Source organism: Bombina bombina, chromosome 1, assembly GCF_027579735.1.
Source record: "Bombina bombina isolate aBomBom1 chromosome 1, aBomBom1.pri, whole genome shotgun sequence".
NCBI classification, from domain to species: Eukaryota; Metazoa; Chordata; class Amphibia; order Anura; family Bombinatoridae; genus Bombina; species Bombina bombina.
Window position 1 is genome coordinate 236,472,120 of NC_069499.1, and position 288,358 is coordinate 236,760,477.

At 40.2% G+C, this 288,358-nt stretch overlaps 2 protein-coding genes across 2 annotated transcripts; one reads left to right on the top strand and one right to left on the bottom strand.

Annotated features, from left to right (window-relative positions):
* Positions 1-7,872: 7,872 nt before the first annotated feature.
* ZFYVE19 (zinc finger FYVE-type containing 19) lies at positions 7,873-135,523 on the bottom strand. The gene is made up of 12 exons (XM_053697881.1): positions 135,400-135,523; positions 135,127-135,185; positions 109,564-109,685; positions 107,202-107,258; positions 101,555-101,715; positions 99,993-100,138; positions 60,890-61,004; positions 36,210-36,428; positions 18,665-18,744; positions 11,667-11,774; positions 9,447-9,610; positions 7,873-8,290 (listed from the first exon to the last, which is right to left on the bottom strand). Exons 2-12 carry the CDS (start codon positions 135,178-135,180, stop codon positions 8,212-8,214), a joined length of 1,305 nt encoding a protein of 434 aa, XP_053553856.1. The 5' UTR covers positions 135,181-135,185; positions 135,400-135,523; the 3' UTR covers positions 7,873-8,211.
* Positions 135,524-135,595: 72 nt separating this feature from the next.
* Positions 135,596-240,412, top strand: DNAJC17 (DnaJ heat shock protein family (Hsp40) member C17). Its single transcript, XM_053697882.1, has 11 exons — positions 135,596-135,894; positions 140,398-140,467; positions 169,950-170,008; positions 195,920-196,007; positions 210,145-210,221; positions 211,951-212,047; positions 212,322-212,362; positions 215,154-215,231; positions 235,097-235,177; positions 235,863-236,000; positions 240,207-240,412. The coding sequence occupies exons 1-11, from the start codon at positions 135,805-135,807 to the stop codon at positions 240,315-240,317; spliced, it is 930 nt and encodes a 309-aa protein (XP_053553857.1). The 5' UTR covers positions 135,596-135,804; the 3' UTR covers positions 240,318-240,412.
* The last annotated feature ends 47,946 nt before the right edge of the window (positions 240,413-288,358 follow it).

A 288,358-nucleotide genomic window follows, 5' to 3' on the forward strand; every position in this document is an offset into this window, starting at 1 on the left:
ATCTAACACCACATACTCTTTACCCTCCCGTGGAGATGCTACTTGTTAGAGCGGCAAAGAGAATGACTGGGGGGGCGGAGCCTGAGGGGAGCTATATGGACAGCTCTGCTGTGTGCTCTCTTTGCCACTTCCTGTAGGGATTGAGAATATCCCACAAGTAAGGATGAATCCGTGGACTGGATACACCATGTAAGAGAAAATAACTTTTATTAATCAAAGCTTAAAAAAGGGAAAAACATGACGTTTTGATGCCCTACTGGCATCTTTATCAAATGTCCCCAAATCTTAATGTAGCAACATCACCAGCGTGATGTCCCAAAGGGATGTTGTTACATTGAGATTTGGGGAAATTTGCTTTGATTAATAAAAGTAATTTTTTATGAACTCCAGCGAGTACAGTCTTTTACTTGGAAATATATATATATATATATATATATATATATATATATATATATATATATATATAAAAAGTGTAATACTTTATTTTAATGTTTTATATGTGTTTTGTGAATTTTCTTTTTACTTCAGATATCAGGTCATCCTAATTCTTCTAGCACAATTTGGGCTTTCATTTGAGCGCAACCCATAACTTTTAACTTGTAGTACCAGCGCTATTTAGCGAGGTCACGATATCAATTGAAACTATTGGGTACGTTAGAGCGATATCGGTTGTGCTAAATCTTCTCTGGTAAATCAGATTACCATGCAATAACATAAATTATGCTTACCTGATAATTTCATTTCCATTGTGGGGAGGAGAATCCACGGCTTCATTCATTACTTTGGGAATAAAGAACCTGGCCACCAGAGGAGGAAAAGACACCTCAGCCAAAGGCTTAAATACCTCCCCCACTCCCCTCATCCCAAGTCATTCTGCCGAGGGAACAAGGAACAGTAGGAGAAATATCGGGGTATAAATGGTGCCAGAAGATAAGTTAAATTTAGGTCCGCCCACCGGAGTTACAGGTGGGAGCAGTGGACTCTCCTCCCCACAATGGAAATTAAATTATCAGGTAAGCATAATTTATGTTTTCCATCTAAAATTGGAGGAGAGTCCACGGCTTCATTCATTACTTTTGGGAAACATATACCCAAGCTTTAGAGGACACTGAATGAAACCGGGAGGGTAAAAAGGCGGACCCTAATCTGAGGGCACCACAGCCTGTAAAACCTTTCTCCCAGAAACAGCTTGCGCAGAAGCAAAAACGTAAAATTTGTAAAGCTTTGTAAAAGTGTGTAAGGAGGACCAGGTAGCCGCCTTACAAATCTGCTCCATAGAGGCCTCATTCTTGAAGGCCCAAGACAAAGCCACAGCTCTAGTTGAATGAGCCGTGATCCTCTGAGGAGGCTTATGTTCCGCTGTCTCATAGGCCAAGCGAATCAAACTCCTCAACCAAAAAGACAAAGAAATAGAAGAGGCCCTCTGCCCCTTGCGCTTCCCGGAATACACCACAAACAGATGTAGACTGTCTAAAATGCTTTGTAGCCTGAAGATAGAACTTACAGAAGGCACAGATCACATCCAGATTATGAAGTAACCTCTCCTTAGAAGACGAAGGGTTAGGACACAAAGAAGGAACAATTATTTCCTGACAACACCTTGGGAAGAATCCCTAAACCGGTGCGAAGAACCGTCTTATCAGCATGAAAAACCAGGTAAGTCAAATTGCAAGGCAGCGAGCTCAGATACTCTGCGTGTCGATGCAATAGCCAACAGGAAGAGAACCTTCCAGGACAGAATCAATGTCAATAGAATGCATAGGCTCAAATGGTACCCTCTGCAATACCTTAAGGACCAAGTTTAAGCTACATGGGGGAGCAAACTGCCTAAAGACAGGCCTGATTATAGACAGAGCCTGAACGAAAGATTGAATGTCAGGAAGCTCAGCAAGTCTCCTGTGCAACAAGACTGATAATGCCGAAATCTGTCCCTTTAAGGAACTAGCGGCAAGACCCTTCTCCAAACCCTCCTGGAGAAAGGACAGAATCCTGGATACCTTCACCTTGTGCCAAGGATATCCATGCTTCTCACACCAGGACAAGTAGGTCCTCCACACCTTATGGTAGATGCGACGAGTGACTGGCTTCCTTGCCTGAACTAAAGTGTTAATCAAACTCTCAGAAAAACCTCTCTTGGCTAAGACTAAGCGTTCAATATCCATGCAGTGAGCCTGAGAGAAACAAGATTTTGATGCTGAAAGGGACCCTGTTCCAGTAGATCCCTGCGACAGGGTAACCTCCATGGCGAAGAGGATGACGTCCCCACTAGATCCGCAAACCACATCCTCCACGGCCACAATAGAGCAATCAGGATGGCCGAAGCTCGCTCCTGTTTGATGCGTGCCACTACACGAGGTAGAAGTGGCAACGGTGGAAAAATGTAAGCTGAGCTGAAACTGCAAGGCACCGCTAAGGCATCTATCAGCTTTGCCTGTGGATCCCTCGATCTCAACCCATATCGGGGTAGCTTGCAATTAAGTCTGGACTCCATGAGATCTATCTCCGGCGTTCCCCATCTGAGACAAATTTCCATAAAGAGACCATTCCCCGGATGGAAGGACTGCCTGCTGAGAAAGTCCGCTTCCCAGTTGTCCACACCTGGAATGTGGATCGCTGAAAGCGAGCAGCTGTGGGACTCTGCCCACTCCAAAATCTGAGACACCTCCCTCATTGCTAGGGAGCTCCTCGTACCCCCCTGATGGTTGATGTAAGCCACCGAGGTAATGTTGTCGGACTGGAATCTGATGAAGCCGAGTGACCCCAGAGGAGGACACGCCCTCAGAGCATTGTAAATTGCTCGAAGTTCCAGAAAATTTATCGGAAGGAGAGACTCCTCCCGGGTCCATTTTCCTTGAGCCATCCTGGCACCCCAAACAGCTACCCATCCTGCGAGTGGTCAAAATCTCCCAGGATGGTCTCAAGAAGGATGTACACAGGAACAGATGCTCCGGACGGATCCACCAAGAGAGGGAGTCCCTGGTCCAAACATCCATGAATATCCGCTGTGATAGATCTGAATGATCGCCGTTCCACTGTCTCAACATGCACAACTGAAGAGGTCTGAGATGGAACCTGGCGAAGGGGATGACATCTATGCTGGAGACCATAAGTCCGATCATTTCCATACACTGAGCCACCGAAGGGCTTGAGGAGGACTGAAGGGCAAGACAGGTGGACGCAATCTTCCTGTGTCGTTGATCTGTGAGAAATATTTTCATGGACATAGAGTCTATTATCGTTCCCAGGAACTCCACCCTGTTGCTGGGAACCAGGGAAATCTTTCCTGAGTTGAGCTTCCAACCGTGAGATTGGAGCAAGAAAAGAAGAGCCCTCAAATGATCCTCTACAAGGCTGATCAATGGCGCCTGGACTAGGATGCCGTCCAAATAGGGCACCACAGCAATGCCCCTGGATCTGGCCACTGCAAGTAGCACCCCCAGAACCTTCGTGAAGACTCTCGGGGGCGGCAGACCAAAGGAAGGGCCACAAACTGGAAGTGTTGGTCCAGAAATGCAAATCTTAGGAACTTGAAGTGGTCCCTGTGAATTGGAACATAAAGGTAAGCATCCTTCAAGTCTATTGTTGTCATGAACTGCCCCTCTTGAACTGGGGCAGAATCGATCTGATCGTTTCCATTTTGAATGATGGAACATCCAGAAACTTGTTTAAACAGTTTAGGTCTAGAATCGGGCAGAACGTACCCTCCTTCTTTGGAACCACAAAAAGATTTGAATAGTACCCTAGACCCCTTTCTGCTTGGGATACTGGTACGATAAAACCTAGAGAGGAGAGATCCCTCACACATTCTAGAAAGGCCTCTCTCTATTCCAGTCTTGAAGACAGGTTTGACAGGAGAAATCTGCCCCTGGGCGGATGGAACCTGAATCCTATACTGTAACCCTGAGCGACAACCTCCAAAACCTTAGGGTCCTGAACGTCCTGCAACCAGGCTTCGGAGAAGAGAGACAATCTGCCCCCTACTTGGTCCGGAGACCGGTCTGGGGCCGCCCCTTCATGCCGATTTTGTCTATGCGGGCTTCTTGTTCTGCTTGGGCTTGTTCCAAGACTGAGCAGGCTTCCAAGTTCCCTTGGACTGATCCACTTTTGCGGCGGGCTGATGGTGCTGGGCCTTGTCCGCACGAAAGGGATGAAAAGTAGATCCTTTAGGCTTAGCCTTCTTACCCTGCGGTAGGAAAGCTCCCTTGCCTCCCGTAACCGTGGATATGATCGAATCCAATCCTGGACCGAACAGAATATTTCCTTGAAAAGGCAGAGACAACAGCCTTGACTTAGAGGTCATGTCCGCAGACCAAGACTTTAGCCACAGAGCCCTGCAAGCTAAAACAGAGAATCCTGAAACTTTTGCGTTCAGGCGAATAATTTGCATATTGGCGTCACAAATGAAAGAATTTTCTACCCTCAACGCCTTAATCTTATCCTGTATCTCGTCAATGGAAGTCTCCCTCTCGACCATATCACACAGGGATTCACACCAATATGTTGCAGCTCAGAAAACCGTGGCTACAGCCACTGCCGGTTGAAAAGCAAACCCTGTGTGCTGAAACATTTTCCTTAATATGCTTTCCAACTTTTTATCCATGGGCTCTTTAAACGATGAACTATCCTCGAGAGGAATAGTTGTCAGCTTTGCGAGCATGGAATTAGCACAATCCACCTTAGGCACAGTCCCCCACAGCTCGAGTTGAGAGTCCGGGACGCGGGAACAGTTTCTTAAAGGAAGAACCTAATCTCTCCCATTCATTCTTAATGATGTTACCATTTTAACAGGAACCGGGAAGGTCTGAGGCACCACCCTGTCCTCGTATACCTTATCAAGCTTAGGAATCGAAGGTTCCTCCGGAAGCTTCGGTTCCGGGAACCTCCACAGTAGCCAGAACTTGCTTCAGCAAATAGCGCAAATTCTCTATCCTAAAACTTAAAGTCAGGCTCCTCCGCAGCCGGAAGATGAGATGACCCGGACTCCGACCCAGAACGAGCCTCCTCCAAAGAGTCGGAGTGGGCCTCGTCATCGTATAAAGCCTCTGATATTTCCATAGGCGTACACAACCCCTGGGCCGGGCCGCCATGATACGCCCTATGCTTGCACTTAGCAGAACGTGGTAAGGCATGGATCACTTTCGATATAGCCGTTTGCAGTTGATCCGCAAAATCTGATGGCCAACAAATCTCTCCCGTAGGAGTAATGGTTGGACCCTGGGGCGCAGCATGTGCACTCGGAGATGAAAGCAGGCAACGGACCTCACAGAACGGGGAACCCTCAGAGGTGGACGGCTCAGTAGTACTAGAAATCCCTCTAATTTTTGGATGTCGCAACTTTATCAAGGCATGTGGAACATAGTTGAGCAGGCTGATCTACATGAACCTCCTCACAATAAACACAGGAATGAGACTTTGTTAAAGACGGAGTACCCTCTAATTCGTCAGAGTCCTCCATAGCTTGCGCTTTTATTATGGACTAGATAAACTTAATAAACAGGCATCTTTATACCTCCAATATACCTCCAATGGCCGGGGCACTCACCACCTCCTATGACCCGGACTACAGAAACCGCTTCGTCTCCTGCGCCGCTGATCAACAGAGGAAGTGGAGACCGCACCCGATCACATGGAATGTCTCGCAGGACCTCCCCTTCACTAAGGAAAAAACGCGCCAAAGCCGGCCACGCAAACACTCCCGGAAGTCAACCTGAAAGTTCCACCATTGCCAGAGCCTCATCTCGCACATAACGCAGCAATCACACAAACAATATCATGTATAAACCCCCCTGTTCAATAATCCCCTTACCAGTAATATTAATCCTTGATTCCATAAGATAAAAGGCGCCACACTGTGACCCTTGTCTTCTGTGTTATCATTATGTATAAAAAAATGAAACAATCTTACCAGAATCTATGCCGTGGAACAGGAACACGGCCCTTCAAGTGTGACAGGTAGAAGCATCGCTGCTGACATGGACTTGAGTGCAGAAAGCAGGCAGCGAAACTCGTTAACGCTGATTGCTTGTGGAGCTGTTAATATGAGTCAGGATTGTTTTGCAGAAAAACTCTCCCTGCATCTCCGGACTCTTAACTTTTTCCCAGGCTCTCACTGAGAGGCTGACAGGACTACTTAAAACTCCTGTCCCATTTAGAAGAGTACTACCCTCCATAAGAGACTACTCTGAATCTTTGGCACTTCTCTGCCATCCTCCTGTGACGAAAGGCAAAGAAAGACTGGGGGATGAGGGGAGTGGGGGAGGTATTTAAGCCTTTGGCTGGGGTGTCTTTGCCTCCTCCTGGTGGCCAGGTTCTTTATTCCCAAAAGTAATGAATGAAGCGATGGACTCTCCTCCCCTTTAAATGGAAATCAAGTTGCGCACTAATATTAGTGTGGTCCAGTGGTACTGCTTATCGTGTCCTGCGCTAGCATTAGTGCGCCACTTATAATCTGGCCTATAGTTTATATTCGCCTGGAGTGAAGCACACGTGTATACACAACCACACAGGCTGAGAGGTACATAAGCTACCACCACACATATTTTCTAAAATAAGTTTGAAGTGACATTAAACCCTTGGAGACTGTGACTTTATAGAGACTAGAATTTTACATTTATTTATACATTATTTAGATGACAAATAAAACCCTGCATGTTTATTTTCAGGCTAATCTTTGCTTTGAATACAAAATTAAATCTGACATGTCCCTCTGAAGTGTATTTTACCAAAAGAAAATGACACCAATGTCTTACAAGACCTTTTGAGACGCAGCATTTCAGTTTAGTAAATTCTAAGAACAACTGCACAAGTTTCCTTCCATGTAAGAACCATAAAATTGCATTTATGTTTAAGCTGCTGTACCACATTCTTGTTGTTAAAGCAACATTTTTTTGTCAGTAGAGCAAGAGACATTCCAGCTCATGAAGAAACGCGGCAATTAGAACAAAAATAGATACGGATTAAAGTGCCATTTGGTTTCCCAAACTGTATGGTGGGATCAGTGCTCTACACCTGTGTTTCTCATCTGTGGTCTTCAAGTACCCCCCAACAGGCCTGGTTTTCATTATAACTGAACCAGGCACAGGTAAAGTAATCAGCTGATCAGTAACACCATGGTTACTAACCTGATCTCACCCATCAGCTGATTATTTCACCTATGCACTGATTCAGCTATAATAAAAACCTGGCCTGTTGGGGGTATTTGAGGACCACGGTTTAAAAAAAAAAAAAAAAGCGCTACAAAACCACAAGATACTGAGTCATCAAAACTCTTTTTCCTGTGGGCATTTATCAACCATTTTTTTACGGAAATCTGTTCTATTGCAAATAAAAATAAGTGGTGATGAAAAAAATCCAGAGTTCACCACTAAAAAATGAATGCAGAGCATAGTAAACAGTAAACTGAAACATACAGTACAAAAGAAGAGGTCATTATGTAACTGAAAGACACAATCCCAGTCAGAGACATGTAGTTGCACACTGACAGACGCACGGATACAACAAATAAATATAAGCACACATAGATGATATAAGCACACATAGATGATATAAGCACACATATATGGAGAAACATATAAAAAAGATGACAGTTAAAAAAAAATATGAAGGATTATACAAATAAGCCCCCATGTGAGTTAAAGGGACACAAAACCCAATTTTTTTTATTTCATGATTCAGATTTTAAGCAACTTTCTAATTTACTCCTATTATAAATGTGTCTTCATTCTCTTGCTATCTTTATATGAAAAATAAGAAATGTAAACACAGGAGCCACCCCTTTTTTGGTTGAGCACTTGGGTAGCGCCTGCTGATTGGTGGCTTAATATAGGCAACAATCAGCAGGCGTTACACAAGTGCTTAACAAAAAATAGGCCAGCTCCTGTGCTTACATTCCTGCTTTTTCAACTAAAGATAGCAAGAGAATGAAGAAAAAAAATATAATAGGGGTAAATTAGAAAGTTGCCTCAAATTGCAAGCTCTATCTGAAACATGAAAGAAAAAAAATGTGGTTTGTGTCCCTTTAAGAGCTCAGACTTATATCTACATTAGGACTCCAAGAAAATGAGCTGTACAAATGAGAAGACATGGAAAATTAAACATATTTTGAGCAGCAGGCCTCTGGTAGTGAATAGGTTAATAAATGTCCACATCTCTGTAAGCGCAGCTTGCAATCCATTCTCTGCAAGCAGTAAATAGTGCTGGCGGGAGCACAAATCATCTTCCACTCTTCTTCTTCGGTGGGCGGTAAGATGACGTTCGATGTTCCTTTCTGTCAAACTCATCATGTCCTTCCCTGAAACAGAGATCATCAGGACAAAATGACCATCAGAGAAAGACATTGTGCATCCCACTGTAACTGCTTTACAATAACAAGATATTATCCTATGTAAACTGGGGCACACACACATATTCCTGTGTTAACAACCTTGTCGTATTGTTCTTCCCCCCTTTTCACTTCTGCAGCTGCACTTGACGTCTCACCAATATGTGGCAGGAATCTCAACAAGCTTTGTAGCGCTCAGAAACTGGAGAAGTTGGATCAAACCTCAACCACAGAAGGCTATTTGCAGATTTAAAAGCACACTAACAAGTTTCTATTCTTCTTTTGTATCTAAAAATGGCCTTACTGTGCAAAAGATTTTTTTTATTGTTTAAGCTTGTGGTGTGCATCACTATCTACCAAAAGAACTTAAAGGGACAGAAAATACGTTGAGAGTTTTATATAAAATGTTTAGTTATGCATAATGAAACTACTTTACAATATGTTTTCATTATTTATTATGCTCCCTTTACATGCAATTTAGCTCTGAAAATTGAGCAATTTCTAATTCTCAGAACTTGGAATGCACCCTGCTGACTTCTCAAGGCTAACTCTGCAATATATTTGTCTCTAATTGGCTTTATCAGATAACAACTGCAAAACAATTCACTTTATACTAACATTATGAAAGACATCAGCCTTTCTGTCAGCAGACTAAAGCCCAGATTGGCTCCTCCAAATAAGGCAAATGGTGGGTGGAGTTTGGCTATTGATAAATAAATGCAGTAAAAGAAGGTTAATATGTTTTAAAAATGTTAAGACTTGGCTGATATATTATTCTATAGCAACACAACAGTAATGTCTTGTAATCCCTCCCCATCCCCTTTTTATCAGGACTTCTCCTTTAATAAAGGCTCCATGACAATACCTTGTCAGATTTGTGTTCGGAATGTTCATGAATATTGTTAATGCATTAAATCATTTAACGTTTATCTGGATTGTTTACAATTTTTTATTACAGTCATTCTGTTTTCTCCTTTATTGTAGAAAATATTTCTTTCAATGAATACATTAAAAAAAATTAAAAAATAAACAAAAAAGCTTTACAGACATTTTTGGGGTTCATCGATGCAGTGAATACAATGAACACCTTAAGTTGTGCATGAGAAGAATTTTATATTAACATTACCGGAAACATCTCTTGCAGTACAAATCATTGTCACAGTCGTGGCAACGCAGGACAGCATCATTGTTACAAATACAGCACCATGGTAGCTCCTCCTCATCACTGTGAGTCCCTTGTGGTGCTGACACCATTCTAATTGTAGACGGACCTGGGTTTTGCACAGGAACCTTGAGATAGCAGAGACAGATGAATAAAAGCTCTTGTGAGGAACTAAAACAGCATATTTAATCCACATTTCCTGTAATTTAGCTCTGAGAAGTGAGGTATCCTTATCTATATATGTCCTTAAAGGCACACTAAAGTAAAAATTCAACTTCCAAGATAGAGCATACAAAACACCCCAAAAACTAGGGCTGAACATTCAGCATTTTAGTTAGCTGATGAATGCGGAAGATGGCGGCTACTTGCGGCATTCGGATCTTTTCGGAGAAGGATTTCTTTTAAGATCAGGATTTGCACAGTGTTGTACTTTCAGAAGATGAAATCTGGCTCTGAAAAGAGCTTAATGCATAAAATATTATATAATTAAATCAACATGTTTGTATCATATTTAATAAAAAGTATAAAATTACATATAACAGTGATCTCTACATACAAGTGAGCCAATGTCTGTGTGCAGTCCCTTTCTTTTGTAAAGGACAATGTTCCATGTGTCAATACCGCCAGTAATAGATAAAACCAGAAAGGCTCGTGATGAAGTACGCTGGATCCAATGCAGCACACGCAAAATGAAACCACTCACAGATTGCCAATGTAAAAAGTGCACCGTTGGATAAAAGCAGAATCCGTCCACATGCAGAAGGGATGGGAACAGTCTGGTATACCAGCCGGAACCTTGCAGTATTAGCCATATCAGTTGCAAACCGCAACTTCATACAGACCTACCTCTGGCAGGATAAGCTCCTCTAAGCTGCAGCAGTTGGAACGATCACCTATTGATATTGTAACCGCTCAGCGTGATACATCTACCTAAACAGTGCGGTTTGCAATCTGTGTCAAAAACCAGCTGGCACAGGGTTTTATCTATTACTGGCTGTTTTGATGCACAGAACATTGTCCATTCCAAAAGAAAAGGGCTGCACCCTCGGACATTGGCTCACTTGTTTGTAGAGATCACTGTTATATGTCATTTTATACTTTTTATTAAATATGATACATATATGTTGATTACATTATATGACCTTTTAAGTTATTTTGTATTTGTAAGGTTGGTTCACAGCCAATTCAGTGGCGCTGTCATTTAAGATACACAGATCCTCTTTGGATGCATCTTTCTTTTCTTTTACAGTTTTGTTTATATACCAAGTGGGAGATTGGTGTTATTTAACTACTGTTTGTTGTGAACGCAAATACTTTGCGCTACACTATTGCCTTTGTTTTCAGTATTTAAACATATGCCGTGTGTGATTGGCTGATAGCTGTCACATGATACAGGGGAAGGGAAAATTAAATTAATGCCAAATGTCAATGTATATACTATTGCATTGTGGTTTTGTTATTTATTTGTGAATTATTCTATTCTACTGTATTTAAAGGGACAGTCTTCTTGAAATTGTTATTGTTTAAAAAGATAGATAATCCCTTTATTACCAATTCCCCAGTTTTGCATAACCAACACAGTTATATTAATATACTTTTTACCTCTATGATTACCTGTATCGAAGCCTCTAGAGGCAGCCCCATTATCTCTGTGCTTTTTACAAACTAGAGCTGGTTCCTGCATAAATCCACAGGCATGAGCACAATGGTATCTATATGGCACACATGAACTAGCACTGTCTGACTGTGAAGAGCTAATAAAATGTACTGAGTTAAGAGGCAGCCTGCAGGGGCTTAGAAACAGGCAAATAATGAGAGATTATTAATATAACAATGTTGAATGTGCAAAACTGGGGAATTGGTAGAAAAGGCGTTATCTATCTTTTTAAACAATAAAATAAATCAAGTAGACTGCCCTTTAATGGTCCCTTAACTGGTCACAACAAAGGAAAGCAGATAAACAATATTTTTCTGGGGTATGTTACTGAACAGTAAAACATTACAAACTGCTAGCACAAAAAAAAGATACAAACATGCATCCTATATTTAGGTCCTTTGTGAAGCAGTACTTAATAGCAATATATAATATGCACGTATAACTTTCCTTTAGTTTATTTCATTACAGAACTCTACAAGAAGCACAGACATAGAACCAAGTGACTGTTATATTTCAGACCTGCTTACCTTTGGGACTTGTGGAATTTTCATTGCTGCTGGGGCTCCTGAGACAGCCACATTCTGAGGGAGGATGTTATAACCACTAGCTTCATCCAGAATGGCTTCCTCAGAGAGCTGCAAAGAGATTAGAGTTATGAATAACTACATGCACCACCCAGCACGGGTACAGTGCCCATGTGTGCGATGCTACCTGGTACCAAAGGTGATACCAAAAACTACTCTTACGTTCTTTGTTCTATCTAAAAGAGAATGGCTCAAACTGCATTACATTAAAAACAAATATTCCTGTGCTAAATAAACCGAGCCAGTCAGAAATAAACTCACAGGAATCACTATATGTAAACTCACAGGAATCACTATATGTAAACTCACAGGAATCACTATATGTAATCTCACAGGAATCACTATATGTAATCTCACAGGAATCACTATATGTAATCTCACAGGAATCACTATATGTAATCTCACAGGAATCACTATATGTAAACTCACAGGAATCACTATATGTAATCTCACAGGAATCACTATATGTAATCTCACAGGAATCACTATATGTAATCTCACAGGAATCACTATATGTAAACTCACAGGAATCACTATATGTAAACTCACAGGAATCACTATATGTAATCTCACAGGAATCACTATATGTAATCTCACAGGAATCATTATATGTAAACTCACAGGAATCACTATATGTAATCTCACAGGAATCACTATATGTAATCTCACAGGAATCATTATATGTAATCTCACAGGAATCACTATATGTAAACTCACAGGAATCACTATATGTAAACTCACAGGAATCACTATATGTAAACTCACAGGAATCACTATATGTAATCTCACAGGAATCACTATATGTAAACTCACAGGAATCACTATATGTAAACTCACAGGAATCACTATATGTAAACTCACAGGAATCACTATATGTAATCTCACAGGAATCACTATATGTAATCTCACAGGAATCACTATATGTAATCTCACAGGAATCACTATATGTAATCTCACAGGAATCACTATATGTAATCTCACAGGAATCACTATATGTAATCTCACAGGAATCACTATATGTAATCTCACAGGAATCACTATATGTAATCTCACAGGAATCACTATATGTAATCTCACAGGAATCACTATATGTAATCTCACAGGAATCACTATATGTAATCATACACTTCTTGTTAGCTACACTTTAAATGTAAAAAAACTCTACTTTTATACAAAACAAAATAAAATATGTGTATCTGCTATAATTTCACGCACATGAGTAATATCTCATTTTAAAGAAACATGAAACACAATTTTTTTTCTTTCATGATGATTCAGATAGAGCATTTCATTTTTTCTAAAATTCCAAATTTACTTCTATTATGAAATTTGTTTTGTTTTTCATTGTATTCTTTGTTGAAGAGATACCTAGGTAACTAGAATGCCCCTCTGGAGCACTTTATGGCAGAAAAAGGTGCTGCCATCTAGCGCTCTTGCAAATTTATAACTTTATTGCAAAACTGCTGCTATAAACCGCAACAGACACTTATACGCTCTCCTGAGCTTACATCCCTGCTTTTCAACAAAGAATACAGAGACAAAGAAAATGTGATAATAGAAGTAAAGTGGAAAATTGTATACTCCATCTGAATAACGACAGAAAATGTTTGGTTTTATGTCCCTTTAAAAGAGACCGTTTACCCAAAATGACAATTAATTTTAAACAAAATAACTGTCAAAGTTAAACACATTGCTGCTGATCAAACATTACAGATCGTTTTCTTTGTTTATAAATCATTTTTTGAAATCTCCGTTTGCGTTCTGCGTTACCTATACCCACTGAATTAATTTCTAGACGTGCGGCCACTTTGCCGTACTCCCTTCTGCGCAGGGCGTATGCTCCAGCCCCCACCATGACGGTCACAGAGCTCAACCCATGCTCTCTCAGCTAACACCTACCCTAACCCCGCTCCGGTCCTGCTGCTAACGATCACAGCACACAGAGCTCTCATCATCCTGTGAGCACAGGTCTCAACCCATGCTCTCTCAGCTAACACCTACCCTAACCCCGCTCCGGTCCTGCTGCTAACGATCACAGCGCACAGAGCTCTCATCATCCTGTAAGCACAGGTCTCAACCCATGCTCTCTCAGCTAACACCTACCCTAACCCCGCTCCGGTCCTGCTGCTAACGGTCACAGCGCACAGAGCTCTCATCATCCTGTGAGCACAGGTCTCAACCCATGCTCTCTCAGCTAACACCTACCCTAACCCCGCTCCGGTCCTGCTGCTAACAGTCACAGCGCACAGAGCTCTCATCATCCTGTGAGCACAGGTCTCAACCCATGCTCTCTCAGCTAACACCTACCCTAACCCCGCTCCGGTCCTGCTGCTAATGGTCACAGTGCACAGAGCTCTCATCATCCTGTGAGCACAGGTCTCAACTCATGCTCTCTCAGCTAACACCTACCCTAACCCCGCTCCGGTCCTGCTGCTAATGGTCACAGTGCACAGAGCTCTCATCATCCTGTAAGCACAGGTCTCAACCCATGCTCTCTCAGCTAACACCTACCCTAACCCCGCTCCGGTCCTGCTGCTAACGGTCACAGAGCACAGAGCTCTCATCATCCTGTAAGCACAGGTCTCAACCCATGCTCTCTCAGCTAACACCTACCCTAACCCCGCTCCAGTCCTGCTGCTAATGGTCACAGCGCACAGAGCTCTCATCATCCTGTAAGCACAGGTCTCAACCCATGCTCTCTCAGCTAACACCTACCCTAACCCCGCTCCGGTCCTGCTGCTAACGGTCACAGCGCACAGAGCTCTCATCATCCTGTGAGCACAGGTCTCAACCCATGCTCTCTCAGCTAACACCTACCCTAACCCCGCTCCGGTCCTGCTGCTAATGATCACAGCGCACAGAGCTCTCATCATCCTGTAAGCACAGGTCTCAACCCATGCTCTCTCAGCTAACACCTACCCTAACCCCGCTCCGGTCCTGCTGCTAACGATCACAGCGCACAGAGCTCTCATCATCCTGTAAGCACAGGTCTCAACCCATGCTCTCTCAGCTAACACCTACCCTAACCCCGCTCCGGTCCTGCTGCTAATGGTCACAGTGCACAGAGCTCTCATCATCCTGTGAGCACAGGTCTCAACCCATGCTCTCTAAGCTAACACCTACCCTAACTCTGCTCCGGTCCTGCTGCTAACGGTCACAGAGCTCAGAGCTCTCATCATCCTGTGAGCACAGGTCTCAACCCATGCTCTCTAAGCTAACACCTACCCTAACCCTGCTCCGGTCCTGCTGCTAACGGTCACAGCGCACAGAGCTCTCATCATCTTGTGAGCACAGGTCTCAACCCATGCTCTCTAAGCTAACACCTACCCTAACCCTGCTCCGGTCCTGCTGCTAACGGTCACAGAGCTCAGAGCTCTCATCATCCTGTGAGCACAGGTCTCAACCCATGCTCTCTCAGCTAACACCTACCCTAACCCCGCTCCGGTCCTGCTGCTAACGGTCACAACGCACAGAGCTCTCATCATCCTGTAAGCACAGGTCTCAACCCATGCTCTCTCAGCTAACACCTACCCTAACCCCGCTCCGGTCCTGCTGCTAACGGTCACAGCGCACAGAGCTCTCATCATCCTGTGAGCACAGGTCTCAACCCATGCTCTCTCAGCCAACACCTACCCTAACCCCGCTCTGGTCCTGCTGCTAACGATCACAGCGCACAGAGCTCTCATCATCCTGTAAGCACAGGTCTCAACCCATGCTCTCTCAGCTAACACCTACCCTAACCCCGCTCCGGTCCTGCTGCTAACGGTCACAACGCACAGAGCTCTCATAATCCTGTAAGCACAGGTCTCAACCCATGCTCTCTCAGCTAACACCTACCCTAACCCCGCTCCGGTCCTGCTGCTAACGATCACAGCGCACAGAGCTCTCATCATCCTGTAAGCACAGGTCTCAACCCATGCTCTCTCAGCTAACACCTACCCTAACCCGCTCCGGTCCTGCTGCTAACGGTCACAGCGCACAGAGCTCTCATCATCCTGTGAGCACAGGTCTCAACCCATGCTCTCTCAGCTAACACCTACCCTAACCCCGCTCCGGTCCTGCTGCTAACGGTCACAGCGCACAGAGCTCTCATCATCCTGTGAGCACAGGTCTCAACCCATGCTCTCTCAGCTAACACCTACCCTAACCCCGCTCCGGTCCTGCTGCTAATGGTCACAGCGCACAGAGCTCTCATCATCCTGTGAGCACAGGTCTCAACCCATGCTCTCTCAGCTAACACCTACCCTAACCCCGCTCCAGTCCTACTGCTAACTGTCACAGAGCTCTCATCATCCTGTGAGCACAGGTCTCAACCCATGCTCTCTAAGCTAACACCTACCCTAACCCCGCTCCGGTCCTGCTGCTAACGGTCACAGAGCTCAGAGCTCTCATCATCTTGTGCGCACTGAAGGCTGTTGTGTTTATGCGCTCTGACCGGATTGTTCTGTAAGGGTGCCGTATTCAGTTTGTTAGTTATACATACATCTGTAAATGTTATTATTCACAGCAACCCATATTCTGCCAGAGGTTGCTTTGACAGCCACCGTGATATTATCCTGTAGATCTTGGGAATTCTATTTTCCCTTGATGATGGCAAGTGATCTAGGCCCCGAAGCAGCAAAGTAGCCCTAAATCATGATCCTCCCTCCACCTGATTTAGACATCGGGATGATGCTTTCATGCTGGCATGTGGTGACACTTTTTACGTCATACATAGTGCTGCGTGTTCTTCCCAAACAACTCAACCTTAGTTTCATCAATCCATCAAACTTTTTCACAGTAGCACTGTGAAGTGTCAATGTGGTCTTTGGCAGACTTCAGGCACGCAGCAATGTTTTTTAGGGAAAGCAGCAGCTTTTTCCGTGGTGGCCTGACATAGACACCATGCCTGTTCAATGCTTTCCATATAGTAGACTCATGAACAGAGATGTTAACCAGTTCCAATGATTTCTTCAAGTTTTTAGTTGTCACTCTAGGATTCTTTTTCACCTCATTGAGAATTGTGCGGTGTGCCATTTGAGTCATCTTGGCTGGACGGACACTTCTAGGGAGAGTAGCTACAGTAATAAATCATCTTCATTTATTGACAATTTGTCTAATAGTAAACATCTTTGAGATAACTTTGTAACCCTTTCCAGCTTAAGGGGACATGAAACCCAACATTTTTCTTTCATTATTTAGATAGAAAATACAGTTTTTGAAGTTTCCAAATTACTTCTATTATCAAATTTGCTTTGTTTTCTTGTTGTTCTTTGTTGAAGAGATATCTAGATAGGTAGCGTGCACATGTGTTAATCACTACATGACAGGAAATAGTGCTGCCATCTAGTGCTCTTGCTAATGTATAACATTGTTGCAAAACTGCTGCCAAACAGTAAGGAGACACGTGCACACTACTGAACATATCTTCCTGCATTTCAACAAAGAATAACAAGAAAAAAATATAATAGAAGTAAATTGAAAAGTTGTTAAAATGTAATTTTTTTTTCTGAATCATGAAAGAAAAAATCTTGATCGCAGGTCTTCTGAGAGCTATGGTTAACATCAACAGATGCATTTTGTGAAAATCAAACTCAAAATATTTGAGTTCTTTTTATAAGTCAAAGTAGCTCTAACCTACACCCCCAATCTCGTTTCATTGATTGGACACCAGGTTTGCAAATTTCCAAATCTAATTAGTTTTTGTTGAAGTCATTAGCCTGAAGTTTCACTTACTTTTTCCAACCTATACTGTGAATATTTGAACAATATATTCATTATGTACAAGAACAATACAATAATGTGTGTGTTATTAGTTAAAACAGATTGTCTTTGTTAATTACTGTAACTTAGATAAACAGCATCTACATAAATGAAGTGATTTCAGATAACTCAGCATGCTAAGGCACTGTGGATGAGCTCTGTAGCAACCCAATGGTTGCAGGTTCAATCCCCGGCGAGGTCCACTCAGCCTTTCATCCTTCCGAGGTCGATAAAATGAGCAGCGCCTTGAGACTCTTACGGTTGATTTGCCGCGCTTTACAAGTACCCAATACATATATACATATATACAATACATTTCTAAAGGGTTCACATACTTTTTCTTGCCACTGTATATTTGTCCCTAACAAGGGAGAAATATAAATAATTCTGAACAAGCTTTTGGAGGGTGTGTCCCAGGGCTGTTTTCAGGCAGCAGGAAAAAAAAAAAGGCAAATTTTGCTAAAATAAATAAATGCTTTTATAACATGTATTTTGTATTCAGATCTTTTACAAAACTGCGCTTAAAGGGATAGTCTAGTCAAAATAAAACTTTCATGATTCAGATGGGATGCAATTTTAAGCAACTTTCCAATTTACTCCTATTACCAATTTTTATCGTTCTCTTGCTATCTTAATTTTAAAAAGCTGGAATGTAAGCTTAGAAGCCGGCCCATTTTTGGTTCAGCACCTGGGTAGCGCTGGCTAATTGGTATCTAAATGTAGCCTTCCAATCAGCAAGTGCTACCCATGTTCTGAACCAAAAATGGGCCGGCTTCTCAGCTGACTTTCCAGCTGTTTTAAATAAAGATACCAAGACAACGAAGAAAAATTGATAATAGGAGTAAATTAGAAAGTTGCTTAAAATTGCATGCTCTATCTGAATCATGAAAGTTTATTTTTGAGTAGACTAATTACTTTAATTACAAATATCTACAATGTATGTATACAAATTAGTTTAACGTCTCTAACTGCATGAGTAACAGAACACATAAGCACATTCATTTGCAAGAGTGACAATAAGGTCACGGTAAACCAAAAGTACAAGGATGTTGCTAAAGATTTCTTCACAAAATGACTGTCAGATCAGAGTTACATAGATTTTTTTTGTATGATCTACAGAATCTGTGTAGTTATTATACACAAAGTAAACAATATAGTGAGAATTGCTGTGCAGATAATGCAGATGTATCAGTACGTACCTGCTTTAGGATTCTCTGTATTGCTTCCCCCTCTGTTTCGTCATCATCACTGTCAGGAAGTTTATAACTGTCCAGAGTCACTGCAATTGGAGACAGACTTGTAATAAACTTATTGAACACACCCTGTGCAGCATTCCATTAGGTTCCATGCTCAAAAATAATGTGATACATTTTTCAAGAATATTTACAGGAAACATATACATATACAAAGAGAAAAGAAGCATGTGGATCACATTATCAAAGTATATAACCATAGCCGTTACATCACGGGTATGCAATAATCAAAAATAACTCACATTTTCCATATTTTCTCTGATTCTATATAGTGACATAGGTAAGGAATAAACAAGTAGCAATGCACTATACACAACTGGTATAGAAAATATATTCTATTTATGTTTCTATATAATGGCATAGATAAATAATAAACATGTAGCCATGCGCTATGCATAACTAATGTAGAAAATATATACATTAGCTAAGTTATTTATTAATCTTTTAATATCCCAAAACGTAAAATAGATGAATAGCAAATTGTAACTTACAATATAAAGGGACTAAAAAATTAAGGTAGAATATGATTAAGGAAATGTTATCTTCAAGTGCGGTAAGTTTCAAGGGAAACCGCGCAGGAGTACTCCAGCATAATCACATTTTACTAGAGTTCTATATATATGTGTATGTGTGTGTGTGGGGGGGGTGGGATAATAATCGTAGGTTTTTTTAACTGGGAATACGGACCTTTGAGTTTAAAGTGTTTATGTAATTGCATTCAAGGTGGGGTAAACCAGTGAGGCCTGGAAGGAAGTATTATATAGATACGTATATATAGTTATATGCATACAAAAGAAACAGCTCTATTTAGCAAGATATGACTGTTGAGCTGAAGGAGACAATTGTGGCATTTCTATTATTTCTATTGCCCTAGCCTATAATAGACATATAAAATCTAAATATAATCTAAATATAAGTGCCCTCGGACCAAAATTATACATGCCTCCAGAACATTAAGGTGTGGCATAACTTGCATTGGTTCAGATAGGACACAAAGCCATTTAAATTGTCCCAATTAACTCCCACCATCTGGGCATGGGCCCTATACCCAGCGATAGGTAGACATACAGAAGCAGATGTCTAGAATTTAGACACAAAATAAATAAGCTAAGTCAATCTATAAAGGCATAGCTTACAACTACTACCTCTAGGACATGCTCAACTTTTAAATGTATATGTACTTCAAACAGTGTTGAGGTTACAAGATAGATTTTGATAGATAAAGTGGATCAGCTATACGGCTAGATTTAGAGTTCGGCGGTAGCCGTCAAAACCAGCGTTAGAGGCTCCTAACGCTGGTTTTGGGCGCCCGCTGGTATTTGGAGTCAGTGATTAAAGGGTCTAACGCTCACTTTACAGCCGCGACTTTTCCATACCGCAGATCCCCCTACGCCATTTGCGTAGCCTATCTTTTCAATGGGATCTTTCTAACGCTGGTATTTAGAGTCGTTTCTGCAGTGAGCGTTAGAGCTCTAACGACAAGATTCCAGCCGCCTGAAAATAGCAGGAGTTAAGAGCTTTCTGGCTAACGCCGGTTTATAAAGCTCTTAACTACTGTACCCTAAAGTACACTAACACCCATAAACTACCTATGTACCCCTAAACCGAGCTCCCCCCACATCGCCGCCACTCGATTAAAAATTTTAACCCCTAATCTGCCGACCGCCACCTACGTTATACTTATGTACCCCTAATCTGCTGCCCCTAACACCGCCGACCCCTGTATTATATCTATTAACCCCTAACTTGCCCCCCACAACGTCGCCGCAAGCTACTTAAAATAATTAACCCCTAATCTTCCGACCGCAAATCGCCGCCACCTACGTTATCCCTATGTACCCCTAATCTGCTACCCCTAACATCGCCGACCCCTATGTTATATTTATTAACCCCTAATCTGCCCCCCACAACGTCGCCGACACCTACCTACACTTATTAACCCCTAATCTGCCGAGCGGACCTGAGCGCTACTATAATAAAGTTATTAACCCCTAATCCGCCTCACTAACCCTATCATAAATAGTATTAACCCCTAATCTGCCCTCCCTAACATCGCCGACACCTACCTTCAATTATTAACCCCTAATCTGCCGACCGGAGCTCACCGCTATTCTAATAAATGTATTAACCCCTAAAGCTAAGTCTAACCCTAACACTAACACCCCCCTAAGTTAAATATAATTTTTATCTAACGAAATAAATTAACTCTTATTAAATAAATAATTCCTATTTAAAGCTAAATACTTACCTGTAAAATAAATCCTAATATAGCTACAATATAATTTATAATTATATTATAGCTATTTTAGGATTAATATTTATTTTACAGGCAACTTTGTAATTATTTTAACCAGGTACAATAGCTATTAAATAGTTAAGAACTATTTAATAGTTACCTAGTTAAAATAATAACAAATTTACCTGTAAAATAAATCCTAACCTAAGATATAATTAAACCTAACACTACCCTATCAATAAAATAATTAAATAAACTACCTACAATTACCTAAAATTAACCTAACACTACACTATCAATAAATTAATTAAACACAATTGCTACAAATAAATAAAATTAAATAAACTATCTAAAGTACAAAAAATAAAAAAGAACTAAGTTACAGAAAATAAAAAAATATTTACAAACATAAGAAAAATATTACAACAATTTTAAACGAATTACACCTACTCTAAGCCCCCTAATAAAATAACAAAGCCCCCCAAAATAAAAAATTCCCTACCCTATTCTAAAATACAAATATTACAAGCTCTTTTACCTTACCAGCCCTGAACAGGGCCCTTTGCGGGGCATGCCCCAAGAATTTCAGCTCTTTTGCCTGTAAAAAAAAACATACAATACCCCCCCCCAACATTACAACCCACCACCCACATACCCCTAATCTAACCCAAACCCCCCTTAAATAAACCTAACACTACCCCCCTGATGATCTTCCTACCTTGTCTTCACCATGCCAGGTTCACCGATCCGTCCTGGCTCCAAGATCTTCATCCAACCCAAGCGGGGGCTAGACATCCACTGAAGAAGTCCAGAAGAGGCTCCAAAGTCTTCCTCCTATCCGGCAAGAAGAGGACATCCGGACCGGCAAACATCTTCTCCAAGCGGCATCTTCTATCTTCTTCCATCCGATGACGACCGGCTCCATCTTGAAGACCTCCAGCGCGGATCCATCCTCTTCTTCCGACGACTAGACGACGAATGACGGTTCCTTTAAGGGACGTCATCCAAGATGGCGTCCCTCGAATTCCGATTGGCTGATAGGATTCTATCAGCCAATCGGAATTAAGGTAGGAATTTTCTGATTGGCTGATGGAATCAGCCAATCAGAATATAGTTCAATCCGATTGGCTGATCCAATCAGCCAATCAGATTGAGCTCGCATTCTATTGGCTGTTCCGATCAGCCAATAGAATGCGAGCTCAATCTGATTGGCTGATTGGATCAGCCAATCGGATTGAACTTGATTCTGATTGGCTGATTCCATCAGCCAATCAGAAAATTCCTACCTTAATTCCGATTGGCTGATAGAATCCTATCAGCCAATCGGAATTCGAGGGACGCCATCTTGGATGACGTCCCTTAAAGGAACCGTCATTCGTCGTCTAGTCGTCGGAAGAAGAGGATGGATCCGCGCTGGAGGTCTTCAAGATGGAGCCGGTCGTCATCGGATGGAAGAAGATAGAAGATGCCGCTTGGAGAAGATGTTTGCCGGTCCGGATGTCCTCTTCTTGCCGGATAGGAGGAAGACTTTGGAGCCTCTTCTGGACTTCTTCAGTGGATGTCTAGCCCCCGCTTGGGTTGGATGAAGATCTTGGAGCCAGGACGGATCGGTGAACCTGGCATGGTGAAGACAAGGTAGGAAGATCATCAGGGGGGTAGTGTTAGGTTTATTTAAGGGGGGTTTGGGTTAGATTAGGGGTATGTGGGTGGTGGGTTGTAATGTTGGGGGGGGGTATTGTATGTTTTTTTTTACAGGCAAAAGAGCTGAAATTCTTGGGGCATGCCCCGCAAAGGGCCCTGTTCAGGGCTGGTAAGGTAAAAGAGCTTGTAATATTTGTATTTTAGAATAGGGTAGGGAATTTTTTATTTTGGGGGGCTTTGTTATTTTATTAGGGGGCTTAGAGTAGGTGTAATTAGTTTAAAATTGTTGTAATATTTTTCTTATCTTTGTAAATATTTTATTATTTTCTGTAACTTAGTTCTTTTTTATTTTTTGTACTTTAGATAGTTTATTTAATTTTATTTATTTGTAGCAATTGTGTTTAATTAATTTATTGATAGTGTAGTGTTAGGTTAATTTTAGGTAATTGTAGGTAGTTTATTTAATTATTTTATTGATAGGGTAGTGTTAGGTTTAATTATATCTTAGGTTAGGATTTATTTTACAGGTAAATTTGTTATTATTTTAACTAGGTAACTATTAAATAGTTCTTAACTATTTAATAGCTATTGTACCTGGTTAAAATAATTACAAAGTTGCCTGTAAAATAAATATTAATCCTAAAATAGCTATAATATAATTATAAATTATATTGTAGCTATATTAGGATTTATTTTACAGGTAAGTATTTAGCTTTAAATAGGAATTATTTATTTAATAAGAGTTAATTTATTTCGTTAGATAAAAATTATATTTAACTTAGGGGGGTGTTAGTGTTAGGGTTAGACTTAGCTTTAGGGGTTAATACATTTATTAGAATAGCGGTGAGCTCCGGTCGGCAGATTAGGGGTTAATAATTGAAGGTAGGTGTCGGCGATGTTAGGGAGGGCAGATTAGGGGTTAATACTATTTATGATAGGGTTAGTGAGGCGGATTAGGGGTTAATAACTTTATTATAGTAGCGCTCAGGTCCGCTCGGCAGATTAGGGGTTAATAAGTGTAGGCAGGTGTCGGCGACGTTGTGGGGGGCAGATTAGGGGTTAATAAATATAACATAGGGGTCGGCGATGTTAGGGCAGCAGATTAGGGGTACATAGGGATAACGTAGGTGGCGGCGGTTTACGGAGCGGCAGATTAGGGGTTAAAAGTGTAATGCAGGGGTCAGCGATAGCGGGGGCGGCAGATTAGGAGTTAATAAGTGTAAGGTTAGGGGTGTTTAGACTCGGGGTACATGTTAGGGTGTTAGGTGCAGACGTAGGAAGTGTTTCCCCATAGGAAACAATGGGGCTGCGTTAGGAGCTGAACGCTGCTTTTTTGCAGGTGTTAGGTTTTTTTTCAGCTCAAACAGCCCCATTGTTTCCTATGGGAGAATCGTGCACGAGCACGTTTTTGATGCCGGCCGCGTCCGTAAGCAACTCTGGTATCGAGAGTTGCATTTGCGGTAAAAATGCTCTACGCTCCTTTTTTGGAGCCTAACGCAGCATTTGTTTGAACTCTCGATACCAGAGTTAAATTTATGGTGCGGCCAGAAAAAAACCCGCGGAGCGTTAACAGCCCTTTTACCGCCAAACTCCAAATCTAGCCGATAGTCTTTAGTCCCCTAGGAGGCGCATCGTATAAAACAGAAACAGATTCTGCTACTCCTTTCTATGCACCATTTATATTCCAGCCCTCATCATTTCTCAATCAAGGAAAATAAATATGGATTAGCCAAACAGCAATATAATTTAATCAATTCCCGATAGGATCTACAGGGAGTGCAGAATTATTAGGCAAGTTGTATTTTTGAGGATTAATTTTATTATTGAACAACAACCATGTTCTCAATGAACCCAAAAAACTCATTAATATCAAAGCTGAATATTTTTGGAAGTAGTTTTTAGTTTGTTTTTAGTTTTAGCTATTTTAGGGGGATATCTGTGTGTGCAGGTGACTATTACTGTGCATAATTATTAGGCAACTTAACAAAAAACAAATATATACCCATTTCAATTATTTATTTTTACCAGTGAAACCAATATAACATCTCAACATTCACAAATATACATTTCTGACATTCAAAAACAAAACAAAAACAAATCAGTGACCAATATAGCCACCTTTCTTTGCAAGGACACTCAAAAGCCTGCCATCAATGGATTCTGTCAGTGTTTTGATCTGTTCACCATCAACATTGCGTGCAGCAGCAACCACAGCCTCCCAGACACTGTTCAGAGAGGTGTACTGTTTTCCCTCATTGTAAATCTCACATTTGATGATGGACCACAGGTTCTCAATGGGGTTCAGATCAGGTGAACAAGGAGGCCATGTCATTAGATTTTCTTCTTTTATACCCTTTCTTGCCAGCCACGCTGTGGAGTACTTGGACGCGTGTGATGGAGCATTGTCCTGCATGAAAATCATGTTTTTCTTGAAGGATGCAGACTTCTTCCTGTACCACTGCTTGAAGAAGGTGTCTTCCAGAAACTGGCAGTAGGACTGGGAGTTGATCTTGACTCCATCCTCAACCCGAAAAGGCCCCACAAGCTCATCTTTGATGATACCAGCCCAAACCAGTACTCCACCTCCACATTGCTGGCGTCTGAGTCAGACTGGAGCTCTCGGCCCTTTACCAATCCAGCCACGGGCCCATCCATCTGGCCCATCAAGACTCACTCTCATTTCATCAGTCCATAAAACCTTAGAAAAATCAGTCTTGAGATATTTCTTGGCCCAGTCTTGACGTTTCAGCTTGTGTGTCTTGTTCAGTGGTGGTCGTCTTTCAGCCTTTCTTACCTTAGCCATGTCTCTGAGTATTGCACACCTTGTGCTTTTGGGCACTCCAGTGATGTTGCAGCTCTGAAATATGGCCAAACTGGTGGCAAGTGGCATCTTGGCAGCTGCACGCTTGACTTTTCTCAGTTCATGGGCAGTTATTTTGCGCCTTGGTTTTTCCACACGCTTCTTGCGACCCTGTTGACTATTTTGAATGAAACGCTTGATTGTTCGATGATCACGCTTCAGAAGCTTTGCAATTTTAAGAGTGCTGCATCCCTCTGCAAGATATCTCACTATTTTTGACTTTTCTGAGCCTGTCAAGTCCTTCTTTTGACCCATTTTGCCAAAGGAAAGGAAGTTGCCTAATAATTATGCACACCTGATATAGGGTGTTGATGTCATTAGACCACACCCCTTCTCATTACAGAGATGCACATCACCTAATATGCTTAATTGGTAGTAGGCTTTCGAGCCTATACAGCTTGGAGTAAGACAACATGCATAAAGAGGATGATGTGGTCAAAATACTCATTTGCCTAATAATTCTGCACTCCCTGTATATCTTATAGCTAAAACTTTCCACCTAGTAGTAAAGAGTTTAACATTAACCTTAGTCGGTAGGACGCAGTGGTAAAAATTTATAAATTTCTAGTCGTGACCTACATCTATAGAGGTAGGCCATATGTCTGCAGAGGGAAACTCAATAAATATAGGACTGGAAATCTTGGAGAAGACCAAAGTAATATAGTTAAGTAAGCCAAATGTACATAAATATGCTATGAGCAAATTACAATTAAACCTTGACTCCCCTCCAGTGGTAGAAGATGGCAACTGCAACTTCCAATAAAAATATTATTTTAAATCTATATTCCTCAATGTGGTATATTTTTATATAAATGGCTCCAGTGATAAAGATCTATATAACTTAAAAAAGGTAGAATATCTGTATATCCATAGCGAGCAACCTCTATTGGAGACAGTAAAACATTACATAATACAACTGCAACTACAGAACACATAAGCATCAGGTTTGCCCCTCAAGTGTCGAGAAAAAAAGGAGTTAAAAAAGACTTAAGCCAATGCCTTACTTTGCCAAAGTCCAATGATGGGCAGCGTAAACAAAACAACCCCTTAATGTATATAGCAAACTTCGAAAAACCAAACCAAAGAGAAGAAAAAGTCTCAGACTCCTTGATCATTAAACAGAGCAATGTAAAGGGCTTAAGCGATAACGTTCTCTCCAAAATCTTCTTGTGAAATATTCTGCCCCACTACCCCACACCAATCGCTGGCAGCGTGTAATGCATCCCAGGTACCTGAGGGGAGTCACCAGTGTCCCAAATGAGTGACCGTGATTCTGGACATTGGGAAGACCGTAACTGCAGCGCAAACGGTGCGGGGCATGTCGCTTGTGGACATGTTTCTTCTGGTGCGTAGGAGAACTAGCTTTCCTGACTATGCCCCCCTCTAGCTGTCTGGTCGGCTGTTGTGGAGGTTGGTCGGGTCTCGGCAATGCTGTTTTTAGCTGTCGCTGTAGGATTAGTGCTGTTATCAGTAGCACTGATGTTAGTTAGTTCCCCAACCCCTACCGTAGGAGACTTATGAGCAAATTCTGGATTCCTCTGGCTCCCCTTCAGAGTGGTTGTGAAGCGCTTTGACTCCGGAGCACTATCAATTAAGGAGATCTGCACAGTAGTGCTGGTTGTATTAGATTGTAGTGCCATCTTCATTGTATGTTAAAACACAGCTCGGTAGTTGTCTAGGAGGTTGCTTATCTCAGTATGTAGACTGCATACACCATTGCATGGATACTCATCAGGAATCAGGTAGATATATAGCTAGTATGGACCGTCTCCTACAGGGTCTAGGCTTCCAGGAATGGTATTACACCCCTGCTCCAATAACGCACATAGCCGGCTTTTCACCCACTGGCAGTCTCTATATCATTAAAGCTTATGAGGTCCTGTTAAAGCGTTGAAACCATCCAATTTCCAACAAGGCATCTTGATCTATCTAGAGATATATGTTTCAATATAAATTGAAGGCACAAATAATGTAATAAACCTTGAAAAGATATGTTAGGGCCAGGAGCTCTCCATGAATGCGTCTTGTTGCTCCGGCTGTTGGCTCCGCCCCCTTCAAGAATATTTTTAATGCAACATTCTGATTATATATTAAATGATTAAAGTAACATACTAATGCAAAAATGACATACTCAAATTCTTAACAAAATGTAAGTATGTGAAGTAGAGTCCTACTCAAGAGCCCCAAGCAGGAAACCACTGGTGAACCAATCAGGAGCAGCAATTAAAGACCCACTAATCACTGGCTATGTTAAAGTTAAACACACTTTGTGAGGGTTAAACACAATTAGCTAGCATCAGTTATCCAAAAATTACACCCTCTAATAAAATATAATGTGTGCATTATAATGATACATTTCCTAATAATAAATATCAATAAGATTCTATAATGGCCACGGCTTATTGACATCACTTTTATTGGTTGGGACTAAACCTACTGCATATATATGCACCAATTAGAAGAGATTGAGGAGGGAGAAAATGAAAGTGAAAAATAAAGCAAAAAGCACAGAAACAACATTTCCGAAAGAAAAACAAATAAAAAAAAAGAATAAGTGGGTAAGAAATGCACAAACATAGGTGGAAGGGAGATACAGAACACTGGGCAGAGAAAAGTTTATATTCATACAGCTAAATTCATCAGCTATACGGGTCATTTATAAAAAAACATAAATATAAATCATAATATAAAAGTTAAAGGGACACTGTACCCAAAAATTTTCTTTCGTGATTCAGATAGAGCATGCAATTTTAAGCAACTTTCATATTTACTCCTATTATCAAATGTTCTTTATTCTCTTGCTATCTTTATTTGAAATGCAAGAATGTAAGTTTAGATGCCGGCCCATTTTTGGTGAACAACCTAGGTTGTCCTTGCTGATTGGTGGATAAATTCATCCACCAATCAAAAACTGCTGTCCAGAGTTCTGAACCAAGAAAAAAAGCTTAGATGCCTTCTTTTTCATATAAAGATAGCAAGAGAATGAAGAAAAATTGATAATAGGAGTAAATTAGAAAGTTGCTTAAAATTGCATGCTCTATCTGAATCACAAAAGAACATTTTTGGGTACAGTGTCCCTTTAAGGAAGCTTAAACACAAACTTTCATGATTCAGATACAGAATACAGTTTTATACAACTTTCCAATTTAATTCTATTATCTAATTTGCTTTGTTCTCCTTTGTTGAAACAAATACCTAGGTAGACACAGGAACTGGGAGCTAGCGGATGATTATTGGCTGCACATATATGCCTCTTGTGAATGGCTTACATATGTGTGCAGCTAGCTCTCAGTAGTGCATTGTTGCTCCTTCAACAAAGGATACCAAGAGAATAAAACAAAATTGGAAAGTTTTTAAAATTGAATGTTGCATCTAAATCATTAAAGAAAAATGTTGGGTTTCATGTCCTTTTAGTGAAGCTACACCTTCTGGTCCTATTTATTTAGGGTGCTCCTGCTCTGTGTAGGCAGGTGATTGGCCAAATCCAGAGTAGAACATAACCAATGAAAATGCAATATGCATTTTAGAAGTCACTTATATTAGAGTCACATCATTCTAAAGCTTGCTATTAAATCTCTGTGAAAAAAGTACAATTTTAAGTAAAGAAACACCTTATTTTTTAAACAAAGATAGATAGAAAATGTTTTAATACATATTTTATATTTTAAACAAATTTTCATCCACTTCTCATAAATAATTCTAGTTTTCAAATGACATTTTGCTGAAAATAATCAGTAAATAGACAACTGTTCACTCCATAACTCGAGTATATATAGATAGGGGAGAAAAAAGTGAGTTATAGCAGAAACATTTAAATACTCTGATGGTTTAATGATGTTCAGCAGAACACCCCAGACATAGAGTAATATGAGTACAAGTTGGAGGGTAACAGTTTCAGGATCACTAAGTAAGAATAGTGGTTGGGTTGAATTTTGACTCTTCATCCCCAATCCTGACTGGGTAACATGATTAACCAATCAGAATTGGGAAGCTTTTCTTTAACCCTTTGAGTGCTAATGACGGCTCTGAGCCATCACAGAGTTTCCCACTCTGGCGCTAATGACGGCTCAGAGCCGTCACTAGCACTCTCCCACCTTGAGGGAGATCTGGGGGCTCCCACCCGCTCCTACCCCGGCGATCGTGCCTGTAGAGTGACAGGCATCGCCGGGGCTTCCATTTTGCGTGGTGACGTCACGCGCAATAACGTGATGATGTCACCGCGCAACTTTATTTATACTTAACAATGTTAAGTATAGGAGCAGGGGGCATGCTGCTTAGAAGCCTGTATCTCAGGCATCTAAGCAGCTACAGACCCTTTCCAATAGTGTAGGTCTTGGGGGTCTGAATAAAAATAAAAAAAAAGTTTAAAAAAAAATTGTTCAACAAATAAAAAAATTAAAAAACATTAAAATAATCTTGGCACCCAGGTGGGAAAGTGCTTAGCACTCAAAGGGTTAAATATAGAAGGGAACTCATAAGAAGCTGCAGATCATGGTGACAGTCCAGAAGAAGAGGACCTGTTACTGTTGGCCGGAAGACCATGAAGACTGACTATAACAATTTATTCTAGTTAAATGCAAATTAGGATCAGATTATTTCATTTTTAATTAAAGGGACATTTCAGTCAAAATTTAAATGCACATAGATGAATTACATCTTTGAATAGAAACCTATTAATAATATACATGTATTGGCAAAGCTGCTTCTAGTAAAAGTTATCACCGTTTTAGAGTACACAGTTTTCTCTGCACATCCAGCACGGATAGATATTCTCAGTGCACCAGCATTTAAATAGTGCAGCTGTTCAGAGCACCAGTGGGGCTTGTTTCATGTCAGCAATTAACAAATTGAGTCATTACCAGATGATACAGGCACCTTAGGCTCTCAGAGCATCTGCTGTGTTTAAAATGCTGGTGCACGGTGCATACTTAAAGGGACATAACATTTTTCTTTCATGATTCAGATAGAGCATATAATTTTAAACGACTTTCCAATTTACTTCTATTATCAATTTTGTTTCAGTCTTATGTAATCCTTTATTGAAGGAGCAGCAAGGCACTACTGGGAGCTAACTGTACACATCAGTAAGCATATGACAATAAGTATTTATGTGCTAGCTCCCAGCTCCTGGCCTACCTAGGTTTGCTTTTCATAAAACAATATCAAGAAAACAAAGAAAGATAGATAATAGAAGTAAATTGGAAAGTTGTTTAAAATCTATGGTCTATCTGAATCCTGAAAGAAAAGTTTTGGGTTTCATGTCACTTTAAATACACTTTTGAAACAGCTTTAGCTTTTATTATAAGCATTTATGCTAATAGATGTATATTACAAAATGCTTCTATTCAAAACTGAAATGCATCCAAGTGGATTCCAATATTGGCTGGAATATCCCTTTAAGGGCTTCATTTTATTATTGGTACATAGGAGGTTTTTTATTGTTGGGAGTTTTGCATAACATAGTTAATGTGATGATGGTCAAGTCAGTGGTCATAAGGGTTAAGAAAGGGTTATGGTTAGGGTTACTTCAGTTTGGAGGAGATCACAGTTAAGGTTGATAGGGTATAGCAATGCTAAATGTTAACGCCTGGCTGATTATTGCCACCATCTGTGAGGGCCAACTATTTTTTAGAGAACCATATATAGAAAGCTGTTACTAAACAAAAGCAATCTGAGCATGATCAGGTAGCTAAAATAAAGCTGTTATGAACAATCTGCTGTTAGTATATTATTTCTGAGTGGTTCCATTCTAAGTTCTAATTGTAAACTCAAACTTAGATAGAAAAAAAAATATTAAAAAAAGAAATTTGTAAACTCAACTAAAATAAACAATTCAAAGTCAAAACTAAATGAAAAAATAAACAAAACAGTTGTCAGACCCACTACAAAACTTAGTGGCACTTAAAGTATAAGTCCAGGCAAGAAATGGTTAACCAAATTGGTATAATGTTTATGTGACAGTAGGGTTAACAACTATAGGATATAGCCAGAGTTAACCCCCTTGTCTTTTTATAGCCAAAGGGTAATTCAAAGTACACACTGGTGCATCTGAAGTATGGTAGTATTTAGGCAGCAGTGATTGTTACAGGTCACAGTGTTGGTATAACATTACCACACATATACAGCGTATATCAATGTAACTATTCCACACTATTACCACACATATACAGCGTATATCAATGTAACTATTCCACACTACAAATCACTCAGGAGGATTAAGCAAAAGATCAGATGCGTTTAGTAACGGTTAGAGAGGTAACGTCTCTTAATTTTAATAAGTAGGATAACACTAGGCAGTAGCGTGATACTAAATAGGCAAATAGTTATTACAGTGTCAATGTGGTTCAACCTTGACCTAGTGCAGTATGGCATACGACCTGTTAGTAGCGTCCGTGAAAGTCAGTGGACCGGAGCAGCAGCTGAATGCTAGCGTCTTCTTGCTAAGCCTGTGACTAGCGTGGGAGAATCTCGGAGACAGCATATCCTCGGCTGTAGCTGATGACGTCAGGAACGCTCCGCTAACTTGAAGGCGTGAGGAGGCAACAGTTCCTATAACTCGGTGTACAAGAAGGTAGGTGAAACACAAAGTAAGGATAGGATAATTCTCCAGGGCTGGTGTAAGCGTAAGTTCAAGAGAACCGGTAAACTTCAATAATCCAGCAATGAGTGCTGGAGGGAGGAGCTTTTTTCATAGTGATGTGAGCAGGAAGGCTTAAAGGAACAGGCATGATGGAAAATCATGAGAGCAATACAAGAGACACCTGACAACAGTTGTAACAAAAATCCTAAAATAAAACTGCAAAAAACATAATTTATGCTAACATGATGAATTAATTTCCCATTACTCCTGGGAATTACTATTCCCTGCCACTAGTAGGAGGCAAAGATTCCAAAACCTCAAGAGGTCTATAAAACCCCTCCCACCTCACTGGTAACTCAGTCTGACGTATGGCCAAGCAAGAGAGGTATGAAAAGAAATAAGAGCAAAAAAAAAAAAAAAATAAAGCAGGGAAAAAAAAAGATGTGCACAAAAAATAAACTAACACCAAGAAAACAGAGGGTGTGGTCTCGTGGACTCTCACCGCCATGAAAGAAATGAATTTATCAGGTAAAGTCCACGATCCATTTCTCCTGAGAACTAATACTCAAGCTATGGAGTCAACAAGTAATTAGACAAAAAAAAGGGAGGTATATAAAAGACATTTTTTTTTTCCACAGAAAACTAAAATCCACAGCTCAAAAAGAACCAAGAGGACATTCCATCTTGCAAAATCCTAGGAATTTTAAAAAAATGCCAGGAAAACCATGATACAAACTCCAAGAAATAAAGGACATTCAATCTTTCTGGTCACAAACTTACAAGCCTGTATCAGAGTCTCAATAACAGAATCCGAAAAATCTCTCTGCCATCAAGCTTAAGAGACTTGAGATCCAGATGTAAAAACGTACCTTGAGACAGAAGGTCTGGATGCCAAGGAGGACAAATGGACATCTGAACCAGATCTGCATACCAAACTCTAGGAGACCAAGCAGGATCAATCACTCAGGAATGCAGAACCAGAGGTGGAAAAACATAAGCTAGTTGAAATGACAACAGAGAATCCACAAACACTGCTTGAGGATCCCTGGACCTTGCACACTACCTGAGAAGTTTGTGGTTCAACCAAGAGTCCATCAGCTATTTCTCTGGGAGATCCCAAATATCCACTATCTGACTGAAAACATCCGGAAGGAGAGACCATTCTCCTGGAAAATCCTCTTCCCAGTTGTCCACTCCTGGAATATGAACTGCAGAAATTAGACAGCAATTGACTTCTGCCCATGAAAACATTTGAGATACTTCCTTCATGGTTAGGGAACTGTGAGGTCCCCCTTGATGATTGACATAGGCCACTGCTGTAACATTGTCTATCTGAAAACAAAGAAAAGACTCCCTTCAACAGAGACCAACTCTGAAGGCCGCGGAAAATCGCACAGAGTTCAAGAAAATGTATTGGTAACCTCGCCTCAAGAGAAGACCAAACCCCTTGTGCTCTCTGAGACCCCCAAATGGCCCCCAACCTGAAAGACATGCATCTGAAGTGATCACAGACTAAGTAAGATGTACAAAAGAAGCTCCTTGCATAATAAGCTGATGATCTAGCAATTAAAACAGAGAATGGCTTGTTCTTAAATCTAGATGAATCCTTTGAGACAGCTGTGTATAATCCCTGCACCATTGCCGAAGTATACAAAGCAGATAAAGCTTCAAGAGGAAGCAAGAAAACGTAATAGCATCAGAAGCCACAATATTGACACTTAACACCTCCACACAAAGAGCCATAGATGGAAAAGAAAGACTGAAGGTTTAGACAAGTGGGCACTAGCATAAGTCTTATTTGATCAGTCAAAGAAAGTCTCACGGAAACTGAATCTATCTGCAACCCCAATAAAACAACCTTTGTCTCAGGAAGCAGCAAACTCATTGGACAATTGACTTTTCAACCATGTTGTTGTAGCACTAACAACAGTCTGCTAGTGTGAGATTCTGTTAAATGAAAAGATGGAGCTTGAACAAAGATATCGTCCCAGTAAGGAAACACCACAATACCCTGAGTTCTGATCACAGACAAAAGGGTACCCAGAACCTTTGAGAATATTCTGGGAGCTGTAGTCAGACAAAACAGTTGAGCAACAAACAAAGTGCTTGTCCAGAAAGGCAAACCTTGGAAACTGATAATGTTCCCTGTGAATAGGAACAGTAAAGTAAGCATCCTTTAAATCTATTCATAGTAGAGAGAAACCATATCAACAGACCAAGATTTTAAACATAAAACCCTTCTGGAAAGTACTACCAAAGACATACTTTTAGCATTAATCTTAATGATGTCTAAAACAGCATAAACAATGAAAGCATTAGCACATTTAAGCAACTCCAAAAGGTTTTTTTAAAAAAAAAATCAGAATATCTGAGTACCAGCTTGTCACTTTGAGGAATATTCGCTGGTGTGAAACGATATTAAACTATATTGTTTTCTTATCTTTTTTGGATTTTGTCACATGGGAATCATGGAAGATAATTAGTTAGTCCAAGTTACCCTCCCCCATATAATGTGGCATCTGTCAACCAATCACAAATACATATACAAATTTACTGTGCACTTTTGCACATGCTCCGTAGAAGCTGGAGCCTCAGAAACTGTGCAAACAAAAATAATGTGCTTGTTTTTATAATGGATGTATATTGTAAAGTTTTTTTAAGTTGCATGCTCTATGTAAATCATGAAACATTCATTTTGACTAGTGGCCTTTTAAATGAATTCACATCTGATAGAGCAGTGCTTTCCAAACTGTGTTTCAAGACACATTAGTGTGTCGGCAGCAGTGTGTAGGTGTGTCCCTGCTTCAGAACAAATTTTTTTTAATTTAAATTTTTTTTTTAGATTTTTTTTTTTGGTTTCCGACTTTCCGCCTGCTTGCTACGCATATCACATGGTTGACTCATGATTGATACCTAGTGGATCACAGATCATCTTAACCTATTGGCGCATTTCAGTGGGAACTGAAACTATTCCCAATTGGCGGCTTTGGCAGCACATTGGTTTCTGACTGCACGTATAGTCTCCTCAATCGGCTCGTGACTGCATGTGTAGTAAGTGAGTGGGATAGCAGTGTGTTTGCAGTGTGGGCAGTAGTCAGTGCAATTCGCAGAGCTCTGAGGGCGGCAGCTTAAATGCTGAGCTGAAGTCAAAGTGGTTTCTTTTTTTGCAGCTAGCTCTAAGTAGTGCATTGCTGCTCCTGCTCTTGATATATGAATAGGAAGTGGAAGCTTAAAAATGCTTGATGATGAAATGCGAGTGTCTTTATCCAATATTCCGCCAAATATTCAGAAACTATGTTCATCCCATCAACATCATACATCCCATTAAAATAGTAAGTAGCTATTGGTGTTATTAAAGTTTTGTTTTATTCTTGCACATACATACTGTTACTTGTAAATACATTTCGTTATATCATTTATGTATGTGTCCATATCTCTTAAAACAAGTTAGTTTAACCTCCTGTTTGCTAGTACAACTGAATTACTGCGTCGCAAAATTATGTAGGTCTAAAAAGTGTGTCACACACATCAAAAGTTTGGAAAGCTCTGTGATAGAGGAACTTTTAAATACAAGAGGAAACCATTGAAAACTTGCATAATTTATATGGACTCAGAATGCTGTGCGCTTGCTTACAACACATGAAGTGGTTTCTGATGCAAATCATACCAATGACCAAGTTAAATTCAAAATTTCCGTCAGCCATAATGCCAAGATGTAAGCCTATTGCTCACCTTACTTGCATCACACACCATCTACATGTTGACCTCTAAGACTGTAGTTACACAATTCTGGATAATCCCCAAAGTGACAAGCTGGTTCTCATATTTTAGAGTTTATATAAAGCTTTATATAGTAGTGCAATCCTGGTGTTTAAGCTCTCAGGCTCAGCTATTGCAATGGTAACTTGGTATCCTCCACAGTGGTGAAGTATCAATTATGCAAAATGAGAACAGAATCAAAACATAGTATAGCCCTTTTTTTATACATAAAATGGTATAAACTTGTGTATCAATCACATCAATAGACTTAGCTCACAAGCTCTTACAATTTGTAGAACATCTGAGATGTAGGTGCCACATACTGCAGATGGCAAAACGTGTACAGAGGCCTCGATATGAGAGAGTGATCTCTAATGATATATACTAGACATACAAGACACACTCACATACACACCTTTGTCTGGGTCTCTGCCTTGTAACACTGCCAATCTCTTCCCGATCTCTAGTAGCTTTTCATTTCTGGTGTTCTCCTCTCTTAGTTCTACAGCTGCTTCTTGCAAAATTCTGTTCTTCTCTTCTTCCAGATGAGCAGGGTTTAGCTCTGTTTGTATGTTTGTCCAACTTTCTTTCCCATCTACTCTGTTTAGGTCATTTACAGACTGAGGGCCAGGATCTAGAAACATTAAAGGGATAGAAAGGTCATACACTGAAATGTGCACAAATGCATTTCCATTTGAATAGAAAGATCTTTGCAATATACTTCTATAAGCTAATATGCTTCTAGTAAAAGATCTGCAAATCACAGACTCATATATACATACACTGTGAACTCTTGCACAAGCTCAGTAGGAAAACGTGCATATAAATAGACTGCGCACAATTTTATAACATAAGTAAGTTAGTATGTTTTTTTTAATTTGTGTACCTGAATCATGAAATAAAAACTGTGACCTCAGTATTAATTTTCCATTAAACAAAAAAAGACATAGCTAAAGTTTACAAATTATATGAGAGAGAGAAAGAGAGATAGAAAAGAGAAAGAGCAAAAAAGAGAAAGAGAGAAAAAGAGAGAAGAGGAGAGAGAAAGAGAACAAGAACGAGAGAAAAACAGAAAGAAAGAGAAAAAGAGAAAGAGAACAAGAGAATCAGAGGAGAGAGAAAAAGAGAAAGAGAAAAAACATAATTTATGTAAGAACTTACCTGATAAATTCATTTCTTTCATATTAACAAGAGTCCATGAGCTAGTGACGTATGGGATATACATTCCTACCAGGAGGGGCAAAGTTTCCCAAACCTCAAAATGCCTATAAATACACCCCTCACCACACCCACAAATCAGTTTAACGAATAGCCAAGAAGTGGGGTGATAAGAAAAAAAGTGCGAAGCATATAAAATAAGGAATTGGAATAATTGTGCTTTATACAAAAAAATCATAACCACCACAAAAAAGGGTGGGCCTCATGGACTCTTGTTAATATGAAAGAAATGAATTTATCAGGTAAGTTCTTACATAAATTATGTTTTCTTTCATGTAATTAACAAGAGTCCATGAGCTAGTGACGTATGGGATAATGACTACCCAAGATGTGGATCTTTCCACACAAGAGTCACTAGAGAGGGAGGGATAAAATAAAGACAGCCAATTCCTGCTGAAAATAATCCACACCCAAAATAAAGTTTAACAAAAAACATAAGCAGAAGATTCAAACTGAAATTGCTGCCTGAAGAACTTTTCTACCAAAAACTGCTTCAGAAGAAGAAAAGACATCAAAATGGTAGAATTTAGTAAAAGTATGCAAAGAGGACCAAGTTGCTGCTTTGCAGATCTGGTCAACCGAAGCTTCATTCCTAAACGCCCAGGAAGTAGATACTGACCTAGTAGAATGAGCTGTAATTCTCTGAGGCGGAATTTTACCCGACTCAACATAGGCAAGATGAATTAAAGATTTCAACCAAGATGCCAAAGAAATGGCAGAAGCTTTCTGGCCTTTCCTAGAACCGGAAAAGATAACAAATAGACTAGAAGTCTTACGGAAAGATTTCGTAGCTTCAACATAATATTTCAAAGCTCTAACAACATCCAAAGAATGCAATGATTTCTCCTTAGAATTCTTAGGATTAGGACATAATGAAGGAACCACAATTTCTCTACTAATGTTGTTGGAATTCACAACTTTAGGTAAAAATTCAAAAGAAGTTCGCAACACCGCCTTATCCTGATGAAAAATCAGAAAAGGAGACTCACACGAAAGAGCAGAAAATTCAGAAACTCTTCTAGCAGAAGAGATGGCCAAAAGGAACAAAACTTTCCAAGAAAGTAATTTAATGTCCAATGAATGCATAGGTTCAAACGGAGGAGCTTGAAGAGCTCCCAGAACCAAATTCAAACTCCAAGGAGGAGAAATTGACTTAATGACAGGCTTTATACGAACCAAAGCTTGTACAAAACAATGAATATCAGGAAGAATAGCAACCTTTCTGTTGAAAAAGAACAGAAAGAGCAGAGATTTGACCTTTCAAGGAACTTGCGGACAAACCCTTATCTAAACCATCCTGAAGAAATTGTAATATTCTCGGTATTCTAAAAAAAATGCCAAGAAAAATGATGAGAAAGACACCAAGAAATATAAGTCTTCCAGACTCTATAATATATCTCTCTGGATACAGATTTACGAGCCTGTAACATAGTATTAATCACAGAGTCAGAGAAACCTCTTTGACCAAGAATCAAGCGTTCAATCTCCATACCTTTAAATTTAAGGATTTCAGATCCTGATGGAAAAAAGGACCTTGAGACAAAAGGTCTGGTCTTAACGGAAGAGTACACGGTTGGCAAGAGGCCATCCGGACAAGATCCGCATACCAAAACCTGTGAGGCCATGCCGGAGCTACCAGCAGAACAAACGAGCATTCCTTCAGAATCTTGGAGATTACTCTTGGAAGAAGAACTAGAGGCGGAAAGATATAGGCAGGATGATACTTCCAAGGAAGTGAAAATGCATCCACTGCCTCCGCCTGAGGATCCCGGGATCTGGACAGATACCTGGGAAGTTTCTTGTTTAGATGAGAAGCCATCAGATCTATTTCTGGAAGTTCCCACATTTGAACAATCTGAAGAAATACCTCTGGGTGAAGAGACCATTCGCCCGGATGCAACGTTTGGCGACTGAGATAATCCGCTTTCCAATTGTCCATACCTGGGATATAAACCGCAGAGATTAGACAGGAGCTGGATTCCGCCCAAACCAAAATTCGAGATACTTCTTTCATAGCCAGAGGACTGTGAGTCCCTCCTTGATGATTGATGTATGCCACAGATGTGACATTGTCTTATCTGAAAACAAATGAACAACTCTCTCTTCGGAAGAGGCCAAGACTGAAGAGCTCTGAAAATTGCACGGAGTTCCAAAATATTGATCGGAAATCTCACCTCCTGAGATTCCCAAACCCCTTGTGCCGTCAGATACCCCCATACAGCTCCCCAACCTGTAAAACTAGCATCTGTTGAGATTATAGTCCAGGTCGGAAGAACAAAGAAGCCCCCTGAACTAAACGATGGTGATCTGTCCACCATGTCAGAGAGTGTCATAAAATCGGTTTAAAGATATTAATTGAGATATCTTTGAGTAATCCCTGCACCATTGGTTCAGCATACAGAGCTGAAGAGGTCGCATGTAAAAACGAGCAAAGGAGATCGCATCTGATGCGGCAGTCCTAAGACCCAACATTTCCATGCATAAGGCTACCAAAGGGAATGATTGTGACTGAAGGTTTTGACAAGCTGATATCAATGTTAAACTTCTCTTGACTGACAAGGACAGAGTCATAGACACTGAATTTATCTAGAAACCTAAAAAGGTTACCCTTGTCTGAGGAATCAATGAACTGATTGGTAAATTGATCCTCCAACCATGAACTTGAAGAAACAACACAAGTCGATTCGTATGAGATTCTACGAAAATGAGAAGACTGAGCAAGTACCAAGATATCGTCCAAATAAGGAAATACCAACACTCTATTCTCTGAATAGAGAAAGAAGGGCACCGAGAACCTTTGAAAAAAATTCTTGGAACTGAGGCTAGGCCAAACGGTAGAGCCACAAAACTGGTAATGCTTGTCTAAAAAGAGAATCTCAGACACTAAAAGTAATCTGGATGAATCGGAATATGCAGATACACATCCTGTAAATCTATTGTAGACATATAATGCCCTTGCTAAACAAAAGGCAGGATAGTCATACAGTAACCATCTTGAATGTTGGTATCCTAACATAACGATTCAATAATGATAGATCCAGAACTGGTCTGAAGGAATTGACCTTCTTTGGTACAATGAAGAGATAAAATAAAACCCCAGCCCCTGTTCCAGAACTGGAACTGGCATAAATACTCCAGCCAACTCTAGATCTGAAACACATTTCAGAAATGCTGAGCCTTGCTGTGTTAACTGGGACACGGGAAAGAAAAGAATCTCTTAGCAGGAGGCCTTAACTTGAAGCCAATTCTGTACCTTTCTGAAACAATGTTTCTGAAACCAGAGATTAAGAACGGAGTTGATCCAAATTTCTTTGAAGAAAACGTAATCTGCCCCATACCAGCTGAGCTGGAATAAGGGCCGCACCTTCATAGGTACTTAGGAGCTGGCTATAGGTTTCTATAAAGCTCGGATATATTCCAAACTGGAAATAGTTTCCAAACTGATACCGCTCCTGAGGATGAAGGATCAGGCTTTTGTTCCTTGTTGTGAGGAAAGGAACGAAATGATTATTTACCCTGGAAAGAAAGGGAAAGCAAAGTTGACTTAGAAGACATGTCAGTATTCCAAGTTTAATCCATAAAGCTTTTCTAGCTAAAATAGCTAGAGACATATACCTGACATCAACTCTAATGATATCAAAAGATGGTATCACCAATAAAATTATTAGCATGTTATAGAATAATAATAATGCTATAAAATTATGATCTGTTACTTGTTGCGCTAAAGCTTCTAACCAAAAAGTTGAAGCTGCAGCAACATCCGCTAAAAATATAGCAGGTCTAAGAAGATTACCTGAACATAAGTAAGCTTTTCTTAGAAAGGATTCAATTTTCCTATCTAAAGGATCCTTAAATGAAGTACTATCTGCCATAGGAATAGTAGTACATTAGCAGGAGTAGAGACAGCCCCATAACCTTAGGGATTTTTGTCCCAAAAAACTCTAATCTGTCAGATGGCACAGGATATAATTTGCTTAAACGTCTAGAAGGAGTAAATAAATTACCCAAATTATTCCATTCCCTGGAAATTACTTCAGAAATAGCATCAGGGAGATAAAACACTTCTGGAATAACTACCTTATTTAAACGTTTACATTTAGTATCAAGAGGACCAGAATCCTCTATTTCTAATGCAAATAACACTTCTTTAAGTAAAGAACGAATAAATTCCATCTTGGACAAATACAAAGATTTATCAGCATCAAAATGATGATGTTCATTTAAAAATTCATCTGAAAAAAAGAGAAGTTTTAAAAGACTTTTATGTATACTAGAAGGAGAAATAACAGACATAGCCTTCTTAATGGATTTAAAATAAATAAAATCTCTTATGTTATCAGGAACACTCTGAAAATTAGATGTTGACGGAACAGCAACAGGTAATGTAACAGTACTAAAGGAAATTTTATCTGCATTAATAAGTTTGACATGACATGCAATACAAATAACAGCTGGAGAAACAGATACCAAAAGTTTATAGCAGACTTAGCTTGGTAGCTCCAGCACTGTGCAGTGATTTTCCTGTAGTAACTTCTGACTCAGTTGCAACGTGGAACATCTTGCAATATGTAAAAGAAAAAAACAACATATAAAGCAAAATTGATCAAATTCCTTAAATGACAGTTTCAGGAATGGGAAAAAAATGCCAGTGAACAAGCTTCTAGCAACCAGAAGCAATAAATAATGAGACTTAAATAATGTGGAGACAAAAATGACGCCCAAATTTTTTAGCGCCAAAAAAGACGCCCACATTATTTGGCGCCTAAATGCTTTTGGCGCCAAAAATGACGCCACATCCGGAACGCCGACATTTTTGGCGCAAAATAACGTCAAAGAATGACGCAACTTCCGGCGACACGTATGACGCCGGAAACGGAAATAGAATTTTTGCGCCAAAAAAGTCCGCGCCAAAAATGACGCAATAAAATGAAGCATTTTCAGCCCCCGCGAGCCTAACAGCCCACAGGGAAAAAGTCAAATTTAAGGTAAAATATGTTAAATTAAAATGCATTATCCCAAATATGAAACTGACTGTCTGGAAAATAAGGAAAGTTGAACATTCTGAGTCAAGGCAAATAAATGTTTGAATACATATATTTAGAACTTTATAAATAAAGTGCCCAACCATAGCTTGGAGTGTCACAGAAAATAAGACTTACTTACCCCAGGACACTCATCTACATGTTTGTAGAAAGCCAAACCAGTACTGAAACGAGAATCAGTAGAGGAAATGGTAAATATAAGAGTATATCGTCGATCTGAAAAGGGAGGTAAGAGATGAATCTCTACGACCGATAACAGAGAACCTATGAAATAGACCCCGTAGAAGGAGATCACTGCATTCAAATAGGCAATACTCTCCTCACATCCCTCTGACATTCACTGCACGCTGAGAGGAAAACCGGGCTCCAACTTGCTGCGGAGCGCATATCAACGTAGAATCTAGCACAAACTTACTTCACCACCTCCATCGGAGGCAAAGTTTGTAAAACTGATTTGTGGGTGTGGTGAGGGGTGTATTTATAGGCATTTTGAGGTTTGGGAAACTTTGCCCCTCCTGGTAGGAATGTATATCCCATACGTCACTAGCTCATGGACTCTTGTTAATTACATGAAAGAAAGAGAGAATACGAGAAAGAGAGAGAAAAAGAAAAAAAACAAGAGAAAGAGAACAAGAGAAAGAGAGAAAAAAGAGAAAAAGAAAAAAAAAAGAGAGAAAAAGAGGAGAGAAAAAGAGAAAGAGAGAGAAAGGAGAGAAAAAGAGAAAGAGAACAAGAGAAAAAGGAAATGTATGCTTACCTGATAAATTAATTTCTTATACGATATGACGAGTCCACGGATTTCATCCTTACTTGTGGGATTTATCCTCCTGCTAACAGGAAGTGGCAAAGAGCACCACAGCAGAGCTGTATATATAGCTCCTCCCTTCCTTCCACCTCCAGTCATTCGACCGAAGTTAGGAAGAGAAAGGAAAAGCCAAAGGTGCAGAGGTGACTGAAGTTTATAAAAAAAAAAAAAAAAAAATCTAAACCTGTCTTAAAAATAACAGGGTGGGCCGTGGACTCGTCATATCGTAGAAGAAATAAATTTATCAGGTAAGCATAAATTTCCTTTTCTTCTACAAGATAGGAGGAGTCCACGGATTTCATCCTTACTTGTGGGATACAATACCAAAGCTACAGGACACGGATGAAAGGGAGGGACAAGACAGGAACCTAAACGGAAGGCACCACTGCTTGAAGAACCTTTTTCCCAAAACCAGCCTCAGAAGAAGCAAAAGTATCAAATTTGTAAAATTTGGAAAAAGTGTGAAGAGACGACCAAGTCGCAGCCTTGCAAATCTGTTCAACAGAAGCATCGTTTTTAAATGCCCATGAGGAAGCCACAGCCCTAGTAGAATGAGCCGTAATTCTTTCAGGAGGCTGCTGTCCAGCAGTCTCATATGCCAGACGGATGATACTCTTCAGCCAAAAAGAAAGAGAGGTAGCCGTAGCCTTCTGACCCCTACGCTTTCCAGAAAAAACAATGAATAATTAAGATGATTGACGGAAATCCTTAGTCGCCTGCAAGTAGAACTTCAGGGCACGGACCACGTCCAGGTTATGCAACATACGCTCCTTCTTAGAAGAAGGGTTAGGACATAATGAAGGAACAACAATTTCCTGATTAATATTCTTATTAGAAACAACCTTAGGAAGGAAACCAGGTTTGGTACGTAAAACCACCTTATCAGAATGAAAGATAAGATAAGGCAAATCACATTGTAATGCTGAAAGTTCAGAAACTCTACGAGCAGAAGAAATAGCAACCAGAAACAAAACTTTCCAAGATAACAACTTAATATCTATGGAATGCATGGGTTCAAACGGAACCCCTTGAAGAACATTAAGAACTAAATTCAAACTCCAGGGTGGAGCAATTGGTTTAAACACAGGCTTAATTCTGGTTAGAGTCTGACAAAAAGACTGAACGTCTGGAACATCAGCCAAACGTTTGTGTAGCAAAAATGACAAAGCAGAGATCTGCCCCTTTAAGGAACTTGCTGACAACCCTTTCTCCAATCCTTCTTGGAGAAAGGACAGAATCCTGGGAATCCTAACTCTACTCCATGAGTAGCCCTTGGATTCGCACCAACAAAGATATTTACGCCATATCTTATGGTAAATCTTTCTAGTAACAGGTTTACTTGCCTGAAACAGAGTATCAATGACCGAATCAGAGAACCCTCGCTTAGATAAAATCAAGCGTTCAATCTCCAAGCAGTCAGCTGCAGAGAAATTAGATTTGGATGTTGGAAAGGACCTTGAATGAGAAGGTCCTGTCTCAATGGAAGTTTCCACGGAGGCACAGAGGACATGTCCACTAGATCTGCATACCATGTACTGCGTGGCCACGCAGGCGCAATTAGAATTACTGAAGCCCTCTCCTGTTTGATCCGAGCAATCACCCGGGGAAGGAGAGGAAACGGTGGAAACACATAAGCTAGGTTGAACGACCAAGGCACTGCCAAGGCATCTATCAGTTCCGCCTGAGGATCCCTTGACCTGGATCCGTATGTATGTATGTAGATTGCTGAGAACAAGAGTGGGCCTCCGCTCATCGAATTATCTTGGATACTTCTGTCATCGCTAAGGAACTCCTCGTTCCTCCCTGATGATTGATGTAAGCCACAGTCGTGATGTTGTCCGACTGGAATCTAATGAATTTGTCTGAAGCCGAGGCCACGCCTGAAGCGCATTGAATATTGCTCTCAACTCCAGAATATTGATTGGAAGTAGAGACTCCACCTGAGTCCATACACCCTGAGCCTTCAGGGAATTCCAGACTGCACCCCAGCTTAGTAGACTGGCGTCCGTTGTCACTATCACCCACAAGGGTCTGCGGAAACACGTCCCTTGGGACAGATGATCCGGCGACAACCACCAAAGAAGAGAGTCTCTGGTCTCCTGGTCCAGATTTATCTGAGGTGATAAATTTGCATAATCCCCATTCCACTGTCCAAGCATGCACAGTTGCAGTGGTCTGAGATGAAATCGAGCAAACGGAATGATGTCCATTGCCGCCACCATCAATCCAATTACCTCCATGCACTGAGCCACTGATGGCCGAGGATTGGACTGAAGGGCTCGGCATGTATTTAGAATCTTTGACTTTCTGACCTCCGTCAGAAAAATCTTCATGGATATAGAATCTATAAGAGTTCCCAAGAAGGGAACCTTTGTCTGTGGAATTAGTGAACTTTTTTCTAGATTCACCTTCCATCCGTGAGTTCTCAGAAAGGACAACACTATGTCTGTATGAGATTTTGTTAGATGATAAGTTGACGCCTGAATCAGAATATCGTCCAGATAAGGTGCCACTGCTATGCCCCACGGCCTGAGAACTGCCAGAAGGGACCCTAGAACCTTCGTGAAGATTCTGGGTGCTGCGGCCAACCTGAAGGGAAGAGCCACAAACTGAAAATGGTAGTCATATATTGACCCTCCTGGATCATTGGCAAAATTGTTCGAATGGTCTCCATCTTGAAAGATGGGACTCTGAGAAACTTGTTTAGACTCTTGAGATCTAAAATGGGTCTGAACGTTCCCTCTTGTTTGGGAACCACGAAAAGATTTGAGTAAAACCCCTGCCCTTGTTCTAGTCTTGGAACGGGACAAATTACTCCCATAGTAGAGAGGTCTTTTACACAGCGTAAGAACGCCTCTCTTTTTATCTAGTCTACAGACAATCGTGAAAGAAGAAATCTCCCTCTTGGGAGAAAACTTTTGAATTCCAGCTGATACCCGTGGGTCACGATTTCCAGTGCCCAGGGGTCCTGAACATCTCTTGCCCAAGCCTGGACAAAGAGAGAAAGTCTGCCCACTACTAGATCCGGTCCCAGATCGGGGGCTGCCCCTTCATGCTGTCTTGGTAGTAGCAGCGGGCTTCTTGGGTTGTTTACCCTTGTTCCAAGCCTGGTTGGGTCTCCAGACGGACTTGGCCTGAGCAAAATTCCCTTCCTGCTTGGCGGAAGAAGCGGGTACTCCTTTAAAGTTCCGAAAGGAACAAAAATTATTCTGTTTACCCCTCAATTTAACAGTCTTATCCTGAGGTAGGAGATGACCCTTACCTCCAGTGATGTCAGAAATTATTTCATTCAAGTCAGGCCCGAATAGGGTCTTACCCTTGAAAGGAATAGCCAAAAGCTTTGACTTAGATGACACATCAGCAGACCAAGATTTTAACCATAACGATCTACGCTAAAATGGCAAATCCAGCATTCTTAGCCGCCAACTTGGCAATTTGAAAGGCGGTATCTGTGATAAAAGAATTAGCCAGCTTGAGAGCCTTAATTCTATCTAAAATGTCCTCTAAAGGAGTCTCAGTCTTAAGAGACTCTTCTAAGGCATCAAACCAGAAAGCCGCTGCAGTGGTAATCGGAACAATGCAGGCTGTCGGTTTTAAAAGGAAACCCTGATGAATAAATAATTTTTTTAGAAGACCCTCCAATTTCTTATCCATAGGGTCTTTGAAAGCACAGCTATCCTCAATAGGAATAGTTGCACGCTTAGCCAGGGTAGATATAGCTCCCTCCACCTTAGGGACTGTCTGCCAAGAGTCCCGAACGGTGTCCGATATGGGATACATTTTCTTAAAATTAGGAGGAGGAGAGAACGGTATACCCGGTCTGTCCCACTCCTTCTTGATAATCTCCGAGATTCTCTTAGGAACCGGAAAAACATCAATGTAAGCGGGTACTTCTAGATATTTGTCCATTTTACACAATTTCTCTGGTGGTACCGTAATAGGGTCACAGTCATCCAGAGTCGCTAAGACCTCCCTAAGTAACAGGCGGAGGTGTTCCAGCTTAAATTTAAAAGACATAGTGTCCGAATCTGTCTGAGGTAACACACTTCCCGATTCCGAAAATTCTCCCTCAGACAAAAGTTCCCTGACCCCCAATTGAGATCCCTGTGAGGGTACATCGGAAATAGCCAACAAAGCATCAGAGGACGCAGTATTCACATTGATTCCTGTGCTACTGCGTTTACCCTGTAACACTGGTAACTTAGACAATACCTCTGTAAGGGTGGTTGACATAACTGCAGCCATATCCTGCAGAGTAAAAGAATTAGACGCGGTTGAGGAACTCGGCGTCGCTTGGGTGGGCGTTAAAGGTTGTGACACTTGGGGAGAATTAGGCGGCATATCATGATTCTCTTCAGACTGAGAATCATCCTTAGGCACACTTTCTTTAAATAAAATATGCTTTTTACATTGTAAGGCCCTTTCAGTACAAGAAGTACACAAATTAAGAGGGGGTTCCACAATGGACTCTAAACACATAGAACAAGGAGTTTTCTCAAGTTCAGACATGTTAAACAGACTAGCAATAGCCACAATAGTCGCTTTTAACCTTATTTATAGATTCGAAGAATTTTTTTTAAAAAAACGTACTGCGCCTTTAAATAATAAAAGCGCAACAATTTTTCTGTATTGCACCAAAAACGACTTTTCAGCACTAAAAATTATAATAAACAGTTCAAATTAGCCAAAAATTATTGCACAATTTGAGAAAAAGGCTAAATCACATTTTAAAGTGTCTTTATTTGTAAATAAGCTTTAAAAACGATAACAGCCCCTGCACAGAGCTGTGGCGCCTACCTGCCCCCAGGGTACTCAAGACTGAGTCAATAACGATCCGGTGACTGAAACTCAAACTTAGGCCCCACCGGAGCTAGTGTCTGCTGCCTTCTAGTGAAGAGAAACTGCGCGCCTGAGCGCGCGAAATAGGCCCCGCCCACCATGGGCGTCGCATTAACTGACTCCATAACCGCATGGGATGCGGTTTTAATAAGCCATGTGGTCCCCTAATGTGCGTACCCAAACATATCACTATGCCAAGTAATAAAAATAGAAAGTCTCTCAGCTGCCTCTCCCAGTGTCAAGCCCATATTGAGTCACATAACATAGTAATCAATATACAAAAACGGTAATTTCAGTACCACCATAACCCATATAGGTCTACTGCTTACCCCTTCCCCTGCAGGGAATAATGTCAGCCAATTCTGATATAACAAGTCTCCTCGGAAATAAAAGACTGAACATACCTCAATGTTGCTTGTAGCATGACCGTTCTCCACACTGAAGATTTTTCTTGCACTACCTTCAGAAGCTCTGTGGGAACCAGAATGGATCTTAGTAACGTCTGCTAAGATCAACAACATCAGAGCAGAAAAATAATCTCTTCATTCCTCTTGGGAATCCAGACTGACGATTTCACCCTGAGGAAAATAATACTCACCGGTACCATTTTAAAATAAAAAATTTCTTGATTGAAGAATCTAAAACTAACACCTCACTTTACCTCTTCCTATTACTAACACAGGCAAAGAGAATGACTGGGGGTGGAGGGAAGGGAGGAGCTATATATACAGCTCTGCTGTGGTGCTCTTTGCCACTTCCTGTTAGCAGGAGGATAAATCCCACAAGTAAGGATGAAATCCGTGGACTCGTCATATCTTGTACAAGAAAAGAGAAAGAGAGAAAAAGAAAAAGAGAGAGAGAGAAAAAGAGAATGAGAGAAAAAGAGAAAGAAAATGAGAGAAAAAGAGAAAGAAAATGAGAGAAAAAGAGAAAGAAAATGAGAGAGTAAAAGAGAAAACAAATAAAAGGTAGCTAGCTGCTGATTGGTGGCTGCACAATATGCTGCTTGTGATTGGCTCACCTGATATGTTCAACTAGCTCCTAATACAGGTATCCCTCAGTTTACGCCGGGGTTAGGTTCCAGAAGGAATGGTTGTAAATCGAAACCGTTGTAAATTGAAACCCAGTTTATAAATTAAGTCAATGGGAAGTGAGGGAGTTAGGTTCCAGGCCCCTCTCAAAATTGTCATAAGTAACACCTAATACATAATTTTTAAAGCTTTGAAATGAAGACTTTAAATGCTAAACAGCATTATAAACCTAATAAAATAGATTGTATCATCATCAAACTATGTTTAATGAACAAAAACATTTGCTAACAGCACCTAATAAAATTATCACACAAACACAGACTGTATCATCATCAATCTAAGTTTAATGAACAAAAACATTTGCTAAACAGCACCTAATAACATAATTACAAACATTTCTCTGCATTGAGTCTGCAGCTAAGGGAAGTGGCTGCTAGATCTTGTTCCTTTGAAAGCTGATCTATTGATCACGTCTGGCTTGCTTGGCTTTGCATCTCTTTGCTGCAACACAAGCGGACAGCTCCACCTACTGGCTATTTTAATGAATGCACTACTTCTCAATTCTTTTCAATAGCAGTCAATGCTTTTCAATAGCAGTTACATGACTGAAAAAAGGGCGTTATTCTGAAACGGCGCAAATTGAACCGTCGTAAACCGAGGGCCACTCGTAGTGCTTTGCGGATCCTTCAACAATCGGTACCAAGAGAATGGAGCAAATTTAATAATAGAGCATACAATTTTAAACAACTTTGCAAATTCAGACTCAAATTAATTAAAAAAGTGTGGATTTCAGAATAAATTTGGATTTTGGAATTCTGGATTTGGGGATTTGTAACTGTATTTTGTATATGATTTTCAAAGGAAGGTTTGATACAGAAATCATCTCCCTTGAACTCTTAAAATGATGGTAAATCCAAGCTTTTGTGAAACGCTAGGATTTACCAGTGGAACAAATAAAGGGGACTTTCAGTCATGAAGTATAAAATAATTCATGCTGAAAGTCCCTTTATTTGTTTGAAGCGTTGGTCGCACTGAGCTCCTCAGGCAGCCCATGGCAGAACAGTATTTTGCCGAGAGGTGACTTTTACACCTCTTAGCCAATAGCTATGCAGGCAGCTGGCGCCAAGCATACTGTAACCCTTAAAGGTTGCCTAGAAGATCAATTAGGCTTTAATTGCAATAGTCTATATTGGCTCTGTGTTGGTAGCGTGTGGTTGTTAGTGTACTGAGTTTCTAAACCTCTGGCCATTACTACTTGGACATACTGGTCTGACTTTCTGCTTTCCCTGACTACACTTTTGTCTTAACCCTTTGTTTGTGACTAATTGGTATTTGACTTTTGCTTGTTTGTGGACACTGCATTTGGTAAATGATTTTGTGCTGCGTTTAAGTAACTTATTCAAGTTTACATTTGTCTGGATAGCGAGACTAAACTTATACAAAGGTATGTCCTTCTTTGATATTCAAATGTTTAAACAGTTACTTCCTAGTACTTTGTTGTAGTTTATTTTGTAGTAGCTGAATAAAGTACTTGAAAAAGTTCATCTACTAAGTTTAGTCTCATTACTCTCTTACTCCTAGCCTCTACGGAAACACTCGGCTAGATTACGAGTTTTGCGTTATGAGTGGCTCGGTACTAACTTGCAAGTTATTTCCACCGCTCATCTCCCTATAGCGCTGCTATTACAGGTTTTCATAAACCCGGCATTAGCAGGAAATAAGTAAGCGTTGAGCAAAATTGAGCTCTATACCACACACAAATACCAGCGCTGCTTTGAGCTGGTTTTACGTGCTTGTGCACGATTTCCCTATAGACATCAATGGGGAGAGTCGGATAAAAAAAAGCCTAACACCTGCAATAAAGGAGCGTAAAGCTCCGTAACGCAGCCCCATTGATTCCTATGGGGAAACAAAATTTATGTTTACACCTAACACCCTAACATAAACCCTGAGTCTAAACACCCCTAATCTGCTGCCCCCGACATCGCTGCCCCCGACATTCTGACTAAAGCCTGACTAAACGCTTGAACATCTGGGACATCTGCCAGACGTTTGTGTAAAAGAATAGACAAAGCAGATATCTGTCCTTTTAAGGAACTAGCTAATAATCCGTTCTCCAATCCTTCTTGGAGAAAAGACAATATTCTAGGAATCCTAATCTTACTCCATGAGTAACCCTTGGATTCACACCAATAAAGATATTTGCGCCATATCTTATGATAGATTTTACTGGTGACAGGCTTTCTAGCTTGAATCAGGGTATCAATGACCGACTCAGAGAAACCACGCTTTGATAAAATCAGGCGTTCAATCTCCAAGCAGTCAGACGCAGAGAAAACAGAATTTATGCTTACCTGATAAATTACTTTCTCCAACGGTGTGTCCGGTCCACGGCGTCATCCTTACTTGTGGGATATTCTCTTCCCCAACAGGAAATGGCAAAGAGCCCAGCAAAGCTGGTCACATGATCCCTCCTAGGCTCCGCCTTCCCCAGTCATTCGACCGACGTAAAGGAGGAATATGCATAGGAGAAACCATATGATACCGTGGTGACTGTAGTTAGAGAAAATAATTCATCAGACCTGATTAAAAAACCAGGGCGGGCCGTGGACCGGACACACCGTTGGAGAAAGTAATTTATCAGGTAAGCATAAATTCTGTTTTCTCCAACATAGGTGTGTCCGGTCCACGGCGTCATCCTTACTTGTGGGAACCAATACCAAAGCTTTAGGACACGGATGATGGGAGGGAGCAAATCAGGTCACCTAGATGGAAGGCACCACGGCTTGCAAAACCTTTCTCCCAAAAATAGCCTCAGAAGAAGCAAAAGTATCAAACTTGTAAAATTTGGTAAAAGTGTGCAGTGAAGACCAAGTCGCTGCCTTACATATCTGATCAACAGAAGCCTCGTTCTTGAAGGCCCATGTGGAAGCCACAGCCCTAGTGGAGTGAGCTGTGATTCTTTCAGGAGGCTGCCGTCCGGCAGTCTCATAAGCCAATCGGATGATGCTTTTAAGCCAAAAAGAGAGAGAGGTAGAAGTTGCTTTTTGACCTCTCCTTTTACCAGAATAAACAACAAACAAGGAAGATGTTTGTCTGAAATCCTTTGAAGCCTCTAAATAGAATTTTAGAGCACGAACTACATCCAAATTGTGCAACAAACGTTCCTTCTTTGAAACTGGATTCGGACACAAAGAAGGCACAACTATCTCCTGGTTAATATTTTTGTTAGAAACAACTTTCGGAAGAAAACCAGGTTTAGTACGCAAAACCACCTTATCTGCATGGAACACCAGATAAGGAGGAGAACACTGCAGAGCAGATAACTCTGAAACTCTTCTAGCAGAAGAAATTGCAACCAAAAACAAAACTTTCCAAGATAATAACTTAATATCTACGGAATGTAAGGGTTCAAACGGAACCCCTTGAAGAACTGAAAGAACTAAATTGAGACTCCAAGGAGGAGTCAAAGGTTTGTAAACAGGCTTGATTCTAACCAGAGCCTGAACAAAAGCTTGAACATCTGGCACAGCCGCCAGCTTTTTGTGAAGTAAAACAGATAAAGTAGAAATCTGTCCCTTCAAGGAACTTGCAGATAATCCTTTCTCCAAACCCTCTTGTAGAAAGGAGAGAATCTTAGGAATTTTAATCTTATTCCATGGGAATCCTTTAGATTCGCACCAACAGATATATTTTTTCCAAATTTTATGGTAAATTTTTCTAGTTACAGGCTTTCTAGCCTGAATAAGAGTATCAATGACAGAATCTGAGAACCCACGCTTTGATAAAATCAAGCGTTCAATCTCCAAGCAGTCAGTTGGAGTGAGGCCAGATTCGGATGTTCGAACGGACCTTGAACAAGAAGGTCCTGTCTCAAAGGTAGCTTCCATGGTGGAGCCGATGACATATTCACCAGGTCTGCATACCAAGTTCTGCGTGGCCACGCAGGAGCTATCAAGATCACCGAAGCCCTCTCCTGATTGATCCTGGCTACCAGCCTGGGAATGAGAGGAAACGGTGGGAATACATAAGCTAGGTTGAAGGTCCAGGGCGCTACTAGTGCATCTACTAGAGTCGCCTTGGGATCCCTGGATCTGGACCCGTAGCAAGGAACCTTGAAGTTCTGACGAGACGCCATCAGATCCATGTCTGGAATGCCCCATAATTGAGTTATTTGGGCAAAGATTTCCGGATGGAGTTCCCACTCCCCCGGATGAAATGTCTGACGACTCAGAAAATCCGCTTCCCAATTTTCCACTCCTGGGATGTGGATTGCAGACAAGTGGCAGGAGTGATTCTCCGCCCATTGAATTATTTTGGTCACTTCTTCCATCGCCAGGGAACTCCTTGTTCCCCCCTGATGGTTGATATATGCAACAGTCGTCATGTTGTCTGATTGAAACCTTATGAATTTGGCCTTTGCCAGTTGAGGCCAAGCCTTGAGAGCATTGAATATCGCTCTCAGTTCCAGAATGTTTATCGGGAGAATCGATTCTTCCCGAGACCATAGACCCTGAGCTTTCAGGGGTTCCCAGACCGCGCCCCAGCCCACCAGACTGGCGTCGGTCGTGACAATGACCCACTCTGGTCTGCGGAAGCTCATTCCCTGTGACAGGTTGTCCAGGGTCAGCCACCAACGGAGTGAATCTCTGGTCCTCTGATCTACTTGGATCGTCGGAGACAAGTCTGTATAATCCCCATTCCACTGTCTGAGCATGCACAGTTGTAATGGTCTTAGATGAATTCGCGCAAACGGAACTATGTCCATTGCCGCAACCATCAAACCTATTACTTCCATGCACTGCGCTATGGAAGGAAGAAGAACAGAATGAAGTACTTGACAAGAGCTTAGAAGTTTTGATTTTCTGGCCTCTGTCAGAAAAATCTTCATTTCTAAGGAATCTATTATTGTTCCCAAGAAGGGAACTCTTGTTGACGGGAATAGAGAACTTTTTTCTACGTTCACTTTCCACCCGTGAGATCTGAGAAAGGCTAGGACAATGTCCGTATGAGCCTTTGCTTGTGGCAGAGACGACGCTTGAATCAGTATGTCGTCCAAGTAAGGTACTACTGCAATGCCCCTTGGCCTTAGCACCGCTAGAAGGGACCCTAGTACCTTTGTGAAAATCCTTGGAGCAGTGGCTAATCCGAATGGAAGTGCCACAAACTGGTAATGCTTGTCCAGAAAGGCGAACCTTAGGAACCGATGATGTTCCTTGTGGATAGGAATATGTAGATACGCATCCTTTAAATCCACCGTGGTCATGAATTGACCTTCCTGGATGGTAGGAAGAATTGTCCGAATGGTTTCCATTTTGAACGATGGAACCCTGAGAAATTTGTTTAGGATCTTGAGATCCAAAATTGGTCTGAATGTTCCCTCTTTTTTGGGAACTATGAACAGATTGGAGTAAAACCCCATCCCTTGTTCTCCTAATGGAACAGGATGAATCACTCCCATTTTTAACAGGTCTTCTACACAATGTAAGAATGCCTGTCTTTTTATTTGGTCTGAAGACAATTGAGACCTGTGGAACCTTCCCCTTGGGGGTAGTTCCTTGAATTCCAGAAGATAACCTTGAGAAACTATTTCTAGCGCCCAAGGATCCTGAACATCTCTTGCCCAAGCCTGAGCGAAGAGAGAGAGTCTGCCCCCCACCAGATCCGGTCCCGGATCGGGGGCCAACATCTCATGCTGTCTTAGTAGCGGTAGCAGGCTTCTTGGCCTGCTTACCTTTGTTCCAGCCTTGCATCGGTCTCCAGGCTGGCTTGGTTTGAGAAGTATTACCCTCTTGCTTAGAGGTTGTAGAATTTGAGGCTGGTCCGTTTCTGCGAAAGGGACGAAAATTTGGTTTATTTTTAGCCTTAAAAGACCTATCCTGAGGAAGGGCGTGGCCCTTTCCCCCAGTGATGTCTGAAATAATCTCTTTCAAGTCAGGGCCAAACAGCGTCTTCCCCTTGAAAGGGATGTTAAGTAATTTGTTCTTGGAGGACACATCCGCTGACCAAGACTTTAGCCAAAGCGCTCTACGCGCCACAATAGCAAAACCTGAATTTTTCGCCGCTAATCTAGCTAATTGCAAAGTGGCGTCTAAGGTAAAAGAGTTAGCCAATTTAAGTGCGTGAACTCTGTCCATAACCTCCTCATAAGAAGATTCTTTATCGAGCGACTTTTCTAGTTCTTCGAACCAGAAACACGCTGCTGTAGCGACAGGAACAATGCATGAAATTGGTTGTAAAAGGTAACCTTGCTGAACAAACATCTTTTTAAGCAAACCCTCTAATTTTTTATCCATAGGATCTTTGAAAGCACAACTATCTTCTATAGGGATAGTAGTGCGTTTGTTTAGAGTAGAAACCGCCCCCTCGACCTTGGGGACTGTCTGCCATAAGTCCTTCCTGGGGTCGACCATAGGAAATAATTTCTTAAATATAGGGGGAGGGACAAAAGGTATGCCGGGCCTTTCCCATTCTTTATTTACAATGTCCGCCACCCGCTTGGGTATAGGAAAAGCTTCGGGGGGCACCGGAACCTCTAGGAACTTGTCCATCTTACATAGTTTCTCTGGAATCACCAAATTGTCACAATCATCCAGAGTAGATAACACCTCCTTAAGCAAAGCGCGGAGATGTTCCAATTTAAATTTGAATGTAATAACATCAGGTTCAGCTTGTTGAGAAATTTTTCCTGAATCTGAAATTTCTCCCTCAGACAAAACCTCCCTGGCCCCTTCAGACTGGTGTAAAGGCGTGTCAGAACCATTATCATTAGCGTCCTCATGCTCTTCAGTATCTAAAACAGAGCAGTCGCGCTTTCGCTGATAAGTGGGCATTTTGGCTAAAATGTTTTTAATAGAATTATCCATTACAGCCGTTAATTGTTGCATAGTAAGGAGGATTGGCGCACTAGATGAACTAGGGGCCTCCTGAGTGGGCAAGACTTGGGTAGACAAAGAAGGAGATGATGCAGTACCATGCTTACTCCCCTCACTTAAGGAATCATTTTGGGCCACATTATTATCAGAGTCATCATTGTCCCTACTTTCTTTATCACATTCATCACATATATTTAAATGGAGAGGAACCTTGGCTTCCGAACATACAGAACATCGTCTATCTGATTGTTCAGACATGTTAACAGGCATAAACTTGATAACAAAGCACAAAAAACGTTTTAAAATAAAACCGTTACTGTCACTTTAAATTTTAAACTGAACACACTTTATTACTGAATATGCGAAAAAGTATGAAGGAATTGTTCAAAATTCACCAAAATTTCACCACAGTGTCTTAAAGGCTTAAAAGTATTGCACACCAAATTTGAAAGCTTTAACTCTTAAAATAACGGAACCGGAGCCGTTTTTACATTTAACCCCTATACAGTCCCTGGTATCTGCTTTGCTGAGACCCAACCAAGCCCAGAGGGGAATACGATACCAAATGACGCCTGCAATAAGCTTTTTCAGTGGATCCGAGCTCCTCACACATGCATCTGCATGCCTTGCTTTCCAAAAACAACTGCGCATTAGTGGCGCGAAAATGAGGCTCTGCCTATGACTAGCAAAGGCCCCCAGTGAAAAAGGTGTCCAATACAGTGCCTGCCGTTTTTTTAATGCAAATCCCAAGATTAAAATAACCCTTCAAAGTTATAATCTATTAAATATGCTAATAAAGTAATCGTATTAGCCCAGAAATATGTCTACCAGTCTTTAAAGCCCTTGTGAAGCCCTTTATTCTTATATTTAAACTAAGAAAATGGCTTACCGGATCCCATAGGGAAAATGACAGCTTCCAGCATTACCAAGTCTTGTTAGAAATGTGTCATACCTCAAGCAGCAAAGTCTGCCCACTGTTTCCCCCAACTGAAGTTACTTCATCTCAACAGTCCTGTGTGGAAACAGCCATCGATTTTAGTAACGGTTGCTAAAATCATCTTCCTCTTACAAACAGAAATCTTCATCTCTTTTCTGTTTCAGAGTAAATAGTACATACCAGCACTATTTTAAAATAACAAACTCTTGATTGAAGAATAAAAACTACATTTAAACACCAAAAAACTCTAAGCCATCTCCGTGGAGATGTTGCCTGTGCAACGGCAAAGAGAATGACTGGGGAAGGCGGAGCCTAGGAGGGATCATGTGACCAGCTTTGCTGGGCTCTTTGCCATTTCCTGTTGGGGAAGAGAATATCCCACAAGTAAGGATGACGCCGTGGACCGGACACACCTATGTTGGAGAAATTAGATTTGGATGCTTGAATGGACCTTGGATTAGAAGGTCCTGCCTCATCGGCAGAGTCCACAGTGGAAACGATGACATGTCCACCAGGTCTGCATACCAAGTCCTGCGTGGCCACGCAGGTGCTATCAAAAACACAGAAGCTCTCTCCTGCTTGATTCTGGCAACCAGACGTGGAAGGAGAGGAAACGGTGGAAATACATAGGCCAGGTTGAAGGACCAGGGCACTGCTAGAGCATCTATCAGTACTGCCTGGGGATCCCGGGACCTGGACCCGTAACAAGGAAGCTTGGCGTTCTGACGGGACGCCATCAGATCCAATTCTGGTGTGCCCCATAGCTGAGTCAGCTGGGCAAAAACTTCCGGATGGAGCTCCCACTCCCCCGGATGAAAAGTCTGGCGACTTAGGAAATCCGCCTCCCAGTTCTCTACCCCTGGGATATGGATTGCTGAAAGATGGCAAGAGTGAGTCTCCGCCCATCGGATTATTTTGGTTACCTCCATCATCGCTAGAGAACTCCGTGTTCCTCCTTGATGATTGATATAAGCTACAGTCGTGATGTTGTCCGACTGAAATCTGATGAATGTGGCCGTCGCTAGCTGAGGCCACGCCTGAAGCGCATTGAATATCGCTCTCAGTTCTAGAATGTTTATCGGGAGGAGAGTTTCCTCCCGAGACCATAAGCCCTGTGCTTTCAGGGAGTTCCAGACTGCACCCCAGCCCAGCAGGCTGGCATCTGTCGTTACTATGAGAAAATAAAAACTAACATTTTTGTCACCACACTCACTTTACCCTTCCTAGTACTTAGAGTAGGCAAAGAGAATGACTGGGGGGTGGATCTAAGGGAGGAGCTATATAGACAGCTCTGCTGTGGGTGCTCTCTTTGCCACTTCCTGTTAGGAAGGAGAATATCCCACAAGTATGGATGAATCCGTGGACTAGATACATCTTGCAAGAGAAAAACCTAAGCTCCCCATTGCCCTGAAAAGGGCATTTGTATGGGCATTGCCCTTAAAAGGGCATGTAGCTCTTTTTCCGCCCAAACCCTAAGCTAAAAATAAAACCCACCCAATAAACCCTTAAAAAAACCTAACACTAACCCCCGAAGATCCACTTACAGTTTTTGAAGACCCTATATCCATCCTCAACGAAGCGGCAGAAGTCCTCATCCAAGCGGGACGAAGTCTTCATCCAAGCGGGACGAAGTCTTCATCCAAGCCGGCAGAAGTCTTCATCCAAGCCGGCAGAAGTCTTCATCCAAGCCGGCAGAAGTCTTCATCCAAGCCGGCATCTTCTATCTTCATCCATCCTGCGCGGGATTGCATCAGCCAATAGGATTTTTTACCCTTTAATTCCAATTGGCTGATAGAATTCTATCAGCCAATCGGAATTCAAGGGACCCCATCTTGGATGATGTCCCTTAAAGGAACCTTCATTCTGGAAGAGACGTCGATTGAAGAGGATGCTCCGCGTCGGATGTCTTTAAGATGAAGCCGCTCCGCGCCGGATGGATGAAGATAGAAGATGCCGTCTGGATGAAGACTTCGGCCCGCTTGGATGAAGACTTCTGCCGGCTTTGATGAGAACTTCTGCCGCTTCGTTGAGGATGGATGTCGGGTCTTCAAAAACTGTAAGTGGATCTTCGGGGGTTAGTGTTAGGTTTTATTAAAGGTGTATTGGGTGGGTTTTATTTTTAGCTTAGGGTTTGGGCGGAAAAAGAGCTAAATGCCCCTTTAAGGGCAATGCCCATAAAAATACCCTTTTCAGGGCAATGGGGAGCTTAGGTATTTTTAGATAGGATTTTATTTGGGGGGTTTGGTTGTGTGGGTGGTGGGTTTTACTGTTGGGGGGTTGTTTGTATTATTTTTTTACAGGTAAAAGAGCTGATTTCTTTGGGGCAATGCACCGCAAAAGGCCCTTTTAAGGGCCATTGGTAGTTTATTGTAGGCTAGGGTTTTTTTTATTGGGGGGGGGGGCTTTTTTTATTTTGATAGGGCTATTAGATTAGGTGTAATTAGTTTAAATATTTGATCATTTATTTTTTATTGTGTGTAATTTAGTGTTTGGTTTTTTTTGTAATTTAGTTAATTGTATTTAATTAATGTAATTTATTTAATTGTAGTGTAAGGTTAGGTGTTAGTGTAAGTCAGGTTAGGTTTTATTTTACAGGTAAATTTGTATTTATTTTAGCTAGGTAGTTAGTAAATAGTTAATAACTATTTACTAACTAGTCTACCTAGTTAAAATAAATACAAACTTACCTGTGAAATAAAAATAAAACCTAAGATAGATACAATGTAACTATTAGTTATATTGTAGCTAGCTTAGGGTTTATTTTACAGGTAAGTATTTAGTTTTAAATAGGAATTATTTAGTTAATGATAGTAATTTTTATTTAGATTTATTTTAATTATATTAAAGTTAGGGGTATTAGGGTTAGACTTAGGGTTAGGTTTAGGGGTTAATAACTTTAGTATAGTGGCGGAGATGTTAGGGACAGCAGATTAGGGGTTAATAACAGTAATGTAGGTTGCGGCGACGTTAGGGACAGCAGATTAGGGGTTAATAATATTTAACTAGTGTTTACGATGCAGTAGTGCGGCGGTTTAGGGGTTAATATGTTTATTATAGTGGCGGCGATATCCGGAGCGGCAGATTAGGGGTTAATAATTTAATTTTAGTGTTTGCGATGCGGGAGGGCCTCGGTTTAGGGGTTAATAGGTAGTTTATGGGTGTTAGTGTACTTTTTAGCACTTTAGTTATGAGTTTTATGTTACGGCGTTGTAGCATAAAACCCATAACTACTGACTTTCAGTTTACGGTATGGATCTTGACGGTATAGGGTGTACTGCTCACTTTTTGGCCTCCCAGGCAAACTTGTAATACTGGCGCAAAGGAAGTCCCATTGAAAAAGGACTTTTGGAAAGCTGCGGTAGTTACGTTACGGCCAAAAAAGTGTGCGGTGCAGCTAAACCTGCTTTTTCACTCATACCGCAAAACTCGCAATCTAGCCGACTGTTATTTGTTTTGTTAATATTCGGATTCTGATTGGTAGAAATCTAATATTTAAAAATGGAAATAAAATGCACCTAATATCAGTTTGTTAAAGAATGCATTAATAAGAATTAAAAATTAAACGAAAACTGGATTTTTTAAAATTAAAACTATTAATAAAGAATTACAAAAAAACAGATTATTAGTCTATTAAGCAGTTCACAATATTTAATGGAAAGAAGAACTTTTAGTTTACATATAAAGAATAGTTATATATATATATATATTATAATTAATCTATAGAGGGAGACGAGAATATATTGTTGATGTATTTTTTTAAATGGTTTAAGATATAAATTATAAGTCATATATATGTATACATTTGACGAAACAGATATAGAATGGTGATTATTGTATGTGTATCTGTTTTTATTTGTATATTGTTGAGTAAATAAAAGGAAAAAAAGAAGACTGTGTATCTTCTAAGAAGATACACATTAGTCTTCTTTTCTTCTTATCCACTGAACATTTCAAAATCTTTGAATAATAGAATGTTTATATCAACTTACAGACAATAACACACATGCACTCACTTTTATAAACAGACCGCTAATTGTGAAACCCCCCCAGGAAAAACTACTTACATTTCTACATACAATTAGAGAAAAACTATTCCTAACTTCACATCTGTGTCTGAATGTATTCAGAGTTTATCTGGCTCTATCATTTAACTGGGACATTTCCCTATGGCAAAGTATCTATAATATTTCCTTTATGAAAATTTACATGGCACATACAGAGCGACAAATATTCTGGGTACCTCTTGTTTAAAACTAGTTTTTTTTTAAGTAGTCTCTTAAAAAGTGATAGATTTGTATAAAAATACTACAGAAAATGTGACAACCATATAACAGAGCACTCTGGTTACCTTCCTGCTGAATATCTGGGTGCAAGGTCTCATCAATAGCCACCTCCTCCGTCATCTGTGTTAGCAAATCCTTGGTCTTCTGCTCCTGAGTCCTAGTATCAGGAGGCTGGTGAGTCTACAAAGGAAGGTGAATGGAGAGTTATGATACTACTATTACCATACCGAGATGGCAGCGTCTTTTGGAGCCTTTAGTTAAGATAAATTTTACCTTCAGATATAAAGAATATAAATGTACATGAAATGAGCATACACATTATAGATGGCTAGACATATGGCAAATATTTTTTTAAAAATAAATTGGCATATCATCTCTCTCTATCTCTCTCTCTCTCTCTATATATATATATATATATATATATATATATATATATATATATATATATATATATATATATATATATACACAGTATCTCACAAAAGTGAGTACACCCCTCACATTTTTGTAAATATTTTATTATATCTTTTCATGTGACAACACTGAAGAAATGACACTTTGCTACAATGTAAAGTAGTGAGTGTAAGGCCTGTATAACAGTGTAAATTTTAGGTCCCCTCAAAATGACTCAACACACAGCCATTCATGTCTAAACCGTTGTCAACAAAAGTGAGTACACCCCTAAGTGGAAATGTCCAAATTGGGCCCAATTAGCCATTTTCCCTCCCTGGTATCATGTGACTCGTTAGTGTTACAAGGTCTCAAGTCTGAATGGGGAGTAAGGGTGTTAAATTTGGTAGCACGGTGTGCAAGACCATACAGCGGTTTCACAGGACAGGTTCCACTCAGAACAGGCCTTGCCATGGTTGACTAAAGAAGTTGAGTGCACATGCTCAGTGTCATATCCAGAGGTTGTCTTTGGGAAATACGTATGAGTGCTGCCAGCATTGCTGCAAAGGTTGAAAGGGTGGGGGGTCAGCCTGTCAGTGCTCAGACCATACGCCACACACTGCATCAAATTGGTCTGCATGGCTGGACTAAGGACATGGATTACTGGTACCATGTCCTGTGGTTCAATGAGACCAAGATAAACTTATTTGGTTCAGATGGTGTCAAGAGTGTGTGGCGGCAACAAGGTGAGGAGTACAAAGACAAGTGTGTCTTGCCTACAGTCAAGCATGGTGGTGGGAGTGTCATGGTCTGGGCCTGCATGAGTGCTGCCGGCACTGGGGAGCTACAGTTTATTGAGGGAACCATGAATGACAACATGTACTGTGACATATTGAAGCAGAGCATGGTTGAAGCAGAGCATGATCCCCTCCCTTCGGAGACTGGGCCGCAGGGCAGTATTCAAACATGATAACAACCCCAAACACACCTCCAAGACGAACACTGCCTTGCTAAAAAAGCTGAGGCTAAAGGTGATGGACTGGCCAAGCTTGTCTCCAGCTCTAAACCCTATTGAGCATCTGTGGGGCATCCTCAAATGAAAGGTGGGGGAGCGCAAGGTCTCTAACATCCATCAGCTCTGTGATGTCGTCATGGAGGAGTGGAAGAGGACTCTAGTTGCAACCTGTGAAGCTCTGGTGAAGTCCATGCCCAAGAGGGTTAAGGCAGTGCTGGAAAATAATGGTGGCCACACAAAATATTGACACTATGGGCCCAATTTGGACATTTCCACTTAAGGGTGTACTCACTTTTGTTGCCAACATTTTAGACATTAAATGGCTGTGTGTTGAGTTATTTTGAGGGGACAGCAAATTTACACTGTTATACAGGTTGTACTCACTACTTTACATTGTAACAAAGTGTCATTGCTTCAGTGTTGTCACATTAAAATATATAATAAAATATTAGGTGTGTACTCACTTTTGTGAGATACTGTATATATACGATCGTCTAGGGTTGCTGTGTTCCTTGCTCAGAGAAGAATTGCCCGGTATTTCGGCGCTGGACTGACCATAATAGGCGTGATCAGACTGATATACTACAGGAAAGTTTTACTCTGTGAAAAGCATTACTGGGCTAAAAAGCTGCACCCAGGTGGTAAATCTCCAGAGAACAAGCTAACAATGTTATTATATATATATATATATATATATATATATATATATATATATATATATATATATATATATATATATATATATATATTATATATACACACTGTATATATATATATATATATATATATATATATATATATTATATATATAGATAGATAGATATATATAAAAACTTATGTTAAAGCCAGAATTTAAGTTTCCTATCAAACATTTAAAAGCAAAGAAATGCTTTTAAATGTTTGATAGAAAATGTAAACTGTGGTTTAATGTATGTTTTTTTTTTGCCAATTAAAGGGACATGAAGCTCAAAACGTTTCTTTTGTGATTCAGACAAAGCATAACATTTTTCAAAAGTTTCCAATTTACTTTTATTATCAAATTTGCTTTGTTCTTTTGGTATTATAAGTCGTGCTGCTGCTTGGAATTTTTCACCAGCATCGCCACCCATTGCAATGTATAGTAAAACGCCACTCAAAGATGTTTCCTTTAAACAGTAATGTTGGCACTTTTGAATATTTCGCCTGCTTTCTCGACAGTGCGTCAGATCCTCGTAGCACTTTCGATCTTCAGGGCCTAAGTCTCAGTCTGTAACTGTGCTAAGCATATTTTCATTAATACCCTATATGCAATTATTTTCTATCAACTCTAACCTAATTGCCTAATGGGAAAACTGCCTGCCTAATCTCCTCTTTCTACATCAAGTTTGTCGCTTCACCACACCTATACCAGCATAGTTTATATACTGATAAGCCAACTGCTGCTGCCTTTATTGAAACTGTTCTGAGGACTAGAAGAAGCCTAGATAGCTAATCAATTCACATATTCTACAAGTCCCCAAAGTAGGAGCTTTGTGCTGGGTCCCAAAAGAACTTAGGCCCCCAACCTGTCATCTCCTAGAGATACATAGATACCTATTTCCTACCTGGGATTTAATAAGTACCTCAAACCCATGTATTAAAACAAAAAGATCTCCTTTATTCCCAATCCCACTTAATGCAAAATTGATGGTTCTCCTAGACAGTGGTTTTCCAAGCTTAGAAGAATGGGACTGTGACAGACCCTTCGGTCAGGACTGAAAGTGTTAACTTTATTTTCTAACCACAAGTGGCTGGCTCCAGCTACAATCTAATTAATGCTTAGCATTCTATTGTTTGATCACCTCCAGAGAGAAAGTGATAAGAAGAGTCAAGAGTGTCTTGTGGTTGAAGTGTTTAAGTAATATAATCCTATTGTATCATGTCAAGGGCGCTTCTCCCTTTTATCTAATGTACAACATTCTTTCAACCCCCATCTGAGGGGGGGTCAAAAACCTGTATAAATCTGTGTGCTGCCTTCAAATAAAGTTGTCATTCTGTTTTAAACCTGAAACTGGCTGGGTTGTGAATTGCTGATTGTCTATGCAGGACATTGTTCATCTGGGGTTAACCCTTGGTACACAGTTGGTACCGTAACATTGGTGGCAAGCGACGGGAGAATCCTTATCGCCCAGAAGAGCAACTACACAAGCCAGTAACCTCAGGAAGAGGGGGATTATTACAATACTGACTAAGATGGAAAGAGTACCAGGGACAGAAGGAACCAATGGGCCCAGCATATCAGACAGAACCCCTGAAGAAGCAAGCTTTGATCGGGCGGTTAAAATAAGACTGGCATATTATGGCCCCAACCCATCTGCCGAAATTATCGACCGGGTCATAGCCGCTGTGGAGGCCAACCTACTTCGCAAAAGCGGCGCTGCAGCAGCCCAAGTGGAAAAGAGAAAAGTAAATTTTGCAGCTTTTAAAAACTTCCTGGAAACAGAAGGAGAGATTGATGGGTACCTTGCGGATTTTGAGAGGCAATGTGCACTACACAAGGTACCCGCAGAGGACTGGGTCATGATATTATCCGGAAAATTATCCGGCCGGGCCAGTGAGGCTTTTCGGGCCATTCCAGATGAGGAAGTCGGGGATTATAATACTGTAAAAGAGGCTCTGCTCTCCAGGTATGCGGTTACACCGGAGGCATACCGGAGGCGGTTCAGAGACACTGTTAAAGTAGCTGGAGATTCCTACCTTGAGTGGGCATGTAAGGTGCACCGCACAGCAGCTCACTGGATAGCGGGGTGCCAAGCCGTATCTGGGGAAGAGGTGCTGCAGCTATTCCTGTTGGAACACTGCTTCGACAAGTTACCCGCAGGAGTTCGAGAGTGGGTTCGGGACCGTAAACCCTCCACCCTGCATGAAGCGGCTCGCTTGGCAGATGAGTATACGGATGCCCGCAAACTGGACACTGCTACCACTAAGCCCCCTGCCAGAGTGGAGTACAGACCCCCAGTCACCCCAGCACCTGCCAGTTACCAACCCCCAGCGCACCGCTATACCACACGGTCTCGGGCCACGAACTACCCTCAGAGAGCCTGGTTCAATTCGCGGGGCTACTCACAACCTATTCGGTGCTTTGGATGTAAGCAACTAGGGCACAAAAGACCAGAGTGTCCCCTAAACGCAGCGAACCAAGCACAGTCCTGGAGAAGACCCGCTAGCGGAATCCCACGTAATCCTCAGCCTGCGGCCCGCTACGTAGAGGCGCAAGAATGCTGGGGCATCCTACATGAGGCAGACCTTGTGCAAGCTGCCCACCGGAATAACCGGCAACTGGTTAAAGTGAATGGGAAGGAGGTCAGTGGTCTACGGGATACTGGTGCTACCATGACCTTGCTTAGAAAGAACTTGGTGTCTGAGAAACAGCACACAGGAGACACTGTGGCTGTGAGGGTAGCAGGGGGCACTGTGTTCCGCCTGCCTGTTGCCAGGGTGCATTTGGATTGGGGAGGGGGCGCTAGACCTGTGAATGTGGGGGTCATGAAGGATTTACCAGCTGATGTTCTCCTTGGAAATACCTTGGTCCCCCTTGTTTCTGCCTATGCTCCCATGGGTCCCGCTGATGTTAACCCTGTGACTACCCGTGCTCAGATCCGTGCAGCAGAGACTGACCCCCCTGCTGCTAAGCCCCAGGACGCTGAGCTCAGTAAATCTCTATCCGCTATTGATATGTGGGAGTCACGTTACAATGCGCTGATGAAGGAGAAGAGTCACGTAGAGGATAAAATGGTCACGTTAAATAATCATGTAACAGTGCTAGCGGGAGAGAAGAGGAGTGCAGAGGAAAAAGCACGTTTAGAACAGGAATCTCTGCTAGACAAGCTGCACCGACAGACTGCAGAAAACACCAGCTTGAGAGTGGAACATGAAACATTAAGGACAAACTTAGTGACACTGGAGGAGAAGCTGACGCTGGCTCATAGGGAGGTGCAGCAACTCAAGGGCACCCTATGTCAGTATGAAGGGATTGTGGATACCTATAAAGAGCAGGTACAAAAACCACGTAAAGAAGCCGATGATATTTTGAAGGACTGTTTAGCCCTAGTCGGGGCACTGAAGAGGTTGAACCCTTATTTATACAGACAGGGATTCTCTCTCATAACGGGAATACAGATGGATTGTCCCAGCAAACTGACATGCCTACCACCTCCTAGTCCGGTCATCCCCAGGTTGACCCGCAAAAGGGTCAAGCCGGGTCTGCCGGAGTGTTCCACAAGGGGGGAGCTATGTGACAGACCCTTCGGTCAGGACTGAAAGTGTTAACTTTATTTTCTAACCACAAGTGGCTGGCTCCAGCTACAATCTAATTAATGCTTAGCATTCTATTGTTTGATCACCTCCAGAGAGAAAGTGATAAGAAGAGTCAAGAGTGTCTTGTGGTTGAAGTGTTTAAGTAATATAATCCTATTGTATCATGTCAAGGGCGCTTCTCCCTTTTATCTAATGTACAACATTCTTTCAACCCCCATCTGAGGGGGGGTCAAAAACCTGTATAAATCTGTGTGCTGCCTTCAAATAAAGTTGTCATTCTGTTTTAAACCTGAAACTGGCTGGGTTGTGAATTGCTGATTGTCTATGCAGGACATTGTTCATCTGGGGTTAACCCTTGGTACACAGTTGGTACCGTAACAGGGACCAAACTGTACCTTAAGCAATCTTCATAGATAATGGATCATTGAAAGATAGAAATCAACTTAATGAGATCTCAGGGAAACCGTTAAGGAGCTGGCTTAAATATGCCCAATTATCTAATTTCATCAAAACCACAGTTTTTCGTTCTGACTTCCTTAGAGCAACGACTCCCCTTGAGAACTTATGTCTCAAAAGAGACACTGTCAAAAGCCCTCTCTCCGTATCTCATAAATTAATACATTCTTAATATAAAAACACTCTCCCAACAAACACCTCACATTGGCAAACGGATCTAAATACACATCTAACTGATAAAGATTGGGAGAAAATTTTTCAACACACCCGGAAATCATCCACTTCTCCCCAAATCCTAGAACTCAACTATATGATTCTACTATGCTGGTACCTAACCCCAATAAGGCTCAATTTAAGATACCCAGATGCGTCCAGAGGGTGTTGGAGGGAGTGTGGAGAATGTGGTAGTGTATTACATATATGGTGGCAATGTAAATCCATACATTCCTTTTGGAATAAAATTGAAACGCATTACCGGCCAGGCCTTGATAGTAACATTCAATTGACATTACAGATAGGACTATTGAATGATCTCCCAAAACTATCATGTAAATTAAGAACCTTACTTCTAGAAATAGGGCTAAATGCTGCAAAATCATTAATAGCACGTCAATGGAAGGCAGCTATATCTCCCACATTTAACATGTGAAAAGACAGAGTTTCTAAAGTGCTAATATTAGAAAAATATGGCTATTTAAGACCAAATAAATAGGCCTTTTTCTTTAAAATTTCTCTAGGAAGAATCACTGAGGACATCAAACAAAAACAACAGCAATTAAAACACGCCTCAGTTATACAAACATTTACTAGATCTCAACACCACGTAGCCAAGCTGCTTGTGCGGGACCCTCCCTTCCTCCCCATCCCCCTATTATTTTTATCTCCTGCCCCTGTCTTCTACTCTCCTTATATCGTATACACTCTTCTGGTTTCTTATAGTTATAATCTGCAATATACCATATGCATTCAGAAAGATATTCTCACTTAAGTAATGTGCTTCCTTTGGCCAAAGGTCATTCTGATGCATTGAGTAAGTATGTAGACTTAACCTTTTTACTTTAGCAATATAAACCAGATTGGAATCTTTTCAATGCTTGAGGACAGCTGTAACACGGACTATTTGCATCTAAATCTTGAACTATATACTAGTCAGTAAGTTGATAAGTTTTATGTGATAAGTTATCACACTACTGTATCACTTTTAAGACCAATAAAAAAAATAAAAATAATAATAACTCGGCTACATTGGCCTCAGACCTTAGGGAATCACGGGTTAGGGTGATACATAAAAGATTATGTTACCTTTAGCAGACTAAGTAAATGGAGATGTGACTTTGTGGCAAGCGTTCCTACCCAACCCAGACTTTTTACACTATATCTGGTATTGCTCAAAGATCAGACTGTTCTGGGAATGTGTGTCATTTTGGTTATCGAAGGTGATACATGGATCACTTTGCCTTATGCTCCTTAATATTTTGTTCTTTGATCAATTGCCTTTTAAGAAACCAAAGAAATCAATTTCCTATTATATTTATCATGCAGGCTAGCAAATCTATCTTAAAAAAAAAATGGCTGTGTAAAGACGCCCCACTATTGTGACCTTGAAGCGTGCCTCGTTACAATACCTAACCCGGGAACAATTTGATACACACTTCCTTGATAAGTCCACAGCTTCCTTGATGAATGGAAACTTTATCTAGAGTTTCTGGACCTGCAAACTAAATGACAGATACTATCGCCATTTAGAAATACAATCTACAATTCTACATGTTGGAAGTGAATGGACCATTTGGGAGGCCTAGTAACACCTAATGGTGAGATGAGTTGTGCGTTTACCCTAGTTTAGGAGAGGCTTTTGGGTATTTATAGCCAAATTATGTACTTTTGGGTATTTATGTAGAGTTCTTGGTTACTGTTATTGTGTTTAATGTTTAGAATTTACAGTTTTTACGGGGGTGCGGACTTCCGTTTGGGGAGGAGCACTGCAGTTTACCTGCACACAGGTGTTGTGAGAGGACGCCTACTACCAGTTCCCCGCTCTCCGCCACTTACCTCGGAAATCCTCTTCAGGTTGACTGTGGCGCTTTTGCAGTGTTGTATCCTGCTGGAGGGTTTGAAGTCCGGTCAAGCCGTAATGGCTGTGTCTGCATTGCAGCACGAATTTTAAAGAAAAATCTTTCCCCACGTAAGGGATATCCAAGAAGGAGGTACAGATTGGTGTTGAAACTTGCACTCAAATAAACAAAGAAAGGCAGCTTTGGGCTGCGGCTGTCGGGCTAGTGTACGCTCCGTGCCACGGTCTGTGAGAACAGGTGAGGATTGCTAAGGCTTAAAAGACTTACTGATATATCAGGCTGACCCTGCATGTGGACTGTGTATGTTTTTTCCTAACGGCTTGGTATTATATATAAACTGAGGTGGATTGTATTCTAAAAAGCCATATACTACAGCCTGCTGGTGTCGTTACACCCTTTGTCCTCAAAAAAGTACTCAGCTGATATTAGAGACACCTGCTCAGATAAGGGCGCTGGAATTCCTGAAGAGAGTGCCTTTTCCTTTGGGAGCGGTGAGAAGACGCTTTCCTCTATCTATATCAGCGTGAGCCTTGTTTATACATATCCACATTTCCACGCTGATCTGGTGCCCGACGGAGCTTCTTAGAACCTAAAGTTTAGCCGTGACACAGAGCTGTGCGGCGGCGGAGCCTTGGAGCAAGTTGCGATATAACTCACAAGACGCATTGTAATATATTTTCAAGAATACAGGTGTACTGGAGGAGATGTGAGAATCAATGCCGGGCTAAGCAGAAATTTCGGTCTGGTTCTCCAGATATGGTTAATCCCCTGGCTTTCTTGGTATACCTGCTAAGCAGAAGGGCTGAAACAGGCAGCTGAGCCCTGTGAGCTGACCTTGGCAGTATTCTGGTCATCAGTGGGCCCAGAAACCCTAGCCTCTCTCTCTCATTTTGTGAGCTTGATGGGGGGTTTATGAGTAATCTGAGTCACGGAAGAGATTGCTTTTATCTGAGGAAACGACCCAGTTGGGGTTGAGAAACGCGTCATATTAAAGCCTTTTTAATCAAGAAGTTGTCTAGTGTTGTGATATTCCATTTATGATACAACAACACGCCAAGCCCATTACTTCATTTGAAACCAACAGGCACTTAGAGGAGCTTAATAATATAAAAAGAAATTCCTGAGGAGGAAAAAACTTAAGAGGATGCGCTTGGAACACAGGTTATCAAAGTGGGACCTACCACTTTATGATTGGGTTTGTACCCGTATGCATAAATAAAAAAAAAAATATTTTTATAAACAGCACAGTGTTTGGTATGTGTAAAAAATTTTATAATAATGACGAAAATAAATTGTGTGTAAAACAAGTGCTCAGGACAATTTGTGTATAATATTAGTGATACATTGAAATAATCAGATATCACAGATAAACAATGATATTTGTGGCGATTAGTAAAATATATAAAAAAAGTACTTATCAATGTCCCAAAAATTGCTGTGATGTAAAAAATAAGTGTCCAATCCTAATATGTGAACGGTGATGTGTTCAGGTGTTTGGCGTGCTCCTCTTGTGTCCCGCGGTGCGATGGGTCAGGGTGTCTAGAATGGAAGATAAACAAGGGGCGCCAACATAGTGTGAATCGTTCAAACAACAAATATAAAAGTGATGTGCAAAAAACTACTCACAAGGAAAGTGGCACCTTAAATGAATAAGGTGCGATAAAGCAGGCTGACATTCAAATTCCAGCAGTCAGTACGCTGGAGGTCTCACCCAGAGGACCTGTGGAATCCAGATAGGCGTCTAGAAAGTAGCACCCACGTTTTTTAGGGCCAATGCCTGATGAAACGGTCTGGAATAGACTGAGAAACGCGTTGCAAAATAAATACTGTTTGTTTTATACCACGACCCGGTATTTTTGCTTCTTTCCACGATCCACTTGTTTTTGAAACAGGACTTTTACCACGGAACCTTTCATACACTGACACTGTCGTTTTTGGAGAAAAGTCTCGGTGGCGTGAGTGCAGCAGGAGAACACCTATCAGCTTGCAGCTCACCTGGTCCGGCCATTGGCCCTAAAAAACGTGGGTGCTACTTTCTAGACGCCTATCTGGATTCCACAGGTCCTCTGGGTGAGACCTCCAGCGTACTGACTGCTGGAATTTGAATGTCAGCCTGCTTTATCGCACCTTATTCATTTAAGGTGCCACTTTCCTTGTGAGTAGTTTTTTGCACATCACTTTTATATTTGTTGTTTGAACGATTCACACTATGTTGGCGCCCCTTGTTTATCTTCCACTTAGAGGAGCTTGCCTAGTGGGAATCAGGAGAAGACTTCAAGGAACGCATTCTCCCAGTGTACTAGCCACTGTTAAGTGCTAGCAAGCTGTTTCGCACTGGTCATAGCACAGTGCCATTTTTTCCGGTAAGCATATTACCTGTCTACATCTATATCCACATTACCAGATGTTATTACGCTATTGTGGCGCCCTCTCTTCTTTTTCTCATTATACAATAATTAAGGTTTAGGTAGGACTGTTGGGTCCCTGAATTATACTTTTTTTTTTTTTTCACTAGCTCACTTAACAGAATAATTTTGGTTTATTGTATTATAATCACATGGAAAAATTTGTGACACAAGTAAAGGTTAATTCACCTAGAATGCCTGTTAAGAAGGATAAAAAAATCTAAACTGGCAGATGCCAGTGTTGAAAATATGCCTGATAATATTTCTGCAGAAACTCATACTTTGATTTCTCAACTTGCAGAAATTTTCACCCCCCAATTCGAGAGTATTAAAAAAGAGCTGGGGATTATCTCCACCGATTTAAGTACTTTAACTGGCGAGGTTAGACAATTTGCCTCCCGAATGCAGGAGGCAGAGGATAGAATCTCTATATTAGAAGATAAAGTCAATTTGCAGGAGGAGACTATTACTAGTTATGATACAAAAATTAATATCTTACAATCACGCCTTGAGGATCTTGAGGATCGCTCAAGGCGTAATAATATCCGAGTCGTAGGCCTTCCTGAGTCTTCCGAATATGAGGATCTTATGCAATTTACTGCAGTAACACTCCCCAAAGCTCTAGGGTTCCCCCCTCAACAATTACCTCTTTCTATAGAAAGAGCTCATAGATTGGGCCCAAGAAACTCCCCGGTAAATGGGAGGACGAAAGATAGGATGGTTATTTTCAAGGTCTTAAAATTTCAAGATAAGGTGGAAATGTTTAAAATGTTTAGGAAAAGGGCCCCATTTACATTGGGGAATCATAAGATCTTATTGTTCCAGGACTTCTCCGCTGAGACAGCGGCAAAGAGGAAGTTGATGGCTCCTTTCTGTTCCCAACTTATTAAAGCAGGGCTGCGCGCCTGGATGATATATCCGGCCAAAATCATAGTAGAGGAAGGGGACAGTAGGCTGACCTTTGCTGAGGTCTCAGAGGTGAAGAACTATATCCACTTGAAGCAGTGCTAAAGCCTAAGCTATGTTCTATTGTTTATCTTTTGTTCCTATTTAAGATTACCAGATTATGATGGTTGCATTAAAGTGTTTTTTTGGTTCATTATCTGGAATAATTATAAGGATGTCCCCGTTAGCTAGGATCTATATATATTTTAAAGTTTTACTGTGTGAATGCTGTGGTGTCTGGGGTATTTTTTTTTATTTTTTTTTCTCTCTCTCCCTCTCTTCTTTTTACTTTTTTCTATTCTCCTCTCTCCCCGCTCCGCTGCTGGCTTCCTCTTTTTCTCCTATACATATAGCCACAAAATACGGGGTAATTTATGCGCCAGGGTTCTGGATATTTTACGAGGTTTGGGTCTAGATGACACTTATAGGTAGTTTGAAAATTCTGTCCTGGAATGTTAGAGGGATTAAATCCCCCATTAAGCATAAATTAATAATTAAAAGCTTGGGTAAATTAGACCCTAGTGTAGTGTTTTTGCAGGAAACGCACCTTAGAGACAATGAAATTCCAAAACTTAAATCTAGATGGGTGGGGGAAGTAATAGCCACACCCTGCACGGCCAGGAAAAGCGGGGTAGCAATACTTTTTAATAAAAAGCTTACATACAAAGTAATGAATATAGAAAGAGATGAGAATGCAAGGTATATTTTAGTCCATATTCAAATTAATGACACAAGACTAGTACTGTGTAATATCTATGGTCCAAATAGGTTTTCAAAAGATTTTTGGGAAAAAATGAGGATTAAGCCGTTTCCCTATATTAGTCAAAATTTGATTATTGGAGGTGACTTCAATATGTCAATGTGCCCTGAACTGGAGAGACATGGGTCAAGAAATTCTGTAGAATATAATAAGCAAGCTAAATATTTTAAGAGATTTTGCCACAAGCTAAAAGTAGTGGATATATGGAGGGTAAAGAACCCGGACTCTTGTGTATACACATGTGAATCTAAAGTCCACAAAACTTTTTCAAGGATAGACTTTGTATTAATTGCGGAGGCTCTATCGGTGTTTGAAAACGGAGTCTCATATAAATGATATAATGATCTCAGATCATGCTATTATTTCGGTCTCTTTCTGTGCCATGTCTCAGCTTAAGGACAAAAACTCGGCTTTTTTTTTCCCTAAGTATCTTTTTAACAATGTAAGATTTGCTCGGTGGTTAAGGCAGAAATGGAGAGAGTATGTTAGTTATAATATTGCTTATTACGATAAAATAGAGACATTTTGGGAGGCGTCAAAAGCTTTCCTGCGTGGGGAAATCAAGGCATATCTCTGTATAAAAAGAAAAAGAATGAATGATCGTGAAGTTCAACTCTCTAAGCAGGTGAGAAATTCGTACAGAAAGTTTATTGCAGAACATGGGGATATTAATTGGGACAATTATATTAAAGCTAGGCAAGAACAAGATATTTTTTTAAAATGCACATCACAAGAAGAAGAATTAAAGACCAATCTTCTTTATATGGGTTTCCATGGTACCTCTGCGAAATATCTTGCAAGATTGGTACAAAATAGGAAGAGAAAGAACTATATTCGGGCTATTCGTGATGACAAGCATAGACATACAGAGATGGAAGATATTAGTAAGGCGTTTCATAGTTATTATCAGGATTTGTATATATCTCCTGGTATTAATGTGCTAAATCAGGAAAATTTCTGGGCAGATATTGAGATGCCGAAAGTATCTGAAGAAGAGTTAGCAGCATTAAATAGCCCAATTACAGTAGATGAGATTGTCAAAGGCATAGATAAAGCTAAATTAAATAAAGCGGCGGGCCCTGATGGCCTCCCCGCAGAATTTTTGAAAATATTGGTGGAGGATATTAAAGACACACTAGAGAAATTGTTTAACAGCTACTTTAGTATGAATATGGAACCGTCTAGATTTTTTGCAGCAGCAAATATCTCATTAATTCTGAAAAAAGGACAAACATATCGAGGAATTGGCCTCTTATAGACCAAAATCAGTTTTGAATGCCGATTATAAAATCCTTATGGCTATTATTGCAGGGAGACTTTCCAAATGCCTTGACAAACTTATTCATACTGATCAAGTGGGCTTCATGGTGACAAGAAATTCATCTAAGAATATTCGGAAAGTGGTTAACTATTTAGATTTTGCGTGGAATGTTGAGAAAAAGCCAAGTCAGAGTAGAGTTGACTCTGCTATTATAACACTGGATGCTGAGAAAGCTTTTGACTCTATTATTTGGAAACATCTTTTTACAGCTCTTTCAGAATTTGGGTTTAAAAATCAGTTCTTCCACTTTATACAGAATCTATATAAACATCCAATTTCATATCTGTTAATTAATGGGGCTCTCACTCCGCAGATTACGCTTGGCAGGGGAACGAGGCAGAGGTGCCCATTGTCACCCCTACTCTTTAATATGGCTATTGAACCGCTGGCAATTTGGCTGAGAAAGTCATTAAAGGGGATTGGACTAGGGGAGCATAATCTTAAAATTCTTTTATATGCAGACGATCTATTGATATGTGTTGAAAATACGTCACAAGAAATTCCAATTCTCCTAACATGTTTGGAGACTTATAGCTCCTTCTCAGGCTATAAAATTAATTGTGAAAAGAGTGAATTGATGTGGGTAAAAAAATCAGGCTGTAGTCCACAAAAGTTACCATTTAAAGAAGTAGCTACATTGAAGTACTTGGGCTTATTTCTTAATGCTAACCCTAAAACCTGGTATAATATTAATTTTGTCCCTCTTGTTGGAAAAATTAAATCGGACTTAGAAGCATGGGGGCAGTTCCCGTTGTCAATAACAGCAAGGGTGAATGTAATTAAAACAATCATTTTTCCACACTTGTTATACCCTTTACAAAATCTGCCTTTCTTGATCCCTGCCGGTGATATTAGAGCGATTTATTCATCTTTTTCGAAATTTATATGGAAGAACAAAAAAACGCGTATTTCATTGAAAAAATTAATGCAACCCTGTGGAATGGCAGGTTTGGCATTACCCAATATTAATCTGTATAATATTACTATCCTGGCTAGGATTGCTATAGATTGGTTGACAAATGCTAATAGTTTTGCTACCATTGATTTGGAAAGCTACTTGTCTTACCCCTTCTCTCTTAAAGCTATTTTACACTGCCCAGTTAAGAAACTCCCGGTAAATATTTCTGGTCTTGTATCATTAAAGAATGTGGTATTAGGGTGGCAGAAGTTGTGTAATATATTAGAAATGGATCTTTCCTTTTCAGAGTTCTTGCCAATAAGGGGCAATGTAAACTTTTCCCCAGGAATCCATCAGTCAGTATTCCAGACATGGGCTGGAAAGGGCCTCATAGCCATTAAACAGTTTTTCTCGGATTAGGGGTATATATTATCTTTTGAGAATCTTAGACATAAGTTTGGTCTTCATAGTAATAACTTTTATGCATATTTGCAAACTCGACATTATATACAGGAATGGAACTGGGATCTCACAAGAGAAGGTGAATGGGCTGAGGTTAAGAGCTGGATGAAAATCTTTAGGGCTGGGAATACATCTATATCCCTGATGTATGACATTATGCTTGCCAAACAAAGTCTACGCTCACTGACTAGGACCTGTGAGTCGTGGTTACCCTATATGGCGGACATAAACACGGAAAAAGTTATAGCAAGCTACACCATGCTAAGTAAATATCAAATTCCGATGAGTTGGAGGGAAGCACATTTTAAACTTATAAATAACTTTTATTTAACCCCGGCTAGGCTCTCAAGATTCTCTCCCCAGCAAAGTATTGTGTGTCCGCGTTGCTCTTCGATGGCAGCAGATTTGGTGCATATGTTTTGGTATTGCCCAAAGATTGCACAGCTTTGGAAGAAGGTGGTTTTCTGGTTTAATAAGTATTATCAATTAAATATTACCTTAGAGCTAGAGAATATACTCCTGTTAAATATCCAGATCCCGGCCTTCCCGGTAGGGGTGACTATAGTAAATATTATTATACTGTTAGTGAGATATTTAATAGTTAAAAACTGGAAGGCGAAGCTTCTCCCCTCATTGAAGGTGGTCACCCAAGAAATTCAAAATCAGATTATTTTTGAATCTTACCATACTAGGTTTCTTATAGAGAGAAAAATTAAAAAAATTTTAGTGGGATGGCTGCCTATAATTAAATCATATCCTATTTGTATTCAAAAGTCTATTCTCTTCCCATTTTTGAGCTCAGAAAGTTTTATGGACCTGGTGCTATTAGGGGATTTTCCTCCTGATTGGATAGTATCTGGTGTAGAGCAATAGTAGGTGGTAGTAGTGGGGTGGAGGGAGAGAGGAAGTTCGTTGGTCGCTGTTTATTCTTTTTTCTCTTCTTTTTCTTTCTGTGTGTGCTAGCGGTTTAGTCTGGTTTTTCGGTGTAGGTTGGATTGGTGTGTTCCCCAATAGAGATAAAAATCCCAACATTGTGGTATTAAGGAAAATTTTCGGAAGAGTATTTAATACAATTCTTAAAAAGCCCTGTTTAGATTTGAATACAATCATGCATAATATAATTTGGTGTAGTACCTGATAAATGTGTTCTGAGGTATGTTATTGTATATTATAATGCTGCTGATTGTATTATCATTTATTACACCCTGCGTGGTGTTGTATTGTCCTGATTTTCTTTTTTTTCTTTTCTGTTACTACAGTACTACATGTTGGTTATAAATATAAAAAAAAAAAAAAAAGAATTTACAGATTCTACTGGGATAAAATGAAAAATGAAAGCACTTTCAGTACATTCCTTGTTTACAGTTCATTGCTTGGTACTAGAGCTGCAACAACTAATCAATATAACCGATAATAATCGATTATGAAAATAGTTGTCAATGAATCTCATAATCGATTAGTTGGTTTGCAATTAGTTGGTCTGTGCACAGCACCAGTTGCTTAACTCCAATGAGCTCCTACACATGTTATTGTGTTTTATGGTTATCCCCTTAGGCTACATTTACTTTTCACTTTTTCAGGACAGTATAAGTTTACAACTACTCCTAGCTTATGTGCAACCCAGAAATAATAGGAGTCATCATTTGGATTGTTTATATTAAATCAGGTGATTTGGGACTGTGCTTTGCATGATATAGTGCTGAGCATATAATTTACACTTAGCCCTAGATTGATGGGATTTGTTATTTGAATTAATATGAATTATTATCTCTTTGCACAATTATTAGCAGATTGGCTTCTATTGCTGATAATATGTGCTGTATAGATAAATGTGTAAGGCTTTGTCCTGTTATTGATATATAGTGCTTAGGGCTTTTGACTTTGTGTGTTTTTATATTTTTAATTAATTGTAATATTTACCAAATTCAATCTCTATAAGTATATATCTGTTATGTTAAGAGCGGGCTAGATATTTTTTCCTAACCTTATAGCTGGTTATTTACCATTGCATATAGATAGTTCATATATTTTTATGTTAGAATGAAGTCAATGCTTACTTTGTTAAGAGGCCCCTTGAATTGGTGGAGAGATAACAAAGATAAATATTCCACCAAGGTGGAATTGGCAAAACCCTACTCATATATCTCAGGCACCTCAACACCATCTGAGCGCCTCTTCTCTGCTGCAGGCAAAATAGCTTGCAAAAAGAGAGCCAGACTCAGCCAGGAGCATGTGGTAATGTTGACATTTTTCAATTTCAATGCAAAGTTTCTGAAAGAGTGAATAACAGAATTAACAGTGAGAGTCTACCTCTTTCTAGTTCTACCTCTTTTCAAATAGTTTGCAGTTTTGTTTAATTATAAAAAGGTGTCCTCCTGCTTAAAAATTGGACAAACAATTGTGTTAATGTTAAGTTGTAAAGCTTTAAGGGCCGAATTATCAAGCTCCGAATGGAGCTTGATGCCCCCGTTACCGTGCGAGCCTTCAGGCTAGCCGAAAACAGTAGTTATAAAGCAGCGGTCTAAAGACCTCTGCTCCATAATTTGTCCGCTGCCTCTGAGGCATACGATAGGGCTGATTGACACCACCTGCTAGCGGCCGATTAGCCGTAAATCTGTAGGGGACGACATTGCACATGCAGTTCACAAGAACTACTTGTGCAATGATAAATGCCGACAGCATATGCTGTCGGCATTTATCGATGTGCGGCGGACATGATATGCTACATTGGATCATGTCCGTCCGCACTTTAATAAATCGGTCCCATGGTCTGAAGTTTATATTTGTAAAAAAAAAATTATCCGATTAATCGATTAATCAAAAAAATTATTGGCCAATTAATCGATTATGAAAATAATCGTTAGTTGGAGCCCTACTTGGTACAATACTAACTATGAGGAATGTGCCTGAGGTTCAAACACAAGTATTTAATAATGGTCTTAGTTTTGAATATTGTTTTCACCATTTCTTGTGTTATCTGTTTTTTTGAAAATAAATAAATAAAATAAATAATAATAAAAACCAACATTCTATATGCTCTGGATCGACCAAAAAAATGGTCGTCTTCCAAGCACTCAAAAAAAGGACTGGAGGTATCTATAGTGTTGACTCATTCAGTAATCCTTCTTATATGAAGACTTCTTATTCTGTCATTATTATAAAGGTCGTCAGTTAAATTTACATATGTTTGAATACTTTATTTTTTACAAAATATGAAAGATTTATTTACAGTTTTTGAGTCTTTGCAGTGTAGCAACTACAAATGTAAGAAGCAGAAACGTATTCTCTCCGCCACCTTTTGAGCTTGTCCATCTGCAATCTACACTGAAAAACAGAATTTATGCTTACCTGATAAATTACTTTCTCTTACGGTGTATCCAGTCCACGGATTCATCCTTACTTGTGGGATATTCTCATTCCCTACAGGAAGTGGCAAAGAGAGCACACAGCAGAGCTGTCCATATAGCTCCCCCTCAGGCTCCGCCCCCACAGTCATTCGACCGACGGTTAGGAGAAAAAGGAGAAACCATAGGGTGCAGTGGTGACTGTAGTTTTACAAAAATAAATTTGAACCTGACTTAATTGCCAGGGCGGGCCGTGGACTGGATACACCGTAAGAGAAAGTAATTTATCAGGTAAGCATAAATTCTGTTTTCTCTTACATGGTGTATCCAGTCCACGGATTCATCCTTACTTGTGGGATACCAATACCAAAGCTTTAGGACACGGATGAAGGGAGGGAACAAGTCAGGTAACCTAAACGGAAGGCACCACTGCTTGCAAAACCTTTCTCCCAAAAATAGCCTCCGAAGAAGCAAAAGTATAGAATTTGTAAAATTTGGCAAAAGTATGCAGTGAAGACCAAGTCGCTGCCTTACAAATCTGTTCAACAGAAGCCTCATTCTTGAAAGCCCATGTGGAAGCCACAGCTCTGGTGGAATGAGCTGTAATTCGTTCAGGAGGCTGCTGTCCAGCAGTCTCATAAGCCAATCGGATGATGCTTTTCAGCCAGAAGGAAAGAGAGGTAGCAGTCGCTTTCTGACCTCTCCTCTTACCAGAATAGACAACAAACAAGGATGATGTTTGTCTGAAATCTTTAGTTGCACTTAAATAGAATTTTAAAGCACGAACCACATCAAGATTGTGTAATAGTCGTTCCTTCTTAGAAACTGGATTAGGGCACAGAGAAGGAACAATGATTGCCTGGTTAATATTCTTATTAGAAACCACTTTTGGAAGGAAACCAGGTTTGGTACGCAAAACAACCTTATCTACATGGAACACCAGATAAGGTGAATTACACTGCAAAGCAGACAATTCTGAAACTCTTCGAGCAGAAGAAATAGCTACCAAAAACAAAACTTTCCAAGATAATAACTTAATATCTATGGAATGTAAAGGTTCAAACGGAACCCCTTGAAGAACTGAAAGAACTAAATTTAGACTCCATGGAGGAGCCACAGGTTTATAGACAGGCTTGATTCTAACTAGAGCCTGTACAAAAACGCCTGGACGTCTGGTACTGGTGCCAGACGCTTGTGTAACAGGATAGACAGAGCAGATACCTGTCCCTTTAAGGAACTAGCTGAATATCCTTTCTCCAATCCTTCTTGGAGAAAAGACAATATCCTCGGAATCCTAATCTTACTCCACGAGTAACCCTTGGATTCACACCAACAAAGATATTTCCGCCATATCTTATGGTAAATTTTCCTGGTGACAGGCTTTCTGGCCTGGATCAGAGTATCTATAACTGATTCAGAGAACCCACGCTTAGCTAGAATTAAGCGTTCAATCTCCAAGCAGTCAGTTGCAGAGAAACTAGATTTGGATGCTTAAATGGACCCTGTATTAGAAGATCCTGCCTCGATGGCAGTTTCCATGGTGGAACCGATGACATGTCCACTAGGTCTGCATACCAAGTCCTGCGTGGCCACGCAGGCGCTATCAGAATTAACGAAGCCTTCTCCTGTTTGATTCTAACTACTAGCCGAGGGAGAAGAGGAAACGGTGGAAAGACATAAGCTAGACTGAAGGACCAAGGCGCTACTAGAGCTTCTATCAATGCCGCCTTGGGATCCCTGGACCTGGATCCGTAAAGGGGAAGTTTTGTGTTCTGACGGGACGCCATCAGATCCAATTCTGAAATGCCCCATAGCTGAGTCAGCTGAGCAAAAACCTCCGGGTGGAGTTCCCACTCCCCCGGGTGAAAAGTCTGACGACTCAGAAAATCCACCTCCCAGTTGTCTACTCTTGGGATGTGAATTGCAGATAGGTGGCAGGATTGATCCTCTGCCCATTTGATGATCTTGGATACTTCCTTCATCGCTAGGGAACTCTTTGTTCCCCCCTGATGATTGATGTACGCTACAGTCGTGATGTTGTCCGACTGAAATCTGATGAATTTGGCCTCTGAGGCCATGCCTGGAGCGTATTGAATATCGCTCTCAGTTCCAAAATGTTTATCGGGAGAAGAGATTCTTCCCGAGACTATAGGCCCTGAGCTTTCAGGGAGTCCCAGACCGCACCCCAGCCTAACAGACTGGCATCGGTCGTGACAATGATCCACTCCGGTCTGCGGAAGCACATTCCCTGAGACAGGTGATCCTGAGACAACCACCAGAGAAGAGAGTCTCTGGTTTTCTGGTCCATTTGTATTTGAGGAGACAAATCTGCATAATCCCCATTCCACTGTTTGAGCATGCACAGTTGTAGTGGTCTGAGATGAATTCGGGCAAAAGGGACAACGTCCATTGCCGCAACCATTAATCTGATTACCTCCATGCACTGAGCCACAGAAGACTGAGGAATGGAATGAAGAACTCGGCAAGTAGTTAAAAGCTTTGATTTCCTGACCTCTGTCAGAAATATTTTTATTTCTACCGAGTCTATTAGTGTTCCCAGGAAGGGAAACATTGTGAGCGGGGACAGAGAACTCTTTTCTACGTTCACCTTCCACCCGTGAGACCTTAGAAAGGCCAGAACAATGTCCGTATGAGCCTTGGCTCTGTGAAAAGACGACGCCTGTATTAAGATGTCGTCTAGGTAAGGTGCTACTGCAATGCCCCGCGGTCTTAGTACCGCTAGAAGGGACCCTAGTACCTTTGTGAAAATTCTGGGAGCGGTGGCCAACCCGAAAGGAAGGGCCACGAACTGGTAATGCGTGTCCAGAAAGGCGAACTGATGATGATCTTTGTGGATAGGAATATGTAGGTACGCATCCTTTAGATCCACGGTAGTCATATATTGACCTTCCTGGATCATCTGTAAGATTGTCCGAATGGTTTCCATTTTGAAAGATGGAACTCTGAGGAATTTGTTTAGAATTTTTAGATCCAGGATTGGCCTGAAAGTTCCTTCCTTTTTGGGAACTACAAACAGGTTTGAGTAAAATCCCAGTCCTTGTTCTGCAATTGGAACTGGGTGTATCACTCCCATTTTTAGAAGATCTTCTACACAGCGTAAGAACGCCTGTTTCTTTGTCTGGTCTGAAGACAAACGAGAAATGTGGAACCTTCCCCTTGGAGGAGAGTCCTTGAATTCTAGAAGATACCCCTGAGCAACAATTTCTAATGCCCAGGGATCTGGAACATCTCTTGCCCAAGCCTGAGCAAAGAGAGAAAGTCTGCCCACTACCAGATCCGGTCCCGGATCGGGGGCTACCCCTTCATGCTGTCTTGGTAGCAGCCGCAGGCTTCTTGGCCTGCTTACCCTTGTTCCAGCCCTGCAATGGCTTCCAGGTTGCTTTGGGCTGGGAAGCGTTACCCTCCTGCTTTGCGGTTGCAGAGGTTGAAGCAGGTCCGCTCCTGAAGTTGCGAAAGGAGCGAAAATTAGCCTTGTTTTTGGCCTTAAACGGTCTATCTTGTGGATGGGCATGGCCCTTTCCCCCAGTGATATCCTAAATAATTTCTTTTAACTCTGGGCCGAATAGGGTCTTTCCCTTGAAAGGAATATTTAATAGTTTTGTTTTGGACGACACGTCAGCCAACCACGATTTGAGCCAAAGCGCTCTTCGCGCCATAATGGCAAAACCAGAATTTTTCGCCGCTAACTTAGCTAATTGTAAAGCGGTATCTGTGATAAAAGAATTAGCCAGCTTTAGAGCATGAATTCTATTCATGACTTCGTCATATGAAGTCTCCCTCTGGAGCGACTCCTCCAGCGCCTCAAACCAAAAAGCCGCTGCAGTAGTTACAGGAATAATGCAGGCAATCGGTTGAAGAAGGAAACCTTGTTGAACAAATATCTTCTTTAGCAAACCTTCTAATTTTTTATCCATAGGATCTTTGAAAGCACAACTGTCTTCTATTGGTATGGTTGTGCGCTTGGCTAGTGTGGAAACTGCTCCCTCTACCTTAGGGACCGTCTGCCACGCGTCCCGCCTGGGGTCAGTTATGGGGAACATTTTCTTAAAGATAGGGGGGGGGAACAAAAGGTACACCTGGTCTCTCTCACTCCCTAGTCACAATATCCGCCACCCTCTTCGGGATCGGAAACGCATCAGTGTATACAGGGACTTCTAGAAACTTGTCCATTTTACACAATTTTTCTGGGACCACCATGGGGTCACAATCATCCAGCGTAGCTAAAACCTCCTTAAGCAGTACGCGGAGGTGTTCCAGCTTAAATTTAAACGCTAAGGAATCTGATTCTGCCCGCTGAGAAACCTTTCCTGTGTCAGAAATTTCTCCCTCAGACAGTACATCCCTCACTGCCACTTCAGAGTGTTGTGAGGGTACAACAGATAAATCATCCAAAACTTCTGATTGCTCATCCTCTGTTCTTAAAACTGAGCTATCACGTTTTTTAGGAAAAACTGGCAGTTTGGATAGAAATGCCGCAAGGGAATTATCCATGACTGCTGCTAATTGTTGTAAGGTAATAGGGGCCAATGCGCTAGAGGTACTAGGCATCGCTTGCGCGGGCGTAACTGGTGTCGACACATGGGGAGAGGAAGGAGGACTATACTCGTTACCTTCCGTTAAAGAATCATCTTGGGCTACATTTTTAAGTGTCACTGTAAAATGTTTAGATACCTTAGCACACTTTAAACACAAATGTAAAGGGGGTACCGCCATGGCTTTTAAACACATAGAACAAGGTCTATCAGTAGGCTCAGACATGTTAAACAGACTTAGACAGCACTCAAATACAGTAAAATACAATTTTTGAAAAAACGGTACTGTGCCTTTAAATAATAAAAGGCGCACACTTTTTTACTAAATCTCCAAAAATCATCCAATCTTTATGAAATTTTCACCATATGATCCTAATGCTTTGAAATGATTGCACAGCAAATTTCAAGTCAATTAACCCCTTACTGCCCAAACCGGAGCAAATTAAAGCTGGCAACCGGTTAGCAAAACTATAGCACCATGCCACAGCCTCTGCTGTGGCCCTACCTTCCTTGGGGATTAGTTTTAATCGAAAATAAGCCTCTCTGAAGTCCTCAAGTAATCTCTGGACTCTTCACATGGAGCTGCATGAAGCTGTCTGTAAAATCAACTGCGCAACTGAGGCGCGAATTTCAGGCCCCCTCCCTCTTCACTCTGGGGATGTGGGGCCTTCCCAAGCCAAAATAGGTGTCTAAATAGATGCCATGCGGAATAAACCCCAAAAAAAGTGTTTCAAATGTAATATAAACTTGTATAAATATCAGATTTTTGTAAAAAAATAATCGATTGCCCCTTAACAGTGTCCACCAGTGTTTGAGCCCTGTCAAATAAGCCTTCCTTCTATACTAAGTCTCAGAATATGGCTTACCTTTCCCACATGGGGATTCTTGTCAGTCTTCTAGCATTACTAAGTCTTGACTAGAAAAAATGACTGAAACATACCTCAAAGCAGTTAAGCCTGCAAACTGTTCCCCCCAACTGAAGTTTTCTGATGCTCAACAGTCCTGTGTGGGAACAGCAGTGGATTTTAGTTACAACATGCTAAAATCATTTTCCTCTCAGCAGAAATCTTCATCACTTTCTGCCACAGAGTAAATAGTACAAACCGGCACTATTTTAAAATAACAAAGTTTTGATTGAAGAAATAAAAACTACAAATCTAACACCACATTCACTTTACCCTCCCGTGGAGATGCTACTTGTTAGAGCGGCAAAGAGAATGACTGGGGGGGTGGAGCCTAAGGGGGAGCTATATGGACAGCTCTGCTGTGTGCTCTCTTTGCCACTTCCTGTAGGGAATGAGAATATCCCACAAGTAAGGATGAATCCGTGGACTGGATACACCATGTAAGAGAAATATGAGTAACAAAAGTTTTCTCTGTAGAAAAGCTATGAAAAGCTATTAAAATAGGAGACAATATCACCAAATAATCTCCCAGTGGGGGGTATGAGGGAAAGGGAGATTTTTAGTGTGAAATAGCTCATTCAGCCCCCAAGATACATTTACCTTTTTTATTAACTTATATAAATAACATTAGCAGGTCTGCTTAACTTGTAGGTTCAGCCCATTTTTTTATGGACATTTCCTAAGTGATGGTTTTAATGATGAAAAAACAGCTATTTCAAATAGAGAAATAAATATGAAGGAACAATTTCCCATACATTTAATATTCTGCAGTAAGTATAACAAGTCATTTGAAACACATTAAGGGGAAACAAATTGTATAGTACACTGTCCCTTTAATGCAAAGAGGATTTGTAAGATCTTCTTTTGTAGGCCAAGTAAGCCTGCTTTAGTTACAAGGGTGGATTCTTGCCCTTTTGAGCCTTCCTTTGTCAACAGGTTATCCGCTGTAAAATGCGTTTTCATCGTAATATCATCTGGTTCCCTACAATGCAATGGTTAAAAACAAACAAAAACACATTGAAGTGGAAGTAGGAAAGGATTTTTGGTTGCCTTATCTGGCTAATTCAAACTTCCAGAAGCCATGTGGGGAAGGAACTAGCAGACAAATAGACAGCCAAGCACAATGATAGTACTGTTCTCATGTAGTTAAGATTAGTTGTGTTGCAAATAAAGTAATAATATTTTATGTGTTCCTTTACATAGTGTATAGAGCCTAGATTAGAGGAGTCAAACAACAGAATAGTGCATTTAATGGATTTCTCGTTATACATATTAAGTGAGTAGGAGTATTATTGTTGTTTAAGATGAAGAAGCTCCTAGGAGAGTTATTTATTAAACAAAGTCAGACAAAAGACAGCACAAACAATAAAGAAGCCTAAAGCCAATATTTATACAAAATCCATCCACCCAGTTGTTAAATGGTAATGTCACAAACGGATCTGTTGCTACTGCATTTATGTAGAGAGACTGTCAGACTGGAAAGATGGGTGGTTGACAAAGGAAAGGCTTAAGGTGTTTAAACAAACAAGTTACTTCATTGTTGGTGTAATTGTTTATCCTTCCCCTGTCATATCCCTGCATCTCCTCTTACTTTTACCCTGTTAGTATTGTGAGGTAACATAGTAAGGAATATAGTATAACTGGTTACATACTGAGTATACATCTGAGTCTGAGGTACTTTATTGCGTTATTGATCGTTGAGTGGGTCAGAAGTAGCTTAGATAGTTGAGGCAGTTTTATAAGACGACAATATAATAAACAATGCCTTGCTATGTTGCACGCTAGGTGATGCTGAATGTAATGGCATTCAAGTTGAAGTGAGACAGTGAAAACAAACATGGCTGTAAGAATAAGCAATCCCCAACTTCTAACCTCAAAGTTAAGCAGATCACAGCCACCAAGAGAAGGCGTCACTGAAAGAACAAGCAGGTATGTGATGGATTTGTTCTGGTAGCTTTATAGGGGAGATCTCAGTTTAGAAATACTGCCAGAGGGCTATCTCTGTCCATTATGCCCTTGTTAAAGAGACAGTGTACTGTAAATTTGTTTTTCATTTAATGTGTTTCCAATGACTTGTTAAACCAGCTGCAGGGTATAAAATGTATGAAAAATTGCTTCTGTAAGTGTATCAGATCTCCTATCACCTTCTATACACACAAATGCTTCCTTATCTTATCTCTGTTTGTTTACAAAGCCCAATACATAGGCCATGATGATCAAAAGTGCTGCGATGTGGCGATATATTCAAAAGAGATCCGACGCAATGTTGAGAAAGCCGGTGAAATATTGCAAACGGCTGACGTCATTGTTTAAAGGCAGCATTGCTGAGAGGCAGTTTACAATACATCTCAATGGGTGGCGATGCTGGCAAAATTTTCCAAGCAGAATCGGCACTGACATTGGTGATGTAAAGTAAAGCATCCCTTTTAACCCCTTCACTACCAGGATTTTCAGAGAGAGAAAAATCCTGGAGAATTTTAAGCATTTTTGCTATCACTCCATTTAAACAGAAATAGAGCCTTGTTTTTATTTATTTATTTATTTATTTACCTGTCAAAGTAAGTAAGTAGACAACCCAAGGTATTGATCTAGGCCCATCTAGGTATATTTCATCCCACAGTTTCACTGCCAAATGCGAGTATATAAAACAAAAATTGTTAACTTTCTCAAAAATTTTGAGATTCTCTCCGAAATTATTTACAAACTGCTTGTGCAATCATGACACAAATGGTTATAAAAGCTTATCTGGGATCCCCTTTGTTCAGAAATAGCAGACATACGTGGCTTTGGCGTTGCTTTTTGGCAATTGGAATGTCGCTAATTGCAGCAAAAAAAAAAAAAAAAAAAAACTATCCTAAAGAAAATACGGAAGTTAAAAAAAAAAAAAAGGTGAACATTTTTTTTATGCATCTCTCCTAACTGCCACAGGGAGTGTAATTGCTTCTGCTGGGTATGTTTATACAACTATTATTTAGCCTATACTTAAAGGGACAGAATACTGTAAAAAAAATGTTCCCTTAATGTGTTTCCAATTACTTTTTTTTTACTAACTGCAGAGTATAAATTGTAGGAGAATTAAGCCACAACCTAATAAAATGGGTTGTGCTTGTAAGTATAATCAGATCTCATTACTTTATCACATTGAGTACATATACATGCTTCTTTATCTTATATCTGTCCATAAACCAAAGACCATTAATTGGAGAGAACAATGGAAAATTAACATTTTATTAGCTTCTCTCTTCTATACCCCACTGGGAGTGTAATTTCTTCTGCTGGCTGTGTTTACACAGCTTATCTATAGATTGGACCTAAGGGCAGAAACTTTCAGAATAGGTGGGGATACCACCAGCTAAATCAAGTATTTCAAATGCCAATATACAGGGAGTGCAGAATTATTAGGCAAATGAGTATTTTGACCACATCATCCTCTTTATGCATGTTGTCTTACTCCAAGCTGTATAGGCTCGAAAGCCTACTACCAATTAAGCATACTAGGTGATGTGCATCTCTGTAATGAGAAGGGGTGTGGTCTAATGACATCAACACCCTATATCAGGTGTGCATAATTATTAGGCAACTTCCTTTCCTTTGGCAAAATGGGTCAAAAGAAGGACTTGACAGGCTCAGAAAAGTCAAAAATAGTGAGATATCTTGCAGAGGGATGCAGCACTCTTAAAATTGCAAAGCTTCTGAAGCGTGATCATTGAACAATCAAGCGTTTCATTCAAAATAGTCAACAGGGTCGCAAGAAGCGTGTGGAAAAACCAAGGCGCAAAATAACTGCCCATGAACTGAGAAAAGTCAAGCGTGCAGCTGCCAAGATGCCACTTGCCACCAGTTTGGCCATATTTCAGAGCTGCAACATCACTGGAGTGCCCAAAAGCACAAGGTGTGCAATACTCAGAGACATGGCCAAGGTAAGAAAGGCTGAAAGACGACCACCACTGAACAAGACACACAAGCTGAAACGTCAAGACTGGGCCAAGAAATATCTCAAGACTGATTTTTCTAAGGTTTTATGGACTGATGAAATGAGAGTGAGTCTTGATGGGCCAGATGAATGGGCCCGTGGCTGGATTGGTAAAGGACAGTGAGCTCCAGTCCGACTCAGACGCCAGCAAGGTGGAGGTGGAGTACTGGTTTGGGCTGGTATCATCAAAGATGAGCTTGTGGGGCCTTTTCGGGTTGAGGATGGAGTCAAGCTCAACTCCCAGTCCTACTGCCAGTTTCTGGAAGACACCTTCTTCAAGCAGTGGTACAGGAAGAAGTCTGCATCCTTCAAGAAAAACATGATTTTAATGCAGGACAATGCTCCATCACATGCGTCCAAGTACTCCACTGCGTGGCTGGCAAGAAAGGGTATAAAAAAAGAAAATATAATGACATGGCCTCCTTGTTCACCTGATCTGAACCCCATTGAGAACCTGTGGTCCATCATCAAATGTGAGATTTACAAGGAGGGAAAACAGTACACCTCTCTGAACAGTGTCTGGGAGGCTGTGGTTGCTGCTGCATGCAATGTTGATGGTGAACAGATCAAAACACTGACAGAATCCATGGATGGCAGGCTTTTGAGTGTCCTTGCAAAGAAAGGTGGCTATATGGGTCACTGATTTGTTTTTGTTTTGTTTTTGAATGTCAGAAATGTATATTTGTGAATGTTGAGATGTTATATTGGTTTCACTGGTAAAAATAAATAATTGAAATGGGTATATATTTGTTTTTTGTTAAGTTGCCTAATAATTATGCACAGTAATAGTCACCTGCACACACAGATATCCCCCTAAAATAGCTATAACTAAAAACAAACTAAAAACTACTTCCAAAACTATTCAGCTTTGATATTAATGAGTTTTTTGGGTTCATTGAGAACATGGTTGTTGTTCAATAATAAAATTAATCCTCAAAAATACAACTTGCCTAATAATTCTGCACTCCCTGTAAGGGTAAAGGAGATGCATGTAAACAATTTAATACACCCCAGTAGGTAAAGTGAATCATAAGGAACAAATTAAAGGGGAGGACATTTTTGAGTAAACTGTCCCTTTAAGTATAGAAAGTTTCAGTATAGGAAGGGCTACCACAGGCAACATTTCAGTGCCAATATAAAGGTAAAGGAGCTATTCGTAAACAATTTAATACATACCAGCAGGTAAAATAGATCATTGGGATCAAATTAAAGGGGACAAAAATGTAGGGTACACTGTTCCTTTAAGTTGTGAAGTCAGAATCACAGTGCTTGATTTCTGAGTCTCATTATGGCTCTGCCCTCCAATATTACCATTACAGAAGTCACTGAAGCAGATCTTTTTAGAAGGGCATTAGACCGCTTTACATAACAAGCTTACTTAGGTGGTCATAATAATGAATAAATACATAAAAAGAAAGAGTCCAACTTATAGCTTTATATAAACTGGGTATTGAGAAGCTCTATCAAATAGTGCCCCCCAATGCTTAACATTTTTAACCATTAGAGAGCATTAGCAAATGTCATATGGTTGACCAAAAAACCTGGTTTAAAGTTTATGAATACGCTGTAGCTGCCTTTTTGCACGTTTCACGTGTCCCTTTTCTATGCCTTAGATTCTCTTGACTGCAGGGTTTCCTTAGTATGAATTTCAGTATTAATAATGGTTGGGCTACACATGGATAGAGGGAGCAGACCCTGTAAAATGAGCAATTACTGACATTCCGTTTTAGTTTCTAGTTTTTAGTCCGATAGCGCTAACTTCCTTGCCTTTATTTTGAAGCTATGGTTTGCAAGTCACTAATTTTTGCACATTTTGCCTGAAATGGGACCTCAGTCCCTACCTTATTGTATTAATGTCTGGCTTCTAGAAATAGAAACATAGAAATAACAGATCCTTGCACAGCTCTTCAGAAGTAAAAATAGCAACAGCACTTGAAAACATAAATGGGAAACCCAAAACTGAAAAAGTATAATTAGGGTCCTGGCCCTACACCAACCTATGTGTTTCATGCTGTCATAACACTTATTTACTGACGGACACTATGGCTGACAATGACCCATGTAACAATCATCAGCCAATCACAAAATGCATATAAGTATATACTGTGAAATCTTGCACATGCTCAGTAGAAGCTGGAGCCTAAGAAGTGTGAGTATGAAAAGATTGTACATATTTTGATACTGGAAGTGAATTGGAAAGTTGTGTGCTCAATCTGAACCATGAAAGCTTAAAAGGCCAGTAAACCTAAACAATAATGTTATATAATTCTGCACATAGTGCAGAATTATATAACATTATATTAGCAGCAGCTTTATAAAACCTAATATTCCCTGTGAATTTTTATAAAAAATGACAGTTTTTCAGACCCGCTCTCTGTGCTCTTCTGAGCGGGTCTGTTTTTATCACAGAGCACATCTGGCCAGCTGTCTAGTCACAGCCCGGCCCGACCGCGCCATTATTCTCAGTGCAGCTCGCTCCTGCTCTGTCTGAGCGGGTCTGAAAAACTGTCATTTTTTATAAAAATTCACAGGGAATATTAGGTTTTATAAAGCTGCTGCTAATATAATGTTATATAATTCTGCACTATGTGCAGAATTATATAACATTATTTTTTAGGTTTACTGGCCCTTTAAAGGGATACTAAACCCAAATTTGTAGCCACCAATCAGCAAATGCTACCCAGGGTTCTGAACCAAAAATGGGCCGGCTCCTAAGCTTACATTCCTGCTTTTTCAAATAAAGATAGCAAGATAACGAAGAAAAATTGATAATAGGAGTAAATTAGCAAGTCGCTTGAAATGGCATGCTCCTGAAATAAAAAATGTGGGTTTCATATCTCTTTAATTTTGACTTTAGTGTTCCTTTAAATCCTAAAATGGTGGAACCCAGTGTGAAGATGCAGAGCTTCACTAAACAGCACCTTTGAAGGGTTAAAATTACAAGAATAGCTTTGAAGAGAGCTGCAAGCACAGGAAGAAAAAAAATGGCAAGATGAGTAGTAACTATTCTACTGTCGTACCTAGTAGTTTAATGTCACTTTAAAGTGAAGGTCAAGTTGCAAGCAAAGCCTAACGGCATTGCATAGACTTATCAAAACGAGCAGGAGTTTAAGTCATGTTTTTTTTAAAATCTATTTATTTTATTTTTACTTCTAAACTACTCCGCCGATAAGTGCAACACTCCTGCCCGCCATCTTGTCTAATTGATTGACAAATGATGTATCCTAAACCAACTAATACTTGTTTGCCCCCGGGCTGTGGAGTTTATGCAAAGGGGGAAACAAGGATTAGTTGGTTTAGGATACATCCTCTGTCAAGTCTATGCAATGCCGTGAGGCTGTGCTTGTAACTTGACCTTCACTTTAAAAGTGTAGAGGGAGGGAAACATCGTTAAATTTAAAGGAACAGTAAAGTCAAAATAACAAACCTACACCGACAGTCTACTTAAAATTGTTATTGTTTAAAAAGATAGATAATCCCTTTATTACCCATTCCCCAGTTTTACATAACCAACACAGTTATATTAATATACATTTTACCTCTGTGATTACCTTGTATCTAAGCCTCTGCAGACTGCAAATCAGTACTGGTTCTTGCAAAAACATATCATTCTCCATGGGTGTGAGCACCAAGTTATTAATATGATACACATGAACTAGCAGACTGTCTTTTGTGCAGGCACTGAGATAAGAGACAACATAATTTATGTAAGAACTTACCTGATAAATTCATTTCTTTCATATTAACAAGAGTCCATGAGCTAGTGACGTATGGGATATACATTCCTACCAGGAGGGGCAAAGTTTCCCAAACCTTAAAATGCCTATAAATACACCCCTCACCACACCCACAAATCAGTTTAACGAATAGCCAAGAAGTGGGGTGATAAGAAAAAAAGTGCGAAGCATATAAAATAAGGAATTGGAATAATTGTGCTTTATACAAAAAAATCATAACCACCACAAAAAAGGGTGGGCCTCATGGACTCTTGTTAATATGAAAGAAATGAATTTATCAGGTAAGTTCTTACATAAATTATGTTTTCTTTCATGTAATTAACAAGAGTCCATGAGCTAGTGACGTATGGGATAATGACTACCCAAGATGTGGATCTTTCCACACAAGAGTCACTAGAGAGGGAGGGATAAAATAAAGACAGCCAATTCCTGCTGAAAATAATCCACACCCAAATAAAGTTTAACAAAAAACATAAGCAGAAGATTCAAACTGAAACCGCTGCCTGAAGAACTTTTCTACCAAAAACTGCTTCAGAAGAAGAAAATACATCAAAATGGTAGAATTTAGTAAAAGTATGCAAAGAGGACCAAGTTGCTGCTTTGCAGATCTGGTCAACCGAAGCTTCATTCCTAAACGCCCAGGAAGTAGATACTGACCTAGTAGAATGAGCTGTAATTCTCTGAGGCGGAATTTTACCCGACTCAACATAGGCAAGATGAATTAAAGATTTCAACCAAGATGCCAAAGAAATGGCAGAAGCTTTCTGGCCTTTCCTAGAACCGGAAAAGATAACAAATAGACTAGAAGTCTTACAGAAAGATTTCGTAGCTTCAACATAATATTTCAAAGCTCTAACAACATTCAAAGAATGCAACGATTTCTCCTTAGAATTCTTAGGATTAGGACACAATGAAGGAACCACAATTTCTCTACTAATGTTGTTGGAATTCACAACTTTAGGTAAAAATTCAAAAGAAGTTCGCAACACCGCCTTATCCTGATGAAGAATCAGAAAAGGAGACTCACAAGAAAGAGCAGATAATTCAGAAACTCTTCTGGCAGAAGAGATGGCCAAAAGGAACAAAACTTTCCAAGAAAGTAATTTAATATCCAATGAATGCATAGGTTCAAATGGAGGAGCTTGAAGAGCCCCCAGAACCAAATTCAAACTCCAAGGAGGAGAAATTGACGTAATGACAGGCTTTATACGAACCAAAGCTTGTACAAAACAATGAATATCAGGAAGAATAGCAATCTTTCTGTGAAAAAGAACAGAAAGAGCAGAGATTTGACCTTTCAAGGAACTTGCGGACAAACCCTTATCTAAACCATCCTGAAGAAATTGTAATATTCTCGGTATTCTAAAAGAATGCCAAGAAAAAAGATGAGAAAGACACCAAGAAATATAAGTCTTCCAGACTCTATAATATATCTCTCTGGATACAGATTTACGAGCCTGTAACATAGTATTAATCACAGAGTCAGAGAAACCTCTTTGACCAAGAATCAAGCGTTCAATCTCCATACCTTTAAATTTAAGGATTTCAGATCCTGATGGAAAAAAGGACCTTGAGACAAAAGGTCTGGTCTTAACGGAAGAGTCCACGGTTGGCAAGAGGCCATCCGGACAAGATCCGCATACCAAAACCTGTGAGGCCATGCCGGAGCTACCAGCAGAACAAACGAGCATTCCTTCAGAATCTTGGAGATTACTCTTGGAAGAAGAACTAGAGGCGGAAAGATATAGGCAGGATGATACTTCCAAGGAAGTGAAAATGCATCCACTGCCTCCGCCTGAGGATCCCGGGATCTGGACAGATACCTGGGAAGTTTCTTGTTTAGATGAGAAGCCATCAGATCTATTTCTGGAAGTTCCCACATTTGAACAATCTGAAGAAATACCTCTGGGTGAAGAGACCATTCGCCCGGATGCAACGTTTGGCGACTGAGATAATCCGCTTTCCAATTGTCCATACCTGGGATAGAAACCGCAGAGATTAGACAGGAGCTGGATTCCGCCCAAACCAAAATTCGAGATACTTCTTTCATAGCCAGAGGACTGTGAGTCCCTCCTTGATGATTGATGTATGCCACAGTTGTGACATTGTCTTATCTGAAAACAATGAACAACTCTCTCTTCAGAAGAGGCCAAGACTGAAGAGCTCTGAAAATTGCACGGAGTTCCAAAATATTGATCGGAAATCTCACCTCCTGAGATTCCCAAACCCCTTGTGCCGTCAGATACCCCCACACAGCTCCCCAACCTGTAAGACTTGTATCTGTTGAGATTATAGTCCAGGTCGGAAGAACAAAGAAGCCCCCTGAACTAAACGATGGTGATCTGTCCACCATGTCAGAGAGTGTCGTAAAATCGGTTTAAAGATATTAATTGAGATATCTTTGAGTAATCCCTGCACCATTGGTTCAGCATACAGAGCTGAAGAGGTCGCATGTGAAAACGAGCAAAGGAGATCGCATCTGATGCGGCAGTCCTAAGACCCAACATTTCCATGCATAAGGCTACCAAAGGGAATGATTGTGACTGAAGGTTTTGACAAGCTGATATCAATGTTAAACTTCTCTTGTCTGACAAGGACAGAGTCATAGACACTGAATTTATCTAGAAACCTAAAAAGGTTACCCTTGTCTGAGGAATCAATGAACTGAATGGTAAATTGATCCTCCAACCATGAACTTGAAGAAACAACACAAGTCGATTCGTATGAGATTCTTCGAAAATGAGAAGACTGAGCAAGTACCAAGATATCGTCCAAATAAGGAAATACCAAAACCCTATTCTCTGATTACAGAAAGAAGGGCACCGAGAACCTTTGAAAAAAATTCTTGGAACTGAGGCTAGGCCAAACAGTAGAGCCACAAAACTGGTAATGCTTGTCTAAAAAGAGAATCTCAGACACTAAAAGTGATCTGGATGAATCGGAATATGCAGATACACATCCTGTAAATCTATTGTAGACATATAATGCCCTTGCTAAACAAAAGGCAGGATAGTCCTACAGTAACCATCTTGAATGTTGGTATCCTAACATAACGATTCAATAATGATAGATCCAGAACTGGTCTGAAGGAATTGACCTTCTTTGGTACAATGAAGAGATAAAATAAAACCCCAGCCCCTGTTCCAGAACTGGAACTGGCATAAATACTCCAGCCAACTCTAGATCTGAAACACATTTCAGAAATGCTGAGCCTTGCTGTGTCAACTGGGACACGGGAAAGAAAAGAATCTCTTAGCAGGAGGCCTTAACTTGAAGCCAATTCTGTACCTTTCTGAAACAATGTTTCTGAAACCAGAGATTAAGAACGGAATTGATCCAAATTTCTTTGAAGAAAACGTAATCTGCCCCATACCAGCTGAGCTGGAATAAGGGCCGCACCTTCATAGGTACTTAGGAGCTGACTATAGGTTTCTATAAGGCTTGGATATATTCCAAACTGGAAATAGTTTCCAAACTGATACCGCTCCTGAGGATGAAGGATCAGGCTTTTGTTCCTTGTTGTGAGGAAAGGAACGAAATGATTATTTACCCTGGAAAGAAAGGGAAAGCAAAGTTGACTTAGAAGACATGTCAGCATTCCAAGTTTAATCCATAAAGCTTTTCTAGCTAAAATAGCTAGAGACATGTACCTGACATCAACTCTAATGATATCAAAAGATGGTATCACCAATAAAATAATTAGCATGTTATAGAATAATAATAATGCTATAAAATTATGATCTGTTACTTGTTGCGCTAAAGCTTCTAACCAAAAAGTTGAAGCTGCAGCAACATCCGCTAAAAATATAGCAGGTCTAAGAAGATTACCTGAACATAAGTAAGCTTTTCTTAGAAAAGATTCAATTTTCCTATCTAAAGGATCCTTAAATGAAGTACTATCTGCCATAGGAATAGTAGTACATTAGCAGGAGTAGAGACAGCCCCATAACCTTAGGGATTTTTGTCCCAAAAAACTCTAATCTGTCAGATGGCACAGGATATAATTTGCTTAAACGTCTAGAAGGAGTAAATAAATTACCCAAATTATTCCATTCCCTGGAAATTACTTCAGAAATAGCATCAGGGAGATAAAACACTTCTGGAATAACTACAGGAGATTTAAAAACCTTATTTAAACGTTTACATTTAGTATCAAGAGGACCAGAATCCTCTATTTCTAATGCAAATAACACTTCTTTAAGTAAAGAACGAATAAATTCCATCTTGAACAAATACAAAGATTTATCAGCATCAACCTCTGAGACAGAAACCTCTGAACCAGAAGAACCATTATCAGTATCAGAATGATGATGTTCATTTAAAAATTCATCTGAAAAAGTTTTAAAAGACTTTTATGTATACTAGAAGGAGAAATAACAGACATAGCCTTCTTAATGGATTTAAAAAATAAAATCTCTTATGTTATCAGGAACACTCTGAAAATTAGATGTTGACGGACAGCAACAGGTAATGTAATAGTACTAAAGGAAATTTTATCTGCATTAATAAGTTTGACATGACATGCAATACAAATAACAGCTGGAGAAACAGATACCAAAAGTTTATAGCAGACTTAGCTTGGTAGCTCCAGCACTGTGCAGTGATTTTCCTGTAGTATCTTCTGACTCAGTTGCAACGTGGAACATCTTGCAATATGTAAAAGAAAAAAAACAACATATAAAGCAAAATTGATCAAATTCCTTAAATGACAGTTTCAGGAATGGGAAAAAAATGCCAGTGAACAAGCTTCTAGCAACCAGAAGCAATAAATAATGAGACTTAAATAATGTGGAGACAAAAATGACGCCCATAGTTTTTAGCGCCAAAAAAGACGCCCACATTATTTGGCGCCTAAAATGTTTTTGGCGCCAAAAATGACGCCACATCCGGAACGCCGACATCTTTGACGCAAAATAACGTCAAAAAATGACGCAACTTCCGGCGACACGTATGACGCCGGAAACGGAAAAGAATTTTTGCGCCAAAAAAGTCCGCGCCAAGAATGACGCAATAAAATGAAGCATTTTCAGCCCCCGCGAGCCTAACAGCCCACAGGGAAAAAAGTCAAATTTTTGAGGTAAGAAAAAATATGATAATTCAATGCATAATCCCAAATATGAAACTGACTGTCTGGAAATAAGGAAAGTTGAACATTCTGAGTCAAGGCAAATAAATGTTTGAATACATATATTTAGAACTTTATAAATAAAGTGCCCAACCATAGCTTAGAGTGTCACAGAAAATAAGACTTACTTACCCCAGGACACTCATCTACATGTTTGTAGAAAGCCAAACCAGTACTGAAACGAGAATCAGTAGAGGAAATGGTAAATATAAGAGTATATCGTCGATCTGAAAAGGGAGGTAAGAGATGAATCTCTACGACCGATAACAGAGAACCTATTAAATAGACCCCGTAGAAGGAGATCACTGCATTCAATAGGCAATACTCTCTTCACATCCCTCTGACATTCACTGCACGCTGAGAGGAAAACCGGGCTCCAACTTGCTGCGGAGCGCATATCAACGTAGAATCTAGCACAAACTTACTTCACCACCTCCCTTGGAGGCAAAGTTTGTAAAACTGATTTGTGGGTGTGGTGAGGGGTGTATTTATAGGCATTTTAAGGTTTGGGAAACTTTGCCCCTCCTGGTAGGAATGTATATCCCATACGTCACTAGCTCATGGACTCTTGTTAATTACATGAAAGAAAGCCTAGTCTGCAGGGGCTAAGAAAAAAGGCAAACTGAGGTTATAAAGTATATTAATATAACTATGTTGGTTGTGCAAAGCTGAGGAATGGGTAGCAAAGGCGTTATCTATATTTTAAAAAATACAACAAATCAAGTTAAATTGACAATGTTTATAAAAATGTTATACATAGTTAAACACTACTGCCACAGAATGCAACAGACACTCTATGGCAGCAAACAACACTGCTGCCAGATGGCTAATGACACATGCACGCTCCTGAGCTCACCTTGGATTACTTTTTAACAAAGATACCAAGAGAACTAAGCAAAAATTGATAATAAAAGTAAAATGGAAAGTTGTTTAAAATGACGTGCTCTTTCTCAATTACGTTGCTTTATTTTGACTTTAATGTGCCTTTAAAGGGGGTAAATTATCACTGGCGCTCATATAACCAGGTACTGGTGTTCATGTAACCAGGTACTGGTGCTCATATAACCAGGTACTGGTGCTCATATAACCAGGTACTGGTGCGTATATATCCAGGTGCTGGTGCGCATACAACCAGGTGCTGGTGCGCATACAACCAGGTGCTGGTGCGCATACATCCAGGTACTGGTGCGTATACAACCAGGTACTGGTGCGCATACAACCAGGTACTGGTGCGTATATATCCAGGTGCTGGTGCGCATATATCCAGGTGCTGGTGCGCATACAACCAGGTACTGGTGCGCATACAACCAGGTACTGGTGCGCATACAACCAGGTACTGGTGCGCATACAACCAGGTACTGGTGCGCATACAACCAGGTACTGGTGCGCATACAACCAGGTACTGGTGCGCATACAACCAGGTACTGGTGCGCATACAACCAGGTACTGGTGCGCATACAACCAGGTACTGGTGCTCATATTACCAGGTACTGGTGCGCATATAACCAGGTACTGGTGCGCATATAACCAGGTACTGGAGCTCATATAACCAGGTACTGGAGCTCATATAACCAGGTACTGGTGCGTGCATATAACCAAGTACTGGTGCGCATATAACCAAGTACTGGTGCGCATATAACCAGGTACTGGTGCGCATATAACCAGGTACTGGAGCTCATATAACCAGGTACTGGAGCTCATATAACCAGGTTCTGGTGCGTATATATCCAGGTACCGGTGCGCATATAACCAAGTACTGGTGCGCATATAACAAGGTACTGATGCGCATATAACAAGGTACTGGTGCGCATATAACCAGGTACTGGTGCGCATATAACCAGGTACTGGTGCGCATATAACCAGGTACTGGTGCTCATATATCCAGGTACTGGTGCTCATGTAACCAGGTACTGGTGCTTATGTAACCAGGTACTGGTGTGCATATAATCAGGTACTGGTGCGCATATAATCAGTTACTGGTGTTCATATAACCAGGTACTGGTGCGTATATATCCAGGTACTGGTGCGCATATAACCAGGTACTGATGCGCATATAACCAGGTACTGGTGCGCATATAACCAGGTACAGGTGCGCATATAACCAGGTACAGGTGCGCATATAACCAAGTACTGGTGCGCATATAACCAGGTACTGGTGCTCATATATCCAGGTACTGGTGCTCATGTAACCAGGTACTGGTGCTCATGTAACCAGGTACTGGTGCGTATATAACCAGGTACTGGTGCGCATATAATCAGTTACTGGTGCATTTTGCAGCAGAGATCACTCGCTCCTTCCTGGTCACTGATACTTGCTGTAATGAGATATAATCTCAGTTTGGTTTTATACTGTACTTTACTCAGTACCATTATTTACCGGCATTTTCTTATGTTTTGACATAATAATTAATTAGTTTGTACAAGACAAAAAATAGTCCTGCAATGTAAGAAAATGTGGTCTTCTAAGGGCGACATGAGATTGCAACGTAAGGAAGACAAATGCTTTACATGGTTAGTAAATAATCATACCGGCCTCTGCGTTCTGGATGGAGGAATCCTCCCCTGTAATATAGCCAGGCGGTCTTCCATATCTTGTGTAGATGGCACAGCTCTTTGTGGGTCATTCCTCAGAGCTTCAAGTCTAGATTCAATCTGCGTTGTGGATGAAATAACTCCTACAAGAAATACATAGAACACAGTGATTATACATAGAAGCCTTACGGCAGGTCGGTGCTATAGATCTTCTGCGTCACTCTCACAGCAATATCACTATTTATGTAGAAGTAGTTAGCAATTGCCCACTTAGAAACTTAGAATCAGAGATGCGATGATAGAACATGCCGGTTAATGTGTCTGTAGAAATGAACATGATCAACCCTGTATTTAGGCAGTTAAAGGGATATAGAACAGTCTGTCCTATTGTTGTAAGAAAAAAGCACTAAGCAGTGGGTTATAATATAAATCAATGCAATATGTATTATACATCATTTAAAAATTAATTTCCTTTAATTATATTTTTATAACTTCATTGTCTATTACTTCCTGTCACATCCCCACAGGGGGGCTGGGGTCTTTAGAGGAAGGCATATATAGATTGATATTACAAATCTACTAGAGCTGGCTTTCTCTAGCATACACTAGTCAATAACAAGAAGTCCATGCCCAGAATGCAGCATGCTAATTCCCTGATCTCCCTGAGGCCCAGTGACTCAGAAATTCTAAGTGTTCATTTTGCAAAAAAACAAAAACAAACAGGTTTTTCTTTTATGATTCAGATAGAGCATACAATTTTAAACAACTTTTCAGTTCACTTATATTATCATTAGTTACTTCATTCTCTCTGTACCATTTGTTGAAGGCGCAGTAGTGCACAACTGGGAGCTAGCTGAACACAATGGGTGAGCCAATGATAAGAGGCATACATGTGCTGTAACCAATTAGCAGCTAGCTCCCAGTAGTGCACAACTGCTCCTGAGCCTACCTAGGTATGTTTTTTGATTAAAATTGTATTCTCAGTCGGACTCATTGAAGGTTAATTTTGACTTTGTCCTTTTAAGGCACCTACTTTATATTTGGTTTCCACTGCACTTGCTGTCTTAATAGCACAATAAGCAGGCTGTCAACTTGGAATCACTGGCCTCATAGCACATTCACTGCTCCAACAGCCAATACTTCTATTCTTTATAAACAAGAATATAATGGCAGATGCCATATTAAAACCTAGGTTTCTCTTATTTAATCTATTCTGCTAAAGACAATTTGGGACACCTATACATAGTCTCTAAAATGTGCAAACAGTGGCTGTGGAATATAGGGTTTAAAGGGATATTAAACCCTATGAGGTAGCTAGTTGTTAATCAGCTAAATTAAAACGGTTACTAACTTAACCTCAGCAGGGACAAAACTACAACATGGTGCTGCACATTGCTTTATAGGATATTTGTTAAATTGGAAAGCCTACTATTTTCAGAGGTAAATTACAGGAAAATGAAACAAAACAAATAATGAAAGTAGATTGCAAAGTTGTTTTTTTAATTAAAACATTTTATATAAAAAAAAACCTCCTTTCATTTTCTGAACTCTATACTTACTAGGCTTGGTTTCCTGCCGGAGCCTTTCCAGCCGTTCGGCTATTGCTTTGTCTTCCGGTGCCAGGCCATGGTAACTTATGCCAGCCCTTACGTTAGGGTCTCCATGACTTATCTGTGAATTAGTGATCTGGCTCTGCTTAGCTTCAAGAGCTGCAACTCTCCTACAAAGCAAAGGTAATAATGAACGTAGATCCACTGCCTTCGCTCGCATACTGCTGCCTATTGAAATGAAGTCACAGCATAGATTATACAGATACAAAAAAATGCCAACACTAAACATCTAGCACTGAAACGGTTAAAACTCCACAGTATTTAACTTAAATGGAAGATTACACAAAAGTATGTTCAAAAAGTACATGGAACTTGCCTTTTATTGCTGCACTAAAGAGGTCAATTTGCTACAGGAGGCAGCTGATGTTGCAACAAATAAAAATTATTACTATTTTGCAGTATATTTATTAGCTAAAAAAACAATAATAATAATAATATATATATAAAAATATAAATAAACTCTAATGGGCCAGCCCTCACAAATTCATCAGGAATCTAAGCTATGGAGCTGGCCCATTTTTTGTTAAGAACCCTGGATAGCGCTTGCTGATTGGTGGGTACATTTAGCCCCCAATCAGCAAGTGCAACCCAAGTGCTGAACCGAAAATGGGACACACCTTAGCTTAGATCCCAGAGGCAGAACTTTTTTTCACTTTCTGTGATGAGATTTTTTTAGTGAAAGATTTTCTGCAGGTCAGTTTGAAATAAAATACAATTTTAAATTAGGCAGTTACACTAAAGCAGCAGTTCAATATTGCAATGTGTTGATTAACTGGAGTAAAGCAATTTTTAAAGTTTTACAATATAATGCAGCTGTTGAAAATTGCATTGCAAATTAGCTGCAAAGAAAAAATAAATTTTGTGAAGTTTTTAAGTTCTTGTGAAAAAAATCCCTGAGAGCCAGTCAACAATAAATGCACTGCTGTTTGCAGCGCTGCTCCAAATTTAACTGTTCTCTTCAAACAACACTTTGTTCTGGATGCACTGTGCTAAGGAAACCTTACACAGTGCAGCCAGAGCACAGTGCTATTTGAACAGCCTGATGCAGAGCAGCGCTGCAAAGCGAAATAGCCAACAGTTTCTGCATGTGTCCCATTTTTTCTGCAGACATGCTGCATTTTCTGCAATGACATCTCAGATCACACCATGTTCTGCCTTGGGGGCTTAGATTCCTGCTGTTTCAAATAAAGAAAGCAAGAGAATGAAGAAAAATTGATAACAGGAGTAAATTTAAAAGTTGCTTAAAATTGCATGCTCTATCTGAATCATGAAAGAAAAAAATGTGGGTTTAGTGTCCCTTTAACTTTATAAAATGGCAGCCTATGCAAAATTCTAAGGCTGTATTTTTAAATTCTAAAATCTGGAAAAATAACTTGACACATTCACACAGGCAGGATAATAAATGAAAGACATCTGGAAAACAAATTAACTCTGTAAATTCCCAGAAACAGAAGTTAATAAAAATCTTTACTATAGATTTGGCCAAAAATACAACAAACAGAGGTACTGCTGCAAGGCTTGGAGCAACATAAAAATATGGCTAAGATTATGTAAAAATATAATACAGCCAAACTAGAAATGAACGAAGCCCAAATTAAGAACAGTGACAATGGTTACATCGCAAATAAAACACAAAGTAAATGCTGCGTGCTAATATAGCACTGTGTCTTACAGCTGTGCAAGTTAATGCTCCATGATAATATAGCACTGTGTCTTACAGCTGTGCAAGTTAATGCTCCATGATAATATAGCACTGTGGTTTACAGTTGTGCAAGTTAATGCTCCATGATAATATAGCACTGTGTCTTACAGCTGTGCAAGTTAATGCTCCATGATAATATAGCACTGTGTCTTACAGCTGTGCAAGTTAATGCTCCATGATAATATAGCACTGTGGTTTACAGTTGTGCAAGTTAATGCTCCATGATAATATAGCACTGTGTCTTACAGCTGTGCAAGTTAATGCTCCATGATAATATAGCACTGTGTCTTACAGCTGTGCAAGTTAATGCTCCATGATAATATAGCACTGTGTCTTACAGCTGTGCAAGTTAATGCTCCATGATAATATAGCACTGTGGTTTACAGTTGTGCAAGTGAGTGTTCCATGATAATATAGCACTGCAGCTTAAAGCTATGCAGGCTAATACTTCATTATAATATAGCACTGTGTCTTACAGCTGTGCAAGTTAATGCTCCATGATAATATAGCACTGTGTCTTACAGCTGTGCAAGTGAGTGTTCCATGATAATATAGCACTGCAGCTTAAAGCTATGCAGGCTAATGCTTCATTATAATATAGCACTGCACAGGTCTGCAAATATACACAAGAACAAACAGGCACCAAACATCCTGAAGCTGTATTCCTCACAAATGGTATCTTTAAGGGGGATATTATAAAAACTTCTAGCTCAACAGGCCCACGGCGAGGCTAAATTAAAAGCACACACGTGCGTACTCTGAGCAGCCCTCAGATAAGACCTGTGCAATGTAATATTGCGGAACATGGCTGCCCCCACACAGTAACTCCGGGTGGAGAAACTTACTGCCGCACACCAAACCAGTGGCCTGAGCCAACCTTTGGTGCAGATACATGCATAAAATGGCAAAATATCCTGTAATTTGTTTCCTCTAATGTCACACAACCATGTGCTGCACATAAGCTGATGAGATGCTGTCATTGTAAAATTAATGCAACAAAAGTCAGTGATTCAGATAATTAGAGAAAGTGGTAACACAAAAAACAATAATGGGAATGAACATCTAGCAGATAGACACATTGTAAAATAAAAGCTGTGCAGAAGATTTAAGACATTTGTTGTATTTATGAACTGCATTATGGGGATTGGCTACTGGGTAAAACAAGTCTCAGAGGCCTTATAGTTAGCAAGATACTAGAAGCTTAAAGGGACATTGTACACTAGATTTTTCTTTGCATAAATGTTATTTAGATGATCCATTTATATAGCCAGTCTGGTAGTGTTTTTGTAAAAAATGTATAGTTTTGCTTATTTTTTAATAACATTGTGCTGATTTTCAGATTCCTAACCAAGCCCCACAGTGTCAGATGTTTTCATACATTTACAGACTCCTGCTGGCTCCTGTTTATGTTGTCTGTCTTTTCATATGCAGGAAAGGGGGTGGGGGGAGTGTTTGCTCTTCTAGTTTTCCCAGTCCCTTTCACTGGGTGTCCCAGCCAAACCTCATCAACAGTGCTAAACTGTGAGCTTCTAAGTAAGTTTTTAAAAGGTTTTATACTGTATTTTTAGATCAGCATCTGTGCACATTCTTCTTTATAGTAGTGTCTAGTACATGCAGTTAAATGAAAATCGGTGTCTACTGTCCCTTTAAAGTTCCTTTCATGGAATACACAAAAGATGAGTGGGGCCATATTTTCTTACGCTCAAGTAAAGGATTAATTAGTGCTGACTTCCAGGAAAACTGTATAAAAACCACATTTAGATGGTTTCTAACTCCCCTAAAGACTGCACACAAAGTAGCAAGTACTGTTATAGAGGATGCACAACACCCGGGACCTACATCCACATGTGGTGGGAGTGCCCCAAAATACAATACATTTGGACCAGACTCTCCACTTTGATCAGTACACTACTGCCAGAACGCACCTCCCTCACGATCTCCCAAGCTTTGCTAAATGAATATATTAAACCTTATAACCCCGCAAGAAATACATTTATAAGAATCTTATGCACAGTCACGAGAATCACTATAGCTAGACATTGGAAGGTAGGGGCCCCCATGTGGGACGAGGTTCTTGCTAAAATCAAAATCACATATGCTATGTCGGAACAAGTTTCTTGGGCTCAAGGCACTAATACTTACTGCCACAAAGTTTGGTTCTACTGGATCATGAAAAAAAGGGAATTGGATAAAAGCTAAAAAAGAAGTCCCTAATAAGAGGGCGAACCCCACAAGGCCAATTCACTCACTAGAAGTTAGATATTAATTATCACACTACTCTAAATGCTACCCAGTTCACCACTTAGTTACTCACTCCCATAATAACAAACACAATCATATCCAGGTTATACACGTTAATAATTTATGTCATATTCACAGTTTGCTTTTCACTATGTAGTTAATTGTACTTTTGAAAATCTTCATTACAACAACTTCTCAAGTCTTGAATTCAAAGGTTCCATGGAACAAAGGAAGAGACTATACCTTACCTTACGGACTATGTTGAATCCAGCAATGAACTTTTTCCTAAGGACTATTTTGTTCTTGGGGGTCTCCAGGCGCTTCTCAGTTACTTCCGTTTAAAGTGAAAGTAAAGTTTGTCCCTTTCGAACACATTCATTTTTTCTACTACCTTAGTATATTAAGATCGCTAACTTTATTTTCATAAATTTATCAAGAATTCATAGTTTTAATAAAAATCTAATTTCCTACCATTTTCATTCCAAGTCCTACCATCCTCTACTTCCTATATTTCTGTGTTCTGACGTATAGAGTGTTCCCACCCGCTCTATACATAGCTCAAAAGTGCGTTCACAGTGACTATTTGTATTGCGCATGCGTGAATCCGGTACGGCTTCGTCTACTGCTCATGCGCTTGTCGCCAAAAACTGTTTATGCCCAAAGAAAAAAAATGTGCATATGCGAAAGGAAGCGCGCTCCTGATATCTTAGCGTCTGGACAAATATTTGCGCATGTGTAGATTAATAAGTAGGCGGGTGACGTGGTTTCACGGCCGCCTCACCGCCAGATTTTCAATTGGCTGTTGAAAAAATGTGACCCAGGGTGAAAGAAAATAAAAATTACGGGTTGAATTTGGATAGTCTAAAAAGTATTGTAATTACGGCAATAACTGATTCCAGCTAAATTTAAAAAAAACGCTAAATGAAATTCATATTATTTATGCCCAAAGACTGCGACTGAGGATCGCAAACCACGTAACTAAACAAGCCTAACGAATCTAAGAAAATACACACAATGTATAATATGTTGTTGTTGTGTGATATATTTTGTTTGATATGAAAAATAAAAATATTTCAATCTAAAGTTCCTTTCATTCTCACCTCAGACTCCAACATGGAAACAAACACAAACTACCCTCAGGAACTAAGTCTGTATTTTGTGAAATCATACACCCCTCTTTTTCCAAAATGTACTGTACATGTTAACAAATGGGATTTTTGTACATTATTTTTCACAGAAGAAAAATGTTTGGAGTATTTTTGGTGTAACCAAAAAAATCTATATCTCTAGGTTACATAGGAACTATTTGGGAAAACTGGTATAATTATTATCAATTTGATATTTGAATAGTATATGTGTACACGTATTTGAATATAACAATTTTTAATAAAAACAAATTCTCATTGGATAATTAAGCAAAAAATATTATTTTTCCATCAATGCTCAGCACAAAACCATATATTAGAGAAAGAGAGGCATGCAGGAACATGATATCATGTACAGCAAGCAGTGAGGAACTATGTCTGCAATGTTTACAGTAAATATTAAACAAAGAACAGGATCCAGTCAAGCCTGAGGTTTTTTTTAAATACGTAGGTCAAAGGGCAAGAGCAGATAAAAAGGGCTTAAAGGAAACATTGATTACAAACTCACTTCTTGTAATTCTCTGGCGGAGACCACTTGCCCACATTGTTCTTTGATGACACTCCACTAAAAAAAAACAAAATGGAATCACAAAGCATCCAATTTCTGTTTTGTTTCTCTTTTCTATTTAGCAGATCCTCCAAGGTGTGAGCAAAGATTCTAGGATGATGCGCAAACTACCAGCAATTTGGAAGGATGATTTTACTTATTCATAACTCATAATAACCTACAGCTACTGAACAAAGTTATATTTAAAGGAACAGTAAATACCTTGAGATTTTAATATAAAATGTTTAGTGATGAATAGTAAAAAAAATATGCTTTCTGTCACGCCGCGCCGTTGCTAGGGGCGCGGCGTCCTCTCCATGCTCGTTGCCTAGGGCTGTGTCGGCTCAGTATGCGTGTGGCACTGACGTAATCGCTCCTGATGCCGGCCGGTCTCTTGGCGCCTTGCCAAGGGTATTTAAAACGGGCGGCAAACGACCTGTCACTGCCCAAGTATAGGTGCTAGTTCGTGTGCTCCTGGGAGTGACAGATCGTTTGCTGGATTATACTTGTTACTGAATCCTGCCTGTGTCACTACGCTAACTGGTTAACCCCTTATCTGCTGGACTGATACTTGTTACTGAACCCTGCCTGTCTCACTACGCTAACTGGTTAACCCCTAATCTGCTGGACTGATACCTTGTTACTGAACCCTGACTGTCTTACTGCGCTACCTGTTTAACCCCTAATCTGCTGGACTGACACCTTGTTGCCGAAACCCTGCCTGTCTTACTATGCTACCTGGTTAACCCCTAATCTGCTGGACTGATACCTTGTTGCCCAATCCTTGCCTGTCTTACTACGCTACCTGGTTAACCCCTGAATTGCTGTTCTGCTTTTCTGTTGCTGTATCCTGTCTGCCTATTTGCCTTGTGCTGTCCTGCCTGTGGTGAGTGCCGCTCTCCTCGTTTTCCTGATATTCTCTGCTCTGGGATATTCCCTATCTTTCCGACTCGACGCCGGGATAACAAGACTACTGGCTGAGTTCGGTCTGATAGAGGAGTATCCCACGAGCCTCACACTTTCATTATTTATTTTTCTGCCTTTAAAGTGAAGGTCCATTTTGATGAATTAGTGCCGGTTTTTAATAATCCTATTAAAAACCAAGGGCACTTTAATTCATCAAAATTGACATTTCACCGTTTTCTTCAAAAACTTACCTTTTATTCCTTAATGCTGCTCCAGCGATTCCCCTGGCCGTCGGAAGCCTCTGCAGACATCAGAAATGACGAATCAGGCTTCTTCCAATCACAGCTTCCCCCCCCCGGGGGAATCATTGTCTGATGCAACGCTGTGATTGGAGGAAGTTGGATTCTTCATTTTGGACCCGCGAAGACGGCTTGCGACGGATGGAGGAAGTGCTGGAGCCGCTGCCAGGATTAAAAGGTTATTAAAAACCGGGCACTAATTCATCAAAATGGACCTTCACTTTAAATGCAATTTAGCTCTGCAAATTGTGGCTTTTTAAATTCTCAAAATTAGAAAAGCATACTATACTAGAAATATGACTGGCATACAAAATGTTTATTTGTTTAAAAAATGTTTAGACTTGGCTAATATGTTATTCTATAGCAATACAACAAAATGTCTTGTAATCACCAAGTGTTTGCTGTCCTTTAATTGCATTTCCTCCATATTTCACTTTATACCAACACAACATTAGTAAACTCTTGTTACACTGACATATAAATAAGCAGGGTTAGTTGAGCTGACAAATAAGTACACTGTATTACCTTTCTGATTCTGTACTATGTCTCTGATGGTACTTTGTATACAAAAGTATTAAAGGGATTGTAACCTGAAGCTCTCAACAATATTTGTAATAAAAAAGTAAATGAAGTGCACTTTCATTGATCAAAATGATTGTAGACTCTAAAATATATATAAATAATCACCCTTTCATTTTCTTATACATTCCGCCTTTCCTCCACCCGCTACACAGTCTTTTTCTGTGTAAAACGACAAATCACGCTGTAGTCAATCGTAACGTGCCCCCTTTGGCGTCAAAATCAGGCGTGTTATTATTAACTTGCTGGACTTGGCTACAGTGTGATTCATCATTATACACAGAAAAAGACTGTGCGTTGCAGGTGGAGAAATGGCATAATGTATAAGAAAAAGAAAGGGTGATTATTTATATATTGTAGCGTCTACAATTATTTTGATCAAGTGTAAATATTGTATATATGATATATTGTTGTTTATACTTGATGCATCCCCTCCCTAAGCAGTTCCATTTTGTAGAGGCAAATATTCCAAAATCCAAACTATTCCAAACACCAAAGTTAGATAAAAGGGGTTTGAACTATATTGTGTATATACGCACCTGCTGATGTTCTCATAACATTTCTTACAAACTTTCTGTTTGTTATTCCCGTACTGAGGGAGAATAACAGTGAATCCAAGACATCCAGCACAGAATGCACGTCCGCACGACTTACAGCCACACTGAGCAAACAAAACGTAAATAAATACACACATAGTAACAATGTACAAGCACAAAATTGGGAAATATATATATAAGATTATTTAGGTAAAGCTAGCAGTTCCAATTTATCAGCACTGCTTGACAGCAAATGGACCTGGCTATGATTGAAAGAGGAGGTGACATACTATGAAGAATTATTTGTATACTATAATGGGGGGTGAATAATAATAGCTTAAATAGACACTAAACCCAAACATTTTCTTTCAAGATTCAAGTAGAGAATACAATTTTAAACAGTCCAATTTACTTCTATTGTCTAATTTGCTTAATTCTTTAGATATCCTTTGTTGAAGAAATAGCAATGCACATGGGTGAGCCAATCACATGAAGACATCTATGTGCATCAACCAATCAGCAGCTACTGGGCCTGTCTAGATATGCTTTTAAGCAAAGTATTTCTAGAGAATGAAGCAAATTAGATAATAGAAGTAAATTAGAAAGTTGTTTAGAATTGCATGCTCTTTCTAAAGCATGAAAGAAAAATAAAATCGGGTTTCATGTCCCTTTAATGATGTCTATGTTACTTTTGACATTGTTAAGCTAATCAAACCATTCATCAGCCTATGTTAATGCAGTTGGAAGAATTGCTAACACTTAAAGGGCCATTAAATCCCATTTTACTTATTTCATGATTTGCTTACAATTTTAAACAACTTTCCAATTTACTTCTATTATCAAATTTTAAACATTTTATTTGTATCATTTGATGAAGGAGAAGCAATGCACTACTGGGACCTATCTTAAAGTGAAGGTAAACTTTCAAGAATGGGTGCCCAGTTTTTAAAAATACTATTAAAAACAGGGGCACTTTCATTCATGAAAGTTTACATTTCACCCGCTTTCTTTAAATACTTACCTTTTCTTCTTGAAGTCGCTCCAGCGCTTCACCAGCCCGTCGCAAGCCTCTTCATACGTCAGCAATGACGATTCTGGCATCCTCCAATCACGGTTTCCCCCAGGGGGAATCATTGCCTGAGGCAACACCGTGATTGGAGGAAGCCGGTTTGGTCATTGCTGGGTAAGTTAACCAGGAAGAAGCAGGCGGGGGCATCGGCGATATGGCGTTTCAGAAGAAAAAGGCAAGTATTTTTAAAATCCTGTGCAATGTCAATTTTCATAAATGAAAGTGCCCCTGTTTTTGATAGTTTTTTTAAAAACCAGGGAACTTTCATATGAAAATTGACCTTCACTTTAATACATTGGGGGAGCCCAGGGCCGGCGTTTGGTATAAGGCATTATAGGCAGCCGCCTTAGCGCGTACCAGCAGGGACACACACAGAGCAGTGCCGATTCAGGATAAAATCAGATTATCTGCCGTCCTGAAGCGTGATGATGGATGGATCATGACAGTGAGGGACTTAATACTTAAAATATGTATTATTAATATTGTAATACGTTAATTAAAAGTATTATTTATTAAACTGTTTGTTTCGTTCATACTTTCATATCGCCGATCGCTGGCGATGCGCCCGCTGGCTCCGGCTGGCTCCCTGCACCTGCAACACAACTTAGCCTTACAGTTACCGCACTGGGAGAAGCAGCAGAGGAGGAGAAGTTGATGAGCAGGGAAGTCTGTCCTGAGAGCAGTGTGACACACAGGCACCTGCCCCGGACTGAGGTGGGAGGGAGATCAGAGTGCACTAGGGTTACTAGTGTGACCGGAGGCCCATGGGCACTGTCACTGATAATCCTCTGAAGATTTACTGCGTAGTAGTGGCTGCATACAACTCCGTCCTTCCTTGTTTCCTGCAGGCTCAAAGGTAAGCGAAAGGAGGAGGGAGAGGGGAGGAGGGTGAGTCTGAGGCTCATGTAGTTGTCGGGTTCAGGGCAGGCAAATGTAGCTCTCCTGCCAATATGTCATATATGCACTAGACATCGGTTTTAGGTTAAGAGGTCAAGTCTTATTTTCCTCCTACTACCGGTCCAGTCATCTACATCAAACATTTAACTCCTTGCTGCCTCTTCTTAAGATCTAAAATAGTATATGTATGTATGTGATTGAGTATATATATATATATATATATATATATATATATATATATATATATATATATATATATATATATATATATATACATATACACACACACACACACACACAGTATATATACAATATACGTGTGTGTGTATATATATATATATATATATATATATATATATATATATATATATATACACACACACACACATATATATATATATGTATACAGTTATATATATATATATATATATATATATATAAACACAGAAGGTGACTGCACTCTCAGACCGAACCGGGTACACATTCCATGACCCTGCAACATGCTCAGCCCTGGGTGCTCACTGGCACTCACATGAAGCTGTGCTGTCCCCAGAGTCACATGCAGTTAACACTAGACAGGTGTAAGGAATCCACTTCGCATTTTCCACTTGTTCCATGTTTTCACAAGTCACCTGACTTAGCCTATTTAGGTGTTCACCTGTGTGCAAACAGGTGCTTAGTTATTTTCCTTGTAGCAGTTTACAGCTCTCCTGCTCAATGCAGCTACTCGCCTAAATACCAAGCTCTCTCTTTTGGATTACAATTTGTTCATTCAAAATAGAACCAGTATTTCCTACTGCAAGTTTCTACAACGTTACCTCTCTAAGAAACCAGCTACAAATTATCTGCTGCTTGTTACTTTATATCAATCTGTGCTACACACATCCAAGCCTCTCTCACTAAACAGCAGTCTCACTGTAACTGAACAAACAAGATTGGGGTAACATTCTAACTTGGCACATTGCTGAACTGATTTCAACGATCTATTGTAAGTTGGGACTGTTTTCTCTCACTCCTTACCTGCAAGCACAAGATTTGTTTGTTTCTCAGCATCTGATACTTTAGTCAGATCTCTCCGCTTGTGCCGCTGTCACTCAGCACATTGACTCCTCCTACCATCTACAAAACTGCACGGCAATATCGCAGTCAGCACAAACAAGTACCAACTACTGCTCTGTGATATCCTCTGTGCACGGATACATAAATGGACACTTTACTATTACTGCTAAGCTGAGTTCCAGTTATTTTAAGCACGGTTCTTTTGATTTACTTACCGTGTATCAAGTGTGTTATTCTGAGCTATTATCAGGATTTATACCGAGTTACCTACACATTATAAATATACTAAAGTTTCTTATGCATCCAGTACTTATCTCTCACATTTGGGACTTCCTTTACTTTATGTACTGAACAATACAGTACATCTAAAGCCTAAGCTTTGTTCTGCTTCCTGTTATTTACCAAATTTGATAACAGAGACCGCTATTGAATTAATCCATTACTTTATTTACAAATATAAATTTCCTTTCACTTTCAGGCATACAGTCTATGCTATTTAATAGCCTGTTTAAGAAAGTGATACAAATACATATTTTCTCAAGTCTACAGTTGTGATCTTTTGCTCCTTCTTCATCAGGCATTACATAATAACTAAGCCTCTCATATGGATCCAGCAGACCTTCCTAATTTAGTCTATAACCTTTCCCAAAGGGTAGACGAACTCACTAATGGTTTGAGGGAGTTGAGGGTTGAAAATGAAACTTTAAGAAAAGTTATCAAGGATATTGCTCCAGCTAAACAACGAGGAACTGAATCAACTGTTGAACCTCATATCTCTCCACCGGATATCTTCAATGGCGATAGATCTCTATACCGCCAGTATAGGAATGCTTGCCTTCTAACTTTCAATTTAAGGCCTCACACATATCCAAATGATAGAGTTACCATGATCACTTATTTACGCAGCGAACCCCGCATTTGGGCTGATACCCTATTCGAATCCAATAGCCCATTACTATCTTCTTTACAGTCGTTTCTTGCTGTAATGGATGAATTATATTTTGACTCCAATCTACAGCTTACAGCGGAAGGTAAACTCAGAAAATTGAAACAAGGCAATCATACATTACAGAGTTTAAGCAATATGCTATAGACAGCCAATGGAACACCATTGCGTTAAGGAACCAGTTTCGTCTGGGCCTGTCTGATAATGTAAAGGATGAGCTGGCTCGAACTGAACTTCCAGATTCCCTGGAAGCCCTAATCCGACTCTCCATGCAAATAGACCGCAGGTTGAGAGAAAGAAGATCAGAAAGGCAATTTGGGGAATCCACACCTAAAAGGTCAAGTCTTATTAACCCTCAGCCAGTCTCCCAGCATACAAGATCTACCAAACCTGAGGCAATGGAAATTGGTTTCATGCGTGGACCACTTTCTTCCGAAGAAAGATTCAGACGCAAATCCAGAGGTTTATGCATGTATTGTGGTTCTCCTTCCCACTCTATCAAAGATTGCTCAACACTACACAAGAATAAGAACAGTAAGTCATATTACAATTTGAGTTCTATGATTGTGCATGACCAACCTGTTCATTGCCTTTTACCTCTCTCATTACAGTGGGACTCCAAGACCATCAAGGAAGAGGCCATAATTGACACTGGAGCTCAAGCAAACTATATTGATGTTTCCCTTGTCACTAAAAATAAAATACCTCTGATTAAAAAAATGTCTCCTGTTTCCATTCGTGTAGTAGACGGCACTGAAATTTCCTCAGGTCCTATCTCTCATCACACGATTCCTAAACTGGTCACCACTCATGAATCTCACCAGGAATACATCACATTTGATGTTATCTCTTCTCCTCTCTTCCCTATTGTTTTAGGGTTACAGTGGCTGCGCTTACACGAACCTGTCATTTCGTGGAATACTTTGAAGTTGCATTTCTCTTCTCCCTTCTGTAAACAAACCTGTTTCTGGGACATCCCCCTACTACAATTGTCAGAAACTACGCAGATACCCCTTGTCTATCAGAAGTTCACAGAATTGTTCAGTAAAAAGGAAGCAGACTGCCTACCTCCACATCGGTCCTACGACTGTCCCATCGAACTTAAGCCTGGCACCACTCCACCTTTTGGTCATCTTTATCCACTCTGCCAACCAGAGCTGGACCATTTGAAGACATACCTGGATGAAAATCTAAAAAAAGGCTTTATACGCCCATCTGTCTCACCAGCTGCTTCAGGATTCTTCTTCGTTAGGAACAAGGACAACTCTCTACGCCCTATCATTGACTTCAGAGAATTAAATAAAATCACAGTGAAAAATAGGTACCCCTTGCCACTTATCCCTGAACTTATTGAAAGGCTTCAACATGCAACTATATTCACCAAATTGGATCTCAGAGGGGCGTATAATCTTGTCCGGATTAGAGAAGGTGACGAGTGGCTCACTGCGTTTCGGACCCGCTACGGTCTCTTTGAATACCTAGTGATGCCCTTTGGCCTAACGAATGCACCCGCCACGTTCCAATACTTTGTCAACGACATTTTCCACGACCTTCTTGACATTTGCGTAGTAGTGTACTTGGATGACATTTTAATCTACTCTAACAGCCTTGAAGAACACATAAAACATGTAAGTTGGATACTCTCTAGACTTCAAGTACATCACTTTTACGCAAAATTAGAAAAATGCGAATTCCATACTACTCAAATCGACTTCCTTGGCTATACCATTGGTCCACATGGAATTAAGATGCAAGAAAATAAAGTCGACGCAATTAGAGACTGGCCACAACCAAAAAATAGAAAGGACCTGCAACGTGTCCTGGGTTTCAGCAACTACAATAGGAAGTTTATCAAAAATTTCTCCCTTAAAACCAAACCACTGACCAGACTCACTAGCACTTCTATTCCCTTCCAACCTGAACCACTCCATCCAGTGGCTTTTTACTCCAAGTCCCTTTCTCCTGCAGAGATTAACTATTCTATTGGTGATAAGGAGCTCCTCGCCATTAAAAGGGCATTCGAGAACTGGAGACATCTTTTGGAGGGTACGGAATCACCAGTCATCATCTATACAGACCCCCTGCAATCTAGAGTTTCTGCAAAAAAATAAAACCCTCTCTAGCAGACAAGTTCGTTGGAGCTTATATTTTAGTAGGTTCAATTATCAAATTATATATAGACCTGCTGCCAAGAACGGCAAGGCTGATGCCCTCTTCAGACGAGATCCAAGACCATCTATTCCTTCTGAACCTACCAGCATTATTCCTGCCGACAAATTCCTCGGTCTACCAACCTTTAACAAACGAATACAAACAGCTCTTCGCTCTGACAATACTATCCCATATGGACAGCTCACTCTGCGAAACAATTTATACTTCCATGGAGATAAAATATATGTTCCAAATATGCTCAGAAATGATCTGATTAAGCAACACCACGACCCCCACTACTTGGTCACCCTGGTATAAATAAAACGAAGGATCTCCTTTCTAGGAGTTATTGGTGGCCAGATATGTATACCACTGTGAAAGATTATATCCAAAACTGCACAGTCTGTATTTGTTATGGGCTAAGTTGGTTAAAGATCTTTCAACTATTGCAGTGGATCTACAGCTGCGGATCAGATGTAATGTTTCACTCAGCACTTAATTAACATATGACGATGTTAACCATAATGGGGCTCAGAGTGAGTTAATAAACTTTAAGTCTATGTGGAGACTTGGGGAAAAATAAAGGAGTAACTTAATATGTTAAGTATCCATAAAGAAACAGATTAACAAAGTAATTCTTTCTGATGATTTGTGGAAAAGTATCAGTTCATATGTATCACAATACAATTAATGTAGCAGATCCTCTGTGACCAATAATTAGTGAAGTGTGCGCCAAAGATTTAAAGTCACAATAAGATGTTACACAACTCAGTTAGCTGTAGTGAGTTAGTCGTAGGTTACCTGTTGAATCGGCTGAGAGCAGAGAACTCGAGCGGCACTCGAGACAACAGCTGATAGGCGGTGAGTGACAGCTTACTGAAAACCGGTTGCGGTTGGCGTCTGACGTCACAGGAATGAAGTCCGCGGGAGAATAAAACTCACAAATCTTCTGGTAATGTTGAAAAGGCACTCGGATGTTTGAAGTATAATCCTGGCTTGAAAATATGAGAGGAAATGTAACGGAAATGTATACCGTAACCAAAGTAGAGAAAACAGAACACCGTAGCAGGGTGTCAGTTTCCCTTGAATAAAGTTTTGAACTATTTTCCAATAAGGTAGCTTGGAATAAGCAGGAGCTCAGTTTGAAGCAGAGTTACCTAGGGATAAAACTCAATTACTAAGCACCTGGCTGGCGTCAGGAGAAAGCTTAAATAGGCTAGGAGGAACTAAAAGGTAAAGGTGGTATTGGTAATTGTATGATACTTAACATAAGGTGGTATAGTGAGTTCTGACAGATTGCCCCCTTCACTCAAGCCGTCCCACGGCTTGTAAGCGAGGTCTATGAGGATTCCTTGAATGGAAGCGAGACACCAATCGGGGAGCGTTCACAAGATTATGGGGTTCCCATGTGTCTTCGTCTGAAGAGTACCCCTTCCAACTGACAAGGTATTGTAGATCCCCTTTATATAAACGTGAATCCAAAATATCCTTCACTTCATAAACGTTAGGGTCTAAAGACTGAGCTTCAGGAGGTAGTAGTTGAGTACCAGTGTTTTTTGCAGGTTTCAATAAGGAGACGTGGAATGTAGGATGGATGGCAAGAGTGGTAGGAAGTTGTAAAGTAACAGCATTTTGGTTGATGATACGTATAATACGAAATGGTCCTATAAAGAGGCTTGCTAGTTTCTTGCTTGGGGTCTGCAATTTTAGATTTTTTGTAGATAGCCAGACCCAGTCTCCGATTGAATACTGTGGGGATGGCCTTCTTCTGAGGTCATAATACTTCTTTTGTGTTTCTTGAGCTGTTTGTAGATTCCTTTGTAATAGTTGCCAGTTTTCAGTAAGTCTATCAGTTAGATCCTCCACATTTGGGTTTAAAGAAGAATCTTTTGTTGAGAGACTAATCTTTGGATGGTATGCATAATTTGCGAAGAATGGTGACATCTTACTGGACGAATTGAGAGAGTTATTATATGCGAATTCTGCAGTTGAAAGGAATTTCTTCCAGTCTGTTTGGTGGTAGGTACAGTAGCAGCGCAGATACTGCTCAAGCCACTGGTTTAAGCGCTCTGTTTGGCCATTAGTCTGAGGGTGGTAAGCGGTGGTATAACGGTGCTCAATCTGTAACTTGTTGCAGAGGTTCTTCCAGAAACGAGAGGTAAATTGAGTTCCCCTGTCAGAATTAAGGATTTCTGGTATCCCATGTAGTTTAATAATATTGTCTATAAATAGTTGTGCGGTTTCAGCTGAGGTTGGCAATTTGTGGTGCGGTATAAAATGAGCCATCTTGGTAAACAAGTCGATAACTACCATTAAGGTGTTCATTCCAGCTGAAGTAGGTAATTCAACTATAAAATCTATACCTAGATGAGTCCAGGGTCTTTGTGGAACTTGTATGGGCATCAGCATAAGGAGGACGTCTCTCCGATTTTGAAGTGATACATCTAGTGCAACTTTGTACATAGTTACGAACATCCATGGCCATATGTGGCCACCAATAAGTCCTTGAAATGAGGTTTAGAGTTCTTTGAATACCAGGGTGTCCAGAAAGAGGGGAATTGTGATGTTCCTTCATCAAATTTTGTCTTAATTGCTCAGGTATATATAATTTGTCTGAATTGTAATATAGGCCATCATTTACTAGTGTTAATTCTTTAGGTAAGTCTTGTTCAGCATGTATGGCCTTTTGATAAACGGATTCAGAAAATGATGTGATGCCTAAGAACTTCTCGTGGGGTATCATCACTGTAGGGTTATCTTCCGAAGGTGGTTTAGGGTCTCTTCGGGAGAGAGCGTCCGCCTTTCCATTACGGTTAGCTGGTCTGTAAATGATTTGAAAATGAAATCTGCTAAAGTAAAGACTCCACCTCACCTGTCTAGCTGAGAGGGTCTTATTTCTCTGGAGGTATTCCAAATTTTTGTGGTCGGTATAAACTATAACAGGTAAGAGTGTACCCTCTAGAAGATGCCTCCAGTATTCAAAAGCTCTTTTAATGGAGAGTAACTCCTTTTCCCCAATAGGGTAATTTCTTTCAGGAGGAGACATAATTTTCGAATAGAAGGCTATAGGGTGCAGAGGTTGGGTTAAAGTTTCTCTTTGGGATAAGACAGCTCCTAAGGCGTAGTCCGAGGAGTCCACTTCAAGGAAATACTGTAAAGCAGGATCAGGGTGACGCAATATTGGAGCTTTTGTAAAGGAGTGTTTTAAGAATTCAAATGCTTCATTGGCCTTTGAGTTCCACCGATAGGTAGTTGTACTGCCCGTAAGGATGGTAAGAGGTTTAACGATAGAGGAATAATTTTTTATAAATTTTCGGTAGTGGGGACTTCCGGTGGGCGGGTCTACAGGACGGTCGCATGCAGAAGGAGCTCCGCTCCAACACCAGTTAAAACTCTGCTTTTTCCCTTAAAAACTGACCGTTCTAGTACCCCACGACTTCTCCTCACTCTGGGAGAGCTAATACTAGCTATCGCCAGCAAAAGGTATTTTGTGAAGGGCTTTTCCATCCGCCCTTTCCACCGGACGCAACAAGCGGCAAAGCCGTTACACGAAGTGGCAAGGCGCCACACTCCTCCACACTGCACATACCGAAAGATCGGACTCAGCTTTTTTACCCTCCAAGTAGGACACCTCAGCTCGGGGCTATTCCGGAGAGAGATACTGGACAACAGAACCACTGGCAGCAAAAAACGGAGACACGCTACACGAGGCCTAAATACGCCCGGCAAATCCGCATCTACCCTGCTTGTTATGGTTAGTGTGAAACATTGAATCTGTTACAGCACTCTGCCTTATACACTGAGACACTACTACACAGTCGGGGGGTGACTTGCCACAATTTGAGGCCTTTAGAGGTCGCGGCCTGCCACGTGGCTGTGCGCAACACTTGCTTAATCTACCTAACTTACCCGGAGGCCTTATTCTATCTTATTTAGCCTCCAGCCACCTATCTACCCCCCAGCACATTAACTGTCTGAAGGCCCCTCGGCCACGAACGCAGGTCTGTAAAACTTGTCCTGGGAACTTTCTTTCCGTAGGCTGGGCCCACTCTTATCCACCTGGGGCCCTCATACCCACATGATTGATCTATACAGGTCCTCATACTCAGAACGGGTAGCATACTATAAATCGGAACGCTTGTGCACTAACTCCTGACAAGTGACGCTTTGTCAGGATACATGAAAGTGGATAAATATTTCCAGAGACTAACTCCTTCCACTAACGACATCATGAGTCAAAGGGCAAGAGCAGATAAAAAACAACAAAAGCACAATGTAGAAGTGCACAGTGAATTTCACACAAACACGGTGGGCCCAACATCACCTACTCAGGACCATAAATCCCTACTGCAAGAACTTAAATCTTTCTTTCTCCCAAAAATGGATTCCCTGCAATCTGGGGTAGACACACTCACAAGTGAGGTCCGCCAGTTCTCCTCCCGCATAAGTGCAGCTGAGAACCGCATTTCAGATGTCGAAGATAGGCAGGTCACCTCTGAAGCATCACTTAAGCAATTACTAAAACAAAATCAAATTCTGCGTGAGAGGGTTGACGACTTAGAGAACAGAAGTCGGCGCAATAATCTGCGCATTGTAGGGGTCCCTGAGTCAGTGAAAGGGAAAGACCTCTTGGAGTTTACTGCCCTCACATTCCCCAGATTGCTGGGTCTGCCCCCTGATATCCTGCCTATCGATGTGGAGAGAGCCCATAGAGTAGGGCCTGAAAGGACTCTTGAACATGCTAACCAGACACCCAGACAGGTCATTTTGAAATGTTTAAACTTTCAGGAAAAACTTAAACTCCTCAGGGCTTACAGATCTCATAAAGAAGTTATCTTTGAACATTCCAAGCTATTGTTGTTCCAGGACTTCTCTGTTGAAGTAACAAAACAAAGAAAGGAGTTTGCTCCCTTGTGCTCGCAACTACACGAACAGGGTCGCCAAGTGGCCTTACTCTACCCTGCCAAGCTGCGCCTTCAAACGCCCCATGGCATAAAATACTTCCACTCCCCTCTAGCTCTACGCAGTTATTTGGCTACTGAAGACCGTCAGCCGGCTGCTTGACCAGCTACAAGAGTTCTGAACGACCCTAGACTTTCACACTGAACTGTGTTAAATAATGGAGAGGTTATTCACCTACTCACTGTACATAGCCTTGGTCATGATAATAGCTGAGGTCTGGCTCCTAAAGGAGCATATCTGTTTAGATAAAAAAGCTGAGTTTAGAAAGTTTAAAACATGGAAATTTATAATGTGCAATGTTGGCTGGGCATTTGTCTACTTTTGTGTTGTCCTAACTTTTCTCTTTTCATTCCAACTAGTGACTGCGGTCTTTGTGACAATTGCTCTGTTTGACATAATGATCGCCGATAATCCTGTCAATTGGCCCGTTTGTCATGTGGGGGGGGGGAGGGGGGAGGGGATATGTTAATGTTTATGCTCTCTTTGACAGGTTTAGTTACCTTCATGTTTCAGACACGAACCCACCTGATGATACACGAAAAGGATTTGCAAGTATATTTAAATTGTTTTACTCTAGTGCAAGGTTTCCTGAAACAGCTCATATAAGTATTGCCCATGCACACGAATGGGGGGGGGTGAGTGGAATCAGGGGAACCTCCCATTGCTTGTTTTCATGTATTTTAGAAAAAGGCTACTTAAACATATCGCCTTGCTTACCAACCTGTTGCTTGTTTGGTGGTCCCCTGTGACCCTGCACTGCCTTTACCACACAAGCACTTTGATACTTGCACTGTTTTTACTAACCTTGCTCTTTTTCAGGTGCAATAGAAAAAGGTTCCCTAATTGTAACGTTTCTCTAGCTAATTCAATATTTGTTGGACTGTTGCCCTTGCATATATGTTACAAGCCTAAGAAATTGCTGGCGGTTCAGCCGTCTGTCTTTACACATTCTGCTAGGAGGGTTTACACGGGTGTTGATATTGTGGGTTTTGTTTTGTTTCGTTTTGTTTTGGGGTTTTTTTTTTTTTTTTTTTTTTTTTTCTCTTCTCTCCTCCTCTCTCTTTCTCTCCCTCTCTCTCTCTCCCTCTCTCTTCTTCTCAACCCTCCCATCCCCTCCTTGTCTTCCCGCCCCTCCCCCTCCTTGGGCTTTGTCCCGGTTCAGCAACCCTCCATGCTACCCTAAGTTAGTCTCCTATGCCCCTTAAAATTCTGACCTGGAACGTGGGAGGTATCAACTCCCCCGTTAAGAGGCGGGCAATACTTACGCACCTAAGGAGATTGGGTGCGGATATAGCCCTATTACAGGAAACTCATCTGTTAGATGAGGAACATTCTAAACTACAGAGGGATTGGGTGGGCCATGTGCTCTATAATTCACACACTAGTGCCAGTAGAGGTCTAGCTATCTTACTTGGCAAACGACTTCAGGTGACTGTTAATCATACATATCTAGATAATGATGGCAGATTTATGATCCTACAGGCAGACATCAATGATGTCAAGTATGTATTTTGCAACATTTATGCCCCTAATCATAGATCAACGTATTTTTGGAGGCACTTAACCCAAAGACTTTGCCCGCATATGGATTCAAGACTGATTATAGGCGGAGACTTCAATATCTCCCCCTCACACATACTGGATAGAGCCTGGCTGGGCACTCATCTAGTGAAAGACCCTAAGAAAAACTACAAAGCGAGATATGAATCCAAGATTTTTGATATGCTGGAGACACACCTTAACACGTGTGATGTCTGGAGATTACTCCATCCAGAGGGCAAGGACTACACTTGCCTAGCCAAGGCCAAACACACTTTATCAAGGATTGACCTGTTCTTGGTCTCTAAACCCCTGATTTCTCAGGTTCAGACCTGCACTATACATGATATTGTCCTATCCGATCATGCACCAGTTGCATTGATCTTGGGCGCACATGGTCCAAGAGCAAACAGGAATACTCTCAGATTCCCTACATACCTAGCCTCCTCGGAGGCCTTTGTCAAATTTCTACAACAGGCCTGGACCGACTACTATACCGACAACAGGGCACATATAGATAACGCCCAGCTTTTCTGGGAGACAGCAAAATCGGTTCTATCCGGCTCCATAATTTCATACATCTCAAAAATTAAACACAAAACGCAACTCAGATACCTGGACCTTAACAAAACGCTGTCCCGGGCCTACCAAGCCCATTGCTCTCTCCGTACCTCTGACACGCATGAGAGATACGTGGCCAGTAAGGCTGAATTGGAAGCGTTCATGAGACATCAGGCGGCCTCAGGCTTGCTAAAGATGGCTGGTAAATATTACAGATTTGGTAATAGGCCAGGTAAAATGCTGGCGGCACTAACTAAACCAAAGTTTTCAAGGTCTACCATTGCGGCACTTAAACATAACGGGCGCACACACACTTCCCCCGAGGAAATTGCAGATTGCTTCACTCAGTATTTCACACGACTTTACACGTGTCAGGACTCCCCTGACCCGGCCTCCAAAAATCACTTCTGGCATGATCTTAAACTGCCTCAATTAACTCAAGACCAGATGGATGCTATGAATGCTCCCATCACGTTGGAGGAGGTCTCGTTTACCTTGAAGTCTCTCCCTGTCGGGAAGGCGCCGGGACCGGATGGTCTTCCGGCCGACTTCTACAGAATCCTATTACCACAAATTGGCTCCTCACTGACCAAGCTCTTCAATGCCTTCTTTCAAGAGGAGGCATTGCCTTCTCGGGATTTCACCTCTGCTCACATCACCCTGATTCCCAAGCCGGGTAAAGACCACTCTCTTCCTGAATCGTATCGCCCCATCTCCCTACTCAACACGGACTATAAACTCTTTATGAAAATAATGGCCAACAGATTAAAAACCTCCCTCCCCCAATTGGTTCACCCAGACCAGACGGGTTTCGTGTTTCAACGATCCTCGGTAACTAATCTCCGCAAGGTGCTTCATGTCATTGACCACTACTGGTCCTTGAACAAGAGGGGAGAGGGATCCACTGCGGCGGAGGCCTTCCTGCTATCGCTTGATGCGGAGAAGGCCTTCGACCGTGTGGAGTGGCCCCACCTGATAGATACGATGCAGCGGTTCAACTTTAATGGCCCCTTTTTAGATATGATTCGTAAAGTGTACCACGCCCCAATGGCTCGAGTTCTGGTTAATGGTCTCTTCTCCTCAGACTTCCAGCTGCAGCGAGGCACTAGACAGGGGTGTCCCCTGTCGCCCCTTCTGTTTAATCTGGCTCTTGAGCCTCTGGCCATCAAACTGAGGGACTCTTTTCCGGGCATTGTACTGGGAAATAACCCGATTCAAATAGCCCTATATGCGGACGATATGCTACTCTTTGTAGACTCTCCCTCCAAACACATACCGCGTATAATGCAGACTATCTCCGAGTTCGGAAATTTCTCGGGATATAAAATCAACACCTCCAAATCGGAGATCCTATGGCTTAACAAACATCCCGATTCCGGTTCCTCCTTCCCGTTTGTGGAGGTGCCGGGGGCACTCACATACCTTGGCATCAAGGTTCATAAAGACCCCCACAAGATGTATACGCTCAACATTTCTGAGAGATGTAAGAGCTTAGCCACACAACTCCATAGCTGGAACACTCTCCCACTGGGTTTATCGGGCAGGGTCAGCCTGGTCAAGATGACCCTACTACCGAAAATATTATACCCTTTGTTGATGCTGCCCTTCCTTATAACCAAGGGCGACTTGGCCATGTGGAACAAAGCTATGTCCGCCTTCATCTGGAAAGGTAGGAAGCCCCGCGTAGCTCTGGAGAAGCTTCAGCTCCCCTTTCTCAGTGGAGGTCTGGGAATCCCCAACTTAAAGCTTTATAATTGGGCGACCCTAGCCAGATTGGTAACTGATTGGCAACTGGGCACCTCCCACTTTTGTGTGGCCCCATTAGAAGAAGCGCATCTGGCTCCCATCGCTCTAGCATATCTCCCTTATGCCCCACTGAAGGACATTCCACAATCCATAGCTTCCAGTGTCCTATATAAGGACCCCCTGAGAGCGTGGCAATTAATCCATAAACATATGGGAATTCTTCACCCCCCCTTAAAGTTTCTGCCACTCGTAGGCAACCCAGATTTCCCGGCAGGGAATGAATATAAACCTTTCCATATTTGGAAATCTCTGGGACTCGGGACAGTGGGTGATGTGGTAGACCCATTGTTGCACACGGTTAGATCTTTCCAAGAACTCAAAACCAAATTCGCCATTCCCAACAAGCACTTTTATGCATATTTGCAGGTGCGGCACTATGTCTCGAGCCTCATGCTCGCTAACACGGACTTCTGGAATAGGTCTCCCTTTGCTGTCTCTCAGACCATGTTTCAACTGGGTTGTTTCTCAATTTCAGACTTCTATAAACAACTAATAAAGCGTAAAGAACCCATTATACAGACACAGATCCTTACTAACTTACAATTAGACACTGCCCCGACATTGACGATACAAAACATAACAGATAGCATAGAAACAGCTAGATCAGCTACACTAGCAATACCACTTAGAGAATCCCAGCTCAGGATGTTACACAGAGACTACATCACCCCTCACAGATTGTCGAAATGGAAACCTGAGCAGCCTGATGCATGTGTTAAATGTAGTGAAGGATCCCCTTCACTACAGCATTATTTTTTCCTTTGCCCGCAGATTAGACAGTTCTGGGGGCAATTACAACACTGGTTTAGAATCACATTTAAAATTGAGATTGAAATAGGGGTGAATAATGTGTTTGTTTTTGGATGGGAGGCTGAGCATAAACGGCTTCACAAACTTCTCACCCTATGTACACTCCTGGCCCGCAGCTGCATATTAGAGAGATGGCTTTCTAGAAAACCACCCACAATAGCCCAGTTCAGGCTTCGCCTGATGAAACAGCTCTTCGTGGAACAGCATGACACTAAACTTAACACTAAGCTTAGATTACAACCCTTCCTTAAAAAATGGAAGCCCTTTGTTATGACCTTACAACCTACCCTGCAACGACAAATTCTTGGGCCCTTTGTTCAGCTAGAATCTATGCAACTAGCAAACCTGAGAGGTGAGTGGCAGGAGCTCATGGAACCCCCTATAGGTACCCCTGGTGCGGTTTTCCGGGAGGAAATGTTGTTCTAACCTGACACGCAATAATCTAATGAATCATAATACCTCACATCCTGCAATACCCCGTCCGCTTGGTGTTCGGGTGGGGACCACACGTCCCCCAATTCCCCTCCCTTGATACCTCATTACCTACCTGTTTCCCACTCCATCTTCTCTCCACTCCTTTCTTTCTTCCCCCACCCCCTTTTTAATATAACTTTTTTTTTTTTTTTTTTTTCTTCTTTTCTCTTTTAGGGGGCGGGTTGACCGGAACTACGGTTAAACATTGTTTATTTGTTAATATGTTAATTTAATTTAATTGTTTTGATGTCTTCAACAAAAAATGGGGAGAGATTGCTTCACATAGATAAAAAAAAAAAAAAAAACACAAGCCTCTATACTGCATTCATTTTGCTTATATGTTATGATAAACCCACTTCTCTAGGCAACTCATCGCAAACTTGGTCAAATATGTATAGATTGGTTAAATCTGCGGTCTGCGCACCGCTCTTGTTTGCCTCGCTATCATGTCTTGTGAATGTATTATCTTTCCCTGCTAATAAAGACGAATTTAAAAAAAAAAAATTTTCGGTAGTAGTTGCTGAAACCTAAGAAGCGTTGGAGATCCTTTCGGGTTTGTGGAATAGGCCAATCTTTTACTGCTTCAACCTTGTCTTTTTGCATCTCGATGCCTTCAGAGGAGATGTTGTAACCAAGGAAAGATATCTTTTGAGTGTGAAATAAGCATTTTTCAGCCTTTGCATAAAGTCGATGTACTTGTAATCTTGAGAGTACCCAGCTGACGTGCTTAATATGATCTTGAAGGTTTTGGGAGTAGATCAGGATGTCATCCAGATAAACTACGACACAGATGTCTAACAAGTCTCTGAAGACCTCATTGATATAGTGTTGGAAAGTAGCTGGTGCATTGGTAAGGCCAAATGGCATAACTAGGTACTCATACAGACCGTATCGAGTCCTAAAGGCAGTCAACCACTCATCTCCCTCTCTTATGCGTATGAGGTTGTAGGCCCCCCTGAGATCTAATTTGGTGAAAATCTTAGCTTTGTGAAGGCGTTCTATGAGCTCGGGTATTAATGGGAGAGGGTACCTATTCTTAACAGTGATTTTGTTTAGGTCTCTGTAGTCTATGATCGGACGTAATGATTGATCTTTGTTTTTGACAAAAAACATTCCTGCACCAGCAGGAGATACCGAGGGTCTGATGAATCCCTTCTTAAGGTTCTCATCTAAATAAGCTTTTAAATGTTCAAGCTCAGGTTGACTCAACGGGTATAAGTGACCATAGGGTATAGTTGCACCAGGTTTAAGGTCTATGGGGCAGTCATAACTGCGGTGCGGTGGTAAGTTTTCTGCCTCACGTTTGCTAAATACTTCTATATATTGGGTGTACTCCTTAGGAATGATAGGCAACTCCTCATCTACCTGTGCTACCTGTATTACATGTGTGGGAGATGTACAGGTACTCTTACAATATGGGGAGTCTAAAGTGAGTATTAATGTCTTCCAGACTATAGTGGGTTCATGCAAACGTATCCACTGTATACCTAAAACCACAGGAAAAAGAGGAGAAGGCAAAACATCAAAACGAATATATTCATGATGATTGTCTTGTGTGGTAACCAATAAAGGGACAGTATGATGTGTTATTGGACCGCTAGATATGTATGTGCCATCAACCACACGAATAGAGACAGGAGTGGTTTTTCTTTCAAGTGCTATTTTATTTATTTTCACAATGGTAGAATCTATATAATTCCCGTGGGCCCCGGTGTCAACAATAGCCTCAGTGGTTAGGCGTCTACGTTCCCACTGCAAAGAGAGAGAGATGATACAATAAATAGGGTTATTCTGCTTTGAGGTAGAAATGTTAATCATAATGCACTTACTTTTCTTATTCTTTTGTAGCAGTGGACATTCCTTTACGGAATGGGAAGGATTAGCACAGTATAGACAGAGTGCTAGAGTTTTGCGTCTCTGCTTTTCTTCTAGTGACAGAGGACCTCTTAGAACTCCAATCTCCATCGGCTCTTGAGTGGAACTACTGGTAGCCCCATGGGGTATGGGAGGCGTAGGTTTCCGGTAGATAACTTCAGAACTGTGTCTTTCACTTCTCCTTTCCCTGAGACGCCTGTCTATTTGTATGGACAGCCTCATCAGACCTTCCAATGTATCTGGTAGAACCACTCTAGCCAACTCATCCTTAATAGACTCAGAGAGACCCAGTCTGAATTGGTTTCTAAGAGCTATTTGATTCCATTGGGAGTCTGTAGAGAACTGCTTAAATTCAGTGATATACACCTCAACTGGTTTAGAACCTTGTCGTAAAGCTCTCATCTTAGTTTCAGCTGTAATTTGTGAATTAGTATCCAAATACAATTCATCCATGGCAGTGAGGAAATCTGGTAGGGAAGTGAGAATAGGATTATGTGTTTCATAAAACGAGTCTGCCCAGATCCTGGGTTCACCACGTAAAAAAGATATCATTGTCAAAACTTTCAGGTGATCACTAGGGTAAGTTTTAGGTTTGAGTGTGAAAAGCAACATGCATGCATTCTTAAATTGACGATATAGATGTCTGTCGCCTGAAAATAAATCAGGGGATGCTATCTGAGGCTCAGGTTGGCTTACCGGAGGCGGTGTTGTAACCTTCACAGTGTCTCTGATAACCTTTCTCAAAGTTTCATTCTCCACTTGTAAGGCACTCATGGCCTGTCCTAGTTGATCTACCTTTTGTGTAAGATTGTAAACAATTTGCGGCAGATCCGCTGGATCCATTATTCTGGCTTAGTAATTCTGTTATGGGCTAAGTTGGTTAAAGATCTTTCAACTATTGCAGTGGATCTACAGCTGCGGATCAGATGTAATGTTTCACTCAGCACTTAATTAACATATGACGATGTTAACCATAATGGGGCTCAGAGTGAGTTAATAAACTTTAAGTCTATGTGGAGACTTGGGGAAAAATAAAGGAGTAACTTAATATGTTAAGTATCCATAAAGAAACAGATTAACAAAGTAATTCTTTCTGATGATTTGTGGAAAAGTATCAGTTCATATGTATCACAATACAATTAATGTAGCAGATCCTCTGTGACCAATAATTAGTGAAGTGTGCGCCAAAGATTTAAAGTCACAATAAGATGTTACACAACTCAGTTAGCTGTAGTGAGTTAGTCGTAGGTTACCTGTTGAATCGGCTGAGAGCAGAGAACTCGAGCGGCACTCGAGACAACAGCTGATAGGCGGTGAGTGACAGCTTACTGAAAACCGGTTGCGGTTGGCGTCTGACGTCACAGGAATGAAGTCCGCGGGAGAATAAAACTCACAAATCTTCTGGTAATGTTGAAAAGGCACTCGGATGTTTGAAGTATAATCCTGGCTTGATAATATGAGAGGAAATGTAACGGAAATGTATACCGTAACCAAAGTAGAGAAAACAGAACACCGTAGCAGGGTGTCAGTTTCCCTTGAATAAAGTTTTGAACTATTTTCCAATAAGGTAGCTTGGAATAAGCAGGAGCTCAGTTTGAAGCAGAGTTACCTAGGGATAAAACTCAATTACTAAGCACCTGGCTGGCGTCAGGAGAAAGCTTAAATAGGCTAGGAGGAACTAAAAGGTAAAGGTGGTATTGGTAATTGTATGATACTTAACATAAGGTGGTATAGTGAGTTCTGACAGTATTACATCTAAAAAGGACAGAAATAAACCCTATGGACAACTTCTACCGATTGACATACCTGAATGTCCTTGGTTTCACATTGGAATGGACTTTATTGTTGAACTTCCTACTAGTTCTGGTTTCAATACCATTTTAGTAGTCACTGAAATTCTCACTAAAATGGCTCTCTTTATTCCATTCCATAAAGTACCTACTGCTTCTGAAACTGCACTTCTGTTTCTTAATACTGTTGTTCGTCTCCATGGACTCCCCAGTATCATAACCTCTGATAGAGGTACTCAATTCACCTCTAAATTTTGGAAATCCATATCAGAACACTTACAAATTGATCATCGGCTGAGTACAGCATTTCACCCGCAAACCAACGGGCAAACTGAAAGACTAAATCAATGGCTCGAACAGTACCTCCGGTGTTACTGCTCCTATCATCAAGACAAATGGGCTGAATATCTATATTTAGCAGAATTTTCATACAACAACTCTACCAATAGTACAACTAATCTCTCTCCCTTTTATGCTAATTATGCATATCATCCAAACTTTAGGATTCTTGACGACACTCCTGTGAATTCACCTGCAGTGGATGACCTCTTAAGAACTATTGTGGAAAATTTCCATCTTCTAAGGAAAAACATTCCAAACGCACAATCCTCTCAAAAGAAGTATTATGACTTACGTAGGAGACCTGCTCCAGCATATGCAATCGGAGATAGAGTGTGGCTTTCCACTAAAAATATAAAAAAGCTTTCTGGTTTGTACATTGGCCCTTTCACAATTACTCGTATTATCAATGTTAACGCAGTCACTCTGGACCTACCTCCTTCAATACCTATCCACCCAACCGTCCATGTCTCGCTACTTAAACCAGCTACTAACACTAGCTCTACTTCCATTGTTCTCCCTCCTCCAGCTCTACCCTTGGATTCTGATGTCTTTAAAGTCCAAGACCTCCTTGACTCCAGAATTTGCAATGGGGAATTGCAATACCTCGTCAGGTGGAAGGGTTATTCTCCTGATGAGGATACTTGGGAGCCACATAACCTGATTAATGCACCTCGCCTCCTCTCCCGATTCCACAGACGTTACCCTACGAGACCCAGGCATCAAGCCGAGGATCGGCTTCCTTGAGGGGGGGCATATGTAAGGAATCCACTTCGCATTTTCCACTTGTTCCATGTTTTCACAAGTCACCTGACTTAGCCTATTTAGGTGTTCACCTGTGTGCAAATAGGTGCTTAGTTATTTTCCTTGTAGCAGTTTACAGCTCTCCTGCTCAATACAGCTACTCGCCTAAATACCAAGCTCTCTCTTTTGGATTACAATTTGTTCATTCAAAATAGAACCAGTATTTCCTACTGCAAGTTTCTACAACGTTACCTCTCTAAGAAACCAGCTACAAATTATCTGTTGCTTGTTACTTTATATCAATCTGTGCTACACACATCAAAGCCACTCTCACTAAACGGCAGTCTCACCGCAACCGAACAAACAAGATTGGCGTAACATTCTAACTTGGCACATTGCTGAACTGATTTCAACGATCTATTGTAAGTTGGGACTGTTTTCTCTCACTCCTTACCTGCAAGCACAAGATTTGTTTGTTTCTCAGCATCTGATACTTTAGTCAGATCTCTCCGCTTGTGCCGCTGTCACTCAGCACATTGACTCCTCCTACCATCTCCAAAACTGCACAGCAATATCGCGGTCAGCACAAACAAGTACCAACTACTGCTCTGTGATATCCTCTGTGCACGGATACATAAACGGACACTTTACTATTACTGCTAAGCTGAGGTCCAGTTATTTTAAGCACGGTTCTTTTGATTTACTTACCGTGTACCAAGTGTGTTATTCTGAGCTATTATCAGGATTTATACCGAGTTACCTACACATTATAAATATACTAAAGTTTCTTATGCATCCAGTACTTATCTCTCACATTTGGGACTTCCTTTACTTTATGTACTGAACAATACAGTACATCTGAAGCCTAAGCTTTGTTCTGCTTCCTGTTATTTACCAAATTTGATAACAGAGACAGCTATTGAATTAATCCATTACTTTATTTACAAATATTAATTTCCTTTCACTTTCAGGCATACAGTCTATGCTATTTAATAGCCTGTTTAAGAAAGTGATACAAATACATATTTTCTCAAGTCTGCAGTTGTGATCTTTTGCTCCTTCTTCATCAGGCATTACAACAGGTCTGGGTGCAAGAACCATAGGGAAAGTTAGAAAACAAATTAATACAACATACAGAAAAAGTCCAGCACTCACAAGCTCTCAGCTAAGATTAAAAGCAAACATGGAAAGGTTAGTTACTGCATTTGGCCAAATGGGACAAGCCCAGGTGCCACGTCAAGGTTCCTTCCAAAAACCTGGGACCCTAAAACAGCCATCTTGCATTGTGTGGCTGTTTTAGGGATTTGTTTTGTTATTTACCCTATGGTTCTTGCACCCAGACCTGTCTGGGGTTAACTGCCTGTGACTCTGGGGACAGCACAGCTTACTGTGAGTGCCAGTGAGCACCATGGCCTGAACATGTTGCAGGGTCATGGGATGTGTACCCGGTCCAGTCTGAGAGTGCAGTCCCATTCCGCGTTTTGTATATGTTTGGGGTGATTACATAAGCCTGTGCACCCTTCACTTGTTCCCAGTTTGTTGGATTGAGAGCTTGCATTGTGTGGCTGTTTTAGGGTCCCAGGTTTTTGGAAGGGACCTTGACGTGGTACCTGGGCTTGTCCCATTTTGCCAAATGCGGTAACTAACCCTTCCATTTTTGCTTTTAATCTTAGCTGAGAGCTTGTGAGTGAGTGCTGGACTTTCTCTGTATATATATATATATATATATATATATATATATATATATATATATATATATATATATATATATATATATATATATATATATATATATATATATATACACACACACATACACACACACAGGTGGCCCTCGTTTTACAACGGTTCAATTTACACCGTTTCAGAATAACAACCTTTTTTTCCAGTCATGTGACTGCTATTGAAAAGCATTGAGAAGCAGTGCATTGATTAAAATAGCCAGTAGGTGGAGCTGTCCGCTTGTGCTGAAGCAAAGCCAAGCAAGCTGAAATTAATCAGTTTAACCAGACCTGAGCTATCGAGCAGATTTCAAAGGAACAAGATCTTCCTGTCTATAAATCAGTCCAGATTGGAATGCATAGAAAGAACTGTTTGCAGAAAAATGCAAGTGAAGTCTGTGTTGTGTGATTATTTCATTAGGTTTATAATGCTGTTTAGCAAATGTTTTTGTTCATTTAACTTAGTTTAATTATATATTCTGTGTTGTGTAATTATTTTATTAGGTTTATAATGCTGTTTAGCATTTAAAGTCTTCATTTCAAAGCTTAAAAAATAATGTTTTAGGTGTTACTTATGACAATTTTGAGAGGGGCCTGGAACCTATCTCCCTCACTTCCCATTGACTTACATTACAAACTGGGTTTTAATTTACAACATTTCTTCTGGAACCTAACCCCGACGTAAACTGAGGGCTACCTGTGACTCTGGGAGCAGCACAGCTTCCTGTGAGTGCCAGTAGCACCCAGGGCTGAGCATGTTGCAGGGTCATGGGATGTGTACCCGGTCCAGTATGAGAATGCAGTTCCCTTCCGTGTTTTGTATATGTCTAGGGTGATTACATATTCCTGTGCACCCTTCCCTTGTTCCCAGTTTGTTTGGATTTGAAAGCTTGCATTGTGTGGCTGTTTTAGGGTCCCAGGTATTGGAAAGGACCTTGACGAGGTACCTGGGCTTGTCCCATTTGGCCAGATGCGGTAACTAACCTTTCCATTTTTGCTTTTAAATCTTAGCTGAGAGCTTGTGAGTGCTGGGTTTTCTCTGTGTGTTGTATTAATTTGTTTTGTAATTTTCTCTATGGTTCTTGCACCCAGACCTGACTGGGGTTAACTGCCTGTGACTCTGGGAGCAGCCCAGCTTCCTGTGAGTGCCAGTGGCACCCAGGGCTGAGCATGTTGCAGGGTCATGGGATGTGTACCCAGTCCAGTATGAGAGTGCAGTTCCCTTCCGTGTGTATATATATATATATATATATATATATATATATATATATATATATATATATAGTCACGGATACTGGGCTGCAGGGGCTGAACCCTTGCCCCCCCTATAGACTTCACCCCTGTTGCTGCTTAGCGGTTTTGGGCTCCTCAGAGCAACCGCAAATCCCCAGACCTTCTATTTCTGGTTGTTTTGTATATGGACTGTCGTCTTGGAGGAGCTGGTCACAGACCGACACTTCCCCCTTCAGCTGGCCGGGCCCCTGGAACTACCGGTCGGCCGCATCCTCCAGGATTACCAGTGCCCTTTGACCCAGGTCGCTCCTGAGGCCCTTTGTTCCAGAGCTCCGCTCTTCTGGGGTTTGCTGCCTCTCAGGGTGACCCAGAGGTGGGGTGATTGCCGGAAGGGAGCTCCCTTGGGAACCGGGGGTTCCGGTTCCCCCTATAACCCCTATTCTCCCTGGACTTCCAGGTGAACGTTTTAAAACAGCATAACTCCGGTCCCCAGCCATGGATCACTGTAGATTCTGGGGATCGAGAGCTTTAAAATGACACCATGGATCCCCCGGGATCACCCCGAAAACCGCCACCCCTGGGTACTGGAAATCTGTGGGACCATGGCTGCTATGGCCGGCACCAGCCTGTCTGGAGGGGCAGGAATGGCGGGAAAACTGTGGCATTGTCTCCTGTTTTCCTGTTTTTATCAAGATGAGTGTGTGTATAAAAGATGTGTGTTTGTCACAATAAAGTCATTTCTATTTTCACCTGAATGCTAGTCTGTCTAGTTATTTGGGTGTGCTCCTGCTAGAATCACTTTCCTGAGCTACATAGCCACTTGTTCCAGGCAGAGGAAGGACCCGGTCGACGGCGCTACCTAGTCGGGGTAGCGGGGAGTCCATCACATATATATATATATCACTGTCTGATTTGCTATGCTGCGCTACCACTGTTCGATTTGAATTTAGCCACCAATCAGCAAGCTCTACCCAGGTGCTGAACCAAAAATAGGCCAGCTCCTAAGCTTACATTCCTGCTTTTTAAATACAGATATCAAGTGAACGAAGAAAAATTGATGATAATAATAATAATAATAATAATAGGAGTTAATTAGAAAGTTGCTTAAAATGTCATGCTCTAAAAAATTTGGGTTTCATATCCCTTTAACTAGCAATGGGATGGTATGTAATGGGGGGGGGGTGTACCCTGCCTGTTTGGCCAAAAATCCTACCACCGGCCCTGGGGGAGCCAATGACAAAAGGTAAGTGCTGCCACCAATCACCAGTTAGTTCCCAGTGTACAGCCTACCTATCTATACTCTTCAATAAAGAAACACATACAATTAGATAAAATAAGTAAATTTTAAAAAAATAATTTAAAACTGCTTGCTTTAACTAAATCATAAAACTATATTTTTGACTTTACGGTGGCGTTAAAAGGACATGAACATCAAACGTAAACATTCGTGATTCATAGTAAGCATTCAATTTTAAAAAGCTTTTTAGTTTACTTCTCTTATCACATTGATTTTCTTTTATTGGTATCCTATTTCTACCCTATAAGCATTCTGGCAAAATCCCTTCTTTATCCAATTTTTATTTTATTTACCTCTTTCTTGAAGATTGAGAATTTGGAAGCGCAGTTGAAGCACCTTCTGTCCATTACACCTGTTAAGGCAAAAATATGTAGATTTTTACTTAACCTGCTTAGCTACTATGTGTAAACATATATTGCTTATGTTTAAGACTACTTGCAACTCGCGCTTTGCTAATAATCTTAGTCTTGTTAAACCTGAGTTCAAGCCTTGATTTTGCGCGGAACGAAACACAAAGCAACTAATAACTAAAACAAGAGGATTATTTTTTTTACAATATTTCTAACCTGCCACAATTAATCTGTCTGATTCACTGACTAACACAATTTACAGAACATTTTGATACTGTTCTTGCAGTTTTCAGGAAGTATATCGACCATTCAGTGTGGCAAAGCACCATGGGAGATGTAGTCCAACTAATGTCGCAAGAAGGTTTTCTTTATGTGCAATTTGTTGTATTTGACTACATGTTCCTTAGGGCAGCAGAAGGTTGACTTGGTTGAATGTGATGATTTGCACTTCATGCTGGGTATCGTAGTTTCTTAGTGTCACTATTTCCTTGATGTCTACCAAGAGTGCACTATATTGAACTACAAATCCCGGCAGACTTTAAAGTCAAACAAATCGAAACAGACTGGACGGAGTATTAAGGTCTATGTTGAAGAAATTAAATCCATAGTAAGAGTTAACTCATGGCTGAAAAAATGGCGGCCTCCAAGGAGCTAATGCAAATGGACCTGTATGGACTTCTCGGTATTAAGGATGATGCTAGTGAGAAAGAGGTGAGTGGGTTTTTTTTTCTGTTAAACTAAATAGGGCTGGATTTACTCTGATTTGGTAAATTATTCCCTCATAATCGCCCTATTACTTTTATAATCACTCATTCATGTTTGATAACATTTTGTCACATTAGACACACGGATTAAAGAAGGACTCATACACCTCTCTATAGTCTCAAACACAGATATCTATGTAATGTTTCATGTTAGTAACTAGCAGGATTATAGTTAGGCCACTTAGTTATCACTTTATTATACTATACCTAGGGCTTTTTTGTGTGGTGGTATTCACCAGTACTAAGTACCACCACCTCTGCCATCTCATAACAGGTAATATTTGTTACTGAACACAACATATCAATCATTAATCAATGAGTACTGGTGTTCTGTCAAGATTTGCTTCTCTGTCTAAATCAGTTACCACAATTTGCGCATGCACACAATTACGTAATCGCACTCCACATATGTTTCATAAGAATGTGTGGCATGAGATTACGTAAATACAAGCACGCGCACATTGTTCGGTAGCAAATTTTGACAAAGAGGAAAATTTGTCCTTCTTAAAGTGATGGTAAATCTTAGTGTTTATGAAACGCTAGGATTTACCATCGTAACAAATAAAGGGGACTTTCATTCATGAAGTATAAAACCAGTAAACCTTAAAAATAATGTTATATAATTCTGCACATAGTGCAGAATTATATAACATTATATTAGCCAAACATTTATAAAACATAATTTCCCTATTAATTAAAAAAAAAAAAAAATGCTATTTCACAGACCCGCTCTCTGCTGAGCGGGTCTGTTATATTTACTCAGCGCATCGGGCCAGCTGTATAGTCACAGCCCGGCCCGACCGCGCCATAAGACTAAGTGCAGCTCGCTCCTGTCACATGTGCAGAATTATATAACATTATTTTTAAAGTTTACTGACACTTTAATTTTGAAAGCCCCCTTATTTGTTAGCAGCTTTCGTTGTGCTGAGCTGCTAAAGGCAGCCCACAGCATTACGCTATTTGGCTGAGAGGTGACGTTTCCACCTCTTAGCCAATAGCTGTGCGGGAAATCCAGCTTGGCGCCGTCTTTTGCAGCGCCAAGCTAGATTTCTTGCACAGCTATTGGCTAAGAGGTGGAAACGTCACCTCGTAGCCAAATAGCATTCTGCCGTGGGCTGCCTTTAGCAGCGCAGCAAACAATGATAACATAAAGGGGCTTTAAGATTGAAGTATTTTATACTTCATGAATGAAAGTCCCCTTTATTTGTTACAATGGTAAATCCTAGCATTTCACAAACGCTAGGATTTACCATCACTAAAGTGATTGTCAAGTTGAATGATTTTCTGGCTACTATATAAAATTATTATAAAAAAACAGGGACACTTTAATAAAAAAAAAAATTAAGATGCAGCATTTCTAAAATATTTCCCATTTAGAGATGGTAAACATTGTGCTTTTCCTCCGCATCTCCTACTGTCTTTAGCTGAGGGATGACAAATCTGGCTTCATCCAATAGTTGTGTGCCCCACTTGGCATCCAGCTCGTGGATGAAGCCAGATTTGTCACCCCTAAGCTAAAGAAAGTAGGAGATGCAGGTGGAGGAACGTCATGATGTTTGCCGTCTCTAAATGGTAAATATTTTATAAATGCCACGTCTTAAAAAAAAAATGTAATCATTTAAAGTGCCCCTTTTTTTATAGTAATTTTATATAGTAGCCAGAAAGTGGTCATGTACACATGCGCATAAACATGTAGTAGCAAATTTGGACAGAGAACTTATTTTAACACAAGTTAATGTTTTTTTTAAAAATGTTTGTTTACATATATTAAAATATTTTATCTGTGAACCCCTTCACTACTGGGACTTATAGAGAAGAACTTGCCCAAAATACTGGAGAATTTTTAGCATTTTTGCTATCACTTTATTTAAACAGAAATAGAGCCTTGGTTGTGGGGGGGTTTTAAAAAAATTTTTTATTTAAAAACTATATATATATATTTTTTTAAGTAGACAACCCAATGTATTGATCTAGGCCCATTTTGGTATATTTCATGCCGCCATTTGACTTTGACATTGCTTTTTGGTAATTAGAAGGCCGCTAATTACAGCTGCGCACCACACCTCTATTATTCCTGGCAGTCAAGGTGTTAATCGGGTAACTTGTAAGGTTAATTTTAGCTTTAGTGTAGAGATTATCCTCCCATCTGACACTTCCCTCCCCCTGATCCATCCCACACAGCTCTCTTCCCTTCCTCATCCCCAATGGCCACCTCCATCTTAGGTACTGGCCGACAGTCTGCCAGTATGAAGAGTTAAAGGGACACTGAACCCAAATTTTTTATTTGTGATTCAGATAGAGCATGCAATTTTAAGTAACTTTCTAATTTACTCCTATTAGCAAATGTTCTTCATTCTCTTGGTATCTTTATTTGAAATGCAAGAATGTAAGTTTAGATGCCGGCCCATTTTGTTGAACAACCTGGGTTGTTCTTGCTGATTGGTGGATAAATTCATCCACCAATAAACAAGTGCTGTCCAAGGTTCCTGGACTTTCTTTTTCAAATAAAGATAGCAAGAGTATGAAGAAAAATTGATAATAGGAGTAAATTAGAAAGTTACAAAAGAAAAAATTTGGGTTCAGTGTCCCTTTAAGGACATTTTTTTAAATTAAATATATATATATGTTATATAAAAAAAATATTTTTTTATTTCTGCAGTGTAGGATCTCGCTTACCCTCCAACTTCCCTGATCCCTCCCATACAGGTCTCTAACCCTCCCCCTCTAACTATTGTCTGTAGTGTATTGGTTTCCCCAGTTCCCCCCTCCAGCCATCGTTGGTTAAGGACGCCCCCACTTTTTTTTATTCCGTATCTCCCCATTCCTTGATCCCTTGAATATACCTATGTTTTATCATCCTGCCAAGCCCACACTGCTCTCTGACTAACCACATACATTGGATATTATTTTTATTTCCATCATTTTTATTATTTGGTCAAAAATACATATACATTGCAACTCAAAAAGACAAGCAAAACAAAAATAAATCACATGCAAAACATCCCAGTGTAATATCCTTCTCCTCATTGAATTAGCTCTATTAATTTATCCCCTGGTGATCATGCAGGATATAGTCCACTTTTTTTTATTTCATAGTGTGACTTTACTGATCCATAGTGTGAGCAGGAGAAGAGACCTCTAATAATGTGTCATACTAACTAGTACATTGGGAGATTTGACAGCTCTGATACAGACTGGATATTTTTTTATAGTATTAATACTCACTTCCACATATACAGTATACAAACCTCTATACTAGTGGTAGGCAACTGGCTGGGGAGCATATGCAACCACCTAAAGCTTTTCATGTGACCCCAGTCTTTTTTCCTCTGGAGAAATGTGGGCTGTCCAGTTTTACCTCCAAGAGGCATATTTCCAAAAATTAAGTTGTTTAAAGAGACGGTCAACTCCAAAATGTTTATTGTTTAAAAATATAGATAATCCCTTTATTACCCATTCCCCAGTTTTGCAAAACTAAATGGTTATATTAATATACTTTTAACCTCTTTGATTACCTTGTATGTAAACCTCTTATGACAGCCCCCTGATCACATGGCTATTTATTTATTATCTATTGACTTGCATTTTAGCCAATTAGTGCTGTGTCAGCCACATCTCCGCAGTGTGAGCACAGTTATCTATATGGCAAGGATGGATTAGCAGTCTCTTGTTGTGAAAAGCTACTAAAAAAACGTGATAAGAGGCTGTCTGTAGTGGCATAGAAAGAGGCAGAAATGTAGAGTTTTAAATGTTATAAAGTATATTAATAGAGCAATGTTGGTTGTGCAAAGCTTGGGAATGGGTAGTAAAGGCGTTATCTATCTTTTTAAACAATAACAATTTTGATGTTGACCGTCCCTTTAACTTGAAAGTAAAACTAACAGGAAATGTTTCTGTACAAGATACCAATGTATCTGTTGCTCACTTGGTGGGACAGCTCCTACAGAATAAGCTGTATTATTCAGCAGCACAGAACCTCTGTGTCACTAAAAGTGGTTAAAATTGTGTTGTAATAAACAATTTAAATGGTATTGTTTGGTTTGTTACCAGTTGAAAAACAAGTTTAAACTTTATTTAAAATCCAAATAGTGTTTTAATTCGTTATCACCCTCTACTGCAGATTAGACATTGGGCATATTACTGTAGATGTAGTTATAAGCCTGTGTCTGCTTCCTTCATTATAGGACAAGCATTGGAATAGTCTAACAGAAAATAAAGAATTCTAATTTCCACATGAGGTTACAAGATTCTGATTTTTTTTTTTATTTAAAAATGGAATCTCGTGGCAAAACGTTTTACATACTGTCTTCAACTTGTATCGAGTAAAATACAATCAGCATTTGTCTACAGTCTTGGTAGAATCTAAGATGTGATTATATTTAATTGTCTGATGAAAACTGACCACATTTAAATTGCAGACCGCAAACCCTTTTTTCCCATTTTCTTGCAGATTAAGAAAGCCTACAGACAGAAAGCGCTAACGTGCCATCCTGACAAGAACCCTGATAACCCACGGGCAGGTGAGGCCATTGGCATCTGATACAGAGGTCTACTAGCTAGCTTGTCTCATGGAGCTCTGTATGTGAAGATACATTATTTATTTGCTCACTATATACCCACCTTTACCAAATAGCTCTGTCTCCCAAGCTTATAGACAGGATCATACCTTCTTACAAGTTTAAATGGATTGCCTTACCCTTTTATTTCTTTTTTAAGACACGATGAGTCCACGGATCATCTTAATTACTAATGGGATATTCACCTCCTGGTCAGCAGGAGGAGGCAAAGAGCACCACAGCAAAGCTGTTAAATAGCTCCTCCCTTCCCTCCCACTCCAGTCATTCTCTTTGCCTACGTTAGTGATAGGAAGAGGTAAAGTGAGGTGTTAGAAAAGATTCTTCAATCAAAAGTTTATTATTTTTTAAGTAGTGCAAGATTGTGCTGCTTTGTTCTAGGGTGTAGCCGTAGTCCATATCAGTCTCTTCAGTAGAGCTTTTGGTGGCTTTAGAGCAATAGGAACTGGTGGGACATAATTCTCACTGCGCCTCCTATACATTTATGCTGCCCTTCTCCTGATAGCCTAAGCATACTTAACTCAGGCTTTATCATTTTCCATAGGGCTTTGGGAGGGAGAGGACCTCCTAAACCTGCTGAGCTGCCCTGCTGTCGGACAGAATACAAAGGTAAGTGCTAACTTTTTTTATTCTGGGTCTGAAGCACACAGATTATTCAGGACAGAGGAAGTATAGCACTTTACTGGGACAAATATCTCCTGTATATAGATTAAGGAGGATTTTCTGGCAGCGTGTTAATGGCAGGCACTGGGGCTGAAAAGGGTGGCTTCTGGGGGCACTTAATCCGAGCTGGATACAAGAGGGATATGCCCTATAACAGAGAGGGCTGACCCACTTAAGATGTTATTTTTAGATTACTTCGCTGGCTCAATCTCCTGTATAAGATTTATACGTAATGTGTGTTTTATACCTTCATTTGGTATTACAATTTGCCCCCAGGTTCTAAGAAGGTTTCAGTAACTTCTCCCGGTAGTCTAGCTCTAAGATAATGATGGCGACCGGGAGAGTATGTATTGTTACGCCCACGAAATGCGGGGTTAAGTTTGGCGCCGTTTTTTCAGTGGCGCAATTTTCTGTCTCTAAGATGGAGTTATCACGCCCACGAAGGGCGGAGTTATGTTTGGAACCGACTTAGCCTGCCCTTGCTCTTCCGTTCATCGGAAGTTAGAGCAGTTTCTGGGAGAAAGGTTTTTATTCCTTTCTAACTCAATACTCACTGTTTTCACTTCGGTGGGTCCGGATAGCGCTACAGCTGTGCTCCGGATCGGTTTAGAATCTAAGGCATGTCCTTCTTAGGTACATGAAGTTCTAAAGGGGAATGAGTATTAGGAGGGTTCCTCTGCTAGTTTTAACTGAGGTTTCAGTCGTTTTTTTTTTCTACGTTTGCATGCTAGTCTAAGCACTTCTCTGCATACAAGGATAAAAAGTTACTGTTTAAAATTTAAAGAGACAGTAACGTTTTTATCTGTTGATCTTTATTACAAGAATTTCACTGTTTATTTGTTTAATCCATTCTTTGTGTTGTAGGATGGAACAAGCACACATAAAAAATGTTATTTTTTAAATTTAAAGAGACGGTAGCGGTTTTATCTGTTAATCTTTATTAAAAGAATTTCACTGTCTATTTGTTTAATCCATCCTTTGTGTTTTAGGATGGAATAAGAACACCCAAAAAATGAGTTACTTTTTAATTTAAAGAGACAGTAACGTTTGTGTCAATTTTTATAAAAACAAAACAAAAAACTGAACCTTCTACTAAGGTTTTTATGCTGTTTGGGAGTCTGTTGACTATGGTCAATCTATGCCACAAATTTCTCCTATAGTGTCCCACAAAATGTTATGGCCCACACTCCATTTGGAATTACTTTGCATTTCATACATTATAGGTTTTTACCAAGAGGTAGAAAACATTACTAGAGGAATTAGGTAGGGTGATTGATTCAGTAGTTGCTATCCCATCTGTTTCTTCCCTGTTAACGGAAAGAGGAAGATACTTCGGGATTATCTGAAAGAGAATTCTCAGACTCAGATGGAATAATATCTTTATTTGATCCTGAGGTTGTTTTTCTCTGTTTTTTAGCTTGATCACCTCCATTTGTTACTTTAGGAGGTTTTAGCTATCCTGGGCGACCCCAACACTACCGGTGTTATCTATCCTAGTGCGTCCAGTAAGTTATTAGGACAGGCCAGATAGCTCAGCATGCTAAGTGCACTGTGGCTGAGCTCTGTAGCAACCCAAGGGTTGCAGGTTCGATCCCTGGCGAGGTCCACTCAGCCTTTCATCCTTCTGAGGTTGATAAAATGAGCAGCGCCTTTAGACCCTTACGGGTGATTACCCGAAAAAAGAGGGATAAGATAAAAGGAACCGCATTCCCTATATTTAAAAAAAAAAAAAAGATGTTTTCCATAGCCGCCTTAGCTAAGGAGGCTGGGCAAACATTCACTAGCGTGGAAGGAGTAGTTTCCAGCTTAGCTAAGAGAACTATGATACCCTTAGGGGATAGGTGGGTTCAAAGGTCCTATGGACAAGAATTAGAAAAGGGATTTACACCAGGGCTTACACTGGCAACCAGATGTGTACTTTGCTACCGTCACTTGTGCGACGGCATATAGGTCTGATGCGTTGTCTGATACTACTGTGTCAAACTCCCCTGGATAAAGATCCAGGATAGGATAAAAGCTTTCTGGCTAATTCCTTTATTTTGAATTATTCATTTAAAGTGATCAATCTGGGAGCATAGGTTTCAGGTTTCTCTGTTCCAGTCTTATGGTTAGAACCTTGTTCTACGGATGTATGCTCTAAGTTTCAGCTTTTAGCGATTCCTTACAAGGGGAGGACCTTGTTGGGATCTGGCTTGACGAAGGTAATATCCTTTGGAATTTAAAGAATTTCCATCTTCGCTCAGGCTTGGGTTCAACATGTTCAGGATCCCTGGGCGATAGAAAATAGTGTCCCAGGGACACAAATCAGAGTTCAAAGAAGGTTTCTGTTTTCAAGATTATCTGCAGATCAGTTAAAGGAGAGGCATTCTTACTCTGCGTAAGAGACCTCTCAGACCTGGGAGTGACTGTTCCAGTTCCCTCCGGGTACAGGATCTGGTATTTTTGTCCCATTCGGTTTGTGGTTCCCAAAGAAGAGGGAACCTTCAGACCACTTTTAGATCTCAAGAGTCTAATCAAATTTGTTAGTATACCGTCCTTCAAGATGGAAACTATTTGTTCCATTATTCCCTTGATCCAAGAGGGTCAATTTATGACAACAGTGGATTTAAAGGACGCGTACCTTCATGTGCCATTCTCAGGAATAGTCTCAAGATTCTAAGGTTTGCCTTTCTGGACAAATGCTTCCAGTTCGTGGCTCTTCCTTTTGGGCTTGCCACAGCTCTTAGAGTTTTCACAAGGACTCTGGGATCACTGTTGGTGGTGCTTCAGTTTCGGGGCATTGCAGTGGCGCTCTATTGGGACGACAACCTGGTCCAGGCGCCATCCTTACAGCAAGTAAGATGTCACATAGACATGGTATCCTTCCTGCGATTTCACAGGTGGAAGGTAAATTTGGAAAAGACTTCCTCAGTCCCATTCACAAGGGTAACTTCCTTAGGAACCATAATAGATTCCATATCAATGTAAATTTTTCTGACAGAATTTCAGGAAACCCGAGTATCGATACTTGTCTAGTCATTCAGTCCACTCCTCGGCCTTCAGTGGCTCAGTGCATGGAGGTAATCGGACTGATGGTGGCAGCAATGGACATCATCCCGTTTGCTCAGTTCCATCTCAGACCTCTGCAGTTAAGCATGCTCAGGCAATGGATCGGAGATTATACAGATTTGTCTACTCGTATACTACTGGAGCAGGAGACAAGGGATTCTCTTCAAAGGTGGTTGTCTCTGGATCATCTCTCCCAGGGAACCTGCTTTCGCAGACCATCATGGGTGATTGTGACAACAGACGCCAGCCTTCTAGGGTTGGGAGCAGTCCGGGGCTCTCTAAGGGCTCAGGGGGTTTGGACTCAGCCAGTGGGCTCAGTGGACAACTGGGAGGCGGATTTCCTGAGCAGGCAGACCTTTAATCCGGGGGAGTGGGAACTCCAACCGGAAGTGTTCTCCTCCAGCTTTTTTCTTCCGTTTGCTTTTTTTCATCAGATCATTGCTCGAATCAAGCAGGAGAGGGCATCGGTAATCCTCATAGCACCGGCTTCGCCTAGCAGGATTTGGTATGCAGATCTGGTGGACATGTCATCTCTGCCACCTTGGAGACTTCCGTTGAGGAAAGGACCTTTTAATTCAAGGCCCCCTCCTTCACCCAAATCTGTTTTTTCTGAAACTGACTGCTTGGAGATTGAACACTTAATATTATCTAAGCGGGGTTTTTTCTGACTCGGTCATTGAGACCATGATTCAGGCTTGTAAGCCTGTCGCTAGAAAAATTTATCATAAGATATGGCGTAAATATCTCTATTGGTGTGAATCCATGAGCTACTTATGGAGTAGAGTTAGGATTCGTAGAATTTTGTCTTTTCTCCAAGAGGGTTTGGTGAAAGGTTTCTCGTCAAAGTTCCCTAAAGAGTCAAATCTCTGTCTTTATCTATTTTGTTACACAAACGTCTGACAGATGTCCCAGATGTACAATCATTTTGTCAGGCATTGGTCAGGATCAGGCATCTGTTCAAACCAGTTGCTCCTCCATGGAGTCTGAATTTAGTTCTCAGAGTTCTTCAAGGGGCTCTGTTTGAGCCTATGCATTCCTTAGATATTAAGTTGTTATCTTGGAAGGTTTTATTTCTTGTTGCTATTTCTTCTGCTCGGAAAGTGTCAGAGCTCTCGGCATTACAGTAGGAGTCTCCTTATCTTATTTTCCATTCAGATAAGGTAGTTTTACGTACTAAATTAGGATTTCTTCCTAAGGTTGATTCTGATCGGAACATTAATCAGGTAATTGTTTTTCTTTTCCTGTGTCCTAATTAGAGCTGCGCATCTTCACCTGTCTCACGATTCGATTCGATTACGATTATCATCGATACGATTCGATTCTACGATGCATCGCGATGCATCACGATTACTGCACTATTTCTGCCCAATTTTTAAATTTTTCAGAAAAAAAAATTCAAGAAGTCAAAGTATTGAAATAAACTCTTTTTTTATTTTATTAGCTCAAAAAAGGACACTCTTCCTGTGGCAAAGTCTGAACACAGCAGACAACAACAGTTTATAGAACAGTAAATACTAAATGGCAATTGTTGTATTGGTTTGGAAACAATATTATGGCATCAAACTGTAGTTACAGAGTACGTAGTGTAAAAAGTGCAGTGCTCACAGTGTACTTCTTCAGTAAAAGAAAATATTTAAATGTATATATTATATATTAGTAAAAGTACACTATACACTTGTAAAGAAACATGAACAACAAATAAATGTCTAACCTATCTATGTTGGTTTTAATTTAATTTCTTTACTTACATAGTAATAATAATATAATAGACATTAAATTAAAACCCAAATAGATAGGTTAAGCTTAAGTTACCACCATAATACCTTATTTGTGTGAAAATTGTCCTCAGAAAACAAAACATAAATCCCTTATAGGTACAAAATTACAGGTGCAGTCCACTGTGCCTTCATGACTGTCAATTTGTGGCAAACAAACATCACGTGAAGAATCTGTAACACAACACACAGCACAGAGTGTGCACACAACACACGTGATTGTGACATATACAATTAGTTTACACACAGTTACAGACTTACAATAGTACTAGAGAGAGAGACATTTAAAACAAGTAGCATTGAACTGAACTACTATAACTACAGTTTCTTCTTGATGATTATATTATCTTTATGGGATCACAAATATAATTAGTTAGTTATTAGTTACTGTTAAAGCAGTACTACACACAACTGAACACAGTGACTGAGTCTGTCACTGAACAGTACACAGCAGTCACACACAAACAAACAATACATAAAAAAGGACACAGACATCAAGGAGTAAATCATGGTGAAGAAAGGGTGGCACGCCACTCACCTGAGGTGTGTGTGCTTTATTTTTGTATTGTGCTGTTGTGTGTGGCACTGTGTGCTGTACTGTCTGTAGTGTACATTATATTTGTGATCCAATAAAGATTTACTCAAGGTTTACTCAAGGCTTTTCCTTCCCCTATAGTGGTTTGGCTTCAGTCTCACTCTCTGCATAGTGCACTCATAGACAGTTAGACAGTCACACTCACTACTACTCAGACACTAGAGACACAGTGGGACACGCACACAAACAAAAACATTCAAAGGCACCACAGCCACCCAGTCAGCCACAGTCACACTCGCACTCATAGACACTTAGACACTGGGAAAGACACACAATCACATACAAACAAAAACATTCAAAGGCAGTTAATACACTCATCTCACACACACTCATAGAGAATGAGATACATACAAACTTTTCAAACTGGCACTCACTCACAGACACACTCACACACTCATAAAGAGACAGTTAGACACTGCAGTACACACATTGTTATTGTTAACTGGTTGGTTATATTCGGTTAACCCCTACAGATCTGCCTGAGAGTGGGTGGGATGGCATTTGGGATTGGGAATTGGGATCATAAACAAAAACATATATCTTTCTTAAAGGGTCTATTTAAAATAGACAATTTTTAGTGTGAAAGAATAATATTAATAATCCCTTATGCAGTGTGCACTATGCACTCACTGCATTGCAAACAATACAGGGGTGTGCTGTAAACAATAGCACAACATCTACAAAACAGAGCACTTCCTGATTTGGCAAACATCACAGTAACACTAGAACTAGAAGTAGTAATAGACATTATACAACAAGTAGCATTGAACTACTAGATTTACTAACTTTGATTATCTTTATGGGATCACAAATATATTGTTACACAACACACACACAGTCACAGTCACACACAGTCAAACAATTCCAAAAAAAACACACATCATAAAGAGTGAATCATGGTGAAGGGTGACACTGACTGACACGCACACATGAGGTGTGTGCAGTTGTGTGTTGTTTCTTTTGTATTGTGTGTGTGTGTGTGTGACTGTGACAGAGTGACGTGGTCGGTCGTGTCGTGTAGTGTACTAGTATATTTTGTGATCCAACAAAGATTTACTCAAGGTTTTAAGCTTCATTTTTCAAAAAGCTATAAGCTATATAACAGTAACAAATATAAAATAACTTAACAGTAGTCTGCACTGGGCAGTGGGGCACACAGCACTTTCTTCTGGATGTGCCAAAAAACATTAAATATTAATATTATAAACCTGAATCACTACTCAGAATTATGGAATATGTAGGTTTTTCTGTAAGAACACTAGTTGATCCACATGCTCTGGTTTGAGGGTGCTTCTTTTTGCCGTTACCACATCTCCTGCAGTGGAGAAAACCCGCTCTGCAGACACGCTTGTACCTGGGATACACAAGTATCACTTTGACAAATGAGAGAGGAGGGGAAATATGACCTCATGTACATGCCACCATTTCAAAGGGTCTTCAGTGAGAGGCAGAGATGGGGCTTTACAATATTTCTCTATTTCCTCTTCAGCCTTGGCATAGGGGGTCTTGGGTTCTATTGTACCTTCAGTGTCAGTGAAAGACTGTCCCAGCAAAGTCATGAGAAGCGATGTGGACTTTCTTTTGGGAGGAGAAGGGTTATCCTCCTCGATGGCTGATTCTTCTTCCAGAGTTTCTTTTCCCTCAGGCAGTGGCACTTCATCCACGTTTGTCCTCCTAGATGTAACTGTACTAGTACACTCAATCTGTGTTTGAACAAAAGAATAGAAAAAATAGCATTCATTATTACCTCGAGCAGCCAGCCAGCTAATGCTATGTGTGTGCTCAGAGAGACAGTAATGCATAAATAAATGCATGCAACAGCTCACATCTATTAGGAAGGACTCAGGAGTGGACGGAGGAGGAGGAAAGTTGACTGACTGTGGCGTTTTCAAACTGACTTATATAATAAACCTTGTACTCATTAAACTAGCTACTAATCAAGCTACTGCAGTGATAGCTAAGCCTATTTTGTATGGATGATGGTATGTTTTATGTTTGTTTTCAATTTATAAATTTTTCAAGAAACATGATGCAATTAAAATTACCTCCAAGGATGCAGCCTCCTCAGTCACTCCTCTGTATATCTCCAATCTCTCCTCCTCTGTGAGAATAAAAGGCAGTCCCTTAAAACGAGGATCCAGGGCAGAGGCTGTATAAAGTATCTTCTTATCTGCCTCACTGCTGTACCTCTTCAGGAGATCTGTTTTGATGGCATTCTTGATCTCATGGATCATGGGTGTGTCTCCCATGGTGTCTGTCATGTTCTGGAGCAGTTGTGCATTTAGAGGGGCAATGAGAGAAACAGTTGGATTGCGCTCTTCTGACATCAGTGTGGTTGCATCTTTCATTGGCTTTCATGCACTCACAGCATCCTCTGCATTTGACACATCTGTTTCGTTGAGAGTGCAGAGATCTGACTCACTTTTTCTGACTTCTGGAGACAACAATGTGGCACAGATTGCAGGTTGCTGTTCTAGGAACCTCTCGACCATGTCATATGAGCTGTTCCACCTTGTTGTCACATCAGTTATCAGCTTATGATTCTTCAGGCCAAGTAGACAGTAGCTCCGCCAGATGAGAACCCGTGTGAGACTCATAAACTGCTCTCGTTTGCAGCACATGCGACAAGATCTTCCAGTCCTTGCTAATGTAATGTGCAGTTACTGTTACATAAGACTCCGTCGTGACTGAAGTCCATGAATCACACGTTAGTGCGACTCGACTGGCTTGGCTCATTGATGCAATTACCTGAGCTTTTGTTTCTTGGTAGAGTGCAGGTATAACGTTTTCTGTTAAGTGATTGCGTGACGGGATCTTATAACGTGGCTCTAGTGTCTTCAACAGGTTGCGAAACCCAAGGTTTTCCACAACAGAGTAAGGCCGTAGGTCCTTCGCTATGAAAGTTGCCACAGCTTTGGTTATTCTCTTCCCTTTTTCAGAGTTGGGTGGCAAAGTTGACAGCATTGCATCAATTCTTGGCTGATGAGCTTCAGCTAGTCTTGTTATTTCCTTGGCAATGGCACTGGCGGCAGCGGCAGGTGTTAGCATCTCAGAGTGAAAACGTCTAACGTGATTTCTCAAGTTAGTAGTATTCCCTAGGTATTTAATTTTTGTGTGACAGGCTTTACAAACCGCGTGTGTCTTGTCCAATTCGTGCTCTCCAGTATGTTCATAAAATCCAAAATGTGCCCAGATGCTTGCTTTTAAAATGCTAGGTGCATTTTTTATCTCTCTATCTTTTTTGTCTCCCTCTGTCATTTTAGCATGACATGTACATATGTGACGGATGATGTTGTTGTCAACGTCAAACTCTGTCAGTGTTAAAAAAAAAAAGAAAATACACTAAGTTCCAGTTGTCAAAATGTCAAGCCGCAAATGTAAAATCAACAAGTACTAGTTACTTCAACTACTTTGCCAATGCCATACATTTTGCGAACATAAATTTTAAAACAAATTGCATTGTGATAATTGCAGGGGACATCACTCACTCACTGACACTATTACACACTTAAAGGTGCAAAAACCCAAACATTTACTTTCATGATTCAGATAGAGAATACAATTTTAAATAAACATCATAACTAACTTCTATTATTTAATTTGCTTCATACTTCTCAGATATCGTTTGTTGATGACATATTAGCAATGCATTGCACAGCACACACATTACTTACTAAGTATATAATACTTTGTGCACAAGGAGGAGGCTATGCATTTCAACAAAGGATAAGCAAATTATATAATAGGGAAAGTTGTTTAAAATTGCATGCACTTTCTTGAATTAATATATTATTAAAATATTAGAACTTCAGACCAGGCCATCCATCCATGTGAAAAACATGTAGATAATAGATACAGATTAGACTAATAGAGACATTATTAGACAATAATAGTATACTATATTTATTTATAATACATTTTTTATATATGCAAATTATGCAATATTATTCAATAATGCAGCAATTAATTATGCAGCAGCCTGAGCCTCAGTCAGCTCAGCATACTACGTTAAGTAAATAAGGCAAGTATTTAATTGTTACCCCTTATTGTGTAATAAATGTGATTGTGTACCCCTTATTGATTTGCTCTTTAAGTAAGTTAATAATTAGTTTACCTATGGCAAGTAGTAGGCAGTTGAGGCAATAGGCAGGCATGGCAATGGCAATTATGGCATGGCATTGGCAAAATGTACAACGTTTTGGTAACTATTAACTAAACAAACAGTTAGTCTAATTCTCACCATAGGTCTCCTCCTCTGTCTCCCACAAAATAAAAATGAGCCCGCCGTGTAGCTGTAGTATACCGCCGTGTACCATCATCAATCTCAGGCAACACACTCCTGCTTTGCTGCTTTGCTCCTACTGCGTAACTTCGGCACTTCAAGAGACCGCCCATGGAGCGCCCATGTTGCTTTATTGGGTGACGTGACGTCAGTGACGTCAAAACGATGTACCGCGCACTTTCTTTTACTTTTCCTGGAGGCTGGTCACGTGGGTAACGTTAATCGATTATCGCGTCTCAGCGCATCGATGCAGAATCGTTTCATGCCGCATCGCGATGCATCGTCAAAAAGATTATTTTTGACAGGCCTAGTCCTAATCCTTCTCAGAAGGAAAGACTTCTGCACAATTTGGACATAGTCCGTGCTTTAAAGTTTTACCTGCAGGCGACTAAGGACTGTAGTCAATCTTTTTCTTTGTTTGTGGTTTTCTCAGGAAAACGCAAGGGACAGAGAGCTACGGCTACTTCTCTTTCTTTTTGGGAAGAGTATCATACGTTCTGCATATGAGACTGCTGGACAGCAGCCTCCCGGGAGAGTTACGGCTCATTCCCTGAGGGCTGTTGCTTCCTCATGGATGTTCAAAAATGAAGCATCTGTGGAAAAGATTTGCAAGGCTGCAACTTGGTCCTCTCTTCACACTTTTTCAAAGTTCTACAAATTTGACACTTTTGCCTCGGCTGAGGCCACTTTTGGGAGAAAGGTTCTTCAAGCAGTGGTGCCTTCCGTTTAGGTTCCCTGTCTTGTCCCTCCTGTATCATCTGTGTACTCTAGCTTGGGTATTGAATCCCATTAGTAATTAAGATGATCCGTGGACTCATAGTGTCTTAAAAAAGAAAAGAAAATTTATGCTTACCTGATAAATGTATTTCTTTTTTGACACAATGAGTCCACGGCCCGCCCTGTTCTTATAGACAGGTTGTGTATTATTGCAAAATTCAGACACCTCTGCACCTTGGCTTTTCCTTTCTCTTCCTAACTTCGGGGCGAATGACTGGAGTGGGAGGGAAGGGAGGAGCTATTTAACAGCTCTGCTGTGGTGCTCTTTGCCTCCTCCTGCTGACTAGGAGGTAAATATCCCATTAGTAATTAAGATGATCCGTGAACTCATCGTGTCAGAAAAAAAAGAAAATGTATTCTTACCTGATACATTTATTTCTTTTTTAAGATCATATCAAAATATTTGGTATGTACTTATTGTACTTCAGAGATTACATATGACTGATTTGTAATTAACAAAAAATTACACCGTTCAAACGTGTCATGTTTTCTTAAAAATACTTCAAATAGATTCATTATTTTGTCCTGATTTTAGAAATACCTCATATGTATAGGTTTTGTGTTTGTGTGCACATGTAGTTTGCAGTACGTTGTACTTTGTAGCGCTGCTCCATATCAGAATGTTTTCTTAAAACAATGCTGTGCTCTGGCTGCACTGTGTACGTTTCCCTTAGCACAGTGCAACCAGAACAAAGCACTGTTTGAAGAAAACAGTCAAATAGATAGCAGTACTGCCTCTTGGCTTAAAGATACTTACTTTGTCTTCTTAACAGCCTAAAAACATAGTCCATGGTGTAATGAGGCTGCATCAAACCCACTGTTGGCCTCATTACCTATGGACTATGTTTTTTACGCTGTTAAGAAGACAATTAAGTGTTGTTAAAGTACCAGTCAATGTTCAAATTAAAGGGATAATCTACTCCAGAATTTTTATTGTTTAAAAAGATAGATAATCCCTTTCCCCAGTTTTGGCAGATTAACACGATTATATTAATATACTTTTTTTTTACCTCTGTGGTTAAATTGTATCTAAGCTTCGGCAGACTGCCCCAATCAGTGCCCTCTCATAAGTAACTCCACAGGGTGAGTACGATGTTATCTATATGGCACTCAAAACTAGCATTGTCTAGCTGTGAAAAAACTGTCAAATGTATTGAGATAAGAGGCGGCTTTCAAGGGCTTAGAAATTAGCATATGAGCTTACCTAGGTTTAGCTTTCAACTAAGAATACCAAGAGAAGAAAGCACATTTGATGATGAAAGTGAATTGGAAAGTTTGTTTAAAATTGCATGCCCTATCTGAATCATGAAAGTTTAATTTTGACTAGACTGTCCCTTTAATGTTACATAATTCTGCACAGTGCATCAGGTTGTGCCGTTGAACTACATGTATCAGCTGCTTTAACCAGCGCAGGAGCGTGCTACATGTAGTTCAACAGGATGACCGATTGCACTGTGATTAGACAAGCGTCTAAGTAAGGGTTTTGGCGGTTAAATCATAAAATCCCTTTTTCTTTAGCAGGTGTCGCTAGGTTAATGTTAAATAATTGTGCACAGTGCTACTTCATGTGTGCCGTATAGATAACATTGTGCTCACTCTCACGGAGTTACTTAGGAGTCAGCACTGATTTGGCTAAAATGCAATTCTGTCAAAAGAACTGAAATAAGGGGGAGTCTGCTGAGGCTTAGGTAGAAGGCAATCACAGAGGTAAAAAGTATATTAATGTAACCGTGTTTGTTATGCAATACTGGGGAATGGGTAATAAAGAGATTATCTATATTTTTAAACAATACAAATTCTGGAGTAGATTGTCCCTTTAAAAGTGAACCAGATCGGCAGGTAGCTGAGGCCCACAAAATTTGAAGGAATACAAGTGGAAAGCACAGTTAATTCTAGAACAACCTATGTAAAGGTTTCTTTTTACTGTGGAATGTGCTTAAAGGGACACTGAACTCAAATTTTTTCTTTCATGATTCAGATAGAGCATGACATTTTAAGCAACTTTCTAATTTACTCCTATTATCAATTTTTCTTCATTCTCTTGGTATCTTTATTTGAAATGCAAGGTATCTTTATTTGAATTCACATTTTTGGTGAACAACCTGTGTTGTCCTTGCTAATTGGACAGCACCAATAAACAAGTGCTGTCCGTGTACTGAACCAAAAATTTGCTGGCTCCTTAGCTTAGATGCCTTCTTTTTCAAATAAAGATAGCAAGTGAAGGAAGAAAAATTGATAATAGGAGTAAATTAGAAAGTTGCTTAAAATTGCATGCTCTATCTGAATCATGAAAGAAAAAATTTGGGTTCAGTGTCCCTTTAATAAAAAAGCTATTTCAACTAAAAGTGAACCAGAGAACCTTGGGGAAGATATGCAAGTGAAATATACAATAACTTTTTTTTTTTTTCCCCCGACTGCGTTTAGCAAAAGAGGAAATGAAGGGGGGGAGGAACAGACAATACCAATTAAGATTATAAATCTTTTATTATAAAATATATATATACAATAACTTCCCCCCCCCCCCGACTGCATTTAGCAAAAGCAAATATATATATATATATATATATATATATATATATATATATATATATATATATATATATATATATATATATATATATATATATATAATTATTATATATCAGCACTACATTAATATATATTGTCTCCCAAAAATAAAAGGATTAATGGGGCATTCCCCAATCACATACCATTTACCTGTGCACGGAGAGTTAAAGATTTGGTTATAATATAAAAAGAAAGCTACAAATAAATAAACCAGGGTTAGTACTTCCTTGGAGAAACACAGACCGATAACAACAGGTATTGTTGTTTAAATTATTTATCTGCAATCCTGCAATCAAATTATAACAAAGAACAGTTACAATTATATATTCTATGTGGCAACAGTTATTAACTAAATATCTGAAAGTCCCATATTTCAAGATGAGCCGTATTTATAACCCTATATAGAGGCCTCTATTTATGGGTAAAAGTTGAAAACTTATTCCTGGTTATTATATCGAAACAGTCAAGTTCCATTACTTGGTTTCCCAGTAAAGTATGTGTCCCGCCATATATGAAAGTCTTTAATTGACTCTTCAGAGATGACGGGTAAACTGAACAATTCCACTGGTAGTTACAATTACCACCACAACAAGTATAGCGGTATTGGCGGTTTCCCTAAGATCGACTTAGGACACAGTAAACCAATGTCAGTATGGAAAAGACAGGTACATAGAATAGTTCCGCTGTTTAATCACATTTTTTAAGCAATAAATGTAGCGGTCTTGGCGGTTTCCCTAAGATCGACTTAGGACCAAGTGTGATAATGTTAGTCTTTTTCCGCTTCTTATGAAAAGAAATAATATTACCTGTTCTTCCGTCTCCAAGATTTGTACAACGTATAAAAGGCACTTAGTGGTAAATTCCACGCCTTACTTGTATGCAGGTCGCTTTGCTCTTTTACTCCTTACGGCTTCATAACCTGATCAGGGCTTCAGCGTGTGCTCGGCAGAGGTCAGCTGTTTCTCCACCGGCATTCCAAAACAGCTACGCGCGTTTCACCCACAAAGCATTGGGCTTCTTCCGGCTGAGTTTGTAATTACTTGCAGATCTGTGTTGCCTTAAAGGGACACTGTACCCAAAAATTTTCTTTCGTGATTCAGATTGAGCATGCAATTTTAAGCAACTTTCTAATTTACTCCTATTATCAATTTTTCTTCATTCTCTTGCTATCATTATTTGAAAAAGAAGGCATCTAAGCTTTTTTTTGGTTTCAGTACTCTGGACAGCAATTTTTTTATTGGTGGATGAATTTATCCACCAATCAGCAAGGACAACCCAGGTTGTTCACCAAAAATGGGCCGGCATCTAAACTTACATTCTTGCATTTCAAATAAAGATACCAAGAGAATAAAGAAAATTTGATAATAGGAGTAAATTAGAAAGTTGCTTAAAATTTCATGCTCAATCTGAATCACGAAAGAAATTTTTTGGGTACAGTGTCCCTTTAAGTCTGACTGGAAACTCCTCCTTTTTCTCACTTTAATTGCCAGGTGTGAAAGATGTGTTAACGTTAAAGTATTCTGTTGCCACAAATGTTACCAAACTGTTATATTTTCTACAGAAACTACCTCCTATATATATACACGATTATTATGTTTTTGCAAATAACATATACAGACATTTTAATAGAATTTTCTAGCATTATTTTTTTTTTTTTTTTTTTTTTTTTATAATTTTTTTTATTGAGGTATATTCAGACATTACAGAATACCATTCATAGTTGGTAAATAACTGACATCATGCAATATACATATTAAGCGTCACAATATGAAGACAGTTAATCACTCACTTATACAAGTATATAATAACCTCAGATTTTCAATTTAGAGAAAGTCCCCTTGGATTATAACATAAAGTCACAAACAATGATTTCCCTCTATGAAGAATTGAGGCCTCTCTTGGACCCCCTGAAAAAAAAATGTTAGGCATTATAGGGAATTTGAGGGGAAACAAAGAAAATAACAAAGTGGGCCACTTTTGGACCCCAAATGCAAGAAGCCGGTTTATAAAAAAGTGTATTTTAAGTGCATTTGATGCGTATGTGGAACATAAAGATATGTGGATGCTTAATGAGAAAAAGGAGTCAACACTTTAAACTCTTACGGGAACTCTATAAACATAAAAGATTTTCAGCTCAAATAATAACACTGACAATAGGAGACAAACAGAACTAGGCACAGTCCAGCAACGAACAGTTACATAAACCCAAATAGCTCAGGCCCCTGCTTGAGAACAAATCTGAAACAAAAGTATAAGGCTATAGCTGAGCGTAACATATAGACTATTTTGATGGTAGCTATATGCTAGCTTCATGTCCCAATCCATCACAAGAAAGATAGCAGATATTATATAAGTCTGTGTGCTGCGACTGTGCCCTGTCGGCCCCTAGGCAATCTCTTCTGGCACCTAATGAAGGCTCAGCGTAATGGCGGTCTGGAACATGGCTGATAGCCTCCAGGGTCAAAGAGCCGACAGTCGTACAATGCATCCCCACAGTCTATAGCCTGACAATAAGAGCCCCAAGTTGCGATCCAAACTGATACCTGTTCACTCGGGCTCACCATCTTCGCCGGGAGGCAGCTGTGTGTGACAAAGAGCATCGCCCCTGCAGCCCAGATCTCCACCATAGCGCACTGCTGTACATAGATAGGATCAACCTCAGCCAGCGTCAGTGACCCCCCTATCACTCGCCTCTCTCCGGCATTGTTAAAGTGGAGCACTAGGTAAGTGATGTCAGGGCCTGAGAGAGCAACAGTCTCTACAGCGCTGTCCGCGCCTGCAGTTTCAGCCGCGATCAGCTGTGGTCTGAAGGCTTGTATGTGCCCCTCAGTAGTGATCCGAGCCGTATCTGCAAAGTCATCCATGGCTAGAGGGTTCTCAGTAGGTCGGCTCAGGTGCGTTGTTGTCTGAGTTAGAGCTTGCGTTGGAGGTGTCATATCCGACAAACTCTTAGTAGGCTCCTGCAGGCTTGCAGCTTTGTTAGTATTCTCTGCTAGCTCACTTGACTTCTGATGGGGATGCCCCACCTGCCTGATCAGCTCATTAAGGCTACCATATTCCATTTCCCCAGGACTGTTGTATCTGCTTGTGGGGATCTTGCAGCATCCTGGTCACGTCTGCGAGTATAGTTTCAGCGCCAAACGCCATCTTTAGTGGTTGCGTAGTGGTGAGAGAGGCACTGAGGTTTCTAAAGCTCTTTATTCCAAATGAGACTGTAGCTCCCAGCTTAATACAGCGTGTGGACAAATAAAAACAATAAACTGTCCAGTTGTATATAACTGGTTTGGTGACCCATGGACCTGGGGGGGGGTATTAGTGCGGGAACCCCAACAGCACTGACAGTCAGACAGTAGAGGCCTCTCAACCTCGTGGCTAGTTGCAGTGTAGTTAGCTGAGGAGCATAGGCAGGTCCGTGTAATGCTGGAGATTCCTGAATCTATCTTGAATAGCGAAGGGTTGTTCACCATGGGTTCATTAGTAGTAAAAGTAATGAGAAGTGGTGAAATAAATCCTGAAATACAGCTTAAATGTGATTTATTTACAGGAGCTCTTCACAGACACGTCCTGCCGCAACAGCTATAGGCTCCGCCCCCCATTTGCTAGCATTATTTATCTGTATATAATAATCCTTTCTCATCTTTTTGTCCCAGTTAGTTATGTGATTCAACAGAGCCCTGAGTTTATTACAATTCATAACCTTATTGTAATAGTGTCAATTGTCTATACTTCCATTATATTCCTACTTTATGTCCCTTTGTGATCCATAGGAATGGAGCATAGTTAATTTCTTCATTTAAACCTAGGGGTTTCAACGATTTTAAATTAAATATCCATTTACATTCAAGCTGTAAGAGTTTTTTTTATCTAAATCACCCCCTCTTCCTTTGAAATCTGCTGCTTCTAAGCCTCTAAATCTTAGTTGTTTTTTATCACTTTGGTGGCATTCTAGGAAATGTCTTGCTACTGCACTTGTTTTTATGTTTACATTTTTAATATCTCTTTTACGTTCCTTAATACATTCCCGTAATTCCCTGTAGGTTTTTCCTATATAATACATTGGACACTTGCAGAATAGCATATATACAATTCCCTCACTACCACAAGATATATGCACTTTGACTTTTTGTATTTTACCATTTTTATCAGTAAATTTACTATCTGTTGCCATATTCTGGCAAACTGAACAGTGGCTACATTTATAATTCCCATCTTTATTTCTCCATTTTTCCAACCAAGATGATTTGGATTTATTGCTGAAATGGCTTCTTACTAGATTATCCTTTAGATTATTTGCTTTTCTAGCTGTTAAAGATGGTTTGTCTGGTATAATATCTGTTAAAGATGATTCTTTCAGATATTTAGTTAATAACTGTTGCCACATAGAATATATAATTGTAACTGTTCTTTGTTATAATTTGATTGCATGATTGCAGATAAATAATTTAAACAACAATACCTGTTATCTGTCTGTGTTTCTCCAAGGAAGTACTAACCCTGGTCTATTTATTTGTATCTATCCCATTGTGCTGGTCTAAGAGTTACTAGCTTTCTTTTTATAATATATATATATCTCTTACCCAGAGTTCTCTGGTTTACTTTTATCTCACCATAAGTTAAATTAAAATTGCTGTAACCCTGGAAATAAACTTAACTAAGTAGCACATCAAATCTATCTTCTGCTGATATGAACTTTTAAGTCAGGGTTGTTTTGCTAACCTTTTTAGTCATAAACTTCCTTGTAGTCTCAAAGGATCTGGTGGCAGAGCTATTGGAGGATTGTGTTTTTTTTTTTCCTGGACTTAAAACAACTTTGTATATTATTGTCTCAGTGCGATCATGCAGCAATATTTCTCAACTGTAAGTAAAACCATCAGATAAATAAAGATAAAAGCCAGTGTACCCATAATGGCTGGCAGTGATGTTCATGCAATCACTTGGACACGCTGCTCCAGTGATAAGATGCCTGGGATTTTGTCCAATAGGTTATATATTTGATGCCTCACTGGTGAAGCATTTAGAAATAGCACGGTTTTGTTGCTATCAGCAAGAATCCGTTCTCTGCAGCCCTTTAAACAACTGACGTACAGGGTACATTGTATGTCCTCGAAGACCAAAGTTGCTACAGTACTTGTCCTCAAAGTGATGTGTACCTTTTCTGCTTTTAATCCATCGTTAAAAGGGTTAATTTAGTGCATATAGTAATGCTTCTATTGCAGTGCTATGCCGGCCCACTTGACAACTCTAGTGAACATCCAATCGGCATGTGTGTCATTTGACAATCTTGAAGTCCAGCCCCTTTAAAGCCCTTAGAAAGCCTATGTAGAGAGTGGATTTGACTGCTCTATACATCACCACCCTGCCAAAAGAGGAAATGAAGGGGGGCGGAGGAACAGACAATACCAATTAAGATTATAAATCTTTTATTATAAAATATATATACACTTTTAAATAAATAAAATATATGTTTTTATGTGCAGACTAATATATTTCTCATTGCATCATTCTTATAGTCTGAAATCTACCATCACTTTAAAGGGATAATATATGTGGGTGTTAAATGGGAAATAAACTCAAAAATGTTCCTCAAAATCAAATAACTAAGAAAACTTTGCACTACACTATTATTTATTTTGCCTGTTTTTCCTGTAACTTAAGTTTTATAGTTTTTCCATTTCCCCACATAGGCTGGAGTGCAATTCTATGGAATTTATAACCATTTCCATCTTATGTGCTGCACAGTTATAGCTTTAAGGGACAGTCTACACCAAAATTGTTATTGTTTCAAAAGATAGATAAAGCCTTTACTACCCATTCCCCAGCTTAGCACAACCAACATTGTTATATTAATATACTTATTTAAACATCTCAATTTCTGCCTGTTTCTAAGCCATTACAAACAGCCTCTTATCACATGCTTTTTATTAGGCTTTCACAAGAGACTGCTAATTCATGTGTCATATTAGATAACATTGTGCTCTCTCCTGTGGAGTTGTGCAGGACACAACACTAATTGGCTACTAAAATACAAGTCAATAGATAAGTAGCCATGTGATAAGGGGGCTGTCAGAAGAGTCTTAAATACAAGGTAATCACAGAGGTAAAATGTATATTAATATAACTGTGTTGGCTGTGCAAAACTGGGGAATGGGTAATAAAGGGATTATCTATCTTTTTAAGCAATAAAGATTTTTGAGTAGACTCCCTGAGTGCAAAACTCATTTATATTTGTCTCTATTGCTCCACAGCATTTTTAACGTATTGGTTTCAGTGCACATATTTTACAGTTCAGTGAAAAAGCCATAAGTTCAAATAGTGTTGTTTTCACACGATTAATATGATATTCTTTAGGGATACTATGTGCTTGTCCTTAACCCCCTAGTGTTGATTTAAGTTCTTTGGCCCTCATTGCATTAACACATAAATGTTAAACCTTTTTTTCTTTTTCTTTAAGGAAACCATAAATGATATCTTATCTTGGCCATCCCTAGTAATACTTACCAGTGAAAACCGTCCCCTGGTTATCTGTATAAAGGTAACTCTTAAGCATCCCTCATCCTACTCCTAGTTCTGTTCAGTTATAAGGTAGACAGGACAAGGGATCCCTCTCCCCATAGATTTGACCTTTTTTTTATTTTTCTCAGCTAGGCAGCCTTAATATCCCTTCACTGTGGATAATTACCTTTGCTCTTCGTGGCACTACTACTTTGGTCATAGGTCACTCGTGGCGTGCATCAGTGAATCCTCCTCCTAGAGTTCCCTTGTGGGAGCCACCATGTTACAGCAATGTTATTGGACTGCGATGTCTGATACTTTAGCATTGGCGTGGGCCCTCCTTGTAGTGCTTCAGCTTTGGATCACTTAGGAGCATTACCTGTGACTTACAAAGATTTTGTGGATGTATTGTAAGTCTATCTGGCTGTTATTGCCTGTTGTTTCTGGGATGTTATGGCATGCTTTATGCTTCAACTGCTGTTAATTACTCTGCAGTATTCATTTAGATGGAGTCTGCTACTCTACAAATTGCAGCTGCCCAGGGGACATCTGAGATGGATTTAAGATAGTGTTGACAATTTTTATATTTAGTTATATATTTATATGCACTACATATTTTTGGGGGCTCTGATGTTTACATGAGCCCCAGCCTAAGCCCACCTGTTCTCTCTGGCAAGATAAAAAGTTAAGTAGAATTTATATTGGGCAAATTTATGGTGTAAGGTTTGCTACTTCTTCTGTACTTGAGGAATCAACAGAGTATTTTCAAATCTTGGATTACTTTTTGAGGAAAATTTGCTGTTTGGTAAATAATTAGACCTTTTAATATCCAAGAGTTTTAGAGGTAAAACAATTCATAGGAATCTGTCCTTTGCTTACAGGGAACAGTCTCATTAGCAAAACTTCAAGTATTCATCTAGTAGGGATTCCTTTTGTGCTCAGGATCAGGCAGTTAACAGTTCACCAGTGGATAACATTTCTGGGTCACATGGCTTTAGTGATTCATATTGTGAAATGGACAAGGTGGAGAAAGAGTCCTTTTCAGTGTTTCTTCAAAACGAATTTCAAAAAGACTTAGTCTGTCTTATTAGAATCCTTTCCCAAAAGGATTGGGAAGAGCTCTTTATTGGTTGATTCAAGTTCAGAACCTTACCAGTGGTCTTCCTTTAATAAAACTAGATTGGATCCTTCTCCCAGATACCAGCAAGGATGGTTGGGGTGCTGTTTGCAATGGTGTTTACGCTCAACGAACCTGGGAAAGACAGGTTCAAGCCTTGCTATCAAATCTGTTGGAGATCAGATCAGTTTATCTAACACTTCTTCATTTCCAAAATCTTCTGGTGGGAAGGGTGATAAAGTTATATCCGACAGTAGAGCTATGAGGGCTTACATTGAATTCCAGGGGTGCACAAGGAGTCGGTCTGTTTTGAAGAAGATCATACTGGTTTTTGCATGGACTCAACACAATGTGCAGCTTCTGGCTCCTGTTCATGTCCTAGGATCAAAGAATGTCACAGTGGATTTTATGAGCAGAAATCAAGTCTCTCTAATAGAATGGCAGCTTAACAAGAGGCTGTTTCATCTACTCAGACAGATGGGGCATTTCAGAAGGCAGTCTTATGACTTCCAAAGACAACAATTAAGTTCAATTGTTTTAAGCCGTCTGCCAACACCTCAGGCTCTAGGGTTAGATGCTCTGCTGCATGAATGACCATTCAATCTGATTTATGTATTTCCTACAATATCTCAGATTTTTCGTCTGTTCAGAATTCAGAAAGAGAAAGCAACACTCATATTAATTATTTCTTTTTGGCCTCAGACCATGGTTTCCTATGGTCCAGAGTCTGGTGATCCTACGTGGCCCGTTACATTCTCTACCAGGGTCCAGTAGTTCATCTGAACCCTCAGCAGTCAAGTTGACGGCACAATTGCCAAAGTGTCCTGCTTACAACAGATGATTATTTCAGCTCCTGTTATTGAGACACTATTGCAGGCCAAAAAGGGGTCTACTTCTAGCACTTGCCACAGAATTTGGAATGTTTTCTTTGCTTGGATGATTAAGCAGGATGCCTCTATGGCTTTTATTTGGCTTTCACAGTTGCTCAAATTTCTTCATAATGGTTTTCTGAATGGAATCCATTCCAGAATACTTAAAGTTCAAGTCTCTGTCATATCATATCCTCAATATCCAGAATAAGATGGGTTTCAAGACCCTTTGATAATTCAATTCTTTCAGGGTGTGACTCATATTCATCCTTCCAGTAGATCAGCTGCTCCTTTTAGAAGCTCTACTTGACACACCATTTGAGACATTTGAGTTTCTTTTTAGTTTCTTATTTTGAAGACTGTATTTTTTGTGTGGCTATAACATCTGCCAGGTGTGTTTATGAATTACAAGCTCTCTCTTCCTTGTTTTTCATCAACACAAAGTTATTCTATAGACTGTTCCTGAATTTCTACCTAAAGTTGTGTCTGATATTCACAAAGCTTGAGAGATAATTTTTCCTTCTTTTTGCCCAGATAAACAAGACTTGCAAGGGAAGCCAATTGTATCATCTGGATGTTGTGCATTGTCTTCACATTTATATTAAAAGGTCACAGTATATTCGCAAGACAGGTTGTTTATTCGTTATCCCTAAAGGTCCCCAGCTTGTTCAAGCTCCTGTGAAATCTATTATATCCTGTTGGATTGTTCAGACCATTTCCAGGGCATATAAGCAAAATGGTGAACAGATCATAGCTTAAAGTGAATGTAATTTTTTTACAAAGGGTGCCTGTTTTTTAAAAAATACTCTTAAAAACAGGGGCACTTTCATTCATGAAAGTTTACATTTCACCGGTTTTGTTAAAATACTTACCTTTTCTTCTTGCAAGCCGGAGCAGCTATTCCCCCGCACGCCGCTCGTCTCTTCATACGTCAGCAATGAAGAATCCGGCTTCCTCCAATCACGGCGTGGCCTCAGGCAATGTTTGCTCTGGGGGGGGGAGCCATGATTGGAGGAGGCCGGATTCGCCATTCCTGACGTAAGAAGAAACGAGTGGCAGGCGGGGGAATCGCTGCAAGAAGAAAAATCTAAGTATTTTAACAAAACCGATGAAATGTAAACTTTCATGAATGAAAGTGCCCCTGTTTTTAATAGTATTTTTTAAAAAACGGGCACTTATTTGTGAAAGTTTACATTCACTTTAAGGAGCATTCTACAAAGGCAGTTGCAACTTCCTGCGCTTAAGAGGCAGATGCAGCACTGAAGAAATGTGTCAGGCTCCGGTTTGGAAGTCTCATTACACCTTTGTGTCACATTACAAACTGGATCTGCTTCTGCTAAATATGGCCGCAAGATTTTGTCCCCTGTGCTGTCTTAAATAAACTATTGTTTATATTTTTGCAGTATATTATTTTGGGCTGATGTCTTCCTTCCCACCCTTATTTGGATATTGTTTTACTGCTTTCTATTCTTCATACTGGTATTAGCCAGGTATATGGGCCAAGATGTAGAAATTGCTTATAGTTTGGTGATCATTTCTAGGTTTATTTTTCAGCAAACCAAACATCTTTAGAAAATAACACATTTGCAAAAATATCATAATATGGGATAACTCCTCCATATGAAATGCAAAAAATAATTCATATTTGTGTCATTTTCTCTGGAGCGTATAATAGACGGCAGCACAAGAGTCATCATTTTCTAAATATTTAAAACCCACATTATATTGTCCCATACTAAGCATTCGTTCACTTTCCCAAAACACCAACATTTAGGATTTCATACCTATATTGTTCAATTAAAACGACGTCCAGGTAGCTATACAAAACTGTGAACTAGCCAACCATTATCTGTATCCTCCAGTCATGTCAGCTCCACAGATATCACTATTGGATATGGAAAATCATTTACTATTATAAGTTTAGGTTCCCAAAAGCTGTGAAATGTTTGTTTTTTTGAGCAGTGGCATAATTGGTTAGTGCGACGAAAATACATGGGGGAGGGGGGAGTAAGTATGATTTTGCCTGAGTAGCTAAAACGTGGTTAGAAAAATATTATTGGGGAACATGGGCAACTCTGTCTGGAAGGCATTTATCACAATACCATTTACTTTGACTTTAGCTGAGGGTTGAAATCACAGAGCGAAGTGATATTGATAAACGTGATCCAGCGCCTTTTTAGTATCACAGGATATAGTGATTGTTGTGACTGGGCAAGCGCTAATGGTTGAAGTGCACCTTTTGGCCTCTTGACATGGGATGAACCTGACACAACACCAATGTATTAGATCCGCTTAAATGGACATGAAACACAAATTTGTTTCTTTTGTGACTCGGAGCATGCAATTTTAAACATCTTTCCAATTTACTCCTTGTATCTAATTTGCTTCATTCTCTTGTTGAAAATCATATCTAAATAGGCTCAGTAGTTGCTGATTGTTGGCTGCACATAGATGCCTTGTGTGATTGGCTCACCCATGTGCATTGCTATTTCTTCAACAAAGGATACCTAAAGAATGAAGCAAATTAGATAATAGAAGTTAAATAGAATATTGTTTAAAATTGTATTCTCTATCTGAATCATGAAATAAACATTTTTGGGTTTCATGTTCCTTTAAATATGATCATCAATCATTGCTAGAAGAATTTGGCACAAATCATAGTGTCATAGTTCCAAAATGCAGGCTTCTAGCTTAGGGTTTCTTAAGCTGCTACTAGTTGTGAAAGTCTGTGATGGTAAACTCTTCCCTTTTTAAAATCTGAGCCGGAATGTTAGTGATATTTTAGAGGGAGTTTCATTCATCAGTTGTAATGAAGTTGCGCTATAACTTACTTTTTAATATAGATATGAAATTCAAATACCCCGTGCTCTGCCGCCTACTTCAAAAGTATATTTTACTGTGAGCTAAAGGCTTGAACTGTTCTCCAATCAGCGCTCTAGCTATAACAAAAGTGTCATATGGGGAGAGCGCTGATTGGACAATAATTCAAACCATTAGCTCACAGAAAAATAGATTTTTGAAGTGGGCATCAGAGTGCAGGGAATTTTAATTTTATATCTATATTATAAAGTTAGTTAGAGCGCAACTTCATTAAAACTGATGACTGAAACTCCCTCTAAAACATTACTAACATTCTGATTTTAAAAAGGGCAGAGTTTACCATCACGTTAAGGTATCAATATATATTAAAATAGTACAAATGGAGCAATACTGTGTCAAATTTGCATGCGTTCAAAAAGATCTATTTTTCTCTGGAGGACAGATGAATTTATCTATTTACAGAGTGCAACTTTAAACTGCTTTTAACGGACATGGAAATCAACATTAAACTTAAAGGGACATAATACTCATATGCTAAATCACTTGAAACTGATGCAGTATAACTGTAAAAAGCTGACAGGAAAATATCACCTGAGCATCTCTATGTAAAAAAGGAAGATATTTTACCTCACAATTTCCTCAGCTCAGCAGAGTAAGTTCTGTGTAAAACGTTATACTCAGCTGCTGCCCAACTGCATGTAAAAAAAAAAATGAAGAAATGAACAGCAGCCAATCAGCATCAGCAGTGCTGAGGTCATGAACTCTTTTACTGTGATCTCATGAGATTTCACTTAACTCTCATGAGATTTCATTGTAAACGTGCTTACACTAAATAGGGAAATAAGATGAGGGTGCACGAAAGCTCGCTCCTTCCGCTGTCCCGGGACAGACATACATCTGATTTGTTGCTTAGAAGTCCTTTACAATGGAATGTGGCTTCTGAGAAACTTTAGAGGTAAAATATCTTTCTTTTTTACATAGAGATGTTCAAGTGATATTTTCTTGTCAGCTTTTTACAGCTATACTGCATCACTTTCTAATTTCCATGTCTCTAAACAGCTATTAAAGGGACACAAAACCCCACAAATTTCTTTCATGATTCAGGTAGAGCATGCAATTTTAAACACCTTTCCAATTTCCTTCTATTATCACATTTCCTTTGTTCTTTTGGTATCCTTTGTTGAAAAGCAGTGCATAAGCTCGGGAGCATGTCATGCACATCTTAGTTTTTTTTCTGCTATATAGTGCTTCAGGCATATGCATACTACCTACCTAGGTATCTCTTCAACAAAGAATACTATGAGAATGAAGCAAATTTAATAATAGAAGTAAATAGGAAAGTTTTAAAACTTGTATGCTCTCTCTAAATAACAAGAAAAATGCATAGTTCATACTGACCACAAGATGGCACTGTTGCTTAAGCTAGAGAAACCAATGTAAGACAGCACATTTGCAAAACACCATATCAAATACATGCACCTCACGTTTTTGCATCTATATTTTAAGCTATCAGTCTGGAAATTGTCTCAATGTTATTAAAATAATGTTGTAAGGTCAGTTATAAAGCACTTTCATTATGGCATCTCCAGAGCTGAGCGTGCACACAGAGTGCATAGCACAGTGGTTTGTGCGCACAAGTTATGTTATCACGTAACTTATTATAATTTTTCAAGAAGGCATTTTTGCAAACACAAACATTGCGCAATACACTCTTAATTGATATTATTATATCTACATGTGGAGCTCACCATACACTTTCCTGAAGCACTATCGATTTGCAACCTTAGCTTGCTTCAGCTGAGGTTTGTACATTTAAGGCTGTGACACACTGCAAGCAATGCGAAGCAGCTGGTTTTCGCCGCGTTGCTGAAGTTCAAATATTTCAACTCTGAGCGCTCAGCTACGTGACCTAACGCGGCTGAGCATGCAAAGATGAGAAGACAGGACACACTGAGCGCGCACAGCCGCGTCATCGCGCTGCGCGCCGCTCTGTGTGTCACAGCCTTTAGCATTGCAGTGATACAAATTAAATCTGTGGGAAGAATCTATTGTTATAAAATTTGGCAAATGTTCTCTTAGTAAACCAAGAAATAAATTAATTAAAAAATGTAAAAAAATCCCTTTTTTTAAAGGGACAATATAGTCATAATTAAACTAAAATGGATTGGAAAGAGAATAACATTTAAAGGGACAGTGAAGTCCAAAATAAACTTTTATGATTCAGATAGGGCATGTCATTTTAAACAATTTTCCAATTTACTTCTATCATCAATTTGCTTTGTTCCCTTGGTATCCTTTGTTAAAGAGTATTCCTAGGTGAGCTCAGGAAGTGCATGTCCTTAGCCATCTGACAACAATGTTTATAGAACTGTTATATGTAGCTACATACACTGCTGCCATAGAATGTTAGAGTTTGCAACTATGTATAACATTGCTATAAACATTGTTGCAATCACTGATGCCAGATGGCTAAAGACACGTGTACGCTCCTGAGCTCACCTAGGATTACTGTTTAACAAAGGGAACTAAGCTACATTGATAATAGAAGTAAATTGGAAAGTTGTTTTTAAAATTGTATGTTCTATCTGAATAGTGAACGTTTAATTCTGACTTCGGGTCAGGCATTTAATACCTTGTGAGTGTTCATGTTGTTACTGCTGTCCATCAGTAAGATGTGGAGCTTCACTTCACTTTTTTAATGCATTTATAGATAAAAGCAAATAAACACATTTAATGTATTTAAACTCTTTCTTTATTATAGTGAAACAGTCACCACAAGTTGCTTATTTATTAGAAATAATTATCTATAATCAAGTGTTAATAAATAAATATATAAAACTTCCTGACTATAGATTTGGTTTATATTGTTTTCCTTTGTTTTTAATTAATTTGGTATTTTATTTACTGGATGTTGAAGTGGCTGATAATTTTAAAGAACCACTAAATACGGTAGATTTACATAATTAACATGTGCATAATAAAAAGACAGTGCAATAATACTTGCTCTGAATTTCAAGTATGCAGGAGATTTTTTCTGAGAAATTAAATCCCCCCCCCCATTTGCTGGCCCCCTGTATCATGTGACAGCCATCAGCCAATCACAGACTAGTATACAAATACCCTGTGAACTCAGTAGGAGCTTGTCCCTCAGTAAGTGTGTATATAAAATGTGCAACATTTGGTACTAGAAGTAAAATTGGAAAGTGTCTTAAAACGGCATGCTCTCTCTTAATAATGAAAGTTTAATTTTGACTTTAGTGTCCCTTTAAGTTCATTAAGCCAGTTGCCCATCTATCATCAAAGTGAAACCTGGAGGTGGGTTCTTATGGGCGAGCCCTCCATACAAGAAGTGTGTTATGTATTGTGCGGTACTTGTGCATTGAGGGTGATCTGCTGCTTGTTCAGTTTCTGTGGGTGAGTACTTGCTGGTCATAAGGATGGGTATTTTGGTGTCAGCGTGCATGAGCACAAATCATTTGTTTATAATGACATACTTTAAAATGTTGTATTTACTCTTGATACAATAAATATCGGACTTTTAAATTGCACCTGGACGAACTCTGCAAACTCTTTCTTTTTATTGGCAGTTGCATGCTTACAAAGTAGGTAAATAAGTAATCAGCGGCTATGCCGTATACTGGGGATGGCTGCTAAATTATTAAATAGACATTATAGTGCATTGTGGAACTCTTTGTTTTTAACCTCCCGCAAAAGGGTTAAACACTTAGGTAAGTCAGGCTCAGGAGCTGCAATAGATTAACGGGGTCATGCCACTGCTTATTGTCTCACCAGCTGTTTTCTGCTCGGGACCAGCAGTTCTCTGCAGCTCCAGAGCAGGACTTTACCTATGTATTCATCCCTTTTGTGGATGTTAAACACACACAATTCCAGGGTGGGTAGTGGAAAAATTACTATGTTCTTTTTACACTACAATGTTCCTTTAAAAGCAAGGCACAATTGTGACTATTGCTACATTGTAACCATTCCAGCCATACATAGGGGCTATTGCTTAGGGTTCACTGCCCAGATGTGCTCCAATTTAAAGTATGTTTCAAAATTTTGATTTTATTTAGTATTTTTTTTTTAAAAAATGCATGTTCCTGTTCCGTGTGGCATGTATGTGTCCTTCAGTAGTACACAGCCGACACTGCAATGTTAGATTCAATTACAATTTAAAAAGGTTTTACTTATTTTCAGACAAAAACACTGCTTTTTAATGTGTGTGTATAGAAAGAATTGAGTACTGTGTCTCTGGAACACCACACAGGGCATGGGCCCACAGTAGGAAAAAACACTGATGCGAATTCTCACATAATGTTGTTTATATTTACACTCTAGCTTACTGTCTAATCAGGCTCTGCTATGTCTCTTTTTAGCCTATTGAGTTGTAATTGTCATTTTCTGGCTTTATTTTCTCTCCAGCTGAACTCTTCCACCAGCTGTCCCAGGCCTTGGAAGTGCTGACAGATGGCGCAGCCAGGGTAAGAACTCGGGGGTATTACACCCAGATCATCTTCTGCAATGTAAAGACATTCCTGCTTGCTATGCAACATCTGGCTAGTCACGGGGCCTCTTAACGCTGCAATCTAAGACTAGCTGGATTTCCTTTAAATGACCACCTTGGTGCACAATGGGAATTTGTACAGGCCAAGGACATTAGCTTTAACTGGAACATTGTTAATGAACAGTTGAATAAACAATAAGTATCTCCAGTTTCAAGCCCCAACTGAATAGCAATCTCAAGACAAACAAAGGCAGACATCACTTTGCTATATGACTGTAATACCTACATAAGTCTGTCTCTGAAGTGGGCACTACCAGCTGATCGACCAATTTAATTTGTACCTCTGCGATAGTCACCATATTAGCTGGTTACCAAGTGACTCTCTCCAAGGCTACAGATCAGTGACTGTGCAGCTGTATTATACACCATTAAAGGGACAGTACACTGTAAAATAGTTTTTATATCAATGTAGTTTCAATGACTTGTTATACCAGCTGCAGAGTATAAAATGTATGAGAAATTGCATTTTCAGGTTTATTTGTGTATATGAAGTAGCTGGTTTTGTGCTTTTAAACCAGAGCCTATTACAATGGGTTGAGCTTCAGGTAATATCATATCTCATTATGTTATCACTTTGTGTACACAGACTTGCTTCCTTATCTTATATTTGTCTGGAAAACTAAATCTCAATACATAGAGAGAACAATGAAAAATTATCCTTTTATCACTTAACTATCCCACACCCCAATGTGAGTTTAATTTCTTCTACTGGTTGTGTTTACTTAGGCTATTCAATAGCTGAGACTTCAGTATCAAAACTTTCAGTATAGGCTGGGAAACCACGAGCTAAATCAGCTATTTCAAAGGCCAAAATAGGGGTAAAGGAGCTACCGGTGAAAAATGTAATACATCCCAGCAGGTAAAATGGGTCATTGGGAACAATTTAAATGGGAGACATTTTTTGGGTGAACTGTCCCTTTAATGGAGTCAATGTCTGTCTTTTGCAATTGGATAAAGTGGTGGTTGTAACTGTCAAACAATCTGAATGCCATTTGTATATGGGCATGATGGTTATACTGGGCATGTTTGCTTAATGATGTTTTTTTTTTTTTTTTTAACTCTTAATAAATTTCACCTCCCCAACATTGAGATCCCCTTGTTTTCCAGTTTGCCGAGATTTACAACTAAAATCAAATAGACCGGTGCAGAAATTGTAATTTTTATTAGAAGAATGTGGTCACAACTTAACGCCTCTTCTGTAGCGGGATTTCAACAGTTCTCATACTGTAAATTGTGAAACCACTAAGTGATGTGATTTAAAATGTCAGCAAAAGATTCAAACCGAACTGTACTGAACAAGCTTTATCTTTGACAAAAATCTATTGCTAGATATTATAAACTGCAATTATTCAAAACACAATTTTTCAGACTTTTTTTTTTTTTTTAGAGAAACATCTGCAAAAAATCACAGTTGCCAATAAACCTAACATAATGGCAAATCCAGTTTAATCCAGATCACAAATATACCATTGTCAATAGAAATCCCCTTTAAAAAAGATGAAATTACTGTAATCTCGAAAATTCAAGTATAAAATAGAAAAGAACCTAGGATAAAAAGAAAGATTGTAAGAACAAGATTGCTAAATGCCATTTGTAGATGTTGCTGTCAAATTTTTGTTTCCTTGTGTTTTTGCAGATCTTGTTAGCGTTAGGGATATTATGTATTTGTCTATTAAATAGATTTACATATGTATATTTCTATCCCATACACTGACGGACTATACAATAGTGATGTAAGTAGGTTTAATTAATCTAGACCATATATTCATCTATACATCTTGGATGGCATCAGTGGTTATTTTAGAGTGTATTGCACATGCTCAAGATAACCTAATTATTACAAATTGACTTGGAATACTTGCAAAAATGTTGAAAGGTCGGTTTTTCACTTTCAGCTCCCTGTGGCTGTTGAATCCAGTGTGTCCTTATTGTGGTTGATGTTTAGTCAATATTTTGTCAAATGGATTGTGAACGCCAATGTCTTACATCATAAGGTTGAATTTTCTGAAATTTGATATGATTTTTTTTCCAACACTAAAATGGTTTTATTGTTTGGATTGTCAATCGGTCTGTTGTCAAAATAGCCGTTTCGGGAGCCACAAAACAGACAAACGCGATCGACAAGATTGTAATCTACCCAATAGTTATCTAGGATTAGTAGTGCAACGTTTACGTGCTATAACAAATTACACCATGTTCTTTTTGCATCAGATTATTCCCCTGTTGCTCAAGCAGATAGATTATAAATTGAATCGCTTAAAGGAATGAAGAATTTGTGATAGAGTTAAAGGGACAACTTTAGCTCAGATACTTAACTGTATTTAATCCCTGTTAAGTCTGCTCATGAGCCCCATTGCATTATTCAATAGACCTGTGCATTCTGCATTTGTTTGTATTTGTACAATATGTTAAGGCTTCAGCTAGAAACCTCCACAGTTATTCAAAACTTTAAGCAGCACCCAATTTTTTTTTATCATTTAATTATGTCATAATACAGTTATCAATAATTTGCATTTCTCCAACATTGGTGTGTCCGGTCCACGGCGTCATCCTTACTTGTGGGATATCTCTTCCCCAACAGGAAATGGCAAAGAGTCCCAGCAAAGCTGGCCATATAGTCCCTCCTAGGCTCCGCCCACCCCAGTCATTCTCTTTGCCGTTGCACAGGCAACATCTCCACGGAGATGGTTAAGAGTTTTTTGGTGTTTAAATGTAGTTTTTATTCTTCTATCAAGTGTTTGATAATTTAAAATAGTGCTGGTATGTACTATTTACTCTGAAACAGAAAAGGATGAAGATTTCTGTTTGTGAGAGGAAGATGATTTTAGCAGACAGTAACTAAAATCGATTGCTGTTTCCACATAGGACTGTTGAGATGAAGTAACTTCAGTTGGGGGAAACAGTTAGCAGACTTTTCTGCTTAAGGTATGACTAGCCATATTTCTAACAAGACCATGTAATGCTGGAAGGCTGTCATTTCCCCTCATGGGGACCGGTAAGCCATTTTCTTAGTCAAACAAACAGAATAAAGGGCTTAATATGGGCTAAAAAACTGGTAGACATTTTTATGGGCTAAATAGATTGCTTTATTTGGGCATTTTATTCATATTTATGCTGACAATTCGCATTTATAAACTTGGGGAACGTTTATTAAACGGCAGGCACTATGTTAGACACTTTTTCCAGTCAGGGGGCCTTCCTAGTTGTAGACTGAGCCTCATTTTCACGCCATTACTGCGCAGTTGTTTTTTGAGAGCAGGGCATGCAGATGCATGTGTGAGGATCTGAAATTTGCTGGAAAAGCTTCTAGAAGGCGTCAATTGGTATCGTATTCCCCTCTGGGCTTTGGAAATTTGGTGTGCAATACTCTAAATGCTTTAAGACACTGTGGTGAAATTTTGGTAATTTTTGAACAATTCCTTCATACTTTTTCACATATTCAGTAATAAAGTGTTTTCTGTTTAAAATTTAAAGAGACAGTAACGGTTTTGTTTTAAAACGTTTTTTGTGCTTTGTTGACAAGTTTAAGCCTGTTTAACATGTCTGTGCCTTCGGATAAGCTATGTTCTATATGTATGAAAGCCAATGTGTCTCCCCATTTAAATTTATGTGATAATTGTGCCATAGCGTCCAAACAAAGTAAGGACAGTACTGCCACAGATAATGAAATTGCCCAAGATGATTCCTCAGATGAGGGGAGTAAACATGATACTACATCATCTCCTACTGTGTCTACACCAGTTTTGCCCACACAGGAGGCCCCTAGTACATCTAGTGCGCCAATGCTTATTACCATGCAACAATTAACGGCTGTAATGGATAACTCCATAGCAAATATTTTATCCAAAATGCCTACTTATCAGAGAAAGCGCGATTGCTCTGTTTTAAACACTGAAGAGCAGGGGGGCGCTGATGATAATTGTTCTGTCATACCCTCACACCAATCTGAAGGGGCCATGAGGGAGGTTTTGTCAGATGGGGAAATTTCAGATTCAGGAAAAATTTCTCAACAAGCTGAACCTGATGTTGTGACATTTAAATTTAAATTAGAACATCTCTGCGCACTGCTTAAGGAGGTGTTATCTACTCTGGATGATTGTGACAACTTGGTCATTCCAGAGAAATTATGCAAGATGGACAAGTTCCTAGAGGTTCCGGTGCACCCCGACGCTTTTCCTATACCCAAGCGGGTGGCGGACATAGTAAATAAGGAGTGGGAAAAGTCCAGCATACCTTTTGTTCCCCCCCCTATATTTAAGAAATTATTTCCTATGGTCGACCCCAGAAAGGACTTATGGCAGACAGTCCCTACGGTCGAGGGGGCAGTTTCTACTCTAAACAAACGCACTACTATTCCTATCGAAGATAGTTGTGCTTTCAAAGATCCTATGGATAAAAAATTGGAGGGTTTGCTTAAAAAGATTTTTGTACAGCAAGGTTACCTTCTACAACCCATTTCGTGCATTGTTCCTGTCACTACAGCAGCGTGGTTCTGGTTCGAGGAACTAGAAAACTCGCTTAGTAGAGAGACTCCATATGAGGAGGTTATGGACAGAGTTCACGCACTTAAGTTGGCTAACTCTTTTATTTTAGATGCCGCTTTGCAATTAGCTAGATTAGCGGCGAAAAATTCAGGGTTTGCTATCGTGGCGCGCAGAGCGCTTTGGCTAAAGTCTTGGTCAGCGGATGTGTCATCCAAGACAAAATTGCTTAACATCCCTTTCAAAGGTAAAACTCTGTTTGGACCAGAATTGAAAGAGATTATTTCAGACATCACTGGGGGAAAGGGCCACGCCCTTCCACAAGATAGGCCTTTCAAGGCCAAAAATAAGTCTAATTTTCGTTCCTTTCGCAATTTCAGGAACGGACCGGCCTCTAATTCTGCATCCTCTAAGCAAGAGGGTAATGCCTCACAACCCAAACCAGCCTGGAAACCGATGCAAGGCTGGAACAAGGGTAAGCAGGCCAAGAAGCCTGCCGCTGCTAACAAAACAGCATGAAGGAGTAGCCCCCGATCCGGGACCGGATCTAGTGGGGGGCAGACTCTCTCTCTTTGCTCAGGCTTGGGCAAGAGATGTTCAGGATCCCTGGGCGCTAGAAATAGTTTCTCAGGGTTATCTCCTGGAATTCAGGGAACTACCCCTAAGGGGAAGGTTCCACATGTCTCGCTTATCCTCAAACCAAATAAAGAGACAGGCGTTCTTACATTGTGTAGAAGACCTGTTAAAGATGGGAGTGATACACCCAGTTCCAATAAAGGAACAAGGAATGGGATTTTATTCCAATCTGTTCGTAGTTCCCAAAAAAGAGGGAACTTTCAGACCAATTTTGGATTTGAAGATCCTAAACAAATTTCTCAGGGTACCATCGTTCAAGATGGAAACCATTCGAACGATTCTACCCACTATCCAGGAAAGTCAATTTATGACTACCGTGGATCTAAAGGATGCGTACCTACATATTCCTATCCACAAAGAACATCATCAGTTCCTAAGGTTCGCTTTTCTGGACAAGCATTACCAGTTTGTGGCCCTCCCATTCGGGTTGGCCACTGCTCCAAGGATTTTCACAAAGGTACTAGGGTCCCTTCTAGCGGTTCTAAGACCGAGGGGCATTGCAGTAGTACCTTACTTGGACGACATTCTAATACAAGCGTCGTCCCTGTCAAAAGCAAAGGCTCATACAGACATCGTTCTGGCCTTTCTCAGATCACACGGATGGAAGGTGAACATAGAAAAAAGTTCTCTGTCTCCGTCGACAAGAGTTCCCTTCTTGGGAACAATAATAGATTCCTTAGAAATGAGGATTTTTCTGACAGAGGTCAGAAAGTCAAAACTTCTAAGCACTTGTCAAGTTCTTCATTCTGTTCCTCGTCCTTCCATAGCACAGTGCATGGAAGTTGTAGGGTTGATGGTTGCAGCAATCGACATAGTTCCTTTTGCACGAATTCATCTAAGACCATTACAACTGTGCATGCTCAAACAGTGGAATGGGGACTATACAGACTTGTCTCCAATGATTCAAGTAGATCAGAAGACCAGAGATTCACTCCGTTGGTGGCTGACCCTGGACCATCTGTCCCAGGGAATGAGCTTCCGCAGAGCAGAGTGGGTCATTGTCACGACCGACGCCAGTCTAGTGGGCTGGGGCGCGGTCTGGGAATCCTTGAAAGCTCAGGGTCTATGGTCTCGGGAAGAGTCTCTTCTCCCGATAAACATTCTGGAACTGAGAGCGATATTCAATGCTCTCAGGGCTTGGCCTCAACTAGCAAAGGCCAGATTCATCAGGTTCCAATCAGACAACATGACGACCGTTGCGTATATCAATCATCAGGGGGGAACAAGGAGTTCCCTGGCGATGAAAGAAGTGACCAAAATAATTCAATGGGCGGAGGATCACTCCTGCCACCTGTCTGCGATCCACATCCCAGGTGTGGAAAACTGGGAGGCGGATTTTCTGAGTCGTCAGACATTCCATCCGGGGGAGTGGGAACTCCATCCGGAGATCTTTGCCCAAATAACTCAATTATGGGGCATTCCAGACATGGATCTGATGGCGTCTCGTCAGAACTTCAAGGTTCCTTGCTACGGGTCCAGATCCAGGGATCCCAAGGCGACTCTAGTAGATGCACTAGTAGCACCTTGGACCTTCAACCTAGCTTATGTATTTCCACCGTTTCCTCTCATTCCCAGGCTGGTAGCCAGGATCAATCAGGAGAGGGCCTCGGTGATCTTGATAGCTCCTGCGTGGCCACGCAGGACTTGGTATGCAGACCTGGTGAATGTCATCGGTTCCACCATGGAAGCTACCTTTGAGACAGGACCTTCTTGTTCAGGGTCCATTCGAACATCCAAATCTGGTTTCCCTCCAGCTGACGGCTTGGAGATTGAACGCTTGATTCTATCGAAGCGTGGGTTTTCAGATTCTGTGATAGATACTCTGGTTCAGGCCAGAAAACCGGTAACTAGAAAGATTTACCATAAAATATGGAAAAGATATATCTGTTGGTGTGAATCCAAAGGATTCCCATGGAATAAGATAAAAATTCCTAAGATTCTCTCCTTTCTACAAGAGGGTTTGGAGAAAGGATTATCTGCAAGTTCTCTAAAGGGACAGATCTCTGCTTTATCTGTCTTACTACACAAAAGACTGGCAGCTGTGCCAGATGTTCAAGCATTTGTTCAGGCTCTGGTTAGGATCAAGCCTGTTTACAGACCTTTGACTCCTCCCTGGAGTCTAAATCTAGTTCTTTCAGTTCTTCAAGGGGTTCCGTTTGAACCTTTACATTCCATAGATATTAAGTTACTATCTTGGAAAGTTTTGTTTTTGGTTGCAATTTCTTCTGCTAGAAGAGTTTCAGAGTTATCTGCTCTGCAGTGTTCTCCGCCCTATCTGGTGTTCCATGCAGATAAGGTGGTTTTGCGTACTAAGCCTGGTTTTCTTCCTAAGGTTGTTTCTAACAAAAATATTAACCAGGAGATAGTTGTACCTTCTTTATGTCCAAATCCAGTTTCAAAGAAGGAACGTTTGTTACACAATTTGGACGTAGTCCGTGCTCTAAAATTCTATTTAGAGGCTACAAAAGATTTCAGACAAACATCTTCCTTGTTTGTTGTTTATTCTGGTAAAAGGAGAGGTCAAAAAGCGACTTCTACCTCTCTTTCCTTTTGGCTTAAAAGCATCATCCGATTGGCTTATGAGACTGCCGGACGGCAGCCTCCTGAAAGAATCACAGCTCACTCCACTAGGGCTGTGGCTTCCACATGGGCCTTCAAGAACGAGGCTTCTGTTGACCAGATATGTAAGGCAGCGACTTGGTCTTCACTGCACACTTTTGCCAAATTTTACAAATTTGATACTTTTGCTTCTTCGGAGGCTATTTTTGGGAGAAAGGTTTTGCAAGCTGTGGTTCCTTCCGTTTAGGTAACCTGACTTGCTCCCTCCCTTCATCCGTGTCCTAAAGCTTTGGTATTGATTCCCACAAGTAAGGATGACGCCGTGGACCGGACACACCAATGTTGGAGAAAACAGAATTTATGCTTACCTGATAAATTACTTTCTCCAACAGTGTGTCCGGTCCACGGCCCGCCCTGGTTTTTTAATCAGGTCTGATGAATTATTTTCTCTAACTACAGTCACCACGGTACCATATGGTTTCTCCTATATATATTTCCTCCTGTCCGTCGGTCGAATGACTGGGGTGGGCGGAGCCTAGGAGGGACTATATGGCCAGCTTTGCTGGGACTCTTTGCCATTTCCTGTTGGGGAAGAGATATCCCACAAGTAAGGATGACGCCGTGGACCGGACACACCGTTGGAGAAAGTAATTTATCAGGTAAGCATAAATTCTGTTTTTGGTCTGATTCTACATTTAAACAGATTCTATAACATCCATATGACAAAATTAAGCGTGTGGTCCTTGGGTAGGTCTGTTTCTGCGACTCCTCTAATTCGTAGATTGTTCTGCCGACTGCGGTTTTTCAAGGTCTTCTAGTTTGTCATGTAAAGAGGAGATTTCTAGATCTTGTTGTGAGGTTTTTGGTATGAGAAAATCCTCTCCTCTGCTAGTTGTTGCCTCCTGATCTACTTTTTCAACCCGGCATTCAAGGTCCATCACATCCCTTTTCAAATTGGCTATTTCTTCTCTTACACAGGCATGTACAATAGCAGCCATATTTTGCTTAAAAGGTAATGAGCCCCAGATAGCATTAGGGATGTGTATAGGGTCGACATTTTGGGACCCTTCCATTGGATGGTCAATACCTGAGTCAGAGTCCGCGTGTGATTGAGAAGGCGACATCACGGTAGGAAGAGAATGATTTAAAGAAATCCTCCACAGAGGAATTTAATTTATAAGAGTAAGTGAGAGATTTTTTTTTTTCATTTTGGAGCTTTTCTGAGACATCTTTTTAGGAGACATGTACAGATCCAAAATAAACAGATTATGAAAATTGCTAATCCCAGGGGAGATACGAGATGTAGGTTAAACTATCTCAAGCAATGTATGCGTCAAAGAACAACAATGAAATTATGCCTTGCAAATAGAGTCAGTCGATGAGGAAAAGATGTACAGATCCTGATTTATTGGAAGAAAAGTTTACAATGAGATATACGTTACATGTTAAAGTTTGCTGGTGACTGCACTAGGAAGAGCAGATTTAAGCCTCCATAGGATCACACGGTTCCAGAAAAGCTGAGGAGCTTACTTTTATATAAATAAGCAGCCTGGGCAAATGTAGGTATATGAGACAGATTGAGTTTCAGCAGTGGGTAGTAATATTATATATATATATATATATATATATATATATATATATATATATATATATATATATATATATATATATATATATATATAATCACTCTTGTAGTAAATCCAGCCTCCTGAGACATCTGCCTGGGTGCTAACATGCAACAAATATTTCCAATGAAAGAAAGCACTCACAGGACTTCTTAGTAGTGGGTTAACCAAAAGGCAACTTAACTCTTTATTGACGTTTCGAGGTTCAAACTGACCCCTTCCTCAGAATGAAAAAAAGTGACAAATACACAAACATATATAATGTGAACAATAATAAAAAAATACTCACAAAGCACACCTGTGTCCTATAGTACTGTGTCAAAATGTGTGGGTGGAACGCACGCCATGCGTGTCAAATAACCGGAAGTAGATTCATTTCCGGAAATGTGTATAACGGATAACCTCTCTGTTAATAATCGTTATACTAATATAACTTCAAAGTGCTTCCCTTTAATGTTTGGGACCATTGCTGCAACGTGAACACATCACACAGTGTTGCTTAGCAGTGAAAAAACTTACTTATCTCAGTGGTATTGTGTACTCTCTATGTACGTGTATGGAACGCATATGCGTTTCAATAAACCGGAAGTGACCTCACTTCCGGTTTAGCGAATCGGCTAAATTACGCTTTTGGACTTAATGGCACTTAAACTAACCAGAATCACTTGCTGGTATATGTGGGGCTTAATATGCTAGCCGCAATGAATGTTAAAGAGCATGTTATGAGCGTCACAGCCAGTTTCGTAACACCGGAAGTGACATCGTCACCTGTAATTGACATTTGTTTTGACCAATCCCTAGTCATTACAGCAAGTAATTGTACTTTGATAGTGTATATCAACTTTTGTGTGACAGATAAACATGGTGTAAGATAAAAGGTAAAAAAAAAAAACACAGTGTGTCAGTGTATCATCTGGGGCTATGTACCAAGGGCAAACAGAGACATAAACAAACAGTGTGTCAATTCTCACATGTCCCCCTGTATTATCAAGCCTGCTCACTCCCATATCGAACAAAGCAGTTCAAAGCCTTGTCCCATGAATGAGTCTTTGGATATTGTTGAGATTGCATAAATAAAGAGCATAAGCACTTGTGAAAAATTAAACATTAAAAGGTATATACATATATTAATCCAAAATAAATATTGCATATAATTATCTAATGCAATAAAACATAAATTATGCATATCGTATTCTAGTGGCTTTAACTATTAGCCATGAATACACCTGCATGCGTCTAGAAACTATGTTCTATATAGAATAATCCACACCTACATACACAAACAGAATAATAAAAATAAAAACCATGAAATGTATAGTGCAACTTGCATATGTGAAATAGCATCTCTATTCCCACTGGAATCAGACGCCTGTGTAAAAATCACAATTAAATGGAATGCACAAAGATTCACATTATTATAGATAGTTAATCCACAGAATATTTAAAGAATTCATAATACCGTCCTGGGAGGATTCATATTGATCATGAAATGACCAGAGCTACCAGGGGGTACCGAAATTGCGAGAGACCCGCTTTGGAATAGGGGTGGTAAGGGCATGAACCAGGTCCACTCCCATGGTACCCTGTTCATCACACCAAAACCATGCAGACCAAGAAGGATGTCGCCACCCAACGGTGTATGGCAGCCCTCACGCCGCATGCACACAACCCTAACCAGCTTACCACTCTAGTATGTTTCTGGTGCCATCACCTAGATCATGGCCCTAAAATCCGGAACCGAGTTCAGTCCTCCTGGGTAAATGGTTCCAAGGCGATAAATCCATTCAGCTTCACGTTTGAGCAACAGTTTGTTTCTATTCCCTCCTTTATCCAACTTTGGGATATGATCAATTAATATGATCCTTATGGATGACACAGGGTGACCTTCAGCAAGACAATGTCGTGCCACTGGTTGTTCGGAGTGTCCTGTATCCAGGGCCTGTCTGATGACCAGACGATGGTTGGCCATCCTCTCTCTCATGGTACCCTGGGTCTTGCCCACATAGAACATGGGCATACCAAAAGGTACACTACATGGGTAGTGGTACACGTGATTGAATGTTGTATACTATAAATTTTGTTTCTATGTGGATGATGGAAAGTCCTTGTGGTGATCATGGCATTACAGGTGATACACCCCAGGCATCTAAAGGACACCATTATTACTGGATTTTTGTGGAGCTGTGTAGCAGGCTTTCGGATCTGTTTTCACCAATAGATCCCTTAGATTTGATCTATTGGTGAAAACAGATCCGAAAGCCTGCTACACAGCTCCACAAAAATCCAGTAATAAGGGATGCTTTAGATGCCTGGGGTGTATCACCTGTAATGCCATGATCACCACAAGGACTTTCCATCATCCACATAGAAACAAAATTTATAGTATACAACATTCAATCACGTGTACCACTACCCATGTAGTGTACCTTTTGGTATGCCCATGTTCTATGTGGGCAAGACCCAGGGTACCATGAGAGAGAGGATGGCCAACCATCGTCTGGTCATCAGACAGGCCCTGGATACAGGACATTCCGAACAACCAGTGGCACGACATTGTCTTGCTGAAGGTCACCCTGTGTCATCCATAAGGATCATATTAATTGATCATATCCCAAAGTTGGATAAAGGAGGGAATAGAAACAAACTGTTGCTCAAACGTGAAGCTGAATGGATTTATCGCCTTGGAACCATTTACCCAGGAGGACTGAACTCGGTTCCGGATTTTAGGGCCATGATCTAGGTGATGGCACCAGAAACATACTAGAGTGGTAAGCTGGTTAGGGTTGTGTGCATGCGGCCGTACACCGTTGGGTGGCGACATCCTTCTTGGTCTGCATGGTTTTGGTGTGATGAACAGGGTACCATGGGAGTGGACCTGGTTCATGCCCTTACCACCCCTATTCCAAAGCGGGTCTCTCGCAATTTCGGTACCCCTGGTAGCTCTGGTCATTTCATGATCAATATGAATCCTCCCAGGACGGTATTATGAATTCTTTAAATATTCTGTGGATTAACTATCTATAATAATGTGAATCTTTGTGCATTCCATTTAATTGTGATTTTTACACAGGCGTCTGATTCCAGTGGGAATAGAGATGCTATTTCACATATGCAAGTTGCACTATACATTTCATGTTTTTTATTTTTATTATTCTGTTTGTGTATGTAGGTGTGGATTATTCTATATAGAACATAGTTTCTAGACGAATGCAGGTGTATTCATGGCTAATAGTTAAAGCCACTAGAATACGATATGCATAATTTGTTTTATTGCATTAGATAATTATATGCAATATTTATTTTGGATTAATATATGTATATACCTTTTAATGTTTAATTTTTCACAAGTGGTTATGCTCTTTATTTATGCAATCGCAACAATATCCAAAGACTCATTCATGGGACAAGGCTTTGAACTGCTTTGTTCGATATGGGAGTGAGCAGGCTTGATAATACAGGGGGACATGTGAGAATTGATACACTGTTTGTTTATGTCTCTGTTTGCCCTTGGTACATAGCCCCAGATGATACACTGACACATTGTGTGTTTTTTTTACCTTTTATCTTATACCATGTTTATCTGTCACACAAAAGTTGATATACACTATCAAAGTACAATTACTTGCTGTAATGACTAGGGATTGGTCAAAACAAGTGTCAATTACATGACACTTCCGGCGTTACGAAACTGGCTGTGACGCTGTGACGCTCATAACATGCTCTTTAACATTCATTGCGGCTACCATATTAAGCCCCACATATACCAGCAAGTGATTCTGGTTAGTTTAAGTGCCATTAAGTCCAAAAGCGTTATTTAGCTGATTTGTTAAACCGGAAGTGAGGTCAGTTTCTGTGAAGACAAAGTATATAGAAAAATAAATTGGGGGGGGGGGCGCGTTGCAAGCGACCGACCAAGATTGCCGCAACACACTTAGGCTCCTCAGACAAGCTGGATGAACAGCACCTTCAACTACTCTAAAACAGCTCCTAGCACCGACTACCATCAACGGACAAACAACCTAGACGGATGCAGGCTTCAAGTATCAGGAATATAACAGAAAGTGGCCACATAGCAAAAAGTGCAATATATTTTTATATAGCTGCAAAACTAGAACCTGCAATGTTCTAACTAGGCATCAAGCTACAGGCGGTAGCCTAAAATAATTTCTATCAACGAAATAAGTGTACAAGTCTGAACCAAGGACATTCAGTTTTCATAATCTTATAGACCCTTTTTTTTTTCTTACTGCCTTTAACCTGCACTGTCCCTTTATTGCCGTATTTACAGTACCAATTTTGCAAAATGTCTCAGAAAAAATCTACAAAAAATGCAGAAACAAGCACAAAGTGTGCAGAACACTGTAAATACCTTTGTCAAACCTACAGATCAAAATAAAAAAGGCCTAACATGGATGTTACCAATGTACTTTGTAAATACTGGAGAATATGGTCAATTTACCCTTAATGGGATGTCCAATCTTTAAAATGTTTTGAGAAAGACCTAATAAGTAGAGACTCAAGATGGGAACTCTCCTTATCCATCTATGGACTATCATTATTAACATGGCATATTAAATACCATGTCAATAATGTCATTTTGCAAAATATATTTATTTGTCATGTTTTTGTATATTGTAACGTGAATAAACAATAAAAGTTAAAAAAAAAAAAAAAAAAAAAGGTCTAGACGTAATACAGGCATCTTCTGATGAAACATCATGTGATATTGAGGAAACTTCTAGATGCTCATCTCCGTCTACTACGGACTATGGGAAAGATAGTCCTATTACATATAAGGCAATGGAAACCCTTATTGAACTGGTTAAAACTTGCATAAAAGATGAATGCGCAGACTTGAAAAAAGAAATCAATGATCTAGGGTAGATTCACTAGAGGAGCATGAATGCGCCATGTCTCAAAATATCGCAGCTCTCTCCTACAATATCTCAGCAAAATCACCATATAATTGAACTAGAAGATAAACTGGACGATTTAGAAAATAGATAAAGACTGAGTAACCTCAGGTTTAGAGGGATTCTGCAAGCCCTTTTTACAGAACTGACCAAAGATAATGAAGACGACATGCCTGAAATAACTCTGGGTAGGGCACACCGCTCTTTATGCCCTAAACCATTGTATGACCTACCGCCCAGAGACATAATTGAACACTTCCAACATAGAGAAGTGATCTACAACTACGCCAGAAAACAAAAAGCCATCATGTTCCAAGGACATCATATACAGATTTTTCAGGACTTATCGACAAGAAAACTTAAAAAACGTAGAGACTTTTCTATCTTGACATCCCATTTACGCACACTGAAAATTTCCAATAGATGGGGCTTACCACTTTGATGATTGCCATAAAAAATGGGAAGAAAATAGAATGCAACTCAACGACCAACGTTGAAAACTTTTGTAAAATTATGAACATTCCACCTCCAGAAAGCAAAGAATCTCCATCATCTCATAAACAAATGACGCAGCAAGAAATTTCTAAGCCACAAAGACGTCCATGGACTAAAGTGTGTCTACTAAACAAAACAAAAAACGACAAGCCAATACAAATGAGTAAGCTAAAGAACCAACATGATATTGGGCTGAGTATCTGTGACTTTTTTTTTTTTTCTCTAGATTTCTTTAACATGCAACTGCTAAGGCGGTGAATTTGATGTTTATAGAAGTAATGTTAGGCATATTATTTAAATGGGCACTAATTTGAAATGTTTTTGAATATTTATATGTTTCTACTATATTTCTTTAAGTTAGATTAGATTACATGGACTAGATAAAGGTATTTATCATGATTTGTCTCAAGTTAACGTAATAGGTAAGATAGACAACTTGTTTGTATCTATGATCTTGCTCATGAACCCACACATCCTTGAATATTATAATCAACCTATTACCTAGTTAGACTTCATGTTGAAAGGTTTTGAAAAGTAAAACTAGATTATACTAATTATACAAATATGTTTTTTATACACCATGCCAAGTTCCTAAGTGGAACTAAATTGTTTTATATTTACACATGTTCTTATTCTAAATGGTTAATTATTATATTGTCATTGTATTAACACATATTAGAATTAAGCTGTTGTTAAATTACTATGTACTGTTCATGAATGTGCAATCACACCCAGTTTGTCACATAGCTCCCTAAATCACATTACTAAATAGAGACTGCTCACTTGAACTGATATCTTGTGTGTCTACCACCACTATACCCCATCCCAAATATATTTCCTATATAAATTGATAGATTTTACAATTTAACTTACTTATCAGTAGCAATAATGACAACATACACTTAAGACGGACTGATCAATATAGCTAGTCAAAACGTAAAAGGATTTTTATCTGCTGAAAAAAGATCTATAGCTTATCATGACTTCTATAAAAAAAGGAATTGATATTGTTATGACCCAAGAAGCGTATAAATGCTTCATACGGGGAATATTAATAAAACATAATGCCAAACAGCAAAAACTTAGATACTCGCAGCTAGCATCCTATAACTCAAGACCTTAACATTCAGGAACAACTACATAAACTATAGCCAAACTCTCCTCAGAAATCTAATTTGACAACGGCTAGAGAGAACTTAAATACATTTCTAGTACAAAATGCACAAATGAGAGCACTTACCACTAAAACTTATTTTTTTGTAGAAAGCAATAAAGGAGGCCGGATCCAGATCCCTTAAAAAACAAAAATATAGTTAATTTATTAGGTCTATTACTCACATGTCAGGCAAATCTCTTACCAAAAATGAGGACAAAGTGAATAGTTTTATATCTTTCTATTCCAAACTGTATAATCTTAACCCAGCAACTAAAAAAGATAAAATTAATATCATAGACAATTATCTAGAAACACTTGAGGTCCTCTCTTTACAAGACAAAGACAGACAAATGATATATTCCCCAATAACACTGCAAGAAATTATATCCACAACACAGCACTCCCGGCTGTTAAATTCTATCAGTTACTCCAACACCAAGTATTCCACGTTTACATAATCTTTTTACATCAATAGATCAGGGTAACACTTTCTCCCAATCTTTACTTGAGGCCCTAATTACCGTCATCCCTAAAACCAGACAAACCCATGGACCAAGTAGGGAACTACAGACCAATATTTCCCATTAATGTGCACAAAAAAATATATGCTAAATTACTTGGGACTAGGTTAAACTCAGTTTTACCAAAATTAAAACACCCAGACTAAGTGGAATTTGTTAAGGGACGGGAGGCAAAAGATAATACCATAAGGGTTTTACACTCCCTTCAGATAGCCTCAGACCAACATAGTTCCCTAATCCTTCTTTCCACTGATGCAGAGAAGGCTTTCGACAGGGTGGACTGGCATTTTATGTCGTCAGCCTTGTCGAAATTTGGCTTCTCAAACACCTTTATCACTAGAATTGAAGCATTATATAACTGGGATGTCCCCTATCCCCTCTACTCTTCGCTCTCACAGTCGAAATTTTGGCTATACAAATTAGGAATAACCCAGCTATCCAGGGCATACAATATTGAAATATCACCCAAAAATGTATTTTGTTCGCAGATGACATTATCTTTACACTACAATCCCCATCTACCTCTCTACCAGCAGTAATACACACCCTCTAGGAATATAAACAAGCTTCCAACTTTACTATAAATGTGGAGAAATCCAGACTCATGCCAATTTATGTAGCACCAAATAACTTAGAATATATAATCCATAATACTAACTTCACTATTACTAATAAACTTAAGTATTTAGGATTGATAATCCCAAAAAACACACAACCTATTTCATGATAATTTCGTTGCACTCCAAACAAACTCACGGAAACTATTAGAACTTTGGTACAAGCAAGGCCACTTATCGTGGATGTAACAAATCAATACTGTCAAAATGATGATTGTTACAGAAGCATTAGTTATTCTGTTGTGAAGAGCTTATTTCCCAGCAGCAATGCCTGAACCAGCAAGCCAGCGCCTAAGAAGGGCTCCAAGAAAACTGTAACAAGTTTCATTTCATAAAGAGTTAACTCTTTTTTTTTTTGCTTTTAGAAACTATTGTCTAATCACCTCTGGAGCCAGACTGCTAATTGATAAGATGAACTTGTAAACTTGTTATCTTAAGTACTGTAATCCTATTGTGGCCTGTCAAAGGACAGTGCTCTCTATCTAAATGTGTGATGGGGGATTTTGTGCTTCCCCCCCTCTCCCCCTGGGAGTGCCCTGTGTGCATGTAACCTTAATAAAAAGCAGGCTGGGCATCCCAGTCCTGAGTTCTTGTTTGACCCTCAATCGCAGCGTTGACTCGTTTTTGTGGGCAGAAGGGTATCCTAGCTGTACTGCAGCTAAGGGAGATTATTCTATATTTGCGAGACTCATATAGAATACTATGGAAAGCAGCTTCTCCCCTCTTTAGCAATAGGGATCCAGGCTACTAAGCGGTCCATCTCTCAGCGAGACTAAGGGTAACCGTAACATTTGGCGGCAGCGGCGGGATTTTCCTGGATTTCCTAGGAGAGGTACAGAACGGATGGAGAGCGCTTACGAAAAATTGAAGCGTACAACCCTAAAGGATTTACTTGAAAGCAGAGGGGGGTACGCCAGCAACCGGCCGAGGAGAGAGCTGATCGCAGAATTGACCGAACTGGATCAGAGCTTCACAATGGCGGAAACACCGACCACGATTAGTGACGAAAAAACCAGGATTGTTCGGGAAAGGCTCTCATTATACGGGCCGAACCCCTCCATGGAATTGGTACAGCAGTTGATGGCGGAGGCGGACGAGGATATACGAGAGACTCGAGCCCACGAACTCAACCTAGCGAACGCACACCGCAATGCTGAAGCCCCGCAGGTAATCATCCCTGTCGAAAATGCTGGGAGGCCCAAGATACCCTATGCGGCATTTCGACCCTTCCTAGAGAGCAAGACAGGGATTGATGAATATTTGGCGGACTTCGAAAGGCAATGTGCCCTGCACCAGATTCCCAACAGAGAGTGGCCCACGATATTGTCTGGGAAACTATCCGGGCGAGCCCTGGAAGCCTTTCGTACTCTGGGTGCTGAGGAAGTGACACAGTATGAGCTAGTTAAGGAGACACTGTTGCGACGGTACGCTGTAACTCCGGACACGTATCGCCGACAGTTTCGGGGCACGGAAAAGAAGCCTAACGATACCCATATGGAATGGGCGCACCGAATGCGGAGAGCGGCAAATCACTGGCTGAGCGGAAGTAAAGCGGTGACTGGGGAGGAAATTTTACAATTGTTTCTCTTAGAACATTTTTATAATGGCATGGAACAGCAAGGGAAGGAATGGCTGCGAGACAGGCGGCCTTCTACCTTAGAAGAAGCAGCCAAATTGGCCGATGAACATTATGACTCCCGTCTTCACGAACCCATGAACTACCGAGCTCCAGCACGGGTCGAACCCAGAGAGGTTTACCGTGCACCCCCTCGTGCTGAATTCCGAGCCCCGGTGCCCACAGGGCCCGTCCGACACTCAGGACCACCCAATAACAGCTCTGAGCGTCCCAGACCGACTTGCCACCGATGCAAGCAACCAGGGCATTTCATGGCTAGCTGCCCCCTTAATACGCACCAGACACCCAGGAATTACAATTACCCCTCTGGGTCCTATCGTCCGGCCCGGGCCCTCTGTGTTAACCAAGAGGCCCCTATGGAGGGATATGTGGGGCCGCTTCACGAGGCAGACCCTGTATATGCTGCCTCAGATAACCGCCAGCACCATCGGCAGAGGGTATGGCTTGAGGGGCGATCTACCGAGGGATTGCGAGACACAGGGGCTACTATCACGCTGGTACAGAGTCATTTGGTGCCAGAGCACAAGCGATCCGGACAGACTGTGGCCGTTAGAGTGGCGGGGGGGGATGTGTACAAAATTCCAACAGCTAAAGTGCATCTTGATTGGGGAGCGGGAAAGGGGGCTGTGAACGTGGGCCTAATGGATAATTTACCTGCCGAAGTACTACTGGGCAACGATTTGGGCCCCATGACTTCTGCCTATGCTCCAGTATGCAACAACGAGGCGGACCCAGTGACTACACGGGCCCAAGCCCGGACGGAGCGAGAGCTCTCACCAGTGCGGGAGACACAGGTAAGACCTACCCCGACCTTGCCTGACAGGTTAGGCCCCATACCCTGGGACACCCCAGATGCCTTCGAGGCAGAGTCTAAGACTGACCCGACCTTACAAAAGTACCGGGAACGAGCAGAGACCGGAGGGGGCGGGGCAGATAACGAAACATTCTTATGGGAAAAAGGGAAACTATACCGCTGGACAGAGAAAAGGGGACAGCGTAGGCGACAGCTGGTAGTGCCCCACAAATACCGTCAAGAAATCCTCAAAATAGGCCACGACATCCCCTTAGCAGGCCACCTAGCCGTTACCCGTACCCTACACCGCATTACTCACACGTTCTTTTGGCCAGGGGTGCACGCTGACGTTAGAACTTACTGTAACACCTGCGATGTGTGTCAACGAGTAGGAAGGCGAGGCGATCACCCTAAAGCCCAGCTAGTAAATATGCCCATTGTAGAGGAACCCTTCAGCCGGGTTGCTATTGACCTAGTGGGACCACTGGCTACCCCTAGTCCCTCCGGTAAGCGATACATTCTTACCGTAGTGGACTACGCTACCAGGTACCCAGAGGCTGTCGCCCTATCCAACATACAAGCGGATACGGTAGCGAATGCACTAGTACAGGTGTTCTCCCGGGTAGGATTTCCAAAAGAAATCCTATCCGACCGAGGCACCCAATTTACGGCTGAATTGACCCAACAACTCTGGCAGGTTTGCAAAATTAAGTCCCTCCTAAGCTCCCCATACCACCCCCAGACGAACGGGCTGTGTGAGAGGTTCAATGGGACCCTCAAGCAAATGCTCAAGACGTTCACTCAGGAATACCGAGACTGGGAACGCTTCCTGCCGCACCTCCTATTTGCTTATCGGGAGGTGCCCCAGGAAACGACAGGGTTCTCTCCCTTCGAGTTGCTCTACGGAAGAAAGGTACGGGGACCCCTAAACCTGATCCGGGAGCACTGGGAGGGAGAGATGGAGGCTGACGGTGTCCCAATTGTGCCATACGTGCTGGAACTCAGGGACCGAATGGAGCAATTAGCCAAATCCGTGCGGGCTAATCTCCAGTTGGCCCAGAGAAGACAGAAAGTATGGTACGATCGGGGGGCCCGAAAGAGAATCTTCACCATAGGACAAAAGGTGTTAGTACTTAAGCCGGTGAAGACAGACAAATTGCAGGCGTCCTGGCAGGGTCCCTACCAGATCGTAGAGAAAAGGGGAGACACCACTTATGTGATAGCTAGCTGCCACGACAACAATCTTAGAAAGACATTCCATGTAAACATGCTCAAGGAATATTTTGAGCGACCAGAGAACGTGACGGCCGTATGTTGTTCCCCTCAGGAAGACCCCGACAGTTTACCCATTCCAGACCTATTAGAAAAGAGCCTCCCCACAGGTATAGTGGCGCAGGTTCAGATAGGGGACCGACTTAGCCCCACTGAAAGGGAGCAGCTCAACCAACTCCTCCAGTCCAAACACCTCACCTTCTCCCCGAAGCCAGGGTACACTACTTTAACCACCCACCAGGTAGATACTCCGGGACAAGCTCCCTTGCGCCAGGCTCCGTACCGAATCCCCGAAGCAGTTAGGACAGGAATGAAGAAGGAGATCGATGAGATGCTCCAGCTCAGGGTAATTGAGCCCTCCGATAGTCCCTGGGCCTCCCCAGTTGTCTTGGTGCCCAAGAAAGATGGGACCACCCGGTTCTGCGTAGACTATCGGAGGCTCAATGAAAATACCGTGACGGACGCTTACCCTATGCCCAGGGTAGACGAGCTACTCGATCGTATAGCCAGGGGAAATTACCTGACCACTATTGACCTCTGCAAAGGTTACTGGCAGATTCCCCTGGCCCCGGAGGCTATCCCCAAGTCGGCATTCGTCACCCCATTCGGCTTATATCAGTTTAGGGTAATGCCGTTTGGGATGAAGAATGCCCCAGCTACATTCCAGCGCTTGGTGGATAGGCTCCTGGATGGCTTCCAGAGTTTTGCTTGCGCCTACCTGGACGACATAGCGATCCACAGTGAGTCCTGGGAGGACCACTTAGCTCATGTGGGAATGGTTCTGGATCAGATCCGGGCTGCTGGCCTGACTCTGAAGCCAGAAAAATGCCACTTTGGGATGGCCGAGGTACAGTACCTGGGTCACCGGGTGGGGTGTGGAAAGCAGCGACCAGAGCCGGCCAAAATAGAAGCTGTCGCCAATTGGCCCACCCCCATCACTAAGACTCAGGTCCTAGCCTTCCTGGGCACGGCAGGGTACTATAGACGGTTCGTACCAGACTACAGCACACTTGCCAAACCCCTGACTGACTTGACCAAGAAGAACTTACCTCGACAGGTCCTGTGGTCTCCCCACTGTGAAACGGCTTTCCAGGCTCTCAAAAATGCTCTAATTAACGCTCCTGTCTTGGCGGCCCCAGCCCTTAACAAACGTTTTATCGTCCATACAGATGCTTCCATGTTCGGGCTGGGAGCTGTCCTCAGCCAAGTAGGCGAAGATGGAGGGGAGCATCCAGTTGCCTACATCAGCCGGAAGCTCCTGCCCCGCGAAGTCAGCTATGCAGCGGTCGAAAAGGAGTGTTTGGCTTTGGTGTGGGCATTAAAGAAATTGACTCCCTATTTATATGGTCAGGAGTTCACTCTGGTCACCGACCATAACCCGTTGGTGTGGCTGAACCGGGTCTCTGGAGATAACGGCAGGCTATTACGTTGGAGCTTATCGTTGCAAACCTTCAATTTCACCATTACTTACAGACCTGGGAAACAGAATGGCAACGCCGACGGGTTGTCCAGACAAACCGACCTCAGCCCCGCATAACCAGCGGTCTGGACAGCCTTAGTCTGCCCCGAAAAGGGGTCAGACCGTGTCTGCCAGAGTGTTCCACAGAAAGGGAGCAATGTTACAGAAGCATTAGTTATTCTGTTGTGAAGAGCTTATTTCCCAGCAGCAATGCCTGAACCAGCAAGCCAGCGCCTAAGAAGGGCTCCAAGAAAACTGTAACAAGTTTCATTTCATAAAGAGTTAACTCTTTTTTTTTTTGCTTTTAGAAACTATTGTCTAATCACCTCTGGAGCCAGACTGCTAATTGATAAGATGAACTTGTAAACTTGTTATCTTAAGTACTGTAATCCTATTGTGGCCTGTCAAAGGACAGTGCTCTCTATCTAAATGTGTGATGGGGGATTTTGTGCTTCCCCCCCTCTCCCCCTGGGAGTGCCCTGTGTGCATGTAACCTTAATAAAAAGCAGGCTGGGCATCCCAGTCCTGAGTTCTTGTTTGACCCTCAATCGCAGCGTTGACTCGTTTTTGTGGGCAGAAGGGTATCCTAGCTGTACTGCAGCTAAGGGAGATTATTCTATATTTGCGAGACTCATATAGAATACTATGGAAAGCAGCTTCTCCCCTCTTTAGCAATAGGGATCCAGGCTACTAAGCGGTCCATCTCTCAGCGAGACTAAGGGTAACCGTAACAATGATTATCCACAAATACTTGTATGTGTTCCAAATGCTACAAATAGCACTACCTCAACATTATTTAACAACCCAACAAAAATTGATAGACTCCTTCATTTGGTCCTAAAAAAAAAAAACCAGAGTTGCCAGGCAAACACTATACCTTTTAGCAAGGAAGATGGAGGACTTAATGTCCCTAACATAACAAATTATTATAGATCAGCACACTTAGCCAGGATACTGGCATGGAATCATGCATTCCCCCCTTCCAAAATCTCTACCCCCCATGTCTCTATAACTGTTGACAACTCCATCATTACCCCAACCTCACATGCCCGATGTCTTGGGGTCACACTTGACTTGGATCTTTCTTTCACTCCTCGCATTCAGTCCTTGGCTAAAGCCTGCCGCTTCCACCTTAAAAACATCTCTAAAATTAGACATTTTCTTACACAAGACTCAACAAAGATTTTAATTCACTCTCTCATCCTTTCCCGCCTCGACTACTGCAACTCTATCCTCTCTGGTCTCCCTAGCTGCCGCCTAGCTCCTTTACAATCCATAATGAATGCCTCTGCCATGCTCATCTTCCTTGCATGTCACTCTTCATCTGCTGCACCTCTCTGCCAATCCCTTCACTGGCTTCCTCTTGCCTCCAGGATTAAACACAAAATTCTCACTCTGACATACAAATCCCTCAATTGCACTGCTCCCTCCTACATCTCAGACCTTGTCTCCAGATACTCTCCCTCCCGTCCCCTTCGCTCCGCTCATTATCTCCTACTCTCCTCCTCTCTTGTTACCTCCTCACATTCCCATCTACAAGATTTCTCTTCTTATGGAACTCTCTGCCTTGCTCCACAAGAATCTCACCTAGTTTTAAAAGCTTCAAGTGCTCCCTGAAGACTTTACTATTCAGGGAGGCTTACAACCTACACTAACCTTCCTATCTCCACTGCTATCTCCTAAAACCTCATAGTATGTAAGCCTATGAGCCCAGCTGTTTGTAGTTCACCTTCAAAAGAGCCGACTACAACAGTGAAACTCTCGGCAGGACCCTCTCTCCCCATTTGATCCCTGTAATCATTTTTTTTATACCACCCATGTTCCTAGCGCTGCGGAACCTGTTGGCGCTCTACAAATACCGGATGATGATGATGATGATAATAATAATAATGTCCCTCAAAATTGTGGATCCTTATTAAAGCTTCCCTATCTAACACCCAACATATGAGAGATATATATAAACTGGCTTCTTGGGTCAGCCAGAACAGGTACCATCTCATATAATAGATACATCAAAGCTGTTTTAGATGTTTGGGACCCAGTAATTGGACATACAAAAGGAATATCCACTCCGGTGTCACCTCTCACTCCATTATTAGATAACCAACTCTTTCTACAACATTGCTCCTTCACTCATATAAATCTGATTAAGGAACACCAGAATCTTCCTATTTACTTAATAACTGATACAATTAATATCAAGGATTGTACAACATTAAATGAGGAACTAACATAAGCGATGATGAATGGAAACATTGCTTCAGAATGACCCATTCTTCCTCCATCTCATTAACTCTAACGGAACTTAATTATAAAATAATAGCCCATTGGTACCTCACAGTTGCTGGAGAAGATGTGGGGAGATGGAACAATTACTCATATTTGGTGATCCTGTCCTAAGATCGGGAACTATTTGGGAACAAATAGAATGTTGTTTAAGCCAGACTTTAAACACCAATATAACTCTTAACTCTAACTATCCTCCATAAAAGGACAGTCAACACCAGAATTTTTGTTGTTTAAAAAGACAAATAATTCCTTTATTTACCCATTCACCAGTTTTGCATAACCAACACGGTTATATTAATATACTTTTTACCTCTGTGATTAACTTGCAACTAAGCCCCCCTGATCACATGACATTTTATTTATTATCTATTGAGTTTCATTTTAGCCAATTAGTGCAGTGTCTGCCACAAGCCACGGGCATGATCACGTTATCTATATGGCTCACATGAACTAGCTCTTCCCTGTTGTGAAAAGCAAATAAAAAAGCATGTGATAAGAGGTGGCCTTTAATGGCTTAGAAATTATCATATGAGCTTTCCTAGGTTTAGCTTTCAACTAAGAATACAAAGGGAACAATGCAAAATTGGTGATAAAAGTAAATTGGAAAGTTGTTAAAAATTGCATGCCCTATTTGAAACATGAAAGTTTTTTTTGGACTTGACTGTCCCTTTAATCAATCACCACAATTAGGCTGCATTTACTGCATAAAACTGTTAGATTTGAGGCTGACCTGGGCAAAGAGATTAATCCTCAGATACTGGAAGTCACAACAGATTCCTACCTTCTCCTAGTGGGTCTCAGAAGTAAATCCCATCATCACACTTGAGAAAATGCACTATTGTTATATGGTGAAACGTGACTTCATACTTGACATAATATTTGTTTGGGAACAGAGGACACAACAATAATGTCTAGGCACATTATAAAAATTCATCCATATGACAAGTATTATTATTATAAAAATTAGACCAGGAAAACTCAACCCATAAAAGTGTAATCCCATCTATTGACCCTTGATATATTTAGATAATCCTGTTTGAATTGTATAGGATATACCCCTTCTTTTTCTCTCACTTTTTTTCTTTGACTTAGCAATTTTTGTTTTCATTCTTTATAGTACTATACTGTATCTCAGACTGAAATGTTTACAAATATCTCATATACTATTTTATTTATTAATTTTAAAAAATTGTTCGACCTCATTAATTTAAATATAAAAAAATAAATTTGGAACAAAATAAATAATTAAAATATATTATAAATTTTATTTTAAACATTTTTTGATGCATAATTTAAACATTTTTCGGGGTTCCCTTTGAGTTTCTGGCCCCCTTTACATTTACATACAGTAAAGATGCCCTGTTTGTCTTTTGTAGGCAGCATTTGATAATCTAAGAAAAGCCAAAGCAGCAGCAGCAAAACGAACACAAAAACTCGATGAGAAGAGGAAAAAGGTGAAACTTGGTAAGGAATCCCCACTGTGTGTGCAGACGATATATCAAATCCTCATAACTTAGTCAAGGGTGATAATAACACCGTCTTCTTTCATAAGTCTTGCGCTAATATGCTTTTTATACTTCCTTTGTATTTCTAGAGTATTCTATTTGGGATAAGACATCCTGAGCTGCAATTAATCTATGCAATAAAATAAATATGTTCCTTACAACCATCAAATCTAGATTTATTTTTATTTGAATAAATGGTGACATAACACATCGAAAATCTACTACAATAAATATATTTATATATCCTCTTCTTATTCAAATTAGTTTTCAGTACTTTTAGTTTCTTTTATGTAATTGGCAAGAGTCCATGAGCTAGTGATGTTTGGGATATACAATCCTACCAGAAGGGGCAACGTTTCCCAAACCTCAAAATGCCTATAAATACACCCCTCACCACACCCACAATTCAGTTTTACAAACTTTGCCTCCTATGGAGGTGGTGAAGTAAGTTTGTGCTTGATTTTTATGATTTCTTCTATGATAAGCGCTTCTAAGCATTCTGAAGCCCAATTCCTCTCGGAGTACATTGTTTGTCAGAGGGATGTGAAGGGAGTATCACCTATTGATTTTATGGTTTTCCTCGCAGGAAATCTTTTCAACGGTTCTCTGTTATCGGTCGTAGGGATTCATCTCCTACCTCCCTTTTCAGCTCGACGATACACTCTTTTATATACCATTACCTCTGCTGATACTTTTTCAGTACTGGTTTGGCCATCTGCTATATGTGGATGGGTGTCTTTCAATAAGTATGTTTTCTTTATTTAAGACACTCTCAGCTATGGTCTGGCGCTTTATGTATTAATATAAAGTTTTAAATATATGTATTTTACTTATATTTGCCATGAGTCAGGTCTATGTATATTTCCTTTTGCAGACTGTCAGTTTCAGTTTAGGAAGCATGTTTTAGGAAGTTATTTTTCTTACCTGGGGTATAGTCTTTTCTTCTACAAGATACGACGAATCCACAGATTCATCCTTTACTTTTGGGATATTATCCTCCTGCTAACAGGAAGTGGCAAAGAGCACCACAGCAGAGCTGTCTATATAGCTCCTCCCTTGACTCCACCCCTCAGTCATTCTCTTTGCCTATACTAAGTAATAGGAAGGGTTAAGTGAAAGAGGTGATACAATGTTCAGTCATTTTTTTCTGCAGAGACTATGTTATTTCAGAATTGGCTGACAGTATCCCCATGAGGGAAGGGGTAAGCAGTAATCCTAATGTGAAAGACAGGGGTATTACTGGACCTGTATGTTGGGCTGTACAAAATGGTTGACACTGATGACATAAGGTTTGTGGGCAAACAATTCTATGTTTGGAGGTAAATTAACATTTTTTGTGACAAACGTTTTTATTTATAATGGCAATGGAGGGTGCACATGGCTTCTGTTAGACCTGGGTATATGAACCCACATGGCTAGGTTTTTAGACCGCTTGTAGCGGTTCTTTTGCAAGGCTGTGAGACATTGCGGTAGATGGGCGGGGCCTATTTTCGCGCCCCAGTTACACAGTTGTATTCCCCATTAGGGCTGTCAAAAATAATCGTCACACCGATGCATCACGATGCAGCAGTGAACGATTCTGCATCGATGCAGTGAAGGCTCTTAATCGATTCCGGGTCAGTGACGTCATGGGCAGGGGATTCGGTATGTGAGGAAATGGGTCTTGTACTGTCAGTTTCCTGTTTTCCTCATTGCTCCGTTTTTAAACTTCACTGTTGTTATGGATCCACAATATAAGCCTTTCCAAGCCGCCTCCTCCCCTGTATGTCATTGCGTTTATATTTTTATTGCAAGCAGCCATCGTTGGTGTCTTACCTGACCCCCGCGGTATGTGAGGAAATGGAACACTCTGGTTTACTCATTGCTCCGTTTTTAAACTTCACTGTTATGGAGCCACAATATAAGCCTTTCCAAGCCGCCTCCTCCCATGTATGTCAGTTCGTTTATTGCAAGTACTGGGAGTTTGCCCTCCCTTCACTGACTGCTGCTTTATTTAATACTATTGGTATTGGTAGTACTAGCAGTCAGTGCCTATCACTGTTCTACGTAGTGCAATATTGTGCACGTCAGAGAGAGGCTCTCGGTAGCCAGTGTCACAGGAATTCATATAATCCCTCTGAATTAGCTGCTGATAATGTAGAACAGCGATAGGCACTGACTGCTAGTACTACCAATACCAATAGTATTAAATAAAGCAGCAGTCAGTGAAGGGAGGGCAAACTCACAGTACTTGCAATAAAAAAATAAACGAACTGACATACAGGGGAGGAGGCGGCTTGGAAAGGCTTATATTATATAAAGACAGGTGACATAGAACAGGCAACTCCCAGATAGGCACCATTAACCCCATACATGCCAGGCGAGTCTGACAGGGAACTCCTGTGATTCAGGGAAGTCCTGTGATTCAGGACTTGCTGTGCACACTGCGCAGATATCTGACCCAGAGAGCATTACCAATAGACCTCCTCTCACACACAAATGTTCCGGTCAGGAATTTTTATGACACCTATCCTAAAGAGCCGACAGCAGCCTCATGTAAACAGTGAATCTTTTCTTGTATTATAGATTCACTGTTTACTGTTGCGGTCTCTGCTGCATGTTTCCTCTCTGTCAGACCCCTAGCCCAAACGAGCATTTGAGGGTTGCTATTAGATACAGTAAGTCAAAAGTTTTACAGCAACCCTCAAATGCTCGTTTGGGCTAGGGTTCTGACAGAGAGGAAACATGCAGCAGAGACCGCAACAGTAAACAGTGAATCGATAATACAAGAAAAGATTCACTGTTTACATGAGGCTGCTGTCGGCTCTTTAGGATAGGTGTCATAAAAATTCCTGACCGGAACATTTGAGAGGAGGTCTATTGGTAATGCTCTCTGGGTCAGGTTTCAGATGTCTGCATGTACTCCGTGAGAATGTTTGAGTGAGTACACTGCTGCTTGTTATATTTTCCTTTGTAAAATAAATCTACAGATACATTTCTGTGCATATTGTAGTATTATGTTTATAAGTGCTCTTCCATCTTACACAGTTGTTTAAAAGATTATTATATATATACACACACACACACACACACACTATATATATATATAAATGTGTGTATGTATATATATGTGTGTGTGTATGTGTATATATATATATATGTGTGTGTGTGTGTATGTGTGTATATATATATATATATATATATATACACACATATAAATATATATATATATATATATATATATAAAATATGAAATAGAACAAGATCATGAAAATCATGGGCAGTAATCGTGATGCATCGCGATGCATCGTAGAATCGAATCGTATCGAATCGTTACAATGATAATCGTAATCGAATCGTGAGACAAGTGAAGATGCGCAGCTCTATTCCCCATGCAAGCAGCAAGCTCCAGCTCCGGTGGGCCTCTCAGGAAAGTTTGGGCCTAATCGAAGGGTTAAACTGATTTTGCAGACCCCTGAGGTCAGGTAGGCGCCACAGCAGGGCTGTGGTGAGGTGCAGGTTTTTTTTTTGGTTAATCATAACGTTTTTTTTTGTATAACGTTTTTGTACATAAGGGTTAAGTATTCCTTTTCCTGTGGTGCAATCTTAGCTGGCAAGTTAAGATACATATATAATAAAATTGAGATAATTTTAGCATTTTAAAGCAGTTTTGGAAAAATTGTATGCTTTTTTTCTCTTAAAGGCGCAGTACCGTTTTTTCAGATTATTTTTTTCACTAAATAAAGTGTTTTCAAGCCTGTTTGTGGTCATTACTAGCCTGTTTTAACATGTCTGACATTGAGGAAAGCCAATGTTCCATGTGTTTAGAAGCCATTGTGGAACCCCCACTTCAAATGTGTCCCTCATGTACTGAGAGGGCCCTACATTACAAAGAACATATTTTAGCTGGTAAAAGTATGTCTCGGGATGATTCTCAGTCAGAAGAGAATCAGGTTATGCCATCTGTTTCTCCCCAAGTGTCACAACCTTTAACGCCCGCCAAAGCGACGCCAAGTACTTCTAGTGCGTCTAATTCTTTCACCCTGCAAGATATGGCTGCAGTTATGTCTACTACCCTTACAGAGGTATTATCTAAACTGCCAGGTTTACAGGGTAAGCGCAGCAGGTCAGGTATTAGAGTAAATACTTAGCCCTCTGATGCTTTATTGGCCATCTCCGATGTACCCTCACAGTGTTCTGATTTGGGGGTGGGGGAATTGTTGTCTGAGGGAGAGCTTTCTGATTCAGGAAAGATGTTCCCTCAAACAGACTCAGATGTAACAGCCTTTAAGTTTAAGCTTAAACGCCTGCGCTTGTTACTCCGGGAGGTTTTAGCGACTCTGGAGGATTGTGACCCTATTGTCATCCCACCAGAGAAATTGTGTAAAATGGATAAATATCTAGAGGCCCCTACTTACACTAATGATTTTCCAGTCCCTAGAAGGATTTCGAACATTGTTACTAAGGAATGGGATAGACCAGGCATTCCGTTCTCTCCCCCTCCTACTTTTAAGAAAATGTTTCCCATATCTGACACCATTCGGGATTCCTGGCAGATGGTCCCTAAGGTGGAGGGAGCTATTTCTACCCTGGCTAAGCGTACAACTATACCTATTGAGGACAGTTGTGCTTTTAAAGATCCTATGGATAAAAAATTAGAGGGTCTTCTAAAGAAATTGTTTATTCATCAGGGTTTTCTTCTACAACCTATAGCGTGCATTGTTCCAGTAACTACTGCAGCAGCTTTTTGGTTTGAGGCTCTAGAGGAGTCTCTTAAGGTTGAGACCCCATTAGATGATATTTTGGATAGAATTAAGGCTCTCAAGCTAGCTAAATTATTACAGATGCCGCTTTCCAAATGGCTAAATTAGCGGCAAAGAATGCAGGCTTTGCCATTTTAGCGCGTAGAGCGTTATGGCTTAATTCTTGGTCTGCTGATGTGTCATCTAAATCCAAGCTTTTAGCTTTTCCCTTTAAGGGTAAGGCCCTATTCGGGCCTGAACTAAAGGAGATCATTTCTGACATTACTGGAGGTAAAGGTCATGCCCTTCCTCAGGACAAGACGGTTAAAATGAGGACCAAACAGAATAATTTTCGTTACTTTCGAAACTTTAAAGGCGGTCCCTCTACTTCCTCATCTGCCTCCAAGCAGGAGGGGAACTTTGCACAATCCAAGTCAGTCTGGAGACCTAACCAGACCTGGAATAAAGGTAAACAGGCCAAGAAGCCCGCTGCTGCTACCAAGACAGCATGAAGGGGCAGCCCCCGATCCGGGACCGGATCTAGTAGGGGGCAGACTTTCTCTCTTCGCTCAGGCTTGGGCAAGAGACATTCAGGACTCCAGGGCATTAGAAATTGTCACCCAGGGGTATCGGTTAGAATGAAAGGATTCTCTCCCAAGAGGGAGATTTCATCTTTCACGTTTGTCTGTAAACCAGACAAAAAGAGAGGCGTTCTTACGCTGTGTAGAAGACCTACATACCATGGGTGTAATCTGTCCGGTTCCAAAATTGGAACAAGGGCAGGGGTTTTACTCCAATCTGTTTGTGGTTCCCAAAAAGGAGGGAACCTTCAGACCGATTTTAGATCTCAAAAGTCCAAACAAATTTCTCAAGAGTCCCATCCTTCAAGATGGAGACCATTCGGACGATTTTGCCAATGATCCAGGAGGGTCAATATATGACCACCGTGGATTTGAAGGATGCGTATCTTCACATTCCTATCCACAAAGATCATCACCAGTTCCTCAGGTTCGCCTTCCTGGACAAGCATTACCAGTTTGTGGCCCTTCCTTTAGGGTTGGCCACAGCTCCCAGAATTTTGACAAAGGTGCTAGGGTCCCTTCTGGCGGTTCTAAGGCCGCGGGGCATAGCAGTGGCGCCCTATCTGGACGATATTTTGATTCAGGCGTCAACTTACCATCTAGCCAAATCTCACACGGACATCGTGTTGGCTTTTCTAAGATCTCACGGGTGGAAGGTGAACATAAAAAAGAGTTCACTAGTTCCTCTGACAAGAGTTCCATTCCTAGGAACTCTGATAGACTCGGTAGACATGAAGATTTTTCTGACGGAGGTCAGAAAATCAAAGATTCTAACTACTTGCCGAGCACTTCATTCCTCGGTCATCAGTGGCGCAGTGTATGGAGGTCATTGGGTTAATGGTAGCGGCAATGGACATAGTTCAGTTTGCTCGCCTACATCTCAGACCACTGCAGCTGTGCATGCTCAAACAGCGGAATGGGGATCATGCGGATTTATCTCCGCGGATAAATCTGGACCTAGAGACCAGAGATTCTCTTCATTGGTGGTTGTCACAGGATCATCTGTCCCAGGGAATGTGCTTCAGCAGGCCAGCATGGGTCATAGTGACGACGGACGCCAGCCTCTTGGGCTGGGGTGCAGTCTGGAATTCCCTGAAGGCTCAGGGTGTGTGGACTCAGGAGGAGTCCCTACTACCAATAAATGTTCTGGAACTGAGGGCGATATTCAACGCGCTTCAAGCGTGGCCTCAGCTGGCTTCGGCCAAGTTCATAAGATTCCAGGCGGACAATATCATGACTAGCTTATATCAGTCATCAAAGGGGAACAAAGAGTTCTCTAGCGATGATAGTGGTTTCCAAAATAATTCGATGGGCAGAGACTCGGCAATATATATCCCAGGAGTGGAGAACTGGGAAGCGGATTTTCTAAGTCGTCAGACTTTTCATCCGGGGGAGTAAGAGCTCCATCTGGAGGTGTTTACGGCATTGATCCATCAATGGGGCACACCGGAATTGGATCTGATGGCATCTCGTCAGAATTCCAAACTTCCTTGTTACGGGTCCAGATTAAGGGATCCTCAAGCAGTACTGATAGATGCTCTAGCAGTACCTCGGTAGTTCAACCTGGCTTATGTGTTTCCTCCTTTTCCTCTCCTACCTCGTCTGATTGCAAGAATCCAACAGGAGAGGGCTTCGGTAATCTTGATAGCGCCTGCGTGGCCACGCAGGACTTGGTATGCAGGTCTGGTGGAAATGTCATCTCTGCCACCGTGGAAACTGCCACTGAGACAGGACCTTCTCATTCAAGCTCCGTTCCAACATCCAAATCTAATTTCTCTGCAACTGACTGCATGGAGATTGAATGCTTGATTTTATCTAAGCGGGGATTCTCTGAGTCGGTCATTGATACCTTGATTCAGGCTCGAAAGCCTGTCACTAGGAAAATTTACCATAAGATATGGCGTAAATATCTTTATTGGTGCAAATCCAAGGGCTACTCGTGGAGTAAGATCAGGATTCCTAGGATTTTGTCCTTTCTCCAAGAAGGATTGGAGAAGGGATTATCAGCTAGTTCCTTAAAGGGACAGATTTCTGCTTTGTCAATCTTACTACACAAGCGTCTGGCAGATGTCCCAGACGTTCAGTCGTTTTGTCAGGCTTTAGTTAGAATCAAGCCTGCGTTTAAACCGGTTGCTCTGCCATGGAGTTTGAATTTAGTTCTAAATGTTCTTCAAGGGGTTCCGTTTGAACCCATGCATTCCATAGATATTAAACTTATATCTTGGAAAGTTCTGTTTTTAGTTGCCATCTGCTCGAAGAGTTTCTGAGCTTTCTGCGTTACAATGCGACTCGCCTTATCTTATATTCCATTCTGATAAGGTGGTTTTGCGCACTAAACCTGGATTCCTTCCTAAGGTTGTTAAAAATAAGAATATTAATCAGGAAATTGTTGTTCCTTCTCTATGTCCTAATCCTTCTTTTAAGAAGGAGCGTCCGTTACATAACTTGGTACATAACGTGGTTCGTGCCTTGAAGTTTTACTTACAAGCGACCAAGGATTTCCGTCAAATATCTTCTCTATTTGTTGTTTATTCTGGAAAGCGTAGGGGTCAAAAAGCTACGGCTACCTCTCTTTCTTTTTGGCTGAAAAGCATCATCCGTTTGGCATACGAGACTGCTGGACAGCAGCCTCCTGAAAAAATTACAGCTCATTCTACTAGAGCGGTGGCTTCCACATGGGCTTTTAAAAACGATGCTTCTGTTGAACAGATTTGTAAGGCTGCGACTTGGTCTTCCCTTCATACCTTTTCCAAATTTTACAAATTTGATACCTTTGCTTCTTCTGAGGCTATTTTTGGGAGAAAGGTTCTTCAAGCAGTGGTGCCGTCTGTTTAGGTATCTGTCTTGTCCCTCCCGTTCATCCGTGTCCTCTACCTTTGGTATTGTATCCCACAAGTAAAGGATGAATCCGTGGACTCGTTGTATCTTGTAGAAGAAAAGGAAATTTTATGCTTACCTGATAAATTGATTTCTTCTAAGATACGACGAGTCCACGGCCCTCCCTGTCAATTTAAGACAGATTATATTTTTTTGTTTAAAACTTCAGTCACCTCTGCACCTTTTAGTTTCTCCTTTTTCTTCCTATACCTTTTGTCGAATGACTGGGGGGTGGAGTCAAGGGAGGAGCTATATAGACAGCTCTGCTGTGGTGCTCTTTGCCACTTCCTGTTAGCAGGATAATATCCCACAAGTAAAGGATGAATCCGTGGACTCGTCGTATTTTAGAAGAAATCAATTTATCAGGTAAGCATAAATTTCCTTTTTTTTTTTTTTTTTTTTTTAAATTGACTATTTTTCTTTGGGCTTGCGAGGTCGCAAAATGCTGTTATTTATTGCGTCATTCTTGGTGCAAGAATTTTTTGAAGCAAAGGTACGTCTTTGATGACGCAAGTTCGTCATTTCCAGCATCTTAGTTGATGCCAGGTTTCCTTGCATGAGGTTGCGTCTATTATGACGCGAGTTGCGTCAATTCCGAAAGTTGCTGGCGCCATAAAAAAATTCAACTTCCTTTTGCGTTGTGCGTCACACTTGGCGCCAAAAAAATTAGTTTATTTTTCACCCCACTTCCTATATGCCTCTTGCCTTCTATATGCTCAGAGGGCTATGCTGTTTGCATTTTTTCCCATTCCTGAAACTGCCATATAAGGGAATTGTAAATTTTGCTTTAATGTTGTTTTTTCTTTTACATTTTGCAAGATGTCTCAGAAGCAACTGTTGGAACCCTGCTGCCTGATCACAGTTCTACCAAAGCTAAGTGTATCTGTTGTAAGTTAGCTGAGATTATATCTCCAGCTGTAGTATGTAACAGTTGTCATGATAAGCTTTTGCACGCAGAAAACGTTTACATCAGTACTAGTACAGTTTCTGTTGTTCCTTCAACATCTAATGTACATGATAGCCCTGTTGAAAAATTATATTGCTGATGCGATACAAAAGGCTTTGTCTGCTAATCCGGCTTCTAATAAACGTAAAAGGTCTTTTAAAACTTCTCATAAAATTGATGAAATTTCTAATGACAACATACTGAAATATCCTCCTCTGGTGAGGATCTCTCTGATTCAGAAGATCCTACCTCAGATATTGACACTGACAAATCTACTTATCTTTTTAAGATTGAGTATATTCGTTCCTTGTTGAAAGAAGTGTTGGTCACTTTTTATATTGAGGAGTCTAGTCCTCTTGATATCAAAACTAGTAAACATTTAAATTCTGTTTATAAACCTCCTGTGGTTACTCCTGAGGTTTTTCCAGTTCCTGATGCTATTTCTGATGTGATTGCTAAGGAATGGATTGAACCTGGTACTTCTTTAATTCCTTCTTCTAGGTTTAAAAGGTCGTACCCTTTGCCTGCGGCTAGATTAGAGTTTTAGGGAAAAGTCCCCAAAGTTGATGGGGCTATTTCTACTCTTGCCAAACGTACTACTATTCCTATGGAAGACAGTACTTCTTTTAAAGATCCTTTAGATAGGAAACTTGAATCTTATCTAAGGAAAGCTTATTTATATTCTGGCTATATTCTCAGGCCTGCCATTTCTATGGCTGATGTTGCGGCTGCATCAACCTTTTGGTTGGATAGCTTAGTGCAACAGGAAACAGATCCTGATTTGTCTAGCATTGTTCGTTTGCTTCAACATGCTAATCATTTTATCTGTGATGCTATTTTTGATATAATCAAAATTAACGTTAAATCTATGTCTTTAGCTATTTTAGCTAGAAGAGCTTTTATGGCTCAATTCTTGGAATGCTGACATGGTATCTAAGTCTAGATTACTATCGCTTTCTTTCCAAGGTAACAATTTATTTGGTTCTCAGTTGGATTCAATTATTTCAATTATCACTGGAGGGAAGGGAGTTTTTTTGCCTCGGGATAAAAGATTTAAGGGTAAATCTAAAGCTTCTAATCGTTTTCATTGTTTTCGACAGAATAAGGAACAGAAAACCAATCCTTCCCCTAAAGACTCTGGTTCCAATTGGAAACCTTCAAGTTGGAATAAATCCAAGCCTTTTAAGAAACCAAAGCCAGCCCCCAAGTCTGCATGAAGGTGCGACCCTCGATCCAGTTCAGATGGTGGGGGGCAGATTAAAATTATATCAAGACATTTGGGCAGATTCTGTTCAAAATCGGTGCATTCAGAGTATTGTTTTTCTAGGGTATCGAATGGGATTCAGAGTAAGACCTCCTGTGAGAAGATTCTTTCTCTCTCACGTTCCAACAAATCCGGTGAAGGCTCAGTCTTTTCTGAAGTGTGTTTCAGATCTAGAGCTTTCAGGGGTAATACTTCCAGTTCCATTTCAGGAACAGGGTCTGGGGTTTTATTCAAAGCTATTCATTGTCCCAAAGAAAGAAAAGTAATTCTGGCCAGTTCTGGATCTGAAGTTTTTGAATTGTTTTGTAAGAGTCACCACTTTCAATATGGTGACTATGAGGACTATTTTGCCTTTTGTTCAGCAAGGTCATTATATGTCCACGATAGACTTACAGGAGGCATATCTTCACATTCCAATTCATCCAGACCACTATTGGTTTCTTAGATTCTCTTTTCTAGACAAGCATTGCCAATTTGTCGCTCTTCCATTTAGCCTAGCAACAGCTCCAAGGATCTTTTTGAAGGTTCTCGGTGCCCTTCTATCTGTAATCAGAGAGCAGGGTATTGCGGTGCTTCCTTATTTGGCCGATATCTTGGTACTAGCTCAGTCTTTACATTTAGCCCTATCTCACACAAATTTACTAGTGTTGTTTCTTCAAAGACATGGTTGGAGGATCAATTTACTAAAGAGTTTCTTGATTCCTAAGACAAGGGTCCAGATAGATTCAGTGTCCATGACTCTGTCTTTAACAGACAAGAGACGAATGAAATTGGTTGCAGCTTGTCGAAACCTTCAGTCTCAATCATTCCCTTCAGTGGCTATGTGCATGGAAGTTTTAGGTCTCATGACTGCAGCATCGGACGCAATCCCCTTTGCTCATTTTCATATGAGACCTCTACAGCTTTCAATAGTGCAGGGATTATACTCGGATATCACAATTGATATACTTTAAATCCCAACATTCAACTCTCTCTGACTTGGTGGTTAGACCATCATTGTATAGTTCAAGGGGCTTATTTTGTTCGTCCTACCTGGACTGTGATCAGATACAAGTCTTTCAGGTTGGGGAGCTGTCTAGGGATCTCTGACAGCACAAGGGGTTTGGAAACCTCAAGAGGCGAGGTTACCAATCAATATTTTAGAACTTTGTGCTATTTTCATGGCTTTTCAGTTTTAGCCTCTGTTAAAGAGAGAACCATTCATTTGTTTTCAGACGGACAATATCACAATTTTGGCATATGTCAATAATCAGGGTGGGACTTGCAGTCCCCTAGCTATGAAAGAAGTATCTCAGATACTTTCTTGGGCGGAATCCAGCTCTTGTCTAATTTTTGCAGTGCATATCCCAGGCGTAGACAATTGGGAAGCGGATTATCTCAGCCGTCAGACCTTACATCTGGGGTAATGGTCTCTCCATCCAGATGTATTTTGTCAGATTGTACAGATGGTGGGGTCTTCCAGAAATAGATCTGATGGCTTCTCATCTAAACGAGAAACTTCCCAGGTTCCTATCCAGGTCCAGGGATCCTCAGGCGGAGATGGTGGATGCTGTAGCAGTTCCTTGATTTTACCAACCTGCTTATATCTTTCCGCCTCTAGTTCTTCTTCCAAAAGTGATCTCCAAGATCATTATGGAACAATAGTATGTGTTTCTGATAGCACCAGCGTGGCCTCACAGGTTTTGGTATGCGGATCTTGTCCAGATGTCCAGTTGCCAGCCTTGGCCACTTCCTTTAAGACCAGACCTTCTGTCTCAAGGGCCGTTTTTCCATCAAGATCTCAAATCGTTAAATTTGAAGGTATGGAAATTGAAAGCTTAGTACTTAGTCATAGAGGTTTCTCTGACTCAGTGATTAATACTATGCTACAGGCTCGTTAGTTTATTATTTATTATCGAGTTTGGAAGACCTATATTTCATGGTGTACTTCTCATAAATTCTCCTGGCATTCTTTTAGAATTCCTAGAATTTTACAGTTTCTTCAGGATTGTTTGGATAAAGGTTTGTCTGCAAGTTCCTTGAAGGGACAAATCTCTGCTCTTTCTGTTTTATTTCATAGAAAGATTGCTAAGCTTCCTGATATTCACTGTTTTGTTCAGGCTTTGGTTCGTATCAAGCCTGTTATTAAATCAATCTCTCCTCCTTGGAGTCTTAATTTGGTTTTGAAGACTTTGCAGGCTCCTCCTTTTGAGCCTATGCATTCTTTGGATATTAAACTATTTTCTTGGAAAGTGTTGTTTCTTTTAGCTATCTCTTTATCTAGAAGAGTGTCTGCATTGTCTGCTCTCTCTTGTGAGTCTCTTTTTCTGATTTTTCATCAGGATAAGGCTGTTTTGCGGACTTCGTTTAAATTTCTTCCTAAGGTTGTGAATTCATACAACATTAGTAGGTAAATTGTTGTTCCTTCCTTGTGCCCTAATCCCAAGAATACACTTGAAAGATTTTTACATTCTTTGGATGTTGTAAGAGCTTTAAAATATTATGTTGAAGCTACTAGAGATTTCAGGAAGACTTCTAGTCTATTTGTTGTCTTCTCTGGTTCTAGAAAAGGTCAGAAAGCTTCTGCCATTTCTTTGGCATTTTGGTTAAAGCTTTTGATTCATAAAGCTTATTTGGAGGCGGGACAGTCCCCGTCTCAGAGGATCACAGCTCATTCTACTAGATCGGTCTCCACTTGGGCTTTTAAGAATGAAGCTTCAGTTGATCAGATTTGCAAAGCAGCAACTTGGTCTTCTTTGCATACATTTACTAAATTTTACCATTTTGATGTATTTGCTTCTTCTGAAGCAGTCTTTGGTAGAAAAGTTCTTCAGGCAGCTGTTTCCGTTTGATTCTTCTGCTTATGTTTTAAATTTTTCTTTTTTACTTTAAATTTATGAGAAAAACTTATTTTTTTGTGGATTTATTTTTTTCAGAGGAAAATGGCTGTTTTTATTTTATCTATCTCTCTCTTTCTCTCTTTCTCGTTTTCTCTCTCTCTTTTCTCTCTTTTTTCTCTCTGTCTTTTCTCTCTCTCTCTCTCTTTTCTCTCTCTCTCTTCTCTCTCTCTCTCTCTCTCTCTTTTCTCTCTCTCTCTTTTCTCTCTCTCTCTCTTTTCTCTCTCTCTCTTTTCTCTCTCTCCTATAGCGGCTATTGATAATCCCCCGAAATCTCTAACTCAAATTGAGGTTTCAATATTACTAGGTCTTTCATATAAGTCTAACGGCCATTTGAATGGCATGTATAAACAATTTTATGTTTAACTATATTCTTCTTGAACATTAATACCCTAATGTCAGTGTTTGTAACTGTTTTAAGTATGATCTGGAAGCAATTTTTGTATTGTATGTCTTTTACGTTTGTTAAAGAACATGTTCTTTATACTGTGTGCCTTTAATAACCTCAATAAAAATATTTATATAAAAAAAATAATATATATATATATATATATATATTTATCAAATATAAAGTATGTGATTTTAGTTAAAGAGAAAATTATTAAAAGGATTGGGCAAAAATGATGTGTAAAATCAGTGCACTCGCTCTTTAAGTAATAAGCATATTATAATTATTATTTTTCATGGAGGCACTGTGGGCCACACAAAAATAGGTTGCAGGCCGCATTAGGCCCGCGGGCCGCCAGTTTAACACACCTGCTTTAAATAAATTCAACACTTGTTGTTTTTTGTTGTTTTTTTACGTTTTTTGCAATATTCATTTTCACTCAGATTTGGAAGCTCGTGAAGCACAGGCACAGGTGAATCAGGAGGAAGAAATTAATTTTGCTCAGACTCTGGAACAAGAGGTAACTATTTATTTGTGTTGTGCAGAGGTTGCCTTGTGTAGGAGAGAGGTCTTGTGCTATTTCTAAATAGAGGACAAGTTAAAGGGACCTAAAAGCGCAAAGGGAATATGTTAGAGCATTTTATTAGTGCAGTGGTGCTTGCATGTAATGGGCTAGATTACAAGTGACGCGCAAACTATTGCACAGGTTAAATTGCGCTCATGTTACAAGTTGATCGCGATTTACGCTAGAATGATTACCGCAATCTCAGAACTCTGGTTAACTGGCGAAAATAAAAAAGTTGCACAAAACACTTAAAAAATACATTACAAGGTACAGTTACACTTATAATAACATTATCTAATATAACTTTTTTGTGCAATACTTTTTGTGAATAATTTTTAAGGGCTCAAATATGAGATATCAGGTGTTAGGGGAAAAAATGGCAGCCAAAGGGCTTTAACAATGACATACATATACATGTCTAAAGATGTGTATGTGTGTGTATGTATGTATATATGCAATATTTATTTTTAATAAAGTATTATACTGTGTACTTACTTGTAAATATTTTACATTCCAATGTTATGCACATAGCAGAATATGTTCCATATTTTTTAAAATTAAATATTCCTAAATATAACTGTATATATCTATACCTATATGTAATCGTATATGTGTGTGTGTGTGTGTATATATATATATATATATATATATATATATATATATGTATAAATATATACTGTACCAAAATACTTTCAGATATAGGTAGAAATATGTATTTATGAATAAATTGAACATATTCTGCTATGTGCAGAACATTGGAATGGGAAATATTCATATTGCCATGTCGGGTTAGCGCACTTGAGAATGAGTTCAGGTTTGCCAGGGTTTTTGTCTCCTTTGCATTATATGGGGAAGGAGGTTATTTTTTGTGCTCAAAGTAACTGGTTTGTGCTCATCGGGTTAGTGTGAGGGTGATGCATTTTAACTTTCAACTCATAATACCAGCGCAACCCGACAAGCGCAAAAAGTTGACCTTTAGCGCTCTAACGGAAGCGGTAAATACCGCTCCACTTGTAATATGGCCCAATATGTTAAACCGCTTTTGCTAAAGTCAGCGCCAAAACAACAATGCACTGGCGCTAGCTAAACCTATCTGGTGCGCCAATGTTAAGAGACATGTGCGTTAGCTACCAATCCTCAGCTAGTTCCCTGCTGCTCAACAAATTATATCAAGCAAACAAAATGAAATTGCTAATAGAGGTAATTTGAAAAGTCTCTTTAAGAGCAGTTATAGTTTTAAATCACTTGCTCTAATTAGTAAGAGCATGTCATTTTAATACTAGCAACCCTGCACCTCTAACTCCTGCAAAGGGGTTATACACATAGAAGTAGTGCTTGGGACCCACAGAGCACTGCTGGTCCCAAGCAGAAACTGACCCTATCAGTAGCACTAGTCATATGACCCAGTTGTGTAGCTAGCACTGCTGACTGGATTGGTGACAGTTTCTGCTGATGGAATGTGTTTACTTTCAACCTGCAATAAAAGCGTTACTTCTGATGCGCGCAAATAGCAGCAATAAAGCCCTTATGGCTTGCGCACAACAGTGCTTCTCGTAATCTAGCCCTTATATGGGTAGTTTAGTTGCTGTAAGTGGCAGGTGTGTCATACTAGTTTACAAACTAACTGTGAGATCTTTGGGAAAGTGTTAATCCAGTGCTCACTATATCTTTGTGTGTCACCCAGATAATGCGTCTCCGTGAAGAGGGTTCCAGGCAGCTAGAGGAGCAGCAGAGGTTGATCCGCGAGCAAATCCGGTCTGAAACGGAGCAGAGATTACGAGGTAGAGCCTTCTATGTGATGCACCATTTGAAAAGCTTACAGCAGGTTTATAGTTTTACTATTCCTGTAGTTGGTTATGCTGTAAATGTCATATTTCTATGATCAGATTTTATTCTTGAAGTCCTAATTAATAAGTTATTGTGGTATCATCGTCAAATATACACAACTCACTAATGTGCTTGAATTGTCTAATTCTAGAAAAAGGTCAGATGATTTTTTCCCAAGATTAATATAATAAATCTGTTGCTTTCCACTGTTATATTTTATATGTACAGGTCAGACCGGTGTAGATGAAAAAGAATGCACTAGAATCAAGGTAAGTTAAATGAGAGTTGTTTTCAAGCTATAGTTGTGGTTAATTTACTCCAGGTTTGCAGCTTTTTCTCCAGTAGCTGGACATTGATTGGTACTTTACTTTCATTCGTAACTGCAATATACTGCTAGTAAACTAGTAAGTGATGGCTTCTTTTGCTAAATAACTATCTCTACAGTTTGGAAATGTTTGTATCTAATACAGCAAGTAATTGTTCCATCTCTTATGTAGTAGTACAATACACAAACAAATATAATTGGCATTTTATAGAGCTTAAAGGAACAGGGTTTAGTAAAATGTTCTCCCCTTTAAAACATTTCAGTTTATCCATTTTAGCTGCTGGAGTGTATCTCCCCCCCCCCCAAAAAAATAATAATCATTTACCTTTCTTTTGTCATTTGAAATAGCTATCTATTGTATCACCACCCTATACTGGAAATTTCAGTACTTAAGTACTGGTTGAAGAAATGTTATGTGAACAAGAAGCTGTCTAAAATAATTAGTTAGTGGGGGGTTAGAGGGATGAGTATTAAAATGTTGAGTACTACCTGTTGCGTAAACAGACAGAGATAAGATAAGGGGTCCAGAGTGCATAGAGATAAAGATAAGATAATGTTGTCTGCTCTTCCCTGTTGAAATGGGTTGCATTATAACTAGCAAAAACAGCTATTTGATATAGAAATAAACCCAAATTATAATTTTCCCCATACATTTATACTCGTCAGCTTGTATAACAAATCTCTGGAAACTCATTAAGGGGAAGTCAGATTACCGTAAACTGTCCCTTTAATCTCAATAGACTCTGCACTCTTAAAAGTGTTGAGAATGTGGCGATAGCTGTGAAATTGGGAGCCCTGTTGCATGTTTGTGCCATACTTGCTCTTGAAACACGGGTTTGTGATATGTAAATGAACTGTTTTATTTACTGTTAATTGGTGTATAACCCTGTATGGTTCTGCAATGCAGTACAGGTAGCCCTCAGTTTATGCCGGGGTTAGGTTCCAGAAGGAATGGTTGTAAATCGAAACTGTTGTAAATTGAAACTCAGTTAATAATGTAAGTCAAAGGGAAGTGAGGGAGTTAGGTTCCAGGCCCCTCTCAAAATGGTCATAAGTAACACCTAATACATTATTTTTAAAGCTTTGAAATTAAGACTTTAAATGCTAAACAGCAGTTTAAACCTAATAAAATAATCACACAACACAGAATATATAATTAAAATAAGTTAAATGAACAAAAACATTTGCTAAACAGCATTATAAACCTAATAAAATAATCACACAACACAGACTTTACTTGCATTTTTCTGCAAACAGTTCTTTCTATGCATTCCAATCTGGACTGATTTATAGACAGGAAGATCTTGTTCCTTTGCAAGCTGCTCGTTGCAAACAGTTCTTTCTATGCATTCCAATCTGGACTGATTTATAGACAGGAAGATCTTGTTCCTTTGCAAGCTGCTCGATAGCTCAGGTCTGGTTAAACTGATTAATTTCAGCTTTCTTGGCTTGCATATCTTTGCTGCAACACAAGCGGACAGCTCCACCTACTGGCTATTTTAATCAATGCTTTTCAATAGCAGTCACATGACTGAAAAAAAGGTTGTTATTCTGAAACGGCGCAAATTGAACCGTTGTAAAACGAGGGCCACCTGTATTCATCCTTAAAGGACCAGTCAACACAGTAGATTTGTATAATCAACAAATGCATGATAACAAGACAATGCAATAGCACTTAGTCTGAACTTCAAATGAATAGTAGATTTTTTTTCTGATAATTTTAAAAGTTATGTCTTTTCCCACTCCCCCTGTACCATGTGACAGCCATCAGCCAATCACAAATGCATACACATACCATGTGACAGCCATCAGCCATTCACAAATGCATACACACTTATTCTTGCACCTGCTCAGTAGGAGCTGGTGACTCAAATAGTTTAAATATAAAAAGACTGTGCACATTTTGTTAATGGAAGTAAATTGGAAAGTTGTTTAAAATGGCATGAGCTATCTGAATCATGAAAGTCCCTTTAAGCTGTTGTCTAACCCATAACCTTACCACAGTATACGTAAGATTAACCCCAATTCCTCTTGCTTTAGACAGGCGGCGTTATAAGCTGCTGCAGGATATTAGCAGCTAATTTTGCAGTGTCTTTCTGCCACACCATTTGAATCTGCAACCTTGTCACAGCTCATTATAAAGGGATAGTAAACAGGTTAGAATATAAAATGTTTAATTATGTGTAGTAAATACTTATGGAATCTTATTTGTTTATTTTAAATCATTTTCTTATAATGAAAATGAAAATTGTATGGTTTCTAATTCTCAGAACTGGAAATGCCCGAGACTTCTCAAGGCTAACCCTGCCACAAATCTGTCTGTAATTGGTTTCAGAAAAGATGATGAGATAATAACTGTAAAACACTTCTGTTTTACTAACACAATGGCTGTTTCTAGCCTTTTCTAGTCCGATTGGACTCCTCCAAATAAGGCAAGTTGCGGTGGGTGGAGTTTGGTTATTGAAAAACAGTTGCAGCAAACACGGTTTTAATTTGATTTTAAAATGTTTAGACTTGACTGATATATTGTTCTCTAGCGAGACAACAGAAATGTCTTGTACTCACAAGGTGTTTATGTCTCTGTAAAAGAGATACATGCTGTGCTAGAGGGTTCACCATTCACCAGAGGGTTTAGTCTGCTGTTAAAGTGGCTTACTGGATCATGTTACATGCACCAAACACTTGTCTGATTTTCTCCCTTTTCAGCTTTACATTATCTTTTCTTTCTACCCTAGCTGAAATGGAAATGCAAGAAGGATGACGAGACCAGAGGCGGCTACACAGAGGACGTTTTAATGAGACTCCTACAGAAGGTGAGAAGCTGTAGAAATATATTTTGATTAAACTGCAGCTTATTCTAGCTCTTCTGTATATGAGAGTGTTCTATGATAGTGAAGGGACCTGAAAAGCAGACACATAATTCTGTATACTGTTTGCTGAAGTGTTAATATTCTCCTGTTCAAATAGGTCCAATTTTGTTTTCATATAATCTCATTGACTAGACATGTTTCTTAATCACACTTGGTGATTTGCACCGTCTCATCTGCTCACTATTAAATGGTTAAAGGGACAGTATACTATAAAATAGTTTTTCCAATTACTTTATTTATCAGATGCAGAGTATAAAATGTATGATATTTGCTTTTTTAAGGCTTATTTGTGAATATGAATTAGCTGGTTTTGTGTTTTGAAGCCACAACCTAATAAAATGGGTTGAGTTTGTAGGTATAATCAGATCTTATTACTTTATCACATTGTGTAATATACCGGCTTCTTTATCTTATATCTGTCCGTAAACCAATCACCAGTTCTTGAAGAGAACAATGGAAAATTGACATTGTATTACCTTAGCTCTTCTATAGCCCACTGGGAGTGTAATTTCTTATACTGGCTGTGTTTACACAGCTTGGCCTTGAGGCCAAAAAGTTTCAGGATGGCTGGGGATACCACAGGCTAAATAAATTATTTCAAATGCGTAAGGGTAATGGAAATACTTGGAAACAATTTATTACACTCCAACAGAAAAGTGGATCATTGGGAACAAATTAAAAGGGAGAAACATTTTGAGTAAACTATCCCTTTAAGTACAAATCAAAATATACATTTAACTATAGTCATAAATGGTTCAAATGTAGCAATAGAAAAGGTTGTGTTAAAGGGATAAAAAAGTCAAAAACTTGTATTATTCAGATAGGGCATGTCACTTTAAGACAATTTTCAATTCACTTCTTTTTCAAATATACTTTGTTCTATTGGTATCCTTTGTTGAAAGAAAAATATGTACATACACTAGATGGCCAAAGCATGTGGACTGTTGGCCATCCCGTTCCAAAATCATGGGCATTAATATAAAATTGGCCCCTCTTTGCGGCTATAACAGCTGACATTTTTCTGGGAAGTCTATCCACAAGATTTTGGAGCATGTTTGTGGGAATTTTTGAGGTCAGGCACTGATGTTGGATGAAGTCTGGCTCACAATTAGCCTTATAATTCATCCCAAAGGGGCCCCATGGGGAGGGATGCAGGCGTTAGTTAAGAAGTGCATGAGTAAATTCACCAGTGTATAACTAATTTTAAGTAAGATGATAATCAAAAAATATGCTAGTATTCATTACCTTACTCATTCTATCATGCTGTGATGATTGAAACCACATAGTTTGCCATCACTTAAACATATTAGTTTTTTTTTTTTAAGGAACATACGTTCAAAAACTACTGTAATGTGACAGAGCTTCTATTATTGCACTATTGCTGGGCTGGCATATAACTGTTTTTTAACCCCTGCAAATGGTTAAAGGGACATTATACACTAGATTTTTCTTTGCATAAATGTTTTGTAGATGATCCATTCATATAGCCTATACATGTGGGGGGGGTTTGTTTTTGTTTTTTGTTTTGTTTTTTTATTTTCAAGATTTTTATTAAAGTACAAATAACAAAATACAAACAATTAAGAGGAAATATACATAATTGCAATATAGAAAAAATAGATCAGCATCAAGAATCTTAGCTTAAGACCAGAACCTCAGATATCTCTAATTGAAGGTAATGTAAGAATATCTCGGGCTACCCAAAGTGCCGCCGGTCGTCAACCCAACAATAAACTCAGGAATTTAAAACCAGCAGTCAAAATTGGGCTACGTCCAAGGTCTGAGTCTGTGGTCATGGTTAACATAACACTGGAATCATAATCTAGAGTTAGAATTGTATATAGATCTAGCCGAAGTGGTGGGCATACAAACCAAGGGCACATAGTGTAGGAACATAGGGTCGGTTCAAAGGTAGTAACTATAACTAATTGAACCCAAGGGTTCAATAAGCTTATTCAGAGCGCCTAATCTGCCCATCTTACATACAGGGGGGGTTGGGGGGGTTTCACACATAGAAGGAGTTGGGAGGGTTAGGGAAGAAAGAAAAACAAACAAACAAAAAAAAGGGGGAAGGTAGGAACAAAAGAAAGCAGAAAATTTGCCCAACAGGAATTACTGACACTCATGCCATTCCTGCCAGGTCATCCAATATGACTCTAGCGCATTGGTTTCTCCAGCCACATATCTTTCCATTGATGCAAAATGACCGATCATGTCACACACTTCAACCAGAGTTGGGGGCTCTATTTGCTTCCAGGCGCTGGCAATACACAACTTTGTAGCTGCTAAGATATAGATTAGCATTTTCTTGACTGGGATGGTAACAGAGCTTGGAAAGACATGAAATAGTGCAATTTGTGGAGTTAGACAGAGATCAATATTTAGTGTTTGGATGAGAAGCTCAATATCCTTCCAGAGTGGTTTGATCTTGTCGCAGGACCACCAAATGTGGACATCAGACCCCAACTGTTGACAATTTCTCCAACACTGCGGATTGCACGTTTTATAGATCAGGGATAGTCTCACTGGCGTCCTATGCCACTTTAGTAGCACTTTGACATAGGTCTCCATCACAGTCACACAGTGATGGGTCTTTTTCGTGAGCGAAATTGCCCTAGAGAAATCTTCAGTCGAAATCCTAACCTCAAGGTCCCTACACCATGCTTTCATTTGCCAAGGAAGACCCGTAATTTGGTCTTTAACAAGGGCCACGTAGTGGAAGGATAAGGGTCTGATCATGGTTTTACCGCGTATCCACCTCTCCTCCCATTTGGTGTTTTCCCTCAGTGCTGACCTAGGGAAGCCTTTAGATCTAATGAGGCTCATGACTCTCATACCCTCAAATCTGGACCATTGAGAACCATTCTCTGTGGATACACAAACTTTTGAGGCTAATGACAGCTCTCCTGAAGGGTAAAAATCCGAAATCAAGTGCTTTCCCTAACTCAGCCAGAAATCTAAGTGGATATTTGGAAAGTTCCAGAGTAGTCCGCCAATGCTATGAATGGGAGATGGATGTGGGGAAATTGCTGTACAATGGCGCAGGTCATGCCATAATAAATAGGTTTGACAAACCATGAGGTTAGTTATCTCTTTTCTCAAGTTCATGTGTTTGGGAACCCAGATTATATCCCTGAGGGTAAGTCCTAAAGGTAGAGACTGTTCCTCAAGTCTATGCCAACCTGGCTTTTCTTCAAGCACACCCCATGCTGAAATGTGAGAAAGTCTTGCCGCTTCATAGTAAAGGTATATGTTGGGGAACGCAATACCTCCACTGGAGAATGGTCTTTGCAAAATTTTGTATGCCACTCTAGGTATTTTGTTCTTCCAAACATAGTGTAAGAACAATCTATGGATTTGTTGCAAATATCCATAGGGGATGTTGAGTGGAAGACATCTGAACAAGTAAAGGGCCTTCGGCAGGAGTGACATTTTAACTGTCGCTACCCTGCCAAGCCACAAAACCTCCTGGTAGTCCCACTTCAATGTCAGGGTCTTCAATTCTCCTAGGAGTTTGTCAATATTCATGTTCACCACAGAGTCAAGGTCACCACTCAGAATAATTCCTAAGTGTGTTAAGTGAGAGTCAGACCATTGAAAGTCAAAAGCTCTCCGCAGAGCAAGCAATCGTTCGGGCGGAAGATTAAGGGCATATGCTTCTGTTTTCAACTTGTTGGATTTATAGTAACTAAGTTTCTTGAATAAGTCAATTAAATTGAAGACTGAAGGAATAGAAGTCTCCGGGTTAGTCGGTATCAGTGTGACATCATCCGCAAATAACAAGATCTTCTCTTCATGCAAGGGGTACCTAACCCCCGTTATCTGTGAGGAATTTCTGACCGCTTGGGCGAATGGTTCCATAACCAGAGAGAAGAGAAGGGGTGACAGGGGACACCCCTGTCTTGTACCATTCGAAATACTAAGTTCAGAAGAGCAAAACCCAGGACCTCTCACACTGGCATGTGGTGCCGAGTAAAGCGTTTGAATGGCCATAATTATCTGTTGGGGGAATCCGAATATCTTAAGTACCTCCCACAAGAACTCCCACCTTACCCTGTCGAAGGCCTTTTCAGCGTTCAACGACAGGGCCACCATCGAAGTACAGATCCTACTAGCATCAGACAAGACCGACAACAGTCTCCTCGTGTTATCAGGAGCCTGACGTCCTTTGGTGAACCCTACCTGGTCTATATGTATAAGAGAAGGTAGAAGGGAGACCATTCTATCCGCTAAAAGTTTAGAATAAAGTTTGGTGTCCACATTTATCAGCGAGATCGGGCAATAACTACTACATAATGTGGGATCCTTGGTTGGCTTGAGAATAGTAATTATGGAAGCCTCCAGAAATTCACGGAGTAATTTGCCCTCTGTTTTAATTTCATTAAAAAGAGAGTGAAGAACCGGCATAAGTTGGTTTGAGAACTTTTTGTAAAAGCACCCGGGGAGACCGTCAGGTCCCGTAGCTTTATTATTTTTGAGATTTCTAATCGCCAGCGTGATTTCTCTAGTATGAAAGGGCTGTGTCAGGGCAGCTCTATTCTCTTCAGTAAGCGTGGGCAGATGTAGTTTTTGGAGAAACTGAGAGATCTCTTCGACAGAGGCCTCCTCAGGAGACTCACAAGCATTAATGTTGTACAAATTCTCGTAGAATTCCGCAAATGCTGTTCCAATATCTGCCGGTGCATACACCTTCTGACCTTTGTGTAATAGAAACGGGATTCTGGCTGCAGCTGTACGACATTTGAGCTTATTAGCTAGTAGGGAATCGGCTTTATTACTATTGTGATATAATACTTGTTTAAAGGTAGCTAACGCTTTCTGAATCCTACTAAGTTCCAGATCCTTTATCAAACCCCTCAAACGCGTAACCTCAGCTGAGTTTTGCTGGGATGGATTTGCTCTATTTTGGCAATCCGCCAATCTCAGCTCATGTAGTAATTTACCCAGAGGAGCTTTGGAGAGCTTGCATATCTTGGCAAGCCTGGAGATGCATATCCCCCTTAGAAAAGCCTTCAATGCCGCCCATCTCACCTGGTGAGAAGTCTGGCCCTCCTTATTTACTGCGAGGAATTGTTGAATCTACTCCTGAAGGTGTTGGATGAACAAGGCATCCTTCAAAAGAAATTTGGGGAATTTCCATGACGGTGCAATCCCATGGGTTTCTCCAGTTTTAATCTTAAGAGACTGCATCATGATCTGACCAGACACAGTAGTGGATTCTCGATTCCTTTACTAGATTCATCGTCCAGGAGTCAACAAAGAAGTAGTCAAGGCGAGAATAAGATCTATGGGAAGCTGAGAAATAAGTGTAGTCTCTTGAATCTGGGCAAAATGCCCTCCAAACGTCATACAAAGAATATTGGAATATTACATTTCAAAATTTAGGGGCCACCGAAAGAGAATAAGAGTCCAAGGTTTTAAGCGCTGGTATTTTCTTATCTATATATGGATCCCAGACAAGATTAAAATCTCCCCCAACTATTAGGGTCCCCTGCTTCAGTCTATCAACTGAAAATAAGAGTTTTTTTAGGAATACTACCTGTCTCTGGTTTGGGGCGTATACATTGACTAACGTGAACAATTGATTATTCAACTTGCAGATCAAAATAAGAAACCGTCCCTCTTCGTCACTTATCTGTTGGATCAGTTGAAAGGAGGTGTGCCTCCCAATTAGGATAGAGACCCCTCTAGACTTATCTTTATATGTCGAGTGGAAAATATCTGAGAACTGAGGGAACTTAATAGAATGGACCTGCGAGGAGGCCCAGTGAGTCTCTTGAAGGAAAACCACATCACCACCATGAGACTTAAGAAAGTTTTTCAGAAGGCTCCGCTTGTTGGGGGGAGTTCAAACCCTTTACATTAAGAGTAAGGAATGTCAACATTGCTGGTTGAGTCATATTAAGAAACCGGGAAAGAAGAAAAAAAGGGGGAGAGAAGAATGAAGGGAAAAAAAAGGGTGGAAACAGGAAAAACACTAGGGATAGTAACAGGAGGGTAACGGGGCGGGAAAAGAAGTAGGGCTATGGGTGGAGGACTATTAGGCAAGCTCAAAGAAAAATCAAGGAACTTTAGGCCAAAAAAGGGAACCTGCATAGATATCTTAAGCCCTGTTGTCCGGGGCTGATTAACTTGAATGCTGAAAGTGGTAAATAAAAGAAAAGCAAAAAGAATGATTCACACTAATAGGCGAGAAGGAGTTATAGAATCTGTGTTCTGGTGTTTACTGTGTAAACTTATGTTTGATGGGGGGTTGAAACTCGTGAGTTTCTAAAAAAATGGCTACCAATAAAACCGGCAGCTGGGGAAGATATAATAAACAAGGATTAGTAATCAAGTCATAATTTTGATAAAAGGGAGGGGAGAAGCTAGGAATTACTATTACTATGTAACTGTTAAAAAATTAAACTGGAACTGTCTCGTCACTAGGGCTTAGTTAGAAAGAGAGAGGATACTAGGAGAGCTAAGGTCATACTTGTCAGAGACAAAGACAGGTAGGGATTATTTCCAGGAAGGTAGATATATCTACAAACTAGATTAGATGTTATAAGAATAATACTTTATCTCCCAATGTAGCTTGGGTGTCGTAAACTGAGAGAAAGTCTTGGATGTGTGAAACTATCATGTAGTGTATTACAATGAAGAGTATAGGCTGCCAGGTCTAGGGCTTAATGATGGGCTGACGAGAGGCTGAGAACTGAACATGCCCGAGGGATTCAAAGTTGGTGACTGCATTCCCTTTTACCATTAATCGTCTCATTTAACTCGTTAAGTTTCACAATAAAGTATAGCTACATGTAGGGGAATGTAACACAGCATTTCGTAATAACATTAACCTAAATGCATATGAAGTACAATCTTATAGATTAATATGGCTCTGTTGATCCGTCTCCCCCGCAGGCAGAGCCCACGGCCAACTATAAATATCGTCAGGGTTAGATAGGGCCTCCCTTATATTGGGCCGGGGCTCCACCCACCGGCCAGACAGAGCACAGCCGTAGACCTAGCAAACAAAAATAAATACAGTTGCTCATAAAAAAAAATCACACTGAAATATAAAAACATAGGTATCAACATGTGGAGCATCAGGTTCATCGGAGAGTCCAGCACAGACATGCAGGCGTAACTGCCTGTTTAAGAAACAACTGTTGCAGTAAAACCTAGATGTCTATGGTGGAGTCGCAACATCTATTAATCAGGGGGGCTAAATCATTGGTCTTATAAAAGCTATGGGAATAGTTCCCTGTGAATTAACTATGTTTATAGGCACTGACTGTGTGAGCAGACCAGAAGGTGGGCCAGCATACTACTGAGCAACAGCTTACTGTGGAGGAAATTCAAAGAAAAAAAAATACCTTGCCAGTTTGACAAAAATCACATATTCATTAATATACATACTAGCCTCTTAGAACAATACTAATAGAGAGACAGGCTTAGCACATGGGAAAATATCATAATGATATATAACCTGGTTATATTAAGATGTGTTAATCATTCACAAATCTTCCACGCTGGGCCACCTCACCGCCCACTCCGTGAAGCCAGTCTTCAGAGTCACACCTGTGACCGGAGCACTATCTCAAAATGTTTGGCAACACGGGAAGGCGACCAGGCAGATCAGCTAATGGGAACCTGTTCTCATCTGACCGGTAAACAAGTTAAACATAGAAAATTCTGTGGATCAACATTAGCTAAAATTAGGAAAAGTCTAACCTAACGAATGCCTCTTTTAATAATAAAAAGATTCACTGGAAAACATTTATACTAAGAGTCTAAAACCCTTTCTAAACTCTCTAACAGTAACTAATAAAAGAACAGACTTAGCATATGTGTAAATATTATCATTGTACATATCCTAGTTATACTGGAATGTGGCAGTCAGACATTTATCTTACATGTTAGATAGCCTCATCGCCTGCTCCATGAAGCCAATCCTCTCTGCCACAACTGTGACCAGGGGCACTATCCAAAAATATTTGGCAACATAGAGAGTCGACCAGGCATAGCAGCTAGTGGAAAGTTACTCTCATTTGACTCGTATACAAGATAAACATTGAGAATTCTATGAAACATTATTAATTAGAATTAGAAAAAATCCATCTTTTCGAATGTCTCTTATAAAAAGCAGAAAAGTCATTAACAAACCGTTATAACGAAGAGCCAAGGCATCATGAATTGACAAGAAGAAACCCCAGCCTCCTCCCTCCCTAATTATGTATACTTATCGTCTCGGACACAAAGATCAGTCAGAGTCTTGGACGTCGCCATCATCTGTGGAAGACTTGACAGGCTCCTCTGGAGGTGGAGGAGTATAGCGGGTGTGTGGGTCATCTCTAGTTGAGGTAGACTGCGTAGGGTCCCAGCTCTTGAGGTACTGCAGAACTGTGTCCGGCGTTGTGGCAGAAAATAGATGACCTTCCTTTTGGATGAGTAATTTTGTGGGGTATCCCCAACGGTATTTGATGCCCTGTTGTCTCAGCATCTTGGTAGCCTCTCTGAAGGTAGCCCTCTTCTGAATTGTATATTGTGAGAGGTCAGGGAATACCTGTATGCCCTGGAATCGTTCAGGTAGGGTCGGATTGGAAAACATTGCTCTGGCTATCTGCTCCTTGTACGTAAAGAAATGAAAACGGACTATGACATCCCGGGGTTTTTCAGCTAACACATTCCTACCTCTCGGTAGTCTGTGTACTCAGTCGATTAAGCTCTCACTAGGTAGAAGTGGGGTCTTTAGGAAGGTACAGAATTCACTAAGAAAGGATTCCAGATCCGCCGTCGAGATGTTCTCTGGTATTCTTCTAAACCGCAGGTTGTTGTTCTCTCCTATAGCCCCGATATCCTTTTTAAGATCGGCAATAGAACTATTGAAAGTTTTGGTTAGTGAATCTTGCAGATTATTTATTCTCTGGGTAAGGGTATCTACAATCTCCGAAGCCATGGTAGGTGGCTGAGCAGAAGTGCTTTGTGAGTCTAGGTCTAGTGAATCACTATCAGATTGAGGATCGACCTTATTGTTTTCAGTAGCAGGTGGTCTCTCCAATTGGGGTTTGGGCTTAAAGTGGTCTGCTTTCATCCTCAACCCCTGCGGCATATTAGGGGGAAAAAACTGCAGTTTACTGCGTTACAGCTTCTACTAGAATAAATTGGATGCTGATGTCCTGATGAGTGTGCTATATTGTCCAAGACGATATAATTTTTGGAGTTGAAAGAGACTTGATACTATCCCATATCTATTGGGGCCGAAAGGCTCCCTGGTATTTCCCCAGCTACCGGTCTGTCAGGGCTTTACCCTCTCATATTGTAGGAGTAGCCATCCTTAAGGGAGAATGCAATGTCAAACTGAGTTGTAGTGTGCCAAGTGGTGGTTAATCTTTCCTCTGTGTGTGCACCTAGGTGCGGTACTTAATTGTGCTCTTTATTAGTTCTGTTTCCTAGGAATATTGTTAGGAGGCTCCTCAAGTAATATAGGTTAGCAGGTACTGTTTTTGTTTCACACCAAAGTTCTAGCAAATGGAGCTGTATATACGGTAAATACCAATCCAAAAAAAAAAATGTCTAGGTGTTTTTGATTTGCTAGATACAAATACAGTTTTTATAAAATTTCCAGTCCAATATCACAGGATAAAGACAGTGCAAGATGAGCCTGCAAAATCAATATCAGGCTTTTTAAATTTCCTGTTGTGCTGTGTGGGTTGTCAAATAACAAACAAGGGGGCACACAATATAAGCTGTTACAGATAGGTGCTTTTTATGTCATCAGCATCTCACAGGGTAGTCCCTTAGGAAATTTGGGTGGTTGATTTACCAAGAGTTTGACTTATCTCTGTGTGTTATCTTTTATTTGACAGAAATCCTGCTAGTGAAAGGTATATGCCCAGCTTAAATGTTGAACAGCTTTAAATGACCTGCTATATGCTCAGTAGATGGGTCTGAGGCAAATGTGAAATGTAAGGTCTTAACTTTTTCCTTCTTCCTTTTCTCTTTTGTCTGCTCTTAAAAGTTAACCCCTGAGAGTCCTGCAGGTGTCTTATGGGGCCCCCGTCTTTGCATTATTGGTATAGGATAGGTGCTTTGACTTTTAATTTATATGGAGCCAAACTCCCCTGTGGGATCGAAGCAGTTAAAGAAGATATTAAAGAGTTCCCAATATATGTACAGGCCTCAAAGTCCACAATAAGAGTTTATATATGGCTACCTCAGCAGTTATTTGGGCATAGACTGAGAGAATATTACCCTCTATGTATTGGTAAGGACCGAGGTTTGTGGTTCCGGTGCTGTGAGGATCAGCTTTGTGTTAGCTAGTAGCCGTTAAGATGGCGTCAGGGCCCAAATGGCGCACTTACAAAATTGTGAATTACCTTCACAGCCAGTCCGCTGTTCATCCGTCTAGCAGCTTTGGTCAAGACCCCAATATAGGGACAGGCTCAGGAGTCCGGAGGCCACCGAGTAGCAGTCGTTGGTAAAAACTGTGGTAAACCGCTCAAAGATCCATGCAGCTTCGGCTCTAAGTAACTCCGAGAACTTCAGACCCGGTGACTAGCGAGAGTCTACCACTCCGGAGCGGAGCCCCGACCCTCCGGAGTGTGACTGGGCAGCCGACCCAAATCTTCTGGTCTCCCAATAGATGCGCCGCCACAAGTTCCGTTGGTTAGGCTTAGGAATCCCGGCTCATTTTGGGCGTCTGCCACTTAGTTAGATCTTCTTATATCCGCGATCTTGGCACCTTAGGTTTAAGATGTTTGTTGAAATATGGTAATCTAGATAAAAAGTACAAGTTTTACCTAATATTTAACTATATTTTGTATAGTTTTTAGAGGATAAATGAGGAGCTCTAGGAAAACACGTCCTCACACTTTGGCAGTTAACTCCGCCCCCCTTGTTTGTTTTTTAAAGTATAATTTTGCTTATTTTTAAATAACATTGTGCTGATTTACAGACTCCTAACCAAGCCCCCAAGTTTTAGGAGTATACTGATATTTACCTACTGCAGCTTGCTCCTTTTTGTGTAAAGAGTCTTTTCATATGCAGAGGAAGTGGGGGCTCTGCTTTTTTTGCTATAGAACTACTTGCAGTGGGTGTTCCAGCTAACCTTTCAACAGAGCTAAACTGGGAGCTTCTACGTACGTTTAAACGGTTTTATACTGGATTTTTATATCAGTATCTGTGCATAGTACTCTTTATAGTAGTGTTTATTACATGCAGTTATATGAACATTGGTGTATACTGTCCCTTTAAATTGAGCTTCAGACTACCAATGCACTACTGGAAGCTCGCGAGCTTGGTGAGCTAGCTGGTGAGCCAATGACAAGAGGAACGTGTTTATCCACCAATCACCCGCTAGCTTCCAGTAGTGCATAGCAACTCCTGAACCTTTCACCAACGTATACCAAGAGAACAAAGAACACTGATAATTGAACTGAATTGGAGAGTCTCTTAAAACTGCATTATACAAATTAGATGTGTGATAGGTAAACTGCCAAGAGCTGTGCTTCCTAATCCCAGGACGGTAACCAGGGACTCTGCAGGTCAGGATCAACATAAACCGTCATAGATGAAAGTGATTATAGCCAATTACCCCAAGCATCAGACAAGACCAGTGTTGGAGAGAAAACAAGAATGCTTTATTAAAACAATGTGCTGCCTTTTATACATGATATAATCTGATAACAAGTTTAATCCCATTAACACACAATACCCTGTCCAGGCAGTCCCGCGCCACAATCTGGTCACCATAGTCAGCGATATCCACATACCATAATGTCTCTGATTTGGGAGGGATCCCAAGTGAGCGGCGGCAATCCCAAGGTACCATTTGAATAGCTTGGAGTCCCCTGATGATACAGTCTAAAAAGCGCTCTGATCCATTTTCAGGGGCCCGAGCGACAGTGATGTAAAGGTCCCGGGTGCTGTCCAACATGGAACCGGGTAGGAGATCCATAGCCATGGTTACTAAATTCCTGATCAGATGGGTTCCTTATTTGGCTCCCTCTCAATAACTGCCCTAGTCCATAGCCCACCAAGGGTTCAACATAATCCCAAAATTAAAAAGTTCATGTGTGACCAGTTATCCAACTGAAACATACCAAAGATTCTCAGTCCTCATTCAGGTGGTGTAATACGTTTCCAAACAGTTCATAACCAATCAGATCTTAACATCCCCTACTTTTAATTCAGGATTTTTTCTTTCTGTGTTTGTGTAAAAGTCCACGATGTCATCTTATAGGACCATGTGGTATGGACATTGTGACTGTCGTATTAATTCCCATTTAATATCAATTACAAGACTCATATTCTAAAATTATAGTAATAGATGAAAAAGACAAATAATATGACAAATTATTAGTTCATTTTTAAATGTTTCTTAGATTGTAAACCACTTGCGGATGGATACAGAATAGACCTTTAACAATAAAGTGATCAATTTTTATTGGTAAAAAAATGTGATTATGAATTTAGCCCTGAGCATTTGGGAGGTTAGATCTGTTATGAATGTTGTAAACCAAAGTTTAAAAATACTGCACTATTGTTGGTCTTTCTTTTAGAAACATAGAATTTGATGGTGGATAAGAACCAAAAAGGCCCATCAATTCTACCCACATTACATTACTTTTTTCCTTAGAATAGCCTTATGCATGTCCCAGGCATTTTTGAATTCCTTTACAGTCTTTGTGTTTACCACCTAAAATGGAAGTTTAATCCATGAATCCACCTCAAATTTCTCCTGAATCTGCTACCCTCTAACTTTAGATTTTGACCCCTTGTTTTGGCATTTATTTTTTTGTGAAAAATGTTTTCAGCTTCTATTTTATTAAGTCCCTTCATATATTTGAAGGTTTCTATCATGTCACCTCTTTCCCTTCTATCATCTAGACCAGGGGTCACCAACCTTTCGGACCTCAGGGACCACTAAACTCACAATTTTGAATCCCGTGGACCACTAACATGATTTTTTTTTTTTAAAAGATAGAAACCTCTATAATGCATGTATTGTGTGTGTGTGTGTATAGATAGATAGATATATAGATATACATACATACATACATACATACACACACACACACACACACACACACACTGTACATAACTAGTATAACCATAGCTATGTTTACATTATGTATATATTTTACACATTTTTAAGAATTATTTTTTGGAATTAACTAACTGAATGACAGAACTGAGAGAATACTTACAAATGACAGATGAAGGGTGAGTGCCAACTTTTGAGCTGGAAACAGAGAGGCAGAAAGTGGGAAAAAAGAATTATGTTTTAAAGGACCACAAGACTTCCAAGTTACCTCCCCAGTTAGGAATTATTCAAAACTACTTATGATCATGGACAGACATTGGAGTCATAAATTAAGTTTATATCAGAAAGCTCTCAATATGGATGTGAGCTAACCACAACTGATGTTACTGGCAATTACTATAATACTGGTGGGATATGGCTGATCTGCTGGATGGCAATTGGAATTCAGGTGGAATGGCTTTGTGCGCAGGAAAATTATTAGAATGAAAAATAATTAATATTTAATAAAAAAAAAAAGAAGATGGAGGGGGGAAAAGACAAACATTTATGTAAGTCCATCTGAAGGAATTAGGAAAACTACTACATAGAGACAGGTAGAGGGAAGAAAATAAATTAAAATACTTTTTTTTTTAATATACTTTAATTACTTTATTTCAAGCCAAGACTATACCAACCTCTGCTGGCTTTATAATGGAAGCATCTTCCTCTGAGCAGCACGCCGTTCGAGAGGAGTTAAAAATACAATCTAGCTACGCAAGTTGCGCAGTACTAAGTAACATGCGTAGGGAGATTGTAATTTAACTCCTCCGTCTGTTTTCACTTATGTCCAGCCAGGCACTGTAGGGAGTTGCGGCGCGACGGGGGTGACACCATCAGAGGAGATTAATTCCTGCTTGATGGTGTCAAGGACCACCAACATCTTCTCGTGGACCACCAGTGGTCCATGGACCACTGGTTGGCGACCGCTGATCTAGACTATACATATTTAGATCATAGAGTCTTTCTTTGTACGTTTTATATTTTAGACCATGTACCATTTCAGTAGCCCTCCTTTGGACAGCTTCTAGTTTATTTATATCTTTCTGAAGATATGGTCTCCAGAACTGTACACAGTATTCCATATTTGGTCTAACTAATGACCTGTAAAGTGGCATAAGAACCTTGCTATTTCTGCTACTAATACCTCTTCCAATGCAACCAGGTTTTTGACTGGCCTTACTGGCTGCACTGCTGCATTGTGTACCACATTTTAAATAATCTGAAATAATAATTCCCAAGTCCCTTTCTTCTTTAATTACAGTCAGTAATGTACCATTGAGACTATAATTGACCTTTGGGTTTTTGGATCCTATATTTATAATTTTGCTCTTGGTAATATTACATTTCAGATCCCATTTATTTGACCAGTCCTCTAGTTTATTAATATCACAGTTCATTTGATCAGCTCCTCCTGGAACCTCTACCCTGTTACAATTTTTTGTATCATCAGCAAACAAGCAAACCTTCCCCTTAAGCCCACTTCCAATATCACTTAACATGTTAAACAAAACAGGCACAAGAACTGACCCTTGGGGAACACCACTAGTAACTGATGCCTCATTTGAATGTACTCCATTAATTGAAACCCTCTGTCGTCTATCTTTAAGCCAGCATTCTACCCACTTAACAATCTTAACATCTATTCCAAGGCAATACATTTTGTGAATAAGTTAGTTGGGTGGGACGGTGTCAAATGCTTTGCTAAAGTCTAGATATGCAACATCTACGGCTCCTCCCTGGTCTATTATTTTAGTTATATGGTCAAAGAAATAAATTGGATTAGTCTGGCACGATCTTCCAGCAGTAAAACCATGCTGTCTTTTGTCTTCTAAGTTGTTTGTCTGAAGGAAAGATACAGGTCTTTCCTTTAAAAGAGTTTCCATGAATTTCCCTGCAATTGAGGTCAAACTGACTGGCCTATAGTTAGCAGAAACTTACCTACTACCCTTTTTATGAAGAGGGACTACATTTGCAATTTTGCAGTCTTTTGGAACAACTCCTGTTAAGTGACTGGTTAAATAAATCGGCTAATGGAGTAGCTATTACGGATCAAATTTCTCTTAGAACCCTTGGATGAATATTATCTGGACCCGCAGACTTATTTACTTTTATTTTTGATAAAGCCCTTGAAACCTCTTCCTCTGTAAAAAGAAAAGTACTACTCACATTATTATTTACAGTAACATCCCTTAATAGAATATCACTATCTTTACCATCTGTTGTAAAAACTGAACAAAAGTAATTATTTAATCTTCTTCCACTACTCTATCATCATTCTTGAGTCTAACTATCCTTCTGTTAGATTTTTTCTTTTCACTGATATATTTAAAGAAGGTTTTGTCACAGTTTTTTTATAGATTGTGCTTATTTCTCTTCTGCATCAGCGTTAGCCTTTCTGATTAACTGCTTTGTCATCTTCTGATGGGTACTCCATTTTTCTTTATCCTCTTCTGAGCCAGTGAGTTTGAATTTTGTATAGACTGTTTTTTTTTGTTTTTTTTGTCTTAACTGCATGTGCTTCTTCTCTTGAAAACCATATAGGTTTTCTTTTACTTTTACAAACAAGCCTAATACAGTGTTTAGTTGCATCTAGAATAGCATTTTTAAAATATTCCCACTGTTCTTGTAACCCTGTAATCTGTACCATCGCTTTTAGAGATTCATCTAGGTATCTGCCCATGTAAGAAAAATGAGTTGTTCTAAAGTCTAATACTTTTGTTTTACTGTGGTTGCACAGTACCTTTGCCTGAATATTAAACCATACAGACTGATGATCATCAGAGCCTTAGTTCTCGCCCACAGACACCTCAGATACTATATCACTGTTTGTAAGTACTAAATCTAATATAGTTCCTTTATGTGTTGGTTCTTTTACTAGTTGCTCAAGAGATTCCCCTTGTAAAGATTCCAGAATGCATTTACTTCTAGTTGATTTGGCAATGGGTACTTCCCAGTCTACATCAGGCATATTAAAGTCCCCCACTGCTATAACATTGCCCTTCATTGTAAGTTTGGCTATTTCATCAATTAATAAATTGTCTGATGCTTCATCCTGTAATGTCTGTCTATATACTACTCCTATTCTAAACACCTGTTTTCCTTCAGTTTCTATAGTTATTCAAACACTTTCTACATTGTCATTTTTTTCTACAATTTCAGTTACTTTAATATTGTCTTTCACATACAGGGCAACTCCGCCCCCTTTTTTTCCTATTTTTTTTAAACAAGATGTAACCAGGTATGACTGTTTCCCAGTCGTGAGAGTCATTGTACCATGTCTCTGTTATAGCTACTAAATCTAATTTATCTTGAATCATTATTGCAGTAAGTGCAGGTCATTTACTTACTAAACTGCGAGCATTTGTGCACATTGCACGTAGAACATTTCTAGAATTCTGAATCCTTTTGCATGCTTGATACAACCCCTGCCTCCTTTTTAAGAAGGGATCATGATCCTACTCCTGGGAAGATCAGACACCTCTCTTAAAACGGCACAATTTATCTGAATCATGAATGTTTAATTTTGTGTTTTCAGGAATATTAAAAATAAAGGGAAATTTAAGTCAAAATTAAACCTTCATGATTTAGTGTAACTTTAAAGGGACATGAAACCCAATTTTTTCTTTCATGATTCAGATAGAGCATACGATTTTAAACCACTTTCCAATTTACTTCTATTATCAATTTTGTTTTGTTTTCTTGGTATCCTTTGTTGAATGAGTAGCAGTGCACTACTTTGAGCTAGCTGAACGCATCAAATAAGCCAATGACAAGAACCATATATGTGCAGCCACAAATCCGCATCTAGCTCCCAGTAGTGCTTTACTGCTCCTGAGACTTCCTAGGTATTCTTTTCAACAAAGGCTATCAAGAGAATGAAGCAAATTAGATAATAGAAGTAAAATGGAGTTGTTTTAAATTACATGCTCTAAAGTTAGCTGCTTTCCATGAGCATGGATAGGCTCCGGAGCATGCAATTATCTTGACAGCTATGTATAACATTGTTGCAAGCACAGCTATTTCGGTATTCTATTCAACAAAGGATACCAAAGAACAGTACATTTGATGATAGAAGTAAATTGGAAATTTTTAAATCTGTGTATTGCTGCCCTTTAATAAAATAATAATAGTTTATAGGTACACACATAAAAACACACATTATGGTCATAAAGTCTGATTCCACCAACTGCTTTTATTTGAAAATGTATTACAGTAGTAAAATATTGTAATCAAAACTTATTATTCAAGAAAACATTATTTAACTCTAAGACAAATCAATATTTTATTTCCATTCCATTGTGATATTTCTTGCTTGTAGTGAGTCCATTTTAGGAAGAAACAATGATTTTAACTCTTGCGATAGGTGAGAGTTTCTGGAAATACTTATCCACTTTCATGGACATTCACATCAACGTAGGCAGGCAAACAAAGAAATGCAGAGGGCCACAGCTGACTTCAGTAGGAGAAAAAAAAATGAGACTGCTCAACCTCTGAGAGTTCAACGCAGTGTAGTATAACATTTTATGCTACAATATCCACTGTGCTCTGTATTGACCACCCTCAAACTGTCCAAGGGAAGGCCAGGTTTTTCAAAACACTGCAGAGGGAGGATAATGAATTTGGACTATTAATGTGTATGTATAAGGGCCTGTTTAAATTTCATCCCTGTAAGACTGCCCCATTCAGAGTTATCATAGGGTGCCTAAGTCAAAGAAATACATTTCCAACCCATAAACTTTATGACCTTTCCAAGCTGTCACACTCTGTGTGCTTGCTCAAACAGAGCTCTGATGTGGCCTGTAGCAGGTTCATGAAGTGAGCTGTGATAGTGCCCAAGATGGCTGCGGTCCGTTTTTCCCGCCGTATTAAAAAAAAAAAAAGAAAAGGAAAAAGGCCTTACCACAGATCCCTGAGGCCCTTGTTGCGCTTCAGCACCAAGGTGATGTCGGGGCTACTGCTCCGCTATGTGTAGCTGACAGTCCTAGGCTTGGCGTTATGGTCTGTGTCCCGTAACGGTCCCGCTGTCTGAGCGCAAAATCCAGCGTTAGTAGTCACGCCACTTCTTGGAAGTTACTTCGGTGGGGGAGAGATGACAATTCTCCGGCGCTCTTAATTGAGTGAAAAACCGGCTTTTTAACCGTTTTTTTATTTAGTTGCTGAGCGGAGCTCTTTTAGTCTGCTGTAACACCTTGGCCCACCCACCGGAAGTCCTGTGATATTTCATTTATATAAATATACACTTCACATATAATTTGAGTGTAAATAAAACTGTTTTGACACATTTAACATCCTAATATACATGTAAGTTATAATTATGTTTTAACAATTAACCCCTAATATTAATTCTGTTAATAAGAACCTGCTGGTGCATCAACAGGTGCTTCTCGTAGGGCCTTTGAAGGACGACATTAGTTGAAATACCTTTTTTCTAATCATGTCAAAGTAGTTTTGAAGCAATTTGCTCTCCTGAGAGCTGAAAAACGTTCCCAGCCCCAAATTGCAACTGTGTTAAAGGGACATGAAACCCACATTTTTTCTTTCCAATTTACTTCTATTACTTCTATTATCTAATTTGCTTCAATCTCTTGATATCCTATGTTGAAAAACATATCTAAATAGGCTCAAGTAGCTGCTGATAGGTGGTTGCACATAGATGCCTCATGTGATAGGCTCACCCATGTGCATTGCTATTTCTTCAACAAAGGATATCTAAAGAATGAACAAATGAGATAAAAGAAGTAAATTGGAATGTTGTTTAAAATTGTATTCTCTCCAAATCATGATAGAAATATTTGGGGTTTTATGTCCCTTTAACTATATCTAAGGAAAACTAGAATGAACACTAATGAGATTTCTCTTAAACCACATTCTTTTCATCCAAAGCAAGACTAGGCAGACCTAATGTGACCACACCATTAGAAGTATATCAAGCTAACCTCGTTAGGGAATAGAACATCACCTGTATTCACAATTCAACACCAGTTGAACCAAGAACCTCCTAATAGCACAAAAGATGACTGTCAAAGTCTAGAAATTTCACAATGGATAGCTGGTAATAAAAAATAATTTGTTATGAATTTGAACTGATTAAGCAATATTTTACATTTTTGGTTGCAATAGAGTATAAAACCTACATTTTAAATACATTCAAATATGGTGCAGGAAAAGGACCAGTCAACACGGTAGATTTGCATAATCAACAAATGCAAGATAACAAGACAATGCAATAGCACTTAGTCTGAACTTCAAATGAGTAGTAGATTTTTTTTTCTGACAATTTTAAGTTATGTCTTTTTCCACTCCCCCTGTACCATGTTACAGCCATCAGCCATTCACAAATGCATACACGTACCATGTGACAGCCATCAGCCATTTACAAATGCATACACACTTATTCTTGCACATGCTCAGTAGGAGCTGGTGACTCAAAAGTTTAAATATAAAAAGACTGCACATTTTGTTACTGGAAGTAAATTGGAAAGTTATTTAAAATGGCATGCTCTATCTGAATAATGAAAGTTTAATTTTGATTGAGTGTCTCTTTAAGTGGGAATGCTATGCCTATTCTGGAGTTTGTGACATGATCTGGATCAACTTCACTGTATTCTACAGAGGCTTGCCATCCCTGGTGTTTAAAAATTGTGTGGAAGATCTCTCTTTCCCCCCTATTTCTCTCTCCCCAATCTCTCTCTGTAGTTTGTGCTACATAGTTATTTAAATATTTTCTCACTTTTTTTCATAGTATGGTGAAGTGCGGGACATTGTTATTTCAAGCAAGAAAAAGGGAAGTGCAATCGTGGAATTTACAACATTAAAAGCTGCTGTAAGTTCTGCTGGAGTCGTTTAAGGAGACTGCTCCTCACATTGTGGTGACCCCTTTACTGCAAAGCTTAGGTTGGCATGTAATTCCGGCCAATATCTCTCTGGTGGTCTCAAACTGGACTACCTAGGTGTGATTCGAGACCAAAGTTTGACAAAACACAGCCAGACATTTTTGATAAGGAATGAAATCACTGAATTTTTAAAAGATTTCCTTTACATTTCACTTCCTATAACTGATACTGAGATTTGTTACAGATGGGAATTTCTATTAGGCCAGGCGAGCTTCATGTATAATAATTTTATATTATAAGCATGCTAATCTTTGTCCTGGCAAACCATGCTTTTCAGAACTATATATAATATTTTATCTTTTGCCATCCCTATTTTGGTATCCATATATATTCATTTGTGCCATTTGAACTGCTCTGAACAAAGTGATGAGACTGGCTTATCCTTTTAAACCTAGAGTATGGATATATTATTATTATTCTTCATCAGCCTATGAAACAGGGCAAAATCCTTTGATAAATACGTATGTTAATATATTATAATTTTTTTGTTTTTTACTTTTCTTTTTGCAGTTTAAAAATAATGTAGCTTGTTTTAGGATTAATTATTAACCTTTTTCTTCTATTTAGTTGATTTTGTTTCGTTCATAAATACATCACATTGTGATTATTTCTTAGGAACTAGCAGTGAAGAATGAGACTGGTCTCTTAAATAACCCACTGCAGCTCTCATGGTTAAATCCTCCCCCAGCCTCGGTTAGTCATATGGATGCCGGCCCTATGAGGAACATCTCTAGTAATTCACAAAGCTCCCAGGTAAACTGACTTGTGTGACTGACATCTTATAGGAATATGCTTTTATTAGACATTTGATATGTTATTAGTTAAATTACACAGACCATCTCATAGTGTGATGTTTCATATGTTTGTAAACCTGAATGCTGTATTATAAGTTTATAAAAAGGTAAATGTAAAGTTACTTTCCTTATGCTACTGGATACACAGAGTTGTTGTGTGACTGCTTTGGTTTCAGAGTTTGCTATAAATTCTTATCTCTTAATAATATAAAACGGGGGCGGAGCCGACATCCGGGAAGAATGGTCGCACAATAGAGGAGCTCTGTGGCTCACTTTTCTAAAAACTATCTATTAGGGCCATTTTACTGACTATGTGGAATTGATGAGAGGTCAAACTCCCCAGAGAAGCATTTACCACTCGGTCACAATAACTGCTTTCCAGATGTGGCCAGTAAACCTTGATCTTGTGCTGAGGCCTACAATCCTGCCGCCATCTTGAAGCCCTGACAGGCTGTAGATAAGCTGAAACTGAACGGGAGGGATCAGCGCGGCTCAGAAGTAAAGACACAGAGACACGGACACCGCATACAACACCTACCCTGAACTACTCACTCTCTGTTTTCCCCACAACGCAACACCCGGAACAATAGTACAAGAAGAGAACACAGCAGCACTGAGGGCGCAAAGAAGATCTACCTTACAGATCGTCTGCCTGACCTGCTCTTCACATCTTGGCTGCGGACCCAGAGCGCAGCACTTATCCCGGAGGATACTTACCCGCTCCCACACCACCTTAAGAAGCCGCCTCACTGACCGGCTCACTGACCGGATACCCTTGGCTCACCGCAGACCTTCTCCCTGTAAGTAGACGCAGCATGGTCTGCTGGGGTATAGTACATCTCACTCACATATAGGTGTGCACATGCAAATTTGGGGGAAACATAGCTCCATTTGTTCCTAGCTTGGCGCCATCTGCAAAGTCTCTCTCTCTGAATGGTGGCGCGCTAACGCCATCTTTAACCCCCATATAGCACTAGACTTATCTATGTTAAACCGGCTCTCCTCATGGTCTCTCATGGACTGGGACAGTGAAGATTACTATGTGGATTAAGTGAAGGGCTTTACCGGTGTGTAGCTCATTATCTGTCAGAGCAAGGATAACTGCATTTAATCTGCCAATCACTCAACCAGAGAACTTACCATTTTAATAAAGTGCCCCCGCAATAACCTTGCATACTCTATACACAACCTGCACCTTTGCCCTCTTAGACCCCCCTCTCCTTCCTTTCCCGCGTCCACCTCCAGGACGCGGGTCATATCCTCACTCCTTTTGCCGGTCTCGTCCAGAGGTGGCATAGCCCCAGGAGAGGGGGAGTAACTCATTAATACTACTGTCCAGCAGTGGCTTACTGGGCTTCTCCATCTGTGCTATCATTAAATATAACTCCCTAGTTAATTCTAGGAACTGCTCACCTGCACTATGGCTCATTCTATCAAAAGAAAACCAAAACACCAAGAAAAACCTAAGAGGACTCTCACGGATCATTTCCACAGTAAAAACTTCTCAGACCCTGACTTCTCAGGGGACGAGTCTAGAGACCCTGAGACTCCAGTCACGGATAATACCAGGCCTGAGGTATCCCGCAAAGACAAAACAACATTATCTCAGTCAACCTTCTTAGAATCTATCAGAATCCTAACTGATAAGATGGATACTCACTACTCATCCTTAAGGCAGGAACTCCGCCAATCTGTCGGCGAACTAAAAAGAGAGATTTCTTCCCTTGGCGAGAGAACTGAAATCCTTGAGAGAAAGCATGAGGATCTTGCAACTGACCACGCCAACCTTTTGGCTTATTCTCAGTCATTGGCAGAGCAAATGTCTGATCTTGAATCTAAACTAGCAGACAACGAAGATAGATCTCGTCGCAACAACCTCAGGATCCGCGGCATCCCGGAAGACGTCCCTACATCAGACCTCCAACAATATTTGACTACTCTATTTCGGGTCATCCTGGACTCTCCCACAGATCAGGACCTCCTGATGGACAGAGCACATAGATCCACACGCCCCCGTAATTCAGTACCTGGCACTCCTAGAGACGTCATTGTACGTCTACATTATTACACCGCTAAGGAGAGAATCATGAGAGCCTCCTTTACCAGCAGACCCCTCAAGGATCCATACAACAAATTACAGATTTTTCCGGATTTGTCTCCATACACCTTGAACAAGAGGAGGACTTTCCATCAGCTCACCCTAGCCCTCAGACAAAACAAGGTTAAATACAGGTGGGGATTTCCTGTTAAGCTACACGTGCACTATCAAGATTCCTCCCATACAGTCTCTTCTGTTGAGCAGGGAATGAAGCTCATCACCACTTGGGGACTCACTGGTCCTCCTGGTTTGCCTCTCAGGAAAAAAGGAAAAACAGGCGATCTGAACCCATCAGCATCAGAATGGCACACCAGAGTTCCCACTCCACCTCCCTAAGTCTTAGGCCTCTTCTGAGACTCTCTTCGGAGGTATCCTCTGCACTGATCGCCTTTTGCGCGGCTTTTTGAGAGAACATTTCCTCCAGAAATCCTCCTAACTTACTCCTCAAAGGATATTCCAGATGGGGGAGTGCACATACGGGTACACATCTTACTCTTCTTTCACTCCCTCATCCTTGATCTGCTTGGCAAGACCCTTGCTCTGGAAATTCGATGGACAGGTAAGCCTTGAGCCCACATACGGGTACATACCTTACTCTAATCTTGGCTCATGGCTCCCTATTTGTTTTCATTAGCTAGATTGAGGTTTACTGTGACAAATATATAGTCCACAAGTTTATTTATATGTTGTTGATCATCAGAAATGTTATTTACTTTATATTTGTTTCCTCTATTAAGTTCCCATATGTAGCCCCTGCTCTAAACCAAAGAATATTCTAAGTTCAATGTATACAGGCCGGATACAGGCACTTTCCCTGTTATATTAGGTACCTAATCATGCCCTTAGTTTAATCATAACTTTCCTCCACAAAGGGCCTAGTTCATCCTTCCTCTAATGACTTATGCTTTTTGATGCCCTCTTTCACCAGTACACTCTAATCCCTGTCTATTAAACCTATTTAAAGTGTACACTTGTTTACACATGGTTAACCATAGACTCTTCCACAGTCACATTTGCTGATGTAAATGTAAACCTTACCTCACTGCTCGTAGTGCATTGACTATGTGACTCTGGAATAATAACAGATTCTCCCTGTATTGTTTATACTCTGCATTATTGTATTTCAGGATTACATTGTGTGCCTAGGTTAATACTGTCTATGCAATCCGTTAACACTTTAAGTGAGACTTTAAATATGATTGTACAGCTGTAACTGATATATCTAATTTGTTAACAAATTTTAGCATGTTACTCCTCTGATATGTTTGAGGGTGTTGTAAACGCCCATGCCTAGAAGAAGGCACACTCTTATTTCACGTTAATCCCACCCTAGAACATATAATTCCACCTCTCAGTTGCTATAGATACTGCCGGGCTGTGCTAACTGGGAAGGCACGGCTCGACATAACTTATCTGTTTAACGGAAGAGGATACCGACCCACACTTAACTATATCATAAGCTCCACCGTATTGATTAGAAGGCTCCGCCCCTCCATTCCCCCCCTTTTTTTTATCTGAGCGGCTTTTTGCCCGCTGATATCCCCCCCCCCCCCTACATATGTCGGCCCAAGAGTGGCCAACACACATACTAACTCTCCACAAACTGAAGCTCTGACTCAGATATGCTATGAAGCCTTTTCCATTATCCTATGGAGATCACTAGCCAATAATATAATATAAAATGAAGTTCTATTTTATTTCACCTGCACTTTTGTTAAACACCATGTTAACATATGACTATACGTAACTCTCTTATTATATGTCAATTCTGTTTTGTCACCGAATCTAGATTACAGACATTGTAAGACTCTCTTTGATGTAATATTGTTTTAAAGGTGAATCTTGTTTGTTAATACTTATTTCAACTTCAATAAAAAATTTAAGGAAAAAAAAAAAAACAATATTGATAAAATGAAATCCCATCTCCATATTTTCTATTAAATATATTTGAAATTGCAAAAATGTTCATCTATATTTAAATATAGGACAATGCATATAGAGTAAATATCTAACCTCAATTTGAAATGCATCTTACAAATCTCACATGGTTTTATTTAATTCCTTCAGAGTTCTGTGCGATCAGAAAGAGACTTTGAAAGTTTAGTGATGATGAAGATGAGACAAGCAGCAGAACGACAGCGGCTGATTGAGCAGATGCGATTTGAAGATGAGGATTAACGTAACCATCCCTCTGCTTTCCCTGGACTATTTGTTTTCCACCCACTGGTTTCTTTACATATTAAAATGTGTGTAGTCTTTTTTTTAAATTAAAATGGCTTCTTTTTTTTCTCCACTCAGTATCTGGGTTAAACACTAAAAGGAAAATTCAGATAACTTGTTACCCTCTCCATGCATGCACGGATTTATTTATTTTTTAGTATGTTTTCTTTCATAAAATGATTATAGTTCACAGGCCTCCATAACATATGGGATACATTTCCTGCCACTAGGAGGAGGTCAAGAACCCATATCAGAGCTTAAAATCCCTCCCACCTCTCTCTTAGTTTTGTTCTTGGCCTTATAGGAGAAGGTTGAGAATAGGGGTGTTCCAGCTACTTGCTTATGTATTTAAATTTGGGATCTCAGACCAATATTAGACCCAGAGTCCCTGGGAATTATCATTCACAAAGAAACTTCACAGCAGCTGAATAATAGAGACATAGGAATACCATGTTATATGCACATTATTTCCCTATTGGACTTCAGCCATAACAACCATTAGTTGTCGCAGGGACTTGTCTTTAGCCTCCCCCTGTAGGACACAGGTATTTCCTATATATATCCTCTGCGGTACCCGTACCTGCACTGGGTGGGCTTTCTACTGGATACTGCTGCAGCTGCCTTGACAAGGCTTTGACATGCCTGGTAAGCCAGTGGAGGGGTGTGTCAGGTGCCCGTTGGTCCTATCCTTATCGGGGACACAGCCAGGTAAGACTGAGCCTATTAATAGACCTCTGGCAGCCCTGGGGAACCATTTTGGGCACTTTATTTAAAATAGGTGCCTGTTCCTTTAAGAACTAGCTGTGGTTCATTAGTGCACAATCCGGTTAGCATGGGGGGGCGGCATTTTTTTTTTTTTAAAGGTTTTGAAACTGTATTATGTTTGGTGTACACTATATTTTTATTAAACTAAAAGCCTCACTTAGCCCCACCCCCTCAGCTTCCCTCTTTACGCAGGAGCTGTTGCTGGGCAGAAAAACAGCTCAGAAAACTTTGGGGAAGTAATTTCTTATTTAGTAATCCTTTCTCCCAGCACTTCCCCTTGCAGGAGCTGCCAGGGGGATACTTCAACTAAAAGTATGGAGCTTGGGAGCAATTAGTATGCATTCACTATTACAATGCAGTGTCAGTTAGGATGTCAGAGGGGTTATTGAGCTTAGTGTGTAGAGGGTTATCTACCATTTTTATTGTTTTGTGTATGTCTGGTGTTTCTACATAACCTGCCATTACACACTATGGAACACATTAAATCTTTCATCACTGATATCAATGGTAATACATTAGAGAAATAATTTACAAATAACCCTCACTGTGCTTAAATTATGTGTTTGCAAGTCTGTCTCACTATGTCATGTCAGTCCACTCTATTTGAGCTGTATACCTCAAATTGTGCATGTAAATCAGCCGCAGCCTTCTACTTCCAATAAGAAATTATGTACTGTGTATGTTGCTCAGGAGGCCCATATTTACTTTACCCCTGAGTGTAAGAATAGCTAACAAGGCTATGGCAGAATATTTTGTGACTTTTATTAAGTTTCATACTCTTATTAAACCCTATGCTGATAAGGTAGATAATGTACACAGATGATTAATCACTTATTCCTAAGGGTCCAAATTTGATAACAACCTTTATGCAGGTGTTTTTCCAAAGATCTTTAGGCAGCTGTACACCTCAGCACATACTCATGTGATCTACAGTGTACCCAATCTGCTATAATATGTGCAATTTTATATTGTACTGAATATGACATATGATGAGATTATTATTTATTAAAACTATCTGTGCTATCAATACTTGTATATAAGTACATACAGCATTGTACTACCATCATTACCAGGGAATGTAAACAGTTGTTTCTCCAACATTGGTGTGTCCGGTCCACGGCGTCATCCTTACTTGTGGGAATATCTCTTCCCCAACAGGAAATGGCAAAGAGTCCCAGCAAAGCTGGCCATATAGTCCCTCCTAGGCTCCGCCCACCCCAGTCATTCTCTTTGCCGTTGCACAGGCAACATCTCCACGGAGATGGTTAAGAGTATGTGGTGTTTAGTTGTAGTTTTTTATTCTACTATCAAGAGTTTGTTATTTTAAAATAGTGCTGGTATGTACTATTTACTCTGAAACAGAAAGAGATGAAGAATTCTGTTTGTGAGAGGAAGATGATTTTAGCAGACAGTAACTAAAATCCTTTGCTGTTTCCACATAGGACTGTTGAGATGAAGTAACTTCAGTTGGGGGAAACAGTTAGCAGACTTTTCTGCCTAAGGTATGACTAGCCATATTTCTAACAAGACTGTGTAATGCTGGAAGGCTGTCATTTCCCCTCATGGGGACCGGTAAGCCATTTTCTTAGTCTCAAGCAGAATAAAGGGCTTAATATGGGCTATAAAACTGGTAGACACTTTTATGGGCAAAATCGATTGCTTTATTTGGGCATTTTATACATGTTTATGCTGGTATTTCACATTTATAAACTTGGGGAACGTTTTTTAACGTCAGGCACTATGTTAGACACCTTTTCCAGTCAGGAAGGGCCTTCCCAGTTGTAGGCTGAGCCTCATTTTCGCGCCATTACTGCGCAGTTGTTTTTGAGAGCAAGACATGCAGATGCATGTGTGAGGACCTGAAAATAGTTGGAAAAGTCCCTAGAAGTTGTCATTTGGTATCGTATTCCCCTCTGGGTTTGGTAGAGTCGCAGCAAAGGCTGTAGCTGGGACTGTAGAGGGGTTAAAACTGTAACCGGCTCCGGTTTCGTTATTTTAAGGGTTAAAACTCTGAAAGTTGGTGTGCAATACTTTTAATGGTTTAAGACACTGTGGTGAAATTTTGGTAAATTTTGAACAATTCCTTCATATTTTTTCACATATTCAGTAATAAAGTGTGCTCTGTTTAAAATTTAAAGAGACAGTAACGGTTTTGATTTAAAAAGTTTTTTGTGTTTTACTGACAAGTTTAAGCCTGTTTAACATGTCTGTGCCTTCAGATAAGCTATGTTCTATATGTATGAAAGTCAATGTGTCTCCCCCTTCTAAATTATGTGATAATTGTGCTAAAGCGTCCAAACAAAGTAAGGACAGTACTGTCACAGATAATGAAGTTGCCCAAGATGATTCATCAGATGAAGGGAGTAGACATGGTTCTACATCATCTCCTTCTGTGTCTACACCAGTTTTGCCCACGCAGGAGGCCCCTAGTACTTCTAGCGCGCCAATGCTTATTTCAAGTAGCAAAAAAGATTTGTTCCAGCCACCAATAGTTAAAAAACCTTTATTTCTTCATATAGGGTCTTTTGACAAACATACAACGTTTCAGACCTGCTATAGGTCCTTAGTCATGTATACTGAACATACACTGATTCATCATTTAAATACTTTACACCTGGTCAATTGTTCACCTGTTGTCATGTGACTACTCATTATTGTATCACTGCCATCTTGTGGCCATCTAACATATATATTCCTATTGAAAAAAAGCATTCTGAATAGTCACATTGAAAAGGTTTAAGTATCAAACAATGTTAATAGATAAAATCATATGTACAAAATTAAAATAGAAGAAATCTTACGCACAATATGCAGATATGCCATTGCTGTTTACTTGTTATTTAAATGTTAATTTGGACTCTTTCATTTTAGAGTTGATTTCAAAAAATTGCTGCTAAAGATTATATGGATTACTGTCAATTTGAACACTGTAGGCCTATTTTGAAAATAATCTTTTACTTTTCTCTTTAGTCTTTTTATGTGTAAAGATAATTTTTGTAAAAAAAATTTTTCCAAAAAAATCTCCCTTCAATTTTACTCAGCCCATTAAAAGGGGTTGTTAGAAAATTATTTTAGATTAAAGAAATGCAGGTATCATGATACTCAGCCCATTAGAAAGGGAAGATTTACATATTCATAGAGATGTTTTAGGAAAAACAAATATTTAGTAAAACAAACTCCAATCGAATTCTTTGTTCATACCCTTAGGTATTAAGCTTTCCAATTTGTATATCCAAAACATCTCTCTTGTTTTTAGTATATGTTCTCTATTACCCCCCCTCCTTGGTCTCTCAATCTGTTCAATTATTTGGAATCTGAGCTGGCTGATGTTATGACCCATAGAGAGGAAGTGAGAGGATACAGGAGCCTCTTTGTTCTTACATCTAATATTGGACTTATGTTCTGTTATCCTCTCCCTTACCTCTCTACAGGTCTCGCCCAAATAGATCAGACCACATGGACACTTGATCAAATAAATACAGTAACATGACCTGCAAGTAAGATATTTATTAATTTTGTATTTTCTACCATTTGTGGGGTGAGAGAAATATTCGCCTTTAATCATTGAACTGCAGTTCAAACAGGGATAACATCCATCTCTCCTAGGGCCTATAGTCTTCTGTATGTTCAATCTGTTACTGCCTATATCTGAATGTACAAGGCTATCTTTGATACTTCTATTTCTTCTGTATGCTGTCATAAAATTTTCTTTAAACTCATTCACTTGAGGGTTACAGTCCCTTAGGATGTGCCAATGCTTTCTTAAAATACCATTGATCTTCTGACTAAATTCATTGAACTGTGTTACAAACACTAGACGATCTGTTTCTTTGCTTTTGTACCTTTTAGGTAATTCTTTATTGTTAACTACATCTAGTTGTTCCTTAATTAGTGATATTGGATACCCTCTATTGATAAATTTGTCAGCCATCTCCTCCAACCTTTGCTTGCATCTATTCTCCTCAGACACTATGCGTTTAACCCTTAAAAATTGGCTCTTTGGAATGGCCCTGAAGATACTATCTGGATGGTGACTTCCATATTTCAATATGTTGTTCTTATCTGTATCTTTTGTATGGATATCTGTTTTTAAGAAACCATCCTTAAAGTATACATAGGTGTCTAGGAACTCAATTCCAATTTCACTCATATTTAAAGTGAATTTTAATCCATTGACAGAATTGTTAAGATCTTCAACAAAGGACAATAGGCTACCAACGTCACCCCCCCACACGCCAAACACGTCATCAATGTACCTCCACCAGGAGGCGCCATAGAGCTGGAACAAGCCATGAGGGTACACAAAGTATTCCTCAAAGCTATTCATGAAAATGTTGGCGTATGAGGGGGCAACGTTGGAGCCCATTGCTGTACCCTGTTTCTGCAGATAATATGTATCCATGAACAGAAAATAATTCTGATAAAGAATAATAGATAGAAGTTCTATTAGAAACCAGATATCTGCCTCAGTATAACTCTTACTAGATCTAAGCATATGTTCCACAGATGAGATCCCTGTTGTATGTTTGATAGATGTGTAAAGGCTTGAGACATCTAATGAAAACAAAATACATTTATCACCTACATGTCCTAAGTCCTGTAATTTAGCCAAAAAATCATTAGTGTCCCTAATGTAAGATGTAGTGTTCTTAACTAAAGGCTGCAATACTTTATCCAAGAAGATGGAAATATTAGAAAATACTGAACCCATCCCTGCCACAATAGGGCGTCCTGGGGGATTTCTTAAGGATTTATGTACCTTTGGTAGTACATATATTACTGGCCTAATTGGATCTGTTACATATAAGGCCTCCTTAAACTTGTCTGTTATAATATCTCTTTGTGTAGCCAGAGTTAAGATGTTATTTATCCCTTTATTAATCTGTATGGTGGGATCTCTAGTCAGTATTTCATAAACTTGGGTATCTTTTAGTTGCCTATTGATCTCATCTATATAATCAGATTTGTTTAAAATCACAATGGCCCCGCCCTTATCGGCCTCTTTGATGATTATATTTTTATTCTCTCTCAGAGATCTAACGGCTGACATATCCTCTTTATTATTTTTCCTATTTCTTTGCACCAATTTTCTTTTTTTCTCTCTTTTAAATAAGTTGTCCACTTCCCTCTGTACAAGATTAACATATGTGGCTGCACTGTGTGTGGATGCTGGTGAAAAAGTGCTTTTTTTAGATAGACCAAAGTGCCTAATGTCATTAAACTTTATTTTATTAATTGTGTTGGTGTCATTTATATTATCCCTTTGCATAGAGAAATAAATCTTTAGCCTCAGTTTCCTATAGAACCTCTGTAGATCTTGTTGAATTTTAAATTCATCACAATAATTCTCTAGGCAATAGGATAATCCTTTATTAAGAGCTGTTTCTTGCTCTTTTGTCATTTTCAAATTAGACAAATTAAAAATTAAATTCTCTTCTAAGTGCTGTGTGTTATACTGTGAATTCTGGTGTGTAATATCATGTAATGATTTATTTAAACCTTTAAAAACAATATGTGAATCAACCTGTGCATCAACCTTTTCAACATTAGACATTTCATATCCATTCTGTGAGTCATTAGATACAATAGTGGTATTAGTGTTACAGTCCACATTTGCATATGAGAGTTCTGTGCAGATCCCCTGTTTGGGTGATAGTCCCTTTATAACAGCCATATCCCTCAAGACAGAATGAGATCCATCATTTATACCTTTCGTGCATACATCCATAGTCTCTGTTACAGGATTTTGGTCTATAGGGTTACAGGTCTGGTTATATCCTGGAGCATCTAATGAGCTTAGATAAGATATTTTTTCTCCATGCTCACTAGTTATGTCAAGGCAGCCCAGCCGGTCATTGGAGTCAGTCACTCTCACATAGGAACAAACTGCATGCATGTTATTGGAAAATATTTTCGCATCTCTTACCCCATATTCATTTGTGCCATCCATTCGTGAGGAGCGTCTATACCCATTAGCGTCTTCCGTTTTTACATTCATGCTGAGTGCCTTCTCTGGAACTAGTAGCGATAGTGTCCTCGTTGATTTCCGCGCGTCCGTCGCGGACGCTGTCGCTCTGACGTCATCGGTTGGCGCGGTAGGCTTTCTCTTGTGCTTCCTACCGGCCCGGTGGCATCGATGTCGGAGTCTTCCGTTAAAAAACTCACCGATGATTCGGAGCCACTGTGACCTTCCTCCGGGGTAGATTTTCGTGTGGCCTGACGTTTTTGCTCTCTTGATCTATAATTGAAGCTCCTACCAGTGCCTGTGTTCTGTCGCCACCTATAGACCAACCCATGGCAATAATCCTGCTCATCCCTGATGAACTTAAGACGCTTCCGACTCTCCAATTGCTTCTTATAGTCGTTAACGGATTTTTCTACCTCCATCACCAATTTCTTGTACTCATCTAAAGGTATTTTCTTCACCATTTCTTCTTTCTGTTTGTTAATGGTTCCCTTGTATTTCTCTATTTCTTGTTGGGCATATTCTACTGTCCATGTAATTATATCGAAGGAGCATTTGTTTAAAATACTTTCAAACTTGTCAGTATACTCCTTACGGTCTGCAAATAAAGTAGGACAGGTAGACATTCTTAGCCCCCTGGGAATCCTTTGCACTTTATGGTATTCAGAGAGTGTGATGGCATGTAGCTCCAACACCATTTTCCTCTTGCAATCTTTTTCCAAATTCAAATCCAAAGATCTTAACAATTCTGTCAATGGATTAAAATTCACTTTAAATATGAGTGAAATTGGAATTGAGTTCCTAGACACCTATGTATACTTTAAGGATGGTTTCTTAAAAACAGATATCCATACAAAAGATACAGATAAGAACAACATATTGAAATATGGAAGTCACCATCCAGATAGTATCTTCAGGGCCATTCCAAAGAGCCAATTTTTAAGGGTTAAACGCATAGTGTCTGAGGAGAATAGATGCAAGCAAAGGTTGGAGGAGATGGCTGACAAATTTATCAATAGAGGGTATCCAATATCACTAATTAAGGAACAACTAGATGTAGTTAACAATAAAGAATTACCTAAAAGGTACAAAAGCAAAGAAACAGATCGTCTAGTGTTTGTAACACAGTTCAATGAATTTAGTCAGAAGATCAATGGTATTTTAAGAAAGCATTGGCACATCCTAAGGGACTGTAACCCTCAAGTGAATGAGTTTAAAGAAAATTTTATGACAGCATACAGAAGAAATAGAAGTATCAAAGATAGCCTTGTACATTCAGATATAGGCAGTAACAGATTGAACATACAGAAGACTATAGGCCCTAGGAGAGATGGATGTTATCCCTGTTTGAACTGCAGTAACTGCAGTTCAATGGTTAAAGGCGAATATTTCTCTCACCCCACAAATGGTAGAAAATACAAAATTAATAAATATCTTACTTGCAGGTCATGTTACTGTATTTATTTGATCAAGTGTCCATGTGGTCTGATCTATTTGGGCGAGACCTGTAGAGAGGTAAGGGAGAGGATAACAGAACATAAGTCCAATATTAGATGTAAGAACAAAGAGGCTCCTGTATCCTCTCACTTCCTCTCTATGGGTCATAACATCAGCCAGCTCAGATTCCAAATAATTGAACAGATTGAGAGACCAAGGAGGGGGGGTAATAGAGAACATATACTAAAAACAAGAGAGATGTTTTGGATATACAAATTGGAAAGCTTAATACCTAAGGGTATGAACAAAGAATTCGATTGGAGTTTGTTTTACTAAATATTTGTTTTTCCTAAAACATCTCTATGAATATGTAAATCTTCCCTTTCTAATGGGCTGAGTATCATGATACCTGCATTTCTTTAATCTAAAATAATTTTCTAACAACCCCTTTTAATGGGCTGAGTAAAATTGAAGGGAGATTTTTTTGGAAAAAGTTTTTTTTGGAAAAAAAATTTTTACAAAAATTATCTTTACACATAAAAAGACTAAAGAGAAAAGTAAAAGATTATTTTCAAAATAGGCCTACAGTGTTCAAATTGACAGTAATCCATATAATCTTTAGCAGCAATTTTTTGAAATCAACTCTAAAATGAAAGAGTCCAAATTAACATTTAAATAACAAGTAAACAGCAATGGCATATCTGCATATTGTGCGTAAGATTTCTTCTATTTTAATTTTGTACATATGATTTTATCTATTAACATTGTTTGATACTTAAACCTTTTCAATGTGACTATTCAGAATGCTTTTTTTCAATAGGAATATATATGTTAGATGGCCACAAGATGGCAGTGATACAATAATGAGTAGTCACATGACAACAGGTGAACAATTGACCAGGTGTAAAGTATTTAAATGATGAATCAGTGTATGTTCAGTATACATGACTAAGGACCTATAGCAGGTCTGAAACGTTGTATGTTTGTCAAAAGACCCTATATGAAGAAATAAAGGTTTTTTAACTATTGGTGGCTGGAACAAATCTTTTTTGCTACTTGAAGTATTTGCAGGATAAGGCAGATCCTGGGTTCCGTGCCCCACAAGCCACATATCTGTTGGTGCTGTTTTCCACACTTTGCTTTGAGGCGCCAATGCTTATTACCATGCAACAATTGACGGCTGTAATGGATAACTCCATAGCAAATATTTTATCCAAAATGCCTGCATATCAGAGAAAGCGTGATTGCTCTGTTTTAAACACTGAAGAGCAGGGGGGCGCTGATGATAATTGTTCTGTCATACCCTCACACCAATCTGAAGGGGCCATGAGGGAGGTTTTGTCAGATGGGGAAATTTCAGATTCAGGAAAAATTTCCCAACAGGCTGAACCTGATGTTGTGACATTTAAATTTAAATTAGAACATCTCCGCGCACTGCTTAAGGAGGTGTTATCTACTCTGGATGATTGTGACAACCTGGTCATTCCAGAAAAATTATGCAAGATGGACAAGTTCCTAGAGGTTCCGGTGCACCCCGACGCTTTTCCTATACCCAAGCGGGTGGCGGACATAGTGAATAAGGAATGGGAGAAGCCCGGCATACCTTTTGTTCCCCCTCCTATATTTAAGAAATTATTTCCTATGGTCGACCCCAGAAAGGACTTATGGCAGACAGTCCCTAAGGTCGAGGGGGCAGTTTCTACTCTAAACAAGCGCACTACTATTCCTATCAAGGATAATTGTGCTTTCAAAGATCCTATGGATAAAAAATTGGAGGGTTTGCTTAAAAAGATTTTTATACAGCAAGGTTACCTTCTTCAACCCATTTCGTGCATTGTTCCTGTCACTACAGCAGCGTGGTTCTGGTTCGAGGAACTAGAAAAGTCGCTCAGTAGAGAGACTCCATATGAGGAGGTTATGGACAGAGTTCACGCACTTAAGTTGGCTAACTCTTTTATTTTAGATGCCGCTTTGCAAATAACTAGATTAGCGGCGAAAAATTCAGGGTTTGCAATTGTGGTGCGCAGAGCGCTTTGGCTAAAGTCTTGGTCAGCGGATGTATCATCCAAGACAAAATTGCTTAATATCCCCTTCAAGGGTAAAACTCTCTTCGGGCCAGAATTGAAAGAGATTATCTCAGACATCACTGGGGGAAAGGGCCACGCCCTCCCACAAGATAGGCCTTTCAAAGCCAAGAATAAGTCTAATTTTCGTTTTTTCGTAATTTCAGGAACGGACCGGGCTCTAATTCTGCATCCTCTAAACAAGAGGGTAATACCTCACAGACCAAACCAGCCTGGAAACCGATGCAAGGCTGGAACAAGGGTAAGCAGGCCAAGAAGCCTGCCGCTGCTAACAAAACAGCATGAAGGAGTAGCCCCCGATCCGGGACCGGATCTAGTGGGGGGCAGACTCTCTCTCTTTGCTCAGGCTTGGGCAAGAGATGTTCAGGATCCCTGGACGCTAGAAATAGTTTCTCAGGGTTATCTTCTGGAATTCAAGGAACTACCCCCAAGGGGAAGGTTCCACATGTCTCACTTATCCTCAAACCAAATAAAGAGACAGGCATTCTTACATTGTGTAGAAGACCTGTTAAAGATGGGAGTGATACACCCAGGGAAACAGGGAATGGGATTTTACTCAAATCTGTTTGTGGTTCCCAAAAAAGAGGGAACTTTCAGACCAATCCTGGATCTAAAGATCCTAAACAAATTTCTCAGAGTACCATCGTTCAAGATGGAAACCATTCGAACGATTCTACCCACAATTCAGGAAGGTCAATTTATGACTACCGTGGATCTAAAGGATGCGTATCTACATATCCCCATCCACAAAGAACATCATCAGTTCCTAAGGTTCGCCTTTCTGGACAAACATTACCAGTTTGTGGCCCTCCCATTCGGGTTAGCCACTGCTCCAAGGATTTTCACAAAGGTACTCGGATCCCTTCTAGCGGTTCTAAGACCAAGGGGCATTGCAGTAGTACCGTACTTGGACGACATTCTAATACAAGTGTCGTCTCTTTCAAAGGCAAAGGCTCACACAGACATCGTTCTGGCCTTTCTCAGATCTCACGGATGGAAGGTGAACATAGAAAAAAGTTCCCTGTCTCCGTCGGCAAGGGTTCCCTTCTTGGGAACTATAATAGATTCCTTAGAAATGAGGATTTTCTTGACAGATGTCAGAAAGTCAAAACTTCTAAACGCTTGTCAAGTTCTTCATTCTATTCCTCGTCCTTCCGTAGCTCAGTGCATGGAAGTAGTAGGATTGATGGTTGCAGCAATGGACATAGTTCCTTTTGCACGAATTCATCTAAGACCATTACAACTGTGCATGCTGAAACAGTGGAATGGGGACTATACAGACTTGTCTCCAGTGATTCAAGTAGATCAGAAGACCAGAGACTCACTCCGTTGGTGGCTAACCCAGGATCACCTATCCCAGGGAATGAGCTTCCGCAGTCCAGAGTTGGTCATCATCACGACCGACGCCAGCCTAGTGGGCTGGGGCACGGTCTGGGAATCCCTGAAAGCTCAGGGACTGTGGTCTCGGGAAGAGTCTCTTCTCCCGATAAACATTCTGGAACTAAGAGCGATATTCAATGCTCTCAAGGCTTGGCCTCAGCTAGCAAAGGCCAGATTCATAAGATTCCAATCAGACAACATGACGACTGTTGCGTATCTCAATCATCAGGGGGGAACAAGGAGTTCCCTGGCGATGAAAGAAGTGACCAAAATAATACAATGGGCGGAGAATCACTCCTGCCACCTATCTGCGATCCACATTCCAGGTGTGGAAAACTGGGAAGCGGATTATTTGAGTCGTCAGACATTCCATCCGGGGGAGTGGGAACTCCACCCGGAGATCTTTACCCAGTTGACGCAACTATGAGGCATTCCAGATATGGATCTGATGGCGTCCCGTCAGAACTTCAAGGTTCCTTGCTACGGGTCCAGATCCAGGGATCCCAAGGCGACTCTAGGGGATGCACTAGTAGCACCTTGGACCTTCAACCTAGCTTATGTGTTTCCACCGTTTCCTCTCATTCCGAGGCTGGTAGCCAGGATCAATCAGGAGAGGGCCTCGGTGATCTTGATAGCTCCTGCGTGGCCACGCAGGACATGGTATGCAGACCTGGTGAATATGTCATCAGTTCCACCATGGAAGCTACCTTTGAGACAGGACCTTCTTGTTCAGGGTCCATTCAAACATCCAAATCTGGTCTCCCTCCAGCTGACGGCTTGGAGATTGAACGCTTGATTCTATCAAAGCGTGGGTTTTCAGATTCCGTGATAAATACTCTGGTTCAAGCCAGAAAACCAGTAACTAGAAAGATTTACCATAAAATATGGAAAAGATATATCTGCTAGTGTGAATCCAAGGGATTCCCATGGAATAAGATAAAGATTTCTAGGATTCTTTCCTTTCTACAAGAAGGTTTGGATAAAGGATTATCTGCAAGTTCTCTAAAGGGACAGATTTCTGCTTTATCTGTCCTACTACACAAACGACTGGCAGTTGTGCCAGATGTTCTAGCATTTGTTCAGGCTTTGGTTCGGATCAAGCCTGTTTACAGACCTTTGACTCCTCCCTGGAGTTTAAATCTAGTTCTTTCAGTTCTTCAAGGGGTTCCGTTTGAACTTTTACATTCCGTAGATATTAAGTTGTTATCTTGGAAAGTTTTGTTTTTGGTTGCTATTTCTTCTGCTAGAAGAGTTTCAGAGTTATCTGCTCTACAATGTACTCCACCCTATTTGGTGTTCCATTCAGATAAGGTTGTTTTGCGTACTAAGCCTGGTTTTCTACCAAAGGTTGTTTCCAACAAAAATATTAATCAGGAGATAGTTGTACCTTCTTTGTGTCCGAATCCAGTTTCAAAGAAGGAACGTTTGCTACACAATTTAGATGTAGTCCGTGCTCTAAAATTCTACTTAGAAGCTACAAAAGACTTCAGACAAACTTCTTCTTTGTTTGTCGTCTATTCTGGTAAAAGGAGAGGTCAAAAAGCAACTTCTACCTCTTTCTTTTTGGCTTAAAAGCATCATCAGATTGGGTTATGAGACTGCCGGGCGGCAGCCTCCTGAAAGAATCACAGCTCACTCCACTAGGGCTGTAGCTTCCACATGGGCCTTCAAGAACGAGGCTTCTGTTGATCAGATATGTAAGGCAGCGACTTGGTCTTCACTGCACACTTTTGCCAAATTTTACAAATTTGATACTTTTGCTTCTTCGGAGGCTATTTTTGGGAGAAAGGTTTTGCAAGCCGTGGTGCCTTCCGTTTAGGTGACCTGATTTGCTCCCTCCCTTCATCCGTGTCCTAAAGCTTTGGTATTGGTTCCCACAAGTATGGATGACACCGTGGACCGGACACACCAATGTTGGAGAAAACAGAATTTATGCTTACCTGATAAATTACTTTCTCCAACGGTGTGTCCGGTCCACGGCCCGCCCTGGTTTTTTAATCAGGTCCGATTAATTATTTTCTCTAACTACAGTCACCACGACACCCTATGGTTTCTCCTATTTTTTCCTCCTGTCCGTCGGTCGAATGACTGGGGTGGGCGGAGCCTAGGAGGGACTATATGGCCAGCTTTGCTGGGACTCTTTGCCATTTCCTGTTGGGGAAGAGATATTCCCACAAGTAAGGATGACGCCGTGGACCGGACACACCGTTGGAGAAAGTAATTTATCAGGTAAGCATAAATTCTGTTTTTTTTATGTCAGTCTGTATTATCTATACTGTTGTACATTTTTTTGCTCTTTTGGAATGTTATTTGTAGTAATGTACTTCATGTACTGTTATGTACACTATTATATGCAAATCTCTAGAAGCTGTTTGTTTATTGCATGTGCAGAAGCACACATAATGATTTCTACATAGACAGAACTTTCTGGCTCTGTAGATATGAAAGACATATGTTCTATGTTATTACTGTACACAATTTTATAATATATGCTCTGCATGTTTAATGCCAAATTCAGCCGTGTAGGCTTTCTCTCTATAAGTACAACAGTGGAGATCCGTTAGAGATAAGCTCTATTGTTATCTTTTATACCTATTGTATGGGTAATTTATATGTATCTACTATGTACCTGTTGGTCTATATGTGGTGCTTCCCTAGTCAGTAAGGCCACATGACAGGCTAAATATGTGAGAATGCTTTAGTATGTGCATGTATACTACATACTGATTCTTATGTCATGTACAGATTTATAAACTTATTTATAAGTTTATATATTTTAGGATTCATCTGGAAATAATAGATTGTATATCCGGACTAATTCTTTTTGTCCTTCAAGAGACCGAGAGTTTTGTTTTCTTTTTTTTTGTTTCCAAGATAATTTTTATTGAAAAGTTTTGTTTTTACATAAGTAGTCAAATAATCATGAAACATGAATATGAACATAAGCTCAGTCAATATACACAAAAATAGATGTATACAGGTGTATATACAATATCAAATCATGAACTTAGAATCAGTATTACTTTGTACTGTATCCAAACTGTAAACAAGTACTATAGGTATGTCACATCAATGGGATTCGGTAATATATCCAATAGGAGCTTCTTCAGTTGTGGGCTTTGGTGATGTTAAGCAAAAGTGCATATTACATCTGAAGTGGCATTATTCATTCACTTTGTATCTTAACCAATCAATTTGGGGTCTGTTCTCAGATCCAAAGAAAAGAGAAAAAAGGTGTACTGATAGAGGGGAGAATACAGGGAAGAAGGAATTGGGGAGATAAGGGAGGAAGATGAGGAGGAAGGAGGAGGAATCGTGGGAGAGGAATGAACAAAAAAAAATGGGGAGGTTACTATCTCTACAAGGTTACCATCACTTCATATACGGCCATGGGGACACTTCCTATCAGTTCGTATTGTAGACTAGAACAATATTGGGAAGTTTCAACATTTATGAAGCCAACTATTCCATATTAGCCAATAGGTATCCATTTGATCAATCAAATTTTATAAAAGTATCTCTCCATGCTAGCTTTGTAATCTTTTACTCCTGTAATTCCTGAAAGGCGTGGGGGCTCAGGAGATTTCCAGGCTCGTGTGATGCACAACTTAGTTGCCGTAAATATGTACACCAGTAGTCTCCTCGACCGCAGCAGCGTAGTGTTTGTCATTATATAGTTTTGTTCTCTTTGAAGCAGAATCCTCTTCATTGACCGCGGTCCTATCTCATGTTGCCAAAAATCCTTAAAGGGACATTATACACTAGATTTTTCTTTCCATACATGTTTTGTAGATGATCCATTTATATAGCCTATACAGCTTTTTTTTTTTTTTTTATAGTTTTGCTTATTTTTTAAATAACATTAAGCTGATTTTCAGACTCCTAACCAAGCCCCAAAGTTTTAGAAGAATACTGATGTATACCTACTCCAGCTTGCTCCTGTTTGTGTAAAGAGTATTTCCATATGCAGAGGAAGGGGGGAGTGTCTGCTCTTTTTGCTATAGACCCACTTTTAATGGGTGTTCCAGCTAACCTTTTCAACAGAGCGTTTTATACTGGATTTATACTTTATATTTTATACTGGATTTTTATATGAGTATCTGTGCATATTATTCTTTATAGTAGTGTCTTATTACATGCAGTTCAATGAAAAGTGGTGTATACTGTCACTTTTGGAAGATATGGGAATAATTAATCCCAGTTCCATTGTCGCTTCAGGGTTCTCACTTTTATAATGGGAACAATGCGCACAATTTTACACTTAATCTAAAAGAGTCAGTTTATGGCTACTATTTATTATTATCAGTTATTTGTAGAGCGCCAACAGATTCCGCAGCGCTATACACAGGTTTCGGTTCCTGAGGTTTGCATATCTGGCAAACAGTTCTAGTTTTTCACTCTACTGTTTAGTTTGGCTACAGCTTCACGCATCTTAATAAAGGTGTTGGGTACAATCTTTGCTCATACTCACAAGCTTCTGTCTTCCTTCAAGACCATAGTTGGAGAATTAATGTACCCATAAGCTCATTATATCCTGCTATAAGGGTAGCATTTATAGGAGTCATATTGGGCTCAGTCCTTATGCATCTGTTCCTGACAGAACCACACAAAATAAAAAGATTCAGATGGCGTCTCTCTCGGCAAAGGGCTCTATTTCCATCAGTAGCTCAGTGCATGGATGTGGTGTGTCTTATGGTCGCTGCTTCAGATGCGGTTCCTTTTGCCCGTCTTCACTTGAGACCCCTTTAATTGTCTATGCTACCTCTGTGGTCAAAGAATTATCTACACTTGGAACAGATTGCTTTGGATTTCTCCATCAGACAATCTCTCTCTTGGTAAACAAAAGTCTTTCTTTGACCTTTTGAGGCATCCTTCCTTTGTCAGTATGGCTCAGCTACAATTATGGTGATTGTGCTGTATAGATGTGTCGGTTTTAAGATCTAGAAAAATCTATGAGTGGCACAGTTGGTACATAAAAGTATTTAATACATATTAAACATTTAAAACATTTAAAACAAAGGTGTCGTTTAAAAACAAATATACTTTAGCAGAACGGCAAGAAATGATGTATAAAAACACATAAACATATATAAAAACACGCGTGTTTAGCTTATAAGCTGTATGTATAATGTCTCATGAAGATCGTCTCATATGTAATTGTATTAACATAGATCAGGAAAATAATGATAATAAACAGATGATGTCCAGTGATCCCTTCTAAAAGTTAGAAGATATACAAAAAAAGTTTTTCCATGTGTATCCAAGAAGATATATGTATCCAAAAAAATATATATATATATAAATTGTCCAAATTAGTGATATAAGTCCAGCAAATTCAAAGGGTTCTATTTAAAAAACTTTTCAAAAAAACATTTCAAAAAAACATTTAGTGAAAGTAGATAATCTAAAAGTTTAAAAAGTTCTATCCAAAATGGTGACAAAAGATAAATCCGTGAAATTCAATCTAGAATAGTGATAAAAATAAGTCCATAAAAAATATCCAAATGGTAAAAAAACCAAAAAATTGAATAATTAGTATGTGCACAAACTAGTGAAAGTGATCCCTTGAGGGGTCTTTTGTGGAGGGGTTATACTTCCATGTAAAAAATTGTAGAAGAAGCGTGGGGATAGACAATAAAATGATGAATAAAAATAAAAATAATCCTGAGAACTCTTCAAAACCTATAAAGAAAGGATAATAACAATAGTGTAATACTGTATTATGATTCAATAATCAAGGAATAAATAGCTCACCATAACTCTGTCAACGCGTTTCGGCCCACAAGAGAGGCCTTTATCAAGACTATGATAGTCTTGATAAAGGCCTCTCTTGTGGGCCGAAACGCGTTGACAGAGTTATGGTGAGCTATTTATTCCTTGATTATTGAATCATAATACAGTATTACACTATTGTTATTATCCTTTCTTTATAGGTTTTGAAGAGTTCTCAGGATTATTTTTATTCATCATTTTATTGTCTATCCCCACGCTTCTTCTACAATTTTTTACATGGAAGTATAACCCCTCCACAAAAGACCCCTCAAGGGATCACTTTCACTAGTTTGTGCACATACTAATTATTCAATTTTTTGGGTTTTTTACCATTTGGATATTTTTTATGGACTTATTTTTATCACTATTCTAGATTGAATTTCACGGATTTATCTTTTGTCACCATTTTGGATAGAACTTTTTAAACTTTTAGATTATCTACTTTCACTAAATGTTTTTTTGAAAAGTTTTTTAAATAGAACCCTTTGAATTTGCTGGACTTATATCACTAATTTGGACAATTTATATATATATATATATATATATATATATATATATATATATATATATATATATATATATATATATATATATATTTTTGGATACATATATCTTCTTGGATACACATGGAAAAACTTTTTTTGTATATCTTCTAACTTTTAGAAGGGATCACTGGACATCATCTGTTTATTATCATTATTTTCCTGATCTATGTTAATACAATTACATATGAGACGATCTTCATGAGACATTATACATACAGCTTATAAGCTAAACACGCGTGTTTTTATATATGTTTATGTGTTTTTATACATCATTTCTTGCCGTTCTGCTAAAGTATATTTGTTTTTAAACGACACCTTTGTTTTAAATGTTTTAAATGTTTAATATGTATTAAATACTTTTATGTACCAACTGTGCCACTCATAGATTTTTCTAGATCTTAAAACCGACACATCTATACAGCACAATCACCATAATTGTAGCTGAGCCATAGTGCCATACACATTTTTTAGACGAAACACCATATTTTACACTTAAATCTTATCAGACCTCGCCATTGTTTGGCGCTCCTCTCTAACCACCATTTAAACACATCTTTCCACAAGTGGGTATCTGGGGACCCATCACAGACAGGAGCTATAGGTCCACACTTTCAGCGCTGTAAGATAACATTGATTCTATCCTTCCTTTGTCAGTCATGGGCTATTGGGCTGGCAAACGCTAATAGAGGCGGTCTGGGATTCTCTAGAGACGAGGTTACCATTTAACATTATGGAACTTCGAGCGATTCTTTGGGCTATTCAGTCATGGCCCCTTTTTTAAGAAGGATAAGCGTTTACGTTTCATGGTTGCGGTGATAGCCTATATAAATCATCAAGGGGGTCCCTGCAGTCCACTGGCCACGAGCGACGTGTCTCAGATCCTGTTTTTGGCAGTGAGGAATCATTGCTCCCTTTCGGCAATTCAGGGAGGTGGATTAGCTCAGCCGTCAATCGGTCAATCCAGGAGAGTGGTCTCTCCATCAGGACATTTAAGATCACTTAGTTCTTAAGTGGGTTTCATGGACATAGGTCTAATGGACTCTCGCTTAAAGGGACAGTCTAGTCAAAATTAAACTTTCATGATTCAGATAGGGAATGCAATTTTAAACAACTTTTCATTTTACTTTTATTATCAAATTTGTTGTTCTCTTAGGAGTCTATTTTGAAAGCTAAACCTAGGTAGACTCATATGCTAATTTCTCCAACATAGGTGTGTCCGGTCCACGGCGTCATCCTTTCTTGTGGGATATTCTCTTCCCCAACAGGAAATGGCAAAGAGCCCAGCAAAGCTGGTCACATGATCCCTCCTAGGCTCCGCCTACCCCAGTCATTCTCTTTGCCGTTGTACAGGCAACATCTCCACGGAGATGGCTTAGAGTTTTTTAGTGTTTAACTGTAGTTTTTATTATTCAATCAAGAGTTTGTTATTTTAAAATAGTGCTGGTATGTACTATTTACTCTGAAACAGAAAAGAGATGAAGATTTCTGTTTGTAAGAGGAAAATGATTTTAGCAACCGTTACTAAAATCCATGGCTGTTCCACACAGGACTGTTGAGAGGAATTAACTTCAGTTGGGGGAACAGTGAGCAGTCTTTTGCTGCTTGAGGTATGACACATTCTAACAAGACGATGTAATGCTGGAAGCTGTCATTTTCCCTATGGGATCCGGTAAGCCATTTTTATTCAGTCAGTAAATAAGGGCTTCACAAGGGCTTATTAAGACTGTAGACATTTTCTGGGCTAAATCGATTCATATATAACACATATTTAGCCTTGAGGAATCATTTAATCTGGGTATTTTTGTAAAATAATATCGGCAGGCACTGTTTTAGAAACCTTATTCTCTAGGGGCTTTCCCTAATCATAGGCAGAGCCTCATTTTCGCGCCGGTATTGCGCACTTGTTTTTGAGAAGCATGACATGCAGTCGCATGTGTGAGGAGCTCTGATACATAGAAAAGACTTTCTGAAGGCGTCATTTGGTATCGTATTCCCCTTTGGGCTTGGTTGGGTCTCAGCAAAGCAGATACCAGGGACTGTAAAGGGGTTAAAGTTAAAAACGGCTCCGGTTCCGTTATTTTAAGGGTTAAAGCTTCCAAATTGGGTGTGCAATACTTTTAAGGCTTTAAGACACTGTGGTGAAATTTTGGTGAATTTTGAACAATTCCTTCATACTTTTTCGCAATTGCAGTAATAAAGTGTGTTCAGTTTAAAATTTAAAGTGACAGTAACGGTTTTATTTTAAAACGTTTTTTGTACTTTGTTATCAAGTTTATGCCTGTTTAACATGTCTGAACTACCAGATAGACTGTGTTCTGAATGTGGGGAAGCCAAGGTTCCTTCTCATTTAAATAAATGTGATTTATGTGACAATGAAAATGATGCCCAAGATGATTCCTCAAGTGAGGGGAGTAAGCATGGTACTGCATCATTCCCTCCTTCGTCTACACGAGTCTTGCCCACTCAGGAGGCCCCTAGTACATCTAGCGCGCCAATACTCCTTACTATGCAACAATTAACGGCTGTAATGGATAATTCTATCAAAAACATTTTAGCCAAAATGCCCACTTATCAGCGTAAGCGCGACTGCTCTGTTTTAGATACTGAAGAGCATGAGGACGCTGATGATAATGGTTCTGAAATGCCCCTACACCAGTCTGAGGGGGCCAGGGAGGTTTTGTCTGAGGGAGAAATTTCAGATTCAGGGAAAATTTCTCAACAAGCTGAACCCGATGTGATTACATTTAAATTTAAGTTGGAACATCTCCGCGCTCTGCTTAAGGAGGTATTATCCACTCTGGATGATTGTGAGAATTTGATCATCCCAGAGAAACTATGTAAAATGGACAAGTTCCTAGAGGTCCCGGGGCTCCCAGAAGCTTTTCCTATACCCAAGCGGGTGGCGGACATTGTAAATAAAGAATGGGAAAGGCCCGGTATACCTTTCGTCCCTCCCCCCATATTTAAAAAAATTGTTTCCTATGGTCGACCCCAGAAAGGACTTATGGCAGACAGTCCCCAAGGTCGAGGGAGCGGTTTCTACTTTAAACAAACGCACCACTATACCCATAGAAGATAGTTGTGCTTTCAAAGATCCTATGGATAAAAAATTAGAAGGTTTGCTTAAAAAGATGTTTGTTCAGCAAGGTTACCTTCTACAACCAATTTCATGCATTGTCCCTGTCACTACAGCCGCGTGTTTCTGGTTCGATGAGCTAGTAAAGGCGATCGATAGTGATTCTCCTCCTTATGAGGAGATTATGGACAGAATCCGTGCTCTCAAATTGGCTAATTCTTTCACCCTAGACGCCACTTTGCAATTGGCTAGGTTAGCGGCGAAGAATTCTGGGTTTGCTATTGTGGCGCGCAGAGCGCTTTGGTTGAAATCTTGGTCAGCGGATGCGTCTTCCAAGAACAAACTCCTCAACATTCCTTTCAAGGGGAAAACGCTGTTTGGCCCTGACTTGAAAGAGATTATCTCTGATATCACTGGGGGTAAGGGCCACGCCCTTCCTCAGGATAGGTCTTTCAAGGCCAAAAATAAACCTAATTTTCGTCCCTTTCGTAGAAACGGACCAGCCCCAAGTGCTACGTCCTCTAAGCAAGAGGGTAATACTTCTCAAGCCAAGCCAGCCTGGAGACCAATGCAAGGCTGGAACAAGGGAAAGCAGGCCAAGAAACCTGCCACTGCTACCAAGACAGCATGAAATGTTGGCCCCCGATCCGGGACCGGATCTGGTGGGGGGCAGACTCTCTCTCTTCGCTCAGGCTTGGGCAAGAGATGTTCTGGATCCTTGGGCACTAGAAATAGTCTCCCAAGGTTATCTTCTGGAATTCAAGGGGCTCCCCCCAAGGGGGAGGTTCCACAGGTTTCAATTGTCTTCAGACCACATAAAGAGACAGGCATTCTTACATTGTGTAGAAGACCTGTTAAAAATGGGAGTGATTCATCCTGTTCCATTAGGAGAACAAGGGATGGGGTTCTACTCCAATCTGTTCATAGTTCCCAAAAAAGAGGGAACGTTCAGACCAATCTTAGATCTCAAGATCTTAAACAAGTTTCTCAAGGTTCCATCGTTCAAAATGGAAACCATTCGAACAATTCTTCCTTCCATCCAGGAAGGTCAATTCATGACCACGGTGGATTTAAAGGATGCGTATCTACATATTCCTATCCACAAGGAACATCATCGGTTCCTAAGGTTCACATTCCTGGACAAGCATTACCAGTTCGTGGCGCTTCCTTTCGGGTTAGCCACTGCTCCAAGGATTTTCACAAAGGTACTAGGGTCCCTTCTAGCGGTGCTAAGACCAAGGGGCATTGCAGTAGTACCTTACTTGGACGACATTCTGATTCAAGCGTCGTCCCTTCCTCAAGCAAAGGCTCACACGGACATAGTCCTGGCCTTTCTCAGATCTCACGGATGGAAAGTGAACGTGGAAAAGAGTTCTCTATCTCCGTCGACAAGGGTTCCCTTCTTGGGAACAATAATAGACTCCTTAGAAATGAGGATTTTTCTGACAGAGGCCAGAAAAACAAAACTTCTAAACTCTTGTCAAACACTTCATTCCGTTCCTCTTCCTTCCATAGCGCAGTGCATGGAAGTAATAGGTTTGATGGTAGCGGCAATGGACATAGTTCCTTTTGCGCGCATTCATCTAAGACCATTACAACTGTGCATGCTCAGTCAGTGGAATGGGGACTATACAGACTTGTCTCCGAAGATACAAGTAAATCAGAGGACCAGAGACTCACTCCGTTGGTGGCTGTCCCTGGACAACCTGTCACAAGGGATGACCTTCCGCAGACCAGAGTGGGTCATTGTCACGACCGACGCCAGTCTGATGGGCTGGGGCGCGGTCTGGGGATCCCTGAAAGCTCAGGGTCTTTGGTCTCGGGAAGAATCTCTTCTACCGATAAATATTCTGGAACTGAGAGCGATATTCCATGCTCTCAAGGCTTGGCCTCAGCTAGCAAAGGCCAAGTTCATACGGTTTCAATCAGACAACATGACGACTGTTGCGTACATCAACCATCAGGGGGGAACAAGGAGTTCCCTGGCGATGGAAGAAGTGACCAAAATCATTCAATGGGCGGAGACTCACTCCTGCCACCTGTCTGCAATCCACATCCCAGGAGTGGAAAATTGGGAAGCGGATTTTCTGAGTCGTCAGACATTGCATCCGGGGGAGTGGGAACTCCATCCGGAAATCTTTGCCCAAATTACTCAACTGTGGGGCATTCCAGACATGGATCTCATGGCCTCTCGTCAGAACTTCAAGGTTCCTTGCTACGGGTCCAGATCCAGGGATCCCAAGGCGACTCTAGTAGATGCACTAGTAGCACCTTGGACCTTCAAACTAGCTTATGTATTCCCGCCGTTTCCTCTCATCCCCAGGCTGGTAGCCAGGATCAATCAGGAGAGGGCGTCGGTGATCTTGATAGCTCCTGCGTGGCCACGCAGGACTTGGTATGCAGATCTGGTGAATATGTCATCGGCTCCACCATGGAAGCTACCTTTGAGACGAGACCTTCTTGTTCAAGGTCCGTTCGAACATCCGAATCTGGTCTCACTCCAGCTGACTGCTTGGAGATTGAACGCTTGATCTTATCAAAACGAGGGTTCTCAGATTCTGTTATTGATACTCTTGTTCAGGCCAGAAAGCCTGTAACTAGAAAAATTTACCACAAAATATGGAAAAAATATATCTGTTGGTGTGAATCTAAAGGATTCCCTTGGGACAAGGTTAAGATTCCTAAGATTCTATCCTTTCTTCAAGAAGGATTGGAGAAAGGATTATCTGCAAGTTCCTTGAAGGGACAGATTTCTGCCTTGTCTGTGTTACTTCACAAAAAGCTGGCAGCTGTGCCAGATGTTCAAGCCTTTGTTCAGGCTCTGGTTAGAATCAAGCCTGTTTACAAACCTTTGACTCCTCCTTGGAGTCTCAACTTAGTTCTTTCAGTTCTTCAGGGGGTTCCGTTTGAACCCTTACATTCCGTTGATATTAAGTTATTATCTTGGAAAGTTTTGTTTTTGGTTGCAATTTCTTCTGCTAGAAGAGTTTCAGAATTATCTGCTCTGCAGTGTTCTCCTCCTTATCTGGTGTTCCATGCAGATAAGGTGGTTTTACGTACTAAACCTGGTTTTCTTCCAAAAGTTGTTTCTAACAAAAACATTAACCAGGAGATAGTCGTGCCTTCTTTGTGTCCGAAACCAGTTTCGAAGAAGGAACGTTTGTTGCACAATTTGGATGTTGTTCGCGCTCTAAAATTCTATTTAGATGCTACAAAGGATTTTAGACAAACATCTTCCTTGTTTGTTGTTTATTCTGGTAAAAGGAGAGGTCAAAAAGCAACTTCTACCTCTCTCTCTTTTTGGATTAAAAGCATCATCAGATTGGCTTACGAGACTGCCGGACGGCAGCCTCCTGAAAGAATCACAGCTCATTCCACTAGGGCTGTGGCTTCCACATGGGCCTTCAAGAACGAGGCTTCTGTTGACCAGATATGTAAGGCAGCGACTTGGTCTTCACTGCACACTTTTACCAAATTTTACAAGTTTGATACTTTTGCTTCTTCTGAGGCTATTTTTGGGAGAAAGGTTTTGCAAGCCGTGGTGCCTTCCATTTAGGTGACCTGATTTGCTCCCTCCCTTCATCCGTGTCCTAAAGCTTTGGTATTGGTTCCCACAAGTAAGGATGACGCCGTGGACCGGACACACCTATGTTGGAGAAAACAGAATTTATGTTTACCTGATAAATTACTTTCTCCAACGGTGTGTCCGGTCCACGGCCCGCCCTGGTTTTTTAATCAGGTCTGATAATTTATTTTCTTTAACTACAGTCACCACGGTATCATATGGTTTCTCCTATGCAAATATTCCTCCTTAACGTCGGTCGAATGACTGGGGTAGGCGGAGCCTAGGAGGGATCATGTGACCAGCTTTGCTGGGCTCTTTGCCATTTCCTGTTGGGGAAGAGAATATCCCACAAGAAAGGATGACGCCGTGGACCGGACACACCGTTGGAGAAAGTAATTTATCAGGTAAACATAAATTCTGTTTTCTAAGCCCTTGAAGGCTGCCTCTTATCTGAATGCATTTTGACAGTTTTTCCCAACTAGATGGCATTAGTTCATGTGTACCATATATATATATATATAACATTGTGCTCACGCACGTGGAGTTACCTTGGAAACAGCACTGATAAGCTAAAATGCATGTCTTTCAAAATAACTAAAATAAGAGGGCAGTCTGCAGAGGCATAGATACAAAGTAATCACAGAGGTAAAAAGTATATTAATATAACCGTGTTGGTTATGCAAAAGTGGGGAATGGGTAATAAAGATATCTATCTTTTTAAACAATAAAAATTCTGGAGTATACTGTCCCTTTTAAATCAGTCTTCCAAGGTATTGTGCTTGATCAAGAGATCCAAAGACTCATATGATAGGCACGTTTGGTATGTCCATGGGAATTTCATCTAGTATACTTGTTTCCTCCATTTGTTCTTTCTTCCAAGAGTCATGCTTGGATCAAACAGTCAGCTTCAGTAATATTGCTTGATCCAGCTTGGCCCTTCAGAATGTGGTATACAGAGGTCCACATCACCTCCACGGCTCCATCCACTGAGACAAGACCTGTTCTCTCAAGGACCTCTTTTCCATCAGGATCTCAAATCTTTAAGTGTAACAGTGTGGAGATTGAACGCCTAGTTTTGAGACATAGAGGTTTCTCAGGCAAGAAAGCATGTGACACAGACAATGTATCACAACATTTGGAAGGCATACTTTTTGCTTCTTTGCAAGCAGCTTTTGGCAGGAAAGTCCTGCAGGTCGCAGTTTCGGCTAAATACTGCTAGAAAACGTTTTCCACCCTTTCTGTAGCATAGACCATCTGATTGGGTATTAATCCCATATGTTTATATGTATCGGAGTTTATTGCTTTAAGGTTTTGGGTTTTTTTGCAAGCAGCTTTTGGCAGGAAAATACTTTAGGCCGCATTGTCGGCTAAATAAGAACTGCCAGAAAAAATGATGATGGTCCACAGGCCTTGCCCGTTTAAATTTTTGGGAGACAGTTCTAATGACACTTCTGCAGACCCTGCTTTCTCTTTCCTACCTGTAGGTTACCTATTCTCTTCTATGCTATACGTTAAACTAAGAGAGAGATGGAAGGTATGAGTGATTTTACGTTCCGATATGGGTTGTTGACCTCCTCCTAGTGGCGGGAAATATATCCCATATGTAATGGAGGCATGTGGACCATCATTGCGAAAGAAAATAATTTATCAGGTTAGCATAAATTGTTACTTTTTTACATTTTTTAAAATTAAATAATTGAACAACAAAAATAAGAGGTAATATAACATGGAACATAAAATATTACAAACCAGACGACTGAAAAAGAAAAGTACCCTGAATGAACAATGCAGACCTTACTACCCTTATTGGGTTTTAGGAATAATAACGGTAGAACAAAACTCATCAGTGACTGAAATATAAGTGAAATAGTAATGGGGTATGCACAGATTTTTTTTTTGGTACTCAGGTTAGGTATACAAACAGTATAAATTTACAAAGGAAAATGTCGTACAGTGAGTTGTCATAAAATACCAAAGAAAAGATATGCAGTCCAGCTTAGCACAACAATGGTGTGTTAAACCTTCCACACAACTGACCAACAAAATAATGCACAGTTAAAGACGGCAAGGTTGATAGATGGTGCCTATACAAAGGGAACCTTCCCTAGCCAACAAAGAGGTCACTCTGTGACCTGAAATAAGGAAACCTGTCTGAAAGTGAGGGAAGGTAAAATGAAATGGAGAGACCACTTTTGGATCTCACTTTTATGACCTCAAATTTTATATTTTATTTTTCTGTGGTGCTAATCCTTGGAACTACAACCAAGTAATATATTTTAATAAACAAACTCTTATCTGGAGACTGTGGACCTGAACTACCAAGGGGCACAAAAACAAATATTGGGCACTTTTGAGCTCTTAAATAACTACAGTAGATTTTATAGTGGGCAGACAACTTAAAAAATTAGAATATCAAGGAGACATAATGTGTTAGAATCATTTGTAGACCCAAAAATCTATGTTATGAGGAGGTTGGTACATTTAAGATAGGTGAGACTAACTTTGAAGTAAATAAGTTGCTTACTGCCTGAACTGTGCTCCAGGACTAGGTTGATGACATTGACCGAGTTACAGGAGCTAGGTCAGTTTATTTTAAAGGATCAGACTGAGAAACATATTGTCATATTCTACGTCCCTTTAAGACATATCATAATGGTGGATCCTGCCCCTTTAAGAAAACCTTTACTGAAGACTGGAACACCTATTTAAGGAGGGACTCAAGCAATATACAATTGCTTGATTATTGCAAGTGTATAGTATCAAGGTCTCTCTAAACTTATTGATACTATTCTCCTAAATCCTGAAGTAACCTATAGAACCTCAAAGAATCTATAATCCATTTAACTCTGAGTTATAACCTTTATCTTGGAAAACCTTCTGCATACTATTCCAAAAGACTAAATAGAGCGTTTGTGTGAAAAGCCGTAAGCAAGGAGTGTCTCTGTAACAAGCAGGAGATCTCAGCGTTCACTGACGTCATCACTGACAGCGTGTGGAGACGGAACACCCGACAAGCTGCAGGAAACAAACACAGCTCAATGCGGACTTGCTAAACAAAAAACGGATTAGTATACCGCTACAACGCTCCCTAATTTATCTAAGGAAACCGCAAGTATCATTATCTGTTAAGACTTACAAACTCAGTTACGATATTTGCATTCTTATATTGTCTCTCTATACAACGGAGTTGTCGAAGGTCTGAACTCCTCATTTGTTTGTACACCTTATCATTCAGGTTATATCTCATTTTACCAAAACGGTCACCTTATAAAACCTGCTACATCTGAACAGTTCTACTAATCATAAAGATTAACATTTTACAGTGTTATGACATACTGAATTTATGTTCCTCCATATTTGCTTTAATTCTCCTTATCCTGAAGTTGATAATTAAGAACTGAAATCTCATTAACAATACCTGTGGTAAGAAGGAGGAGACTTAATTTAACCACCACTCAGATACAATTGTATCTTTTCCACATATCCTGTGAGTATACCTGTCCAAGTAAATAACACCTTGTTACTTGTGACTTCAAACTCACACCAGTTTTATTACTTATAACCGTTATTCCTAAGAGGTATCAGTTCTCATTGCTCATTGGGAATTGCATAAATAGGAATACCTACATTCAATCATTTATCCTAATAGAGGGATTTAGGGTTATTGCAGAATAATCAAGCCCTTGAATATTAATGGCTCCTGCACAAATGTCCAATGAAATTGGCACCCTTAACCAAAAGGTTGAATTACTTGCACAGGGTCTAACTGAACTACAGACAGAGAATAACACTCTCAAACGTTTGATGAATGATTACTTTACACAGAAACCTACTGATCATCCTGAACCCCAAATCAATCCACCTCTCCCCTTTTCAGGGGTTCGATCTAAATACCGAGAATTTAAGAATTCATGTATGTTATTATTTAACATGAGACCTAAAACGTACAGTACTGAGAGAATTAAGGTCTGTACGACTATCTCTTATTTAAGTGGGAAACCCAGAGCATGGGCAGATCGTTTCTTTGAATCTGGGGATCCCATATTAGATTCATTAGACAACTTCTTCACAGCTATGTCTACCCTATACGAGGATAACAACAAACAAAGTACCGCTGAACAAGCCCTGAGATCCTTAAAGCAGGGTAAAAGAGCGGTAGAAGACTACATAGCCGAATTCCAACTCTGGGCTACCGACTCTGAATGGAATATGATTGGCTTGAAGAATCAATTCCGGTTGGGACTTTCGGAACACCTCAAAGACGAACTTTCCAGGATAGAGTTACCCGAAACCTTAGATGCTTTAATAAAAGTTTGTATCTCAATGGACCGCCGGTACAGGGAAAGGAAGTTAGAAAGACAACACCCTGAATCATATGGGAGAAAACCTTATGTTACACATTAGGATAAACCCAGCACACCATCAGTTGCTATGGAAATCGGTGCTATAAAAGGTCCTCTATCTCAAGACGAAAAGGCTAGACGTCGACTATCTAACTTGTGCATGTACTGTGCAAATAAGGATCATAGTGTGTCTACATGTCCTCCGTCAAAAGAAGGGTAAGATTTTTAACTGTATTACCACTATTCCAACAAATAAGAATACCAATTTGACTATATCTATGTCTTTACAGTGGGACCAACACCTCTACCAGAGCGAGGCTATGATTGACTCCGGTGCCTTCGGAATGTTCATAGACCAGAAAGTTGTCACTGTAAATAAAATCCCTTGTGTGTTGAAAGATATACCTGTCTTTGTGAAAGTTATTGATGGGTCAAACTATTTAAAAGGTCCCATTACACATCATACCATTCCACTTCTCACCACAACTACAACTGGTCACAAAGAATATTTAACTTATGACATTATTCCAGGTTCCATACACCCCATCATCTTGGGCTACCCATGGTTAAAAAAACATAACCCCACTATTGATTGGTCTAACAATAAAATAAAATTTGAATCTTCCTACTGTTCACAAACCTGTTATCCCTATATACAAATCAATCATACTGAAATCGCTTTACCACCCGAATATTCAGAATTCTCTGACGTGTTTGATTTAAAGGAGGCAAAAAATCTACCTCCTCACCGACCATATGACTGCCCAATAGACACGAAACCTGGTGCAGTCATCCCATTTGGTAGGATATTCCCCCTATCACAAAAAGAGTTACAGTTCTTGCGTGAATATCTAGATGACAACCTGCGTAAGGGTTTTATCTCTCCCAGTACTTCATCAGCAGCAGCTGGCATTTTTTTTTGTTACAAACAAAGATGGCACCAGACGTCCAATTATTGACTACAGAGCTCTTAATTCTGTAACCATTAAGAATAGATATCCCCTTCCTCTCATCCCTGAACTTCTAGAAAGGTTAAGTGAAGCTAAAATATTCACCAAATTAGACCTAAAAGGTGCATATAACCTTATCAGGATGAAGAGTGGAGATGAATGGAAAACGGCCTTTAGGACCCGTTATGGGTTATTCCAGTATAATGTCATGCCTTTCGGCCTCACAAATGCTCCAGCCACATTCCAATATTTTATAAATTATATATTTAAAGATCTTATGGATGTGTGCGTAGTCATATATTTGGACGACATTCTAATCTATTCTCGTAACCTAACCGAACACATAAAACACGTTAGGTGGGTTTTAGCCAGATTGAGGGAACACCAATTATACGCTAAGATGGAGAAGTGTTGTTTCCATGTAAAGACTATAACATTTTTAGGTTATATAATCTCACCAACTGGAATTACTATGGATCCTGAAAAGGTGTCAGCCATAATCAATTGGTCAAATCCCACTTCTGTTAAGTCCTTACAACGATTCCTGGGATTTGCTAATTTTTACAGACGATTCATAAAAAACTTCTCCACTGTTGTTAAACCATTGACTAGACTAACAGGTAACCAAAGATTCTCATGGAACCAAGAAGCTCAAGATGCCTTCCAACTCTTAAAAAGGAAATTCTCAACAGCTCCAATATTACAACTTCCACACCCAGATTACCAGTACTCAGTAGAGGTTGATGCCTCCAATACTGGAATTGGAGCTGTTCTCTCCCAACAAAGTTTGACTAATCCAACCTTACATCCTGTTGCCTATTATTCAAGAACTCTCACAAACGCCGAACAAAACTATTCTGTGGGTGACAAGGAACTGTTGGCAATTAAATGTGCTCTGGAACATTGGAGGCACTTACTTGAGGGCACAGCTAAACCATTCTACATCTTTACCGACCATAAAAACCTTCAATATCTTGGGAATAATAAAACACTCTCTTCAAGACAGGTCAGATGGGCACTATTCATCGACAGATTCGATTTTCTTATTACATATCGACCTGGATCAAAGAATGTAAAGGCCAACGCTCTCTCCAGATCGCTTGATCCAATCCCTGAAGATATGGATACAAAATTTCTCATTCCTCCCCATAAAATTGTAGCATCTGCAACTACGTTACTCGCAGATATAACATCCGCTTTAAACACAGACACTGATATACCTTTCTTCTGTGTACACGACAAGAAGTCTGGAATGTACTTATACAATGGGAAAACCTACATACCATCAACACTATGCCAGGAACTCACACAACATTATCATGACTCACCCCTTTCCGGTCATCCTGGCATAACAAAAACCATGGAATTACTTCAAAGAACTTTCTGGTGGCCACAACTAAAACAAGATGTAACAGAATACGTAACGAAATGTACCACTTGCGCAAGAAACAAAAAAGACCACCATAAACCATTTGGTTTGATGTGTCCATTACCAATCCCTGAGATTCCATGGAGTATGATAGCCATGGACTTCATCGTAGATTTACCACCCTCTAATCAGTTTACAACCATCCTAGTGGTAATCGATCATCTCACCAAATTAGCTCATTTTGTTCCATTGAAATCACTACCTTTTGCCATCACCACTGCTAAGATATTCATCTCTCAAATTGTGAAACTCCATGGATTACCCACTTCCATTGTATCTGATCGAGGCACCCAATTCACCTCTAGGTTCTGGAAGGAATTGTGCCGAATACTTCAAATCTCATCAAGATTTACCACTGCATTCCATCCTCAATCCAACGGGTTGAAAGAACGTACCAACCAAACCCTGGAACAATACCTTCGATGTTATATCTCCCATCTCCAGGATGATTGGGTGGATTGGTTGCCACTCGCAGAATTCGCTTACAATAATTCTATGAATACCTCCACAAAAACTTCTCCCTTCTTTGCCACCTACGGCTACCATCCCAAGTCTCTTCCGGGCCGAGACCTTGTATCCATTAACCCCACTGTTTCGGATTACACCCAAAATATTAGGTCCTCACTTACTCTTCTAAGAAATCATCTAGAAGAAGCCAAGGCCACACAAAAGAAATACTATGATACCAAAAGGTGTACTCCTCCTACATACAAGGTCGGAGATCGTGTTCTACTTTCCACAAAAAAACTTAAACTCACAGTACCTTGTAAGAAATTGGCAAATCAGTTCATTGGTCCCTACACAATCATAAGGGTCATTAATCCTAATGCTGTTACTCTGAAACTTCCTAAAGCTACGAGGATTCACCCGTCCTTCCATGTGTCCTTACTGAAACCCTATCTTGGAAAAGACAACGAACAAGTCATCAATGTTAATCCTCCCGATATAATCGAACCAGATCAATTGGATTATGAAATAGAAAAAATCCTTGACTCTCGTATTCGCTGGAGAAGAGTCGAATATTTAGTACACTGGAAGGGTTATGGTCCAGAAGATGATTCCTGGGTTCCCTACTCTGATGTTCACGCTCCACGTCTTCTATCAGACTTTCATACCAGGTATCCAAACAAACCAGGTACTGCGGAGCGGTGTGGGGCATCCTGAGTGGGGGGATCTGTCATATTCTATGTCCCTTTAAGACATCATAATGGTGGATCCTGCCCCTTTAAGAAAACCTTTACTGAAGACTGGAACACCTATTTAAGGAGGGACTCAAGCAATATACAATTGCTTGATTATTGCAAGTGTATAGTATCAAGGTCTCTCTAAACTTATTGATACTATTCTCCTAAATCCTGAAGTAACCTATAGAACCTCAAAGAATCTATAATCCATTTAACTCTGAGTTATAACCTTTATCTTGGAAAACCTTCTGCATACTATTCCAAAAGACTAAATAGAGCGTTTGTGTGAAAAGCCGTAAGCAAGGAGTGTCTCTGTAACAAGCAGATCTCAGCGTTCACTGACGTCATCACTGACAGCGTGTGGAGACGGAACACCCGACAAGCTGCAGGAAACAAACACAGCTCAATGCAGACTTGCTAAACAAAAACCGGATTAGTATACCGCTACAACGCTCCCTAATTTATCTAAGGAAACCGCAAGTATCATTAACTGTTAAGACTTACAAACTCAGTTACGATATTTGCATTCTTATATTGTCTCTCTATACAACGGAGTTGTCGAAGGTCTGAACTCCTCATTTGTTTGTACACCTTATCATTCAGGTTATATCTCATTTTACCAAAACGGTCACCTTATAAAACCTGCTACATCTGAACAGTTCTACTAATCATAAAGATTAACGTTTTACAGTGTTATGACATACTGAATTTATGTTCCTCCATATTTGCTTTAATTCTCCTTATCCTGAAGTTGATAATTAAGAACTGAAATCTCTCATTAACAATACCTGTGGTAAGAAGGAGGAGACTTAATTTAACCACCACTCAGATACAATTGTATCTTTTCCACATATCCTGTGAGTATACCTGTCCAAGTAAATAACACCTTGTTACTTGTGACTTCAAACTCACACCAGTTTTATTACTTATAACCGTTATTCCTAAGAGGTATCAGTTCTCATTGCTCATTGGGAATTGCATAAATAGGAATACCTACATTCAATCATTTATCCTAATAGAGGGATTTAGGGTTATTGCACATATTGTGTCCTTGTTAAATAGGGACCATGTATATAGTAGTTTGTTAGGGAGCAATGCTATACAGAAAAGTACTTTACAAAGGTCTTATTAGATGCACTGCTTGTACAGGGAGTGCAGAATTATTAGGCAAGTTGTATTTTTGAGGATTAATTTTATTATTGAACAACAACCATGTTCTCAATGAACCCAAAAAACTCATTAATATCAAAGCTGAATATTTTTGGAAGTAGTTTTTAGTTTGTTTTTAGTTTTAGCTATTTTAGGGGGATATCTGTGTGTGCAGGTGACTATTACTGTGCATAATTATTAGGCAACTTAACAAAAAACAAATATATACCCATTTCAATTATTTATTTTTACCAGTGAAACCAATATAACATCTCAACATTCACAAATATACATTTCTGACATTCAAAAACAAAACAAAAACAAATCAGTGACCAATATAGCCACCTTTCTTTGCAAGGACACTCAAAAGCCTGCCATCCATGGATTCTGTCAGTGTTTTGATCTGTTCACCATCAACATTGCGTGCAGCAGCAACCACAGCCTCCCAGACACTGTTCAGAGAGGTGTACTGTTTCCCTCCTTGTAAATCTCACATTTGATGATGGACCACAGGTTCTCAATGGGGTTCAGATCAGGTGAACAAGGAGGCCATGTCATTAGATTTTCTTCTTTTTTTTTTTTCTTTTTTTTTCTTTTTTTTTTATAATTTTTATTGAGGTTTGAAATAAGGCATACAAAAACATAAGACAATATTCGCTGCAATACATAAATCTCACGACAAGAAGCTTCAGGCGTACAGTATACAGTTCTAAAACAGAAGTCAATAAGTATAGCGAATAATTTGGATGCCCAATGATCTGCTACCCTCCTAATGGACACAGAAGGTCACTCATGGGCCTCATCACTACAAAGTCTAAGAGAAGGAGGTTAATTCCAATAAAGGAGACCGCTTTTGGATCTCAACTGACAAACCTCATTTTACAATAAACATTCTAGATTAAGCTGCTATTAACACATCTGTGGATAACATGAGAGAGAAAAAACAAGTTTAACGTATTTGGTGCAAACTAGGTGAAATAATGCTAGTGTACCCTATTTTATATTGTAAATTTTCTGTGCTGACCCACTTAGAAAAAGGGACAATCTCAAGACTTGTCAAATAGTAAACAGGTAGGGATAAAACAAACGGAGAAGTTACTTGTATGAGCAATCTTAATTCAAATCTAGATTCATGTTCTATGTGGTACTAAATAGAAATACTTCAATGAACACTCTAGGATAACCTGCTATTGACACAACTGTGGGCATTGATAGAAAGGTAAAGCAAGTTTAGAATATTTGATGCAAACCAGGTAGAATAATGCTAGCGTACAATAATGCATACTATGAGTTTTCTGTGCCAACCTACTTAAAAAGAAGGTCAGACTTAGGGCTTGTCATATAGTAATCAGGCAGGGGTAAAACAAGCAAAGAAGTTACTTGTATGAACAGCCTCAGTTCAGATCTAAATTAATTTTTTCTATGTGCTACTAAATATAGATGCTAGTTATGTAAGATAAGTGTGAAGTGCATCACCCCGGCCGCAGGTCATGCAGCACCACACAGCTTGTCCATACTAACAATAAGATAAGCGTGTAGCAAACATATGACATGAGGTCAATTTAGGAAAATCTTCTACTGAGCTGTATCTAAGACTGTCATTAGTTAGCTACTAGGGGAAGAAGAAGAGTACGCCCTGTGGGAAAATGTTAATTGCAGGGCAAGTGCATTAGTGGGCTAGTATAAAAGTAAGTAGCTAAATCAAATTTGGTAGGATGGCCCTAATATCAAGAAAATTAGATTATATAAACAAATATACCCCTGCAAGCTGAATTGCAGTTATGTAGAGAGGCTGTAGCATATATTCACTCATGAATGAAATAGCACAAATATGGGAGATTGCTAAAACAATTAAGCCATAATACACAATATAGCGCTGAAAATAACATAAAAAAAAATGTACATATGAAACTGGGTGGGTATAAATATAGTATTAACGTAATTATAGTTAAACCCATCAGCTTAACCAATTCCAGTGCGAGTCCTGTTGTTAGAGTCAATTTTCCTAGGTACTCGTCGAGTGGCCCATAGTCTGAGTCTTACATAGGCAGGCACAGTAAGGTGATAGCTCTGAGTACCGATCATAGAAACCAGCCCAACAGCAGCGCAACAGGGGGCTTTCCAGGTTAATAAAGTCAGCTCTGACCCCTTACCTTCCTGGTCCTGGGCTAAGCTCTCAGTAAGGGCTCTCTCCGCGGTAAGCAGAGAGATTTGTTGGACCTCCGCTACCCCGGCAATACCACTCTCCATACAGGTTACGCCTCCCAATGTTACTCGGCTGGTAGTAGCTTCTCCAAATACTTTAGAGCCTGTTACCGGACCCGGAATAGCGGAGGCCTTGTTTTCATCCGGTAGGGTAAGTATGTAGCACCGGGGCCCCAAAGTGCTACCACTAACTCGTGTCGCCAGAATGGGTCCGGGTGAAGTAGGTTGTTGGGGTACTGTGAGAGCTCCAAGATTAAATGCAGCAGTTAGCGATTTCTCCAGGGCGGCATGGTGAACTGACAGCAGGTTTCTCAGTGCATCAAAAAAGGTAGTAACTCCCTCCGTGTCCATAATGCGATTGTATGTAGATCAGCTGGTCAGCACACTGAGTAAGATCATGCAGAGGTACACACTCTTATGCGTTATGGTGCTGCAGTGATTGTTGAGGTAACACTGCGTCCTAACGACAGGCCCACCAAGGGTACCTGCCGGGGGGTTTTGATGATGGTAATAGTCCTCAGAAACTGGAAGCCTGGTTGTAGGTGGAAACTACTGTAGCCACGAGGTCTGTAAAATGGCTACCATTCATATAGGAACCAGATGAAGCTCCGGTCCTAGATCCAAGAGGTGACACCCGGCATTAAATTCAGCTTTGTCAGCTTGTAGACCAAAGTCCAAGGTATACTCGAGCAGTTTTACAGGGTTCATCTCATCAATTAGTAGGAATTAGAATCATTTATAGTGCAGCCAGAGTCAGAGCAGACAAATTGTGCAGCCATTCTCGGGCACTCCTGGCTCCGCCCCCCAGATTTTCTTCTTTTATACCCTTTCTTGCCAGCCACGCTGTGGAGTACTTGGACGCGTGTGATGGAGCATTGTCCTGCATGAAAATCATGTTTTTCTTGAAGGATGCAGACTTCTTCCTGTACCACTGCTTGAAAAAGGTGTCTTCCAGAAACTGGCAGTAGGACTGGGAGTTGAGCTTGACTCCATCCTCAACCCGAAAAGGCCCCACAAGCTCATCTTTGATGATACCAGCCCAAACCAGTACTCCACCTCCACCTTGCTGGCGTCTGAGTCGGACTGGAGCTCTCTGCCCTTTACCAATCCAGCCACGGGCCCATCAAGACTCACTCTCATTTCATCAGTCCATAAAACCTTAGAAAAATCAGTCTTGAGATATTTCTTGGCCCAGTCTTGACGTTTCAGCTTGTGTGTCTTGTTCAGTGGTGGTCGTCTTTCAGCCTTTCTTACCTTGGCCATGTCTCTGAGTATTGCACACCTTGTGCTTTTGGGCACTCCAGTGATGTTGCAGCTCTGAAATATGGCCAAACTGGTGGCAAGTGGCATCTTGGCAGCTGCACGCTTGACTTTTCTCAGTTCATGGGCAATTATTTTGCACCTTGGTTTTTCCACACGCTTCTTGCGACCCTGTTGACTATTTTGAATGAAACGCTTGATTGTTCGATGATCACGCTTCAGAAGCTTTGCAATTTTAAGAGTGCTGCATCCCTCTGCAAGATATCTCACTATTTTTGACTTTTCTGAGCCTGTCAAGTCCTTCTTTTGACCCATTTTGCCAAAGGAAAGGAAGTTGCCTAATAATTATGCACACCTGATATAGGGTGTTGATGTCATTAGACCACACCCCTTCTCATTACAGAGATGCACATCACCTAATATGCTTAATTGGTAGTAGGCTTTCGAGCCTATACAGCTTGGAGTAAGACAACATGCATAAAGAGGATGAAGTGGTCAAAATACTCATTTGCCTAACAATTCTGCACTCCCTGTAGTAGAGTTCAGAACTGCTCAGTATTTGTATGGACGATGCTTTTGCAAGGTGATATTGTAAAAGTTTTTCTGGAAAGCTGGAGCAGCATGCAGATGTGTGACTAAACATGGCCGCTGCCCGGAAGTCCCCTGCACGGATTTATTTTAATTTATACAATTAACTCAGTTTTTTGTTTTTTTTTTATAAATAATTTTCTATTAAAGGATACAATTTAGTTAAGCAAACAAAGTTTAATCGCGTCACCATCTATAAAGTTTACCTATCCAGTTATTTAAATACAATGTCAATCAGGAACTGTGTTTCAAACTGTGTTAGATTTAACCCCTCTGACTGAACTTATTTGTTGTTCCGATGTAAACAAATAAGTAAAAATTGAAATCACGCGATTGTTCATGGGATCATTTGATTTCAATGATGGGATCGGTTCTGGGGGAGTGCCTATGATGCTAGGTATGCCCTCCAGCCCGTGTTCCCATTTACCAAGCCGCTATGGCTTCAGGACAGCTAAACAGCATGCCCTTCTTACAGCGTTAAAGCACAGCGCAGTTGGGATGGCATGGAACATCCTAATGGTGGGAAGGAGTGAAGGGGTTTATTTGCCTAAGAATATGGTACAACTGTGGATAAATATGCAGCAGGAAGGCAGCATAGGTTCATGACAGTAATACAAGAGCAGGTAGTCAGCATAGGTTCAGAATAGTAAGACAAGCAGACTAGGTTCAGGGCGGTAAGACAAGCCCAAGGGCCATGAAGGCAGCATAGGTTTAGAATGGTAAAACAAGCCCAAGGGTCAGAAAGGCAGCCTAGGTTCAGAATGGTAAGACAAGCCCACTGAAGAACAGTAAATACTTTCACTAGGGGCATTTTTGCTAATGGAAGTATATTATAAAACAAATTCCATGTCAAATTGAATTGCACATTTCTATTTTGTCTGTTCTATCCCTTTAAAAGGACATTCTGGTCAAAACAGAAATGCACATAGATGAATTACATCTTTATATACAAACATATTTACATTTGCATGCATATATTGTCAAAAATGCTTCTAGTAAAAGATATTGCTATCTTAGTGTTAGCATTTTTTTTTTGTTTACATGCATGTGAAGCATAGCTGGATATTCTCAGGGCTCCAGCTTGTCTACCAGTAACAAATTATTCTTTATTTAATTTTATATATATTGTTTTTCTGTAGTGTAGGGTCTCTTCCCCCAACATTTTTCCATAATTTAGGGATCCATTCCTCCCTCTCCCTTCAAAATCATTTTCCGTAGTGTAGGGCAGTGTTTCTGAACTGCGGTCCTCAAGTACCCCCAACAGTCCAGAATTTCATTATAGCTGAACTAGAGCACAGATTAAATAATCAGATGATTATTTCACCTGTGCTCTAGATTAGCTATACTAAAAACCTGGCCTGGTGGGGGTACTTGAGAAATATGGTTGAGAAACACTGGTGTAGGGAGCCTCACCACTCCCTCATTACAGAGATCAACACATATAGTGCTCCCTTAACATATTGGGGCAGAAGCCTTCTGTCCCCTGGTTGCTGCTCCTGCTGTCTAAGCTGACAGCGGGAACCGCAATATGTGCCTCTGTACTAGACGTAGGCACTATATCAACACAGTACGCTGGGCAAAGTTCTGTGTGCCGTAGTACCTATGGCCATATGGCGCAAGGTGTTAGTATGTCACAGTACATGTCATTCATGGTTCCCTCGATGAACTGTAGCTCCCCAGTGCTGGCAGCACTCATGCTGGCCCAGACCATGACACTCCCACCACCATGCTTGACTGTAGGCAAGACACACTTGTCTTTGTACTCCTCACCTGGTTGCTGCAACACACGCTTGACACCATCTGAACCAAATAAGTTTATCTTGTTCTCATCGCACCACAGGACATAGTTCCAGTAATCCATGTCTTCAGCAAACTGTTTGCAGGCTTTCTTGTGCATCATCTTTAGAAGAGACTTCCTTCTGGGACGACAGCCATGCAGACCAATCTGATGCAGTGTGCGGCGTATGGTCTGAGCACTGACAGGCTGACCCCCTACCCCTTCAACCTCTGCAGCAGTCATACTTCTATTTCCAAAGACAACCTCTGGATATGACACTGAACACGTGCACTCAACTTCTTTGGTCGACCATGGTGAGGCCTGTTCTGAGTGGAACCTATCCTGTGAAACCGCTGAATGGTCTTGCCCACCGTGCTGCATCTCAGTTTCAGGGTCTTGGTAATCTTCTTATAACTTAGGCCATCTTTATGTAGAGCAAAAAATCTTTTTTTCCGATCCTCAGAGAGTTCTTTGCATGTGGTGCCATGTTGAACTTCCAGTGACCAGTATAAAGAGTGTGAGAGCGATAACACCAAATTTAACACACTTGCTCCCCATTCACACCTGAGACCTTGTAATACTAACGAGTAACATGATACCGAGGAGGGAAAATGGCTAATTGGGCCCGATTTGGACATTTCCACTTAGGGGTGTACTCACTTTTGTTGCCAACGGTTTAGACATTAATGGCTGTGTGTTGAGTTATTTTGAGGGGACAGCAAATTTGCTCTGTTATACAGGCTGTTCACTCACTCACACACAAGGGCTCTATTTCTTTTTAAACAGTGATAAAAAAATACAAAAAAAATCTCCAGTACTTTGGGCAAGTTTTTTCTCTAAAATTCCTGGTTGCTAAGAGATTAAAGGGATATTAAACGGGGGGCATGTTCGGGCAGCTGCAATGGCCGGCAGCAAAATTTGAGAGACATACCGTCCATCCGCCATGGATCAGACTTATCCATTGGTTTATAGCTTTCTACCCTAATTAAACTTTTCAAGCACTCAATCCTGCACTGATTGGTATACAAGCTACAACCTTATTCTGCCTCATTATATCCAGACAGTTGAGTGCATCAGTGGCCATTTACGGGTTGGTTCTCAACAAACTCCCGCCCCCCATGGTAAACAGGGCTAAGCAGTTCTAAAGACAATAAGCTGCACTATTTGATTATCATCACTTTCACTCTATTAATAAGGCATTATCTATCCAATGATCACGATGGAGCAGACCTTCTCGGCAGTTCTTAAAATTCTTACATATTCCTTAGAGGCCTTCCAGGGAGATTTGAGAGAGGAAGCAGCAGTACCAGCACATCCATATGACTAACTGCACTCTTCTTTTTCACTTACCTTGCCATCTGCTGATAATGGCACACCAGTCTTGAAGGAATAGGAGAGTGTGACTATAGCTGAATGCGCTGATGCTGGGTTAACCAATCTTCGGGAGGCCACATCAGTCCCCATGTCGTACAATTCTTACCTAATCATGAAAAAAATTGCCTGTTCTTAAATGGGAGACTCTTCTATGTATACATTTTGCACTCTCACTGTGCCTTGGCACCAACATGACTGTGGGTATAACGTGCCGGCCACTGAAGACTCCTGGAACTTGCATAATATCTGCAAGGCAGCCTGTATGCTCTCATAGTTATGTACTGTTCTGGAGTGGGTTAAATTGTTTACCCCTCTTTCTTCTCTGAGATGAATACCAATTAAGTATATCTTTATGATTATACCACCTATAATTATCTGGTATTTTCACTTAAGTTTATTAAACTGTTTTGTTCAGTGTAACTGATGTTCTTTCCACTGTTGAATTCAGACTTGTTAATGTGTTTAGGATCCACTACCTTATAGTAGAGAGGGTATGCCTCTGAATAATACCTTATGCCTACACTTGTGTTTTTTCTAGACCTTTAGAGTGAACCATAGTGTTTGCTAAATTGTACTATACAAATTATTATTTCTGTGACGCCTCTATTTAACCGTATCACTCCCAGTCTGGGTTATTTATCTGCTTCACTTTGTACAAGGCTAGATAATTTCACTGGCTGATCACATAACTTTATTTTTCCCCCTTTACCCCATGATAACTTATTTAATGACTCAGGGCTATGATGTCTGCGAGCGAGACAGCGGTTGCTTGACATTCTAACGCTAAAGTTGTTATCTCCATTTATTTTATTTAAATGCTTTTACCCTCAATGCAGCCTCTAATAAGGTGTCAGTCTGAGGCTATATACCTACTATTCTTGGTTCATAATGCTGAAGTGAGTCTCTCTGTTATCTATGTACACTTTAGATGTTTGTATGTATCTAACCTGTTTGTTATATACCTAATTACAAAATTAATTTTAAAAAAAGGATATTAAACACTAAATACATTGTATAAGCATTGTACTGAGGTTAGTCCCCGCCTACTTCTAGTTATGGGAGCTGCCATATTGAAATCTATCTTTCTCTACATTCCAGTGCTGACGTGTTTGCACATGTGCAGCAACTTTCTTTCACCTGCAGTGTAACCTATTTTCCATAATGGCAGCACCCTTGATTAGCGGGAGGTCCATAATGTATTTAGGGTTTTGTGTCCCTTTATATACTACAGCCGCTCATTGAGCCAGTGGGAACTTGTATCATCAGCAATGATGCAAATAAAGTCATTACTAAATGACACAAGCATCTTAGGCTGTCTGAGCAAGTGCTGTGCTTAAAATGCTTGTGTACGAAGCATATATAAGTACACTATGGATTGCTGCCGTTCAAATACATGGCTTAGGTAATTTGAAGCATGTTAAAACTAGGTTACAGAATTTCCTTTCCTTCTTAACTGATGAGCGTCCATAGCTTCATAACATGTGGGATATATTCCAGCCTATCAGGAGGAGGTCAAGAACCATCACAGAGCTTTAGTTCCTCCCACTTTCTCTCCATCTACAGTTTTGTTCTTGGCTTCTGAGGAGAGAAGTTGAAGATTTCAGAGGTGCTCTACTATCAGGAGTTTATTATTTTTTTCCAAATTTTATAATTTTGACATTTATGTTTCTTCTAATGCAGCTTTTGGCAGTAAAGACCTTCAGGCCACAGTGTCTGGCAAATAGGAACTGACTACTTTTTGTCCCACCCGTACTTAAAGTTATAGTAAATCCTAGCGTTTGTGAAAATACTTCATGAGGAAAGTTCCTTTCCAGCGTTTGGCGCGCTGAGCACCTCACAGTAGAACACTATTTTATCACTGAGGTTATATCAGCCAATAGTGTTCTAGCTATCCGGCATAATGTCAGCTGGGGCGCACAGTTATTGGCCAAGAGGTGTAAACGTCACCTGATTGAAAAAATAGCTCTCTTGCGTAGGCAGCCTAAGGTGCTCAGCCCCGCAAGCGCCGGAGACAAATAAAGGAACTTTCATCATTAATTAATTTATACTTCATGACTGAAAGCCCCTTTTTTTATAAAATAATTTTTATTTAGGTAAGTTCAAATTACAACTTACAAATTATGTTTCAAAAGCTGTGTAAATACAAAAGGAAGAAAACAGTTGTTCTTCAAGGTTCAATAACATTCTTACAATAATCAAAAGTCAGAACAAAAACAGTACAGCCCGTGAAGTTGTGAACCTCAGATTTTTATATTTTAGCTAACATCTGTTAGAAACATAGTTGTTATGAAAAAGTCATAGTGCAGAGACCCAGAGGGCCTAGAGGGTAGGATAAAGTCTGTGAATCAGACTTTCCATCGGGAAAGTCTGCGGGGTAATAGGGTTTAGGGGGGGAGGAGAGAGAGAGAGAAGAAAAAAAAAGTGGGTATGAACCGCTGATCCATCAGCCACCGGGAGGGGGGATATAATACAGTCCCCTCCCAGTCAGTGTAGATGTCCGTCAATATCAGGGCTACTCCACCTACAGATAATTAATTTTGCCCTCTTCTAGGGCGCGATCCGATATAGATCGCAGTTTGCGGCGCAAGCGAGGGAACCCACGTCGCCCGCAGTTTCAGCTCGCAACTCGAGCCATCCAATATGCGGCTCCGTCACTTGCTAAAGTGGCGCAAGTCTCACAAACCAGCGATGTCCAGAAATCTGCGTAAGTACAGATTTTTGGAGTCGCCAGTGACTTGCGCCACGTTAGAAACTGCCGGCGCCTACAAAACCTGACTAAAGTCTAAATCACCCGCACTGTCTAACACGCCTCCTAAACATAGCCCGACACGTCTAACATGCCTCCCTAACATAGCCCGACACGTCTAACCCTCTATCCGCTATCCCCCCTCACTATCCTAACAATAAAAAAGCTATTAACCCCTAAACCGCCGCTCCCGTACCCCGCCGCAACCTAATAAAGTTATTAACCCCTAAACCGTCGCTCCCGTACCCCGCCGCCAGCTATATTATATCTATAACCCCCTAAAGTGAGCCCCTAACACCGCCGCCATCTATATTAAAATTATTAACCCCTAATGTAAGCCCCTTACACCGCCGCCATCTCTATTAAAATGATTAACCCCTAATTTAATCTACCGACCCCGCCGCCAGCTATATTATCTATATTAACCCTAAGTATATTATAGTTAATATAGGTATTACATTATATATATTTACTATATTAACCCTAATTATATTAGGGTTAATATAGTTAATATAGTTACTATAGTATTTATATTAACTATATTAACTCTATCTAACCCTAACACCCCTAACTAAATTCTTATTAAATTAATCTAATTCATTTATAAACTAAAATATTCCTATTTAAATCTAAATACTTACCTATAAAATAAACCCTAAGATAGCTACAATATAATTAATAATTACATTGTAGCTATGTTAGGGTTAATATTTATTTTACAGGTAAATTGTTAATTATTTTAACTAGGTATAATAGCTATTAAATAGTTATTAACTATTTAATATCTACCTAGTTAAAATAATTACCCAATTACCTGTAAAATAAATCCTAACCTAAGTTACAAATACACCTACACTATCAATAAATTAAATAAACTACAAACATCTATCTAAAAATACAATTAAATTAACTAAACTAAATTACAAAAAAAAAAAAAAACTAAATTGCAAAAAATAAAAAAAAGATTACAAGATTTTTAAGCTAATTACACCTATTCTAAGCCCCCTAATAAAATAATAAACCCCCAAAATAAAAAAAATTCCCTGCCCTATTCTAAATTAAAAAAATTTCAAAGCTCTTTACCTTACCAGCCCTTAAAAGGGCCTTTTGTGGGGCATGCCCCAAAGAATTCAGCTCTTTTGCATACAAATACAATACCCCCCCCCATTACAACCCACCACCCACATACCCCTATTCTAAAACCACCCAAACCCCCCTTAAAAAAGCCTAACACTACCCCCCTGAAGATCTCCCTACCTTGTCTTCACCACACCGGGCCGAACTCCTGATCCGATCCGGGCGATGTCTTCCTCCAAGCGGCAAAGAAGAATTCTTCCTCCGGCGATGTCTTCCTCCAAGCGGCAAAGAAGAATTCTTCCTCCGGCGACGTCTTCCTCCAAGCGGCAGCAAAGTCTTCATTCTTCCGGCGGCATCTTCAATCTTCTTTCTTCGCCAATAGAATCGGAACAGCCAATAGAATGCGAGCTCAATCTGATTGGCTGATTGGATCAGCCAATCGGATTGAACTTGAATCTGATTGGCTGATTCAATCAGCCAATCAGATTTTTCTAACTTAATTCCGATTGGCTGATAGAATCCTATCAGCCAATCGGAATTCGGCGGACGCCATCTTGGATGACGTCATTTAAAGGTACCTCATTCGTAGTTCAGTAGTCGTCCGGGATGGATGCTCCGCGGCAGCGGAGCGAAGAAAGAAGATTGAAGATGCCGCCGGAAGAATGAAGACTTTGCTGCCGCTTGGAGGAAGACGTCACCGGAGGAAGAATTCTTCTTTGCCGCTTGGAGGAAGACATCGCCGGAGGAAGAATTCTTCTTTGCCGCTTGGAGGAAGACATCGCCCGGATCGGATCAGGAGTTCGGCCCGGTGTGGTGAAGACAAGGTAGGGAGATCTTCAGGGGGGTAGTGTTAGGCTTTTTTAAGGGGGGTTTGGGTGGTTTTAGAATAGGGGTATGTGGGTGGTGGGTTGCAATGGGGGGGGTATTGTATTTGTATGCAAAAGAGCTGAATTCTTTGGGGCATGCCCCACAAAAGGCCCTTTTAAGGGCTGGTAAGGTAAAGAGCTTTGAAATTTTTTTAATTTAGAATAGGGCAGGGAATTTTTTTATTTTGGGGGTTTATTATTTTATTAGGGGGCTTAGAATAGGTGTAATTAGCTTAAAAATCTTGTAATCTTTTTTTATTTTTTGTAATTTAGTGTTTGTTTTTTTTTGTAATTTAGTTTAGTTAATTTAATTGTATTTTTAGATAGATGTTTGTAGTTTATTTAATTTATTGATAGTGTAGGTGTATTTGTAACTTAGGTTAGGATTTATTTTACAGGTAATTGGGTAATTATTTTAACTAGGTAGATATTAAAAAGTTAATAACTATTTAATAGCTATTATACCTAGTTAAAATAATTAACAATTTACCTGTAAAATAAATATTAACCCTAACATAGCTACAATGTAATTATTAATTATATTGTAGCTATCTTAGGGTTTATTTTATAGGTAAGTATTTAGATTTAAATAAGAATATTTTAGTTTATAAATGAATTAGATTAATTTAATATAAATTTAGTTAGGGGTGTTAGGGTTAGATAGAGTTAATATAGTTAATATAAATACTATAGTAACTATATTAACTATATTAACCCTAATATAATTAGGGTTAATATAGTTAATATATATAATGTAATACCTATATTAACTATAATATACTTAGGGTTAATATAGATAATATAGCTGGCGGCGGGGTAGGTAGATTAAATTAGGGGTTAATCATTTTAATAGAGATGGCGGCGGTGTAAGGGGCTTACATTAGGGGTTAATAATATTAATATAGCTGGCGGCGGTATAGAGGGATTAGATTAGGGGTTAATAATTTTTATATAGGTGGCGGCGGTGTAAGGGGTCAGATTAGGGGATAGATAAGGTAGATGACAGCGGTGTAAGGGGTTCTAATTAGGGGATAGATAAGGTAGATGGCGGCGGTTTTAGGGGCTCACAGTAGGGGGTTAGTTTATGTAGATGGCGGCGGGGTCCGGGAGCGGCGGTTTTGGGGTTAATAACTTTATTAGGGATTTCGGGGGGGGGGGGGATCGCGGTTGACAGGTAGATAGACATTGCGCATGCGTTAGGTGTTAGGTTTATTTTAGCAGCCAGTTTAGGGAGTTACGGGGCTCCAATAGTCAGCGTAAGGCTTCTTACGGCTGCTTTTTGTGGCGAGGTGAAAATGGAGTAAGTTTTCTCCATTTTCGCCACGTAAGTCCTTACGCTGCATATTGGATACCAAACTGCGCTGGTTTGGTATACCTGCCTATAGCCCAAAAAACTACGGGCGACGGCAGAAATATACGCGCGTAACTTCTAGGTTACGCCGTATATGTGATACCAAACCCGCGCAAATATTGGCGTCGCCGGCTTTTGCGGGCGACGATTTTTATCGGATGGACCCCCTAGGGTGTCCCAGGGCTCCCATACCAAGGCATACAATTCTGTTTGTTGGCGAGAGCTATATACATAACTCTCCATAGATCTGAAGTAGGAGATACGTTGGATCAGGGCCTGCCAGTTGGGAGGATTAGGCTACTTCCAATTTCGTGCAATAGTTTTGTCGCCATCAAGATTGTTATCAGCAGCGTGCGCCTGGGCGCAGAGAGGGACCGGAGGCCAGCGACTGAAAGCCCCTTTATTGGCTGCACTGGTAAATCTGAGCGTTTCACAAACGTTAGTATTTACTTTCACTTTAACATGGACTCTCAGCTCGGGAATTGTATCCCACATGTGATGAAGCTATGGACTCTCATCAGCTAAGAAGAAAAACTGAATTTATACTTACCGATTCATTTACCCACCCTATTTTTGTATATGGTTGACAGTTCTCATTTGCACCTCGTAACCCTGCTTTCTTTCTTTCCTACCTTTTTTTCTGTCTCTCTTCTCTGCTCGGCTATACGTAAACTAGAGAGAGAGAGGAAGTGGGAGGAACTAAAGCTCTGTAAGGGTTCTTGACCTCCTCCTGATAGCTTGGAATATATCCCAAGCATTTTTTTTACACAAAAGCAAAGCAAGAGATGTTTAATGTCACTTTAAGAAAACCTTAATAACAAATTAATTAGTGTTTACATTATTAAATATAAAACTTCATAAGACATACAGACCGTACCCTTCCCCCAATGGAACAAATTTCCAATTCTCTTCCATTATCAGAATGTGCACTCTTTTTATATGCACACTTTCTGAGGCACTGTCTCCTACTGAGCATGTGCAAGATTCACAGTGTATACGTATATGCATTTGTGATTGGCTAAAGCTGTCATGATGCAGGGGGAATGCAAATTGAACTAACTTTGAAATTTGTCAGAAAAAAAAAATACTCATTTGAAATTCAAAGTGACGT

Excerpts from the sequence above, each read along its gene's own strand:
- ZFYVE19 (XM_053697881.1), bottom strand. The coding sequence starts at position 135,180 with ATGGACAGAAGGTGCTTCAACTGCGCTTCCAAATTCTCAATCTTCAAG. Across the intron at positions 101,716-107,201 it reads CCGCCAGAGAATTACAAGAA|GAGAGTTGCAGCTCTTGAAG; the intron begins GTGAGTTTGTAA and ends TTTGCTTTGTAG. Across the intron at positions 11,775-18,664 it reads TACAGAGAATCCTAAAGCAG|CTCTCTGAGGAAGCCATTCT; the intron begins GTACGTACTGAT and ends ATCTCTTTGCAG.
- DNAJC17 (XM_053697882.1), top strand. The coding sequence starts at position 135,805 with ATGGCTGAAAAAATGGCGGCCTCCAAGGAGCTAATGCAAATGGACCTG. Across the intron at positions 212,363-215,153 it reads AAGAATGCACTAGAATCAAG|CTGAAATGGAAATGCAAGAA; the intron begins GTAAGTTAAATG and ends TTTCTACCCTAG. Across the intron at positions 215,232-235,096 it reads TAATGAGACTCCTACAGAAG|TATGGTGAAGTGCGGGACAT; the intron begins GTGAGAAGCTGT and ends TTTTTTTCATAG.